Genomic DNA, 237,851 nt, shown 5'->3' with positions numbered 1-237,851 from the left:
CCACTGTGGACGGTACTTCCTTCTAGTGTGTGTTCCTAGTTCACATATGATACTGTGGATTGAGACATTTAATTACATTAAATGTATAAACACCTATCTGGCCCCCTCTATCAGACCTCTCTCAAACATTGTATTGCCATGAGCATGCTGTCAAGTGTTCAGCCACACTTACTAGATAACACCTAACAACTTATGTGGACAATTCCAAGTCGGCCACATACTGCTGTCCAATGATCTTCGGAACGTCAGTGAATGTTTTTGCTCATTCTACCTCCAGAAAACATATTAAAGATACAACTATGGAAAAAAAAATAAAAGACCACTTAAATAGGATGAGTTTCTTTAATTTTACCAAATTGAAAACCTCTGAAATATAATTAAGAGAACGATGGATGATCCCAAGCCATCAAACCAAACTGAAATGAATGACTTTTTGCACCAGGAGTAATCAATAAACCTGATTAAAAACCAGGTTTATTCCACCAAATATTGATTTCTGAACTCTTAAACTTTTATAATATGAACTTGTTTTCTTTGCATTGTTTGAGGTCTTAAAAGCTCTGCATCTTTTTTTGTTATTTCAGCCATTTCTTATTTTCTGCAAATAAATGCTCTAAATGACAATATTTTATTTGGAATTTGGAAGAAATGTTGTCAGCAGTTTATAAAATAAAACAATCAATAGCAAAATCAGAGAAACTGATTAAGAATCTGAAGTGGTCTCTTCATTTTTTCCAGAGCTGAATTTTAAGAAATTAGTAAAAGCTCAATATTGCTGACATCCATCTTCATGATTATTGTACATAAACATCGGACCACATCTGTAGTTGAACAGTGAGTGATGAGAAAGGAAGAGAGGAGGCATGATGGGCAGCACAGCTCCTTTTCTTTATTGCGGAATGTAAAACCATTTCTTTCTGCTCAAAAAGGAAAACTTCAAACTATGTTTTTTCCTCAGAAGAATAAGACAGAAATTGTATCCAATAAGGAAATAAAATGTACATAAATAGACAAATAAATACATTTACTTCTTTGTCTTTACTACAGTTTAAAACTCAAAAAGCCTGGAGCTCTAAAACAAGACCAACTAAAGAGAGATAGAGGAAAAAGTGTATTTTTTTGCTATAATACAGAAAAAAGTACAGGCATGCTTCAATTCCACTGTACCTAAAAATAGCTTATTCACAGAAAGCAATATCAATATAGTTCGGATATAAAATATTGCAAAAATCTGAATTCCAGGTCAGAAAAAAATTGTACAAACTTTCAAATGAAAAACGAAGTTGCAAAAAAGTCTACGGAGCAAAAAAGCGTTGATTCCCCCGCACCTTCAGACAGGTGAACAAGTTACGCACTTTCATAAAGTCATAGAGAAACACGGCAGTATTGCAAAGCGGCGCGGTTCAAGCCAGCGTTCACACACAGCATCTATACCAGCATTCAGAGGTCAAGATGGTCGGTGTAAAATAAATCAGAGCTGCTCTGGTCTGAACTCGACTCTTCTGAACGACCCTGTGCACGAACTGAACTCGGTATACGATGAAGTAGCTTTAATCTTCTCTGACTCACAGATATGAATGAGGGAGAACGATGTTTACAATCAACTGAACAGCGAACCATGAGAGCAACAACGAGAAGAGGCACAGCAGAACTAACCTCGCCCACTAATCAACAACAACTCAACAACTCAAATCACTCAGCTGGAATAATAATAACTCAACTGGGGGACAAAAAAAATGCAACCAGGAGAAACACTCTCTGTATTGTGCTGATAGTAATAATAATATTAACAACAGTGCCCTGTTAGAAGAGCACAGAGAAAGAACGGCAACACATGGTGGACAGACAGACAGCAAGGCTGGACAGAGGTAACGGTTACTGTGCTTTAGTAATCCCTGCCGAGGGTGAAGTGGAGAGAGAGGGGAGGAGGTTGGGGTTTGGGGTCATCAGCAGTGTTGATCTGAACATGGGGAAGCAGAAGAGGAGCAGCCAGGAGCTCCGTGTCCTCGAACAGTACATCAGGTTTCACTCGATAAAACAGAACTCCATCATTCCAACTATTGGTGTAAAATGCTTCATTCTGGAGAAAGCTTATTCTTAACAGTAAAGCTTGCAAATTTAACTGTTCTAACGATACGAAAGTTAAGAAATTAACTGAAACAGTTTCTACTGCGACATCCTGAAGCTCTCTAGAGCACATTCCTGTACATTTCCATGGATTTTCCTGATCGAGGACCCCCTATTCATAATAACTCAAATATTTATTGCCAGGTTTAGAAGGTCTGTGATCCAATTTTTGCAAATCTGATCTAGATTTGCAACCACTTAAAAGGTGCTTTAAAATGAATTTGTACAGACGTGTCTCAGTCTGAACGCTCTGCACGCTCAAACTGACTGGACTACAATGTGTCTTTGTGACAAATGACCTCATCTAATCCAAAGTAAATGAATTGAAGCATAAGGGTCCAAAAAGAAAGTCATTGGTTAGTTACTGACTCCAACTTCGAGTCACATGAACTGACTGTATGTAAACAAACAGGGTTAAGATGATGTTTCTTCCTATTACCACCACAGTCAGGATAAACATTCTAGATTTTTGATAGTCTGAACACAGAAACATGAAACTCGATTTTTAGCAAATCAGATCCAAAACATGCTTGGATGTGATCTGAAATACTACCAAAACCTTTTCAGAATTTCAAACTGTCTTCTACCATCAACAAACTCCAAACTCACAGCACAGCAATGTGCCATGTAGATAGATTAGTTCCATTCAATCTGATCACTTTTAAATAACAGTGTGGACAGTCAACATCTCAACAGATCTGATTCTGAATCAAATCCATTTTACAAAATAATTGTACACAAACCTACTCTGAATCATTTCCATCTTAATCTGTGTGAAATCCATTGAAGAAAAATGAAATGAGGTTATTTAATAGCAGGGCTGTACAATATTGTTCAGTGTGAACAGCAGAAATATGCAAACAAGACTCTTCTAAAACAAACCAATCCAATCTGCAGACGGTCCAGATGAATTAAGTCTGTGGGTCCAGGACAAATTAAGGCATTCACACAAGCCAATCATGTTGTCAGGCAACAGGTCCAGGTCAACATATCGCAACATTTTGTCCTACTAAAACAGAGTGTGTTTAAACAATAATCATCACTCCGGGTCACTCCACCTCTTCTTATGTTTACTCTACATACTCTAACTCACTATTGCTCTTGTACACTCTCCCTTAAAACCAACTGCTTGATTCCTTGGCTAGCTCTGACAAAGTCTATGTTCAGACTGTTAGCCCCAATTCGAATTTTTGGTATAATCTGAATTAGTGTTTCTCAGACTGTGGTATGGCTAGATGCTAGAAAAAAGTCTGCTTCCATTGATCTTTTAAGGACTGAAAGCTATAAAGTTTCCACCTATAATTTTCCTAACATTGCATTTGTTTGTGTTTAATGCGGTTAGAACCTATTAGAACCTGTAGCTATGTGAGTTACACTTTATACCTTCACTATTAAAACTTACTAAAAAGTTTTATCATTATTAACATCAGTTTTGTTGGCCCTAGAATAAATCGTTAAAATGTTAAATTTTTTAACATGCACTAGTATATGTATGAATGAATGTCTAGCTTGCTGTGTATAAGCATGTGTGTGGTACATGTGTTGTGTGAAATGGCTTGTAGGTGGTACTTGGAAATTTTTGTTTGGTTATTGGTGGTACGTGGTTTGAGAACCACTGATCCAGATTGTATCCAGACTGATTTCTGACAGTCTGAACAGACAGAAAGCACATCAAATTTGACTTTTGCAAATCTGATCCTATGTTGGATTACAATCAGATGTGTACAGACGTTTCTCAGTCTAGATCCTCTGTGTCATGACCAAATCGGATTCCTTCATGTTTTTTTTTTTCACGTCAACAAACTTCAAACTCACAGCACTGCAACCCATGTTAGAACATGGGTTCTTTACATTAGTTCGCTTTGTTAGAATCTGATCACCAATCTTCTTTATAGATCTGATTCAGAATCAAACCCATTTGCCTGCAGTCTGAACAGAGCCAAAGTCACAATGACACACACACACACACAGAAACACACTCGTCTAGGAGCTCCATAACAAGTGCAGGTGTGTGTGTAATCATCTCTGGCAGGCCTTAGCATTGCTATAATCCTTCAGCCTGGCTCTCAGAAGTCGCAGGAGTTCTGGTGCACGATTACAGTGATCTGAAGTTCACCATTTTCTCAAACACACACACACACACTAAAGAGAATGGCTTTCAGAGTGGGCGAGGAAGTCTAGTCTGAGCTAGTCTGATACAATCACTGAGTAGAGAGTAAAAAGTAAAACACTCTCTCAAACACACACACACACGCTCACATAGTCAAATACAAACAAACACATACGTACACACACAGCCTTATTATAAGTGGCTGTATAAAGCAAGAAAAGCAGCCTGTACACACTGTACAACGACAAAGACAACGCAGCCAGAAACGGAGGCCTCCGTCACGTCTGAGCATCGCCTTTTAAAGACAATCTACTGGTCTACTGGTGGACCGTGTCCAGCCGGTAAGCTATACACACACACACACACACACACCAAAAGAGCTATGGCTTCGAGCCTTTCAAACACACGGTTAAATATCATTTACAAAAAAAAAAATAACAAAACAGAACACTTTGATTAGAGCGCTCCCTCAGTAAGGAGCAACAGTAAATATAATAAGCACTTAGTCCCATTCTGTGTTCTGGTACAGTCATATGATACAGTAATGCCTCACAAATACTGCCTTATACAGACCATTAAGGGATTAGAGGGAGAACAAGTCGAGTATATAGAATGGCAGAGCACTAATAGCCCTGTAGTGGCATTGTGCTGAGATTATTACTGGCAGGGTGTTCAGACCGGACCTGCTTTTCAGCGTTCCCGGCTCCACAGATTAAAGCCACACTGACCCAATATACACTCCAGATCCTACCAGCAGCATTGCATTGCTTTATATTGTTATTATTACAACCAACCTATTCTTGCTCCACCCACAAATGTGCTCTTTTTGAGTGACTGCTGTGAGGTTAGGCAAAAATCTATTTTTCTATTTTTGTTTGGAATGGCCATGCATTTTCTCTATTTTTTTCTCTCTTCAGGTTCATTTTAAAATTACAAAAAAGTACAAAGTTACCTGCCACGAAAGAAATAAAACTAAGATCCTTTAATTTTCCCTAAATCCAGTGCTCTGCTGAAGTACAGCGTTATACAGAAGTGTCAGTTTAGTCCTCCAGCACCGAGACTCGAGACACAAGCAGTATTAGCATTAGCTGCTAAGCGCTAGCTTATTTGCCATTCAGAGGTGAGTATTATTGTTCTGTAGCCTGCTGCTAACCCCAGATAGCATGGCTTGAGCAGCTTTAGCATTGCCCCTAACCGCACTAAGCGATAGTTAGCTCCTTCACCATTCAGAGGTGAGTATATTGGACTGTAGTCTGTGTGTTTACTGTGTTAAAACAAGCTACATGGGACAAACTGCTAGCTAATATCACCCTGGCTTACCAGAAACACTCAGGCTTCCTCAGTGTAGTGCTGTCTGGCTAACCTTAGTGGAAATCTTGAAATCTAAGCTTGCTGTAAATAAACGTGCTTTACTCCCCCAAATAAACATACTTCAGGAGAAAAATCTGTGTAGTTAATCATCCAGCGCTCTTTTGACTTAAAAAAATAAATGTTTTTTTAAGAATTACAAGTTTTGTTTACTTAGCTTTGCTTCGCTTCACAGGGCTCAACACTCACCTGTGAGACCTGCTGAATTAGAAGAACAACACTCCAGTTCCATACTAGTGTTGCATAATGCCTTATGTATGAAAATAGACTAGAAAATGGACATTCATTAATAGTGCGCCTTATAATCCGATATTGAAAAAAAAAAAAAAAGGGGTATAAAAAAGAGGGAGTGATTTTTAGCAAACAAATCACTGGCAAAGTAGCAAAGAAAATAAAATGAGCTTTGGAAATTAATAAAAAATATTTTATAATAACTAGAAAAAGACAGATCAAAGACACAGATAACTCTGTAACTTTTAAAAGCATGAGTCTCTTTTTTTTTGTACTGTTTCCAACACCTTCAAAAGAAACTGTAAGCTGGAGGAAACTGGTAGTGGAGGAGTCATGTCTGGCTGACCCACATGGCAACAACGCCAGCTTTTAGCTCAGTTAAACACTGGACTAAATCTCAGTTTTATTGGTGAAGAGAAGAATGTGAGATCTGACAGGTGAAGTGCAGTAATAAAGTCATTGTTAGGATGAGAAAATAAAAAGCAGCACTGTAGTGTATGTTCATATCGCAGCAGCTTGATGTGTTAAAAAAAAGCTGGGCATCAATTTCGGGCTTATGTCAAGTAAATGTTATGTTATATTTTTGAATGTATTGGATGGTTGCAAAGCAATCCAAATCTGGTTATTGCCTGACTCATGTAAAGTCTGAGTTTTCCCATTATCTGATCACTTAAGCAATAATTGGATTACTGACAAACTCCAATGTTTGATGTTCCGCAGTAATCTGATTATAAAGTGCATGTAAAGGCACTCAATGACCGATTTCTTGGAGCTAATGGATGCAATGGTTTGCATCCATAGTTGGTCTTATCTATCCATCTATCTTCTTCTTCCAGGTCAGGGTTGTGGTGGACAGTGGAGTCAGCCTACCTGGAATCACTGGGAACAACACAGAAATACCCCCTGGAAAGAGCACAAATCCATCACAAAGTACTTTTTAGAAGATAGTAGGATCTTTTTATCTAACAACCTAAATTGCAGGTACTTTTTCTAAAGTCTCCCTAACCTATTAGCGGTCACTCAAACCAGAAAGCGTTTGTGGGTGGAGCATAAACAACTTAGCTGATGTGATAAGTGATGAGCAATATTACTGCTATTGCTATGTCAGTAAATGGCAGACGAAAAAAAACTGCATTAGGAAAACCCTTCACAAGATTTCCAGATTTCCATCCATTCCAAAAAGAAACGGAAACCTGAAACTGTATCTAGCGTGGAACAACAGATTTCTGAAAGACGAGTGGCGTGTATGTTCACACGTGCCTGAAAAAAAAAAAAGAGTGAGCGCAGAGTGTATCCATCAGCAGAGAGAAGAGGACCTATTACACATTATTGCCTTTAGCCTTTGCCATGGTCCGTCTGAGTGGCTAAGTGCATCAGTTAACAGACTCTGAGCTCGTTCTGCCTTAAGGCTCCTGCAGTAGAATGGCTGATCTTTCCTACAGTTACAGCACTATGTACAGAGCTATACACACACAAACGCACACACACATACACATACAATTTACATTTACACATTTTTGTAAGTGAGGATTAGTCCACTGTAGCAGAGCCTGGTTAATAGATAGATAAGTGTGTGTGTGTGTGTGTGTGTGTGTGTGTGTACTATAAACAGAGTTGTCTATTTGGCCCTTGTGTTAAAGGAGAACCTCAGCATAATTACAGTTCTAACCTCTGCTGCTGCATCTGTCATATACAGTAAATATTAATACAGAAACTAAAACAGCTTTGGCATGTGTTAACATGTGTTTAGTAGAAGAACAGTAAAAGCAGTTGCCCAGAAGCGTTTTTTTTTTGTTTTGTTTTGTTGTTTTGTGGCATTTGTTGAGTGTTGAGGGGAATTAGTATTGCATTTTTATTGCATTCAATTTATCTGAAAGCAGTGTGTAAGACTGGTGGAGGAGAACATGCCAAGATGCATGAAAACTGTGTGTAAAAACCAGGGTTATTCCACCAAATATTGATTTCTGTTTTCTTTGCATTATTTGAGGTCTGAAAGCTTTGCATATTTTTTGTTATTTCAGCCATTTCTCTATTTCCTAAAATAAATTCTCTAAATTACAATATTTTTATTCAGAATTTGGGAGAATTATTATTTTATTTTTTTTCCAGAGCTGTACATTTTTCGAGCAGATTCTTTTTAGACTAATTACTCATTACTATTTATTTTTGACCAATGAATGCCTCATAGAATTCAATACAAGAAAATGAACAGAACAGTCAGTTTACCGTGGCATTAAACATGGGCAAGATTCGCTTCTGACCAACTATGGACAGATCTTAAGTGAACCGATAATCGAACCGAAATCGAAGTGAACCGTAATCCAATCACTACGCACACAGGGTTGTTTATACTGCACGATATTTAAAAAAAAAGCTCATTGCAATAGTCTTTTATTCTGTAATTTCTATTGCAAAATTTAAATGAAAAGAATTTTCATGCCATATTGTCAATGTCAATTAAAAATGTGGTTTATTAATAGGTCAAATAATACTGAGTAAAGTCTCATGTTTTGAATACACTCTTTTTTCCTCTTCCATAAGAAGAAGAGTGCACTAATAAACCACTCACTCTATGGCACATTATGATGATCTTTCTGATCTCAATTAAACATCTCCACATGTTCCTAATAACTACAGTGCGCTGTGAGGCAATGATTTTCTGTTCTTCTGTAAGCACAGGGAAATGCTAATCGAGCATATGACAGATAGCAGTGCGAGGTTAAGTGAAATGCTGGAACATTGCTTTAATGAATCAGTAAAGTTAGTGTGAGGTTGAAGTATTTACACAATATTTGTACACAGATACAGTTTTCTCTATTTCTCTAATAAACCAAATATTCAAATTGCTAATAAATATAGCTCTGTTTTTTACAGCCCTTGACCACTTACAAAGAAAACACACATACACACAAACACACACATATACACACACATATACAGGCACACACACACTCCCCTGGAGTGGAAAAGTACCCTGCCTGGGAGAGAGAGAGAGAGAGAGCAAGAAAGAGAGAAAACAAGAGAGAGGAGGAAGCAAGAGAGAGGCAATCAGAAGAAATGGCAGACGACAGGGAAATGTCAAAAGCACAGCGTCTTCCATTACGCAGCACACAGAGTGTGCCACATTCTGAAAGAAAAAAAAAAAACAACAAAAAGAAAAGACAGGCTTTAAAGCCAGGAATAAACAAGTCTGAGAACAGTCAGACCGTTCACACATCAAACATCAGCAGTCTCAGCTATTGAGGACAGAGTTTAGACTTAAGGCTTGGACATGACAACAACAATGTAGTCAAGAAAGACGTGTGTTTTCGTAGGAGTGTGTTCTCTAAATCCTCTTCTTCTTGAAGTAGTCGGCATACTGGCCACCAAGGCCCTGAGAATGCTGGCCGATGTACGGCCCCTCCGACGCCACGTCCTGAACGGGCAGAGCAGGGTACTCACGCTTCTGTCCTCGAGCCTGACTCTAGAGAAACAGAGAGAGAGAGAGAGAGAGAGAGAGAGAGAAATTTATTATTCAGCTGAACATTACATTTTGTCATTTTCAATACTGTGAAGTCTAGAGATATTACTTATTTTTATTTTGCCATTTGCATGCAATGATATAACTTCATACAACACCAAATCAGAGAAATTTGTGGCAGCAAGGAAAATTCTCATATTTTTTTGTGATAGACAGACAGACAGATACTTTATTAATTGCAGAGGGAAATTCTGGAAATCAGTCTTTTGAGCCGGATTGTTTTCCAGAATTTCCCTCTGGGATGAATCAAGTTCGCAGGCATATGAACCCAAATATTTTTAAATAATGTTTTATCTGGTCAAATTCATTTAATTTGTTAATCTATTTGTTATTTTTTTTCTTTAGGCCTGCAACATATTCCAAAACATGTTTTGGGACATTAAAGCATTTACCTCTTTGTAATTTTTATTTCTTGTCACAACATTTAACAAAAGTTTTGGCACCAATAAAGCATCTGTCATCTTTACTCCTCAAACACTGAAGCGCTGCGTGGTTTACTGATTTTGTACCAAATTCTAATGACAATCACATCATCTGTTTCAAGTAGCAACCTCATTACGAAATCGCCTACGAAATCCTACTTTTTGGAAAGTGTTTTTTAGTCTATACCGACGTCATTGACATGACTCTCGATGACTTTCAAAGCTTTACTATTGCTTTGCTAAAGATTAATCAAATTAAGAGTTAAATGATCAGTAAAGGTTTTTTTTTATATTCTGAAGCCTGAGCTGTCCTGGCTACATCAGCAGGATTACACACAGACGTGAACATCTCACTCTCTTTCTGCTTCTCTTCATCTTTTCTCTCCAACTGATGAGCACACTTCACACTAATAAAATGCCAGACTCCTACTGGGCTAGCTAAAAAAAACACATACACATGTACACACACACACACATCACATCCCCTTGACATTTCTAAGCTAATTGCACTACAATAATTATGCTTAATATCACTGCACATTCCATGCATTTCACGTAACATTGTATAGCGTATATTCACCTCATATCATCACTAGTGTGCACCGATATAAGTACTGTATCTGCATTACAGTACCAGTCAAAATTTTGGAAACACTTTCTCATGCAATGTTTTTATTTCTCCTACTTTTTAAATTAATACTGAAATCATCCAGACTATGAAGAAACACATTATGAATCATGTAGTAACTTAAATGTGTTAAACTGCGTGAAGCATTAAGGTGGTTCTTATCTGGGGGGCTGTTAACTTGTGGTTTCTGAGGCTGGTAACTATGATAAGCTTATTCTGTGCAACAGAGGGAACTCTAACACATTAAGAGGGCAAGAAATTCTAGTAATAAACTCTTGACAAGTTCAGCACAGCTGTTAACTGAAAACCATTCCAGGAAAAAAAAAAAATGAATAAAATATGTCCAAACTTTTGACTTGGACTATACGTTCAGAATAGCTATTGAAAATAAAGATTTTCAATTTTAATTTTTATTGAAAATCCAGTATAAGTATTGGTATCAGTAACGATATCAGATGGGAAAAGGTTGTATTGGAGCATCCCTAATCCAAATCGGAAACATCTGCTATACATTATCTTAAATTTCATTATGAATAAACCAACACTTATCTTCCAAAGTGACTTGGCATATTAACCTGTAAAGCAATTATTAAAATACAAGTTTTTGGTGACAGCCACGATATAATGAAATATCTTTTAATGAAATCTGTACCATAATATTCCATCTTCACATCTAAATGAAAACAGGATTCATGGATACGGTCAACAACTACTAGAAAGTAATCCAGCTAAGAGAAACAGTTAGCAATGCGACTAACCAACTCAATCACTGCTAAAGATGACTGCTGTGTCTGTTATCATCATGGCTTTACCTGGCTGTTAGCATTGAGGCTATCCTGTTATTCTAGGTTTTTATAACACAGGGTCACAAAAACTGACAAAACTAGTAAGAAAACAGCTCAGAAAACAGTGAAAATCTGCTAATTTACAGATATTATATTGCAGTTCAAATCCCATAGCAGCCATCCAGTGGATGTGTACCAGTATTTATAATTTTGTGTATATAATTATTAATCTCTTTATGCTTTAGGGTAATTCCAAAACACTGGCATGATATTTTTTGAGATGGTTATCACACCACTCTACATTTAGTACAAATAAATCTTACATCAGTCACTTTCTCCCTAAAGCATGTGCACTCTCTCATGTGCACTCACTTTCTACCTCTCTCTAATCCAATTGGACTGACTTTATTGGAATGACAATTAATTGCACGGTTGTGCTGCCAAAGTGTGGTCCCCGCGCACGCACGCAGACTACTTACATAGTAATACTGGTTCCAGTCCGTCACTGTGTGCGCTGTGTGTGTGTGTGTGACAGGGCTGGGAGCATGTGTGTGAGCATGCGTGGGGGCGATAAAGCCCGGCATGATTGGCAGGGCACTGTAGGCGGGCAGTACAGTTTGGGCAGTGCCATTCAGAGTCAGTGGGGCAGCCAGGGGGGGCTTTACTACCTCCAGCTCCTAGAAAGAGAGAAAGAGACAGAAATCACAGATGAATTAATTCTTATTTAAATGCAAAACTCCATTTTAATATTCATTGGCATGCAAAAACATCCATGTGTGAACAATAACTGATCAAATAAGCCTGATGTTTTAGTAATCCTGTATACTGAATGCACATCTTCAATAAAACAACACTAAACAGCCTTTTCACTTGAAAATAGCAGCTTCAAAACCATGTTGATGCCTCACTGAATGTAACAGGGAGAACAGAATTGCTGTCATTTTTCCTTCGAACAGTTAGCAGTTCTGAACACTGCTAACTGCAGCATTTATCGTATTTTTCCCACTATAAGGCAAACTGGATTATGACGCGCACTATCAATAAACATCTATTTTCAGATCTATTTTCATACATAAGGTGCACTGGATTATAAGGTGCATTATGCGACACAGGTGAGGAACAGGGGTGTCAACATGTTTTCCTTATAATTCAGCAGGTCTTGCCTGTAAAGCTACGCTAAGTAAACAAAACTGTAATTTCTATTAAAAAAAAAAAAAAAGTCCATTTACCTACAGTAAGCTTAGATTTCCAGATTTCCACTGGCACCTGATAGCGTTACTCTGAGGAACCAGTAAATGTTCCAGTAAGCCAGGCGATATTAGCTAGCGGTTCGTCCTACAAAGCTTGTTTTAACATGGTAAACGTGTCTGTCCAATAATACTCACCTCTGAACGGCAAAAGAGCTAGCGCTTAGCAGGTTAATTGCTGATTCTAATACTGTTTCAGCAGCGCTAGCCAGGGTTAGCAGCAGTCTACAGGCTGATAATACTCACCTCTGAATGGCAAAAGAGCTAGCGCTTAGTGGCTAATGCTAATACTGCTACAGTAGTGCTAGCCAGGGTTAGCAGCAGGCTACAGGCTGATAATACTCAACTCTGAACGACTTAAGAGCTAGAGCTTAGCAGCCTCGGTGCTGATATTGTGTTATAGCCAGTAATGGGTGGATTTGTTGAAGCAGTCATAAATCAGTGTATGAGTGTGTGTGTGTGTGAGAGAGAGAGAGTGTCTACCTTGCTGATATCTCTCTGCTGGTAGGCTTGTGCAGCTGCTTGGTTCATCTGTGTCTGAGAGTAGTACTGACTGACAGCCTGCATATAGGTAGAGTAGTCTCCATATGAGGACGTGACTACAGTCTGCCAGAGAAAGAGACGGAGAAAAAGAGAGGAGAAAAGAGTGAGAAGAAAGAGACTGAGAATGAATAAACATAGCTGCATGTTTCAAGCCCCCACATGTACTATGTGACAGTGAACATCCCCTGTGTGAGATGCATACATGTTGCTGATTGCAATTTTGACACTGACATTAAATGAAATGAGCTAAGTCTCCAAGCTCCACAGATCTCAAAGCATACAGCATATGGATGAAGGTACATGCTTTTGTTGGAGTTACTGTCTACTTCTAATTGACTCCAGAGCATTGCAGTAAAGACTTAATAGCATTTAGCCACAAGAGCATTGATTAGGACATAATGTTGGATGATCACCATCCCACCTCAACCCCAACTCCCCAATTCATCTCAAATGGATTAGAAGAAGCACCATCATCCTTCCAGCTTAATTCTGGAGGGAACTATAAACGTTTAGCTCACTATTGGCTAGACACGCTGTGTAAGTGTGCATTTGCATGTGTCTCAACAATGGAAGCCACTTAAAGCAGCTGAATGCATTCATTAGAAGTGGTATCAACAAACATTTGAACGTATAGTGTACAACTTTGTTTGGGTGTTTTTCTGCATAACAGATGATTTTTTTTACACACTTCACAATTTCAATTCACATCTCCACACTATCCAGCTGAAACTGACAAATGGAGTTGGAAGTGTGCTTGTGTGTATGTGTGTGTGTTTGTATGTGTGTGTGTGTGTGTGTGTGTGTGTGTGTGTGTGTGCGTGCACGCTCACCTGAGGCTGCTCTTTGCTGTATTCAGTGGCTGTAGCAGTCTCTTGGCCACTGCTGCTGTAGCTCTGTGCCTGGTAATGTTGGTACCACTGCTGCATGGCCTCCTACCACACAAACACCAATAGGAGCAATCGTTCACATCAAACACTCACAGCAGTCGTGTGCTTTCCCCCCTCTGAGATTTTTAAGTGCATGTGTGTAGTCGAGTTGCTGTCTGCCTCACATACACTTCCCTCCTCTCAGGATAAATTATAGAATCAAATTCAGTTGATCAAATCCAATTGTGCACTTCTGTCAGTCATTAAATCAAGCTGATTTGAGTTTCTGGAGCTTAATTATTGAGTTTTACGTGACAATTTCTATTTCTTGCTCCTGGGCTCACTCTACAGTCAGAAGTTAGTGAGTTTTATTCACTTTTATTTCACGGAGTCATAGTATACATACATTTATAAGCTGAGAGATACAGAAACTATAACTTGGCAAAACACATACAAAGCTAAAAAATCAATACTGATGAACTAGACAAAAAAAGCAGAGAGAATAAAGTAAGAATATTCTAGAAAGTTAATTAATTGGGATAAATAAGCTGGACCACTGTGAATAAGGCAGGAACATCTCAAACTAAGTGAGTTTCGGACATAATTATTTGACAGTATGGATTTGGAGAACATTCTAGAGCAGTTTGTATAAGAGAAACATTTTAAAACAGTTAAAATAATAAATATACATCCTAGAACAGTGTTTTTGAGAACATTCTACAGACTGATGGAGGAGAACATGTTAAGATGCATGAAAACTGTGATAAAAAAGGGTTAATCCACCAAATATTGATTTCTGAAATCTTAAAACTTTATGACTTGTTTTCTTTGCATTATTTAAGGTTTGAAAGCTCTGCCTCTTTTTGTTATTTCAGCCATTTCACAGTTTCTGCAAATAAATGCTTTAATGATAATATGTTTATTTGGAATTTGGGAGAAATGTTGTCTGTAGTTTATAAAATAAAACAACAATGTTCATTTTACTCAAACAAATACCTATAAATAGCAAAATCAGAGAAACTGATTCAGAAACTGAAGTGGTCTCTTCATTTTTTTTAAAGCTGTAGAACAATCTGAATAAGGATAATTTTAAAACAATAAATAGAAACAGACACAGAGTGCATACATGTGTGATGCACGTTTAGAACATATAGAACAGAGGATGAACATTCTACAACAGTCAGTGTGAAAAATGAATGAAATTTTTTATATAGTGATGAAGGGGTGAACAGTGAGTGAGTGTGGAGAAACTTGTAGAGAATCAACAATCACAGAAAGTGTAGGTGCGGCATATTAATGATGAGCTTGTTTTTGTTAGTGTTAGTGCTCCAGATTTCAGTTCCTACTGACTCACTCTTTCATTCATTTGCTCCTTTTCTCTAGTCTCCATTATTCCAGCAGCATACGAATCTCCATTCGCTTTCACCACTCTTTCTGACATGCCCTGATTACTCACTCCATCTCTCCCTCTCTCTCGCACTCCTTCTCTCCTCTCTCTCTCACCCCCCTCTCTTTATCCAGCGTGAAAGCTCGTTGTCTCATTTCTCTGGAGCTGAAGATTGCGGGGGAGTGAGGGACCAGATGGGACAAAACTACTCCCAGCCAACCCTCCTCCCCCATCCCTGTCCCTTTCTCTCTCCCTCTCCCACATTCTCTCTTTCCATTCTCAGAGGTGCACTAACAGTGATATGAAGAGCAGGAGACCCATATTCTGCCACTTAATCCCAGTAAATGCCCTTATCTTCCAAAACTTCAGCCAAGGAGAGCATGTGTGTACGTGTTTTTGTATATTTTCAGCATACAAATTCCCAGTTATCCTATTAGAATCGATTTCAATTTAAATAGACTTAAATGTACACTGATCAAGCGTAACATTATGACCATATTGTGGTTTCTACACCTTTTACCCATTTTTCAGCTCCACTGAGCATATGGGAACACTGTATTTCTACAGTTACAGACTGTAGTCTTTCTTTTTCTCTTTATACTTTATTATACTCTTTTCTCACGGATTTTCAATGGTCAGGACCCCACAGGACCACCACAGACAGGTATTATTTGAGTGGTGGGTGACACAGTGGTGATGTATTGGCGTGAGTGTATGAGACACAGCAGTGCTGCTGTAGATTTTAAACACATAACATTTTTAAACACGTTCACATTAGAAGGCACATTGCTCAAATCCAATCCGATTTTTTGCTCAGATCGGACTTGGCTATCTTGACGGTTCACATTCACAAATGTAAGTGATCTGTATCTGTGTGTAATAGGAACGAATCTGTCCTTGAAACGCCTTACATGTGCACATTGATACGTGTATAAACATCTCCTTCTTCACCAACAACATAAAACATCATATTTGAGAGACGACTCGTAGCTTTATAAAGGTGAAATGGATGAGCGTTAGCAGCTCATATGTGGAGCATCTTCAGGTCGAGGAGGAGAAAAAAGGCCAGGCGGTTTGCTTTTGCTGTTTTTGCAGCTATAGCTGCACAGCTGCAACAAGAGATGTGTGTACTAGAGAGAAGCTCGTAGCACATGCAGAAAAGCAAAAAGATGCATAAATTCAGATTTGACCGTTTACATTCATGTTGCATGCCCATAGATCGAATATGTAGCCGATTTAGGAACACATATAAAAAGTGACTCATATCTGATTAATTCATATCATTATTCATATCTGAAAAAATCAGATTTGGCACGTTCACACAGCCATGAAAAAATCTGATATGAGCCACATTGAGCAAAAAATCTGACTCAAGTCACTTCAGCCTGGTAATGTGAATATACCCTAATAGAGAGCACAGTAAGTAGACACAGTGTTTAAAAACTCCAGCAGCACTGTGCTTATATAATACATACGGAGCATGAATATGAAGTCAGTAGAGCTGTCTGAGTGTATAAATGTATGTGTGTGTACATATTCATGGTGCTAGACTTTCTTCTTTCAAAAAGAACGAACTGAAGAAATGGAAATGTTCTATCCTAGATTCTGAGAAAAGAGAAAGACAGAAAAAGAGAGCGAAAGAGAGAGAGAGAGTCTTTAGTGTTCTGTCCATGCTCAACCTGTGTGACGATAGGAAGTGTTTAGTTCTGCTGTTCATATTTCCTCTAAAGCCTCACAGCTCACTGCTGCTACAGCACATCCTCCTTCTGCCATGATCTCTCTGAATTTCTCTATTGACTTTTCATCACTCCCTTATTCATTTTACTGCAGGCATCTGTGGCCCCCTGCTCCCCCTTTCTATCATGTTTGAGACTAAACAGAAATCTAAGCTGTGGAATCAGATAGCGATTGAGAGAAAAACAACAAAAGAGAAACTCAGACAGACAGACAGGAATGGGGTGAAAGACACACTATAGCCTAAAATATGGTATGTTTCACACTATAAGGCGCACCATATTATAAGGAGCAATATCAATGAATGTCTATTTTCTGGTCTATTTTCTTACATAAGGAACTTCTATAAGGAACTTCTAATTTAGCAGGTCTCACCGCTGGTTGGTGGTGGTGGGGGTGGGAGGTAGCTAACTAAGTTTTAAGTAAAGTTAAGCTAAGAAAACAAACAAAAAAGTGACTTTAAATAGAGCACTGGATGTTAATCTACACAGATTTGTCTCCTGAAATCTGTTTATTTGGGAGAGTAAAGCACTTCCGTTTATTTACAGTAAGCTTAGATTTCCAAATTTCTGCAGCACTAAGGCTGGAGCATTAGCATTAGCTAAATGACCGAGTGACTCATCTTAAACGTCATTTACTGAAAGAAAAAAAAAAATAATCAACAGCTCACCAAACAGAAAGGAACAGGAAGCTATGATCAATTTGCTCATTCACACATGCAAATAAATTAGTTACAGCACAAACAGTACCAGTTAAAATTTTAAAGTTAAAGGTTTTAACAAACATAAAAAAACAGGGCAATTTATTGTAGTGCTGGGCGATTATGGCCTAAAAAAAAAAAAAAAGGTTATAATTGATTAATTTCTCCCTACTTAAAAATTAGAAATGAAGAAATGGTTCAACTAGGTTTACCTATAAAAAAAAGCTGTTTGGTGTTCAGAAGCTTTGGGTTGAGTCGACTCATTGAGTGAATCAATAATTCAAAACATTGTTTACAAGCTCATGCGTTCATATCACACGCTGACCTCGTGTCACACAGCCTCTCACACACTGACAGATACTTGATTATACTTCAGAACATGGGTCTGTGACTGAAAATGGAGAAATAACAGACTAAATGAGTCACAGGAGAAACTCTGAATAAGAGATTATTATTGTTTTCCACAATTTTTCATAGTTCTTCATCAAAGAGCGATGATTATCCCACCGGGTGCTTGTGTCGCTGGAACAGTGCTGGAACTTTTTCCGGTATGAGCTCAGTCCTCAACAGAGCGTTTAGAAAATATGCACACGTTGGTCTGTGGGAGGCGCCGGTAACCAAGGTAAAACGGTAAACACTTCAGAAATGAGGAGCGTTTCCGTATATTTTAGATTAAAACGATAAAATGTCTGTATGTAAAATTACTCCATTTTGAAAATCTCATTGAAACTGTAATTTGAATTATCTAAATTAATCCTAAAAATTGCCCAGCCTAATTTGGAGTATTCATTTTAGCTGATCTCCATGTTTTTGGACTCTGGGAGGAGACCCATGCACATGCAGGGAGAACAGGAAAACCCCACCCAGATATGGACTTGAACCAAGGACCCCAGCTCTGGGAGGCGAATGTGCTAAACACTAAGCCGCCATGCCTCCTGATATTAGACATAACTGATTAGACATAACATTTGTACTTTTTTTACTGCAGGGTGGACAGTTCTTAGCATGGTGGGGGCAACTGTTCGGGTAACAAACCAAGCTGGGCCATTAAACCTGGGCCACAAAACTGTTTAGTGGGAGTTTGTCCATGTGCTTATGCCATGGAAGTGATATTGGATGAGCCCGGTTGCTGTAAAGCTAATAACACTTTATCATTGTCAGAATAGACTGGTCGCTGGCACGCCAATGTTGTGGTAGTCATGTTGGATGAGCCCGTAAGTAGGCATGTTAAGGCTGTAGCACAAATGTGGGATCAGCCTGGAAGATGCAAAAGTTGGACAAAGCCAGAAGTAATAATGTGGGACAAGGCCTTTTGCCAGTTTGCTAATGCTGCAGTAGTGATGTTGCACAAGGCCGGTAGCTATTGTACTATGTTGCCACAACCGGTATGAAAACTCACAGTTGTCCATTTTGCAGTTAGTTACTATGTAATGTTTTAAAGGTTAACATGCAGTAAACCTCGACAACCAGAGTCCTGGCACAAATAGCTTGGGCCAATTCCTGTATTACACTCGGCAGCCGGGGTGCTGGCACAAATGGCACTCGGCTGGATGTGAGCTGAGCATTTGGGTAGGAATCTGGCCTAGATTTATACTGGAGTCGGGCCAATATAATTCAGGCTCGGCATGTGATCTGTTTTTTTTGCTATCTTGGTTGGCCCTGCAGTTGAAAAGAATCCACTGTTTGGGGAAACCAAATACCATCAAACCATCAGGTCTGATGACAAAATAATCATCATGGTATTGGGGTCACAATTACACATTTTTTTATACCAGGAGGAACTCAAGGCAAGTCTGACTGTTCTCCAATATCACATTGGACGAGATTTCTTCCAAAAGGGATTTTCGCTAAAAATGAGCAAAACGGGGTGTTTGTGTGCAGATCTCCATTGAAAACATATCAAAGAAAAATAAAAGAATGGATGACTCATCCTGTGTTATTCTACATCAGAACACTAAAAAGAAAGCATCAAGTAGGGAGGAAAAATTTAGCAAGGGTAAATAAAGGAGTGCTGGTAAATGCAAATGATGAAACCCTAATGTGATCCAAGCCCAAGAAAGAATACAGGAATGATATGTAAACCTGTCATGACTTACCTGAGAGTATTGCTGAGTGTACTGTTGTGTGTACTCTGAGGTGGAGCTTTCAGTGCTGTACTGAGTGCTCGAGAGTGAAGCAGGAGGCACGACTGAGCTGTACGTTCCAACGACTGCCTGACCTTTACTACTGCTGCTGCTGCTGGGGGCTGCAGAAAAGAGAGATAGATAGATGGATAGAGAGAGAGAGAGAGAGAGAGAGAAATAAACCAAGGCCTTTCCAACATTCCTGCTGCACACACCCACTCACACAGACGCACACACAGACTGTGCTGCTTGTGTCTGCCAGCTGTTGGCACCCTGGCGGTAAATGTAGCCTTGAGCGGGGAACAGTTGAGACAAGGCAGATCTGAACTGTAAACACAAGAGTGTGAAATACTGAGCTAGAACAGGGGGAGAGTGCACGAGCAACAGTTCATAATACATCTGAGTCATATTTAAAATTGGCACGTGTGTTTATATGTAGGTACATTTTATAATTTATCGATATAATGTCCTAAAATAATATACAAAAACAGTATTATGCATAGTTCCCTTCTGACCAAAAATCTATAAAATATAAATCTAAATTTTTTGGGAGCAAACTGTACGAAAACACTAAACACACAAAACATACAAGAACAAACATGAATACCCTTTGTAACTTGAGTGTGCATATATTCACAGTACCATTACCAATTCAAAAACTCTCCTTGAGAAATCTCAGTATAACTGGTAACCCATCAAATACCCAGTCTATCTAGTCAGTCCTACATTAAATGACTTATTATATCTCTTTTTACACAAGTTAGAATAGGTCTATGGGCTTTACAAAACATGTTCATAAAGTTCTTTGCACAAAATCACTCTCACATCAAGCTAAACATCTCACCAGCTCTATTCTTGTCAGATTTAGTCCCTTTCAGAATGAACCGTTCAAGGGCTTTGACATTTTTCTGCAAATCAGATATTGCTGCTGAGGCCATGTGTGACTTTCCTTTGCTTTTGTCTTTAGCCATAGTGCGATTGCTTATTGTGACGTTACATTAAGGGAGCCGTCCAAACGGCTCATAGTAGCATAGGATTCCTGATACCAAACTCTTTCAGCAGATTCACAGAAAACTAATGGATGGATTTTCTTCATGCTTGGAATGTTCATAGGGAAGGTAGAGACCCAGGTGGAAAAAAGTGACTTTTTTGTAAAATATGTCCCCTTTAAAGTAAATTGGGTGAGCTTTTGGTAGCTTTAAATAAATCTGTACAATGGTTGGAAGATTTAATAATTATTAATACTCTATTTACTTACTCACTCACATTAACAGTTTTTATATGAAAGCTGCCTTTTAGCATAATTTGACATATTCTGAATCTCTCATGTTTTTACATTAAGTAAAAATGCTTAAATTTATGAAATATTTTTTTTTCCCCACTAACCTTCACTGTTCTCAAAGTTGCCATACTTTGGAAATACAAGGTTTAGATTTAAAAGAAAATAATGATTTTCCAAAAATAAATAAATAAATAAATACATTAATGTAAACAATGTCTCCCTTACTATTACTCCCACTCTCATTCAAGCCACTACTATTATCTAGTGAAAGTGACAGTCCTAAGTCCTATTCAGATGGGATTAGTTACACATAGGGAGGTGAAGTAATGTATTTTTAATGCAGGCATCAGAAAAATTTATAACAGATTTGCATGGGATAAGAAATATCAGCATAAATGACTGAGATGGGAGTGGCTACTCGATTTATGTACTGTTGCCACCCTAAAAAACTTGTGATAAAATGTATTTTATGTATAAAAAATGTGCACGTGTATGTAACACGCTATAGGCTATGCTACACAATGATTTTCCTAAAAGCTTTGTGCCTCAAAAGAGTTCTTTGGCTCTTTTTTTGGATTTGAGTGTACACTGTATAGCAGCTGATGTTTGGCACAGACTCAAATAACCTGACTTGTGCTAATGCGTGATAAAACTAATAATCTCCACAAGCATTTCCCTACTTCAGAAAAGCTGTAAAACTCCTTTTCCAGGACATTTACACACATGCCAATTCACACAGGTATGATGTAACCTGACATGCTCATGCTACAAAATATAAAAAGGCTCTGTAATCTTTACTCTGCTAGTTTGAAACATGCCATTAGCTTATGGCTATCCAGTAAAACTGAGTTAAAGGGGCAGTGAAGGGTTGCTAAACAGTACAATGTATAGCAGGATGAAGTACACTGTATATAAAAAGTTGTGGGACATTTTTCTCAGAACCTCTTTCGTCAAATTTAAATTCATACCTATTTATAAAGCGCTTTTTTTAAGAACGGATGTTGCCACAAAGCAGCTTTCAGAGATCTGGGCCCGAGCCTTTTATTTTAAACAAACCAAGGTGACTGTGGCAAGAAAAGACTCCCTCAGATCTAGAGAAAGAAACCTTTTGAGGAACTGAAACTGAAAAAGAGGAACAAATACACCTTGTCTGTTTCCAGTAACAATTTAGGCTTCACTGAAACTCATCATTCACATTGTCTGAAGTGCCTCTTTTAGAACTGCTGCTGATGTAGCATTACCAAGTAGCATCACAGCGCGCTCGGAGGAAAGTGTAGCGACATGTTTCCGATACATCAGCTCACAGACGCCTTGTGCTGAGCGACATCACCCTTTGGAGTGATGTGGGGAGAGAGCGCCATCTACCCACACAGAGAGATCAAGAGAAATTGTGCTCTCTCAGGACTCTGGTAGGTGATGGTAAGCTACATGAACAGGATTCGACCCGGCGATCTCCTGATCATAGTGGTAGCGCTTAGCCTGCTGGACCACTCGGAGCCATCTGTTTAATTTTTAAAACGTAGGTTCTTTCTTTTTTGGGAAGCTCTTTCAGTTGCTGTTTGTAATTAATGAGACACAAACGTATGTTTTTGGGAGTAAGTAATGGTGTAATGGTGGAGTAAGTGGGCAAAGATTAAAAAGTAGTTCTTAAGCAAAACATTTTAGTCTGATTTTGTCAGTTTGATTCTAGAGTATGAGGCAAATACAGTTACAGAATTGACATTTATACCCAACCCACCTATAAAATGGGGTCAGATTAATGTAAACTGTATTTTTTAGCTACTGTTAAGCATTCATTTCATAAGTAATTGAACACATGATTAAATACATAAAAAAATTACCTTGAAGCACCACTCCAGGCAGTACGCTGGCCAGGTTTAGGTAGGGATTGGAAGGCAGCTTCACCTCTTTGGGTGGTTCTCCCAGCAAAGACGTCTGACAGCTGGGTTGTGTCTGTGTAGAAAGAAGGCAGACATAGTTACTGTCCTCGTAAAGGCCTTGATTCATTCTCAACTTTATCAGAAATAAACCTAAATGTAATTCAATGATGAGAAATGTTGCTATGGAAATGCAATTTTCTTGGTATTCACAACTGACCCTGCAGACCCATACACTGCAGAACACACACACATGAATGAATAAAAGAGATGGGTAGAAAGAAATGTGTAGATAAAAATGGCTAAGAAAAGAGTGTGGCAGTGTGTGTAACAGACAGAATGAGGCTGCTTTTAAATATTCAAATAATGGCTAGCTATACAAAGACACACATGACACTAAGTATACATGCATGCACACTTACATGTCTTATTTTCCTACTTCATTATTGATAAGGGTTACAGATTTCTGCATAATTTACATTAGACTTCTTGCAATTTAAAAATTTTCGAAACTCAAGAAGAATGCTTTGGAAGAATATGATTTTTCATTTGCTACTTTGTGCTAGACAAAACTCTGTAAAAAAAAAAAACACTGAGACTAAGCAACCATTAGTAAAAGGGCTAGCATGCTAAAGATTGAACTGTTCATAGGTCACACCTTCTTCTATTTTATGTAATATAGTTTTTCTTCTCTTTAGGTTAATATATAACTAGGCTAGGCCGTATTTAACAGACTATGGATTACCGTATTTTTATTAACTATTAAACTATTATAAGTCGCACTATAAATTAAGGTCTATTTTCTGGTCTATTTTCATACATAAAACCACATTATAAGCTGCATTTTAAGCGACAATAGTAAGAAAGAAGGGTATCACCATGTTTCCCTTCTAATTCATGGGGGCAGGGGAGATGAGGGGGGCTAAATAAACAAAACTGTAATGTTTTTTCTTTCAAAGACAAAGGAGCACTGGATATTAATCTACACAGATTTCTCTCCTTAAAACTGTTTATTTGGGTGAGTAAAGCTCTTCCGTTTATTTACAGTAAGCTTAGATTTCCAATATTTCAGCATGGTTAGCAGCAGTGCTAGTCGAAGTTAGCAGTGCTTAGCGCTAGTAAATGCCGCCCGACAGTGATTCACTGAGGAACCCTGAGTGTTCCAATAAGCCAGGGGGCTATCAGCTAGCGGTAAACACACAGGATACAGTCCGATATACTCACCTCTGAAAGATGAAAGAGCTAGTGCTGTGGTTAGTGGCTAAAGGTAATACTGCTCCAGCCTCGGAGCTGAAGAACCTTTACTAAAACGTCTTTAGAACGCTTCAACCTGACTGGTATAATTCATACATAATGCGCACGAGATTATAAGGCGCACTATTGATTTTTGGTAAAATTAAAGGATTTTAAGTGTGCCTTATAGTGCGAAAAAAACGGTAATTGATTACTGGAAAATTGGGAATTAATTAACTCTCAATGGCATAGTGTTGCCCTCAGGCAACAAACCAAATTGTTGGTTATTACGCCTTTCAATACCATACCTTACTTACACATTATTCTTTAATATATTGCTACATTGGATATCTTTGTCCAATACAAAGAGGCGTACAAGTGGGTCAAAATATGGGCAAGAATATGTAAAGAAGCATGCTTTATTTATTTTTACTATATTCTTACATTCTTGTTGTAAACTTAGGAAAACAGTGTTTTTTTATTTGTTGTCTTGTGCTATTAGACCACTTTTGTTAGATTAATCATGAAGAAGCAGTGGTTCTCTCTCATCTCTGGTCCTGGAGACCTTCTCCTGTTTTGCATGTTTTGCATGATTCCTTGCTCTAAATCACCTGATTCAACTCAAAATCTAAATTTAAGTTTGCTATATCCTCCTAAAACATAATGCTATAAAGGGTCAATTGTGGACAATGCATTTTCTTTGGTATATGCTCATCAAGCCTTGTTATAACACTTCCACATTGTAGCTATATAAAAAGGCAATGGCAGCTATTTTGATGACCTTTATTTGTTGAATGTATATTTCAGCTGTGCTGCTTTAACAGAAATACTGAATTACAGCCTCAGATTCTACAGTTTAACCACATCTTGGCTGCTTCATGTCACCACCATTAAAATAGTGTACAGAAGGACAATTTTACAGAATGTGTCACTGTCCAAATACTTACAGGTCAGACTGCATATAGATCCTTTAAATCTAAACAAACCACCAGAATGTGAGAGCACAAACAATAGAGAAAAATTAAAATAAATGAAATACACACTCACTGTAACACCTGTGTTATTTTCTGGTGCAGTACTATGGGTGTTCAGTGAGGCTTTCTGAGCTGCGTTGCCTAGTAAGGGGCCCAGGCCTGCTCTGGTTAACCCCGGAAGGAAGTTGTGTAGTTGGGCTTGAGCATTAGCAGAGCCTCCTGTGGTTCCTGGAGGTGCAGGCTGCTTGTCAGGAGCAACGGTTGTAGTCAGGATGCCATTCTGATCAGTGCCAGAGGTGGCGTGAGAGCGGCCTTGGGTGTAGGAGATGAGCCCCGGTATAGAACCTCCGGCCTGGGATGAGACGGGAGTAGACTCCTGACCCAACTCTCCTGAAAATCGAGAAAACGGAGAAAATAGTGAGAGTGTGGTATTTATTACAGTTGTCAGATGAAAGTGTTGATGAAAGACACAGGTAGATTATTTAGAAAATGTACTTTTTAAACATGCATTGTAGTAGGGCTGAATGTTTAATCATTTTTTTTTTTAATTGCGATTTGAATGGACGAGATTCTTCAATTACAGGAGCTGCGAACTGAATTAGCCAATAGCCTGCAAGTGTATGTGTGTGGGAAGACGCAGCCTGCTCTTTCAGAGACAAGTCACCACGTTTGTAGTCTATAGAGTGCTGGAGATTGTAGTCTTTGGGCTCACAGTCACTCAAATGAGCTGTAGCCAGTGTGAATTATTATTATTATTATTAATATTATTTTTGTTCCTTGAAGTTTAAAAATAAAACTGACAACTGCCGAACCCTGAGAATATTTTATGTGGAAAGAAGTTCAGAATTATATTTCATATATGTTAACCACTAATACAGGTTTAGGGTTTAATGGATTAAAAAGTAATCACAAATTAAATCGCAATCGCTATATTCTGTGGAAAAATCGCAATTAGATATTTTGGCCAAATCGTGCAGCCCTACATTGAAGTACAGTCTCTTTTTAGAGTGGACGAATAGGATGTTTGTTTTTGTCGTCTCTTTCAGCTCACCAGCTCTCTTCACTTCTAATTCTGCATTTCTTTAGTTTAATGATGCGTAAATGAGCAGATGAAGACTGAATTGACCATGGAGACCATGTTCACAGTAGCTCTTGTATCAGCACCATAAGCAGCAGCACAGCGGTTACTCAGATAACCAGTAAAAGTCAGGCAAAACAAACCAAACACCTGCCATAATAAAATATACTGAAAACTATACATTAACATACTGTCAGGATTGTGGTGCAGGAGCAAGGAGAGGAATCTGAGAACGGACGCAAATGCGAGTAGTATTAAAAATACAAAAATAAACAAACAAAGAACTAAATTTACAAAGAAACACAGGGAACATAGAAACTGGGGAAAACAGGTACAAGGGGACTATTTATACAAACGGACAAGGACAGAAAACAGGAAACACCTGGGACCAGGTAACAAGGGGGTGGAGCTACAAATGAACAGGTGAGCAAAAGGGGAGAAGACACAGGATACACACAGGGCACGAGCAGAGAGAAAATAAACACAGGGACATACCAGAGTGATAGAGACATGCTAAAAAAAAAAGGGACGAGAACGTGACACATACGTTAAAGGTAATAATGGTTTTATGTTTTTTCCCCATGTATTTTTTTTTTCCCAGCAAAGACACACAAAAACATTGATCTTTTGAAAAGAGGGACATCTTCTTTGGTTCCCATTGAGGATTATACTGCACTAACTCTGAAATGGTAATGACCTCACACATGTACATACATTTCAAAGGTTTCATCCACTTTAATATATCAGATAATGGTGCGCGTACGCACACACCCTCGAACTGAATAACATCACAAAGGGAAAAAATACTGATTGAAGCAGCAGCCCTTAACTATTCATAATGGGTTTCTCAAACAGTGTGAAGATTTGCATTGCAAATGGATTTCTCTGAAGCAGCAGCAACGCAAACCTCTGCACTCTGGGTGCGGGGAGGGGAGGGGAGGGGGGGGGGGGGTCTGTCTGCCTACGCAAGACCAGCTTACAAAACCTACCAGTGGGGGAATCTCCCAGCAGCCCTTTTGCCAGCGGTACAGGGGCCGGAGCACGGAGACCCAGAACTTTATGCAGGAGTAGCCGGGAGGGGTCTCCTAAAAGACTGGGTATCTGTAGAGGACAGAGAGAGCGAGTGAGTGAGAGATAGAGAGATAATAGGGATGTAAAGAAGAACGAATGAAATAAAGTAGACAGTGGGTAAGGATTTTGACTGCACACTTTATAAAATCGCACTAAAAAATTGGCTTCATACAGTGCAGTCTCTCAATATAATTGGACTGAGATACGTTTTTAGCTGCTTTGCACATTCTCACATTCAACCAATGACTATTAGGTCAAAGTGCAGAACATCAGCTTTCTGCTCTCTCACTGCTGATGCTCTCACAGAAGTGCTAGACACACTACCATTTACTGCAGAACTGTCCACCAAAATCTCATTATTTTAAGATGAGATAAGTTATTATTTTGAGGTACCACCTCTCTATTTTGATATTAAGAAATTAAGATATTAAATCACTATTAAGTATTTTGAGATCCTATCTCGTACATAATAACATTTAGGTACTCTCATACATCATTGACATATTAAGTTTAATTATTAATTAAGTTTAAAAATATTTTTCTTTAAGAAAAATTACAGATAATACATTGAGATCATAGATCTTTATTTTGCATTTGTAAGCCACTACATTGAGATACTATCTCATTATTTTGCGTTTGTAGGACACCATATTTAGATCTCATTGTTCTGTACCTATCTTATTATTTTGAGATCATAAGACATTAATTGAGATAGTATCTCATTATGTTAAGATGTTAAGACACTACACTGAGTTACTATCTCATTAGTTAGAGATAGAAATACAGCACATTTAGATTCTATCTTATTATTTTGAGATAGTAACACATTACGTTGAGATACTATCTTATAATTTCGAGATCATAACATTACATTGACATACTATCTCATTATTTTGCAATCGTAGGATCGTAAGACACTTCATTGAGTTACTATCTAATTAGTTAGAGATAGTAATACAGTGCATTTAGATTCTATCCTATTATTTTGAGATCGTTAAGGCATTAAATCGAGATATTATCTCATTATTTTGAGATTGTAAGACACTACATTTAGATACTATCTCATTATCTTACTTTGTAAGACACTACACTGAGATACTATCTCATTATTTAGCATTTGTAGGACACTACATTTAGATTATATCTTATTATTTTGAGATCGTAACACATTACATTGAGATACTATCTCATTATTTTGAAATCGTAAGACACTACATTGGGTTTCTGTCTCATTATTGAGATTGTAACACATTACATTGAGATACTATCCCCTTATTTTGAAATCGTAAGACACTACATTGGGTTTCTGTCTCATTATTGAGATTATAACACATTACATTGAGATACTATCCCCTTATTTTGAAATCGTAAGACACTACATTGGGTTTCTGTCTCATTATTGAGATCGTAACACATTACATTGAGATACTATCTCATTATTTTGAAATCGTAAGACACTACATTGGGTTTCTGTCTCATTATTGAGATCGTAACACATTACATTGAGATACTATCTCATTATTTTGAAATCGTAAGACACTACATTGGGTTTCTGTCTCATTATTGAGATCGTAACACATTACATTGAGATACTATCTCATTATTTTGAAATCGTAAGACACTACATTGGGTTTCTGTCTCATTATTGAGATTGTAACACATTACATTGAGATACTATCTCATTATTTTGAAATCGTAAGACACTACATTGGGTTTCTGTCTCATTATTGAGATCGTAACACATTACATTGAGATACTATCCCCTTATTTTGAAATCGTAAGACACTATGGTCATCTCATTATTTTAAGACCGTAACAAAATAGACAAAAAAAACTGCATTCTGCAATACTACTGCTATATATACAGACCAAAAACAATTTATAAGTAGTTATACAATATGACATATGTCTCACATTTGCGGCAAACAATCATACACACTGAAAGCTGCATATTACACTGTGTTGCTCATCACAAAGAATGAATAAAGGATATGCAGCAGATGTATTATCAGTGTTACAACTGCATACATCATGTTTGTGCCTCCCTTTAAACCTCCTCTGGGCAGAAATGAACTGTTATTGTGTAATATCAAATAAAAGTATAATTCTGCCTGCAGGCTCTCCGACGCTCCGAGAAGCGTGCAAGCTAAACAAAAATAATTTCTTCCGGAGTGAAAGTCACAGCTTTCATTACTTTGGAGAAAACAGCAGAGTACAAAGCCATCATTTCTCAGGAGAAGGTATGCCACTTTAGCAGGTGCTGGATAAAGAGGCTGGCTTTAGATAAAGGCAATACATAAACCTGTTTCAGTAGAGGCTGCACAGGCATACGCACAGCAAATATCTGGAGCTGGATGATCTGGAGCTAAATTTGCGAAAATGTTAGATTTTTTTTGTTTATTCCTTAAGTTAGATTAAAACTGTGGCGGTTCAGTATTTCAGAGTTTGGTTGCACAACGGGTGTGTCCCCTCAACATTTATTTACCATCAGTGTGTAGTCTACTTTCCCTTGGGTATTCAGTTATATTTTATACACTGACCGGCCACTTTATTAAGTACCTTGCTAGTACCGGGTTGAACCCCCTTTTGCCTTCAGAACTGCCTTAATCCTTAATTGCATAGATTCAACAAGGTACTGGAAAACATTCCTCAGAGAGTCTGGTCCATATTGACATGATAGAATTACGCAGTTGCTGCAGATTTATCAGCTGCACATCCATAATGTGAATCTCCTGTTCCACCACATCCCAGAGGTGCTCTATTGGATTGAGATCTGGTGACTGTGGAGGCCATTCGAGTACAGTACAGAACTCATTGTCGTGTTCAAGAAACCAGTCTGAGATGATACACACTTTATGACATGGCACATTATCCTGCTGAAAGTAGCCATCAGAAGATGGTACACTGTGGTCATAAAGGGATGGACGTGGTCAGCAAAAATCTTCAGGCTCAGGTAGGCTGTGGCATTGTCACAATGCTCAACCATTTCTTCTTTATTATCGGCCAGTTGGAGGGGGCAGTGCGCTCATGTGCGTTGACGCATCGAAACAGTGTAAATAGAGCCTAATGCAACATTAACAAACAAAACATCTTACATTTAAACAAGTCGGTGGAGTTTTTTCAAGGACGACTTCATTAGCTGAAGGAATCACAGAAGTGTCTGACAGAATTTTGCTCAAAACAAGAAAAAGCACACCAGGTGCCTTACCACGTAGCTTACCGTATTGCGAAGGCCAAGAAACCCCACACAATAGTAGCCGACATGCATCAAACCATACCCTGTCTAGTGTCACCCCAGACTTTAAAACTATGATCAAAGGTAAATTACATGCTCAACTGTCTCACTGACTTCCACAAAAGACAGGTTAGGTAAAAGCATCTTGTTTTATAGCCTTATTTATTTTATGCAGTTTTGATTCTTAATTATATTTTATTCATTTTTATACTTGTGGTTGTCATGTTCCTCTTCAGTTTCTTAAAAAGTGGGTATATTATTAAAGTGGATCGCAACTTAATGACCATTAGAAAATGTGCGTTCGGAGCCGAGACCAGTTGAAAACACCTGCTCTAGAGGAGGAACATGACAACTACATGTTAATACAATAGAATTAAATGTCAAAACTTCACAAAATAAATAAGGCCACAAAATTTGATATTTCACTTCTCTGGTCAAACATATACACTTAAAATGAGTTGATTAGCTCACAGGGAATTCATTCCAAAAGGAATAATTTACCATGCACACATCAGACACACTCACTGACACACACCCTCACATTAGTGATGTGCTTGTCCTTGATGTGCAGAAGCTGTTGTTGGGCCATCTGCATATGGAGAAGATTCTGCAGAACTAGTCCATTACCTAACATGGCATTCTGCACAACAGTGAGGAGAGAAAAATAGCACAGTCAGTACACACAGACAAGAGTAAAAGAAAACAATGAAGAGGGAGAGGGGAGGAAGAAGAAAGAGGAAAACTGAATAGAGAATAGATGGGATGAAAAAGAAAAATACACTGAAACAGATGAGGAGAAATAAAAGGAATGAAGGAAAGAAAATGCAGAAAGATAGTAGGGAGAGAAAAATAGTAGGAAGGAGAGAGGGACAGTGACCAAGAAAAGAAGTGTATGGAGACAGAGGAAGGGATGACAGAGGAAAGGAAGAGTAAAAGTGAACTACCTGCTGTGCTTTTCCTAGTTGAAGCAGTGCTGCTGTCAGTGGTGGTCGAAGAAAAGGAACAGCATGAGGACGAAACTTCCCTGAAGACGAGAAAGAAAGATAAGGCACATTAGCGATGGGAATAAATAATGAAATAAGTGATTAAAATAAAGGAAAAGGTGAGTGTTAAGGATACAGAAGGAACACAAAGAGCATGGACAATGCTAGCAGAATTCATTCTCCTCATTTCCAATTCCAGCTTCAGCACTAATGGCAATTTGTGCCAGAATAGGTGGAGAAGTTTAAGATTTAATCATGGGCTATATTTGGTGGGCTAATTGTGTGTTCTCCTTAAGCTCCAGCTTGCGGGCTTTCCGGAGCTCATTTATCCTCCAGCCCATTGAAAAGTTCATTTTAATATATGATTAGATTTTCAAGAGAGAGACCTGGTCTGATCCGCTGAGCTGAAGATCGACTTCTGACAGTGTGACCACACATAGGTGATGTGTTCAGTTCCAGACTGGATTTTGGTGTGTTATTAAATCTAGACGGAAATGTGATTTAATATTAAATCTAGACTTTTACCAAATGTAAACTAAAATGTGTTTTAATATTAAATCTAGACTGAAATATGGTTTAATATGAAATCTAGACTATTGCCGAATCTAGACTGAAATGTGACGTCCTGTTTAACCTGGATTACAATGTGGCGTGCTGTTTAATCTGGACTGAAATCTGACATGTTTTAATGTGGTCTATTATTAAATCTAGAATGATATGTGGTGTGTTATTAAAGACTGAAATGAGGTGCTATTAAATCTAGACTGAAATGAGGTGTTATTAAATCTAGACTGAAATGAGGTGTTATTAAATCTAGACTGAAATGAGGTGTTATTAAATCTAGACTGAAATGAGGTGTTATTAAATCTACAGTGAAATGAGGTGTGTTATTAAATCTAAACTGAAATGAGGTGTGTTATTATATCTAGACAAAAATGGTGTTTTTTAATGTAGACTGAAATGAGGTGGGTTATTAAATCTAGACAGAAATTAGGTGTTATTAAATCTAGACAGACAGTATGTGTTAATAAATCTAGACTAAAATGAGGTGTGTTATTAAATCTAGACAGAAATAAGGTGGGTTATTAAATGTAGACTGAAATGATGTGTGTTATTAAATCTAGACTGAAATGAGGTGTGTTATTAAATCTAGACAGAAATGAGGTGGGTTATTTAATCTAGACAGAAATGAGGTGTGTTATTAAATCTAGACAGAAATGATGTGTGTTACTAAATGTAGACTGAAATGAGGTGTGTTATTAAATCTAGACAGAAATGAGGTGTGTTATTAAAATCTAGACTGAAATTAGGTGTGTTATTAAATCTAGACAGAAATGATGTGTGTTACTAAATGTAGACTGAAATGAGGTGTGTTATTAAAATCTAGACTGAAATGAGGTGTGTTATTAAATCTAGACAGAAATGAGGTGGGTTATGTAATCTAGACAGAAATGAGGTGTGTTATTAAAGTAGACTGAAATGAGGTGTGTTATTAAATCTAGACAGAAATGAGGTGTGTTATTAAAGTAGACAGAAATGAGGTGTGTTATTAAATGTAGACTGAAATGAGGTGTGTTATTAAAGTAGACAGAAATGAGGTGTGTTATTACATCTAGACAGAAATGAGGTGTGTTATTAAAGTAGACAGAAATGAGGTGTGTTATTAAATGTAGACTGAAATGAGGTGTGTTATTAAAGTAGACAGAAATGAGGTGTGTTATTACATCTAGACAGAAATTATGTGTGTTATTAAATGTAGACAGAAATGAGGTGTGTTGTTTTATTTAGACTGAAGTTCGTTATTTTATAAAATCTAGGTTGAAATGTGGCTTGCTAATAAATCTAGAAAAGTGGTGTATTATTAAATGTAGACTGAATTGTGGTGTGTTATTAAATCTAGACTAAACTCTGGTGTGTTATTTAATCTAGACTGAACTGTGGTGTGTTATTTAATCTGGACTGAACTGGTGTGTTATTTAATCTAGACTGAACTCTGGTGTGTTATTTAATCTAGACTGAACTGTGGTGTGTTATTAAATCTGGACTGAACTGTGGTGTTTTATTTAATCTGGACTGAACTCTGGTGTGTTATTTAATCTAGACTGAACTGTGGTGTGTTATTAAATCTGGACTGAACTGTGGTGTTTTATTTAATCTGGACTGAACTGGTGTGTTATTTAATCTAGACTGAACTCTGGTGTGTTATTTAATCTAGACTGAACTGTGGTGTGTTATTTAATCTAGACTGAACTGTGGTGTGTTATTTAATCTAGACTGAACTGTGGTGTGTTATTAAATCTGGACTGAACTCTGGTGTGTTATTAACCTCAGGAGTGAAATGTACTGTTATTAACCTCTAGACTTAAATGTTTGCAAATGGGGCTAACTGAAAATGCTCTGTTTATATAAATACTTTCCAAAAGTGCTGTTGAATATTTCACACTTCATTTGCATAATAAGTAAAAAAAAAACACAAAAAGGGTCAACAAGAGCATCTGCATTCGTGTACCTCCTCGTTTGCCAGCGTGGTAGGGTCTCATAAGCACCTGAAGGGCAGCTGGATTGGTCATGCTATTGAGGAGCTGAGCCAAACTGGGCTCAGGCAGCAAACCCTTTTTATTGCTCAGCATCTGTAAAAGAACACAGGCAGATGAACACACACACACACACACACACACACACACACACACACAGTTCCGTTAAAGCTAGAGACACATAATAGCACTATTCTTATATTTTGTATAGAGACATTATCATCTGAGCAATCATTAAACCCAGAGTGGCTCTTATTGTTTTTGTGCTCTTTGTATTTTAAGCATGCACAGGAACTAAATGCACTAAATTGCACAAAAAGACATAAATACCCAATAGATAAGTATCATCCACAACATATGGGTAATTTAGATATCTCATTTTATCTGTTTCCTGAAGCATTAGCTACCAGTAGGTCTCATTGTGAGGAAATGAAAAACTGGCCTCATCCAACCACAGACTGATAAGTGTAATTCTACATCCATACGGTGTGTACTGGGCAATGTAGTAGGAGCACAATTTGTAGATATTTCAAGAGCTCCTATTACATTATCAAGTACTCTGCTATGTGTACTATGTGTATATAGTAGCCAGCCAAAAGTAGCAAACATGAGATCACAAAGATGCATTCTTTTACTGACAAAGCAACTATATTTAATTGTAGATTTATTTAGTTTAGTTTATTTAATACGGTAATTAACAGAAACCAACATGACTGGGATCATTATACCCTAAAGACATTTATATTAGTAAGATTTACAACTGCCAAAATGATATACAACTCGTGACAGCAGTGGGTATTTGCTAATTAATCTATTTCCTTTATTATACAGCTCGAGAAACACCTATAGGGAAATTGGTGAAGACCCTCAAGATTCTGATTTTGGACTAAGGCGCTGACACTATGATCAGGAGATCGCCGGTTCGAATCCTGTTCATGTAGCTTGCCATCAGCTACTGGAGCCCTAAAAGAGCACAATTGGCCTTGCTCTCTCTGGGTGGGTAGATGGCGCTCTCTCCCCACATCACTCCAAAGGGTGAAGTTGCTCAGCCCAAGGCGTCGGTGACCTGATGTATCAGAATCGAGTTGCGCTTTTCTTCCGAGTGCACTGTGATTCTGCTTAGCAATGCTACATACGCAGCAGTTTGAAGGAGGAGGTATGTGCTAGTCTTCACCCTCCTGGTGTTGGGACATTACTAGTGATAGGGGAATTCTAATGAATGGGTTTGGTAATTGGCCTTGTAAATTGGGGAGAAAATGGATAAAAATTTGAAATAAAATCATAAATAAAGAGGAATAAAAAAATTTTGAAAGTTGCTACATTAAAAATATTATATCCAAAATTTTATTACACATATTGTTGTTGTCCAATTAAAAACATGCATATCCAACAGCAACTTAAATTCCAATTTCAATGGAAGTTAATGTAATTACAGTTCTTGTCAAAACATTTTGTAGAATCTGTTTAGCAATAAATGTTGTTACAGTGTAAGGCACACAGTGTTTGTGTGTTCAAATAATGTGGTAAACTAAATATCAACAAAAATGAGATACTTGTTTTTAATTAGACAGCAATGATATACTGTTCTGCACTAAATCCAATGACACAGTAAATTATGATTTCTTTACGTACGGAAACATGCAGCTAGTCAGCACATATATTCAATGATGATACATGCATTTATGTCAGGTTTAAAAACAAGCTAACTGATTTATAATTTATCACTGTGATGTATTTTTATTTTTATATTGCATAGCTGTTCCCCATATGCACAAGCACAGGAACCCCCAGGACATAATAAGCAGATATAGGACTAATTCTAAAGTGTGTGTGTGTGTGTGTGTGTGTGTGTGTGTGTGTGTGTGTGTGTGTGTGTGTGTGTGTGTGTGTGTGTGTGTGTGTGTGTGAAAGACGGAGAGAGAAAATAGGGAGAGAAAGAGAGAGGGAGAGAAAGACAGAAGTAGAGAGAAAGAGGAAGAGGAAACGTGAGGACAGAGAAAAAAGATACAGAAATAAGGAGAGAAGGATAGAGAGAAAGACAGAGAGAGAGAAAGAGGGAGAGAAGTAGAGAGGGAGAGAAGGATAGAGAAAAAGACAGAGAGAGAGAAAGAGGGAGAGAAGTAGAGAGGGAGAGAAGGACAGAGAGAAAGACAGACAGAGAAAGAGGGAGAGAATTACAGAGGGAGAGAAAGATAAAGAGAAAGACAGAGAGAGAGAAAGAGGGAGAAAAGTAGAGCTGGATGGAGAGAAAGGAGAGAGAATGACAGAGAGAAAAAGGCAGAGAGAGAGAGGCAGAGAAGGAGAGATAGAGAGAAAGTGAACATGTTGACATGAATGGTAGAAGCTCTGATCTCCTCATTAGATAGGAGATGTCTGCAAGTGGAATGGCTGCATCCCAATCCCACCGAAACTCCATCTGTTGCATACTGTTTCCCAAGAGACCCGTACACACACACACACACACACTTATGCTTGTCCACAAACACAATTTGGTGTGTAATAGTAAGAAGCTTATGCACTTATGCAGTTAAGTGAGAGAGATAAGGTTGATGAAGTAGTTCAGTCTCTCTCTCTTTGATAGAGAGAGGCAGACAGATAACGCGAGGGGGTGACACTACAGACCATATGATTCTGGCAGTGTGAGGATGAAGCAACAGACTTTGAATGGAAACAACAGTCCATGATCTGTGCAGAAAGACTCTGAGACAGCCTAGCTGTTGCTGAAAAACGACTAGTTCCCTCATTCGTGACAACATCTGGACTCTGCTTCTGCAACTGGAAAACGAATTTCAATTATTTGCCAGCATTATTTACAAATGGCCTTTAAACATCAGCCTCATCTGCCTGAGCTCTTTTTCCCATATCTAGGGATATCTGAGTCCAGCCCTACCTAGACTAAATGTCTGTGAATACTAATATAACCAAGGAGCTTCTTCTCAGATAACATTTCAACTCATAATTACATCTAGAGATTAGTTACTTAACTCTGGCTTGCACCAAGAGACCCGAGACTCAACAAGGATTTACACCCAGAGACTAAAGACTCAACTCAGACTTTCACCTAAAGAATAAAGACTTGACTAGGACTTTCACCTAATAACTAAAGACTCAATTATGACTTGTACGTAAAGACTACAGACTCACCTTAGATATGCACCAAGAGACCAGTGACTCAAATCTGACTTGCACTTAAAGAACAAAGACTCGATAATAAGTGGTACAAAAATGTCACTTTCGCTCTGATGACAATATTTCGGTTTGCAACAAGGGAATTTCTGCCCATAGCTGAAGAGGATTATTGATACCAGAGCAATATGGAAGTACTAAGACTAGAGACTTAACTCAGATTTGCACCCAGAGACTAGGGGCTCAACTTGCAGGTGGACCCAAAGACCAGAGACTAGAGACTCAATTCAGACTTGGATCTAAAGACTAAAGACTTAACTCAGACTTTCACATACTAAATACTCAATTATGACTTGTACATAAAGATTAGAGACTCAACTTAGATATGCACGCAGAGACTAGTGATTTAACTAAGACTTTTACCTAAAAACTACAGACTCATACTAGGACCTGAAGACTAGAGACTCAACTCAGACTTTCACATACTAACTAAATACTCAATTATGACTTGTACATAAAGACTGGAGACTCAACTTAAATTTGCAACCAGACCCTAGTGAGTCAACGAAGACTTTTACCTAAAAACTACAGACTCAACTCAGACCTGGACCTAAAAACTAGAGACTCAACTTGGACTTGCACCTAGAGATGTTGTTGATAATCCTTGGGCTAAACTCGCTACTCAGAAACTTAATACTTAGCTGTGTACCCAAGAAACTCAAGACTTCCTTAGACTCCCATAAACCAACTTGTAAACAAGTACGACACTTTCACTCTGATGCCAATATTTCAGTTTGCAACAGGGGAATTTCTGCCCATAGCTGAAGAAGACTATTGATACCAGAGCAATATGGAAGTACTAAGACTAGAGACTTAACTAAGATTTGCACCCAGAGACTAGGGGATCAACTTGCAGGTGGACACAAAGACCAGAGACTTATTGCTTGTACCCAGAGACAAGAGACTTAAATCAGATTTGCACCAGACATCAGAGATTAGATAACTCAAATGTCCACCTAAAGACTACAGACTCAACTCAGACTATAGCCCTGTCTGGACGGGATTAATTTCTCAGGGGGATATCTGTGAAAAATATTTCACACTTCTACTCAGTGATAAAACTCTTGCATCCGGACTGCAATTGAAAAAAAACAGGACCATTTTTTGGCCTATTTGGTCACATGATATATATATTGCATTCAGTAGCTCCTCCATTTCCACTTGCTGTTATGTTTAGGTGGATCTCCTTGGAAATGCATGCCCAAAATGTAATTAGCAGTGGACAAATAGCTATTTTATTAAACAGGAGATGACAAAAACGTGTGTCTGGACGGGACTAAAATTACCAGACGACATTGGAGTTCAGCGAAAAACAGTAGGTAATTCAGCCTCTAATTTTCTTAGAGGACATGGGAATAAAACCACAGAGATACCCCCTGAGAAATTACTCCCTTCTGGATAGGGCTTTTGTCTGACAATCAAGATTTGCACCTAAAAACTAGATACTTTCACAGGATTTGCACCCAAATACCCAAAGACGAGCCACATGTTGCTCAGAGACTCGAGACTTGTTTTGACCGCACACCCCAAAACAAGTTTTAAGTCAGATTCACAACACAAAGCTTGAGATTTGTCTCAAACTTCCATAAAGCAACTTTGATGCTCAATTCAATGTTCCTTGACTGTGGTGCCAATCTCTCAGTTTGCACTAGGAAATCTCTGCATACCACTGAAGAAGACTACAAATACCAGTGCAATAAGAAGGCTCTGTTGCCCCTTCTGTATCTAATTGAATGTGATAGACATATCCAGTGGCCCTGCATACTCTCTTCCTGTATCATAACAGTTCTCAGCCTGTGAGGACTGAGCCGAGCCAGTGGAGACACCTGCTCGTCCCCAGGCAGCTCCAATTTTGCTCTGCCATGAAAGCACAGAGAAGTCAAACACTGGCAGGGGATTTCACACCAGCCGCAGGCATGAGCTTCGCCAGAGCAAGGCTTGCACCCCCTCAGTCTGTATACGAGTGTGTGTATGCATTTGTGCTATGGGTGTGTGTGTGTGTGCTTCAGCAAGACAGAAGAAGGCACATTTGTCATTTGAGCAGAGTGCTGTTCGTGGCTTGGAGGGGTAGGTCTGCCGAGAAATGTCAACTTGCATTCAGTCTGTTGGGTTTGACGTATTTCGAGGAGAGGGGAAGATGGATGGATAGCAGGCTTTACGGCAGGCAGGGAAAGTAGATGGCAAAAAGAGACTGGCAATGAGAGAGAGAGTGGAAAGATGGAGAGGAGGAGAGCAGAAGGAAGAACAGAGGGGAGGAGGACCTACGTGCAATTTTTTTTTTATATCTGAAGGAAAAAATCTTTCAAAAATGGAAAATGAAACAAGGCCCTTGAGATATTTACTTCTCTGCTTTGTGGCTCCTCTGCTGACGCTAAATCAGCGGAGGCTCTGATGTAAGGACGACTGGAAAACAGCAGAACTGCCTACACAGCTATGTCCAAAGCAGAAGAGAGGAAGACGGAATAAAGAAAGTTCGATAAACACAATTAAGCACATTGATTTTGGAAAAAAAAAAGACCTATATGGATCGGTGGGGGAAGAAATCTATGCCTGACACAAATCCGCCGAGATGACTCTCTGAGAACATGCAGAAACGTGCGAGTGTGTGGGCGTGTGTGTGTGGGGGATTCTGTCTTCTCATTGGTCCCCTGAACAATGAAAGTAACACTTTTCTGAAAGGAAACGGTCCAAAAAAATCACGGTGCTTGTTACCGGCAGGTGGGAGTCCCGCGTGGTGTTTGTGTATGTGTGTACGTGCTTTTCGTAACATGTTTAACACCATCAATGAGGAAGAGAATGGCTCCTTGTGTTGCGGTGTAGATTAGCCTGGTGCATGGCATCCACAATATCGGTCCCACGTCTCTAAAATAGCAGCACGCTTTATTTCCAGCCTGGGAAATGAAGTACAGAGGACTATGTCTGAAACAGCACAGTGTGTGACTACTGTAATTAAACTGCCACTGCCTCACCCTCACATCTTTTGGACTTTGCGTGCACGCGCGAGTGTGTGTGTGTGTGTATGTGCGGGCATGTGTAAATGCGTGTAAGAGCTTGTGTATACTTTTCAGGGTTTCTTTTTTTTCTTGGTGCGTTTTAAAAACCAAAGGCAAATTCATTTACTTCAGGATTTCTGTATTCATTAGTGTGCTTTATCTGGTTATTAAGTGTATTTTGTAGCTTGTAAAAACACTATGAAATATTCGAATAAATAAAACAATTCAAGTTGACACAGTAAAGCAGGTCTGTTTTCTATTCTCTTTAGTGCCAATGCAACCACTGCATGAATTTATCATCAATTCCACTCATAACTCAACAAAATAAACAATATACTGATACAGACTGAGAACTCACTAGCAGCATTAGCTAGCAGTGATCTGCATTCAAATGAAGTTATGATCCAGTAGGTGAAGCTGTGCTCTGACAGTAAGCGTGCAGTGTGTGCATGAAGATAAATGAGCTGTAGATGAATGAGCCCGTGCTCTTTGTCCAGCTTCAGTCCATATCTACATCTGTTTAGAAGACCATGCTCAAATTAATTCAGTTCCCATGTGTGGCGTGAGACTGGGACAATGTCCAGAGCTAGATCTTAATTGACTGGATTGGAATTGAGTCATTGTGCACAGTGAAGTGAACTGTGTCTGGAAGTCCTACTCTATAAGGGAGTTCCTCTATTTGACATTGGGATCAATGGGCAGTCACACTCAGCAAAAGTCTTCACATGTAAACAGAGAGCTTGGCAAGCTCATGGACAGATACATTCCAAGACCAGCTGATCATGCATGCACCCTCTTACTGTGTATTGGCAAGAACTGGAAGATACAATTCATATCACGGTACAGGAATAATGATTCAATATATGACAATACTATAAGGAATCACATTTTAGGAAAACAATATTATTCCTGTATTTTTCTCACTATAAGGTGCACTAAAAATCCTTTAGTTTTCCTAAAAATCATCAGTGCACCTTATAGTCTGTCCAGTCAGGTATTAAAAGCAGTAAAGCCACTCCACTGAAAAACAGTGTTATACAGGAGTTTCAGTTTAGCTCTCCAGCACTGGGGCTGGAGTAGCATCATTATTAGCCACTAACCGTTTTTTTCTCCATTCAGTGGTAAGAATTATCGGCCTGTAGACTGCTGCTAACCCTGGCTGGCACTGCTGGAGCACCATTAGTATAACCTGCTAACCACACTAAAGACTAGCTTTTGGCCGTTCAGAGGTGAGTATTATTGCCCTATAGCCAGCTGCTAACCTCAGTTAGCACTGCTGGAGCAGCATTAGCATTAACCGCTAACCACGCTAGCCTTTTTGTCGTTCAGAGGTGAGTATATTGGACTGTAGCCTGCACTCAGGTTCCTCAGTGTAGCTCTGTCGGGTGGCATTAGCCGCTAATGCTAATGCTCCAGCCTTAGTGCTGCAACAATTGGGAATCTAAGCTTACTGTAAATAAGCAGAAGCGCTTTACTCACCTGAATAAACAATTTTCAGGAGAGAAACCTGTGTAGATTTACATCCAGCACTCGTTTGACTTTAAAAGAAAGTCTTTTTTATTACAGTTTTGTTTAATTAGCTTAGCTTTACTTAACGTAGTTAGCTATCCCCCCACCAGCAAACCTGAATTAATAGTTCCTTGTTATGTCTCTTAAAATGCGCCTTATAGTCCAGTGCGCCTTATGTATGAAAATAAACCAGAAAATAGATCAGGAAAATACAGTATTCATTATTCACTGTTACATTTTCTAAGCATTCAGAATATATCTGAAGACAATGCTATCTATTGTGATACTTTGACAAATCATTAGTTTCTTACACTATTCCCTATTCTAGAGACAGCAGTCTATATAATTATTTATTTTAAGAAATCAGAAAAGAATATGCTGTGATTAATACACAGAAATGGTGATCTAGATTTGCAGAATAATGACAAAATCTTTAATTTTGTTCTTTATTGAGGATTTGTTAATTTAGAAAATTAAATTGTCATTTCACATTGGGTGTCCAGACTTGTAAATTAGGATACTTCAGATTTGTAGGATAGGTTTAGGCCTATTACATAAAATATGTACACTTTTTTCATTGAAGTATGTTTATTGATGTATATGCGTAGTATCAGCCATATACAGTCCAGTCATATAATATTTATCTTGTTTTGTTAACTCATAAAAAACAATATATGTATATATGTCCACCTCTACAGCAGTTTGTTTTAATTATGTCTTGTAACACTGATTAAAATAACCAATTCACAGGAAAAATAAAGTATTTTTTTTTTAAGTATAAGTTAAATATGTAACTATTAATTTGCACAGATCTGTATGTGCGTACTGAAGGTGTTACTCACCACTCCTTGAGCGGCGATGAGTGCGGCGAGTGTGCTGCGGCCGGCCGTTCCCGGGCTGCACAGAGACAGGCGGATCTCGTGGCCCTGGATGATGTGACGGTCCATCTCGAGCAGCATGGCCTCCGCCTGCTCCGCCAGTTCATACTCCACCACTGCAAAACCCCGCACTGCACTGCCCTCATCCTGCGCCAACTACAACACAAACACACACACACACACGCAATTAATATTTTTCATATTCAGTACATTGACAAAGTACAAATGTTTGTTCTTACTGTAATGTAAACAAACAATTTTGTAGTAACAGTGTTGTAACTACACTTGAAGTAGTCACTTTTATTAACCGCTTGCTCATCTTAATGTGAGTGTGTGGCTGACACTTGAACCCCAATGGATGGGATTTGCGTAAGCCGCACAGGTCCTGGGTTTAAGTGGCTGCAATACCATTAATTTCTGGGCTATTTTTTTTACTGACAACTAATAAAAAAAAAAAAAAAAACATTCAGTTTGTTTACAGAATAAGTAAACACTGCACACACTGAACCTCTACTTATAAACGTTTAGACTAAAATGATAGCAGGATTGGTCAGACAGAGTGCAGAAACTGGCGTTTTTTTCTGTGGTATTTGGGTCTAAAACTCACTTGCTAAGCTAGTAGAGTATTAGACACCTCAGTTCAGCTGTTTTTAACAAATTAGCCTGAGTACTGATGATAAAAACTTGTTTCTGAGAAAGTTAAATTTTCACGTAGCTAGCTAAAAAGATTACAAGCTAGCTAGTTAATGTTAGCTCAGAAGCTAACCACTGACAGATACTTCTGGGCTAACCACTAACAGGCTAACCGCTAAATAACAGCTGATATACTTTTGGGCTTACCGCTAACAGGATAACTGCTGACAGATACTATTAGGCTAACAGGCTAACCACTGACAGAATAACAACTAACAGGCTAACCACTAAAAGGCTAGCTGCTAACAGGCTAACCACTGACAGGATAAGTGCTAAATTCTAGAGAGAAAAATGGAGGAAGAAAATAGGAGGGGGAGCAGGGAATGGCATTTAAACTGATATTTTTTCTTTTTCTTTTTAATTGGGGTGAAATAATTTAAATACCTGCAAAAACGTGATCCGTATGTGGTATTCAGATTTTGTTAATGTTTTATTTTGCTTATTTTAGGTTTTCATTTGAACTAAAGCTTAATTTCTTTTTGTGTGTATAGGAAACTGACTTATTTATGATCGTCATAAATAAAACAGCACCACAAACCTTTTTTAAAGATTAAAAAGAGAAGCATGATCTGAATCATGATCTATTTAAGGGGGAAAAAAAAACCCTAAAGAAGTTTCAGAACTGACTTTAGCTTGTCATCAGGATTTATAAGCCTGCCCTTCAAAATGTATAATATCAACTGAAATATCTTACAGAAGAGATAAGAGTCAGGCTATATCTATACGGCTGTGTAATGTAGGTATGCCCTCTGAAGCTATATGAATGTCCTGGGGCAGAGCAGATCATTTTTAGCGCTACCCATCGACTTGATTAACAGGCTGAAAGTGCTTTGCTGAGTCAGTGAAACGGTGGTGAAGCCTGGTTCGCCGAGGGCAGATGTGTTGTCATTTCTAGGCATAACTAAAACTCAGATCTAAAACTGGACTTCCTCTGCGCCAGAGCACGCTGCAGTTCTAGGAAACAGGTCGACTCCTTATTTATCACGCCTTCTACAGCTCCTGATAGGGCACGGACTTGGACTGTATTGATAGAGCTCAGATCTGCTACAGACTTTATGACACTGAACTTGAAAAAAAGTCTGAAGTAAAAAAAAAAAAAAAAAAAAATAATAATAATAATAATAATTAATTAATAATATATATATATTTTTAATGATAGTTACATATGATTCCAAATAATGCTAAATATTGAAATATATTTAACAACATACTTAAGCGAATCATTGTACTGCATTTGAAACTTTATTATTAACATTATTTTAATAAAATTTGTAGCTTATAAAATCAACAGTGTTTTTAACAAACAACTTACACGGTTCAATATAAAAAAAATATCATAATTAAAAAACAGCAACAAACGAACTAAGCAATCAATCACTCACTATTATTAATAAAGCTTTAATTTTTTTTAATTAGGAAGATTCATTCATGTTTATGTAAAACTTTAACCAACAATTAAGAGTAATTATCAAACTATTATATAACACTTTATTCGCTATTCACTGAAGCCTGTGTTCGTATTGAAGCACTGTCAAGAATTTTGTTTTTCTTAAAAAAAAAAAATCTAATTTACACAGTTTTATCCAACACGTACAGTATCTTAAGTGTGGTTCTTAAGTTTTAAAGTAAGTGGGCAAAAACTAACTGACCCAGTCAACTATATTAGTTGGCAACTAAGTGAATAGTTGATTAGTAGGTGAAATCATTACATTAGGTTGCACATGGATCACAGATTAATCTCCAAAGTTCAATCATATCGCCACTGAAACATTTTTACAGTAATAAGTTTCTTAATTTGAATACAGAGCTGCAGCCTGAGCAGCTGTTAATCACATGACTGTAGTGTAGGGGTGTGACGAGACACTAATATCACGAGATGAGACGAGACACGATACTGTGTTTACGAGAACGAGACGAGATTTAAAAATGAAATTTGAAACTTGAAGTGCAAACAGAGACAGAGCATTTTTTTAAATACAGTACAGAGCTAAGGGATTAGTACAACTGCTTATGAAACAGTCAAGTGTAAGATTTACTTACAGTATTTACATATGGTCTTGTTGATCACTCTGTTACCGTTTATTGTTTCCACTGGAGCCAAAATGCAGCCAGACATACAACTTAAAAGTAGCAGAAGCATCTTCTATGTAAATGCCCGAATTTTTCTCTTCTGCTGAGAGCTGCTCTCATTGCTCAGCCACCACACTCGCTGCTATCGCTACTGTGTTGCCAGATCCCTCCTAAAAAAGTCCACACTAAACAGTTTTTTTCCCCTGTGAGACAGGTTTAAGCTTGATGGGAAATATCGTCAAGTTTTAATCTCACGAGATCTCCTGCAACGAGATCTCCTCACACGCCTACTGGAGTGTGATGTGAATGAAACTGGAATGGAATATAAACATTCCAGTTTCAAGAGTCACAAGAATCACATGGCAACACATTAAGCATGGTCACACATCTGCAGTGATATCAATCTGGTCTTAGAGTGAAGAGCAGAGTTATACTAGTGTGAGGAATGTGAAGAACTACCTTTCAAACAAAGCCAGCTTATAACACCATTCATTTGGTTTTGAGTAGCAGCACTCGAGAACAATAAGCTCATTTGCTTGATTAATTCTGATTAACACTGAAATATCATTTAATCACTGTGATATGTTTGGGAAATCTTGCGATAATTAATCTTATCAAAAGCAGCCAGCACTAAATTAATGCTACACCTGCCGAAGCTCACAATACCTCACCAGCAGTGGCCGGCTCACAGGGTGCTAAATGCACTTAAATAATCACACACAAACATATAAACACACACCTAATACGCACATACACTCTCAAACTCCCTCCATAATTACCAAGCCGTGCTTTTTAGTCCTATAGTCCTGCTGAAAGCCACAGTGGGATTTAAGGACATTTACAAGATGAACATATTTACCCACTCACAAACACCGACACCCACACACACCATCCAGATGTGTTGGAGTGTTGTTGCCTTTCATCTGAGAACGTCAGGCCTTTGACGATGCCACCAGGGAGTCCATCCTCACTCAGTGTGTGTGTGTGTGTGTGTGTGTGGGAGAACCACTATCAAAAGTCCCTTCAGCTCCTTATTCTTCCTCATGCCTCCTCAGGTTCATTTCAGCAGCTAATTACTTTCTGGCCTAGTCTCTGGATACCCACAGCCTTTAATTATTCGGCAAAGAACAAAATGAGCTCTAAAATAGGTCAAATATAACAGTAATTATTAGTGACCACATTCATTTTTGTAAATATTATGATAAATTATTTTGCTTGGATTAAACATCTGGAATGTATGCGACAAAATAATTTGACCATTTTAAAATGATTTAGCGTGGCAATCCCTATGGATCAGGCTGAAATGCTAATCTCTAGAGGAAGCCCCCAAAATAACCAGGAATACAGAACATTGTTACCAGAGATGTGTGTAAAAATACAGTACTCCCTGCCTGACAAAACACAAAGTGTCAAAATGTACAGGCAAGAACCGAATAATACATTGTGTAATACAGTCAATACAGTATATTGTTTATAAAAGTGGATTATATACTGTTGATTGAAGAAATACCATGTAATGCAAGATTTATCTTCATATCTAATGTATAAAGAATTTTATTTATTTGTCATATTCAATACATATACAATAAATAACTCACAATAAACAGCACCACAAAATATTTACCACCATAATACCGTTTTACTATATAATACTACCATATTTTACAGACTATAAGGTGCACCGTATTATAAGGCAAAAAAAAAAAAAAAAAAACGTCTATTTTCTGGTCTATTTTCACACATAAGGTGCACCGGATTATAAGGCTTATTCTAAGGGACAACAGTCAGTAACAAGGTTGAGTAAAGCGCTTCAGTCTGGGCTATGCTACCAGCTGAACTTGACAATGAAAAAAAAGGGTGGGTTGAGATAAAAGTTGCTATCTTCTAAACTGTGTATAAATACCTGGAAATAAAAGGTGAAATGTTGATCTTTTAATGTAGCAGAAATAAAAAAATTGGCCTCATTTCTTCATGACTTTATATATACATTTATGCATATATAAGATCTATAACGTCTATTAAACAAACATATATACAGAAACTATCTTACAACTAATAGCAATGAGTTCATTATATTGTCCATGAAGGTAGAGCGTAAGTATACGGAATACTATATACCATATTTTTCACACTATAAGGCGCACTTAGATTCCTTTCATTTTTCCAAAAATTGTCAGTGCACCTTATAATCCAGTGCGCCTTATGTATGAATTATACAAGTATTTACTAGCTCTAACCGCAGCTAGCAGTTAGTCGCTGATGCTAATGCTGCTGCACCCAGCCTCAGTGGTTGTCAGGAGAAAAATCTGTGTAGATTAACATTCAGAGCTCGATTGACTTTAAAAGAAAATGTTTTTTTTTTTAAGAATTAGTTTTGTTTTGCTAAGCTTAGCTTTAATTTACACCCAGGAGCAAGACCTGCTGAATTAGAAGAAAAAACATGTCAACACCCTTGTTCCTTACTAGTGTCACATAATGAGCCTACAATCTCGTGCACTTTATGTATGAAAATAGACCAGAAATAGACATTCATTGATAGTGCACTTTATAATCCGGTGCGCATTACAGTGCTAAAAAATGGTAAGTAAAATAGCTATAATAACACATTACGTTTTAATTAAAATTAATTCTGTTCTCATTGTATTGTATGCAGGTAATCTAATCACTATTATTGGTGACTTCACATTGATGAATCACAGCTGATAATAATAGCTCTCTGTTTATTATCCAAGCTATTTGATGCTGAATGCACTTTTTTGCAATTATGGCAGCATGAACTTCAATATATTTAAAATAGAGAAAGCAACTGTAATCTGAGTGCAGATTATTCGTTATTTTGATTGATTTAAAAATGACAGAATGAAGGAATTCTCAGCTCTGTTTCTGGCCTGGCAGCCAAGCAACACTCATGGACAGAAGCACTCCTGCAGCCTGGATAGAGAGAAGCGTTTAGCTGAAGGCAGAACGCTGGAGTTCAGATGGAGAGTCAGTTTCTGCCCCAGGAGACTGAACCCCCCTCCACACAGTGCAAGAGAGAGAGAGAGAGAGAGAGAGAGAGAGAGAGAGAGAGAAACAAGAGAGGAGTGGGTGGCATTGATTGGCCATTGGCAGTTGGTGTTATGGAAATGAGAAAAAAGACAGATAGATGGATAGATAAAGAGAGGGAGAGAGATAGAGAGATAGACAGAGAGACAGAGGTTATGGCACCAACAGGCATGTGTCGGCAAGCCTATGAGGAAATGAATGAGTGACAAGAGTGTGTGTGCCACAAAAATAAAAAAGTGTGTATGTGTGTGTATATCTGTGTATGTTTGTGGATGTGTGGCTGTGTGTGTGTGCTTGCAAAAAGCAAAGATGGAGAGAGATGGAAGATTGAGATAGAGAGAGAGAGAGAGAGAGAGAGAGAGAGAGACAGTGAGAGAAGATAATGGTGGGCAGGGAAGTAGAGTGTGAGTGTGAGTGTGTAAAAACATGTACAGATAGGGCGAGGGGGAGAGTGTGTGTGTGTGAAAGAGAGAGGAAGAGAGGGATGTGGTAGAGTGGTAGAAGGAAGAAGGAAGTGAGGGAGTACAAAAACAGAGGTAGTTAAATAAGGTTCACCATTGGGACAGTTGCCTAGTGAGTGCTTTACCTAGTGTAAATGAGTCCTTCACATATAATGAAGGCCATTACAATCTATTAATCGTAAATGAGAAAAAGGTCAGACATCCAGCCATTAAAAGTGTCTGCAGCCAAAATTCACCCTTACAAATTTTCTAAATACCCTTTTGGAAGTGTTGTCTTGTCTTATCTGACAAAAGTATTGGGACACCTGCCCATCTGATTGCTTCTTTTTTGATATTTAGAAAAAAATAAATAAAAGTTTTATTAGGTATTAAGGATTTTATCCAACTTTTGTTGAAGTCTTTCAACAAAGTCTTTGCTGAATATGCTGGAGCATTGCTGTGAGGATATGATTGAATTCAGCAGCAAGAGTGTTACTGAGGTCATCCCAAAAAGTGTTGGATAAAGCGCTATCATTAAGAGAATAGCATCTTTAATGACCTCAATGAAAGTCAATGTAAAAATGATTTTATTAAGAAAAAGTATTTCTGGAGAACTTCTATTGGTCCAATCATCATGAAACAACTGTATATATGTATAAATAAAAGAATGTTAGGGGCTCCGAGTGGTCAAGCGGACTAAGGCGCTGCCACTATGATTGGGAGATTGCTGGTTTGAATCCCGTTCAAGCAGCTTGCCATCAGCTGCCGGAGCCTTGAGAGAGCACAATTGGCTTTGCTCTCTCTGGGTGGGTAGATGGAGCTCTCTCCCTACATCACTCCAAAGGGTGATGTCGATCAGCACAAAGCGTCTGTGAGCTGATGTATCAGAATCAAGTTCCTGTTTTTTTTTTCTCAGAGCGTGCTGTGCTGCTACTCAGGAACGATGCATCAGCAGCAGTTCGAAAAGAGGCAGTGGCTGACTTCACATGTATTGGAGGAGGCATGTACTAGTCTTTACCCCCCTGGTGTTGGGGCATCACTAGTGATAGGGAGAGTCCTAATGAGTGGTTCGATAATTGGCCTTGTAAATTGGGGAGACAATGATAAAAAAATGATAAATAAATAAAAATAAATAAATAAAAGGGAATATTGTTTAATGTTCAAAATGTACACGTTACATGTATTTGGCATGGTGCCAGTAGGTTCACATGTATCTGCTCCAAAGAGTCCTTTTCTATCAGCAATACTTCTCAACCGAGACCATGCAAATTGTCAGCATGTGCATTTGCCTAATGCCCAATATATCCCACACTAGGGCTGTGCAATAAATCATATTTTTATGGTTATCTCGATATGACGTCTCAGGATAAACACATTGAATAAACAGCAATATTGCCATTAACAACATAAACTCTATTACCCAATGTAGCAAAAAAGAGAGCCTTTCACGCTGCACACTATAATCATGTGACATAACTGGGCTGGAGGCAGAGCGAGGTAAAGCAAGGTTGATTGAATCTTTGTTGTTCAGTGTTTAAAATGTACACACACATACATTCCTGTGATATAATTTACCAACATAAAGACACAACACGTTTTCATATTGATCAAGTGTTAAAAAAAGCTCCAACACAGTGCCGACGACAGATCCATACAGAGATCAGCAAACAGTCTCTCCAAGGACTGGATTCCTGCATACTCCACGAGTTCAATCTGACAAGATTCTGCCATACACACACACACACACACACACGAGCACACACATAAATATTGGCATGCGCTTGGCAGCAGTGAGCAGTGAGTTACCTAAGGCTACCGTGTGCCAGCTCTTTAACACAGACAGGGCAGTGTATGAAATGCTCTATATATAGAGCAGGAAAGCATTTACATTTGTCATGTAGAAAAGTGCCAGGCAGCTGTGTGTGTGTGTGTGTGTGTGTGTGTGTGTGAGTGTGAGTAACAGTAACCAGAGAATACACACCGCTCACACTGCTCCCAGAAGAGGAGTCCACCGTGTAAGAGACACACACTATCTCAAGTTCAAGCTTTCAACACTAGCCCATCTTCAAACACCGCCCCCACCCCCCCACCCCCCCCGAAGCTACACGCACTCACATACATTTTTGTACCTATATATATAATATAATATATAATATATATAATATATAATATAAAGCTGAAATAAACAGTGTTGTTTTGTTCAAGAAACTATGGACAACATTTCTCCCAAATTTCAAATAAAATATTGTCATTTAGGGCATTTATTTGCAGAAAATGAGAAATGACTGAAATAACAAAAAAGATGCAGAGCTTTCAGACCTCAAATAATGTAAAGAAAACAAGTTCATAATCATAAAGTTTTAAGAGTTCAGAAATTAATATTTGGTGGAATAACCCTGATTTTTAATCATAGATTAATCACATGTATCTTGGTATGTTCTCCTCCACCAGTCTTTTTATTTATTTATTTTTGTATATATTCTTTTGTGTTTTGTACTTATATTTGTATACATATACTTACATACACATACACACTGTCTGACCTGATGTCCAATAATTGCCACACTAGGGCTGTGCAATAAATCATATAATTACCGTAATTCCGATACTAGCTTTCAGGGTAAGCACTATGGGTGGGCGATATAGTCCTAAAATAATATCACAAAATTTCATGGTATTTTCACGATACCGATACTCTTGGCAATATATGACAAAACATTGAATAAAATTTTTTTTTCAAGAATTGACTACTACCACAAAACTAAAATTCAATTTTACTATTACATACGATATATGGTACACCCCTTACTGAGATATTACAAAATACAAGAATTTTATCAGATTTGTAACGGAATCAATGATCCAGAATGTCATATTACTAATAATATACAAATATGTTAATGTATCCAGGATTAAAGTAAAATAAATACTGGACAGATATAATCTGGCTCTAGTAGACATATGATAGGAAATGAGAACAGTGTGATTTTTTTCTCTTGATGTGATAATTAGAAAAAGCAGAAGTAACAACAAAACTCAAATTCTACTACCCGCATGCAGCATCAGAGAGAGACTATGTGATCATGTGACATAACTAGGCTGGAGGCAGAATGAAGTTAAGGAAGGTAAACTGAAATAGAGGTCCAGTGTGTGAGTGAATGAACACTTGAAACTACTTTTTAGAACTGAATGCATTCACGTGCTGAAAAACCCTTAAAAGAGCTTATCCTAATATATTACACCTTTTCTCCATATCATATATTGATCTCACACCTTGACAGATGTGATTTTAGGTTTAGATAAGAAGTGTTTTTTTTTTTTTCCCATAATGTCAGGTTATTCTGACATCATAGGTTAATTCTGTTTCATTCTGGGGTTTAACAACAATTAAATATCTCTGAAAACATGAGTTGAGTTAAGTGAATGAAAAAGAGAGAGACTGAGAGGGGGGTTGAGAGAGAATGACAGTGTAGTAACACTCTGTCTCGCAGGTTCTGCAGCAGCATGCTGTAGCTGATAGATAAGAGGCAGATAGATGGAGTGGTCCTGGCTTTTATTATTATTTTTTTTTACAGGATTTCTTTATGCAGGTGTGTCATGGCCAAACACTGACACACAAACACACAGATAACACAAACTTAAAGAAGATTTTTGACTGTGGTGCAACAACCTAATAATCTTATGGGACTTTGCTCCATTTTTTCGAACTAAAGCTAAAGATCTTTTGTTAGGAACAGACCAGTTTACATTCGGAACGCATGTTAATGTCAGGTGTGAACAGGGTTGACTCTGAATAGACAAATAATAAATAAGGTAGGGCTTTGAGTGGTCCAGCAGGCTAAGCGCTGCCACTTTATTATCAGGAGATCGCCGGTTTGAATCCTGTTCATGTAGCTTGCCATCGGCTACCGAAGCCCTGAGAAAGCACAATTGATCTTGCTCTTTCTTGATGGGTAGATGGTGTTCTCTCACCACATCACTCCAAAGGGTGATGACGGTCAGCACAGGTCATCTGTGAGCTGTTGTATCGGAACTGAGTCGCTGCTCTTTCCCTTGAGCGCGCTGTGATTCTACTCGGCAATTCTGCATCAGCAGCAGTTTAAAAAGAGGCGTGGCTGACTTCACATGTATCGGAGGAGGCATGTGCTAGTCTTCATCCTCCTGGTGTTGAAGTATCACTAGTGATAGGGGGAGTCCTAATGAATGGGTTGGGTAATTGGCCTTGTAAATTGGGGACAAAATGAAAAAAATAATAATAATTAAAAATATAACAATAATAATAATAATAATCAAAATAATAAACATGAAATCTGAAATTGAGGCAGGTCTTGGTAGGGATTTTGCTTCTTGTCCCTTTTGCCATTCACTCCAGTAAACCTTTACAAGTTACAGGTCTGCACCAACGGCCCCATGCCCTTAAAACCAGCAAAACAAATCAATACGGCTCACACGTCTTCTTGTTTTCTCACACATATATATTTGGTACATACAGAGGGAGGGCTTTTCTTCAGGTTACTGGGTTTCCGCTCTCTACCTCAGCCTGCAGCAAATTGCTGATCTTCAGAGAAAAAAAACTGAAGAGAGTGGGATTCTGGTGGGAAATGGGGGATTGTGACTCCTTGTGAAAAGGCTGTGTACATTTATTTAAAGGCTAGAGTGTCTGAAGGCACTCTCGGGTCTGGGGAAACAAAAAACAAACCGTAACAAATGCGCATAAGCCAACTGTAGCAATGCAATTCAATGCAGGCGAAAATACATTAATATTAATTACAACATTTGACCAACGCTCTTATCCAGAGCATCTTACATTTGAATTATGTTTAAACTAGGGCTGTTGACGTTAAAGGTGCCCTTCCACTCAAATCCACTTTTTCTTGTTGTTCGTGAAATAGATCTCTCAGAGTTGTATAAGCAAGCGGCACATAAAACTGTTCCTCAACCTCCATTGTCTGCAGGAGCTACTAAAATATTTTTTTTAGAAAAACAATTTGATCAGGAAAAACAGGTTTTATATCACCCTGTGAATTAGTATCTATGGCCTTGCCCACCTTGGCTTGTGACTGCCCAGAGACAGAGCTGAAGGCAAGCAGCGACATCATCTCTTCAGATAGGAGCTAACAGCACTAGGAACAGCATGGCAGTTCATTCCTGTGTTATTTGTGCAAATATAACTTCAGTGTTATATGTTCTGCCTAGTAATTCATAGCTAAGGAACAAATGGTTAGAATTTGCTTATGGAACACCACCAGCAAAGTACAATTGAGATAGATGGGGTATTTTCAGAACAGTTCTGTTCACACTAGTTAAAGACCTGGACCTGAACTACCTATCTCTGCGACATAGGTCTCCGGTGGATTTTGCGTTTTACACATGTTGTAAAGTAACATTTGACACTGCAAAGACTGTTATTAGTGTAACAATGTCTTTATGTTAAAACATTTCTAACTGTTGTCCATCTCGCTGTGTCACAGTGCTGTTAGCCAATCAGAGGCTATATGTTTGCATATATGAATATTCATGAGCAAGAGCCGAAATCCTATCGTTTCTCCTGCCACCTCCTCCACCGGACTAAAGCAGAGTTATACCGGATCACCAGAGCAAATTTTTTTTGCTCACAAAAAAAGCTCACATGGCATTCATTCATATTACAGAACCACAACCACAAGAACTTCCGCCGTAATCTGCCCGCCCCCTCCCAACACGCAGATTTTTGCAGAATTTTTTTTTTTTTTGGAGTGCTTCTCTTGTGGTAAGAACGTGATCTGGTCTCGATCTGACCCTGCTATCAAATATGCTTATTTAGTAATTAAGCTAAACTGCTGATAAAGAGCAGTTTAATCTGATATATTAGCTAGATAATATACTGCTTTGAACAATCACTGTCTCTGCTGCTTCATGCTGTTTACACGCTCCTTTTTAAAGGGTTGATAAATATTTTATAAAGGAGTTAATTAATGTTATAAATTAGGTTGTAAACCATTAATAAGCAGTTACAGTACATAAATAGAAAGGGCAATAAGTGTTTATTCATGTTTATTCATGTAAGTATTTACCACTTAATGTATAACCATTAATACATTATTTATAAACCCTTATTTTAAAGTGGTTCCCAGTAAATAAAAATTGGTTAATAGTTTACAGCTAATACTTAGCAAATATTTGGAAATAAAGTGAGCTTTGGAAATTGATTTAAGAAAAAATGTCAATTTATAAAGCCTTTGTCTGTAGATAGATAGAACAAGAGAGGAGTGGGTGGCATTGATTGGCCACTGGCAGTTGGTGTTATGGAAATTAGAAGATAGATAGATAGATGGTGTTCTGAAACTTCTGACCTACAGTATACTCTACACACTGTAATTTCACAATATATTTCACAATATTCTACGTATGTATGTATGTATAGATCTGACTCTGATGCTGAAGGGTGGTGCCATTTTCTGGGCAGAGGTCAGAGCAATCCTAAGAACGCTGAGTCATTTTAATAAACACTACAAACTCTCAGAAGCATTACGCCATCGGAAATAACGAGAGACTCAATAATCATATTCGCTTTACTTTACACTTTACTCTTCATGCTGTTTACACACGTAGTATGTGCAGCGTTCAGTGCTAACTTCCCACTATATTTACTTCCTTGCTCCCACATCAGACAGATCTGACCAATCAGAGCAGATGATGTAAAAAAAAAAATACTCTTTTCAATTAGACATGCATTCTTTATTACAGCAACATGTTGGCTTTATCTCCACTCAAACATATAAGTGTATGCTAGTACATTAATTAACACCACTAATATAAATTTAACTGCATTTTACATTTCTTACACTCATTCTTTTATTTAAATTTAAATATTCACTAAAAACATGCATCTTAAGAAGAACAGGTGCACTTAATCGCAGTTAATCACCGAATATTGTGATTAATCGGACTAAATTTTTTAACTGATAGACACCACTTATTTAAACTAAGTTATGTTCAAATAAACAAGTAGGAAATTGTAATTTAAGAACCGGTCTGGACTGGTGTAACGCTGCATGCTTGTCCAGCAGGGGAATGAAACCCTAACCCTAACATTACTCACCACACTACACAAACACAGATTATCCATTATACCACACCAGCCTACTACATTTACCTACCAAAACATATCTGCATGCACACACACAAATCAATACATGATCACACACAGAGTGCACTGTCCTCTGTACTGTGTATGCAAATCTCCTCATGTCAGTCTGTGGTGTTTGTGTTGTGAAGCTCTGATCAAGAACCAGCCCTTACAAAAACCCCATGCACTCTCCCCTACACTGAGCTTCTGAGAAACCACGCAGCTAATCAGTGCAAAACAGTGCCTCCGAGGAGCATCGCGATCAACAAACCAGTGGAGAGGGGAAATTAAAAATTGTTCCACATTTTTAATGCAGTTTTCAGAATGTGAGCATATTAATTTTTAAAATGACCCAAAATGCAATACTGAATAATTCAAAACTTGAACAAAACAGAGGATCAATATTAACATTTCCACATTATTAAACATTCATGATTACACTTAGACTAAGTGTGTGTGTGTGTGAGTGTGTGTGTGTGTGTGTATGTGAGACAGGCAGTTCCCAAGATAAACTGGGGTGACTTACACAGGATAACAGTGTTCAGCTCGTAAGCCTCGGCCCTGACCGGCCATTTACACACAGTTAATCACAGAGCCGCACACGCGTATGTGTGGTTCATATGATAAACAGGTGTTAAAGAATGATCAGCAATAATCAGCAAGAGAAAGAGATGCCCACACACTGCAACAGACTGACCGCACACCACTAACAATGTCAGGGTAGGTGAGGTCTGTCTGTTAATCAGTCTGCACACCTATACATATTATTAGGTGTCTTCACACATTTGACCAAAATGTATGATTGAATCTATCAGTTCTTTTGGTAACACTTTACAATAATTAAATACATTAATTAACACTACTATTGTTAATCATTGCCATTTCTTTAACTACTGTCCCAATTCGTTATTATTTACAACCTATATATATATAGCATTATACAGAAGTTTCAGTTCAGTTCTCCAGCACTGAGACTTAAGAAGTATTAGCATTAGCCGCTAACCATGCTAAGCACTACCTTTTTTGCTGTTCAGAGGTAAGTATTATATGCCTGTAACCTGCGTGTTTACCGTGTTTAAACAAGCTACGTGGGACAAACTGCAAGCTAATATCATCCTGGCTTACTGGAACACTCAGGGTTCCTTAGTGTAGCGCTGTCAGGTGGCATTAGCCGCTAACCGTGGCTAGCCTAATTGGAAATCTGGAAATTTAAGCTTACTGTAAATAGTCAGAAGTGCTTAGCTTACCCAAATAAACAGTTTTCAGGAGAGAAATCTGTGTGGATTAACATTCAGCTCTAATTTGACTTCGAATTGTGTTTTTATTTTTTAGAATTATAGTTTGTTTACTTAGCTAAGCTTTAGTTAACTCAGTTATCCCCCACCACCACCCAGCAGCGAGACCTGCTGAATTAGAAGGAAGCATGCCTGTTCCTTACTAGTGTCGCATAATGTGCCTTATATTTCAGTGCGCCTTTTGCTACACTTGCACAACCAGGGAGCTGGGGACGCATTCTAAAAAGCTACAGAATGGAAAAGGAGTGTGTGTGTGTGTGTACATCTGTGTCAGCATGTATCTGACAGTTTGAAGAGACAAAGGCAACTGTCCATGAAATTGTGTGAGAAGGTCAAGGCAAGGGTCAAAAGACTTGATGCTAGTCAGCTTTCATGTCAAAACTGACAGAATTGACAGAAAAAGAAACTGTTGGAGGTGTGTGTGTGTAAGTGTGTGTGGGGGTGTGTCTGTGTGTGTGTAAGAGACAAATTTAGGTGCCCAAAAAAGGGGAACTAGTTAACAAAAATCTTAATTATTAGTGTAAATCACGAAAAATTCACATGTAAGCAAATTACTGGATACTATCTTTTAGCAAGGGTGTAGGTCAAAAGTTTTAGAACACCGCCATTTTTTCCCTTCATTTTTGTCATTTAATTAACAAATAAACAAAAAACAATGAAAAAGGTCATTTTAGTAGTGTTAAAAAAAAGAAATAAAAATATAGTAAAGTAAATTGGTACCACTTTAGAATTAGGCTCCTTTTTAAAGGGTTGATAAATATTTTATAAAGGAGTTAATTAATGTTATAAATTAGGTTGTAAACCATTAATAAGCAGTTACAGTACATAAATAGAAAGGGCAATAAGTGTTTATTCATGTTTATTCATGTAAGTATTTACCACTTAATGTATAACCATTAATACATTATTTATAAACCCTTATTTTAAAGTGGTTCCCAGTAAATAAAAATTGGTTAATAGTTTACAGCTAATACTTAGCAAATATTTGGAAATAAAGTGAGCTTTGGAAATTGATTTAAGAAAAAATGTCAATTTATAAAGCCTTTGTCTGTAGATAGATAGAACAAGAGAGGAGTGGGTGGCATTGATTGGCCACTGGCAGTTGGTGTTATGGAAATTAGAAGATAGATAGATAGATGGTGTTCTGAAACTTCTGACCTACAGTATACTCTACACACTGTAATTTCACAATATATTTCACAATATTCTACATATGTATGTATGTATAGATCTGACTCTGATGCTGAAGGGTGGTGCCATTTTCTGGGCAGAGGTCAGAGCAATCCTAAGAACGCTGAGTCATTTTAATAAACACTACAAACTCTCAGAACCATTACGCCATCGGAAATAACGAGAGACTCAATAATCATATTCGCTTTACTTTACAGAAACTAGACTAAGTTCCCTTTAAAGTGAAGCTTGACAGAAAACCAGCTGTGACTGACATATAGACATATAGTCATAAATAGACATATAGTCCTCTTGAGCAATGATGACATCTCAGACCACTATCTGTTAATAACACAACTTCTTCTGTAGCACTCTGTCTACACTCCTATCTTTACAGGTTTTGATAGCTTCACTGAAAATCGGTAGAGTGGATTATTACAGGACATTAATAAGCCATCAAAGCTGTGATTTTTTTGATTTACCACATCTCTGCTGGGCTGTCTGACAAAACAGTCACTCAGCATTGGCTCAATTTCAGGCACGATCACTATTTGTAAACTGATGAAAGACATGATCTGAGAGCTCACTGTTTTTTTACAGAGGCCCAAAATATATCTAGAAGGCTACATATCTGGACCTGTTGGGGAGTCCAAATCCAGTAGTGTGAAAAGTGATGTGACGGCAGTGAGTGTGGTGACAAGCTAAAGCCAATGAGAATTCAAGACATGGGGTGAGAGGAAATCCACAGCTTCAGTTGCACAGCATCAGCAGGCATGCATGACCCTGTTTGTTTTGCTGCAAATCAGCACAGAAACAACTTGGGTTTCTTGATTCTTAATGACAAAATGGGGTCTTTTTTGTAACAAAACAATAGACAGTATAAAGTGTGAATGTGACCATGTGAAAATGTACTGTTCACAAAATCATTTTGTATTTGGCCTTTTAAAAGCATGTAAATCACATTTAAAAACCTGTGTCGATCACCTAATTTTCAAAAGATCAGAATTGTGTGGAAAAAGGGGCGCCAAGTGGTCCAGCGGTCTAAAGCACTGCCACTATGAGCAAAAGGTCGCAGGTTTGAACCCCCGCTCATTCAGCTTTGCCATCAAGCTGCCGGCGCTCAGAGGGAGCACAATTGGCCCTGCTCCCTCCGGGTGGGTAGATGGCGCTCTCTCCGCACATCACTAAAGGGTGATGTCCCCAGCACAGGGCGGCTGTGAGCTGATGTACCGCCGCGCTTTCCTTCAAGCGCGCTGGCTGCTCTGCAATGCTGCATCAGCAGCAGCTCGAAAAGAAGCGGTGGCTGGCTTCACATGTATCAGAGGAAGCATGTGCTAGTCTTCACCCTCCTGGTGTGTTGGGGCTTTGCTAATGATAGGAGGAGTCCTAATGAGTGGGTTGTGTAACTGGCCGTGTAAATTGGGAGAAAATGGGAAAAATTTGAAGAAAAAAAAAAAAATGTGTGGAAAAGGACCCTAATTCATCAAGCTTGCCACCTATTGTTTCACCTACTACTTTCATCCACGATTCATTTTCCCCCAAACTGTCGACACACTGTCACTGTACTGAAGACATCAAATCTTCAAAACTACCCTGCATTGCCTAACATTTTATTTTCTTAACTAACATTCGTAGATGGTATAACATGTGAATGTGACCATTTTAAAAAAAAATACCGTTTAGTAAAATAAATAAATGTAAAAATTGTCTACTAGCACACAAAACTGTTTAGTTTTTGGCCTTTTGAAAACATCAAAGGCCATGTTTCAGCAAGAGCTTAGAGATCCTAAAATGACACACATGAGAATGGAGAGAAAATCAGATAAGCTTCTTCCGAATGAGAATTTTAATGCACCAGTTTGGCTATATATTGTTTTTTTTTTGGTGATGATAATGTAAATTGAGTGTAGTGTAAGGAGTCATGTAATATATTTTCATAGGGAACTTATTATAGTGTTTCTACTTAAACAAGTCGCTGTATTATTAAAATCAATAACTACTGGGAACAATACACTTATACACTTTGCTATTTTCTCCATAATCAACATTCACTATCCTTTTTTCATTCGTTTTATCACTGAAACACAGCAGATTATTAAAGTGGCAACTGCACACCCTACGAAAAGTGACCAAAACAAATGAGAGGTGCTGTAATGCTCACATGGGGCACACCATAACTCAATTTAAATCATTCTAATAGCATTTACTACGAGAATTCTCTAGATGATAATCATTTGTCTTCATTTATATTATCGCTCCAGACCCCCTAACTCAGACCCCACCTGGGGCACACTGAATTATGGGTAATGCTGTTCATGTTTCTTATGTAACAGATGTGATTTTGAAAACCAGGTTGAAAGCCCATGTGTTCCAATTGCAACAAAAGGCAAGGCTACACAGAATGAGCCTTAATACTGTATTATATTATACTGTGTACTACATTGTTTGTGAATGTTTTATGAAGCAGTAACCAGATAGCATGGAGCTTGATTGGCCTGAGCTTGACTGACGTATGGCAGCATCTGTTAATACTCGGAAAAGGCCATGCAGAATTGGGCAGAATGTAGTTTATACTGAATCGGAGTGCTGGCAAATGCAGCGTGGGCCAATTCTTATAATATACTCAGCAACCGGGGCCGGAGTCAGTTTTGCTATCTGGATAGCCACTGAAGAGGGAGATCGGTACACTGTAAACCCAGAAGTTGTTTGAACGCAAATAAATTAAGTCTGTTTTACATAAAATTGGAGATTTCTAAACAATACTCAACTATTTTGAGTTAGTAGAACATTTGTGGGCACATATACACTTAAACTGAGGTGTTTGAGTCGAATCAACTTACAATAACTGAGTTTAGTCTGTTTCCATTAACAGCTTCTTTTCCATTTGCTTCTGTCACAATCTATTTGCATACTGGGTGTGTCCAACAGTTTCTGACACTCATACTCAGTGTGTAGTTATTCACCCGGGGCTACCTTAGGTAAACTTGTAGATCACATATTATGATTAAATACTTGGCCTCTGTGTTGTTGGCTGTAGAACAAGCATCATTTACTGAGCTGCAGTAACTCTGTGTTCTCGCTATGCTCTCAGTACTTAATTGTTTTCTTTCATCTACTTTTCTATGAGTATTTAAAAAAACAGTTGAATGAAACCAGAAAGAAGACTAAATACAAGTTCAGGAAAATATTAATTTTAAATATATATGTATATGTATTTGTTAATTTCATTGTACTTAAAATTACATTACATGAACTTAAAATGTATTAGGTAATCGGTTACAACAAAAGTTTTGAGTTTAGTCAACTTATCAGGTTTTACAGTGTAGGGGTTTATACAACTGCATTGTAATGTGCCCATGTCTAACCATTTTATAAAATGCAAATTCATTATCTTACGCTCTGTCCAGTTATTTTTGTTATTCTGTTATTTGTTGTGCTATCTGCTGTATTTATTGTGCTATAGTATACAGTGTCACCCAAAGGACATTTGGGTACTGGTTCCTTCCTAGGTTTGTTCCTCTTGACTTAAGGGAGATTTTCCCTCCCCACCGTCAGCACTGCGTTTACACCATCAAGACTCAGACCCGGTCCTCTGTAAAGCTGCATTGTTATAACATTAGTTGTAAAAAACACTATATAATTGAAATTAATTGAATGAAAATCACTGTAATACCTTGGCTTTCATGGCTTATTTCTGTCATATGACTGTGCTGCTGTTTCTTTGTGAGACTCATAAGCTCTAAAGGTTGTGGCTGTGTTTGTACAGTAAGCCTCGTCGTCCTTAAACCACAGGCGAAACATGAAGCAGACCGAGCCGTTTTTTTTTTCACAGTGCCAAAATCAATTAGACCCCAATACGCACCACAACCAAACCATGCTGAGACCCTTACAGGGCAATTCCTGTAAAAACATTCGTCCTTGGACCATTTTAAATGTTTTAAATGGTTTTAGATGCCTCAGTCATGTTGTGTTTTGCAAATGTGAACAGGTCAAATGACTCAAGAACCCTCTAAACAGAATCATAAACCAGCCAAACTCAGCGCATCATATGCATAGAGGAGTCTGACTTTAGAAGAGTCTAAGCATTTCCTTTTACCATCCCTTATGCCAATCAATACAGATGAATGCAAATGTGATTGGCCCTCTTAGTAGCACTGTTTCTCCCTTTTTTTTTTTTTTGCTGACATTTTTAAATTCAGCCTGAAAAACATTCTCGGTTCAAGCATCTCCTCAGAGATCTTCAGTAGCCAATATTTATAGGAGGTTTCATTAATGTAATTTGTCTGGTATGCCAATTATATATGAATACAGTGTTTTTATTTAATTTATTTGTGCATTTGTGCAATTTAACCTTTCAAACTTTTCCTATCGAAGTGCATAGCTATATTCAGGGACGCCCTCAATCCATTCACATGGAAAAAAAACAACACTGTGCTGAAGACTCTTCTCTTTCACCCATCTTTCTCTCTCTCACACACACACACACACAATATTCAGCTACATATGCATTCTAGTTTAAAAAGCATTAAAACTATCCTGAGATATTATAAGACAGTAAAAAAGGATATAGTCTGTATCTAGTCTGCCAAACCTAAACCACACTACACTTTTTTCACTATCCCCCTTCTAAAAAATATGAATCATGATTTTATATTGTGGTGATTAATACATTTAAAGCGACTTACACAACTAATATATATATAATTAAATTTTTATTTTTTTTTACTTTTAAATTTAAATACCCATTATTAAAAGCTTAAAAGCTTGGTAGGCCACATGGTTTACACACACATGATATTTGGGCTGGTAATTTGAATGTTTTTTGTTTGTATAGTTTCCGTTAATATATATTTAGTAAGCTATTATTATACTTTAAGACGTGCAGACTAGTACAATATAAGACTTTCAGGAACACATTTTTGTGATAAAATGGAATGTTTTCATACCGTTTCAATAATAACTAAAAATGTATGTAAAAAAATGATCGACAACTTGGATGTGTTCTTTTTTTACTGCATTGGATCGGGACTCTGTATTGGCAGATACTCAAAATCAAATGGCTCAGTTCTAAATATATACACACATTAGTGGCATAAATTATATTTTTATTTTTATTTTATTTTTTATATTTTTGGTTTTTAAAAATCATTTATCATATTATTGTCCTGGGACAATATATTGACGATAAAAAATGTTATCGTAACAGGCCTAGTAAAGATCTAATAAAACTAATAAATAATAGAATTCTAAACATAGAATTCCTCTGTTTCTGTTTAACACTGCATGAGATAATGACTGCTATCATTAGACCGTGAAAACCAGTGAACTAACAAATATTAATAAGATAATTACGCATTTAAACTGCCACACCTGCAAGTCACTTCTCATTTTCTAGCATCTCTCAAAGATGAAACAGGAGAACGAGAGAGGGAGAGAGAGAGAGAGAGAGCTTTCCACCAATCGACTTGTTTGCACTTAGCCGTGCTGGTCTCAGCATGCCAACAATCAGAGGGCTGAGCGTTTCTGAGAGCACAGTGGCTAAAGAGTATACAGTACAGCAGAAGCCTAAACGCTCTGAGTGAGTAACAGTACAGTGATGAACTGTGAGGTCAAAGCCTTACGCTTCATCCACCTCCGACACTTCTGCATATGAGCATATGGTGTGGGTGCAGCTCTACAGTGGAGCTACATGTGATTGTGAGGGTGTGAGGTATTGATTTCTGTGTTGGCTGGAGCCGCATCTAACGGCAGGCCTAAGATCAGTTATAGCCTGGGGCTTTAAATGGTTTTGATTGGGGTGTGGGCTGAGGAAACCTGACTCTGCATCATGACTAACGCCGCTGCTGGATGCTGGAGTATTGATTCGCCTGGGTTGGCTAGGTAAGAGAAAAGGCTGCCATATTAACACACAAAAGAGAACTCAAGCTGGGGGTAAGGTTTCAGCGTCAGCCCTCGACACTGTGTCTGGAAGTGATGAGCGACCTCTACACAAATCCGCACTCAAGCAAGATCCACTTCTCTGATAGACTGAGATAGCAGTGTGAGACACACAGACACACACACAGACACACACAAATGTACAGAAGATCACTCTGAGAAAAAGAGAAGACATACTACATGCAGTATACATATTTACGTTTTGTAAGTGAAGAAAGCAGTAAGACTGTGCTTCCACTATATGTATATATACAATGATGCTTTAGTTTGTGAACCCTTTAGAACTTTTGATATTTCTGTATTTTTCTTTTAGATTTTCTCAAATAAAGAGAAGCCAGTTACACAATTTAAACAAAAATATTAGACTTGGTCATTTATTTATTGAGGAAAATGATCCGATATTAAATATTTGTGAATAGAAAATTAAAAGAACCTGGTAGGTTTCCTCATATTAACTCTTAACTTCAGGTCCTTCCACAACATTTCAACTGGATTATTAAGGTCAATACTTGGACTTGCAATTTTAAAGCATTAACTTTACTGTTCTTGAAACTTTCTTTCGTAGAACCTCTTGCATGCTTAGGGTCATTGTCTTGCTGCATGGCCCAATTGTCTGCTTAGATTCAATTCATGGAAATATGTCTGAGTAAAGGCCCAGATGCAGCAAAACAGCCCTGAATCATGATACTACCACCACCATGTTTCACCATAAGTCTTGTATGCTGGGATGCAGTGTTTTCCTTTTTTCAAACATAACAGATTTATTTGAACCATGAGGTTGCAATGTTGTTTTTGGAGAGCAATGGCTTTATGCTTGCAACTCTGCCATGCTGGTGAATGGTGGACTTTAGCCAACATTAGCCAATGTGAGAGAGGCCTTCAGTTGCTTAGAAGATACCCTGGGGTCATTTGTGACCTTGCCAACTATTACATGCCTTGCTCTTGGAGTGATCTTTGTTGGATTCCATACACTTAAGATATGATTTTGTAACATTTTTCTCCTTTGTTTGTCTCATAATACACCTCCACAGACATATATGTGTTGTGAAGTGCAGACTTTGACAGATCCCTGTTCTTGAAATAAAAACTAAAAAAAACAGGGTGCCCACTCACACCTGATTGTCATCCTATTGATTGAAAACACCAGACTCTAACTTTCTACGTTCTAACTAACTGCTAATCCTAGAGATTCACACATACATTTGCTACTTACAAATATGTAGTATTGGATCATTTTCCTCAATAAATAAAAGCACTAGTATATTTTTCTTTTTGTGTCATTTTTAACTGGGTTTTCTTTATCTGCTTTTAGGACATCAGATGATGTTTTGTTCATATTTATGCAGAAAGGTTTCACAATCTTTTAAGCTGTATGCTTCTTAAGTACAAAACGCCACAGAGCGAGACTTCAGACTCAGACCGTGCCCCTTACTCTGTGTATATAACTATTAACTCCACAGGCAGGTGGGAAACGCATTTACTCCTTTTTTTATCCACGTCAGTCAAGCTTAAGTACCTAAATATGATCCAGCCCCCCCTGCTTGTGCTCACCTGGCAGAAGATGGGTTTGTAGCGTACTGAGAAGATGTGTGCCAGCTCCTCTGAGTCGTCGAAATCAGCGGGCAGCCGGTCCACGCACAGGCACTTGGAGTGGAGGTGTTCGGCAGTGGTCAGCTGGTTGACGTCGGTCCACTGCACCATGAGCGCTCGGTCCCCCTGCACTTTGCCCAGCAGTTCGGAGCGAGCCCTAGAGGCTGAGTCCTTCTTCATGTACTCCACAAAGCCGTAGCCTTTGGAGTGGCCCGTCAGCTCGCTGTAGACCAGAAAGCAGCGCTCGATGTTCCCATAGGACCGCACCAGCTCCTGGAATTGAGCGGCGGTGAAGGTGTGAGGCAGGTTGGTGACGCACAGCAGCGAGTCCGTGGGCTGCAGCTGGACGGTGATGTCGCGGCCGCGGACCGACGTTTGGTGCAGTGAACGGATGGCATCTTGCGCCTGGTCACCGTTTAGGAGTGTAACAAAGGCTGGTGGGACACACACACAGACACAGATACACATTAATATACATAGAAAAGACTGGAAAACGAGTGTCAAGTGCACACACTGAGCAGGAGTCATTGCTGTACCACATAAGGAGGAAGGACTGTAAATACACCACAAAGAACCACTACCTCTGATGGGTTTAATCAACTACGAAAAGCACGAACGCATTAGCTCATCAAGCATGAAATAAGATGCTAATTACATAAAATTAAACATGTCCCACTACAACAACCAAAATAAATAAATAAATAAATAAAAACACAGCACATGGCACCTCTAAAGACAAAGCACTAGCACACACTTCTACCCCTCATCTACTTATCTTCTCTGGGGTTCCCCATGGTTCACCACTGGGGCCAGTCTAAATATTTAATCAAGCAGATTCTCCCAGAGCTGTCTTTGCTTACACTAAAGTACAAACTCAAGTGTACTGCAGAAGGCTTTTGTATTGGGATCATGTTTACTTCTCGTTCTTCGGTCCTTAGAAAACACTGAAGCACTATTCTCCTGAGCAAAATCCAACAACAATTAACTGCTGACAGCTGTTGTAAAGCACTAATGATCACTTTGGAACAAGGCGCAGTTCTCTGAAAATACACTGAAAATACACAACAGAGAGTCGTCCCCTTTCCTCGAAAACAAAAAAGGAAAATCAGCCAACATGCAGACAACTGCATATCCTATAAAATACCCAGAATGCCATTTCATTTTACATTTTAAAACTGGTATTGGGATAGTGATGACTATATTAGATATATAAGAAGCAGCCTTAATCTTTTATTACATATAAATATTTACAGTGTTCTTGAATGCTGTACATATTTGCATCCACATACACACGCTCTCTCATTCAATGTTTTTCTTTGATTCTTTATTTTAACAGATTTTCTACATTGTAGATTAATATTAAAGACATCAAAACAATTAAGGGAGACATATATAAGGTGCGCCCAAAATCCTTTCACTCAGGTCACTCAGGTCAGGTTGTAAGGAGCAGTAAAGCCACTCTGGAGCAGCATTAGCATTAGCTGCTAACCATGCTAGTTTTTTCAATTCAGAGGAGAGTATTTTATGTTGTAGTCTGCACGTTTACCATGATAAAGCAAGCTACCTAGGACGAACTGCTAGCTAATAAAGCTTGAGGTACCTCAGTGTAGCGCTGTTGGTTAACCGCTAGCGATTAGCCACTAATGCTTATGCTCCAGCCTCAGTCCTGGAGAAATTTGTGAATCTAAGCTTCCTGTAAATAAACGGAAGCGCTTTACTCACCCAAATAAACAGTCTTCAGGAGAAAAATCTGTGTAGATTAACATTCAGCGCTCGTTTGACTTTAAAATAAAGTCTTTTTTATTACAGTTTTGTTTACTTAGCTTAGCTTTACTTAAATACTTAGATAGCTACCATCTCATGAATCTCAGTGAATCTCATTCCCTGTCTCAAATATTTTGCAGCCTCCAACATGTTCCCATCCACCTTCTCATCAACTCTGACCATCATTTCGGTCTCTGCTGAAGAAAAGCATTTCCACAGCACGATGCTTTTACCACCATGTTTTATAGTGGGCATGGTATGTTTAGGGTAATAAGCAGTGTTACTTTTCTGCCACACATTGCATGCTTTGCATTTAGGCCAAAAAGTTTAACTTTGGTCTCATCTGACCACAGTAAAGGAGGTTGAATATTGTTTCACCTCAAACTTTTCAGATTCTAATTTAATAAAAATTCTGAAAACCATGTATAATTTTTGTTACACTTCACTAATATGTAAAAATTACAAAAATACAGAAAACAGAAGCGCTGTGTCCAAAGCGGTGTTCACTGTATTAATAATACTTCCTACCATACTTTCTAGAGCTACTGTACCCATCCCCCACCTCCCCTCTGTGGTCTTCCTTCACCTTCTTCCTTCTAGAAACTCCTACTGTACAAAGATTTCCAACAATACGTTTAGAAACCTGTGAGTAGATGACAATAAACGCAGCTTAGCTGAGGGCCTTTTCATGACAAAGAAAAAGAAGCCCACACAATGCTTCTTAAATAGCTTACACAATAATCTTATAATTCACAGGCAATTTGCTGGTGACAGGCTTGAGACGGCCATTTTTAAATCACAAAAAGAGACTTGATTATAGGCTTTGTCTAAAACTGTGACAATTATTACTGTTTTTTTCTTCTTTTGCCATGGCAAGCAGGGGGAGGAAGCAACTTTATTGAAGCAGCTTAAAGCCTATAATTGTTCTGACATGAGACATGTACAATAACTCATTAAAGTGCACTAGCGTGACTCGTTTTTGTGGTGAAAACTCACGTGGGAAATGTACAGGGCTATTTCTATAAGTCTTTCTAAATTGATGACTGCAAACAGGACACATTATGATCATATTTACCTTTTTTAGGGTATATGCAGATACAGGGAAATTAACCTGAAATTTTAAAGATTAAAAAAAAATAAAGACTATTTCGCAATAACAAAATGGCAAAAAGCACCAGTTAAGACCATTAAGTTTACAGACTTTACAGTAAGCTTATGATCTCTATAGGATGGCTATTTAAACCATTATGGTTATTTAACACCCATGCCTACACAGTACTGTCTATGTTAGCAAAAAAATCAAGTAATGAATGTACATGAAAAAAGCGCCACTCCAATTCATAAATAATATTTATATATTATTTATAAATATTATACATAAATAATTTATATATTATTCATAAATAATATATAAATATTGACATTGACATGATTGATTGTGACATCAGATTGTTTTTGTTTGCAATACACTGATCAATAAAATATCAATATTTTTACTGTAACTCATTAAGCACTCATGAACTGAGGTAAATGTGTAACTAGAGCAGTACTGCTGAGGTAAATGTATGACTAAAATTGCACTGCTAAGGTAGACGTGTGACTAGAGTAGAACTTCTAAGAAAAATGTACAACTAAAATTGCACTGCTGAGGTAAATGTGTGACTAGAGTAACCCTGCTGAGGTAAATGTGTGACTAGAGCAGCCCTGCTGATGTAAATATATGACTAAATATGCACTGCTGAGGTAAATGTATGACTAAAATTGCAATGCTGAGGTAAATGTGTGACTAGACTAACCCTGCTGAGGTAAATGTATGACTTAAATTGCACTGATGAGATAAATGTGTGACAATAGTAGCACTGCTGAGGTAAATGAATGACTAAAATCGCACTGCTGAGGTACATGTATAACTAAAATCGCACTGCTAAGGTAAATGTATGACTAAAATTCCAATGCTGAGGTAAATGTGTGACTAGAGTAACCCTGCTAAGATAAATGTAGGACTAAAATTGCAATGCTGAGGTAAATGTATGACTAGAATCGCACTGCTGAGCTAAATGTATGACTAAAACTGCAATGCTGAGATAAATGTGTGACTAGAGTAACCCTGCTAAGGTAAATGTAGGACTAAAATTGCAATGCTGAGGTAAATGTGTGACTAGAGCAGCACTGCTGAGGTAAATGTATGACTAAAATTGCACTGCTGAGGTAAATGCTTGTGCCAAATGTTCATTTTGGTTCAACTCTTCATGTCATCAAAAATACTTGCGTTCCTTATTACTCATTTATGGTTTGCGGCCTTGTATGTGTTCATCTTGATGAAATCTCAGTCTGAGTTCATATCCTGGCAGCATCAGCTCACTCTAACCCACCTTTCTGTGATTTCCAATAAGCTGCTCTGACACCGTGAACAATAGAGCTTGTTAGAGCTCATCAGCACTCATTAAGCCGGGAGGTGAAAGATCACAGTATGTAAAACATGAGGATTCTGCCTTCCCTCGACCGAATGGATCTAAGGAACAATGCTGTTACCTCGTTTTATCCTCAGTAAAGGCTGTCGTACGTTATTACCGCAAAATGTACTGCCACTGAGTCACTCCAGCCAACTGGGATCGTGGCAAACTGCAGACGACACAAGCTCGGCCTCCAGTACCGCGGCTCGCTACGGCTCGTTAGGCTTCGATAAGACTGGGTGTCATTACCAGATGGCCCTATGTCTCCACTGAGTGCCAAATTTTGGTTCTTTGGGCAGGGATTTGACAGAGCGTCCTCCCCCTGCGGTTACTGTCACTTGCAAAGCACAAATAAGCCCTCACCTGCTGCTTTACAGCATGTCAATTACCAGGGAATCCCTCTCCCACACACACAACTCAAACACACACACACATATACATACACATATACCATGCTTCAGCGCAGACCCACATTAAACACCTTTCAAATCATTATTTGCTTAGGCCGGTCAGTGTAAGCATTCAGTAAGCTTACTAGGCCTACACATTTCTACCAGCTGACCTCGACCACGTCTGATGGACACACAAGCACATACACACACAGAAATACACACAGGGATACACTCCTAATCCTCCACCTGCTGCCCTGTGGCATGCCAGTTAACACTACAACATACGAAGTAACATAAACATCTGTCAAACATGAAAGGCGCATTCAGTTGACTGGAAGAGGGCAGGAAAAGTCATTCCCCCCTTTAGGCCTATGTGTCAGTTACACAGATGCGGTAAACAGATGGTAAAAAGCTATGCACTAAGACACTGTCTGGGAATTAACAGTGCTATATTTGTTCAGGTCGGTGTTTTTACATACAGTAAATGCCGGAGTAACACTTCGCGACTTTTGCCCTGAATCTGTGCTGGCTGACTCTAGTCTGCAGATTTTCATGACAGTCAGAGTCAACTAGGGCTGCGCGATATTGGAAAAAAAATATAAATTTGCAAATGTTCTTTTTCTTTTCAACAAACTTTATTGCGATATTAAACAACGCAGGGCCCAAGACGTCACCAGCCTCGCCCCCACCTCACGCACTGTCTCGCGCCCGGACCGATCAAGGACTGAGTCAGCGCCGAGCACTCAAAACACGAGGAAAAAAGCAAAACAACTGTGATCGGCCCTTTAATCATGCATTTAATGGCTTTTGAAAGGTAAATAAGAGCGTTTTTTTTCTGGGAATAAAAGCATAAATTTAGCTGTAACTGGAAACATCTGTTAGTCTTCGCCCTCCTGGTGTGTTGGGACATTACTAGTAATAGGGGGAGTCCTAATGAGTTGGGCCGTGTAAATTGGGGAGAAAATGGGAAAAATTTGAAATAAAATAGTTAGCTTCCTGATACCAATTAGGGCTCTATTTTAACGATCTATCGGAGAGCCATCAACCGCAGCTGGATGTAGGGCGTCACTGTGTCTTTGGTATCATAATCATTAGGCGTGTGACAAGACACTAATATCACGAAAACGAGACGAGACGAGATTTAATTTTTTTTTTAAAGAAAACGTCAAAAATTAAAAAGCTTTATGAGCTTTATTTGACAAAATCTTATAACGCAAACTTAACAGACTGGTTTCTCTTACACATTGATTTTATAAGAAATAGAAATAAGAATAAGAATTAAAAAAAAGCTCTTATATAGTGTTAACAATAAGTGCAAACCACAACCAGTCATATTAAGACTATGGTTTGTGTTTTTTTCTCCTAAATTTCTTGTAATTATGTATAACTATGCATAACCATAACCAGTCATATTAAGACTATTTTTGAAGTGCAAACAGAGACAAAACATTTTTTTAAATACAGTACAGAGCTAAGGGATTAGTACAACTGCCTATGAAACAGTCACATGTATGGTTTACTTACAGTATTTACATATGGTTTGTGTCTTGTTGGTCACTCTGTTACCATTTATTGCTTCCACTGGAGCCAAAATGCAGCCAGACATACAACTTAAAAGTAGCAGAAGCATCTTCTATGCAGATGCCCAAATTTTCCTCTTCTGCTGAGAGCTGCTCTCATTGCTCAGCCACCACACTCGCTGCTATCGCTACTGGGTTGCCATATCCCTCCTAAAAAGTCCACACTAAACTATTTTTTTTCCCCGCGAGACAGGTTAAATCTTGACAAGAAATATTGAGATCTCATCACACCCCTAATAATCGTCGAAATACTCAAAGGATGTGTTTTGGGTGTTACGTAAAATAAAACAATCAGCTTTTACTTGTCACTCCCTGTAAGAGTCAGAGGTGCTCTGACTTTGGCACGTCGGTATTTTATCGGCGTAGTGTTTCTGTGTTTCTCAGCAGAAGAAACTGACCTTTTCATTCATGCTGTGAAGGTGTGCAAGCAGGTCATTTACAGCAACATAAATGTTATTATTTTATTGTGTATTCTGTTTATTGTTGATATATTCACAAGCACTGTTGCTATTTAATCAACGCAGAGGCAAGGCAAGAAAATTTGAAAAGACTGTTCACAGGGTGTAATATAGCAATGAGCATAACAACGCACCTTGCGCAGGGCTAAGATAGAGCCCTGAATGTTTACAATAAAGCACAAGAAACTGAAATAAGAGGCTTTCAGTATATCCTTGAGGACTATTGATCCATACCTTCAATTGAACTGTCTGTTTAAAACAAAGAGATGCTGCTATTAGCATATCACAGACTACCTCGCCCAACAACAATGAAACAAACAACATACACAGGTCCAAATCTGAATCAAACCACCAAGGCACGCAGCCTGACTCAAAACAACCGACACGACATGACTAACAGACACATTAAAACACAAAGCTCTCTGATAATGGAGCCGTAATGGCACTGAACAATCCAGCCTGAACATTCAAACATACAGTGCTCTTTTGCGAGACACAACTCGCGCTAAGTACCCTGGCCCTTTGTACTCTTAGCTGAGCGTGTGTGTGCGCGTGTATTTGTGTGAGCGAGCGAGCACGAGTGCACAGTGTGTGTATGTGTGTGTGTGTATGTATGTGTGTGTATTTGCGTCCTCCTGGTACAGCCACCCACACTTGCCACTGCATCAATTAATGATGATCTCCTTCTGCTTTCCCAGCATCAGTCATCTGGCTCAAGTGCTCGTCGAGCTCGGCAGAAACTCCCACACGCTCCCGTAAAAAGCCCCTCTCTCTGACTTCAAGTAGACAATGAGACCCCTACACCGTTAATGGATCCACCCCCTCCCCACCTACCCCCCCTCAATCCTTCATCCTCCTCATCATCCTTACCTAACAGGCAGATTCAGACTGGGTCAAATGCTCTCTCTCAGTGATTGCGCTGTCAAGACTTGTGTGCACTGAAAATTGTTTGCTAATAGTTGTTGTGATATTATGCTTCAGAACACTGACCAATCAGTGAATATTTCACCGTGCTGACCTACTACAGATGTATTAAGTGTGCTCTGATGAATTAAAGCATTTGCAAAACTCAGTAATTCAAAATGTTTCGCTCAGAATCACAGATTACAGTATAATTTTGTGTTTTTAGTATATTTTAGTAAGAAATCATCAACATATTGAGTAATATAATCTGTGGTGGCTGAATGTTTGCAAATACTTTAGAATTTTCACAATTTCTATATAAAAAAAAAAACTTTGAACTTCCACATCATGTCAATTGAAATAAGACCATTCCAAAATTCTTCTTAAACTCTTTTGTGGTTTGTGTGCTTAAGAGTCATTGTCTTGTGGCAAGACCCACATTCTTTTGAAATTTAGCTCAAAGACTGACATATTCCCATCATTGCAGTTCAAACTGTAGAGAGACGCGGAATTGCAGAGGCAACGTGTTGACACAATTCTGATGTATAAACCATAAAGATTTGGTCATAGGTTGCCAGGTCTGTATAGAACACTTAAAGGGGATTGCCAGTTAAAAACATATCCCTAACTGACAATATTCTGACTATAGTTCTAAGGTCTGGAGAGACTCATGTGAGATCATACTTGTCTCATATTGTCTTGTGAGATTAATATCTCGTCACACCCCTAACAGATTAACAAAATAAAAATGTATTTCCTGTAGAATTTGCTAGTTGGTTTGATTCAGAATCCATTCTTCCTAAAATGATGGCAAGCAGTCCTGGCTCACATGCAGCAAAATACACCCAAACCACGATACGACCACCACTATGTTTTATAGATGGGATAAGGTTTTTCTTTTATGCTGAATGCTGTGTTTTCTTTTCTCCAAACATTATGATTTTCATTTTTTTTCTATTTTTTTCCCATTTTCTCCCCAATTTACACAGCCAATTACCCAACTCACTCATTAGGACTCCGCCTATCACTAGCAATGCCCCAACACCAGGAGGGTAAAGACTAGCACATGCCTCCTCTGATACATGTGAAGTCATCCATCTCCTCTTTTCGAACACTGCAGAGTAACATTACAGCGCACAGTGACTCGGTTCTGATACATTAGCTTACAGACGCCACATCCTGCAGACATCACCCTTTGGAGTGATGTGGGGAGAGATTGCCATCTACCCACTCAGAGAAAGCAAGACCAACTGTGCTCTTTCAGGGCTCCGGTAGCCGATGGCAAGCTACATGAACAGGATTCGAACAAGCGATCTCCTGAATATAGTGGCACCACTTAACCACTGTTGGATCACTTTGAGCCCAATATTATGCTTCTCATTTAAAACAACCAGATCATAATGCCACAATATTTGTATATATTTTTCCTTAAATCCTTATTTACAATTTACAGTACATTTCAAATAATAACCAATCTAGCTTGAACAGAGCTTAGCTAAAGCCTCTTTCTAAGCATGAACTACAACAGCATGCTTACTGAAACTCAGCAGTGAGCTGGCCTGAGTGTGGGCAGCTAGTGTGAGTTCTGTTGCAGCCTGTGGTTGTCAGAACTCGGTAGTGTCAGCCCATGCTACGAATCTGCCACTGTATATTTCATGCTGATGAACTGTCCACGGGGAGCGGGCGAGTGCGCTCGCACGCCAATTAATTTCCGCGCTGTAAATCAGTCATGTAGAAATCGGCTACAGCAAACAACGGTGCGTACAACAAGAGTCGAGGCGTGAAATGACAGAGTGTGGGCTTTTGATGGTGCACTCTGTGTCCCTTTGGGATTCGTTGGAGCTGTTATCTGTGTTCGGTCTCTCTCTCTGCAGGAAAAGCCACACTGTGAGAGAGAGAGAGCAGTGAAGTGCTGTCAGGAACATGGGATGAATTCAGAGATGGGGAGATCTGTGCTTTCCTCTATGTCCAGGGCTTCTTTGAGGATGCTATGTCCATAAATACCAACAGCCAGTGGTAGCAGCCTGATAGTAGCCTGGTTTAACCCTTTCAGACGTGCACACACAGAGAATTTCTGTTAAAATGTCAGATTTACTTCTTTGGACAAATTACAAACCATTAAACTAAACCAGATTTGTGTTGTGATTTTTTTAGGTCAAGGGTCAAAGGGTCAATTTCTAAAAAAAAAAAAAAGTATGCGGTAAACAACATTTTTGTTTTTATTTATTTATGGTAGCAGGCTGGACAGCTTTCCTTGCTTGGGTGCCAGACTAGACAATATGGCCAAAATTTATATCACAAAATTCTTTTTTTCATTTTGGTTGATATCATATAAAAAAGAACACCCCCAACAGATATCTCTACCCGTATATACTAGGGGTGTCACGATTTAGATATTTTATCGAAATCGATCGAAATTATGTCATGGTCTCGAGCCTCGAAGTCAAAAAGGTGATCGACGATCCCTCCTTCTAAGCTACGCAAGCACGCGCTACGCAAATGGCGCAGCACACTGTAGCCGACGCTGCGGACATTGTGACTGCTCAAAGAGCAGCCCTTTCTCCAGAGAATGTGGACATTCTCATCTTCTTAAAGAAAAACTTGAAAATATAAAAATAACAGTTGTTTTGTCTAGCCTCAAATATGTTTATAGTTTTGGTACCTTAAGGAGCATCTTTCTCTCAGACAAAAAACTTGTCATTCTCAGGGACCGAGTCTTGTTTTTCATGTTTAACTGTTATAGTAGGATAGAGTTCAATTTGTTAAGGCTCTAATTGTTCTATTATTTTGTACATGACTGTTCCTGTATTTTTGTATTATTTATTTTATGTTGCACATTGCTGTTTTAATAGTGCACACTGCTGCTACCAAAAAAAAGCCACTAGATGGCATTTCATATAAATCTTAATTAAATTATTTAAATTTGACCATTAGTTCCTAATGTGGTGTATTACAGATCACTTGTATCACTTTGCATCATTTATATCAAGCCCACCTTTTGAAATAAGATATTGTAAATTTGATGAATCAGTGACTGACCATAGACTAATCTAAAACTGGCATAGGCCTCTCTGCTGTAAAAAAAATTGAATCGAATCGTGACCCTAAAATCGGAAATAAAATCGAATCGAGAGTTCAGAGAATCGTGACACCTAGTATATACTACTGCATTTTCAGTTTAAAATGTGAAACTCATATATTACATAGATGAATTACACACAGAGGGATCTATTTTAAGCGTTTATTTTTTTATTGTTGATGATTATGGCTTACAGCCAATTAAAACTGCCCACAATGCAAAAAGTACCAGCTGGTCTGATATAATGTTCAAATTTTCTGGACTTTACGCTCTCAAAGCATGAACCACATCTCCCCGCCCCAGAGACAGATATAAACACGAGCAGGGTCACTGAAATAATTCCTAAAAAAATGCTGTAAAATAGCATCCTAGGCTAGAAGCGTTAGCTGCACGGCTGAGTGCCACTTTCAGTGCTCTTTTATGCTAATCAGGCTTTTGTCTGGCAGTGCAGCAGTGTGGCTCCGGGCACATGCACAGAGCGAGCACCTCTCTGCCATTTGTCATTTTCAGCCCACCACTCCGAGCACTCTGCTCTGCCAGCCGTGCCACACGAGTCAGAGTGCTGCTTTTCTAAAACCCGGGTACCCTTTTGTTGAACTCTGCTGAACCCAAAAGATATAAATGTAGGCTAACTGTGAGCTATAAAACACTTTTAACGGGTGGGTTACAGCGGCAAATTAGCAAAACCTAAAAACAGCAAGCTAAAGCAAGCTTTGTAAGATACAGCAAATAGTGAAACTGATGCTGTTTATCAAATACCGATGGGCAATATGATATGTTTTATAACTCAGTGGTATTCAACATATTGCAGGTTTATTTTTTTTTATTTTTTTCAGAATAAGCCAGAAATTCTGTCTTGGGATGTAAGTACAAACAGAAATAAGATATTACATTTAAATTACTATTTTTACAAATTAAAATAATAGTATTTACTTGTATGTTCAAGGGGAAATAAAATCAAAGTAGGGTGCTGGAATAAAGAATTTCTAAATTTGAACTTAATTTTATGAAAATAAAAATCTCAGGGGTGAGGAGCAAGGCAGGAAAGCACTGGTCTCTGTGTGTATGTGTGCGTACGTGCGTGTGCGTGCATGTGCGTGTGTGAGAGAGTGGGTGTATGAGAGAGAGAGAGAGAGAGATAGAGAGAGAGAGAGAGAGAGAAATAGAGAGAGAGAAACAAAGCTCTCTGACCGGGTCGGAGCTGGAAGTCTGAAACGGAGTGTTACTGCTGGACACCGTAAGAGCGCGCCGTTCAATCATTCAGCCAGAAAACAAATCAGTCCATTGGGCGGGGGCGGGGCAGATTACAGCAGAAGTAGGGGTCAAACTTGGTGCCTAAATTAACGTGCATTAAAGAAATAGTAACGCGTTACTGATTACAAATTAACATTGTGCGTTAAAGCTTTAACATTGACAGCCCCAATGTATACAGCTCTGAGAAAAAATGAGAGACCACTTAAAAATTATGAGATTCTTTGATTTTACCCAATTAAAAACCTCTGGAATATAATCAAGAGAAAGATGGATAATTACAAGTCATAAAAAACAAGCTGAACTGCTTGAATTTTTGCACCAGGAGTGGCATAAAGTTATCCAAAAGCAGTGTGTAAGACTTGTGGAGGAGAACATGCCAAGATGCATAAAAACTGTAATTAAAAACCAGGGTTATTCCACATTTCTGAACTCTTAAATCTTTATGAATATGAACTTGTTTTCTTTGCATTATTTGGGGTCTGAAAGGTCTGCATCTTTGAAACTGATTCAGAAACTGAAGTGGTCTCTTATTTCTTTTATTGTTGACGATTATGGCTAACACCCAATAAAAACTGCTCACAATGCCAAAAGTACCAGTTGGTCTTATATGATGTTCAAATTTTCTGGACTTTATGCTCTCAAAGCACGAACCACATCTCCCCGCCCCAGAGACAGATATAAACACGAGCAGGGTCACTGAAATAATTCCTAAAAATGCTGTAAAAGAGCATCTTTGTCACTTTCAGTGCTCTTTTATGCTAATCAGGCTTTTTTTATGAATATGAACTTGTTTTCTTTGTATTATTTGAGGTCTGAAAGCTCTGCATCTTTGAAACTGATTCAGAAACTGAAGTGTTAATTTTTTTAGTGGGCCAAATACCCTGCTGCATTATGTGCAAACCTGGTCAAGAACTACAGAAACGTCTGATCTCTGGAATTTCAAGAAAATTCAAGAAAATGTTGTCTTATAAGAAACATTTAGATTAAAAAGCATGGTTTTAAAAGAATAACAGTTTGTATTGTTATGCTGTTTATTAATAAGAAATATGAGAGTCATCTGTCAAATAAAACAATGGAATCTATTGTCTACACTAATCACAGCCTACATTTTCTGTTATCATTCTTCAAAAGCACCGCCTACCAGAGTACAGACTGAACAGCCTGGCTTATCATCATCACAAGATGTTCAAGCTGAAATCTGCTCTATTCTATTCCATCATTACAACAAGCAGCAGCAGCAGCAGCATCAGCATCAGTCACTGGACCTGGAACATTAGAACAGTACCTTCAAAACAACAGCACAGCTAGTGCTACTGAAACACACAGGGGCTAATCACTCAATTAGCCACCTTTACACACCCACACACTGCTAATTACTACTTCTCTACATCGTATGTCCTGCAAATGAAATGTGTGACAATGATCTGACGCAGCCACTGCAGTAGAACATAGTGCCTCCAGGTCACATCTGCTTTAATAGCTTACAAAATGACAGCAAACACAATTAAGCATAAAATAGCCACAACAGAACCCCTGGGTGTACTGAGCTTCAGCATCATGCTTGGTGCTTGAGAAATGCACATTAGTGCATATGATGGGTTTTAATTAGACCACTGGAAAGTTTGGTCATGGCCTCGGCGGTCCCATTACCCTATAAAACCATTAAGACAGTTTCACAGTTTAATTACGTGTTAACAGCTGAGATGTTAGAATCTCTAAAAGTATCCAAAATAGCTCTGGAGCTTTTTTTTCAACAACTAGAACCCCAATCACAAGCACAACATGGTCCTAAAACAATATCACAATGTTTCAGGGTTTCATTTTGGTGACAGCAATATTCTTGTCGATGTAAAAAAAACACCAAAAAACATGTATTAATATTTATTTCAAGAATATTCCACTGAAACAACAGAAATATTATTTTTGTTATGTATATATTTAAAACTATATTAAATGTTCTTGTCGATGTGATATATATATATATATATATATATATATATATATAACCTCCTAACTATACTCTCAAACATGGGGATTGCAGACAATGTGCTGTCATGGTTCAGATCGTACCTCACTGGGCGCTCGTTCAAGGTGTCGTGGCAAGGACAGCTGTCCTCAGCCCGCTCCTTATCCACTGGGGTTCCTCAAGGTTCGGTACTGGGACCCCTTCTCTTCTCCATATACACCACCTGTCTTGGTCAGGTTGTCCGCTCACACGGATTTTCCTACCATTGCTTTGCTGATGACACCCAGCTATACCTGTCGTTCTCACCTGAAGATCACTCAATCTCTGCACGGATATCGCAGTGTCTCTCTGACATATCCTCATGGATGAAGGAGCATCACCTTCAATTAAATCTCTCAAAGACTGAACTTCTGGTTATACCAGCAAAACCATCTTTTCAACACAACTTCTCTATAAGTATCGACTCTCTCTCTCTCTCTCACCGACAAAGGTTGCTAGGAACCTGGGTGTTCTGGTTGATGACCAACTCTCCTTCACGCACCATGTGGCCTCAGTTGCTCGGTCCTGCCGCTTTGCGCTCTATAACATCCGAAAAATTAGACCGTTCTTGACGCAACAGGCCACCCAACTCCTGGTGCAAGCGGTCGTCATCTCACGCCTCGACTACTGCAATGCCCTGCTAACTGGCCTCCCGGCCTGTGTAGTAAAACCACTCCAGATGATCCAGAACGCAGCAGCACGTCTGGTCTTCAACCAGCCAAAACGGGCACATGTCACCCCGCTGCTCATTGAGCTCCATTGGCTACCAGTTGATGCTCGCATCAAATTCAAAACTCTTACAATCGCCTACAAGGTGATGACAGAACAGCTCCTTCCTACCTGCACTCGCTCCTGAAGGCTTACGCTACCTCCCGGCCGCTGCGCTCCTCCAATGAACGTCGCCTCGCTTTGCCAAACATTCACACGAAGCAATCCAGACTGTTCTCATACAGAGTTCCCCAATGGTGGAACAAACTACCTTCCACTACCAGATCAGGAGAATCTCTCGCTATCTTTAAGAAACTCCTGAAGACAGAGCTCTTCAAAGAGCACTTACTCTCTTAACACCTCTAACACACTAACTACTTCTAACCTCATTTCCTTCTTCCCCTCCTTCACTCCTCTATCCCTTTATTCCCATTTGACCTCCTTTTATCCCTATCCAAAGATGTTTTACCTTTAAACTCATTTTACATTGTACTTGACTATTGTAAGTCGCTTTGGACAAAAGCGTCTGCCAAATGTAACGTAATGTAATGTAATGTAATATATATATATATATATATATATATATATATATATATATATATATATATATATATATATATATATATATATATATATTATTTTTTTTTTAAACTATATCAAATGTTTTTGTCGATGTGACAAAACACTAAAATACATTTATTATTATTTATTTCAAGAATATTCCACTGAAACAAAAGAAATATTTTTGTTTTGTATATATTTAAAACTATATAAAATGTTCTTGTTGATGTGACAAAACACTGAAAATGTTTTATCATTTTTTATTTAAAGAATATTCCACTGAAACAAAAGAAATATACTTTTTGTTATCTATTTATCTATAACTATACCAAACATTCAATAGAAATAAAAAAAACTGTCTCTTTCGTAAACAGCTGAGATTTTTTAAAAATATATAATACAATAAAATGTAAAAAAAAAATGTAAGCTAAAAATAATGTAATGAAACAAAACAATCTACTACAGTTGAAAAGTGCAGAATATTTAGAGTATGCTTATAAACCACTAACATAGACAGTTATCTATAAAAAAAAAATACCATTCAAGTAGAGGTGTCACACCTCTATTTTGACACACCTTACATTTAGTGTTTTTTCATTATTAAAAAAACAAAATCTGCATTGTATATTAATACTAAAGTCATCCAAATTATAAAGAAAAACATGGAATTATTTGGTACATAAAAAGTGTTAATCAAAACAGAATATGTTTTATATTTTAGCTTTTTTCAAAGTAGCACCTCTTGCTTAAATGAAAACTTTGCACATCTTATTTTATCTGTCAGCTTTATAAGGTAAAGTCAGCTGGAATGGCTTTCAGTTAACAGCTGTGCTGAATTTGTCAAGAGTTAATTACTTTAATTTCTTGCCTCTTAATGTTTTTAAGAGCATCAGTTGTAAAGTTTTGAAGAGGTAGAGTTGGAATACAGTGAATAGTCCTATTTAAATAATGTTCTAATCCATATTATGGCAAGAACTACTCAACTAATTAAAGAAAATAAATACTTTAAGAAGTGAAGCTCAGTCAATCCGAAAAATTGTAAGAATTTTAAAAGTATCCTCAAGTGCAGTCGCAAAGACCATCAAAACAGTTATGTTATGATGAAACTGGCTCTCATCAGGAGCCAGGACACACCAGGAAAGGAAGACCAACAGTTACCAGCCTCAGAAACCAGAAATGAACAACACCCCAGATAAGAGACAGCTAAATGCTTGACAGAGACACTTTTAATAGTGTTCTTATGCTGATCATCTCCAATGTATATTTTACAGCAACACTACTCTACTTTAAAGTTTTACAGTAAATAGCAAAACAAATACAAAATACACTGCTTTCAAGACAAAGTAATGTTTTTTATTATATGATACAATATGGCACTCTGTTCTGCAGCAGCACAGTCAACATGCTTCAGGAACAGAACATGTAGTGAAGCTGCATCTCTGAGCCTTCATTAAATTTACGTTCTACACTGTGTTTCCTCATGATGTCCTGACAGCCCACAGTAATCAGCTATTTAAAATCAGGAAGCCTCTGTACTCATACGGTTTCAGTTATGGGATGCAGCCAGCTGTCAAAAAGAGGATCATCTCTTTGTCTCTTTAAAAAATCTCTGAAATCACCTTTGATGTCCAAAAAAAAGGCAGAAAAGCGGCACTTTTATTTTTTCAGTCTTGTCATTTAAGTTTCAGGTTACTGCTGTTCAGACAACTCTGGGTAAATAATTAGAGGCAAAGGATACTTCAGGCTGCAAAATAACTGCTCATCCTTCTGAATTCCAATATATGTAGATCAGTGAGCAGACAATCTTTGATGATTTCCAATTAAAAAGTGCTATAAAAGATGGGCTACTTCTTTAAAAAAGGAAAACACCATGCGCTTGTTATGCAACAAGCTTGAAATGCACTTTAGAACTCGTTTTAGAGACGTTTGTTAACACACTAAATAAGGATGTTTTTTGGCATATACACAGTTCGGTTTTTAAAAAAGAAAAAAGAAAAATCCTCCATTTCTCATTTTAATTCATTATTAAATATTTATGTTTTTTTTTCTTTCTTTTTTTCTAGCTCTTTTTAATTGGGATTTTGTAATAACTATTTCTTTTAAAAGCAAAAAAAAAGCAAAAAAATAAAAAAATAAAGGCAATTGGTCAATATAAGTTAACTAAGTTAAGTAAAGCTAAAAAAGTATACATTTTAAATATTTTAAAGTGCTTCCATTTATTTACAGTAAACTTTATAGATTTACAGATTTCCACTAAGGCTGCAGCATTAGCATTAACATTAGCATAGCTAACTTCTAGCACTATGCTGCCCAACAGCGCCACACTGAGGAACCCTGAGTGTACCGGTAAGTCAGGGCGAAATTAGCTAGCTGTTCGTCCTACGTAGCTTGTTTTAAGGTGAGGCTACAGTCTGATATACTCACCTCTGAATAGTAAAAAAGCTAGCATTTAGCAGGGTTAGCGGCTAATGCTAACACTGCTTCAACAGTGCTAGCCGGGGTTATCAGCAGGCTACAGGCCGATAGTACTCACCTCTGACTGACCAAAGAGCTAGCGCTTAGCATGGTCAGTGGCTAATGCTTATACTGCTACAGCAGTGCTAGCCTATAGTGCTATAATACTTACGTCTGAATGGCAAAAGAGCTAGCGCTGACTGGTAAAATTCATACATATGGTGCACTAACAATTTTTACGTACAAAAAATACAGTAATCTGATGTAGTTTTGACAAATAATGTGATTGGACATAAACATAAGCTATTTTCAGCATTTGCGATTCAAAACCTCTATTGTACAGTTTTGAAAAATGGCTACTGACTGTGCCAAGATAATTACAGAGCTAGAAACCTCTGCTATACACAGACAAACACCTCATTATTCACAGAGCACACAGCAGTGGCCAGCACTGCCAAAACCATTTTGTGTCTTATCTTAATAAAATTCTCCATCTATTTAAAGTGAAGCCTAACGACAGCAAGGTTAGTACTGGATCAGTCCAGGCCCTTTTGATGTCCATGTGTCTTCATTACTGGACGGCGCAGTCCAAACAAAAGTTCCTCTGTTAAGCTCTAATTCCCATGCCCACCGCTTCCATTGTCATTCCACTAGCAGGCCGGAACGCCGCGCATACCTTCCACATTCCATCACGGATTCCCCTTCCTGACACATGCAGATTTTTTAACTCTGTAACTACAGCGAATGGGAGAATCCAGGACGCATGTTAAGTGTTGCATTAACACACATACTTACACACACACTCATTCAGCGTGTTCTGCATGCAAATAATAACAACTGCCCTCAGTGCAGAGTATGGGTAATGCAGAGTAGCAATTTGCTGGATGTGCTGAGGTGAGCCTTAAGGGATGCAGGATAAATATTCCTCATTACCTCAAAAATGCAGCAACAGTCAAGTGCAAATATCTCAAATATCTACTCAAGAGTTGCTCTAACACACACACACACATACTGTATTGTCTAATTCAGACAGTTCACTTTAACTCTTGCCATAGATGCTCAAAGGGGTTTAGGTATGTTTAGGGTCATTGTCTTGCTGGAAGGTCAATCTCCATCCCAGTCTCAAGACCTTTGCACTGCAGCATCGATCAGATTTCATAACATTCTCTGTAACTACAGCGAATGGGAGAATCCAGGACACATGTTAGGGTTGCATTAACACGCGGACAGACACACACACACACACGTACACACACACTCATACTGCATGTTCTGCATGCAAATATTAATAACTGCCATCAGTGCAGAGTATGGATAATGCAGGGTAGCAATTTTCTGGATGTGCTGAGGTGAGTCTTAAGGAATGCAGGATAAATATTCCTCAAAAATGCAGCAACAGTCAAGTGCAAATATTTCTATACAGCTCTAAAAAAAACAAGAGACCACTTAAAAAGGATGAGTTTCTTTGATTTTAACAAATTGAAAATCTATGAAATATAATCAAGAGGAAGATGGATGATCAAAAGCCATCAATTGATTGAATTTTCGCACCAGGAGTGACAAAGTTATCCAAAAGCAGTGAGTAAGACTGGTGGAGGAGAACATGCCAAGATGCATGAAAACTGTGATTAAAAACTAGAGTTATTCCACCAAATATTGATTTCTGAGCTCTTTATGAACATTCTGAATATGAACTTGTTTTCTTTGCATTATTTGAGGTCTGACAACTCACAGCATTGTTTTTGTTATTTCAGCCATTTTTCATTTTCTGCAAATAAAATGCTCTAAATTACAATATTTTATTTGAAATTTGGGAGAAATGTTGTCAGTAGTTTATAGAATAAAATAATGTTAATTTTACTGAAACATATACCTATAAATAGCAAAATCAGAAAAACAGATTCAATAACTGAAGTGCTCTCTTAATTTTTTCTAGAGCTGTATCTTCTTAAGTGTTGCTCTAACACACACACATACACCCACAACACACACAGAGACATCCACATACACCCACACACTGTATTGTGTAATTCAGATTGTTCACTCTATCTCCATCTCCTCTACATCTACATCTACCACAAACTGCTTCTGCATAATCTCTATATTATGACAGGAGGCATAAAATCACATGGGGTGATGATAAGAGAAAATCTTATTCTTAATAGCCTCCTCAGACACTGGCAATTCAATTAAAAAAGCTGAGGCGCAGGCTGAGCGGCGACGCACACTGCGCTTTACTCTTCCCCACAGCGATGAGTCAGAGTAGGCTGGACCCTCGGCGAGAGCACACTTTCAATGCATTCTCAGTGCCTTTTCAAAAAGCGGCACTTTCCCACAAGCAGAAATCTCTAAACGGGGAAATTTCAGCAGTGTGAAGGCTCATTACAGATGAATATAAACGTCTTCAACAATTCTGTAATTGCAAGAGAACATTAGGAATGCTAGGGGCGCCTCTCCTGCTGTATTTATCTTCACAAAGATTAAAAAAGCAAGACAAATAACTAAGAAAGAAATCACAACATTTCTAGGACACCTCATGCATTTCCATTTCCAAAATTGTATTTTGGAGTATTTTAAAAGGGTAACTGTATACACAAGTCAACATTCACAGTTAACACTAGGGCTTCAACTGTTCTTTTATTTGAACTAATCTGATTACTATTCGATTAGACAACTAATGAACAATTATTTAGGTCATACACTCCATTTCTAATTTCTGTTGGTGCAGCTCCTGTTCCAATTCATGTTTTTCACCACCTATTCAAGTCTGCACACATGCACCTTGGGCTGTTGTCTATGCTTAGCCTTCATGTATAATAGGGGTGGGCGATATGGCTCTGAAATAATATCACGATATTTCATGGTATTTTCACGATAACGATACTTTTGGCGATATGATAAAACACTGAATTAGAAAAATTATTTAGAATTTTATTATTTCATGCAATATGATATGGCTAACTGAGATATTGAAAAAAATTATTTTATCAGATTTGTAACAGAAGTCAATGATCCAAAATGTTATGATACTAATAATGCTCTCCAAATATCTCTAAATATCCAGGATTAAAGTAAAATAAATGAATCTGGACAGATATAATCTGTCTCTAGTAGATATATAAAACAGGAAATGAGAACAGTGTGAATTTTTCTTTTGCTAAAAACGGCAAAAAAGTGGTACGCTGATGTGATAATTAGGGGTGGGTGATATGGCATGATATTTCAGGGTATAATATCCTTCACAATATTCTACATTTTTGTCGATATTATCACGTACGATACGATATGGCACACCCCTAATGTATAACACAGCTCTCAGTGTGGTTTCCTTAGAAATGACTGTACTACTACTACTATATTATGTTCTTTAGATACTTATTGTAAATGTTATTCTCTATCCCTAGGTGTACCATAAGATGCTATACTGGTATCAGTTGAAAACTGCCAAATCAGCCCAGTGCCTGCACGGCTCCAAGTAAAAAATAAGGGGGCTAAAAATTCAGAAGGGTATGCTGGGTCTTGAGGAAACGTCTTTAAGCAGGGACACAAAATCATTTTCCTTTGGATTAAAGTTTCATAAGTGCCGGCAAATCAGGGCCAGATGGTAATGCCTTAATTATGGCACTGCCGAGGCCGACAACTCAACCTGGCCAGACTTTCAGCAGACTTGGTCAAGCTCGGTTTCTTCACATCTGAATTACCAACACTGTGCAATGAACCCAGCGCTGGTCTAATTCTCTCCTAAAGCACAGCCAATGCCCACTGCCTTTCCAGGCAATCCAAACATTTCCAAAGCCAGAGGGCCAGCAGCTGCCAAGCGGAGAGAGCTATCCTGCAGCCTTGTTTGGTATTTAAGACGGTGGAACCAATTCCAACGCACGCACGAGCGATTTCCCCCTCCTTCCTAAAGGGCTTTTGGAACGAAACCTTGTAAGCTTAGCGATGAAGTGAAGGGGGTTAGGAAATCATGGAGGAGCAGTGCTTTAAAAAGGAGAAGAAAGACATTCAGCTTGTCATCTTTCTTAGTGTGGAGTCTGTCTCTAGTGCAAACTCAGGACTGATCTTAGCTAAATCTGATGCTTTGCATGTGCCAACAGACAAATGTTTAATAAGCAGGTATAAAAAGAACTTACTTGCACAGCATGTGATCTCAACAAGATCTCACAAGTCATAATAATAGTTTTGCATTCCACTGTGTTGTTTTTCCACAGTTTGGAACATAGCATGAATGAAAGCATGGATGTGGGAAGGCTTCTGCCAACAGAACCCGCTATCAAAAGCACCACAAACGTAATGATGGACAAATAGCTCCGAGGTCAATCGGTATCCAGAGTCAGTTCATAGAATGGAACAGGAGCTCGCATTGTCACTATTTTTGATGTGAAAGACAACTCCGCATTGACAGACCTTGAAAAGAGTCTGTACTCTTCAGCCAAGGAGTATTCGTGAAACGGTGCCCTGTAACAATGACACAGGAGGAGGAGGAGGAATTCCCACACCGTGGAAGCTCAGCTCAGGGAATATCAGAGCACACTTTGCCACTTTGGTCACAAGCAGACATTGGAAAGGTCTCTCTCTGGCTCAGATGTTTGTTTCTCTGTGCCCTTTAGTCTCCTCTACAGGTTGTAATATTTGATATTACAAGTCACATAAGGTCAATATGAGTGAGTTCATATGGATTAGAGGTCTAAAAGTCTAAAAATCAGACTGTTACTCAAATCAAATCCATTGAGATGACTGTCCACGATGGTATTTTCAAGTGACTGAACATCACCAACGTACTGTATGAGCAGGGTATAATTCAACAAATCACAATAGACTGCGATACTTCATACAAGACAAAATATATTGTGATTGATTAAATTAAAGTTTTGAAAAAAAAAAAAAAAAAACATTGACATCTGGAAAAGAAGTCTGGAAAAGACTTCTCTATGGAATGGTGGCGAACCTTCACAAGAGTGACCAGCCAACCAAAATTACTCCAAAAGGACATGGACAACTTCTACAGGAGGTCTCAAAAGAACCCAGAACAACATCTAAAAAACTGCAAGCATTAATTGTCTCAGTAAAGGTCAGTGTTAAGGATTCAATACTAAAAAAAACTGGGTGAAAATTGTGTCCATGGGAGAGTTCCAAGGCAAATCACTGCTAACCAAAAAAGAACTCACATTTGCTAACAAACATCTTGATGAAGCCCAGGACTTTGGCAAAATATTCTGTTGTGTGACGAGACAAAAGTAGAACTTTTTGGAAGATGCATGTCCCATTATATCTGGCGTAAAACTATTTTAAAAAAGACGATCATACTGAAAGTCAAACATGGGGGTGCTAGTGTGATGGATTGGACCTGGAACTGGACAACTTACTGTAATTGATTGAACCATGGATTCTGCTATCTACCAAAAAATCCTGAAGGAGAATGTCAGTCCATCAGTTTGTGACCAAAAGCTCAGGCATACTTGGGCTCTGCAGCAGGACAGTGATCCGAAGCACATGAGGAGGTCCACTTTAAAATGGATAAAAAAAACTAAACTAAAATTTAGGAGTGGCCTAGTCAAAGTTTGATTGAGATGCTGTGGCATGATCTTAAACAGGCTGTTCATGCTTGAAAACACTCCAAAGTGGCTGAATTAAAACAAATCTCTAGGGGGCAAACACTTTTTCACACAGGGCTGGATTGGTTTATATAGATTTTTCACTTGTGATGAATAAATTAAATGATAATTTAAAAACTTATTTTGTTTTATTTACTCTGGTTATATTTTCTGATATTGAAATGTGTTTGTTAATCTGAAAACTGTAAATATAGGAAGAAGAAAAAAAAAAAAAACAAGAAATATGTCGGGGACAAATACTTTAAAATTCTAAGGATTTATAAGCATCTCTGGAAGCACACACATCTAACATTACGACCATATAAAAGTATATCATCCAATATTACTGACTTATTACTGGTAATATCAGTCCCTGACATCAGGCCGTATCCCCTGTATCACCCTTCTCCTCAGTCCATTATCTCTTTCTGTCCTCTGACTCCTCATTCTTCTTTACAGAGCTCGACTGATACAGCTTTCATTTTGCCTGTAATAGGTGTTCTAACCTCTTAACCCCTGCGCAGGTCATAAACTAGTCTTAGGACTCTTTCAGAAGGGAAGAGGGATCAGCAGAGCTGTGCTGGACCTCAGACAGGCATGCGGCCCCCTCTGATCCTCGACACCGGAGCCTCGGCCGGCGAGAGAGGGGGGGGGGGCGACAAGCCGGGAGAGGATGGAGAGTGAGATCATAGGGTTTCACCTTCATCCCCGAACATTACTAATTAGAGGGTGCAGGAATGCCGGCTACGCCACAAGGGGTTTTCAAGCCCGGTGATATTTCGGAGGCCCGGAGCTGCGGGTGAGGGGGCTGGTTACCATGCAAGTTGTGCTAATCACACTCAGGTTTAACACTGGCCTCTGGGAGATCTGTATCTACATCAGTTCAAGATTTCCAATCATAACTGCTTCTGGCCTTCTGGAAGAGGTGATTATGGCACTTGCTATATCCACATGATATGATTTCTTCTACAGTGGGCACAATCTTAGGCCTAATCCCATTTCACCCTTTGGCCCTAACACTTAGCCCTACCCCACTGTTTTGCACAAGCACACATAGGGCTAGGCATCTCGATTCTTGTTAGTCACAAAGGATAAAATGTACAAGTATCAGGGGTGCATAAAAAAAAGAAGATTTTTAGGATTCACACTTGAAACTGAGGAATATGAGAATCTCTGGCAAGATAGCGGCACAAGCAACCAAATTATTTTCCTTATTATTTACGATAACAACTATATTACCATTGTTTAATGTGTAATTTCAATATTTTATGGCCATTTTCTTCATAACAAGCATAAAAAAACGCTAGTACGTCACTTTAAATAGAGCAACAGATGACAGAAGCTGAAGCATTTAAGGTGGTATGGAAAAATATAAATATAAATAATAAAATAAAAGCTAATGAAAGCTCATTTCAGCTCCCTATCACAGAAGAATTAAGAATCATCTAAGAGGTGCTAAATCTCTAATATAAACACATTTTCATTTGTTTAACACTTTTTTGTTTACTAAATAATTCAATATGTGTATCTTCATAATTTGGATGACTTTCTACAATAATCTACTAAACTAAATCTACAATGCAGAACATTTTTTTTAAATAATGAATTTAATGTTTGTGCCAAAACAAATACTGTATTAAATAAGAAAATAATGTCTTAAACAAGAGCTACCAGTGCTTTAACTCAGCATGATTCCTGAATATCTGATGATACATCCTGATCATGTTGTGAGTTACTACAGAAAATGTAATCCTTAATGATCTTTTAATTATGGTGACAGGCCAAGATTGGGGTCAAGTCTATACTGTATATAGTATAAGTCTAAAAATACAAATATAGTGACAGGCCTTATAACGCTCACTAGTATGTACTGTATGTGTGTGTTTACTGCATGAATGGGTTCAAATCGGAGGCCCAACATTCCATCTGTGCATCTGTGCACAAGCATGGTGAATACGGTTGTCCTGTTTTGTCTTGTCTTGTTACTCTTCTTACTTCTTCTTTGTTGTGGCTGAGCTAATGCTAATCAAGGCAATAATTAATCAGGCAATAACTCATTTATAGCACTCAAAAAGAGACTTAATACTATATCAAAGGAAATGTAGTCACGTTTTAGCTTCTACAATATGTAATTTTGTTCATTTTTTAAAGAAAATTTTATTAATTTAAAATATTTTTTTGAAAAACTAGAGCTGTCAACATTAGCCCGTTAATGCATGCATGCAGCTAATCTGGCTGATCAGGTTATTTTTTATTTTATTTAAATTTTTTTATAAAAATGAATTATGTGACAAAACTAACAGGACCTGGTGATATATTAGCAGTTTTATTTAGCGATATGACATTTACTGTTGAGTTCAGAAGGTAGATTATGTTTTATTTATGCTGAAATTTACGCTCTCTTACTTTCTCTCTCTCTCTCTGGTCATGCTCACACACAAACACACAGCTGATGGCATGTTTCCTCTTTTCAAGTGTGGAATATGGAGCTACACTTGCATTTATTTTCCACATAAAAACTCTCAGTTAAAATCAACTCAGAACATTACAATATTTTAGTTTAAAAGGCATCAAAACAACCCTGAGATATTATAATACAATAAAACTAACCTGATATATTACAATAAAGGGTCTAGTCTGGCAGATTTATATCATATTACACCATTACTACTGTCAACCTCCCAAAAATACAGGTAAGTACCAGCATTTAAAAAAATGTAATTATGATTCTATCCATGATTTACCGTATTTGTTTGTACTATAAGGCGCATTTAAAATCCTTTAATTTCCCCAAAAAGTGTCAGTGCGCCTTATAATCCAGTGTGCCTTATGTATAAGTTTTACCTGTGAGGTTGTAAGGAGCAGTAAAGCCACTCTGCTGAAGTACAGCGTTACACAGGAGTTTCAGTTTAGTTCTCTGGCAGTGTGCTAGCTCTTTCGCCGCTCAGAGGTAAGTATTATCGACTTGTAGCCAGCTTCTAACCCCAGCTAGCACTGCTGAAGCAGTATTAGCATTACCGGCTAAGCGCTAGCCATTTGGCCGTTCAGTGTTAAGTATTAACGGCCTGTAGTCGGTGCGTTTACCATGTCAAAAGAAGCTACGTGGGATGAACTGCTAGCTAATATTGCCCTGCCTTACAGGAACACGGAACACTCAGGGCTCCTCAGGTTATCAGCTTAAGCTAATGCTCCAACCTTAGTGGAAATCTGTAAATCTAAGTTTACTGTAAACAAATGGAAATGCTTTACTCACCAAAATAAACATTTTTCAGTAGAGAAATCTGTGTAGATTACCATCCAGTGCTCTTTTGACGTGTCTGTTTTTTTAAAGAATTACAGAATTTAGCTTAGATTAGACCAGCTGGATTAGAAGGGAAACATGATGACACCCCCGTTCCTTACTAGTGCCGCTTAAAATGCACCTTAAAATCTGGTGCGCCTTATGTATGAAAATAGACCATACAATAGACATTTATTGAAAGTGCACCTTATAATCTGGCAGGCCCTATAGTGCGAAAAATACAGTAGTCACAGAATATTGTTGTGATGAATAAAGTATATAAAGTAAAATATAAGGTATTGGCACCAATAATACAGATCTAAGTGTTTCTAACACTGATTTTTTTATTTATATTCAAATACTGATTATTAAAAGCTTAGTCTTAAAGAAGAAGAGTGTGATTAACCACAGAACTCTATTGTAAATAATAAAAAAAAATGATCAATTGACTCCTCTAATAAGAACTAATAGACAAGATAGAAATTATGCATTCTGCAGTCTTCAGCTATGCACACACATTACACAACAGCACAATCTACAGATTCACCGACACTTCCATCAATTAAGGCGCAACATAACTAAAGCAATCTCTCCTCAATTACTCCTGTAGAATCCAGGGCTCTTAACCTCCAGGTGAGAGTGTGAAATCAGACGGTGTGGGCAGACGGGGTTTTTGCCGAGTGTTTTGATGTCTGAGATGGAACAATTTCAGAATGCAGAGATCCATTAGAAACGTAAGAACTGGTGGATGACTGAAGGAGGGCAATTACCTGTTCCTTTGTTCCGGTCCACAAAGCAGTACTTGAGCTCATACTCACGCAGAATATCATGGACCTCCTGTGGGAATATAGATTGGGTGGGAGACAGAGAGAGGGAGAAAGAGAGAAAGAGAGAGAGAGAGGTGTGTGTTAAAGTAAATCTCTTGACACCGAATAACAGCAGGAATTGAGATATAAATATATAACCCTTAAAATAGGTTGATGGATAGTCTTCAAATACCAAATAAAACAACTGGGTTATAATTTTCCATAGGGCCTATCATGTGGCGAGAAGCATGTGGTGGTGGTAAGTAAATACGGGGAACTGAGTTTTATTTTTTTATTTTTTGTGTGTGTGTGTGTGTGTGTGTGGGCGAGCGATAACTGCTGAGGATTATATATAACACGAGTGTTAATTTTATAGCTGGGCTGTCATTACTCAGATCTATGCATGGTTTATAGGTGTCAGGGGTTATAAACTATGTTCCTATTCCAAAAATCATTCTTATAATGCTTATAAACTACATGGAAAAAAGTATTGGGACCCCAGCTTGTCATTTGTCCATATTATTATTTAGAGCTGATTATTAAAAGTATTAAAGAAGAGTGTATCCTGATTTTTCTGAAGTGTCTCTAATGTCTAAGGTAGGGATTTCTATTACAATTTGGAGCATTACTGTTAGAAATTGACTGCATTCAGAGACAAAAGTCAGGATGATGAATGTTCACGACTATCCCACATTATCCTTATCCCATACCTGAAAATATTGAACAATATTTTCTGTAGTTAATCTATTTTTATTATTATTTAAAAAGAAATACATTTGGTCAGAGCGATATCCGAGCGCACAGTAAATTTTATCAGAGAGTATTTATTACTTTCATTAGTTCAGCAGCATTTGTTGTTGGTCTGTGAACACAGGGTTTTCGTGTGGCAATCATCAGGGACCAAGCATTATTGTTTGAAGCATAATATTATTTATAAAAGCTGTAGGGTCAGAAAAAGGAGATGTTTGGACATAAGAGTATGAGTTTGACCCACCATCATACAATATGTATGAAATGAATGTATGAAAAAACAAGTTAGTTGTGGAACCAGAAATGTTTTGTTGCAGGGGTTCTTAACCAATCAGATCATTAGCAAGCTCATTTACAGTTGCAGTGGGTGTGTTAAAGCAGAGAATCCTCCAAAATGTGCTAGGCAGTGGGGTACCAGGGCCAAAACACTGGCCCAGGGGGCCCTGACATAATCCCTGAGAAGGTTGTGAGAGTTACTATACTGGGTATGTGACTGGATCACTTAAAGCTCATCAGAGCATGTGCAGGACAAATGTTCAAATGATGGAAAAGAGCAAACTATTAACCACGAAATCTAAGAAAGGACCCTGTACTTTCAAATCAACAGAAAAATACAAAGATATGTACATATGCACCTTACCGTTGGTTTGACATCACAAGATCACATTAGGAGAAAGTTCAGTAGATTTATTCATTATTCATTTTGTCTGGTATTTTTCCTACAGCCCCTAAAAGGCTGCTCAGTGCTGGAGGGATGATATTTATCATATATTTTTTACTGTTAATCTACATAGATTTCTCTCCTGAAAACTGCTTATTTATGTGAGTAAAGCACTTCTTTTTATTTACAGTAAGCTTAGATTTCCACTAATGCTGGGGTGCAGCAGCATTAGCATTAGCAGCTAAGCGCTAGCCGTGGTTAGCGGCTCTTGCCGCCTGACAGCACTATGCCCTGAGAGTTCCGGTAAGCCAGGTCGATATTAGCTAGAGGTTCATCCCACGTAGCTTGTTTTAACACAATAAACACGCAGGCTACAGGCCAATAATACTCACCAATGAACAGAAAAAGAGCTAGCACTTAGTGTGGTTAGCGGCTAATGCTAATGCTGCTCCAGCAGTGCTAGCCGTGGTGAGCAGCCGGCTACAGGCCGATAATACTCCTCTCCCAACATGAAAAGAGCTAGCATTTAGTGTGGTTAGCGGCTAATGCTAATGCTGCTCCAGCAGTGCTAGCTGTGGTGAGCAGCCGGCTACAGGCCGATAATACTCCTCTCCCAACATGAAAAGAGCTAGCATTTAGTGTGGTTAGCGGCTAATGCTAATGCTGCTCCAGCAGTGCTAGCTGTGGTGAGCAGCAGGCTACAGGCCGATTATACTTCTCTCTGAACAGCAAAAGAGCTAGCACTTAGCCTGGTTAGTGGCTAATGCTAATACTGCTCTAATCTCGGTGCTGGACAACTAAACTGAAACTCCTGTATAACGCTGTACTTCAGCAGAGTTGCTTCACTGCTCCTTACAACCTGACTGGTAGAATTCATACACTGACGATTTTGGAGAAAATTAAAGGATTTGAAGGGCGCCTTAGCGCACAAAATATAGTAAAAACAATATTTATTGCAAAGGTTTCGACACAGACAGAATGCCTCAGCAGTGACAGACTGAAAAACTACTATTCAAATACTTTTTTATACATAGTACATCGATTCCCCATCTATACAATAAGAAAATGTTTAACATTATGACAAAATCACATTGCCCAGCTCTATTGTACCAGGGTTTTCACATCTAATAGTAATTTTACATTGTTTTATGTCTTTTTTAGTGTAAATATAGCTGTTTAATTTTGACCACATATTATAGCTAGCAGTCTGGCCCTCGTGTGGAAGGGGTTGTAGGTTGCTGAGGAGAATGTATTTGCTGGTTTCTCGTTTTGCTTAGTGTAGCTTAGTTTGGCTATGTTTTTTTGCTTGGTGTTTTAATGGTATGTTCAGGGAGCTCCTGAGGTTAAGTATGCCCTTTGCATGTTTGCCAACCTTGCGTTGGACACTCCTCTCATCGTCCTCTCCTCAAACGTGCAGGCACACACTCACACACTCAAACTCACTTACACACTCGCACTGAACATGACACGTCAGCTGCTGTGAAAGCCGAGTCGCCCGTCATACTGTGTCATACTTAAGTTTCCTGCTTTTGTAGGTCTGTGGTTAAAATAGGAAAACATTAGAAACTGTAATGTGTGGATTTACAGCAAATATAGTGTTTAAAATAAGAAATCCACTGTAACTTTCATCACTGACTGGGGTGGGGAAATTAGAGCCAAATCCAGCACAGAATATGGTACTCCAAGGCTAGAGTTCTCTGTGTCCCTTGCATGGCTTGTGGCAAACTGCAAACAGCACTTACATCCTTCTTTCAACAAAGGTTTTATTCTTGCCACTCTTCCATGAAGTCCAGATTTGTGAAGATTCTTCAACCTTAGCTGTGGATTTCTGCAGCTTCTCCAGAGTGACCATGGCTTTGTCTGCTTCTCTGACCAAAGCTCCTCTTTGCTTGATCTGTCAGTTTGGATAGGCGGCTATGTCTTGGTAGTTTATGTGTTTTTTTATATACTAAAGCTAACCACACACTAGACAACTTCAAAAAGACTCTGAACAGACTGTTAATACACTAAAGTCTGACACCCTCTCACATCTAAAGGCAAGTCACAGATTTTTTAGTCACAGGCTAAAATTTTACAAAGACTGGGGATCTTGCAGTGTCACTATTTGCAAGACTGTAACGAGATTCTTTCAGAGATTATTTCCCATTATGCCTCTGGTGGAGTTTAACAGGAAGAGAAGCTGTTTAACAATGGAGCAGAAATAGACGTCTCAAGACTTACGATACTATATAAAACACGGTTGATTTGATCTGAATGCCAGGATGAGAAAAAGACTGATTAAACCTTCGATCCTAACTTTATTAACTAATTAACTGACTTTTGAGGGCTATTGATTGCACTGCATTTTATTTAGGAGTTTTGTCAGGTTGCAGCAAGGAGAGGGTGCGGAGGCGGACGCAAATGCAAGTATATTTATTAACGATAAAACAAAACCAGAAACTCTGATTACAAAAAGAAACATACATGCAACCTGAACTGACGAAAAAAAGAACGAGAACTGACACAAACACTGGAACAAAGGAACTTTTTATACACATGGACAATGCCTGGGAACAGGTAACGAGGGGGCGGAGCTACAGATGAGTAATGTGAGGAACACAGAACTAAGGCAGAGACACGGAGGTACACAGGCCACTTGCAGGGGAAGGTACATAAACAAACAGGAGCGCAGTATAAACATGTAGACAGAACAAGATGTGACCGGTTGAATCGGGTGACAGGGGATTCATTATTTTGGACGTCACACTTTTCAGATTTTGAAAACCGTGTATTATTTTCGTTCCACATCACAATGATGTTCTACTTTCTGTCTATTTAAATTCTCAATAAAACACATTTAAGTTTGTTGTTTTTAGGTGACAAAATGTTGGAAAGTTCAAGAGGTATTAATACTTTTGCAACACAGCTCTTCTAATGCATTGAGCTACTTTGTGCTGAAAATTGTACTGTTTGCTGACACAGACTGTTGACAACATTTGCTGACAAAAGGCCTACATCAGTCTTTTACTCGACACACAAACACACAGTTACATTTGCTTCTCATCATGATAACTGCAGGGCCATCAAGAAGTGATATTAAAAAACCCTGTCATCACAGTGTGGAAGTATGTAAATCAGGCCTCCTGCGGTAACCAAACTCCATCAAACACAGAGTCCACTGTGCGCTTCTGATCTTTATCACTCACACACACACACACGCGAGCATGTAGAAGAACATACACACTCACACACACACAAATCTCTTCCTCCTGCCTTTTATGTACATACAGCAGACACTGCTGTCACATCTACTGTGTGTTGTAGTAAGTGTGGGAGATAAAACAGAAGCCTTGGAGGATGCTGTAGTGGAGCAGCAGCAGCTATCCTGAGTGTCAGTCTACTCAGATACGCCTAATGGGATCAAATGGCTGTAATCAGCTGTAGTCAGCCCAATTACTGACCTGCTTCAGTTCAGCTGTTAATACATTGTTATAGAACATTATGAACATTACAGTGTAGTGACATCATATTTAGTAGGAATGCACAATATATCATTTAAGCATCGTCATCGTGATGTGCGCATGCGCAATAGTCACATCACAGGACATATGATGTTGCTTAAGGCAATTAAATCAAATACGTCATGTTGCAATGTTTCGATTCTTGACACAAGAAGTAGGTACACAGCGCTGTCTCTGTGTCTGTGTAAGTGACAGGCTGCTGCTGCCTGAGAAGCATGAGGGGGAGGGGGAGCATGAAGACAGTAACTGTAAAGGAGGTAACTGTATGACCTCCATCCCCATGGTTGGGCTTGTGCTTGTAAATGCATGTGTCCAAAGCTGTGGACCTCAATCCAGCACAGTTTCGCACAGATTTTTCAAGTTGAACTCATGCTTTTAATCCCAGAGAAACGTTCTTATTTAAGCATTTAAATGCGTGATTAAAGGATAGATTATTGTTTTCCTCAAGTTTTGAGTGTTTGGCGATGACTCAGCTCTTAATCGCTCCGGACGCGAGACAGTGTGCTGGTGGAGGCCGGGCTGGTGACGTCATGGGCCCTGCATTGTTAAATATCGCGATATATATATCATCGAACAAAACAACATTTGCAATGTACATTTTTCCCAATATTGTGCAGCCCTAATAGTGAGTATTGCAGGTTCATCTAGTAGATAACAGATCTATACTCGCTTTACTATCCAATACTCTCTATATTATCCTATACTACACTACTACAATACCTATACTAGCCTATATTATACCCAATTACCCTTTTATTCTCAGAGAAGGCATGTGCTAGCTTTACCCACCAGTTGTTGGGGTATTGCTAGTGATAGGGGAAGTGTAGCTAGAAAAAGTGTGGATGGGATTATCGACATAGCTAAATTGAGGAGAAAAATGGGATAAAAAAAATAATAAATCATTTATTGGTTGCCACAAATAAGTGATTTTTAAGGGACTGTTATGTTTTTTTTATTTAGTGCAGATATATTCCTATACTACCCTGCACTCCCTATACCACCCAAAACTTCCCTAATACCACATAGAACTTGTTTGCCTCTGTCAAAATAATAATCTTGGTCCAAAACTGTATTTTAGAAGTTTTAGAGGTTTTCTATCAGTCTAAGATAAAAGAAGACTTTCTCTGTTCTTGAATGTTTTCATTGGTCTGCTACTAGAAGTAAACCCTACATCCACAAGAGTGTTCTTAACCAGATTTCGAGGGTAAATTTCTTCACCAAGGAAATCAGGGTTTGCTTCACTCCTCTGTAGTTGTCTGTTCTTACCTCCTTCTTTAAATAAATGTGCCAAATTGTTATTTTCACCAGTCCTAACATGCTTTCTTCTGCTCTCTCTCTAATAAGCTTATGTTGTTTGAAGAAGGCTGAATCACCTTTTTGGAATTAATACTGAGCGTTCCAATGAAAAGCTACTAAATGCAAATTCAACACTTAGAATCAACTCCAGACCTTTTATCTCCTTAATTTGTCATGAAATAAGGAGGACACACACCGCACTTGGTCGTGAAACTGCTCATGAGTTAATTGTCCAATTACAGCAATAATGGCCGTAATTTCTAAACGGTTAATGTAATATTTTCGTTAATCCACTTCAATTAAAGCTGACAGACTACACTTCAATAAAACCCAGCGCTTCCTTTCAAATCCATTGTGGTGGACAGTTGCAAAATTAAAGAAGAAAAAGAAAGTGTTCTATTGTGTGTGGTTTCAAAGTAGCTGACCTTTAATTCTTTACATAAGGGTGTTTTTCCAACTGTGAGTCTGAACCAAGCTTGATATGTTTGTTATATTATGTACATTTAGTCTGGTTTTGGTTCAAACTGAGGCAAACTGCATTAGCGCGACTTATAGTCCCAAAGAAACAGTACCCTTAGATTTTTTTTTTATAAATAAGGGTTAATCTACAGTTGCAGTAGATGCAGGAGTGTAATAGCACTAGTTCTTTTTCTTCTTCTATTGTTTATTGGGTGACGATAGTCTGCTATTTTAACCCCTGTAAAAAAAAGTAATTTCACACTACGAACGAACCATGTTTAGAAAATTTTCAGTGCAATTTTGGTTTAAACTAAATTGAGAAGTTTGTCCAGAAAGTCTGAAAGTCTACTCCAAACAAGGTAAGTGTGAAAGCACCCTGAGCTTGAAATACATCCTGTATGGCTTGCTCAATTAATTATTTTGCTCTCTCATACACATTGAAACACACATTACTGTACAGATTGAATGTTGAATGTCTACAAAGATAAAAAAAAAAACATTATAGTTGCTAGTCCAGCAAATCTAGTCAAAAACAGAGACTGTGACAAAAAGTGATTCAGCACTGAGTTGTGAAATATGTCAACATTCTGAGCATTTCTACTTTAACTCTTCTTAAGCTGCAGCAAAACTACCTTCAGGCAAAAGCCCAACTTCACTTTTAAATCCTCTTAGCTTTAAAAAAATAGTTTGCTTAAAAATAAAATGTACTCAATTTACCTCTTAGCCCAAACATACTTGTGATACTATGTGATTTAAAACAGCGTATCACACACTGCTATCTATTAAAAGAAACAGAATTACAGACAAAAGTTTGTGTCCTGAATAGAACAATATTATCGTTTATTGTACTTTTAATATCATTTAGTGCCACTGTTCTGATAATATAGCATAATAATGCAACCACACCCTTTTACAGGATAATTGAGGTTTAATTAATAATAGCCTCAGAGCTGTATCCTATATACAGTAAGGTAAAGTCTAGTAAAAAAATATCAAATTTAGGTATTGAGGACAAGTATTTACATCGGTGGATGTAGTATTTACTTAATAAAATAAAAATATTAATAATATTCTCCATATCTAGGTCGATGGGTGTTTACAAGTTCATTTATATGTAAATTAACATACAATAAATCACAATGGACGATATGAAGGTCAGCAACAATTATTGAGGGCATGTCCATATATTGTGTGATATGTCAATAATGTAATTATTAACTTTTGTCACAAAGCAAAATCCATTCCAAACAGTTCTCAGTGTGTAAATCGTGATGCAGCATATCGGAACACGTCTGCACTCTGTAACAATCTGCAGCAATCAAACTCAATCCATAAACATGTGAAACTCAATACTCAACTCCTCAGCCTCAATCCAGCCGGTTAACTGCATAAATTCATATTTGTCCCATCACATCCTGTCTGACGCTCAGTTAAATGGAGCCTAGTCTTTCGTAATTCACTTTTCTAAGCCCTCCCACAAAGCCCTCCCATCAGCTGCAGCATCCTGCAAATCCACCTGCTTTACACACACACACACACACACACTTACAGTAATGGACTTTAAATGGGCAGCACAGCCTGGCTAAGACAACACTGGAGCACATAAATATGGATGGGTTCCCATACAGTATGTTTAATGCACCAATAAAGTACCAGTATACATGAATTACATTAAAGGATCAATATGCTAAATGACAGCATTTGTGTGAAATAGCTACTGTAGTTCAATTTTAAAACATTCCTACCCAGACACAAAGCTCACTTTGGTTGCCAGGTTCAGGACACTAAACTTAGATAAACAATCATGCACAAGAAGATTTTAAGATTTTTTGCAGTGACCCCTTATTGTGACTGATAACAGTTCATGCTAGAATGTTTTAGCATGTGTGAATGTTGTCAGTATTAACTAGCACTAGTCTGGATCACTTTACTTATCTCAAATTCTCATTTACTTAAATGCAGACCCCTGAGTCTGAATGAGAGTACTTTAATGTTGCCAATTTACCTAGCTATGGTTAATTACCCTTAGCTGAAGTTCAGTGCTTACCTGTTTAGGATAAAATTAGCCAGTTTGGTTTCCGTCTTGTACTCCTTCTGGGCTCTAATCTGTCTATGTCTATCAAATGCATTGTCAATGCTGTAACATGATGAGTTTGTCTGCTGTTGTGTTTCACACCTGGCAACCAGAGGGGTTTGGAAACAAGACTAGGAAATGAGTAAGATCAGAGGCTAAAACACAAACATTTTAAAACATAACAGGCTGACTGAAGCTGTCAAGAGATTCACTAATATCTAATTTCCCATCCTGATCATTTCATTAGTGACTTAGTATTAGGCCTGTCACGATAAGATTTTTTTGTGGACGATATATCTTCCCAGAAATTATTGCGATACATGATATTTTTGTCATTTTCAGACTATTAAATGCCACTGACAAAATCATAACAGAACAGCATAAAAAAAGCAAGTATACACTTTTTAAAGACAACAAAATTTGAATTATTCATTTATTTTATATGGTTTAGGAATGATATACTTATTTATTTACCTACGGTGTGTAAGGAGTCACAGTTATTGAAGAATGACTGGCTAAAATACTGTTCACTGTTATATATGTGTTAAACAATCATACAAATCAAACCAAATAGACGATATCACGATTATCAAATATTATTGAGGTCATGTTCATTTATTGTACGATAAATCGATTGAATCGAATTATTGTGACAGGCCTACTTAGTACTGAACATAGTATGTAGTGCAAGTATTTAATTGTAAAGAATCATGCAGAATTTATTGGAACATAACATCTGGCAGACCAGAGAGAGAGAGGGGCGGTGCTTTACTTCACTGGGTTAATTCCCCTGGTACTGTATAATAGTCTGTACACTCTCTCTCTCTCTTTCAATCTCTCTATATCTCACCCACACACACACACACACACACACACACACACACACACACACACAGACGCCACAGTGCACAGTGATTTAATCAGATGCTGCTTGCACTTACAACACTTTTGTAAAGGCCAAAGTTAAACCTGAGATGCAATTTAAAAGCATCCCAGCGCACACACTAACACCTCCCGCAGTGCTGCAAGATATAGACAAATTACTACTAAAGCAATTACAGCTGTGCACTTAAAACAAGTGTTTATCAAGGGGTCTTTAGTAAAGGTAATGGTTTATATAGAATTATAATAACTCAAAGGAATATTTAGATTTTTCTTTTTTTAAGTAAAAGAGTTTGTGGAGGAACTTTTGCAGATGGTTTGTTTCTCTAGTCTGAATCAGTTAATGAGGTTGTTGTTAAAAAACAATATGAAGATAAACACAAAGGGATAGTATATGTAGATACAAATATAAACAGGTGTTTACAAATATATCACGTTTATATAAGAAAAATATACTGTATATATTAATAATAAAAAAACAAAACAGAAACAAAGGCTGAAATACAGGGTACCACATTGCTTACAGAGTCAGTTTACATGTTGTATTTTAAAAACTGATTCAATCTTAACTGCAACATAAACGCCATAAAAGTCTTTCCATTGCATAGATTTTGAAAATTTTCTGGTTACAGTTTTTTACTTGCTGCCAACAATATTTTAAGCACGTATTTATAATTTTTTCCTACTAATTGCAGCACATTTCTCATAAAAAATCGAACTCAATTCCAAACAAATCCACTTCAGCACGTCAACCCGTAACCTCCTTTTATGTGGTCTGTGAGAGCTTGAAAGGTCTTAGTAGGGGTGTAACGGTACTTTTTTTTTTTTTTTTTTTTCAAACGTCACGGTACGAGGGTCACAGCTTAGTTCGCGTAAGTGCTCTGTCTCTCTATCTCATGTGCACTGCGCCCTCATTCTCTCGCGTGCGCGCTCTCTCATCCTAGTATGCTTATGGAAAAATATTATATTATAAATATCATATTATTCACTTGAATAGTTTGATCCTTGATTGATAGAGTTTGTGGATTTTACAACAGGACAAATGAAAAGGATTTATGTTATAAGCGAGCAACAAGCAACCATATTTTTTTCATGCAACTGTAAGATTTTGATTGAATAAGCAATATATTCAGACTTATTTAACATTAAGGAGTAGTTGCATTCATTTTATATTACATTTGGTTACATTTTGTCACATTTATAAGTTACATCTGGCCCTTATGCCGATGTGGCCCTTGGTAAAAATGAGTTTGACACCCCTGAACTGTAGCATTTTACAATCTCCTGCCAAAAGCCAGCCGATTCTGGGCATCCCCAAAAAATGTGAAAACGATCGGCCATCTGAGTACCACACTGTCTCCAGCACTATCCCTGTTGCTTTTCTTTTACCATCACGGCCCTTTTTTAGGAGTGTTTTGTTTACTTGTTTACTTGAAGCGTTTTCTCTCTCAGTTTGGTTTGTTTTCACACAGGCACAAACCCTAATGCACCAAAATGCTGCCCAACAAGTGATGCAAGCGTGTTCTCTTCTCTCTCTGGTCAGAGCAGTCTGCCACAGGAGCAAGAAAGTAAATACAGAAAGAAGGTCCAGACCAGCGCACACATACAGTTGTTTAGTGTAAAGCTTATTTAACAATAAATGGGGAAAATATTACTGATGCACTAAAAAACACAGTGTTTTTAATGTGATGCCTGTGTATTAAGCGTTTAGAGTTGTGTGGACTGGGATTAAAACAGTTTACACCCTTTCCATTCAAATATGCTTAAATTAACCCAATCCACTAGATAAGAGTCACTTGTTTGTGGATAGGATTAAACGTTGTGTTTCCTTTCTGCACTTAACTTAAGTAAATGTTTTTTTTTTTTTTAAGAAAGAATACTCTTCCTTTACTGCTGGTTTCTTTAGCCATTTCGATGTATTATACATTATTAATCATAATCAGCAATTAAAATATGTACTTTTCGTTCCAGTTTATTAAATGCGTTGTTTAATGCTGGTGCACACTAAATTAAGAAGCTCATACTGAATGATACATTATGTTACATCGCATTTTCACACTTCTAACTCATTCATCAAACCACACACCCACAGATATCCAGAACTGGAATTGGTCAGGAGGCTCATTTGCACCACATGCATTATATTAGCTTGGCAGACATAAAAATCTGATATCTCGTGTGGATTGACTGCAGTGTGTGCAATGACAAGCAAACTTGTTCCCACAAACCAATTTCACGATCAATAAAGACTCTTATTATCCTCACACGCATTGCTAAATGTTCTAGCATTAGGCTGTGGCAGTCTGGGGTCTGGCTGCGGGTCTCGCAGAAGTCTTGACTAATAACTCACTGCTGCTCGGAGGCTCTTTCGCGCTGCGCAAATGATAACGCAGAAGACTCCCATATTCTTTATTCAGCATGGAATTATTTGCTCTGATAGGGGTCGTATTAGTGCAGGACCACAAATGATGCCATTTTTATTTTGCAGATACACACTTGCACATGTTCCTGATGACAACAACACATTATTATAATTATTCCCCATTCTGCTTTTCAACAAGGTTTTTTTCATCCTGGCATTGGCGTAACTCCAAGGGGAATAACAAGTGAATAATTTCCTAAGTTGGTTCAATGAAGTATGACAGTGTTTCTATTCAATTAATTTTTCAAAACAACAAAGAAATGTGTGTCTGAACATGTTCATGAGAGAAATATCACATTTACTTATGTAATGAGATCCTTCTTTTAGCATTCAAAGGACCCTTGGATTTCCCTGCACTGCCTATTCCCCATTCCTTAGTCCTATTTCCACACCCCGGTTTACCAGGTATGGAACATTACAGCAGTCAAAACACAGCATGCTGCAGCCTCTGCATCCTTCTTTAATGCTGTATAACCTTCTGAGTTAGAGAGAGTTAAATGCATGTAAATATTGACAATACTTTTGATAGATGAAAACAGCTTCGAGCCCAGAAGGGCTACAAGACAAATGCAGAGCTGAATGTATCGATTTTGGTAGTAAAAAATGATGGATCAGTGCATCCCTATCTGAAAAATATACAAACAAAATCTGTAAAACGTGGGCTAAAACCTGTTTTTTCAATTGCAGTGTACTGAGAGATTTGCCTGATCCAGCCAGACTGGGTTTTTACAGTCATATGCACAGGTTTAGATGCTTGAACACATTCATTACTAGAATTAGAAACGATTTTAAAATGGACTTTTTGGGGACAAACAAACAAATCAATAAATAAATAGAATGTTGGACAAATATTCAGGTAACAGTTATGCCAAAATCTTCCTTGGCTGGGAGTCCAAGAGAGCACAACTGATCCTGAGTCCTCTCATCATCTTGCACCTTGCTAGCCTGGGCATGCAACTATTAGCTGAGGTAACAGAACAGGCATTTAGAGCTCTCCGACAGCACGTTCAGCTGTCTAACAGCCCTCAGCCTGAAAAGAAGGTTGGCTTGCTGTATGTGATTCCTCACAGGGGGAGTGCTAGTGGGTGGCAACAGGAAATGGCCTGATTGTGGGCTATGAGATAGTGGGAATATCATTCACAAGGACAATATGCTACTCATACAATGGTACCATATGACACTGTGCTTTGGCACACCTCTAGAACACGGTCCTAAAACTGATTTTCCACATCTTCTGAACTTTCACTTACATCTGCAGTCTCGTACAGGCCCGTTGCAACAAGGCAAGCAAACCAATCCATTTCCTAGGGCCCCAAGCTGGCCTGGGGCCCCGAGACAAGGACTAGTTGTGAGTAGAATACAATGACAGACTGTTTGATCTTCCCTCCATTTAAATTCTGTGACAATTAATGCAGGAAAGTACAACACTGTTGGCAGTACTGGTACACTGTGTTGGTTCGTGATTCCTGCAGCCAGCAAAATATGAAACTTCAGCAATTATGAAGCATAGTTATCCATCAGGAAGCCAAAAAAAGTTAATTTTTATTTAGCTTGAAGCCTCCAAATGCCTTGAATTGGAAGCTGGCCTCATATAAGGGCTGAGTAGACTATGAAGAAGCAATAATTAAAGATTCAGCCCTTACACCTTAGCTAGAACAGTGGTTCCCAACCTATGGGTCGCGACCCAACCTATGGGTCGCCAAAGATCCACGATGGGTCGCGAAGCCCTCTTGATTTTAAGGGGTTTAATTTTAATACTATATATAGTCTAGGGTAAGCAAAATTCGCCGCGCTGCGCTGCGCTCTCTCTGTCTCTCTCTCTCTCTCTGGCGCGCGCGCGGGCGCTCTCTCCGGCAGCGCGGAGCTGAATTCAGCGCGAGGCTGAATATAATAATATAATAATATAAGAATATAAAACTCAGTTTAGTTAAATAAATGAAAATTAGTGAGGGCCTGTAAAGTTAATCAATTATTGTCCAATATTTGGACAGGTTGAGGTTTTGGTGAGCTGTTTTACTGATTTGAAACTGAAACTGATATTATTCTTTTTTTTTGTTTGTTTGTTTTTATTTTATATAAATTATTTTTTATTCATTTTAAATAGTTGTATTATTTTATTGATCTAATTATTTTTTTCTTCATAAGATAAAAATTCCTTATGTTTTATGTATCAATTTTTCCTTTTTTACGTGTTTATTTTATTCATCTATAGTAAATGTCAGTTTTTATTTGTCATTTCTAACCCCCCACCCCCCCCCCCCAACCCAATTATACACTTACATCTTTTACATTTGGGGGGGGGGGGTGTTATGTTGGGTCACCAAAGCTTACAATGGTAAAAATATGGGTCCCTGAAGAAAAAGGTTGGGAACCACTGAGCTAGACTGTGTCTGATATTTCCCTTATGTAACATTACAGCATTCACTCTCAAAGTCAGCCCCCGAAACCACATGCACTGCACATTTTTGTGATTTCTCTGCTCCACCAGGCCTGACTCAGCTCAGGAAGAGCTTGTTAATTCGCTGGTGAATTGAATCAGGTGCACCTAAGAAGAAAAAAAATATATAAATGAGGTCCATGGGGTCCTCAGGATTGCGGGCTGATATGAATCGCAATCACAGAGAGCAGTTATGTAGCACTTCCAGAGCCGCATGGCTGACGCGCTTTTGTGTTCTTTAAGCAGAAGCGGACGCCGAGTCCCTGAAAGGCAGGCAGACTGCTGTCACTCGCTTCAGCACACATGAGGGGTGCGCCTACATTAGGGACCCACCGATACGAAAACAAAAGGTAGATTTTTGTGGTCACAAATTAAACAGACTTCAGTAGTTCTACCTGCACATTACTGTTGTCACTTGCTAAACAAATATTGTTTATGTCACAAAGACAATTTATTTGGGATGATACACTGTTCTAGGAATAATTGCAATATTGAAATTATTATTGTCATTTTAAAACCACTTTGTGCAATCAGTATAATAATAATACAGGGCAGAACAATATGGCGAAAATTTATATAACAATATATTTTTTTAATTACCAACTTACCAAACTCTGATATCAATATGAACAAAGAAAAAGCTACAGAAATTGTCCACAACAGACTTCTGTACCTACAAACTTGCCAATTCATATAATGCTCCTTGTAACCAACCATGCTGTTAATAATGTATACTGAAATATCAGAAAAATAATAGCACCAATATTGAAACTTTTCATATTGCAATATATAGAGATATTGAGGTATTGTCCAGCCCAAAAATAATATATAACATAATAAAACATAAGTACACCCTTTTAAAAAGCAACTTTTATTCAATAGGAATATTCAGACTTTTGTCTGTTAAATATTAAAAATATCCTAAATAAATAATACATAAATAGAATAAAACCCCAATTTTTAAACAAATCAGCATACCAGTTCATTCAGATTAATGGGCTCACCACGTAAGTGAACATATGATTAGAATAGCAAGACTGAAGTAAATTTATGACTTAAATTGCACTGCTGAGGTAAATTTATGACTAAAATTGCACTGCTCATGAAGCTACCTAGCTAGCTAAATGTGTGACAAATAGCGGTTGGAATCACAGGGTATTTCACTATATGATATCATGCTACTGTGATTCTGCAATACTCTATACATCAAGACAATTCTCTACAATTCTTTACACCGTCTGTGTTACTGAAGGGGATAAAATACTTCTAAACAAGAAGACCTGAAATCATGGATTTATTGGTGTCAGTTTCACAGAATTTGACAACCAATAGGTTTGCCCTATTCATTTGATTAGTGCCACAACGTGGAGTTATGAAACAGCAACTTTTGGGGTTGAGTTTAGAGCAGCTATGTTTCAATATAAATATTGATATTTGATGCAACATATCGATAATGTATTGCAAACTAAAATATGATAAATTGTGATATTGATATTTTGGCCCACTCCTAAAACTAGTTTTATAGACCAACCTGTATCAAGTGTACATACAGGTATAGGCAGCCAGTCAGTGGAGCCTCAGGGCCACACTTTCACTGGCACACTCCACTGAGATAAAGATCTCCCGAAGCTGTGCGGCTGCACCGGTCAACAGCCAAGTCTCAGACAAACACAGTAGCTTTTCAGAGCCATGGCGAAGAGAAGAAGCGATGCTTCCTGGAAAGGCTGAGCGATACATGCTGGTTAATGACTGCTTATTGTCTATTACTCACAAACTTCACAACAAGTGACAATTTCAAAGCCAGCATGGGCTCAGGGCAACAACACAGATAAACCATCGACCCACACTGTGGAAATATCTGGTGTATGACAAGGAAGAGTGATGAGACAGGCAGAGAGAGAGAGAGAGAGAGAGAGAGAGGGTGTGTGTGTGTGTGTTTGAGTGTGTGTGTCCAGTTTCTAGTGTTTAACATCTGCTACTGACTAGGGGTGGGAATCGTTTACTATCTCACGATTCGATTCGATTCCGATTTTGGGGGCCACGATTCGATTCAAAATCGATTTTTGATTCAAAACGATTTGAATTATAAAAATTTCTGCTTCTGGCTTATGAATCTTATTGAAAAAAAACCCTCCATAATATACACTGGTCCTGGAGCAGGTAATGTGTTACAAAAACAATAAAATGTGCAGGAATGTGGGTCCTCAGTGACAGAGGAATCACTGGGATATCACAATGACGTTAATGAACAATAAATAAATAATAAATAACACTGCTTTATTACCAGGCTACTAGCGGTGGTGTGTAGGTGACGCTGCTGGGCTGATGTGATGATAGCAGTGGAGCGCTAAAGTTCAGGAGCAGCTGCTGATTAACTAGTTAATTTAAGGTCGTTGTATTTCTTCAGAAAGGGGGCAGGAGGTGGAGAAATTAATTCATATGGTCCATTCCTTAATTCCTCTGTGATGAGGAGCTGAAATTAGCTCTGATTAGCTTATTGTATTTTTCCGTTCCGCCTTAAATGCTGCAGCCCGCTGCCACCTGTAGCGTTATTTAAGGTGGAACTGGAAAGTTAGCTAGTTAGCTAGCTAACAGTTACTGAAACTAACTACTAGCGATCTTTTTTATGCTTGTTATGAAGCATTCTGCCATAAAACATTGAAACTACACGTTAATCTAAGGTAATATAGTGCTTGTTCTGCCATCTTACCGGTGATTCTCAAACACCTACGCTCTGTGTGTGTCTGGAAGATCTCCGTTTGAAAGGACAAGCGCTATCCCCAGGGTTGCCAGGTCCAACAAAAATACCCAGCCCAAAATCAGTCTAAAACCCGCCCCTCAGAATCGATTTTGGGACATTTTAAATCGATTCTGAATCGTAGTAAATGAGAATCAAGATTCTTATGTGAATCGATTTTTTGGCACACCTCTACTACTGACACAATGCAGGGTTGAATGAGCTGAACAGAGGGAGGAAGCTATTTCTTATTCGTCACATGACCGGGAGCCAATCACTTAATTGCATTCCCCGTGTGTGTCTTTGTTGCCCCAACCTGTGCCTGGCATTACTTGTTCCAGTGAGGATCTGAATAATTCAAAAGAGGGAGATACATGAGATGCACCATGTGTGTCTGTATCTGTATGTACTTGTTTATGTAGATTTTCAGGACAAATAAGGTCTGACTTTGTATGGAAATCAGAAAAATAGGTTTAATTAAATATGTTAAAGAAAAAGGACGTTCAACGTAAGAGGACATATATGCTCCATTCATGTTCCAATAAGATGCAAGCTGTGTAAAAAAGATACAAGCCGAGAAAAAGAGTGTGTGTGTGTGCGTGCGTGTGTGTCTAAAAGCGAGAGCAACAGAAGGAACGAGAGACAGCAAGATGAGCTTGAGGTGGTTTGCACGACATGTGTCCTCACTGATAAGTCATCGCTGTCTGACCTAATCACTTCAGTGGTGTATATTTGACTCCTAGACTGAAAAGACGCAGTGCCCTGAACTTACTTAATTTCACTTTATACATTGTTTTAAAATAATTTGATTCTGTTTCTTTAATACTGTGTTTAATAAACAGGTTTAATTTGTGTGGAAGTGATGACATTTTTTAGCAAAACTGAACCAAAACAAAACTAAACAATTTGACCTAATGATATTGTTAATTATGCCATTTTGACACCCTTAAATAGCCTAAATGTACTTTTGTCTTGCTTTTCAAATATAAAGCAATTACAAGGCTCTGATTTAAAAATACTGAACACATACTTTAAACATTCCAACATACATACCAACAATGCAAAATATGCCAATAGAAGATTTATACATTAGCTCTGCTCATTTTCGTGGGTAATTGTGTAATCTGTTGTGTTTGGGCACTTTAAAAAACACAGAAACTCTGTGTAGACTGAGAATTCAGACTCTGAACCGGCTCTGTAATAAGGCATCAGCTCTGAATGATTTAGCCCATTCCATTGGTCATTCGCTATGATATGTGAATCATGTTTGTATGTCGGTTATTTTGAACTTGAGTTATGAAGCCAAAAGTTCAAAATAAAGCTCAGATGATAACAGACACAACAGCTGGCCTCAGCAATGTTAGCTCAGTTAGCTGCAATGCAAACTTTTGCGTTTTTCTGAGCTGGATTACTCACTGATACTTAATGACAGGGTAGATAGTGTAAGCGTTGCTGTTTGCTATAAGGTATATGATACCTACCGGTTATTCTGAACTAGAGTTGGGTCATTCTCCATTTGGAGTGGAAAACCGTGTCACAAAGGTTGGAGGGCAAAAAAAAAGCCTAAAATATTAGGGACAATTCCAGGAGTCGGTATATACATTTTCACAGTTAATCTAAGATTAAAATCACATTTTCCTTATGATTTCTTTAATTTTCTTTTTTTTAATTATATTTCAAAGGCGCTTTACATATGTTAATTATCTCGTCACATAACCAATGTGCATGAAATCCTGCATGAAATGTTGGAGTTAACTGGAGTTAAGCAGTTAAATGTTCATGTTTATTGAACAAAAATGTATATATTTTTAAATAGTATAGGAAGATGCCTTTAGGTATATAGAAAGACTGCTTTATTTTTGTTATTTTCAGTGCTTGTGTATCAACACACTTTGGTAACATGTAAGATGAATGGAATTTCTTTATCACATTCAGCTACATTGTAATTTCAATTAAAAAGAAATAAATTGATGACGAAAATAAATTCTTCAAGATGGGGTAACACCAGTGACAAATTGACCAAAACTTTGCATTTTATGTTAAAATATATATCTATTTGGAATTAAGCTCTCCATTTTGCATATTTGGTAAGTGGAGTTGTTAATAGACTATTTAAGATTGTTTGTTTCTGGGACAAATTAAATAGATTTTTTAAAATGTATCCACTTGAATTCCCACTCCAAATGGAGAATGACCCAGGTATGAATATCAAAATACTAAAATGTTAACTGGCACAGTGTGGAGCTTTGCCCTGTATAGGTTCAAACAAATTAGTCACTGCTTGTTATAAATTACCCTGAACACTTTAGGTTTATTTTGGTTGTCGAAATACTGATGTGATACATCAGTAAACAGAAGCTTGATACTCTTAAGATGCTGTAACATATATTGCATACTTTATGTTGTGTAAAAGTCTGATGTTGATCTTTAAGATGCAATCTTTCATGGCATGAACTGTCCCCATCATAACGGCTGGTTGCCACTAAACCTAACCACTAAACCACTGACGCCAAGAGTGCAAAACATGCAGATAACTGCACCTCACCAATATTCTCTAACAGAAATGAAAAGTACCCCCTTCACGCACTGACTGTACATGTACACACCACCAACACTAATGTCTATTTCCCTCACTGCAGACAGGGTGATCCTTCTTACCTGCCTGTAAGAGACTGAAAACGAACCACGAGCCGCCCTCGAATGTCTGAGCTGTCTCCGGCTCTGGAAATATTGCTCTTTGCTCAAGGTCCCAGCATCCATCATGTTTACAGGCACTAATAATGTGCAAAGCTTCAGCGAGAAATGCCACTGCCACTGGCTTCACACTGCCTTCACCTACAAAATATAGCCTTTTCAAGCCTCTGCCATGAACATCAATCTATTAAAATATTTAATGGGTCTTGTTTAAAAAAATATCTGAAAGATCAGTTAAACAGATTGGCAGCTTCCACCCTTTTCTTGCTATTTGAACTCTAATTGCATAGTAGTTAAGAAATTTAAACGAATATGATGAATACAACCTCTTAAATTGGTATGGACTCATTAGATATATTGGTCTAAGCACTAATCCCAAAAAAAATCCAGTGTTCAGAGCTAATGTATTAACTTCATGAAAACGGCAAACTTAAGGTTTGGTGTCAGTTTTGGGACAATATCAGCAAAAAATGCGGGATTGGAGAAATGGTACCTTGTTTGGTCTGGACCTTCAGACTATAAAATAGCAGGCCTAAAAGGTGTGGCCCGAACCAGAGAATCAATATTTGGACAGACAAAAGGCGTAGGATCTAGTTTGGATTAACTGAATAATGATTTGTTTTGTGTGAAGTGTGAAAACCAATTACACCAAGTTGAAGCAAGCTATCATCACCCAATAAACAATAGAGGAAGAAAAATAACCAAGGGTGTGCTGAAATAGGACTCAATGGGTCATGCAGCAATATGGACGCAATCGTGCTGCAGGACAGACATGCCCTGGAAGGGAACTGGATTTTGGAAGAGGGGCATCTGCAAAGGTAGCTCACCGCACTGACAACACACTAACATGTTCTACAAACCATTCCATGTCAAGCATAAGAAGATGCAGCCTACCTACCCACAGGGTGACTATGACAGGACATGCTCGTCAAAGTTCTTTAGTGCATTTGCAACTGCTGTGTAAACCAAACTTGGCCCTTAAATTGGACATTTAGGTGTGAAGACTAAAGAGTCTCAGTGATGCTTTTAGCTGTGAGGCTGAAGAGTGAGCAGTTTTATCATGAACCATAATCTGATTCTGTTCACAAGTTTTATTAAAATGCAATCCTGTTTTGACCACATGAAATTTTTTAATCTTTCCTCTGTAAAACCACATCAATGTGTACTTCACTTCTGTTTAACTTACTGTACCCTGCTGTAAACATGGTTTCTTACCTGCTACTACCAATGTATTATATGCAATACATTATTGTATGAGTGTGGGGGGGTGGACTAATATAACAACTTCGATATCAGTCATCTTAAGTCAAGTCAGTGATTCAGTACAAGTAAGATATACTTGACTAAAACTGTTTTGATTGTTTCTGGAAGCCTGAAAGTCAAAGAAAAAGAAAAAGGCGCAGTATAAAATTTCCACTACATTATTGAATTAAAATAAGAATGAAGAGCAACAAGTAGTATCCTAGTAAATGTAATTTGTTACGGTACTTAAGTTGTTTTTTTGTGTATTTCCATTTTGAGAGACTTTTTACTTTTACTCCACGACATGCAAAGCAGTTTTTTGCTTTTGGTTTGTGTGTGCATAAAAGCAAAGCACTTCAACAACTTCGACACACACTTAGTTTTAAAACTGTTTTGACCGCTTAGACATACTGTTAGTCTTACACTAACCAGTGCAGGTTTACAGTGCACAATCAGTATAGTCAGAGTTTAAAGTGCCTGTGACTCCATAAATAATGGAATGTACAGAATGTATAGATATAGTAAAAGAAAACGCACACATTTGTTAACCTGTGTTTAAGACATGTTAAACGGTAAAATTAACTGAATGAGCTGAACTGAGGAGATTTTTTTGGTCTGGCCATTCAGAACAGTCTCGGTTTATGGCCCCTATACTGTGGCCATTAAAATGTATAGTATTTTTTACTTTTTTTGAAATACTTTTGTACTTTTACTCATGTAAAGCTCTAAAGGGAAGGACTTCTATTTTACCTCAATCAGCTAGCTACCTTTGTTTAGTTAAAACCTTTACTCTTCAAAAACCACACTTTTCTCCTAAATTACATTGAAATTATGTGAACCAACATTGAAATATACGCTCCTCAAGGAAACCACAGCTCAGCAGAGTTTACATTCTCAGCTTGAGAGGTGTTTTTTCGCTGTGATAGTCACCAGATGCCGGTGAAAATCTCTGTGTGACATTCCTTCAGCCTCAGCCCCAGCAGCAGCAGCAGCAGCGCGGGGGAAACGCTTCAGATGGAGGCAGCGCTAACGCTCTCAGATTTACAGCCTCAGTTATTTTAGTGTAAAAAAATAGCCGTTAGCTTAGCCAGCAGCTCCTTTAACACTGTAAAATACGGAGATATCTATCCTCACTGTCTGTGAGTTTGGGTCAGCGTGAGAGACACGGTAAGCTTGACAGAAGCTGAATATTCTAGCTAGTCATTTAGTACGAGTATTTTCCATGAGTTTTTGGACAGACGCCGTCACAGAAAAACACAACTATAGTCAACATTAAATACATTTTATTAACTACCAAGTAAGCTAGCGAGCGGGTTACTTGGCTAATTGGCGTTAGGTTTATGTTTAAATAAAATGTCTTCCAAATTCCACATAAAATATTGTCATTTTGAGCATTCATTTGCAGAAAATGAGAAATGGCTGAAATAACAAAAAAAGATGCATAGCGTTCAGACATCAAATAATGCAAAGAAAACAAGTTTATATTAATAGAAGTGTTCAGAAAGTTTTAAATAAGGAATACACACAAAAAAACGTTCAATAAACGCAAGCTCGATGTTCACACAGAGCTAATGAATTCTAACGCTGTAGTTAAATCAACGTTGTTTCAACGCATCAGGTGTGGAAGATGAACGTTATCTGGGATAAACAAGTGCAAGACAGCGTCCGACTGACTGACTGATAAAAACACATAGCGAACATATTTCACTACATTAAAAATAGTAAATAAAGTAACGATAGTTAGTGTATGGGAGAGTTGTACTAATCAGCCCGTACTCAGCCCCGTCTCTCGCTTAACTCCGGCTGTCTGTGTTCAGACGATGTGAGAGAGAGAGTGAGTGACCGGCGGTCCGCAGCGTTACCGGTCTCTCCCGAGCATCTCCCAGCCGCTTTAACAGCGAGCGAACATAACACACTGCACTATACCATAACTGACCAAACTGCCTAAACACGCAGAAAAAGTACCCCGCCGCCCTGTTTAACACTTTCTCCCACACGCACAGGCGAAGCGGGAGAGGGTGCAGAACTTTTCCGGCAGTCTGGACCCTCAGCTCCGCGGTAGTTAGTCAGGGTTACCTGGCTGCTCGCGTCCTGTGGCAGGTTCTTGATGAGGATCTTCCTCCTGTTGCTCAGCTCCCGGCGAGTTTTCTCCAGCCTCTTCTCGATCTCTTCGGGCTCCAGGTCGGGCAGGTCCCGCAGGATGGTGCCCTCCGCCGCCGCGTCCTCCTCTTGCCGGCTCTCGGGGCTCTCGGAGCGGGGGCGCGGCGAGCTGCGCTGGCTGACGGCGAGCGGATCAGGCGGCTGGATGGAAGAAGCTGCCGCCATTTTGAGGCGCTCTGTGGAGAGTGAGCCGGAGCAGCAGCGCTAGGTGCGCCAAACCCATCCACACTCTCTCTCTCTCTCTCTCTCTCTCTCTCTCTCTCTCTCTCTCTCTCTCTCTCTCTCACACACACACACACACACAGAGAGCGCGACCACGACCACTTTTTCATTTGACGATATATTTTTTAAAAAGTTACGTATATGTTTACACTTATATCAGTTCCGGTAATAATCTTAAATATTGATATTGTTCTAATAAATTATATTGTTGTTATTACTGTATTATAATTGGACAGTACCTCCTTATTTATCTTTTGCTAACTATTTGTATTAAACCAGTCTGTGAAAGTGTATACCTTTGGGTTATTTTCTGGTAAAGATGGCTAAACAGCAAAAAAAAAACATTTTATTGTGTATGCTTTTACAAAAAAAAAAAAACATTTAGTCATAGCTAATGCCATCTCCAATCAAAAGAGTTAAAAATAAATAATTACAAAAATACTGAGAGAGAGAGAGAAAAAGTGAGAGAGAGAGAGAATGAATGAAAGTGGGAGAAAGAGTTGCAGGTAGAGAGAGAGAGAGAGAGAGAGAGAGAGAGAGAGAGAGAGAGGAAAATATACAAGGAGAGAGTAAAGGAGAGAAATACAGGGAGAGAGGAGAGACAATGCAAGTAAAGAAAGTAAGAAGAAAGAAAGTGTGTGAGAGACAGATACAGGGAGGGAGAGAGAAGGGGCAGGAAGAGTGAAAGAGAAGAGAGAGAGAGAAAGAATGAAAGTGAGAAAGAGAAAAAGAGAAAAAAAGTGTGAGATAGATACAGGAAGGGAGGGAGACAGGGAGAATTAGAGCGAGAGAGAAAGAGAGAGAAAGAAATAAAGAGATACAGGGAGAGAAATACAGAGAGAGTGAGAAAGAGAGATACATACAAGGACAAAGGGAATAAGAAAGAAAGTGTGTGAGAGAGTGAGATAAATCCAGGGAGGGAGAGAGAGAAACAGGGAGAGTGAAAGAAAGAGAGGAGAGAAAAAGAAAAGGAAAGTGTGTGAGAGATAGCTACAGGGAGGGAGGGAGAAAGGAGAGAAGGAATGACAGTAAGAGTGAAAAAGAAAGAGTCTGAGAGATAGACACAGGGAGAAAAAGAGAGAGAGAGAGAGAGAGACGGAGAGAAAGCGATACAGGGAGAGAATGACCCTCTCAGGTCTTCTCTCTCTAGTACAGCTGGCGACCCCCACTGATAGAAATCTGAACAGTGCAGTGGGTCAAATAAATTTCTAATAGCTGCTCTCTGCAGCCTGATCCATCTCTGATAACCATTTATCTTTGAACTGCTGCTGTAACCTTTAACACACAAACACACATATACACACACACGAACAAACACACACACACACACAAACACATGCACACGCATGTCAGTCCATCCACATCTTATAAAGCTGGAAAAGCAAAAAGTAAACCAGTCCAAATTTTTCTCGTCTGACCCACAGCTATGTGGCTGCTTTGACATCAATTCCCGAAAAGTAATTCATCAGTTGTTAACAGAGAATTCAAAGAGAAAACTGAAGAGACAGCACACACTGAATTTCTCTCCAAATGGAACCAGTCGAAAATCTTCCATTTGTTTAGCTGCATTTGATGTGGGAATGAATGACAGGGTGTCGGAGCGCCAGGCCGTGTCTCGTGGGTGTGCACAGACTAAGCATTAAATGCCATCCTTTGGCGCTTTCTCTCTCCCTCTCTTTTTTTTTTCTCTCTCTCTCTCTCTTTTGCAGAAGCCCTCAACATGCCCATGAATGAAGGCTTTTCATTTCTAGCAGCACACTGCAAAACACCTCAGCAATGCTCTGGAAAAGAGCAAAGGCAAGAGCAGTTTGCATTATTTCTAAATTGTCTATTGTTTAATCGAGAACAGCAGGACACGCTCAGAAAAGCAAGAAAGAGATAGAGGGTGTTTGTTTGTAGAAATGGCCCCTCTTTACTGTAATACCAGTCAGTCATAGTTCTGACAGGCACAGACTTACTGGTTTCAAATGTGCCACAACCACAGGAACATGCAATGCCTGACTACTGACTGGCCTTCCCCAGTTATGTCATATTCAGCATATGATTTGTTTTGCTCTTAAGCTCTGTGGGGTATTTCCATTTACTTGTTTTTCTGAAACTCATTGAAACATTTTCAAATCTACACCTACACACAGCCCTGACCCTGAACTCAGCAGCCCAATGGAAATCTTTTTATAATGGCATGCCAAAAGTCATGGGATATCATTAAGTGTTGCCTTGAAGGACAGTTTTGGAATGCCCACATCTGTGTTATCAGAGTTTGAGTGAGGTCTGATAGTGGGTGCCAGATGGATCATGTGTATACTGGAAAAAGTGTATGTCATAGTAGGCATTACCTTATTTATTTACTACCATATTTTGTTATCTGTATATTGTTTATATATTATTTTATTTAGGTTTGTTTTCATTCCAGCTTCTCATCATTCAAAAAAAGAAAAAACCCTATCCAGATAAATCTCTCCATCCAGATAGAGAGAATTTGATTGTGGTTGAATGAGAAGTATAAATATATACCTTTCTGAGACCATATTGGATTACACACTCCAGCAAGAACATAGCAGATGCATGCAGCCTAGTATATTGATGATCAGAGACTCAAGAGCAAAATGTTGCAATAAAGTATACTTCTTTATTATATCTGCATTGTATTAAAATTCATTCATTTACAATGGGCATATATGCAGCTGAAACAGGTAGCATTATTCAGCATAAACGTTTAACTCAACATTATAATCATTATGGCATTAGGTTAGGTAAGGAGAGTTAATGCACTATAGGCCCCGGTGGTGTTTGTCCTTAATGGCATTTTACATGTTACATTACTTTGACATTTATACTTTAAGTAGTTCTGACGGAATATTCTACGGAATATTTTTAAACTCTACTATCTATAAGTTTACCTGAGTAATGAATTTGAATACTTTTTACACCGTTGCAGTGCAGTAATAGGTTGCAATGATTGTGACCGGTGATGTCTGGTTAGAATTGTCCGTGGCTGGAATAGACAAGCCAATCCGGCAGAAATCACATCCACATTCAGAGCAGGAGACCCCACTCGCCTATTTCGCAGGTCAGTACAACAATCTTTACCTTCCAAGGGATGTGGCAAAAGTCATGGGACATGACAACTAGTACCTGTACCATGCCATTTAGAATGTTATGTCCTCACATCACCCATGTTCATCATCCTGCCATTTGGTAAATACAAAGAGCTGATTACACACACACGACCACAAAAAGCAATGCTATATAATGTTATAATGTTATATATGTGGTCTCGCAGTTACCAAATCCAGTAAATGTATGCACATTCCGACACCACAGTGGTGACCTCCAAAAGCTTCATAAAGGAAGAGAGAGCCATTCCACGGCAAGAACGCTCCACTCCCCAAGCTCTACAGTGAACCCTCAGAGCAAATCTGCACAGCTAAACGTGTGTGTGATTCAGCGCATCGCTGAGTGGGAGTAGAAGAGACGAGGATATTTCGAATGCAGGGAAAAGTGGCGTGTGGGCGCCGGCGAGCGCCACAGCGGGCGAATGGAGCACCTGGGACGAGCGCGTTTATGTAAGGAGCTGATGTGATGAGGCCTTGAACTCTTCTCCAGCCGGGACCGCTGAGTGGAGCGCGGGGGCGGCGCTGATGCTCCATCCCCAAAACACCGGCCATTTGTTCATGCATGCATCTCTTCCCTCAGATTGTGCAAATGCAATGCCCATGCATATTTACAGTCAGGGAAATACAGTACATAACAATAACTGAGAACAATGGCTAATGAACCCCTTAGGCTTTTAATACATACAGTGCTGCTTGAAAGTATGTGGTGTCTGTGTATTTCCTGTATATATTCTGCATAAATGTGATTCTAAAATCTGTTCAGATCTTCAGTCCCTAAAACAAAACAAGTGCTTAAACTAAATACGAAGAGCACAACTAAATAACAGGGCCAGTAGGACTAGATACTGCCTTTGTCACCAGGGAGGCTGGCATGGTTTAGTCAAGTAAGTGTTAGGCTGAGAAATCAGTTAGGACACCCTATGCCATTATACCTGGTATTACCATTATTATTTCCTATATACCCATTGATCAGTCTTACATTGACTAGGAAAATGTTTTTCCCACTCCTCCATGCAGAATTCTTTCAGCTTTGTGATGTTTGTTGGGTTTCTTGCACGCATAGCCCATTTCAGTTCAAGCTCATTTTACTTGATCATTCCAGAACTCTTAATTTATTTATTTTAAGTCATTCCTTTGGTGGATTTACCTGTGAATTCATAGGGTCATTGTCATGTTGCATGGTCCATCTCTGCTTCAGCTAGATTTAATCACATTTCAGGTCCAATTTATACATTAATACAAAATGTAAGGTTGGATATAAACAGGATACTGCATGAGATAAGATACATACAGTTGGGCAAGGATGCATCTAGGTTTCATATGGCATTCTGCAGCACATTTACCAACAGATAATGCCTCAGGATATGTAGGTTGTGCACAGTCGTAGGTTGCCAAAGCTGGCACCCCCGCTGGTTCCAAAAATGCTTGATTGGCAACACTTTAAATCTAGTGACTGGGCAGACCCAGGAAGTGTTACAATCTGGTGGAGACATTCCTGGGATACCCTTGCTTTGCGTGGATGAGCATTATCCTGCTGAAATATGCCAGTTGGAAGCCCTGCCACTAAAAGACAACATGCGGTCATAGCATGTCCTGCACATATTTCTACTAAAGCTGACTGATTGCCATATGCGTATCTTTTCAGATAACCACACCAGCAGTGGCTTGGGCTCACTTTGAGGCCTCCATACTGAAAAGCGACTTTCATCTGATCCCAATAAAGATAAATTTGTTGCTAAAGGTGACATGAATCTTTTCCATATAGCAGTACAGCCTTTTTTTTCATGAAATCGCTGCAAACGCAAAAAAAGTGGTCTGCAGATAGGCAGTCTAGATAGCAGGCAATTTGTTGACACCTGTCATCTGAGCAAAATGTTTTTGAGTGCATCAATGAGGCACATCTAACGGTCAGTAATCTCTCACCAAAAGGTACACTACCTAAAAGCCTTTTTTTATAGGATAGCAGGGGCAATCTCAGATACATTTTATTGTAGCGAGACCCAGCATCTAATCAGACCATACCTGGCTGTAATCATTTATATATTTTGCAGCAACCTGGGGTGTGTTTATTTCTTTGATCAATGAGGGTGTTAGGAACATCTGCACACCTAATCATTCATGCAGCTGTCTAATCAGCCTATTGTTTGGCACAGCAGCGTCAGGCAATGTTTACATCAACCATCAGCATGAGGGAAAAATGTGATTTTTGTGATTTTGAGCAGGGCATAATAGTTGGTGATAGATGAGCTTTTATCAGTATTTCTGCAACAGCTGATCTTACAGGATCAGTTTTTAATACTAATAGTCTCTTACCTAGAGCTCTTGTTAGAGTGACGCATTTGAATCACGTTACACAGGTAGGCAAATAGAATTAGGAATTAGAGTTTTGCTCAGGAATCTTTAAGGTAAATGCAGTAAAGTCCTTAAATATATTTTAGCATAGGGATGCAACCAAATATCTATATTTTTATATATTGTATCGTTTTCGTTTGCAATACTTTATCGCTACATGGCATCAAATATCAAGACTTTTATTGAAACATAGGCGCTCTTATCTCTCTCAGCTCCAAATCAGCTCTAAAAATCGAATTCAATCTAAATTGACACCAATAAATCCATAATTCCTTGTATTTGCTTTTCTAGGAGTATTTTATTCTCTTCAGTAAGTTAAATGCTGTGAAGCATCGTAGGAGAATTATCTTGCAATATTATCGTGATATCATCGTGATATCATTATTATTGTGCAACATATTGTGATATTGTATTGTAAAACGCCCTGTGATTCCCACTGCTATTTTAAAAAGGACACGACAAACTGTTACACATGAAGAGCTGACATGGATTAAGCCATACTTGTAGTGAATTATATTGGCAATGGTGTTTCACTATTTAAAATCACATTTAAGCCGTGCTTAATCTGGGTCTAAGTAACTTTTACGTACCATAAAGATCAAAAGATTAACATAATTAGGACACCTCATATAAACCTTTGTCTTTTAGAGCATTTTATATTATAATGAGCATTTAATCTCCTGAGACCCAGATATTTATTTGGTGTGCATTTTTAATTTCTCCTAGATATTTGGGATTAGAAGGACCTAGCAAGTTTAAAAACGATGTCCTCATATGGGGACAGTACTTTATTTTAACATTTAAAAATGGTTCTTGCCATTTGGGATCAGAATTTAGAGATATTTTGTTACCTGCAAGCACTATGTTTTTTCTCTCTCCCTGGCTCTCACGCTGCAGGAAGTGCTTCTGACTGCAATTCCAGCTGACCAATGAGAATCCTACCTGGTGTGATTGGGGGAGGAGCTAACCTTTTAAATGCAGGAATTCAAGATGGCTGTTGGAGAGTATGGTATGCTGCCCTTGTGCTGTTTTAAATAGCTTTTGTTAGGACTAGTTAATTGTGTATTTTGCCAGCATGTTTCCTAAGTTTGTTTTAATGATATTTATTTAACTGCTTTATTTTAGGAAAGTGCTTTTCTTTTTAGATATTTTACCTGTGGTTGTTAACTTTGTTTTGTGAGAGGTTTGTTTGTTCCACATGTGGTTTCAAGCAGGCTAGAAAGAACTCTGCTTGGTTTAGTTTTACTAGCTTAGTGGACTAAAGCACCATGTATTTTGGTTATTTGCCAGGAAAGTATATGGTAGTTAGCTTTTTCTTTTTGTTCTCTAGATAATTGTAGGTAATAATGATTTTTGTCCAGTGTTCCAGTTTGATTGCTTGTTTGGGTACTTTGGAAAGACAGCAAGTTTTAGAATGGTTGTCTGTTTTTAATAGGCTGTTGTAAATGCATTTACCTCTTTTTTTTTTTTTTTTTTTTTTTTTTTTAATGCCATGCTCTTGAACCAATGACACGAGACGGAATTGTAGCAGGCTTATTTAACAAATATAACTGATGAAACTGGTGAAATGTAATGAATCAAAATGTAAATGTCTTGGTAGAAATCTTTTGAGATACCATGGGTCATTATAGCTGGTATTACCTTAGACATTTCCTATAATCATTTCAGTCTAATGTCAACTTGGAAAGTTTTTTTCCCACTCCTTCATGCACAATTCTTTCAGCTGTGTGATTGATTTTCTTGCATGCACAACATGGTTTGAATTCAAGTGCATTTTGTTGGGTCATTGTCATGTTACGTTATTCACCTCTGCTTTAACTTTTTTTCTGTAACAGATTTGTCTCATTTTCCTTAAGCACCTGCTGATGCAGTGGAGATTTCATAATGGATCTGTGATTGAGAGCTTGCCAGGCCCTGCTGCAGCAAAGCAGCCCCAAACAATAATTCAACACCACCACCTTGTTCTCAAATGCTGTGTTTTGTTTACACCAAACATGTCCTGTTATTGTGACCAAATAAATTACATTTGGAACATTTCTTGCCATGTGTGGGTTTTTTGTCTTCCTTATTTCAAACCCATGAAAACCCAATGTGTTTGGTCTCTTTCCTTTGAGTTAAAAGGGGTTACAATAGTCTGATTGCACCTTACATTAAAGCTTGGACATCTTACAGCGTGATTGCAGGAGGATGATCTAGATAAATAAGTTTGTGCTCTAGTTCTGTGCAGACCTTCTAGCAGGGGGAGGACCATAGTGTGAACAGACCTGCTCCCCTTTTTCTGTTTTTCTATATAGACCCACTCCCACCATGCACACCTCATACAACTCATTTCTTCACAATCTCACATACCTTGAAATATTACATGGACTGTAGTTCACTAAGTGTTAACACAAACCTCTTCAAGTCTCCTAAAAATTGAAGCCTCAAACTGGTATTTCAAAATGAATAAAGACCTACATCCCAAGCCCCGGCATCATCCAACCGCCTGAAGGGTTTGGAGAGATTCTTCTTATAGAAAATTCATAGGCTGAACGCTGAATGCAAGACCCAACAGCCATTCAGTGATGTAGGTCAGAACTGTTAGTAAACATTTATGGCTTTGGGATTTACCTTTATGAATGAGCCCACTGTGAAAGATGTTGATAATTTTCTTGATTGCTCTAAAGTGTCATCTTTTGGTTTATCATTTACCTTTTTGATGGCAGTTCTTAATCAACACTCCATCGACCACTAACGGCCTGCATTCTGTCGTCCTTGTTATGGCCATGTTTAAATTAATCAACCCTAAACATTTTGTTCTGTATATTTTTCTCGTGTACATCGTTAGATCCTCTAAATTAAGATCATTTTAGTGTATAAACCTGAAACTGCTGTGCTAACCTGAGAGGCTGTGTTGAATTTAACAGTGCTTGTAGTAACAGCCATATGGCTTAAATAAGCAGAAAGTGAGGCTGCTACTAGGCATACTAGCTTTGTTTTCCTGCTTGCAATAATCTGATGTGTCTCCAAAAGTAGGATCCTTGCTGAATTTTGAGTTTCTGAAGAGATCTCATTAACACCATTAAGCTGATATGACTATTTTAACAGTGTTTTTATTCCAGTTCCAAAAGTGGCATAAAATAATGTTAAAATTACAATAAAATAGTTGATCTCAATAATTAAGGGGCGAAATACACTGCCCGGCCAAAACAAAACGCCTATAGTTTTGAAGGCGGCACGGATTCGCTGTGGCATTGTTTTGATAAGCATCTGCAATGTCGCTAGATTTACTGATGATGGTAGAGTCTGACCACTGCTCAAAGCCGCACTTCTCCAGCACATCCCAAAGATTTTCAATGAGGTTGAGGTCTGGACTCCCTGAACCCCCCTTTCACATTTCCAGCCCCATGAATCCTGACATTGTCATCTTGAAATATGCTCCTGCCATCAGGGAAGCAAAAAATCCATTGATGGAATAACCTGGGGCCCCATGTACTAAATGTGCGAACGCACAAAAACATTCAGTACGCCGTATTTCATGCTCACGGTCAGATGATACTAAATGTGATTTGAACGTGAGAAAGTGCGTTTTCCCACGGCACGTTCGTTCCAGGCGTTTTGTACGTATGTATTGTGTTTTTGTCATTTGGCGACGCTTGGAGTCGATGCATTGAAATTACAACTAATATATCCTTTACGCACAGATTGTAGTAAGCCATTATTGGGTAAAATAAAGTAAATTAATCAGACATTTCATTGGCTTACTGAAATAATCACTCAATGTGTTTCCACTTAGCCTAGATTATATAAACATGCGTAAAATGTTGCGCTGGAGTTGTTGGAGATGGCAGCTTGGCATTATTGAAAAATATTGCTAATGACCAAATTCGTTGAGAGCGCATATAAGCAAGGTTTAATACATCTGGAATTTTTTGTGCGTACAGACCTTTTCAGCTCTGAACGTACAGAACAATTTAGTAGAAAGTCTACCCAAGTCTTAGTACATGAGGCCCCTGGTCTATATTCAGTATATTCAGGTAGTCAGCTGACATCATTCTTTCAGCACATACTGTTGCTGAACCTAAACCTGACCAACTGCAGCATCAAACCCACATCATTTACTTAGTTAAATCCAGGTGGTGACTTTTTGTTTGGTCAGGCAATGTATCTTCCCCTAAAAAACAGTCAACACGACAGGTCTAATTCCATCAAGCACCCAAATGGACTAGAGTTGTATTTACTAGTTAACTAGAGCTGTTTTATACAACCTTCTGACAAGCACTCAAAGCAGCATTAAACTTGGGAGGAGTGTAAAATATGCCCATAAAAACATGGCGCCGATTATAAAATGACGACACGACTACAGTGGTCTACAGAACTCCATGAGAGTGAGAATTCTGCTATTTTTCTTTTCTTCTTTTCTGTGACCGTAGTGTTGCACCGTCATTATATGCTTCTGTATTTATGGGTCTCAGCATGGTGTTAACAATGTAGGTCAGCAAGGGATTGATCATTTCATAATGAAACAGGTTTGTTCTAGCAAACTCTGATCCAGTAATACAAGCTCCTGTAGATTTAACTGTTCCGCCATTATTACTCACTCTAATGTCGTATTAGTGCCACTTTAATCACAAGAAATCTGATTAGTCATGTAACATTTAAAACAAGGCCTACAAAAGTGAGAGATTGGGGCAGTATCTTTAGAATTTAGACAGTTTCTTTGCAAAGGTAAAGCTGCATACAGGGAACACACTGAGAATTTTTGTATACCCAGTGGTAAAATGATGCGCTGAATTACACTGACATTACAAAAGTAATGAAATAGCAGTATGTACAGTCATTATTAGGGGATGGCTTTGGAAAGCCTATATAAGCTGTGAGGTGTTATCTAATGAGTGAAGACGAACACACAGGCAGAGAATTGAATTATATTGAAGTTGGAGCAAGGTCTGATAGTGGGTGCCAGATGGATGGGCCATTCCATTTCCAAAGTTGTGCTGGTTATTTTACGTTCCTCAGTCCCCAGTGTCTCGCAAGGCATTACACCCACCCACAGTGGCCAGTGCAGTGGTAGGTGGTAATGATTGTGACTGGCATCTGTCCATGCAAACAGACAAGCAACAGACAGACAGCCTCCACACACAATACCCTGCAGATCAGTGCAGTCTTTTTAAGCTTCTGATGGACAAAGCAAAAGAAATGGGACACGAAACTTTAATTTCCTCAGCTGTTAAAACAAGAAAGCTGTTACACCTGTAAAACTCCAATCAAAACATTTTGGAAGCAATACACACTGATATGCCATGGTCATGGGACAGCAATACAGCTTTCTTTTGTCAACAGCACACTCCTTGAGCCTCCCAATTCAATGCACACCTGTCTCATCTAGTGATAAGGCAACACGATTTAAAATATTGTTTTACATTGTGAGGAGGACCTAAAATAACGATTTGCTGCATAGCCAGTCTCTGTAGGCCATTGTATCACCTTTTCAAAATGTTTTTTAATACAAGACTAGGCTTAAGCCCTGTTTGAGAAACTGCCTTTAAATCTGTTTAGAATAGAGTGTAGGTTTTTCAACATTTTAAATTAATACTAAAGTCATCTAGACTATAAAGAAATACATAAGGATTCATGTAGTAACTTAAGAGTGTTAAACAAACTATGACAAGTTTAGTTGACTCTTATCTGGGTTGCTCTTAACTTGTAGTTTCTGAGGCTGGTAACTCTGATGAACCTTTGCAACAGAGGAAACTGTTGGTCTTCTTTTCCTGGGGCGGTTCTGATTAGAGCCAGTTTCATTACAACATTTTTAATGGTCTTTGCAACTGCACTTAAGGATACTTTCAAAGTTCTTGAAAATGTTTAAACTGACTGATCTTCATTTTTTAAAGTGTTCTTTATTCTTCACTCAGTTGAGTAGTTCTTGCCGTAATATGAATTAAGATATTACTTAAATAGGGCTATTCACTGTATACCAACTCTACTTCTTTACAATTTTACAACTGATGCTCTCAAACACATTAAAAGAAAAGTAATTCAAGAAAATACCTTGACAAATTCAGCACAGCTATTAACTGAAAGCCATTCCAGGTACCTCATAAAGCTGACTGAGAAAATCCAGACAAGCTGTCATCAAAGCAACTTCAAGCTACTTTGAAGAATCTAAAACATAAAACATTCTGGTTTTCTTTGGATGACTTTAGTATTGATCTACAGATCTGCAGAAAATCTTTAAATCATGAAAAACACTGAATTAAAACTTTTTTTTTTTTTTGACTAGTGCTGTATATTCCTATTTTGGGTGAGAGACAGATTTTTTCCATGAGTCATTCTCTTTATGTCCTCATCCTCATTTGAGGCATGTAATCATATGCTTATTATTCCACCCCCTCTATAATTCAGAATCTCATAAAATAGTGCAAAAAACATTCAATAAAAACAGAAAAAAAGCTGGTGTGAATTAGTTTAGGTGACGTAAGTAAATACACAGACACACAGATAAAGTATGGAGGAACTTTTTTTTTATAGCTACTTTGTTAAAAGTTCAGATGTATATACATGGTATATTATTTCAATCTGGAAACAATAGCCATAATCCCTCTAAAATCATATACGCACAAATAGAAGACAACATTTGAAGCCCCTTTCTTTCACACAGATCGCACATATACACAGGAATTTAACAGGGAATGGGTTTGGTATGAAGTAAATAGTTGAGGAGTGTAAACCTGGTGATTTACCTGGAGGAGACCTAATAATATATTTCCATTTTATTCCCTGTGAGTGTTGATTGGTGTGTGAACAGAAGTGGATACATTAGTGGGATGAGAAGATGAGATGATGAGTAGTGTGTTGGATTCTGTTCTGTTCTCTTCTTTCTGTTTTCTCAGTCCAGCTTTGCGTTTTCAAGAGTGTTAAACATGGCTGGAGTGTGTTTTGTGTTTTGTATGATTCTAGTGGTAAAGCGCTTGAGAGAAACAGCAAGAACCTGCTACTTGCGTGCATGGCTGCAAAAATGATGCAGCATCGCTGGCAGAGCAGAACGTTTCTCTGGCACCTTTTTGTGCGACAAACGCTGTGTTTGGACATGATTCAGAAATGAAGGAAGAGCTGTTCATGCTGAGGATGTCACACCCTGTTTGATGGGATGGATATTCATGGTGAATGCATCATACATCCATATAAAATGCAGTTTAAGGGACGCAGATGTAATGTAATCAAATAACGCAGAGGCCAATAAAAGATAAGGTAGGTCAGTCATGTACCTGGTTTGAGTATGAAGGTGCTTTGGACAGTAGGGCTGATTAGATCAAAGTGCAGATGTTCAGAAAGATTCCAAAACTTCTTTTGACTTGCCTTGATCTCTTTCAATACTGAAAGAACATTTTTGTAAAAATAGGAGAAAGCCACACCCACAAATGTATGACGTCAACTTCAGGGAAAACGATCCATTTGTGCCCACAAATAACACACACACACATACATACACACGCACTCACACACTTACTCCAACAATAGTTCTTCTCCACAACTCAAACAACAAAACTAAAAAACGTCCAAATGAAATGGCTGGGCAGAGCTTGAAACGAATGCAGTGATGAAAGCTTATACAACACAGTGGTGGACCTCAGAAGTCTCCAAACGTTTCCTGATGTCACTGTTTTGACGATGTCTTAAATAGCTAGCAGAGCTGTGGGTGTGGGAGGGGTTTCGAGACGACACTTGAAGCACTAGGACCGTTGGCCACATTTGGAGAGAATTTGGACAGATTCTAGAGAATCACTTCCGCATTCACACCATCACAAATGACACATAACAGGCTTGGACGAGACCATCCGACGAATGAAAGCTTCTTCTCTAAACGCAACACATTTCTGCCTCCACTCACAGATGGCTGGTGCTCTGTGTTTCTCACTCGCTTTCTCTCTCTCTCTCTTTTTGTCTGTTTTTCTCTGTCTGATGTTCGGCACAGTCAGTCAAGTCCTTCCTTATTAGAAATTCATGTTTTTTTGTGCTAAAAAACAATCAATCAAACATTCTCACAGTTTAGCGTGTGACGCAAAACGCACCCAGCTATGCATCCATCCCACTGTTCGATGCTGTTGCTGATGCTGTTGTTTGGCAGTCCAGTCACTGGAAAGAGCAGGGCCTTCTATTATAACAGTAGTAGTGTTCATGGGCCCTGTGTTCTGCTGAGAAATTCAGTCCTCACAGTTCACACTTTCACAATTTTTCTTCTTTGTTTTCATTCATTTCCACCTTAGTTCGAGTTCAATAAATAGTAGAAAAATAATCCTTTCATCTTCATTTTTTCCTTTAAAAAATTTGAGATGCTTTGTGGCACTTAAAACAAGTGCAAGTCCGCCCTCCCACGACCTTGAAAAAGGCTCAGTGACGGGCGCTGTAATTTCAGAAGTTTTTTGGTAGTCCAGGCGGGGTCGCTGGCCGTTCCTCATCAGAGAGGATTTCCGCAGGGGGGCTCAGCCCTGTCCTTTGCTCTCTGAGGGGGTGCAGCACCTGCCGAGCGAGGGCTGAGGAGGGGGGGGGTGGAGGATGAAGGCAAGGCAGGGCTGGAGTGAAGTGGCATCAAAGGTGGATCACCGTAGGGGAGGTGGGCGGCTGCATTTCAGATCCTCAGCACTCCGCATCCACACTGTGAACTGTGACGGCTGCCTGCAGGTGGTGCGTGTGGGGGTGGAGTGGGTGGTGTGTGTGCGTGTGCCGGTAGGGGTAGAATTTGTGGCTGAGCAGGGCGGCGGTCTGTGGAGGCGTGTCCAGGTCCAGGTCCTCGTCGTGGTTGCCCACGTCCACTCCGGCGGAGAGGGGATCGTTGTTGCAGGGCGGATTCTCACTGTCCTCCTGCGGACTCATGGTGCTGTAACCTGAAAATACATACACAATTTAGACACATTAGGTGGGGGTGGAGCCTAACATTCAAATGTTGTAAACAAGACCTTTCAAACAAGGGTTGGAAGTAGGATTGCAAATAATGAATTATTTAATTAAACATCAACAGAATGTTATGTTTTTGATCACTTGTGAAGCCAGCAGCAGCAGAAGTCATCCTGCCCACTGAGGTTTGCTGTTTTGTAATGCAGTCTTTATACAAGATAAAAATATTACAGTGCCCACTTGTTTAAAAAAAAATACATTAACAACATATCAGCCAATAATGAAGTGTTGTTGATGACTAAACCTTGCTGACTAATCTAAACCTATCAATCATACTGCGTCTATTGATGTCTGAATCAAGACTCTCGATGATTTTGTATTTTATTTTTTATATTTTATAATGATTCACTGTCAATAGGTTTAGTTAATTCAGCTACACATACTTAAATCTCAAGCTCAATTCAAGCTTACTACTTCTCCTTTTGTATTTGCGCTATTCTTTAAACACCCTAAACATACATTCCTATAATTCAACCTTTCAAGTTAGTAAATCTTCTTCCTTTTCTCCTCTGCAGGGGTCGGCTACAGTGCTACAGATCAGTAGCTCTCCAGCTCAGATGGTTGTTGAACCCAATTGCAGAACAGTTCATCTTAAAGCAGGTAAACCTAGGAAGAAAGGGGGGAAAAAAAAAACAAAACAAAAAAAAACCACACACCGCTCCTCACGTGGGATCGAGTCAGGGTCACGGTCCAATACACTACCGCTGCCCCGGCTAGTGAAATGGGACACAAAAGCCCTTATAAGGATATAAGGAGCCCAAGAACAGGCAGAAAAATGAGAACGGGAGATAGACAGGGGAAGAATGTAAACAAAAGCTTGCCAGAAAAGCATTTTCTTTTTTAGTATACCGACCCCTGCTATAACCCATTCCCCTAATATTACACCTTTCTATGTGTATTCATGCCCATTTAGATACATAACTAATTAGAATTAAGCAATCAGAGGCATTATGTCAGTGTAGTTGTTAGTGTAAAGTAGTGCAATGCTAATGTAATTTGTTTTTTGCGTGTACTTCTCTAAGCAATCATATTTTAAAAAATTTTGCTTAGATAAAAAAAAAAAAAAAAAAAAAAGAGAGATTAATTTTACTCTATGTACGTATGTTTATAACCCCAGAGTTATCATTTGATGCCAGGACCACATCAGCTAATCAGAGGAGACTTTCAGAAAAAGACATGAACGAAATAGAAAGGAAAAGTGGGTGGGGTGAAGGGCTGAGAGAAGCAAGCAGTGTTTTTTTTTTTTACCAAGTTTAACCTTTTTTTTTTTAGGTATCGGAGCCTTGTTTGTAGTTTGAGTATGAATAAATCTCTAGTAATAAACATTGTAACTATTACTGCCTGCACGATTCCATGTATCACTTACACCAGCATGAATGTTGAACAATATTTCCAATAGAGGGCAGCTCAGAGACAAAGGTTTCGGACAGACAAACATGCTGACAGTGGAGGAGGTTGTGATTTTGTACTTACAACAAAAAGGCAGCAGTGTAAATGGCTGTAAACTGTGTAAAAATGTGTGTCATATCCAAATGACAATAGTTGTGTTTTGCACAACTATCAGCCACACTGCTGCACTAATTGATACTGCTTCTATTGCTTTTAGAAAATATGAAAATATGTAAAAAAAAAATGAAACCAGTGTACAACCTGAAGGCTCCATGCTTATCTGTATTTAATCTGTATCAAGCATAACTGAGGCTTTACGGGAAAATGAGCGCTGCCACAATTAAAATTTCTAGTAAACCACGATGATGTGGGATTCCTCAACATCAATCCATCTCCTCCCACACAAACACTTCCACCTAAAAGCAACACTTTACCACAGTAACCATCCCAATAGCATAGATGCTAAATTCAAAGGAGTTTAGTATAAGGAGGGATTTAAAGGGAAAAAAGGCATGGAGGTGGATTTGAGCAGAGAATCTTGAAGCTTCTATGAAAGGGGTTCTCAGTGTAGCTCAGTGGCTGCTGGTCTCTTAAGGATTACAGACGACAGTGAGGGGAGACAGATCTGTGCGTTGGGACTAAGCTGACTGGGACGTTCCCCAGGAGTGAAATCCCACTCTTGCTCAGAAAGATCTCTCAAAGGACAGGGAAGGACCAAAAAACTGCAGCAATTTCAACACTAATTCTGAAGACTTCTAAATGGAGAAGTGATTTTTCACCATTTATTTCATTCCCTACATGTCCCATGGTTTGTGGTCACCCTTTCTAATGAATGCACTCAGCTATTTTAAATAGACACTGATGACACATTTACTCAAACACAAACTTCTTGTCTAGTCTCTGCAGAAAAAAAAGTCATGGGGTGGAAACATTATACTGTGGGGGTGCTTTTCTGCAAAGGGGACAAGATGACTGCACCGTACTGAGGAGAGGATGGATCGGGTCATGTATCGTGAGATTTTGGCCACCAACCTCCCTCTGTCAGTAAGAGCATTGAAGATGGGTCATAGCTGGGTCTTCCAGCATGACAATGACCTGAAACGAACAGCCAGGGCAACTTAGGAGTGTCTCCATAAGAATCATTTAAAGTCTAGAAGTGGCCAAGCCAGTCTCCAGACCTGAACCCAATAAACATTTTTTGAAGGGACCTGAAACTGAATGTTGCCCAGCGACAGTCTGAAATCTGAAGATCTAGAGAAGATCTGTATTGAGTAGGCCCAAATCTCTGCTGCATTGTGTGCAAAGTTGGTCGAAACCTACAGGAAACGTCTGATCTCTGTAAATTGCAAACAAAGGATCTGTACCAAATAATAAGTTCTGTTTTTATATTGTATCTATTGTACTTTTTATAATTATTTAAAAATAATTCAAAGTAATTTCCTGTTTTTTTTTTTTAGATTCTGTCTAATACAGTTGAAGTGTTCAAACATTAAAAATTACAGACCTCTTTATTCTTTGTAGGTGGGAAAACTTGCAAAATCAGCAGTGTATCAAATGCTTAATTTCCCCACTGTACGCATTAGTTTCACCAAAGCAATAGCACATTTAATCATTTAATAATACAATAATTCTAAAGGATAAAAACGGAAAAATAAAAGCAGGGTTACAAGGGTTAAACAAAATTGATAGGAGGACGAAACGAGAACATTAACGGTCCGATTCAGTATATATGACCTACAAGCCCTGCCTGGCCCTGACGTTGATGAATGCTGGTCGTCTGGTATGAGTTCGATCAGCTCGGGATTAAAGCAGCGCAATACTGAAATGGTATCTGACAATATGGGAGAGCTGATCATCAATCATGTGTTTTAGAGCAACCTGTCCTTGAAAAACATTCCCATATCAAAGCCAGCCCACATATGCAAGGTGCATCAGAGCTATCTGGCAGAAGACTAATCTTTGGTCAGAAAGGTTCTTTGAAACTCTGAAGCCAACAGCCAGCTACACAGCTGCAGGCAAACATAACACATCGTGTGTTGGTGGTGCGGGAGTGAGTCAGAGCGCACTGCAGAAACCTCAAAGGCTGTGTTCCAACACACGTGTGTGCGTGCGCACACACACATCCCCACACACACACACACACATATATATATATATACGCACACACAAAAGGCAAATCGATTCTGCTTTTAAAAATGACCCCCTTGAGCTAGATGAGTGAGTAGCTAGTGGGAGGTGACCTTTGGCTGAGCAGTGTAAAAATACTGAAAAGTTTCGCTTTGTCTCTCTTGGCCGCCTCTTTCCGTTTTTTGCACCTCGAACATACCCACTCCTGTTTCTTTGCCCCCTGTTCACACTGTTCTCTCTCTCCGTGCAATAGAGCTGACCCTTGTTATAAAGGGTTATGCCTGTAGAGCCGCACACAATATATCCACCATGTTATGACACGCCCACTTTTAACAATATGTTTCTTCTGTATTTGTGTTAGAATTTCTGACTAGTTCATATTGAATGGTTTATATTTATGGTCATATTGTATTTAAAGTGAATGCAGTCTGAAATAGCTGCTGCTTTGCAGACAAATCGGTAAGAAGGTAGCTGTGCTAACCCAACATTCCCACAGTCTTTTTAAACTTATTTAAAGTTCCCCAATTAGGAATTTGGAACACAATTAGCACTCAATCTATATCAAGTAATTAAATTCTGGGTTATGATGTTTTAGTGCTGTTTTTTCCTCTACAAAACTGCAAAAGCAGATGTATAAATGTTTAGGTGGATGTTTTAAATCTAGAGCCTTCAACCACAGATGCAGCTCCTCTTCTTTAGAAAGTGGTGTCCTTTTTGTGCCGTTTCAAATCATTGTTGTTAAAGGTCTCATTCCATCGTTTTTTCATTCATTTTAAAATGTCTAGTTGTGGTTTCTAGTATGAATGAATGCTATGTGAGCTAATTTTTGTGAAGAGAGAAAAAAAAGGTGTTTTTATTCAGCTTAGCTCAGATCACTGAATTAGTGGTCTCTGAAGAAAGACAAGTTTTGGCTCGTGCTCATAAATATATTCATACATGCAAACATATCACCTCTGATTGGCTAACTGCACTGCAGCAGAGAATGCCTACCTGCCTCCCCCACGGTTAATTGTAAAATGTTTTCAGAGATGCAGCCATAGTTATAAAGATATAGCACTGAGTGCTAGGTAAATTTAACCCTTAAACTTTGCCTAATGTCAGACTCGAGCGGTCCCGCGGCCGAGAATTGTAATCAATAAAGATTGCCCGTTGCGGCGCAACTCTTCACGCGGCAGCGTGAATTTCCCCCTCCCCACGACGCCACTCATGTCTGCGGCAGCGCGAATAACCCCCTCCCCTCTGCAGCATGAGGTAACGCAGTTAAATACAGTAAAACAATCATGAACACCAGTTGCTGTGCATATTGTGAGGATAAGGATGTCAGCTATACAGAACGTGCAACTATGCAGTTATTTAACAATTTAATTTAGCAGTGCAAATTTGTAGAGATGTAAACAAGACAGTAAATAAAGAAGTAGTGCAGAATAGGGTAAAACTATAAAAAATAATGTAATAGGAGAGTGAGGGTGCAGAGATGGGGGTGTGTCCATTGGAGTGACCAGAGTTGTGGGAATGAAAAAGTGTCACAGAGTCTTTAGTTTGCTGTGCTGAGAAGAGTTGAACAGTGTTATAGTCTATGTGACAAAAAACTTTTGAGACTATACTGTACGACTCATATTGCATGTTTATTGTTGCTGTGGGTGTAATCTCAATCAAAGTATCTGCTGTTGTGCTGGAAGTTGTAGCTGTGCACAAGTTTTTGAGTATGAAATATATAGTATAGAAAAGTGTCAAACCGTCAAAGCTGAGCATATCAAATATTGTGGTTGCAATGCAGAGTATTATCTGACGACGCAATGTGAAATGGAAAGGTAGAGCTACTTACTTCTGGAACAATATTTGGAAAAAAAAAAGGCACATAACCATAAACGGGCAGTGATGAGGCAGCTGGAGAACTTGCAGTAGCATATGTTTACATAGCAACATTTTATTGCTTCCTGTATATAATACATAATGGGTTAGTATGCCATTATTTTGTGTACTAACCTGCCAAACCTACATTATTAAGATAAATATATTTAGTATATACCTTAAACTATTAGTGTATTTCCAATGAATTCGTGAACAGCCTCTTTAAACACCCAAGCTAAAGCACTCCTGACTGTTTGGAGTAAAATCTGGCATCAAACTTTGATGCACATGGGCACCAACAATGAGGGAGGGAGGGCGGTGTGTCAATTGCAGCCCTCTTATGAGCTAAAAAAGTAGGGAAAGCCTGCTTCCGTTCAACTGTGAGTCAGAAAACAGTGGCGACAGTACAACTGGGATTTTAAGCTGCCCGGTCGCTACGGCAACAAGAATTTTTTGGGGATACTTTCAGGAAAAGAAAATGAATGTTAATTTGAGGGAGTACTAATTTTGATGTTAAAATATCTGGCAACACAGTCACGAATAAACATGCATAATGACACCAAACACAATAATGAATAATATAATAAAATTAAAGGTAACACACTGCAATTTCAAATAATTTCTGCACAGTTATGGTAATATGTCCATCCCAAAATCAATCATTGGCCATTTAATTTAGTCACAAATATAAAAACACATGCCCTCGCCCTAAAGCAGGGGTTGGCAATAGGTGGCCCGCAAGCATGAATCATCAGGCCCGTGAGGTTGTTTGAACTATAATGAACGATAAGGAAAAAATTAAAAAATAAAATAAGATGCTTCTCTGGTAAACTTTTGTTTACATTCCTCCCCTGTCTCTCTGTCGCAGTCGGAGTTTCATTAGTTTCCTCCTTATCTTGGTTTTTCTGCCCGTTCTTGGGCTCCCTATCTCCCTATTTCCACGGTCGTGTCCCAATTTACTAGCCAGGGCAGCAGTAGTGTATTGGACCGCGACCCTGACGACAAGTTCGATCCCGCGCGAGGAGTGGTGTGTTTAATTTTTTATTTTTCATTTCTTCTTGGGTTTACCAGCCTTGAATATTACTCTTTTTTACAATTGGATTCAACAACCCTTTGGGCTGGAGAGCTACTAGTCTGTAGCACCCCATCCCATTACACTTCATTTTCCAAAACAGATTTATTTAATGGCTTGGAAAATATTGCAGACCCCTGCCCTAAAGGCTCATTTATACTCAATGTTACAAGTGGATATGGATAGAGGCTTCTGTCTCTGTTTTGTTCATTACATTCATATTTGTGTACAGTCTCTACAAGCCTATGAACACAGACAGAACACAGCAATACCACTGGAAATTGTGGGGGCAGTGCATGCAACAGTTCAAGTAAACACTGAAAAACATCTTGTGGGAATGACCAACAGAAACAGATGAGCTTCTGTAAGTCTGACTTTACAGCTACAAGGTGAACCAACTTGCTAGGAGTGTCTAATAGAGTGCACAGTAAGAGAACACAGTGTTTAAAAACTCCAGCATACACGCTAACACCACCACCACAAAGTCAGGGTTACTGCTGCACTGAGAATGACCCACTATCCAAACAATACCTGCTCTGTGGTGATCCTGTGGGGTCATATATGATAAACAAGCAGAGCTGATAAAGAAGGAGGTGGTGTAAATGTTAGGGCTGATCAGTGTATATACACACACACACACCCACACACCCACACACACACTTACCGTGGTCACTCTCTGTTCCTGATCTGCCCCAGTACCTCCGCCTGCGCTCAGGGCTGTGTGTGTGTCTTTCAATGACAGCAGCAATGAAGCGTGTGTTACTGACTGTAGAGGGAAAGAAGAAAAATAGATATGGGTGAACATATGGCTAGCATCTGTTTAATGTGCGAAATATATCACAAATATATACCCTTAAAAAACATTAAAGTTTATATTTTCTGTAGTAACTAATAACATGATCAGGATGTATCATCAGATATTAATATACATGTAGAGTTTCTGTGCAGTATGTCACAGTGTGCTCACTGACATTCCTCAAGTCCCATTTTCCCCACACCCCAGGTTGCCAGGTATAGACAACAATACGCAAAGAGCATGCTGCAGCAATGAAAACAAGCGAATTGTCTACTTTTCTGCTGTACAGGTAATCACTGAGCTTCAGTAAGGTTCATTAACTATAGCAATTATGCCACTAGCATTGGGAATTTTATATATAAGTAAACATATACGTATATGTTCACTTATTAGCTACAGAGTAATACTCGTCGTCGCTTGCCACGGTGTGTCAATATAGCATCAAAAAGTGTGAGCTTTGCATCTGGGGAGGCATGTGTGTGACAGAAAGCTCTTTTCAGTGTTTGGAAACCGGATTCCTGTAGCCATTTCACACACTTGCTCACATTTTTTATTGATTGCTCCTTTAAGCTTTACTGTATGCAGGAAAATACATCACTACTTCAGACATAATCACTCACTACCACTGAAGAATTACTTCACTGTAAAAGCATTTTTTTTAAATTATGACAGAAAAAGATGCGCTTACTTATTCCTCTGTCTTCATGACTATCCTCATCTCTTTCATCGCGCTCATTGTCCAGGTTGGACATCCGTACAGACATCTCTGTGCATGAAGAGGAAGGGAGAGAGAAAGTGATTAATAGGGAGGAATTAAAGAGCAAGCAGATACAGCAGTCCTAAACACATTTTATATTAAAATACAATTAGTTGCCAATCTGTCCAATGTCCCTCTTGTGAGAATAGCAAAGAGTCATTCAATCCTATGGCTAATTAAATTAAGCATACATAAAAGCACTTTAAGTGGATGAATAAAAACAAGAATAAAACCATTGCACAGTGAACTGTAGCCTTATACAAAGCAGTCTTTTTAATCTCCAGCCTTAATATACTAAACCACTTTTTAGATGTAGTAGTAAGCTTAATATATCAGTAAACAGGTAGAAAAACAGTCACCCGTAAGTTTTATTTCCAACCTTCTGTATACAGCTCAGGAAAAAATAAGAGACCATTTAAAAATTATGAATTTCTTTTATTTTACCAAATTGAAAACCTCTGAAATATAATCAAGAGAGTTGGATGATCACAAGCCATCAAACCAAACTGAACTGCTTGCCGTTTTGCACCAGGAGTGGCATAAATTCATCCAAAAGCAGTGTGTAAGACTGGTGGAGGAGAACATGATGTCAAGATGCATGAAACTGTGATTAAAAAACAGGGTTATTCCACCAAATATTGATCTCTGAACTCTTAAAACTTTATGAATATAAACTTGTTTTCTTTGTATTGTTTGAAGTTCTGTGTTTTTTTTACATTTCAGATTTTCTGCAAAAAAAAAAAAAAACGCTCTAAATGACAGCATTTTTATTTGGAATTTGGGAGAAAGGTTGTCCACAGTTTACAGAATAAAACAACAATGTTTATTTTACTCAAACATATACCTATAAATAGCAAAATCAGGGAAACTGATTCAGAAACTAAAGTGGTTTCAATACAATAAGGCACAACTCTAGGGCTGATTTCAGAACCTTTTAAAAATGAGTCTCTACTTTTGCTCCCAGTCAGTAGTTTATAGAAATCCCGCTACTTTAACACATTCTATGGACAACTGTGTGGGAAAGAGGGATTTGAGTGAGTAAATCATTGTGAGACTTTTAATTTCTCCCTCTCTCTGAACGGCACTGGTAATCTCCCTTCATCACCTCGTTAGCTGAAAGGGTCACTGACTGTAATTTGAAAAGGTCACTATGTTAAGCAGCCAGCTTTAGTTAATTCAATCGTCTTCAAAGCTTGTTTTTTTCCAAGTCAGTGTGGATAAAGCGCAGGCAAAAATGGGGCTGTTCTTTCTCACACATGCCAGGCAGTGAGGTGGCAGACATCATATAATAAACATCTCATATCACAGATTTTAAAGCAAATTAGCTTTTCAAATCAAAATGCTGTGGAATTCAGAATGACAGGTGAGCTTATTTGAGACAATATTTTTGGTTTTGGTTCTACACTGGTTTGTTTTAAAGATGGAGTGAACAATATATTTGTATCAATACATCTAATAATTTTTGCAGAGAGCTGATCAGATTATATGATTCATATTTTGCGAGTTGATGCAGCACTGTGTGAGGTCACAAGTTACTGTAGTTCCTAATTTAACCCCTAGATGGCAACATGGATCTTATTGCACAATTTGACAATTAACAGTAATTTATTAAAAGGAAAATAGTAACAAATGCTAGCACAGTCGTTAGTAATCAGCATTGCAGTTCCAAGTATGACTGAAAAGTAATCATACGTTATCAAAGATTTAAATTATTTTATGTGAAATGTATTCTAATAACTTCTAATTAATACATCCTAGTTTGTCCCTCTCTGGTTATATAGTGTTACAAATTACAAAGTGTTACAAAAGACAGCTGTAAAAAAGAAGAAAAAAAAGGTGTGTACACATATTGAAAGAAAAACTGCTATTTTGAATGTGCACAACTGTCGCACAAATTTGGAAGGATCTCAGTGTTAAATAAATGTGTACAGATTGTAAGAAGCTCATATTTTGTCTGTGCTGCACTGAAAATCTGCAACCAGGAGGTTTATGATCTTTATCACAGACCGACAACAACAGGAAACCAAATATAAACCATTATTAATACAATATAAATATATAAATCATATAAATTACAAATCATTGAACTGATTAAAAAGGTGTAACCTATTTTCTGACACACTCATTTGCTTAGGCTCATGATGGCCAGTTGATTTCAGTTAGACTGGGAAAAAAAAAATTCTGCTGGACAGCCCACAACAACAGAATTAAAATTTAAATAACTGCTGAAATGTAATTTAGTGGCAGTCTTATCTAACAGAGTTAGATAAGTTATGTTAAAGTATAAAATGTGGTGCATGTGTTGCGAACATAAACGTTCTCTCTAAACCCAAAGCATTGGCAATGTGCTCCTTTCCCTGCCCTGCACATTTTAGAGGTTTCCCTGCTGTAATTCACACTAGCACTCTGAAAGGGCATGTTAATGAGCTGATTAGTTGAATCAGGTGTGTTGAGAACTGGAAAAGCAATAAGTTTCAGGGTGTGTGTTAGAAATGGTTCACTCATTAACTCATTCACTATTTAGCATTTACTACAGTTTTATTCAAACTTCTGACTCAAAAACACTGCACTGCATTATGGTATTTGTTGGAAAGTCTAGTGTACTTTCCAATGTAAAGGACGCAGCGTGGCCTAGCAGTCTAAAGCTTGCCATCGGCTGCCAGAGCACAATTGGTCTTGCTCTCTCTGGGTGGGTAGATGGCGCTCTTTCCTCTCATCACTCCTAGGGTGATGTCGATCAGCACAAGGCGTCTGTGAGCTGATGTATCAGAACCGAGTGACTGTGCTTTCCTCCGAGTGCGCTGTGATGCTACTCGTCAATGCTGCAATGCTGCAATCAGCAGCAGTTCGAAAAAATGCAGTGGCTGACTTCACATGTATCAGAGGAGGCATGTACTAGTTCTCACCCTCCTTGTGTTGTAGCATCACTAGTGATGGGGGATATATAGCTGAGTAGCAGCTAAATTGGTGGGACAACTGTCCTATCTAAAATGGTGGTTGATAGTGAACTACAGTCTATAGAGAATAAGATGTACTGTTGGGATCTCAAACAGCACTACAAAATGGCTGACGCACCATATAGTGCACTATTTCTGTAACAATTCCAGACAGCTCAGGATCAAGGAACACTGGTTTTATCATTGTTAAACTTTCAGTTACGATAAAGTTATGTTAAGTCACAACGTACAAGCCATACATGAAACATGAGCTGCAAAAAAAAAAAAAAAAAAGTTTTTAATTTGCTGCTTTTGTAATGTCATAAATTTCATTCATATCTACATATTCAGTTGAGCCCCATTTAAGTTATGAGACACAACACCAGAGAGCTCATTACCATCTTAGTATTATAAGTGGATCAGGGACCTTGATAATTACATAACATCATGAAAACAATTAATAAAAAACTGCTATTTGCAGCTTAGTTTCCATATATGGACTTCTATTAACAACAGATTTCCATGATGTGAGCCCTGTCCTGCTGAATTGCGTACAGCAATCATAAAGCGAGTTACAATTAGATTATTTCTTTAATTCCATTTCTTGTATGGTATCAGCTGAAAGACAGGGCTGGTTCAGGAGAGAGCCACACTCAGATGAGTTTCCCTTAAAGCATCTTTCATTTTGTTTGTTTTATTGCTTTGAAAATTGTCAGTGTCATAATACTACTTTTCATATTCTTCATATCTCACCTTTACTCTTCTGACAGCATTCCTAAAATGTTTTCCTTCAGCTTCATAAGATTTAGTATTTTTCCTGGAATTGACTGTGGATGTCATTTTGAACTTAAGTGCCCCTGACAACATTTTTATTCTGTATCCTTTTATCACAGCCTTGAAACGCCTGTCACAGGTTTTCTGCTGCAGTTGAGAGAAGCCTTTGTGTACTGCTTTTCACTCAGAGGTTTCCGCCGCCCTCACTCACCTTGCGCGGCCAGAGGGGACATGTGCTGATGACTCCGGCGGTGGATCTGGTGCCTGTAGGCATAAACAGCTAACACCAGCACCATGATGCATCCCATAATGCCTCCTGCAACTGGCCCCACGGGCGCACTTTTTATCATGTTCAGAGATGCCACCTCTTCATCTGCACAGAGGTAAGAAAGAGCAAAGAAAACAAGGTTATGAGATTTAAAAAGAAAACAGAACATTGTGTGTGTGGCTCACAAAGAAGAGCTTTCAAGGTAACAGAACAGAACAAGGCTCATTCAGGCGAACTGCTGCAGTACAAATGGATTCTTGGATTAACAAACTCAACAATCTATTTCACAGTTAACATTAGTATTTATTACTGAAATCTAATAAATATGTATCCATATGAAAAACATATGGAGAATAAAGTGTGTGTAAGCTCACCTAAAAGGCCAATACCATCCACATAAGGACTCTTGGCACCTACAATTCCACCAAAACACTCTTTCTGTAAGGCACAGTAAGGTTTGTCCAGGTGGGTTTTGCCATCACTGTCCACCATACACCACTCACAGTCCAGGACACCAAAACAGTCACTGTGAAAACATACAACAAACATACATAAAATGTAAAAAAAAAAAAGAAAAAAAAAAAAAGAAAAGAAAATAACCGGAAAAATAGGGGATGTATGATATTAGAAAATACTGACATTGTATAATACTCCTTTTCTGCAATTTAAAATGCATCAAAGGCAACAAATTCAATAGAAAATACAATTTAATACTAGGGGTGGGCAATATGGCTCTAAAATAATATCACAATATAGATAACGATATACTTGGCGATATAGGAAAACTAAAATAATTCATTAATTTCAGGAATATAGTATAATAGTATAACAGAATAATCATAATGTGGCAAAATAAATAATATAGCATAAAATAATATAATGCAGCAAATAATATTGCAGAATATTTAGTGCATGCATATAAACTGCAAACTAATACAATTATACAATAAATACACCTAAAGCTTCACAGTGAATAATAGACTACTTTTAAGACAGAACAGCCCTATTATCACAATATGGATTTTTAATATCATGATATTTCTGTGTCACGATATATTGTATACGATATAATATTGCCCACCCCTACTTAATACAACTTAAATATCTCATATCCAGTATACAGTTTATATTAATTTTGATTCACAATGTCCCTCTTTATCTAATTACACAGAGCTCTCCGCACACACACTCATTGTACATTATATATATATATATATAATATATATATATATATATATATATATATATATATATATAATGTTTCGCAATATATTAAGGCGAATATATATATATATATATATATATATATATATATATATATATAGTACTCTGTGTCAATATGTCAAGAAATATAAGAATATTGTATTTTTTTCTTTTGTACGATGCAAATGATATATTATAAAAATTGTCATATTGCTGACCTTTGGTCACAATATAAACACTTTACTCCCTATTGCCAAGATTGGAGTAAAGCAAATGATATTGGGCAGATATAAGCTAGATATGTAATGGAATTTGAGTGTTCTTTTTTTCTTTTGTATTAGGCAACAAAAAAACTTTTTTTTTTTTTAATTACCTTACATTACCCTGCAAATCCTGAGATTGAGACTATTGCACACTCTTGCACTGCAATGACAATGCTGAAAACATAGATATTATGTGCAGACCAATTATAAATACAGTAAAGTACTACTTCTCTAACCATTCTGACTAACCCACCACAAGGGGTCAGTGTGGTGGCTAAGCTCAACTCAAAGCAACACAATCTGTTGAGATTCTCGGCTTATTGAACTTATAGTGAGAACTGTGACAGTTCCTATAGAGCTTTTTAACTCAAAGTGTTGTAATGGCAAGAACAGCTGCCCACAAGACTGACCTGCTGGTGAAGCGCTGACTGCAACGGGTATTGATGCACTGAGGCAGAGTGTCCTGCAAGCTGGGCTCAATCACAGTCATGGACAAGGGTTCCTGATGTACCTCACAGCTCGGGTTTCTGAAAACACACACACACACACACACACACACACAGTAAAGTTAAAGATGATTACAAAAGACATAATAACAACAGATAAGCTTTCCCTCTATGACTCAGCTCTTAGCAGACATAGACAGCTGCTAACTGGAGACATAAATCTTTTAGATTTTCAGTCTGCAGTGATGAGCCATCATGAAGCAGAGCAACATCCTGAAGTGTTTTTCCTGCAGGGAATATTGAACAGATTGTCTTTCAGTAAATGAACGTCTGCAGAGTAATGCTCAACTGCTCAAAGACACAGGTGGATGGGTGTCTATTCATTGTGACAAAGCAAAACATGATTATAGAGAATTGTACAGATGTGTGTGCAGGTATCAGTCCTGTATCGTTACACTGCACTTTATTTCTCAATCTCTGCATGTACAGAGTGCATTAATCAGTAATGAAGGGCTTTGATCTCAATGTACGGAAAACCTCAAAAGCTTGGAAATGATCCAGGTCGTCTTTGGAACACTCGTGCTCATGTTAAGTAGAAAAACTTCAGCAAACGTGAGAAACGAGGTGAACCTTAAGCGGTGTTGTTTCCTTTTCCCTGACCCTTGAAAAAGAAACACTGTCAGTAAGGCTGTGAGAGGATTTACCTGTTTTCTGCATTAGTGAGATTGCCTGTGCACTCATTCACCTCCAGAGGGCACTCACAGGGGCATTCACATTCATTCTGTTCCATTCTGAGGAGAAAATAGAATAATAAAAAATTAATCTCAACTAGTAATAGAAATTCTGGGCTTATTTCTATAACCTCCACAAAGAAACATGTTGATTATAAATGTTTTAAGCTTTTTAACAATTCCTTAATTGTTTATATATTTGAACATTCAAACTGTTTAAATTTACTTTTAATATTAATGATACGAAAACTGAAACCACGACAAATAATCAGAGAAAATAAACCATTTAAATTGGTGATGAAAAATAAGATGGGGGAGGGTTACGATAAAGGAGTTATAGTTATAGTATTATTTTGGTCAGTGATGTATCTAGTAATTTAGTAAACTACTATTTTCAAAAAAGTGTTAATCATTATTTTTTTTTCTTTTATATATATAGACACAATCAAAGAGATAAAGCAACTCAAAACTGTAAAATCACTACAAGAATGATAAACACTAAACACACCTGTGGCAGTTCAGACAGAGGCGGTCCACAGTGCTGCATGCACAGAAAGCCAGCGAATCACAAGTCTCATTCACAATTCCTGCAAAGGCATTGGTTCCTGGAATCCGAGTGAGCCGATACTTGGAACAGTGACTGCCATGAACCAGATTTGTCAGATCACCCTGGAAAATACACCACCATCAAAAATTAGACTGTAATAATATACAAACACACCGGCTTTGTAAGTGTAAACGCATATAAAATTATATTATACTGTAACATCTACTTACAGTCAAGTTCACTGAAATTCAAGACTTCATGACTACCTTGTAAGCAAAGTTACTCAAAGCTGCTTAAAGAAAATAAAGACAACTGCTGCTATTCAATGTCCTATCTTATCCACAAGGTGGTGCTATTATACTATTAGAAAAAAATGGACTACATGCAAATCTGGGAGAGAGGCTCAACCGGACCAGACTGGCATTTTAAGAACAGACTCAGAATCAGCACTATAATTCAAAACTGTGGTGTTTGGTGCTCACACTACTCACCACAATACTAGTGTTGAACTTGTAGAAGCGCTGCACTGTGCGATCACTAAAGCTGTTACACAAGTTCTTCTTCACAAAGTTAGGGTGGTTAAGGATGTCATTGGCCACTAGGGGCTCCTATAACAACAACAAAAAAGAAACGCTTGTTATTATAATACTGAAATTTATTTCAGGAACATCCATTTGAGAGATGCATAAGAAGTAAAAGCAAGTAACAAAAAGGATCATATTTACAGCACTGCAAAATAACAATTGGCTCAATACGCAAAGTAAATTAGGCAGAAAAAAGGTATGTAGTACCTTATGGGTGATGTGCTGCTGTTCTGCTGGAGCATGGCCTTTGGGGTCGATCAAGGTTGGGTGGGCCACCAGGTAGCCTCTGTCCTCCATGATAAAGCATCTAAAACCACACACACACGAACACAGAAACACACCTACATTAGCTATTCCATCCTTGTCTTTCTAAAGCCCATCCACATCAGAAACATGACATTTCTGTCTCGGATTGGAAGGTCAGTGGGTAAACAGGCGATCCCTGGCAATCTTTGGAAGGTTACCAGCTCAACTTTAGGACAGAAAGCTGTGTGGGTGATGAAAATAGCTTACAACAGCACCTTTCTAACAGATGGGACAATAATGGAATGTATTGTGAAAACATTAGGCTCATACACATACTTAAAGGAAGGAATGCAATCGTGTAAAGACTCGGGTGCAGGGGGTGTGTTACACTTTCTTTAGAAACCCCCAGATCCATGAGGCAGCTCAGAATAGTCCTCTTGTGCCTAACACACTGCGCCATTCCACTCAGCTAATCCTGTTTAATGGCCCTAGCATTCAGAACTCAGAGCACTGAGGCCTAACCCTCTCTGAAGTGAGAGAGAGAGAGAGAGAGAGAGCGCAAGAGAGAGAAAGAGAGAGACAGAGAGAAAGAGGGAGCAGTGATAAGGATACAGATAGGGGGAGGGGAGTGTAGACACGTTTAGGAAGAAGAAATAAAAAAGAAGAGGGAGGAGAGAAAAGAGGAAAGCACAAGAGCAGGAGAGACAACTGGCACCTAACATAACAGGATGTGTCTGGAATGCGCTCCTAATCAGCTTATCTCCTTTTGTGTTTCAGCAGTAATTCCCAAACTCTCGCGCCTTTTCTCTTTCTAAACATTGCTCCAGTGATTATTTTGTGAACCTTCTTCACTTTTCCTTTTTTTTCTTATCATCAACTTTTGTTCTCTCATTTTCTTTATGATTTATTTTCTTTTTTTCCCCCCTCAACAATTCTCTCTCCCTTCTCTTCCCTTAGCCCCCCCTGCCCTCTCTCTCCCTCTCCTCTCTTTCTTTCCCTCTAAAGGGAGAAGAAAAAGAAGGGCCTTGTGAATGCTCCTTTTTAAACACAGGCAAATCTGATTAGTTTCATATAAAAGAGTTTCAGAGAGCCTCCGGGCATTTCTCTGGACACCTCAGCCAGAAAGAGAGAGAGAGAGAAAGAGAGAGAGGAGAGAGAGAGTTAGGGCTTGGAAGGAAGGGTAGAGAGGGGAGAGAGTGAAAGAGAAAACAGGCCTGGCAGGGGGTGGGTGAGAGAGGGGCAGGGTGGGGCAGGGTGGGGCAGGCTTACCGGATTTTATTGCCCTTGTCCTGGTTGCAGATGGGCAGAAGGTCCAGCAGGACTTTATAGAAGTAGCGCAGAGTAAAGTCGATGCCCATTACTGCTACTGCGTAGCCTGGAGCCATCTGGGAGCTAAACAAGGAGAGAACAGGAGACAGATTTGAGATATAAAATTGGAAAAACTAAAGTAAGGCTGTATCAGTGTCAAAATGACAGAACGTTTGTCAGAGATCATCAGATATCAGGTTTAGAAGAGAATGCTAGAATCATTCACCATTCACTCTCTGTGTAAAGACTATACAGTAATATGGAGGAGGGGGGGGGGGGAGTCACCAGACCCTCTGGCATTCAAACAGTTTCAAACTGTTTCATCAGACCTCTAAACATACCTTTGCCAGACCTGCCGACCTTGAAACAATTTTATGAGTATAACCCTCCCCGCTCACCCCCCCCTTCCAATACAATATCTTCAATATCAATACAATAATTTCTGCAATTTTGACGATAACAATAATAAACAATATTTTGCATTATTCTATAATTTGTTTGTAAAAGTATTATAACAGTACAAGATAATCAATTGATGGAAACAATATTTTACTGCATTTTATTTACATGAAACAAACATGAAAAAAAAACATTAAACAGTGCATGTGTGTGAAAACCATGTAACCTACCACATTTACTTGGCAAAATGACAAGAAATTATATGTTTAGCTTTCTCAATCACCACCAAAATCAAGATATTAATCAAATCAATAACTGTATTAATCATCACAGTATTCAGCAACTAATCATAATTAATAACTTGGACTATTTCTTTAAAAAGCTGGTATTCCCTGTATTACTGTGAAGAGACAATAATAGTGTAGTGTGGTTTAGGTCCTTTTTACTGTAATATAATATCTCAGGGAAAATGTAATGCTTTTTAAAATGAGAATATTGTAATGTGCTGAGTTGCTGAGTTTAACTGAAAGCTTTAATAGAGGAAAAAAAATGCTAGTTCATTGTAATAGCAGAGAGAGAGAGAGAGAGAGAGAAAGAGAGAGAGAGAAAGAGCAAGAGGGCAGAGAGTCTTCAGCACAGTGACACTGTGTTGACAATGAAATGTGGATAGTAGTGCATGGCTTTATGGGCGGGGTGGGGCAGGGTTGTTTGTGAAAATGAAGCGCTCTGATTGGCTGAAAGTACACCGCTTACACAGATCTTTGTGATACCAGTTATCTTTTTTTTTTTAAACAAAGTTAATGAAATGATGGTGCAGGTATTCAAAAAGTTTAATAAATCACTGACCTAGAGGCATGGATTGTGTGGCTGATGGTGACCACATATCCAGCTCCACCAACATCCAGGTAAGGTCCAGTGAAAGTGATAAGGCCAGGATTGGCCACAGCATGAAGGTACCTACAAATTACAAATAGACATTTGCCCTTCTGTTAAACACAAAGGACTACAACACTTTCAAAACCTTTTCCTCGAACAGTAAAATAAATTAGCCTTCAGGTGTCCTTGAGCACTCTTCGGATGATTTCTGTTTGTGTTTGCTTTTACTTTTTTTGTTAATTATACCAAGGCTTTTAAGGCCTCTAATGGAATGTCCTAATTTAAACACACTCGAAGCTAATAATATAAACGATAAAGCAAACTAACACAGACAAAAACATTTCTCAATCTCAAGAAATGCTAGCACTAGTTGTCCAGCAAACTTCTCTAAAACTTCTCCAGCCTGGGGCTCTGTTCAGCAGCAGCTCACAGGGAGTCTGGAAGTGTTTTAGAAGTGTGGAGACCTCCGCCCTCAGGCCCTAATCTCACCATTGTCTCCTAGTAGGGTCGAAGGCTTTGTCCATGAGAGAGCCAGGGTAAATCCGCAGCACCCCATTGGGCGTTGCTATGTAACGCCGCACAATGTAGCAGTTCAGGCTGCTCAGCTCCATGAGACTCATCCATTCGTCCGTCACATGACTGGTCGCCATCACATCGTTCCTGACAGACGACTGGAACACAAAGGAGAGACGGAGTTAGAGCATGCCAGGGTTCCTTTAAATCCCCTCTGGGAAGGTCCACGCTCACACAATCGCTCAAAATTCTTCTTCTATTTCTGTACAAAAACTTTCACAACAGAAAGAGGTTTTTTTTGCAAGCACACTGAGCCTTAGGTTACTGATATATATGTATATATATTCTGAGTGAGCTATACTACCACTGAGTACCAGTATATTACCACAGAGGCACACAAACCTTTGAGCATGTCTCGAGGCCTGCTATGAACAATGCGTTATTTATTAATGTTCCTGCACGGTGGTGTATGCACATGTGAGAGTTTTAAGGCCTGAAATGGCTAAGAGCTATGAATGATCAGTAAAAGCAGACAGTGGTAATGGTGGTGTGTGTGTGGGTGTATATATCTCTGGGCTAGGCCTGACAATGAGACATGTACTGCCACTGAGGTAGGCCGCAATGTGTGGGTCACATATCTGATATCTGATACCTTGTGTTTGTACGTGTCCCTCATGTCTGGGTTGGCTGTGAGGTCTGTGTTCGCACTGAAGCACGTTGTAGTTCATACATACTTTCTGTCTACTTTCAGGCCTGTGTTGTATTTCAGGTGTGTATTGGCACTCTGGCAGACGGTAAAGTGTATATTTGTGCATGTCTTATTATGGTACATTTTCAAGACTAATATACCAAGTGCAAATCTTAGATATATTCAGGCTTAGTAAACATTTACAGCACTGAATAAAATTAAGAGACCACTTTAGTTTCTGAACGAGTTTCTCTGATTTTGCAAAGTAAAATGCACATTGCTTTTTTATTCTATAAACTACGGACAACATTTCTCCCAAATTCCAAATAAAAATATTGTAATTTAGAGCATTTATTTGCAGAAAATGAGAAAAGACTGAAATAAGAAAAAATTCAGTGATGTCATTAAAGAGTTAATAATGCGTTACTTAAAGGTATTTAACTTACTGTGTGTTACTTTTTTGTCATTTTCCTTAGTAAAAATATATATTTTTGGTTTCTTCTTTCACCTATGCGACAATTAAGTCACATTTTCAGCATGAAGACAACTCAAGCGTAATACCACGCAGCAAGGCAAATGTAAGCAATAGAGGGAGGAGAGAGATGCCCATTTTTTAGTTGAAAATATAGGCACTTTTTTAGTTCTAGTCAGCTAAAGATGTCAATATCAAGATTCATTGTACACTCTGTGCTGTGACAAAGTGAAATCAAGCTTCAAAAATAGCTTAAGATAGTCAAATTAGAAGAAACATTTGGAGTTTGAGCACAGAACAGGCAAACCTACAGAGTAAGTCTCACCAGGTGGTGTGAAGCTTCCAATAAATTGTATACTGGCAAAACTGATAGTCATTTCTATATTTAGACAGCAGGGGGTGTTGTCAGCACTAATGAAGTAACTTCTCATTGAAATTAGTTACTTTTAAAATGTAGAGGAGTAATCTGATTTACTTAATCACTGGTCAGATTTTGCACTATATATATTTTTTTTCTTCTTCTGTTGCTGAATGGTTGATGATAGACTCTCTCAACTTACTGTTATTGGTTTAAAAGTCTCTTTTGTTCTGATCACATTTTGGTCTTTTGGTCTGCACAATTCATATCTGTTTTTTTGGTTCAGAACAAATTAAAGGTTTTAAAAAAAAGTGCATACCAAACAAAATAAGCTTGAAAGCATGAATTGTGGGGTAGCGATATTTGTAAATAAATGTTCATTTGTGACTTCTCAGTGAATGCAGTTTTTATGTCTGTCTCTTTAGGAAGTACATGGGTTAATCAACCATATCAGGTCACTGTTGAATACATGCATACATCTGCATACATTTTTGATAATGTTTAATAAATGGCCATATCTTAAATAAAAACCCATATTTATTGGTGTATGTGTACGTACCTTCAGGCCTGGGTTAGCTATGAGGCGTGTGTTGTCGCTGAGGTAGGCAGTGTAGTGCTCCACCATCCGCTTGGTTTCTGGCTGACTCAGGTGCTCATAAGGAGAGGAGAAACTACCAGCAGACAACATCACCGTGGGAGATTCTGTGAGGAGACAGATAGTCAGAGAGCAATCTGCAGTGAGCACTAGTTACACATTACACAAACAAAGCTGCATTCAACTTTTACCATTATTGATATTATTATCATTTTTTGGTTCAGGCATACATATAAAAAAAAATAAGGGTCAGCTGAACTGGAAATTCAAAATCAGAACTGTCCACATCGCTTACCAACAGTTGCAAGCTGTTTGAAGTGCAGACAGGCACTTGGCTGTCCCAAAAGGTCCAGTCTGTGGTACAGAAGCTTACTGCTGGGGGCTGTGTTAAGGTTCTTCAGGTGCTTCACTGGGATTTCTGGCTGAACGTAGACTATGCACAGGATGAAGGAGGTGTCCTGGACCTACAGAGCCCAAAGCACAAAAGAGAGCCACAGTGAGACACACACATATTGTAGTCTTTGCAAATACAGTACAAAATGTGTCTGGTTTAAATATGATGAACAAGTAGCAAACAACTGGAAAAGATAAGTCAGAAGAGCATATTAATGCATTCAAGACAGTTACAGACAGCAGTACATTCAGTGATGTCACATACTAGTCTAGAAGATGCCCTTTCACAGACCGTGTTTACTGTCAAAACATCAGGGTGAGTGTTTTATAGATTAGACCTCATGAGAAACGTGGTTCGCTCCATTACGTTATCAAGATGCTTCCAGTTTTAAAATGAAACACATTTAAGAGGGTTGTGGAGAATGTCAAAGTCAACGACAGAACAAGGTTCCAGGAAGCAGGTCAGCTGAGAGAATTTTTACATTATGTTTTCAGAGTTTCTTACAGTTTCCCACAGTCCTGAAATGTAGTTTGTAGCCCAGAGAAAAGACACTGGCTACTACAAGCTACACATATTTTTCATGTACAAATATAGGACTATAAAATTGCACTGTAGTCAAGACAGCAAGTGCAAGCCAAGCTCAAGTTAAGAATAGGACCAGGACACATAGCATATCAGTCAGGAGCAAAGCTTTTAGTTGTCAAGTCAAGATTGAGACCCATTTTGAAAAATAAAGAAAATGAAAGAAATATAATATATAGCTCTGGGAAAATCAAGAGACCACTTAAAATGATGAGTTTCATTGTTCCATTTACCAAATGGAAACTCTCTGAAATATAATTTTTGCACCAGGAGTGGCATAAAGTTATCCAAAAGCAGTGTGGAAGACCAATGGAGGAAAACATACCAAGATGCATGAAAACTGTGAATAAAGTCCAGGGTTATTCTACCAAATATTGATTTCTGAACTCTTAAAACTTTATGAATATGAACTTGTTTTCTTTGCATTATTTGAGGTCTGAAAGCTCTGCATCTTTTATGTTATTTCAGCCATTTCTCATTTTCTGCGAATAAATGCTTCAAATGTTGTCTGTAGTTTATAGAATTCATTTTACTGAAACATATAAATAGAAAAATCAGAGAAACTCATTCAGAAACTGAAGTGGTCTCTTAATTTTTTCCAGAGCTGTATAAACATGTTTTAATTCCAATTTTTTTTTATAAACACAATAATGTATAGCCAAAAGCTACTTTTCTCTGATAAGCAGACAAAAAACTGTTAAAAAAAAATCTGGGATCAGTGATCAAGTGGGAACTAGTGAAATAAGAATCTGAAGAAATGTCCTCTAAAGGTAATATGATGCTATCAATGCTACTGCGGCAGCATTTGCGTACCAATTTCCAGGCATAGCTGACGTTGTAAGCTTCTCGGCTGGGGTCCCGCAGGCGATTCATGTGCCAGGACAGAGAGGAGTTAATGGGCACAGCTATGACCTGGCTCCCCAGAGGCAGACTGAAAGAGAACATTAATAAAATGTTATTCTTAAAGCTGGATTCAAAACACACCACAATAGAACCAAATATACATAAAACCCGCGTGATAAAAAGTTACCCTAATCCCGTACCTGAGGATGTTCTGGCGGACAGCAGGGAAGCCTGGAATGTTCTCATAGTGGATGATGTCTGTGTGCAGAGGAGCTTCAGTCATCAGGTAGGGGCGAGTCAGCGATGGGTGCATGAGAGTGTAACCTAACCAAAACAAAAAGGATAAAAAGCAAACAATTAATAACCAAACCAAACAAAATATAGGGATGTCCCAATTAGATTCTGGTCTCCTCTATACACCATTAACAGACAAATTCATAGCCTGCAGTAGAGCAGCTTAGATCGGGCCCTAAAAATCCACCCCGACCCGGCCTGAGCCTGTGCACTTTCTACCTAAACCCGACCTGCCAAATAAACTTTCATTATGAGCCTGATTTAAACGCAATTTTTTTTAGTAAGTACAGTGTTAAAACTGAGCTTTTTAAAAACATTTCGAGCAGTTTGGAAGAGCAAAAGTTGGTCAGAATGATGTTAATTAACATTGCAACGATAAATTATGCTTTCCTGCTTAATCTGTCTGTAGTAGGTATTTCACAGGAAATAATAAATTTTGTTATTTTACGCTTGCAGCGCAAAAAGTCATGCCATAGCTTTATATAAAATAAATATATCATTAAAAAACGAACACCTATATCACAGACGATTTTCTTGGGCCTGACCTGGCCCGAGGAATGTGGTGAAAAAATCCTGACCTTGAGTTTAAGTCAGGCATCGGGTCAGGGTCAGGCTCGGGCAGAGAATATAAAATCTAGCCTGCAGCAGTGAAAATTGCTCTTGAGCAAATAACTTAAAACTATTTTACATTGGAATATAAAAAACTTAATGTAACATCTGTGGTTCCAGGGCATTAGCTGTTTTTGAGCTGCTTTTACTCATATTTATGACTAATTTTGCCAAAACAACCCAAAGTGCAGGGGAAATAATACTCCCACCACTTTCTAGAATTAGAATTCAAATCTAGAATTAGAGTTGGTTAAAAATTAAACCACAATAAAAACACTTTGTTTTAAACAGTGGGAGCCCCATACACTTTGGCAAGTACACTGAAAGAAAGAAAAACTAAAGCACACAAACAAACAAAAAGTGGATAGGGACATCAAGGGAACAACACACGCACATAAAAACAGCCTTAGAGGCTTTTAGTCTTCAGTTCCATATCTGGCTTTTTTTTACTGGCAAACTGGAGACAACAAGATAGGGAATCCTTTTACCAGAGTAACAGAGAGAACTTTATTCCCAAAGAGAACTTCATTAACAGCAATTATTATTATTCCTGTTTTAATTTGTTTCTAAAATGAAAGCAGAAGCATTTCTGAGTTGGGAAGGGATAAAATATTGTGTTTAATGGTACCAGTGTGCTGGAACGACCATCCCTGCTAAGCCTAATATATACAATCACACGTACAGCCTCTAACAGAGGATCTGGCTCAGTTTTACTGAACACGGGTGGCTGGTGGAGCAATGGAGACTTCAGAAGGAGAAACTTAAGAGCTCCATTGCTCATTCACTCATAGTTAAAACAAAGAAATTAAGGAGTGAAGTTTCTGACTGAACGCTCTCTATCTCTCTGACTGAACATAACCTGGAATTGGACTCATCCGCTCTTAAAGGAGACCGCATCACACCCGCCCAGTTTAAAATGATTCTTCCGCATGCTCGGTGCAATTACCCATTCTCACCAGAGAGGGCCCTAAATCCCAAAACGTACAGACATTAGCTTTAACTACAAACATAGAATGCTGTCGCAGTTGTCAAAGACGGAATTATACTTAAAGATTTGAAGAATCTTATTCTCAAGGCAAAAACGAGTCTCAACAACAAGTTCCAACTTTCCACCATTAAACTACATAAAAGTCTTGTAAGTGATGTATGCATTGCTGCAGATTTTCTGGAAAAGCCATTACCAGTCTTTATTAACTAATGAGATCCATACTCTGACTGAGAGACCCTCTAATATGAACAGTTCTGCTGTTCCAGCTCCAAGCAGCTGGCCTGAAGTCAGTCACATTGGCTCATAGCCTGTAAGTGTCCAACAGGTACTTTCCCCTAATGGACTGTTAAATGGGACTAATGGCCTTCAGTCCAGTGTCCTGAGTCATTAGGACTGGCAGCCCTGTTGAGAGTGAACCTCCAACAGAGAGGCAAGAGAGCAATGGAGCAATGTTCTAAAGCCAACATTAAGCTTTATTCATACCAATTATTTATCATAGCATATCAGAAAGACTCTAACTCTTAAGACAAACTAGAGTAACAGAGACAAATCTACACTGTCTAATGTGTAATAGAACTGAGTGCAGTCTATTAACATGGGCAAAATGTTCTTCAAATCCTGTCAATTTTACAGACAATTCAATTCAATTCAATTCTATTTATAAAATCGCTTTTTACAACAAAAGTTCCACACCTCTTGTGAGCAGCACCATAGAAATGCCAATTATTTTGGTGACACAGTGGCAAGGCAAAACTCCCTTTGAGAGGAAGAAACCTTGGAAGGAACCAAGACTCAGTCAGAGGAACTCATCCTACTCGGGTTGACAAGAACAAGTGGTGTAAAGACATGCTGGGGTGTGGCACCACATAATTTGTTGCAAAATAAAAGGCTTTAAACATTACTGAGTTGCAGTATTGTACTGCACTTTTGTACTGTATTAAAACCACAATGCATGTGGTCAAATGGAGATGAGCATTCCATAAGGTCCCTCATGACTTGTGCCTTCATTAATACAGCAATCCTTTTCTGATTGTTTCTTATTTTACAACCGTAACCCCACAGTAATAACACTGCAGCTGTGTGTGAATCGCAAGAGATGCTGTCTACTCTAAACAGGCTTCTAAGGCAGGCTTCTTAGTGGCTAATATAATAACATTGTGTTGATTTTATTCTTAATATCATTTATTTTGAGTTGAGATAGCCGTTCATACTGAGAATATTGGCATTTACCTTTGTTATCTATGAGGAAGGTGTAAGAGGCCAGCGAGTCTTGGTAGTAGGTTACATCTTCCAGAATATAGGCAAGGTTCACGTCCACCCCCACGACCCCCAACAGCAGGTTTCCAAAGTAGCATGGCCTACTAACCGTCATAATGAAGCCTAGAAAAGAGACAGAGAGAGGGAGAGAGAGAGAGAACTTTATAAACTCCCACAGATTCACAAGTTTTAAACAGTATTGCATACTGATGTTTTGCCATTAAATTATTAAACTTAAATGACAAACCACAGAATCCAGGGTCAATGGCTAAATACCACTACACAAATACCGTTATTTTTTGTTTTTTTTTTTCTTCTTATGTTTCATTACCTTTTCTTCTTTTAATTATAATGTCTTTCTTTTAACATTGTTCTGTATTATGATTATGTATTGATTTATTTTAATACTGTATTAATTGTCATGTTTTATAAAATTAGTTTTCATTTTTTAATTCTAATTTCTTAAAAGTTTCTTTTTAACCTCTGTGTATGAAAGGTGCTTTACAAATAAACTCGTCTTGTTCTGAATCAAAAAAGGGCTGTAATAAATAGGACTATTCAGAATAATTCAGCAATGTCCAAAGACAGTATAGATAAGGGTGTAAATGTTATACAGATTTCAGAAACATATACTGTATGATTAGGTGTACAGAAATGAAAATGTATTATTTAACATTATGTAACCAGTAACATGTAATGCAAATGTACTCTGTTAGTTCTCATTATTTCCATCACTAAATCAGACAAGCCAAAATGAAAATTAACTAAAGAGTTTTTGTTGATTCTACAAAGGGCAAATCCAAAATATAAGGAAGGTCACAGTGTTGCTCTGTGTCTTAACTCACCATCACCCATTTGGTCTGCGTAAGGTAGGCTGAACGATGCCATGTCGATCATACGGTTGGGCAGGTTGATGTAGAAGCGGCCCACGCTGGTCTCAAGGTTACTGAGCTGATTCAGCACCATCATACTGCCCTTCACAACGGGAAGCTGTGAGCGGTCTGAAACGCCATACTTAGCTGAGTTCTGCTCCGCCAAATCTCGCATAAACGCCAGCTCCTTCAGACCAGTCACACCCTCTGTAAGAGATTGTCAACTTATTAAATACAGAAAAGGAAACTTTTACATACAGAAGAACGTTCAGTTACAGTTTACAAACATCTTTAAACAATTTGAATTCACTTGGAAAAAAACATTTACAGGCTAAACAAACAAGAGTGGGCATTTTTAGTAAGCCAAGGTCATCCAAAACCATTTCTATTCAGGGTCACTGCACAGTTCATATAGGTCTATAGGCAAAAATGACATACCAATATATTGTACAATATACAGATTATAACCTCAGTTATTGTAGCTGACCTTGATTTTGCTCATTCCCATTTACTTAGTGAGTAGAGACCATTAATGCGGATTAGACAGAATGTTGACTTTGCTTAAAAATAATATCTTTATTTTATAGTTTGGATTAATGTTTTATTTATTTTAGAATATTTAATAATTTTATATATTTGTAATAATTGACAATATTTTAAAAGTAATGTGTAATCACTATTATGCTATTCATTTATCATTATAATAGTGTCATGAAATTGTTTTAAAATGACAATAATTCAACAATTCATTCCAAATAAATTGTATCAAAGTTTATCATGTGCGACAAATGGTGTATTTGGGCTACTGACAGAATAAAGTCTATTAAAACTACTAAACAAACAAGATCACAAGCAGCTCTTGTAATTATTTCAGCTTTTCAGTTTTAATGCTGAAAAGCATCATTTAAAAAAAGACTAAATTAATAATAACTATTATTTATTTATTACAGTTCTCTGCTTCTTTGCTATCAATGATACAGATCTTAAGAACTACTAACTCAGTTAATCATATTATGGAGCAAGCCGGCAACAATATGAGTGACCTTAATAAATAAATAAATAAATAAAAAGAAAATGGCGTGTGCACATGTTCAGGGGTCCACAATAGCCAGACCCTGAGCAGAAACCTGCCCCTTTACACCACCATGCTAATCAACTTCAATCATATTTCTGTCATCTACACACAAAAGCCCCTTTCACGTCTTTCATGTCACTGAGTGCCCTTTGATGTGTTCTGTTGCTTTTCTCTTTCTTCCTTTAGATGTCCTGCATTTTAATGTTCCTGATACTGAACTAATGTATGTTAATAATGGCTCATGCATGCAGGGAAAGAGCCAGGTGAGGAGAGTGAAAACAGGGAACACACACAAATACAGGGGCAAAAAGAGATAGACAGTCAAACATGTTTAGGGAATTAAGCATGAACACCTGTACATGTACATACACAAGAAAACAAAAACCGCTGAAATCTCAAAACACAAAAAAAAATAATATTTACAATATACAATATAAGGCTGCACAGTAACACAGCTGTGATGAGAGTGAGAGTTACTAAGGAGGTCCTAAGGAGATACAATCCTGTGTTGGCAGCAACAAATCCCTCATATCAACCAAGTTTGTTTGCCGTCAGCGTGTTTGTGTTCACTCGCGTGCTCACGCTGTTTAAAAGAAATATGCCTATTTAAATGGAAACCATTTATTTGGCTGTTTAGTACTTGTTTATTTTCTACTAGAAATGGTAAATTTTGTTGCCAAAGACGTCACGTGTCTTTACGTACTTGCGTCACACATACAGCCTCTAAAGGAGGATCCAGCTCAGTTTTACTGAACATGAGCAGCTGGTGGAGCAATAGAGACTTCAGAAGGGCTCATTCACTCATTCACCCATAGTAAAAACATAGAAACAAAGGCGTAAACCAAGCTCTGAAGCCAAAAAGGAACGCAAGGGAGTCTGCGCTAAAACCAGGATCAATATTGGATTGACGTTTAAGTGGTGGAGAGAGCTCTGTGACCGCGCTGTCTCTCTCTCCCTCTGACTGAACATAATCTGGAATCGGATTCATCTGCTCTGAAAGGAGACCGCATCACACTCGCCCAGTTTAAAATGATTCTTACGCATGCTCTGTCCAATTACCAACATCCAAAGGACAACTTAGATGTGTTCCTTCCTTTTTTTTTTACTGCATTGTCAAAGTATTGAATCGGGACTCGGTATTGGCAGAAACTTCGAATGAAATGACTCAAGGCCCAAAAAACGTGATGGGGACATCCCTAGAGTAAACTAAAGGACGTGTCTTTACCGTTGATAAGAGCGTAGGTGAGGATCATGACTGAGTTGTTGAGGTGGCGGTTCTCTTCCTTTATGGCGCTCAGAGTGGCTCTCTTCTCATGCTCTGAGGAATCCCGCGAGGTGATGCCCGATGACAGGTAGATTATCACCATATCAGTGTCTGAAAGAGGGGTGAGAAAGAGGACATATCAATACAGGCCTCAGAAAGACTCAGTGCAATACAGTTAAGCTCTCCATCTGTCTTGTGTCACCACTTACTGCTCTGTGGTTTGCCGATGCTGCTTGTGTTCCTCAGTAGCTGGAAGGCTTTCTGGAAGCCCAGGGCATGCTGGGTAGGGCTGTCCGAGGCTTTAATGTTGTTGATGAAAGTGGTCATCTTCCTCTTGGTCTCGCTGGTGGCAGGGGACAGAAAGCTCTTGTAGCATTGGTCCAGCGAACAGGAACGAACTGCTTCTGCTACTGTCAACACTGAGATCTGTGTGAGAGAGAACATAACAGTCAATACACAATATTATGACCAACTCCTTTTTTCTGCACCTTATGACCATCTCATCAGCGCTCAACTGAGCATAGAGGAGCACTTTGTAGTTCTATAATTACAGACTGTAGTCCTGTATCTGCTCTCTGCATACTTTGATATCCTCCTTTCACTCTATTCTTCAATAGTCAGGACCCCACAGGACTACCATTGCACAGGTATTATTTTGGGTGGTGGGTCATTCTCGACACTGCAATTATACTCAAATAGTGGTGGTGTGTTATACAGTATGTGTTGAGACGGAACTCAGCAGTGCTGCTGGAGTTCTTAAACACCTTAGTGTCACTGCTGGACTTAGGCTATGTTCACATTTCCAGGCTAAAGTGACTCAAATAAGATTTTTTATTAAATGTGGCTCAGATCAGATTTTTTTTTATGGCAGTGTGAACGTGCCAAATCAGATTTTTTCATATCAGATTTGAGTCACTAAATCAGATACATATGCGATCCATGGACATGCAACATGAATGTGAATAGTTAAATTGGAATTCATGCATCTTTTTGCTTTTATGCATGCGCTACTTTCTTCTCCCTCGTACCCACACATCTCTTGGTGCAGCTATGCAGTTTTAGCTGCAAAAACAGCAAAGGTGGCACGGCATCTCTTCACACCCCTAGATCAGGCTATGAGTCCTTGTCTAAAACTATAAAGATGTCTGGAATATTTCAACTCAAAAATGTGTTGGTTATTACAGAGGACAAGGCTATATAAAGATGTAGCCTTTATTTTGACATTTGTCACAAATAGGGAACACCTCTGAGAAGATTAGGTAATTTAAAGTTTTATTAATGTAATTGAGGCAAAGTCCTGGCAAGAATATGATTACTGAGGCAGCCTTAATGTAATTTACATACATCCAAGAAAATTATTTCGTTTTTTGTTTGTTTTTGACTCACTTTGTCGTGCTCATCGATGGAGTTGAGGATGACGAGGGTGGCGTCACGAGCGATCTGGAGCTGCGTCTCGCTGACTGATGCGCCGTGGTCTACGAGCACTACAACGTGCTTAGACTGTGGCCTCACCGCAGACACGTAGACAGGCCTGTTAAAACACAGACACGGGCAGATTAAACACCTCTATATAAACAACTGCACCACTCAAGCATTCAGAAGGGTCCTTTAGGTGACTGTGAGATATTACGGACCAAAATTACAGGAGAGGAGAAAAAAAAAAAAAACGGTTTCATTTTTTCACTTTATTTCTTTTTTTTTATATAACTGGACTGCACAGAAACCTAATCTGCTGAGCTCTGTTGGTGGGCCTCGACTGGACAGTAGTATTCATGTTCTCCGATCTTCACCTCCAGCTGTCCTCTTTATGGTGTTTGCACAACGGATCCAATTCTCTGGCATGTTGCCTTTGGGGATCTTCATATATCAGCATGTTTTCTTAGCGATAGAATAATTCTAAATGTGGAAAAGTAATTCTCTTGCTGTCATATGTCTAACAGCAGATCATTACTCCATAACCCACCGAACTTTTATAAAATAGAGGTGGAAATAAGGGTTTACATGATGATTGAAACTGTAAATACAGAAAAAAAAGAAGTTTTAAGAATGGGGACTTACAGAAATGTATGATCACTGTTTTTGATGTATGTGTCTGCGTACATATACACACAAAGATTTAAATGTCCCATAATGACATGTACGATTCTGTAAAAAACATAAAAACATAAAAAAAAAGAAAAAAAAAAAAGAAAAAAAACTAAATACATAGAGTACAAGCGCATATGCATACAGACAGACAAAGAGCTAGACAGAAAGAGACAGGCTGGACTACAAGCATGAGAGCATTTCATGTTTTGAGGCTAAATAAATCCTCTATTTGCCCATGATGCAAGAAGACGGATTTCACTGTTTTGTGAGGGAAAACCCAAAATGCCAGCCAAATGGATCAGGGCCTATTGTTAGTGCACTAGATAAATGTTATAGAAGTCAAGCTTGTGCCATGCCACACAAGAGGGCAAAATCTTGTACTCTCTAAAAGACAAAGCAGATGTCAGTTCTCCCTGTTTTTTCCCCACTTTTCCCTCTATTTAAACACTTTCCTTAATTTTTACGCTGACATTTAGTCATAAGCTGTGAAAGGAATCTGACTTAAAAAAAAAAAAACTCCCATAAAATGGGGAGCATATGGAGAGCACTTGGCTGAGGCTGTGTGTAGTTAAGTGGCCTAAATGAAAGGAAAATAAAGACTGAATTCTTTGAATGTTATGCCAATGGATCGCTAGGCAGGAATGACACAGTTTGCTCACATTACATGAAATAAAATTTTCCCACTGAATTTATTGTAAGGGGGTGACAAGAAGCATTTGCAACACAATGAGGGTAATTTCACCCCTTAATAATAATAAAAAGGACTAAGCGAATAAGTGCACGTCTACCAACGAATCTTGTTTCATCAGGTGTTTTAAATGTACTTTTTAGCATCTTGGGAGCAAGTACAGTTGTGGTCAAAAGTTTACATACACTTGTAAAAAAACATAATGTTATGGCTGTCTTGAGTTTTCAATAAGTTCTACAACTCTTATTTTTCTGTGATAGAGTGATCGGAACACATACATGTTTGTCACAAAAAACAGTCATAAAATTTGGTTCTTTCATAAATTTATTATGGGTCTGCTGAAAATGTCACCAAATCTGCTGGGTCAAAAATATACATACAGCAACAAAATTTGTCAATTTTGGTGATGTAGCGAGTTGTGTCAATCAAATTAGCTTCATGTCATGGCCTCTTCACTTCTTGTAAGTGATTCTGATTGACTACAGCTGTTGACTTCTCATGAGCCCATTTAAATAGGGCTCATTTGACCCAGTGATTAGACTCAGCTACAAAAGCTACAATGGGAAAGTCAAAGGAACTCAGTGTGGATCTGAAAAAGCGAATTATTGACTTGAACAAGTCAGGGAAGTCACTTGGAGCCATTTCAAAGCAGCTACAGGTCCCAAGAGCAACTGTGCAGACAATTATACGCAAGTATAAAGTGCATGGAACAGTTGTGTCACTGCCACGATCAGGAAGAAAACGCAAGCTATCACATGCTGCCGAGAGGAGATTGGTCAGGATGGTCAAGAGTCAGCCAAGAATCACCAAGAAGCAGGTCTGCAAGGATTTGGAAGCTGATGGAACACAGGTGTCAGTCTCCACAGTCAAGCGTGTTTTACATCGCCATGGACTGAGAGGCTGCCGTGCAAGAAAGAAGCCCTTGCTCCAGAAAAGGCACCTTAAGACTCGGCTGAAGTTTGCTGCTGATCACATGGACAAAGATAAAACCTTCTGGAGGAAAGTTCTCTGGTCAGACGAAACAAAAATTGAGCTGTTTGGCCACAACACCCAGCAATATGTTTGGAGGAGAAAAGGTGAGGCCTTTAATCCCAGGAACACCATGCCTACTGTCAAGCATGGTGGTGGTAGTATTATGCTCTGGGGATGTTTTGCTGCCAGTGGAACTGGTTCTTTGCAGAAAGTAAATGGGATAATGAAGAAGGAGGATTACCTCCAAATTCTGCAGGAAAACTTAAAACCATCAGCCCGAAGGTTGGGTCTTGGGCGCAGTTGGGTGTTCCAACAAGACAATGACCCAAAACACACATCAAAAGTGGTAAAGGAATGGCTAAACCAGGCTAGAATTAAGGTTTTAGAATGGCCTTCCCAAAGTCCTGACTTAAACCCCATTGAGAACATGTGGACAGTGCTAAAGAAACGGGTTCATGCAAGAAAACCATCACATTTAGCTGAACTGCACCAATTCTGTCAAGAAGAGTGGTCAAACATTCGACCTGAAGCTTGCCAGGAGCTTGTGGATGGCTACCAAAAGCGCCTAGTTGCCGTGAAAATGGCCAAGGGACATGTAACCAAATACTAATGTTGCTGTATGTATATTTTTGACCCAGCAGATTTGGTGACATTTTCAGCAGACCCATAATAAATTTATGAAAGAACCAAATTTTATGACTGTTTTTTGTGACAAACATGTATGTGTTCCGATCACTCTATCACAGAAAAATAAGAGTTGTAGAACTTATTGAAAACTCAAGACAGCCATAACATTATGTTTTTTTACAAGTGTATGTAAACTTTTGACCACAACTGTAGATGTTCTCACCAAAAACTTTAGAATAAAGATTAAAACTCATATGGGTTACCAGGTTGAAGTGATTCAAATCTGATTTTTTGCTTACTGTGGCTCACATTAGATTTTTTTATGACTGTGTGAACGTGCAAAATCCAATTTTTTCAATAGGATTCTTTCAAATATGTTGTTGGTGAAGAAGGCAAGAAAATTGCCATTTTATTCAATCAAATCTAACATTTAGGTGTAATATTGTAGATGCTAACTTGTGGAAATAAAATTCAGTTTTAAGAATGTGACAATATCGTCACCCTCATGCAAAAATGTAAAAAAAAAAAAAAAAAAAAAACATTATGAATGAACCAAAAGACATGCCAAAACCTGAAAAAAGCTTTTTACATTGACTTCCATATAATGGTTTTTAAAGATAGTAGTACACACTGATACTTAGATATGGGTGGAAATAGCACACACTGCTACATACACCAAGGTGCAATGGCTTGTTCCTTATTCTAATCATACTTGTTTTTTCCCCACTTGAGCTTTGCCGTTAGCCAATCAGCTTTCTATTTTATTGTGTGTGTTTGTGTGTATGTATGTATTCAATACTGCACCTGCTCCTGTGCTCATATGTTCCCTTGCAGTGGAACTTGTGTGCAGGAAACACAGTGAAGATGCCCTCCTCTGAGCTGAAGTACTGCCACTTGATGCCAGGGTTGGACTTCAGGTTGTCTGCCAGCACTACAAACACAAAGAGAGAGCACGAGAGAGAGAGCACGAGAGAGAGAGCACGAGAGAGAGAGAAAGAGAGAGAGAAGGGTTATCAGCTGAGACCTCTTCCTGCAGTTTTATCTAAAGCATCACTTAAACAAAACAGCAACAACAAAATGCACAATACCCAATTCCAGCTCGCTGTCCCTTCCCAGCACACGCCGTTCAGCCGACATCCCAGCATGAACACTTCACACAAGAGTCAGCCATTATGCCTGTCATCAAGCAGGCCACAGTGAGAATTCTGCAGAGCTGCAGTGCTTTGCGTTTGGCTCACACAGCACTGCTGTAGTGGTAATGTAGGGTGACTAGGCAGCCTGGCTGTGTTTTATTTGGAGAGGCCTCAGGTTTGTGAGGCCCTGAGCCCAGACTGAAACAGACAGGATCATCCTATCAAGCAGTGCAGGAACTGTCCAATCACAGCACTCACTTCACCTCAAGTGCTCATTTAATCTTCAATTGTAGAAACACAGAGTGAAGGAGGAAAATAAGATGAAGGGCCCAGGCCTCCTCGTGGTGCACCTCTTAAAGGAGCAGCCTACAGCTGGGATTCTAATGTCAAACCTTCTTAAAGTGTTTTAACAACTGCAGCGTTTCAACTGTTGTTTATTTGTGTACATGTTCCAGTTCAATGTTTTAGGCATTTACAAGTTGGTGGTCTGTTGGCAATAGGGCTGCAACTAATGATTATTTGGTAGTTGATTTGTTTAGCAATCTGGTAATTATATTGTAGATTAGTCATGGATTTAATTAATTCATTCTGCCATGCCTTGCCATGGCGTCTGTTCCACAATTATGAATTATGTGTGGTTTATCATATGCAATAAAATACAGAACAGTATGCAAGTACTGCAGCCGGCTTTACTATAAACTCAACATCTCCTCTCCTGCAGGATCTCACACGAGTCTGGCAACCTATGACCAAAACTCAAAATGTTGCCAAAACATGTGTTCGCGATTTTGTGTCACTCTGCAGTTTAAACCATGAAAGCAGGAATGTGTGGGTTGAAAACGAAGCTCAATGGATCATACAATTAATGTAACACAGAACAATGACTTAAAGCCTGCAGATACAAAAAGGCCTGTGTGCGCGCGCGTGCACAGCGGCTAACTCAAGCAGACCAGAACTGCCGTTTTCTGCCCAAAATGATCGAACATCCGTTTTGGCTGCCTGTGCATAAGTCTCGCAAGTGCTGTTTTAATCTTGCAAGAACTTGTGGCATAAGATCTCGGCACGCTCTAAAATGCTGTATGAGTGTTAGACCATCTGGGAAGGTGGATGGTAACTGGATAAAATGCCACAAGTGTATTTACCTCTATTTTACTTTTTTACTATTTTAAATCAGAAGTTGTTATATAATATCAAAATGTCTTTGACAATTAGAATAAAATGCACTGAAAGAAAGTTTTTTAATATTGTAGAAAGTTAGAGCCAAGAAAAACACCCAGAACTATTAATCAGACCATATACTTTTTCCTTTTAATTTGTAATTAGATGACTGACAGTGAAATAGCATATCTGAATACAATATCTTTGCTTTGCAAACAAGATAGAACATAAGAGAAAGAAAAGAAAAAAAAGAAACACACACACACACACACAAACACACCAGGGGAAACAGTTTAACTGCTAACATGATGCCACTTGTCTTGGCCCTCAGCAATGAGCACAGGAACAGACAGTAACTTTTCTGATGGCCTAGATGCTCCTAAATTAAACGGAAGAGAGTGAACAAGAGCGGGAGAGAAGTCCGATCTGCCATGCCTTACAAAAGCTAGCCGCTGCCCCCACGCCCCCATCATAAATCTGGACGGATTGTATAAACAGGAACTTTGCAGAATGTTGACAGTTTGAAGAATCATACACATTTGCTGCCCCACAACACTTAATCCTCTACCAGTGTTAAGAGAAGCTGAGAACTCCAGTCATGAGGTCAGGGCCCTCCATTTCCTCCATCTCTCCACCCTCACTCTGTTTAACCTCTCTCTTTTTTCCATTTCTTTACTTTGGTAGCAGTGAAGTCACTGTCAAAAAGAAATAGATGTATATTTTCTACTTTGCCCAAGCTTTAATAAAGTGGCCCATTATTTCTGCACAATAATTATTTAACACGCACGCACACACAGTGCATTATTAATAATAGTGACATGTTGGATTACTTATACTAATTGAAAACCTCTGGAATATAATCAAAAGGAAGATGGATGATCACAAGCCATCAAACCAAGCTGAACCAGGAGTGGAATAAAGTTATCCAAAAGCAGTGTGTAAGACTGGTGGAGAAGAAACTGTGATTAAAATCAGAATTATTCCACCAAATATTGATTTCTGAACTCTTAAAACGTTATGAATATGAACTTGTTTTCTTTGCATTATTTGAGGTCTGAAAGCTATGCATCTTTTTTGTGATTTACGCCATTTCTTATTTTCTGCAAATAAATGCTCTAAAGGACAATATTTTAATTTAGAATTTAGGAGAAACTAATTTATTATTTTTTTTAATGTCACTTTTTCCCATTTTTATCATGCAGCCCTTCTACATACATCCCTCCCACCTTTCCTCACCTTCCGAACTGATTGATTTCCCCTCAACCTTTCTACACACTGTTCCATCTCCCCCAACCATCCCCTACCCCTCCGCCTGCCTCATACCCCTCCACTCAGTCACACTCGCTCTAAGTGAGTGCTGTGGCTCGGCTCTGCTGAAATGTGACACTCACATACGTGACAGCCAAGAGCACGCTAAAGCACTCTGTGAAATAAACACATAGAGGGGCGAAAAGAGGCAGAGGGGGAGTTAAGGAGGGTGAGGGAGTGAAACGTGAGAGAGAGAGAGAGCAAGAAGTAGATTTTTGGGAGAGAGCGACTGATTACAGCCAACACACGAAAGACTGCACCGCACACACCTTCACCCATTCATCATGCAGTAGAAGTCTGTCTCTCTGCGGTTTGCGTGTCTGTCTCCCTCTCTTTCTCTCCCTCCTTCACCCTCTCTCTCCACCGCTCCCTCTCCTGGGCCCTGTTTAGACTAACTGGAGACAAATGTGGCTGATGACTGTCTCTATGGTGTAAGGGTCAAGGCTGGATGACAAATAGCAAGAGAGTGGTAACATGAACTCTTGATGACTGCGTTAGAAAAACAAGCTGCTGGATGAAGATGAATTGGGCTAATCTCTGCTGGAGTGAGCAGGAATGCGTGCGAGGCTAAATGGGAGAGAAATGAGCTTAGACCTGAAAAGGTCAACAGATGAGTGCACCGAAGGCTGGTTTTATGTAGTAAAACTTTCACGCAATTAGCCACAGGTTGTAACAACTACGTTATAACACCAAACCATTTCCATATAACCTGACTGATGCGTTTAAAGGCGGCCAAGAATGGAAACTGTGTTTACCTTGGCACGGCTGAATAATGAGAGTTCAGTAAATGGAAGGGATATATTATGTATCGCAAACACTCTCAAACATGTCAAGATGTTAAAAATGAGGAGACTGGTGATTGGTTAAAATATGACTGGAGTGTTTGTAATGCTCAACATGGCATCTGTTTATGGAAAAAGTCCCAGCCTTCAACAAAAAGAACCAATCTGCTGGCTGGTGGCACTGTGAGCGAAACGCTAGGGAGGAAAGACCTCCTCGATGTGGGAATCTGCACATGCCCAGTAGCCAAACAGAAAAAAATAAAATAATAAATGACGCATTATTGAGCCAAAAGCTACAATCTGTTCATGAGGTTTTTGACGTATTTTATTAATGACTTGAAATGTGTTCCTGAACTGCAATTTGACTATCAGTTTTTTTATTTCAGTATTTTTTTTATCCTTTTCCCCCATTCACAGATATAGATGCCTGATCTTGTGTAAAGAGTGTATGATACAGACAAAAATGTGATGTGTTATAATGCTATTAAATGAAACACATAAAAAAAAAAGATGCTAAATTAATGTATGATCCTCAAATTCTTTTCATTAATTTTCCCCAAACTGAAAAGTAGTTTGCTGTGTTCACTGTGGCCCTCTACCTCGCTTTGCCTCCGGTCTACTGATGTTATGAGATCCCAATCTGCAGTGCAAAGAGCTCTCTCTTTTGCCAGAGACTGGTAACACAGTTTGAGTTTATTGTTATTTAAAACATCACAGCTCCTTCAGTGTGTTTGTTGTAAAAAAAAAAAACACAATAACCCAATATCGATAAAAATACGATTTATCATACAGTCTTATCTTGTGTGACTGGATATGTACCTGACCAAAGACATAACTGCCCAGGACCACCAAATAAACAAACTTTCCTATAAGGAAAGTCCTGAACAAGTAAATCAGTGCTATTTAACAGGCTGTTTCCAAAAGCCCAAAACTTCTATATAACAACCCTTACATAGAACCAAGTTTACATCTACTTGGCCTATTAAAGAAAGGCTTTTAAAATGCTAAATGCAACAATAACTTAAAAAGAAAACTGAAGCAAAACTAATAAAAACACTATGTGACCAGGTAAAGCACCCCTCAAAGAATGGTCTAAATGGAAGAAGTCCCAGTATCCGCACAAAGCTGCATGAGGGTTGGGGAAAGCCACATGAGGGCAGTGAGTAGGTAGCAGCCAAATTCTAGGCCACATGCTATGCCAAAAGCTAACCCTACAAGATCTCACTAGAATTCCTCAGCTAGCTTACTGTATACCATGCCAACTGGACAATGCCATTGGTTTTTAAAAAAATGCATTGTGAAAGTAATTTTTCAAATACTTAGCCTTAGCGTGTTACGTACGTTACTTGAGGTTTCCACTAGAGGCCTCCACTTCCCACATCAGCAAGAACAAATCATACAGAGATGTAGGTATTTATCCTTCAGAACTTTAGATCACATTAATGCCGTTTTAACATCCACTAGCAGTTTTAAGTGTACTATACCTCACACGTACATTGCACAATCTGTAAAAACACCCAAGCAAATGGGTACAGGATACGCGAGGAAGCCATCATGCATACACAAATGTGTAGTTAACACCAAGTAGTAGTTAACGCCCTATTTTAGCAATCTATAGACGAGCAGTCAGCACTCAGCTTGAGGACGTGGCTCTTGACAAGACAGCAATAAATGTCTGACGGCTGACTGTCGTCAGGGTTCAAATAAGTCAGTTGCGCACCTGTGTTTTTCAATGTCAAGATAGCAATACACCAGAAACTGACCTGAACACACTTAATTTCCATATCACAACACCTATCGTGTGTAGACATTCATAAGCTCAATCACTATTTAAATAACAGATGCAAGGTGTGAAAAAACAATTGTAATCGTGTAAGATAGCAATGAGCTAGCGTCCTAGCTATATTTATACCCTTAGAGTTCCTACCTAAAGTTAAACTATGTTTTTAACAGGTTTAATGTTAAGTATCTTCAAAGAAAGCAACAGGCACAAATGCAGTCTTTACTGTTGGTAGATAATTATATAGCTTTGTAGCACTTCTGCACTCTGTGCGTCCCATTTACTTAAGCCAACAGTCATGTGCACATCCTCAGCCCACACAATATGCTTGAACATTTTTTCCTGGCATTTCTGTGCCGAAAATAATCTAAACCTAATGAAATAAACATTTAAAGGATCACAGAGCTTCATTTGGCACCCTAAAAGGATTAGCAGAACATCTCTGCTTATTTTGGTTTGATTAATAATTAACTAAAGAAAATCCCTAGCCTAGTTTGCATGTATGACTGCAGTGCATGCGGCAGCTCTGATAGACAAGAGAGAGAAGAAGGCAGAAGGCAGAGGATCAAGACTTGCTTAGCTCCATAATGTCACATGAGGAAAACATATTTCTTACACTGAAAAAATCTGACCACAGATCAAGGAGACTGACCACAGTGCAGGTGACTTATACAAAAGTATACAAAACCATCAATATGGATGCAATGGAAAAAAATGAGAGAAAACACAGAAAAAAGAAAGAGCATGTGAAGCTCTCCTCATTATATATTCAACAGTCATGTTCTTTTCTTTGTCTAAAAGATAAAAAAAATATTCTTATTAAGATTTGATGTCAGATAAGCAATACACCTCTTTGAAACCGTTGCCATGGCAGCTGCTAGCCACATGAAAACAGCTCGTGGGTTTTGGGATATTGGTGTGCATGCGTGTCTCGGTGCTCACCCGAATTGAGATCTCGTCCTGGGTTGAAAGCTCGGCTGTTGACAGTGGGGGACAGTCGATCACAGCTGATGGTTTTAGATACGTTTGTGTTAAAATTTCCATCAAACCTATAGAAAAGGATTAAACAGAGAAAAAAATAAATTACACACATTGCAATATTATTTTATACATACCATGCACACAAAATATTTGGGCACCCCTGCTTTAAAAGGCGCTTAACTTGAAAATGATACTGTTGAAGCTATCAGATAACTAGTATCAGGATAGGATTTGTGCATATCTAGTCCATGTAGAGAAGTACTAGCAGTGTAATCTATTGAGTCAGATTCTGGCACAACACAAGTTCTTTTTCTTCGTCTATTGTTTAAGATGAAGATATCCTGCTTCAAATTCATTTAATTTGTCTGCCAGAAAAATCCAAACCATTTACTGCAAATGACATGAACCATGATTCAGCGGATCCAGACTGAGATCACCTATTTTTTTTGGTAAGAGAGTGGTGGATCAAACTGAAAAGTCTGAAGGTACAAACCAAAGTCTTGTTGGGGACTATATATTTTATTATATCACAGTTAGCATAACCTAAACATTAAATATTCTTGCTCATTTATTATAGAATACTAAAAAAATTACTTATTAATGTTTTTAGCACAGATTTTAATCATCTAAATATTAAGCGACCAACTTTCAGACACACAAACTAATAATGTAACAAATATATACAAGAATCCAGACTTTAGATCTGTCAGCTATGTATAAAAATGTTTATTCACACCACAGTTTGTGTATCTGTGGAATGTGGGAGTGAATAAAAGAATAAAAGAGTGCAATCATTGTTCCACAGCAGTCCCCCACTGTGCTGCTATGTCTAGTTCTCGCTCACTCTGATGAAGCACTGATGTAACACTTGTCTCGGGAGAGTTCCCCACACTCTCACACATATATATATATGCACACCACCACCAAGCTGCTCCGCAGTTCCATTCAACCTGACACAATCTGCACATAAAACAGTTTTGCAAAGATGGGCTCCTCATTTCCACTTCCTCCATCACTTAGACCATTCTTTTTCAGCTTCACCTCTCTCGCCAATACCCATACCGCACTCTCAAATCCCCCTGTGCCACCTGAAATGAGTGCACCTCTCCCTCAAACCTCTCTAATCCTCAGGACCAATCTATTTTGCTCTCATCTCACTTACTCTACCTCTCTCTTCCTCCAGCATCATCCCACCATGGTCCCCCTCCCTCGCTTCCCCTCCTCCCTGAGCGAAGCAGGAGCCAGGCTGCCTCCCCTTGATTGATGGCTGCTGTGATGTGCAGAGTGCTTTGAACTTCAGACATTTAATTCCCACCAGGCTCTAGTCATTAGAATTCTCCTTCAGCACACTTTACATGTGGGGGCTAGGCAAATGCGGCAGATAAAAAAAAATACATTTGCAAGCTCTTCGAATTTAACATCAGGAAAAAAAAAAATGAGTGAAGAGTAGAAAGAGAGCAAAATACAGAGAGAAAAAGAGACAGACAGATGGACAGACAGACAGACAGACAGAGAGACAATCACACACAAAGAGACAGATAGAATGCCAGTATAAACGAGAGTTCCGACTTCCTCCTTCCTCGTTGCTTTGAACTCAACAAATGCAAATAAGTGTCTCAGAAAAACATCCAGTAAAAAAAGAAAGAAAAACAAAAAAAAAAGCCCTGTGGTGCTATTCAGTATGCAAGACATTCAGAAACAGAATCATTACTAAAATAATGACCCAACAGTGGTGGAACAGAGGAGGGGAAAGGGGTGGTTGTTTAACACCATTAAATTCCCCTGACATGTTGAGAAATAACAACTCTAAGGTTAGAACATTTCAAACCGTACTACATCTATCTAATATAATGCCAAAGCAGTATCGATCCACTGTCCTTCAGCTTTTTTTAGCGTGTAAAACGCACTATATAATAGGGGTGTACGGATATATTGTCCGCATGATTCAGTTCACAATGTGGGTTTCATAATTCAACACTTAAAAAGAGCTTTAAAAAAAAGGAATTATGAAAATAATTGTTATTAAATTGGTATATAAATAACTACACTAGTACACAAGCTATTTTTATCCCAAACATATAGCTCTGGAAAAAAAAGAGACCACTTCAGTTCATGAATCAGTTTCTCTGAACTCATTTCCCCCAATTTCCAAATAAAAATATTGTCATTTAGAGCATTTATTTGCAGAAAATGAGAAATGGCTGAAATAACAAATAAATGCAGAGCTTTCAGACCTCAAATAATACAAAGGAAACAAGTTCATATTTACAAGGATTTATAAGTTCAGACATCAATATTTTGTAGAATAACCCTGGTTTTTAATCACAGTTTTCATGCATCTTGGCATGTTCTCGTCCACCAGTCTTACACACTGCTTTTGGATAACTTTATGTCACTCCCAGCGATGTATGTTGTTTGTTTTAAGTGAAATGGATATATTCCTCATTATAACTAAACTAGTCAGTTTGTAGTCATTCCCCCAACAGGCTACATTCTTTTATTCCTTATGTGCCATTCTGTTAAGTCTACGTGTTTAGGTTATAAGAGCAAGTTACCAGTTTGATGTGATTATAATCTGGCCGAGTACTGCAGTGTTTACTTTTGTGCATTTTCACATGACTATACTATTAGTGTTTTGGCAGAAAAAAAAAAAAAAAAGTAAAGGATGGAAGAATTAAAACCTAATTTATTGAATGCAGCAATAAATGTGTTGTGAAAGATACAATTATTATTAAAAATATAAAGACTAAAATCTAAACAACTAAAAATCCTAGCATATAATAATAGCCTATACTCCTCAGAGAAGTCTTTTCATGGGATTTGGGAGCATTCATCCGTAAAAGCATTAGTGAGATCAGGCTGAAACTGGGTGATTAGCTCATCCCAAAGGTACGGGATAGAGATTCATCACTCCAGAGAACACAGTTCCACTGCTCCACAGCTTTCCACAGGGCTCTACAGGGCTTTACACTCCTCTAGCCATTGCTTAGCATTGGACATAGTGATCCTAGGCTTTTGTGCAGCTGCTCAATAGCATCCTGTTCTGCTGACATTCCACAGCACTTACACAAACGTATACAATAATGAACAAATCATTTCACATAGAATCTTATAAAGAGCTGTACTACAACACCCACAATGCCATCTTTAACGAACCTGCGTCCACATTTAGGTGCACCTGATTTGGTAAGTAATGTGATAAGATCAGGCTCTTGTGAGTCCACTCCAGTGCTCACAAAGCTCAGACGGCTCACATGTTCTTTGAGACACAGAGAGATAAGATTCATGCGGTTCTGCAGTGTCGGCCCTGTCTGACTGCGTGTCCATTTTTGCTCGCATCCCTCATCTACTTGAATGCTGCTTCATTAGTGCAGAGGTTAAGAGGGGTCTCAAGGCAGGATTTGAAGACCCCACCACACATACCGACCACGAAAAGCATGTGACTCGAGCATCATGCTACATTTAAGTCAAGGCCAACTCATTAACTCACTCTGAGCCAGTACAGGCCCACAGGCTCCAGCAGGCTCAAGAGATAGACAGTGTGGATTAACTGATGAATGAAAACGAGAGGGGTAAGAAGGGGGCAAGAGGAGGAAGGACCAAGAAACTTTGTTGCTTGTATGGATGGTGTACATTTTGCTTCACAGTGTTTAACTGGACTGTAAAGAAGCTCAAGCTAACATTGAGAAAGCATGCTACCATGTAATTTAAAAGCAATTAAATTAAAAGCTAGTAATAAAAAAAAACAGGAGTAGTACAGCTAGATCTGAAAGTGCACATTATTTAAAACAGTAATAAATGAGCTTTTATATGTCATACAAACTAGCAGCTAGCACTAGAAATGTATAAAGCTAGCCCTAATAGCACAGCTTTCACTGACATAGCTGTTATGCTAGCTCTGAAATTATACTGTAAGGAATGTATAGAAACATTGAATCTGTACCAACCTAGCACTGAAGCTACACTTGTAAATCTAACACTACAACTAAAGTTCTAAAGCAAGCAACTAAAAATTGTAGCTGAAAAAATAACTCCAACATATATAGTATAGTAGTAAATCTAGCACTGAAAAACTGCTGTTGTAAAATCAGAACTATCTATCAACATATCTAAATGTTCACTTGTAAAGCTACAAACTTAAAAGTGTGTAAAGTTAGCACTTAAACTGTTTTTTTTAAGCTAATACTAAAAATAGCTTTACAACTGCCCTTTCAAAGCTTGACAATTTCGGAGCTAGCATTACAGCTACAGCTGTAGTTTTCCAACTACAATGTAAGTGCTAGCTGTACCACTGACCTTGTAGTTGGAAAACGAGAGCTGTAGCTGTAACGCTAGCTCCGTAATTGTACTGTAAATCTAACAATGAAACTATCAACCTAGCTCTGAAAGGGCAGTTGTAAAGCTAGTGATGACACTGCAGTTAGAAAACTAACCCTGAAACTTTATTTGTGAAGCTAATACTGAGACAAAGCTTTTAATCTTGACATTGAGGTTGCAGGTGTAATGCTAACACTGTCAGTGCTAGCTTTAACTAACTTACAACTGCAGCTTCAAACTTCAAACTATCTGTGAAAAGTTATAGCTGGAGCAGCTATGGCCTACAGGTGAGAGACACAGGATTGCTAGCCGATTTAAACTCCTAAAGTGGAAGTGAAGGAACAGTACATTCTCTTCCCTCAAGATTCACAGTTGAGCTGCCCTCAAGCAAGGTATCTCACCCCCAACTGTTCCCTTTGCACTTAGTGTGTTCTCACTGCTCATAGTAACTAGTGTGTGTGTTTTTTGCTGAAGATTCAGAGAGTAAATTCTGTTATACTGCATATGGTAAAATTATACAAATGTGCATACAGAGAGATTAAGGGCTTCCTGTCTGACTGGCGAGGTAATGGCACAAAAATGCCCAAAACAGGGAAGAAGAGTCTTGTACAAGGTACAAAAAAAACAACAAAGAAGAGAAACTGCAGCCTGCATGAGCTAAAAGCAACATGGAGGACGAAGCACAGCCAGAGACTGACTCAGAGACAGCTTAATCTTTAAAAAAAAAAATTAATGGAATTAAAAAATGTGCATAAAATGCAGAAATTTGGAATAATTCTACCTGGTTTGGCATAAGGAATTAATTTCACATAACATTAATTTTTAATGGTGAAAGATTTAGTGAAATGAGATCCTGATTTATGTTGTATCTGCTGTGATACACCATAAGTTTATTTAATAAATCTTGTAGTCAAAACAGGATTTTTGAAATGCAATGGATACTTACAAATTCTCTCTACAGAGAATTTGTACAGAACTCTCTCTACAGAACTCTTCAAAGAGCACTTACTCTCTTAACACCTCTAACACACTAACTACTTCTAACCCCATTTCCTTCTTCCCCTCCTTCACTTCTCTATCCCTTTATTTCCCTTCGACCTCCTTTAAGCCCTATCTAAATTGTTTTATCTTAATTCCTATTACTTTTGTACTTGACTTTTTGTAAGTCGCTTTGGACAAAAGCGTCTGCCAAATGTAATGTAATGTAATGTAATGTAATGTAATGTAAAAAAAATAAAGGAAAAGTAATCAAAGTTCAAGCAAAAAAACGACATCCAAACATGGAGGCATGAGAGTTCTGAAAAACACTGTAAAATAACCTGATGTTACTTCCTTTGTCTTAGACAGCCTACTCCAGTCTAAAATTCCAGTCTGTTCTGGCCAAGTCTTTATGCTTTAACTAAACAGACCTCATCCACGTTAATTTACACCGTTTGTGGTCCACATTTTCAAGGACAACCTGATTTAAGATGATGATGACTCTCTCAACTTGTTCGATAAGCCTGTTTTAATCATAAAACAGGGGCCATAGGTTTCTGTTGGAGTTAAAAAGCATAGACAACACTTGTGAAGCTCAGACATATGTTAGAAGAGTGCACAAAACAGTGAGAGGTTTCGAACCAACAGTTTTCGTAACAGAAAAGACACTGAAGCCTATCTTGGCCAAAGTAAAACAGAAAACACATATGAAGTTTTACCCAGTTACATATGAATCACCAGAGATTATAAAGCAAAACTGGATAACAAATTGATCATGCTCAGAGGTGGAAAGTAATGAATTACATTTACTCACATTACTTTAATAGATTTTATGAGATTTTTATAGATTTTTAAAATAGGTCATTTTACTTTTACTCAAGTACATTTTGATAAACATTGGAAAACTCCCAATTACTGAGTAAAAAATAAAATGCTGGGAGGAAAAAAATTGTCAGAACAAAAAATTTAAATAAATAAATTGGCGTGGATGCTTGAGCATGGAATAATGAAGCAATAACTTCCCCATGCAATGAAAAATATGCCTGTCCCACCGGACAGGGCTGTCAGCTTTCAAAACTTTACATCAAACCTGTGAAAGCATGTGGTGGTAAGTAATTTTATCATTAAACAATCTGCTTTAATGTTAAAAAAAAGCATGTAGATAGCAGTTAAAGCATAGCAATGGCAAGTTAAAAAATAACAATGACCTGTAAAACTATAAAAAATACGGTTCATACTCACATATATGATCATAACTTTTTAACAGTAAAGAAAAAAAATGGATCATCACTTGTTCTTGAAAATGTTTTATGGGGTGATATGAACAAATACTGCCTAAAAGTTTCAAATTATTATGTGTAATAATAGTTAATTAAAAACTATTTAATTTAGGATTTGTTGTACTTTTTTACATCAAATAATTAAAAGTAACTATGCAACTTTTACTCAAAGTGCATTTTAATATGAGTACTTTTTACTTTTACTCGAGTAGATTTTTAGATGGGTACTTTTACTTTTACTTGAGTAGAATTTAAGCAAAGTGAAGGTAATTTTACTTAATTTAAATTTTTCAGTACTTCCACCTCTGCTCATGCTAAATATAGATTATGATAAAATACTAATTATTCATTTAAGAAAAATTACATTCTATAGGTCAAAACTAATCCATATTCTTTCATTGCAGATAGCAATTTGATTCCAATATAGTAATAATATTATAGTATTAAGCACAGACAAAACACAGACAGACAAAATTCACAAGGCTTTTTTAGCCCAAACAACCACCACTCTCTCACACAAACACACACAAATATGTTTTACACATTACCAGCCGTGAGGTGTGTGAAACCATTTGCAGAAAATAAAAAGGAGCAAAACAGGGAACAGAATACACTTCATATTTAATTCCCTGAAGATCATATTAAGTTCACGCCACCTCACCCAACTCAAACCGAGAGACAGTGATGATACCCTGTGATGATACCAGCGCTAAATATAACTAGAAGATAACCAGCTACAGTTTCGCATCCAACCTGTCAAACACTCGTCACGGCTGCTGCAGTCCTTTTGAAAGCTACTTATGTAAACAACAGGACTATTTAGGCACCGAACAGGAGGAAGGGAAAATTCCTATCTGAGAATGAGTAAGAAAAAGCTGTATGAGGCTAAATAGTGGGCTCATGCCTAAATCCCTTTAAGCAGAAAGATCACATGCTGCCAGAGAGGGAGAGGTGGGGAGGTTATTTTGAGAAGTCTGCATCGCTGGTTAAGTGAAGCAGGCGGCAGAGGGACGAGTATTGATTAAAGCATTCTTAGGCGGCAGAGGTCAGAGTCTACTGGGAAACACTCGCTGGCTGGATGGGTGATGGGGACATGCCTTTGATACAGTGTGAAACACTTGATCAGTCGTTTGTGGGTGGGGGCAGACATGCCAACTGGAAGAAGGTCAGATAAATGAGCCCAGGCCTTCCTGTGAAGTCTTGTTCATTATATTTTCACACATATCTGAAATCGTATATGAGGACACAGGAGAAAAAAAAGAAAAACTATAACAAGTCTTTTAACAAGTACAAAGAAAGGCCTGTCACAATAACCATGGACAGTATACTATCCCACACATTATTACAATAAACAACATTTAACGCCACTGATATAATTATACAATAGCATGATGAAACTTTACTTTTAAAAAACAATCAAAAAAAATCTTTGAATATTATCAATTTTCAGACACTGAAAAGAGAATAAAAAATGCTTAAATATTCTAAACAAATAAAACATTATTCAAAGGAAATTTTTGTTTTTAAATAAACTTCACATACTGGTTCATTAACGGTCTAATGTTCTATTCTCATAATTAAACACAATGGGTAATATTGAAGTTATGATCATATACTGCACGATAAGTCAATAAAAATGAACGCAATTGGTCTATAAACAGTTGTTTACAATTGTAAACTTACTGATTTTACAGATTTGTTTTTGAAGAATTGTGCTTCATGTCTGCATATTCATAATACGAATTATTAATGTTGCAGGGTTAAAATGCTGACTAAAATGAATAAAAATTTCCTTGGTCAAAATGGAAAACTAGAAAATACATTATACAGAGAATCAACTGTTTAAAGGCATAAAATCTAGTTTTTACAGTGATTTTCAAAGAACCCCGTAACAGATAATGCAATATGTCAATTTACAGTTTTAATTTTTGACATAACATGAATCTGGCAGTTGTTATTTACAATGAATCAAAGGTAATGATAAATTGACCAATAGAAATGCTCCAAAACGACTTTCAATTAAATCTTTTTACACTGATTTCAATTAAACTTACAAAGGCTTTATGCCTTCTACTGTAACACTGTACTAGGTTTCAGCAGCGATGATATGCACTAACGCCCCTCCTTTTTTTAATATACATAATTAAGCAAAAACATATATCAGTGCACATTAAATCAGTCACATGTTATTTACAATGCTAAATTAAACACTTTTCATTTTTGTGGGGACTTAATGATTTAATTCTTGTATATTAAATTTTCAGCACTGACAGACAGAAGAAGCTTTCAGCTTTGTTTTTCTTGGCATGATAATAAACTGAATTCCTAAAAGCATCCACTCTCTGTTAACTCTGTTCAAAAGGACGTGTGAGAATTTTGTGACTAGCCAAAGGGTAAGATATTTTTCATGCATTCATTTGTTTTAAAACAAACCTGAAACTTGGTATTTTAAAAACAATTTAGTTCAATGCAATGCTAAAACAAACAAAACATTTGATTACTTTTTCTAGGCTACAGTTGCATGTGGTGGTCAAGAACTGTCAAACACTGTATGAAGTAGTAGCTTGTTTGACAGTTGCTTTTGAACCTAAAAACCTGACCCCTCGATAACTGTTATAATAAAACAAAAAATGTGCAAAAATACTTCACACTACAAAGAGTGTACACATATACATGACTGACTGACAACTTTAAGACAAATGCATTGTTTGCGTTAGGCCTGGACAATAATTCGATATCGGTATTTATCGCGATAAGAAATGTTTCAATAGCGGTGATATCATTTTTGTGGTATATCGATATGTATTATTTACAGATCTGTCACGGACATGCGATTTACTGGCGTCAGCTCGCCGCACAGCTGAACACAATCAGCTTCCGTAGCTGGACTATCTCTGTGCGTGATGACGTAATCACATAGGCACGTAGCCAGATAGGCTAGGCTAGGCTAGATTTGGCTAGGCTAGGCTAGGCTCGGGTCCGCTACGCATCTAAAATGCCTCGCGCTGGAGCCAAACGGAGCCGGCACGAGCGGATCCAAGGTTAAGGTAGGCTCGGTTTGCATCTGAAATGTTCCGCGCTGGAGTGGAACGGAACGGAACCGAGCCTAGCCTAGCCTCGGGTCCGCCCACGGGTCCGCTCGGTCCGCCTACGGGTTCGCTCGGTCCGCCTACGGGTCCGCTCGGTCCGCCTCTGGTTCGCTCGGTCCGCCCACGGGTCCGCTCGGTCAGCGGTCAGTTGCGGGTCCTCTTTGTCAGCCGCGGGTCCTCTTGGCTCCCAGCGCGGGACATTTTTGATGCAAAATGAATGCCCCTGCCGCTTCCACAAGTGATTAATTGAAGGAGGGAGGTCTAATTCAGTGGTGAGGATTTGGTTCGACTCTCGGAAGGTCTGCTAAACTTCAGTTTGCTGCAAATTGTGCCGGAGAGTGGAGCCGACCAGCAGCGGTAACGTTAAAACATCTAATCTGTTCCACCACCTCAATCAGTTCCACTACATACAATATTTTCCTTATACTGGCTGAAGCACTTTTATAGCTTATGTTGTAAGTTATTTAAGTTATTTAAAGTTTATGAATCCTTTAGGTTTGTTTATTTGACGGGGATATCATGTTCCTTTTATGTTCATAAAGAGTTGTATTTTGGCTGAAGCACTTTTGTAGCTTATATTGTAACTAAGTTATTTATAGTTGATAAAGCCTATAGGTTTGTTTATTTGACGGGGAAATTTTGTTGCTTTTATGTGTATAAAGGCTTCTTGTGTTCTTTATCCTAGTTGGAACACTTTTGTTTTGATCTGTTAAATTTGTTTACAAAAGACTAAGAAGCTCTGCTTCTATCCTAATTTTAAGTTATTTTTTATTGGTAATAGTTATATTGGCTTATGTTTGATAGGGATGTCATGTTTTTATTTTGCTATATGCAAATAAAATTGAGCATTGATTTATCTTGACTATTGTTTATTTCTTAAGTATTATAATGTTTTCGTGAAAGGAGGTTTCAAAGACTTAAATTAAGTAGACAGTAGTAGGTACTAGGGGTGTGCCATATCATATATCAGGATATTATACTCTGAAATATCGTGCCACATCACTCATCCCTAATTATCACATCAGGGTACTAATTTTTTTGCTGTTTTAAGCAAAAGGAAAAACTCACACATTTCTAATTTCCTATTAAATATTTACTAGAGACAGAATATATCTGTAAAGTGTCATTTATTTTACTTTAATACTGGATATATGGAGATATTTGGAGTGCATTATTATTATTAGTATCATGTAATTCTCAAATATTGACTTCTGTTATAAATCTGCTGAAATTATTGTTTTTTTTTAATATCTTAAAGGTGTGCAATATCATATCGCATACAATAATAAAAAAGTTTTTTGTTTTTTTGTCATATCGCCAAGAGTATCGTTATCGCGATAATACCATGAAATATTGTGATATTATTTTAGGGCCATATCGCCCACCCCTAGTTTGCGTGCAGGAGCTTTACATAAAGTGTAAGACGTCATGTAGAATTCTGTAGTCTGTACAACACAATTAGTTTAATGCTAACAAAATATTCAAACTTTCTTAGGAGTAATTTGGAAACCAACTGCTACAGTTAACCAATATTTGGAGCAACAAAGGATTCTATTCTAGAAATACTTTTTAAAGTATAAAGTTCAATATAACATAAAAAATACTAACATGTCTAGTCAAAGGACCCTTTTATACAGCAAACTATGTAGAATATGTTTGCTTAGTGATTTTCACATTAAACACTACTATAGTGTGGCATTTTTGATAGTATACGACAACAAATAAATATATCCAATGAAGAAAAGAATATATAATGATTTTATCCTCTTCAGCATTCCACATTCAAGTACTCTAAACCAGCCAGGCTAATTTACATGGTTGATTAGTTTTATATATTTTGTTGCTGCAGTTTCCTAAAAGAACAAAGGCAATACGGCAAATTACAGTAATTTTATCTAGAAAAAACTTTAGTATTTATATTTAAAATCAGAGTAGCCCATACCTGACAACCATGGCTTACTGTTTTATTACCAATCTTCAGAACTAATCAAAATTAACCAATCTTTATTTAATTCAGAGGGAATAAACTAACAGATTCAAACTAAAATCAGCAGCCATTACAACAGCTTAGAAAACAGTTTGAGTGCCTGAACTAATTTAGCATTTCCAGAAAAACAGCATTACTTGAATAAAAGCATGCATCATAACTCATAGCAAAAATCCACCTCCTCCCACTGAGTCACTCAGTGATGTTCCCGTTCTTCTGTCCTCTGGGAGACTTTTTCACCTTTTTCTAAAACTGTCACAGTAAGAATGGCAAATTTTCACAAAGTGATCCAAAAGTCTGCGAGTGCCCTTTGAAGATTTAGTGGCAATGTGCTATCAGACAGTTCAGTCTAACAAGTGAGGCCATCTTCTCTCTTACTCTATCACACACATTCTCTCTTTGATCTCACTTTTGTGTGCTGTTGCTTCTCCCTACAGAATACAAGTCATCGAACACAAATAAAAAGTTCTTGAAAAAGTGTAAAAAGAAGCAAAGTTGAACATGTTACTCACTGTGAGTCCATATAGAGCAGAAGACAAAAGAATAAACCAAACCATCTACCAAACATGTAACAGCATCAACGCACACTAGCCCAAAGTCTATAACTTCCTCCATATTTAACCGGCTTGAGATTTGGTGACAAACTCATCGGGGGGTATTGTTATTCTGGAATATGCCACATTTATCAGGATATAAATGCATTATCACATGATAAAGAAGAGTAATCGGTCTCAGCCTTTGAAAGGCTCATTTTTGCTCAGTATTAAACACAGATACATTATTACAGTATTAGTTCCTGTGTTAAATTCATATACGAATATAGACAGAGCCCTTTTTTATTTTATGGATTTATCAGTAAGCCTATGGATATGGAAGGAACAGAACAGTACTGGTACAGTACTTTTAAATAACCAATAGTTAAAATATGTCATGACAAAAAAAAAAAAACCTCTGTCAGAAAAGAAACAGTGGCAAAACATTGTGAATTGAATATGCTCACAGGCCACTACCATTTACATACTTTTAAAGACTACATACACTATCATTGTAGTTTTCAGAAACGTTTGGCTTTATAACTGCCCACTAGTGAATGTTTAGTTTAATACTCTAGTTAACATAAAACATGAATAGAAGTATGAGGGCAGGGCAGTCACACTATTTAAAGTGGACATTCATTTTTGTGCATAAAGAGAGTGTAACTGAGCATTAAATGCAAATTCTGCCAGCAAAACATTCCCTACCGCATAGCATACACGCCAGACTCTTTTTTTGAAAATGTTATATATTCAGGTCTAATGTTTTGCAAATGCACTTGTTAAAACATAAATTTTTATGTAGTAGCAGTTGAGGATGGACTATTTCTACCCTGACAGTACTCATGCTTCTTTTACTTTTAGCAATGGTTTTGTATCTCACAGCTTGCCCAGAAATGCATATAAGCACCTAAGATGCAACTTTCTCTTTCATGCTGTAGGGGGAGCCCAAACAATAAATAAATAAAATAATTCTTGCAAGGAAAGGACAGAGAGAGGTTCATCGAGGAATACAATGTTTGATAAGAAGATAAAAGACAAAAATGAGGGAGGGAGAGTGTGCAGGAGGGATAGAGGAAGTACAGAACAAAGGGAGAAGATAAGGTTGGCAAAAAGGGTAAAAGAGAGAGAGAGAGAGAGAGAGAGAGACTGAACATGGAGGAGGGGTGCTGAGTGAGAGAGGGGGAGAGAACAAGACAGAGAAGCTAAGAGAAGAGTGAGTGAAAGACTGAACGCAGTTGAGAGATGTAAGAGATAGCACAGCCCAAAAAATTGCTGTTAGAACTCTGCAAGCTGCTCCCGTTGAGATTAGGCTCGAAAGAGCAGAGCAGCTCAACTCGATTTTAGAAGCGCGTCGGCCTTTGAGCTCCACCTTTTTTCCACCAAGATAGGAGATGGGATACTCCTGACATTTAAAAACGATTCTTTCTTCAAGTAGACTACAGAAATTCTAGTTAGCCCTAAAGCTTCAAATCTGTACAGCCAATTAGGCCTTAAGCCCTGCACTGCTAAACCCATTCCATGAATGATTTTACACACATACTGACAACCATTCCTAGAAAGAATGTACGACCATTCAGGCGTATCTGGGTAGCAGGAAAAAAGTTTCATAGACTTCTATTTCAGAGGGAGGCTGTGAATTTAAATAGTCACTATTTAGTAGAAGTGGTACAAAAAATAATTTTACTTTGCGATACCTTATCAATACTATCAATCTTTTTACTGAAGCTTACCAAGCTTATTAAAGCTTATCAAACGAACAGGGTAAACCTGCTATGAAGAATAATGGTTGTCGAATTTTGTAAAACTGACACCAATAAATTCATAACTCCTGGTATTAATTGGCTAATTTTAATTCATTTTATATTGTTGAGTAAAACAGATGTTATTAAGTATTGCAGCAAATTGTCTTGCGATACATTGATAGTGATATCATTGTTATCGTGGTCAACATATCATAATATCGTATCGGGACATTCCCACACCTACTGTGATTCTCACACCTACTCTTCAGTCTTCAAAAAACCCACAAGATGGTATGTGATTAGCAAGGGAGAGAAAAAAAGTACTACTCACTCCATCATTGAAGGAGGAATTGAGCAGCAGTCCTGAATGTCTGTAAGTGGAGAGGTCAGGTGGGCCGTGTAGGAAGCCTCCACCACCTGCTTGTTCCTGTTCACCACGTCCAGGTAACGGTTAAACTTCTCCCGGATCTTCTTTGCAAGCTGTAAGCAGAATACAAGAGAATTTATATATGCATTTTTAAAATAATGCTATACACACAAAACCTGACCAAAAATGTATATTTTTACTGTAACACACAAAAAGAGGGAAAGATAAAATGATGCGTTATGTCAAATTAGAATTCAAGAATGTAACTGACTTGTTGAGAGAAATAATTACAGTTGACTGAAGATGCACTATGCACTCTATAGCTGCATTATGCAGTATAATACACATGTATTAGACAGCAAGTAATTGGTCAGTTCTTAAAAATTCAAAAATGGGCTTATGTTAGAAATTATTAGAAAAATTGCGGAAATTGTGATGGCTAAATAACTGTTTCAGAGCACAGGTCTTGTAAGGTTGTCATAGCCCCAATTGTTAGTACCAAACTACCAAACATACTCCAAAAAAGGACAACCAGTACACCAGCAACAGGGTAATGGGTGCCAAGACTAACTGATGCAATCCAGAAGATACACCTCACACACTACTGTAGTGTACACACAGTGCAGGATCTAAATCTAACAACCTTGGTGACAGATACCACAGGACAACTCAACAAGGTAAAGCAGTTTTGGCGGCACAAGGTTTTCTAGCTAAAGGGTGTACTATAAGGTGCACTATCAATGAACGTCTATTTTCTGGTCTATTTTCATACATAAGGCACACTGAATTATAAGGGGCATTAGGTGACACTAGTAAGAATGCCTACAAAGTGATGTCATCAAAGCAAAGTCACCATGTTTCCCTTCTAATGGAGAAGCTGGGTGAAGTGCCAAATTAAATGAGCTCTGGATGTTAACCTACACAGAGTTCTCTTCTGAAAAGTGTTTATTTTGTTGAGTGAAGTGCATTCGTTTATTTACAGAAAGCTTAGAAATCCAATATTTTGTCCAAGGGTGAGCACTAAGCACAGTTAGCAGCATAGTCAGCTGTGGTAAGCAGTGCTAGCCAGCCCTGGTTAACATTGCTACCTAGCCGCAGTTAGCAGCATAGCCAGCCTCGGTTAGCAGCGCTAGCTAGCCCCAGTTCACAGCGATTTCCAGCCGGAGTTAGCAGCGCTAACTTCCTTTTACTGTGTAATTCATCTGAGTAGCTTTACTGCTCCTTACAACCTGACCGGTAAAATTCATACATAAGGCGCACAATGGTTTGGGAAATTTAAAGGATTTTAGGTGCGCCTTATAGTGTGAAAAATACAGTATACACACAAGTTCCTTCTTTATAGTTCTTTTCTATAAAGAAAAGCTTTACAGTTAAAAATAAACACATTTAATAATGTATCAAGTTGAAGAGCTTTTATTTTTAGTTGGAGTAGTAGTAATAGTAGTATACAGTAAGAAAGTATTACTATATATAAATATATCATCCAACCCTTACAGCCAGCATTTACAATTTCTAGCCATCAACTAAACAAATTCTATCACAGTTAACACTCCCTATACAAAGATTTATGAATATCCAAAAACTGTTGAAACCCATTAGCAGAGTGTAAATAATCCAATAACCTAAAGGAAAGCAGCACAAGCTGTTCATTGGAGAAGTCTCGTTTCATTAACGCTGCAGGTGAAGTACGTGATTAATGCACTTTCCCAGACCTGGCCTTTCTTCTACATCAAAGAGCGCTCGAGTCAACCTTGGAGACTGGAATCGATCAGTATTAGCCATGCACTGCCAGTTTCACCTACGCTACAGGCTATAGACAAATGACTGGGAGCTATAAAGGGAAATAAAGAGTGTCCAGTTTACTGAAGGTTGCTTTAGATCAGTGTGTCGTTTTGGCTCAGGGACCGCATGACTCTCGTGCAGGGGAATAATGGCAGAATCACTGGGTTTCCATGAACTCTGGTTTATTTATTCAGTAAGGAGTTCCCTGAGGGAAATAAGCCACTCCGGCAGCACCGGCTCAGCAATCAGGATTCCTCCAGGTGGGGCACATAAATTACCGGATTTTTTTTCCTCACCACTGGATCATTTAGGAAGGCAGTAACCCACAATAACACTGTCAGAGCCACACCCAAACATAATAATAATAATACTCTCAACCACAATACAAATCATCCACACAAATATGCAAATTAAAAATTCCACGCCAAACTCAACACACAACCTCATTGTTAATGCACAAAAACGCACACCCAGCAATGAAAGAAGTATTAATCATAAATTAATCACCATCTAATTTATCCAAAGAGGTAGAGCCTGGCCACAGTAAACAACTCCTCCATACTGCACTTAACAACGTCTGCCAAAAAGACTCCAGTCCAGGAATGAAGAAATGGACCATGACCCATTGACTGTGTACACCTAATCAGCCACACGGTATGGCCATTACAGCTAAACTAGACTCTCCACTCGACCAAGAAAAACACACGGTGAAGGGAAAGCCCAAACTCCAGCATGCTTTTCTTTTCTGTAGAGAACAATAAGAATTAATATAATTTTCCACAGATGAACTAAACGTAGTAAAAAGGAATCTGCACAAAATAAACGAGTAATAAAGGAGTAAAGCTGTGCCACAGCATAAAAGAAGGAATTCAACCAAAAAAAAAAAAAGAAAGAAACCCACTAAAGAAGTGCTAATAAAATGCGTATCTGAGAGTTGGATGGAAAGGTAAGAGGCAATAAAGATTCCACTACAAAACATTGGCATTACCGCAGCGACTAACAATGCACTTAACTGCAGATCTCACTTTCGCTCCAATCTGACCTCTGCATAAATCTGAAAGAAACAAGAACCATATGAGGAAACGCAGTTCTATTGAACCTGTATCCATAAAGTGTTCAGGCTAAAATGATTTATAAACACTACAGATTTTTAGAGAGAATCATTTTCTGTTTTTATATGATTTCTAAAATATATAATCAGGTTAATAGTGAGTCACTAGTTTCCTTTTCTGAACCACGTCTCATTTTATAGCCTGGAGAACAAACTGATGCTGCACATCAGACTGATTTTTTTTTCTTTAATACTATCCCTTAAATGATACAGCCCCACAATTAAAAAAAACCTCCACTTCTCAATTCAGAACCTGATATTCAGAGCTAATTTAGGAACAAAGAAAGCTATAAAAATGTGCTGCACTACTTAAGGTGAAATGACAAGTTAAATTTAGCAAACTAAAGCCAACTCCAGTCCTGTTTTGACTGTTAACCAGTAACATCACCATCAACAAAGTTTCTCAAATAAAATAAAACTCTTTTCTATGTTTTGCTTACTAAATAAGGTCATAAATACTGTCCAGTATATTGAAAAACAGGAGGAAAATGCAATGCTGTTTTTGAAATTTGATATTGCATTAAATTTTCATGTCCCACTGTAAATTAGTTCCACACTGCAGACTCTAAACTGTTTCTATACTTATAAGAAGTTTCTCACTGCAGCAGCTGAGAATCAAGTCTATTAATGGTGCCAAAAGGATGCCAGAGAGCACTCTGCTACAACAAAAAATCAATATGAATCAGGCTTTAAAAGCAGATATCCAATCTAATTAAAATGCCTAGACTGGAATGGATCAGTACATATTTACTATTTAGTAGTACAATATAATATCCTAATCAGGGATGTACCGTTAGTGAATCAGCCTCAGGGCTGATCCAGGAATGTTTTAATGGATGGTGTATTAGCTTCGTTAAGCCTTATCTATTTCCAGCCACAGATGGCTGTGGCATAACAGAGAATCAAACCTAAAATATTTTAAAATAGTGCTACTTAATAACAGATCCTGCCACCAGAACAAGGCATAACCTCCAACACTATGGAAAACTATGGAACCCTCCCAAGATAATTCTTTGTCAAATAAATATACTTGCATTAATACTGTGATGTTGAACAAAGTTGTATGACTTATCTGCCCACATTTATGGGTCAATATTAACATAATGTGATTTTATTGTCTGCAGCATACTTGTTCAATTGTCATACAAATACTTACTCTGAATAATTTTATTACACATGTACCATTTCATTTTTAAGTATTTTTTTTATATTTTATACTTGTGCATTTTGCCATGTCTGCAGTGTTATAATGTGAAGCTGAATCATTGCTTTAAGTGTTTAATAATATATTTTTTAATAGATTGAAGGAACACATAAGGAATCATGTAATACAATTTCTCTCTGATAAACATATACTGTGCTACTGAGGTAGCTCTTGGTCTTTCTTTCCTAGGGCAGTCCTGATAAGAGCCAGTTTCATCATAATTTTTTTGATGGTCTTTGCGACTGCACCTAAAGATACAAGATCATGAAATGTTTTGTATTGACTGACCTTCATTTTCTAAAGAAGTTTTTTCTTTACTTAGTTAAGTAGTTATTGCCGTAATGTGTAACATAACTTTATATAAATAGGGCTATTCACTGTAGACCACTCTAGATACAACTTTACAACTGATGCTCTGAAACACATTAAGAGGCAAGAAATTCAAATAATGAACTCAGGTGACTCTACCTCATAAAGCTGAATGAGAAAATTTGGACGTCTTTAGTATTAATCCACAATGCAGAACATTTTGAAAAATAAAGATAAACCACTAAAATTAAGGTGTGTCCAAACTTTTGACTGGTACTTAATATGCTATAGTCCAATGATGTACATCAATAGATATATGGAAATATTTGTATAATCAGAATAAATCTTGTAATGCACGTTCAACTCAGTACTAAATACTATTGTGCATATAATTTGAACATGTTTACAACATGCTTGTCAAACAAGCAGAGAATGCAGTCCAACAAGTTGAGTGAATCAGTATGCTGTGCTGAAATATACCACACACATATTACTGATTCTTAAGACCTTTATTAAAAAAAACTATATAGACATGCTCTGTGGCATCTGAAGTTTCAAAACATGTCATTTACTGCTACATGTCTCAGTCACAGCATACCTTGCATACCTTTACGGTGAGCATTCTCACATACTACTCTATCTGAGCTGCAAGGTGAGGCCTGATCTTGTGAGGGGGACGATGTTTATCACGCTGTTTTTCTTTTCTAAACAGATAATGACCCAGATGTGAGATATGTTACTGTTTTTTTATCATTGTCATGAAGAGCTGAATAAAATACCATGCAGTAACTTTATCCTAGTTGTGATTAAGGTTGGGGTTCCTCAGCAGGCAAAACCGTTTATCAGCATCTAGTCTCAAAACCCAGCACAGCAATTAGCAGCCGAGGTGTCAACAGACCTGCTGCCAACACGCGGCTTAATCTCTCACCAGCAGCCAGTAAATAGCTGCAGGTGAGATGGTGTATCATACAGGAATAATTCACTCACAAGGGTGTCTCTTGGCAAGGAAACCTGGGCAAAAACTAACAACCTGTCTATTCTTGCTTAGGGCTTTTGTGATAGCTGACTGGGAGTGTGTAGCAGAAAGCTCCCTGAAACACACAGGCACACACACACACACACACACACAACAATTACATGTGCAGTCGCTGGGTTGCTGCCACTTATGATCCTTCTGATTTAAGTCTCTACAGAACGGGGTGTATACTGCTGCTGGAATGTTTTCATGCCTTCCAGGAATAACAGAAGCGTCTGGATGGCACTAGGGAGGGGCTCATGGTGTGAGTGTAAATAGGCCTACGAGACAGCCAGGCAGGTGAAGAGGGAGCAATCTCACTGCTAAAGATGTGCAGAGGTGCTAGAGTAGTTTATCATCATTATTAGTGCTGGGCGATATGGGAAAAATCATATATCACGATATGGATTTTTTTTTTTTTTATATCACGATAACGATATATATATCATGATACATCACACTTAAGTATGTTTTCAGTCATTCTTCAAAAAATATGACAAAATAATAGCATTGCTTACATTTTTCCAACTTGGTTTCAAAGTGACATTAAACCAAACTTTCACAAATGAGAATCACTAACTTTTAGTGCAGCAATATATATGTATCAAATGAAAAGAGATGAGGTAGATGCAGTAGCAAATTTTTTCAAAAGAACAATGCGTCTCCATTGTTCAGCTCTCATGAGGTTAACAACATAAAGCCGTCAAATAACGTAAAGCAGCGTCATGTCGCAAAACCACATTATTAAGCTTTTTTTTCACTTATATAAACAAAGTTTATACAAGTTTATATGCAAAGTGACCGCGCCAATACATTTCATTGTAGCATACTTTATATATTTGCATGAATAATTGATAAAATTACTGTAGAAACGATAGGGACGATAGAAGGTAAGTAGCACGATAGACACTTTTCTATCGTCCCCACTATACTTATCGTCATATCGCACAGCACTAATCATTATTATTATGATGATATTATGTACTGTAGATAGCAGGATGTCCAAAATATTTTACATTAAAGCAATTTTAAAATAAGGAGATTGTCTGAGATTGTTCCACAATATTTAAAAGCAGTTTTTCAAAGATGGTAAAGCACCATGTTAGCTTCTGAGAGATTCTGCCTCTCTAAAATACTCTTTTATACCTATTTATGTGAATTGATTTCAAACTGCTGCTATTCCAGATTAGTATTTTCCAGCCTTCTGGAAAATTGCCCAGTCAAGATCTAAATGAGTTAATGTCTGGCAAAATTATAAAATGTCACACTTTCAATATCTGATGTGTTCTATGTTCTACTGTAAATAAAATATGTGACTGTAAATAAAAACAGAATGCAATGATTGGCAAATCTCAGTCTCCCAATTTTTTTTATGGATCCAAACAGGTGTTCCTTTGTAGCAGGTGTATTTCGCAGATTTTCAAATGGTGCACACCAAAGCTGAGTGCTGCTTCTGCTCTCTTGTGGAGCAAGTACTATATTGAACTGTAGAAGCACAGATGCCTAGATGTGTGTCCTCAGTAATATTGTAGTAATCAAAACAAAAACATTTTAATAAATACAGTGATATGTTTCTATATTACGAACAATGAAAACATAAAAAATAAAATATCAGAATAGAAATGTAGACGATAAGGGAAAACAAGAAAAACGAAAACAATTTGCAGAGACTGACTTTACTACTCAAACTCAAAAACCTATCAATTTCCTATGTCTGTTTCTGAACAAAAACTATTATTTCATCTGTGTTTGCCTCTTAATATTTAACACTGCTGTCATTTCAAAGAACTACCGTCAGATTTCTGCCCCAGTATATGTTTTTTAGTCTTTCTTTCTCTTTTCTCTAAATACACAAATAGTAAAATAATATGCAATACCTATCCTCCACTTATCACCTTTAAAACCAAAAGACAAATAGCCATGCTCATATTGTCAGAATTATGTAAAATATAATTTTACATAAATAGATGTCATTTTCAGGTAGATTTATGTACATAGTTCATGCTTAAGGTATTATTACACCACATTACGTTGGTGAAGATAACCAAGTCTTTTAGTCAAGCCACAAATAAACAGTGTGCAACGATTCACTACAGTGCTTGTTAGAGAGAGAAATTCTGTAATCAATAGTTTTGAGCCTTGGAATTACGGTTTCAGCAGAGGGGAACACAGAGTAAGCTTCAAAGCCAAGCAGACAGCGACTGCAGAATTTTAATTGGCATCCTTTACCCCTACAGACTAAACACACACACACACCACACACAACACACACACAACGCACAACACACACACACACAACGCACAACACACAACACAAAGAGAATTTACTCACCTGCTGCACCTCCGTCTCTCCATTTGAAGTCTTCTCTGTGTACACAAAGGAGTTGAAAATTCTCTGTGAGGGAGAAAAGCGGAAAGAGACTGTTGGTGAAATGTTCTGGCAAAACAGCAACATTCAAATCAACTACAATGAAATGGCAAATTAAGAAGAACCGAGCTGATACTGGAGTATGGACTAAATGCAAATAACATGCCATCTGCTACTGTGAAGAGAAAGCAGAGGATTTTTTTTTTTGTACCACATCAGCCTACAGATATATGCAGTAATGTGTCAGGAAAAAAAATCTGTATGTGCAGAAGTTTTATGAAGAAAATATTCATATAATCATATAATATCACAGAATTTTTTTTACGATTTTGTATCAATTTAAAAAAACACAATGTGGATTTTTAATTATTAGTTTACATGTAAAGATTGGTGTCAGACATGAATGTTGTTTTAAATCCCACCCACTGTTCTGATTGGATAGAAAGCTTTTCTTAACTCAGATTATATAAATATGATGGTGTTTTTATTAAATAAACGTTTTCAAAAAAATTTGTTATAAACAATTTAAATATATCTCCATTGCTAACAGTATTGCACTGTGTATTGTGATATATTAAATCGTATCATCAAGTTTTTGCCAATACACAGCCCTAGTTTTTATGCTTATGCCTATTACACCTAAAACACTTATGAACACATCACTGTACTAGAACAAAAACATGTATACCCTGATTCTTGTATTATGTATTTACACAGTGAGCCAAATCTGATGTTACCTCTTCCTTTTAAACAGGCCTGCACCACCATCACAATGTGCAATGTCAAATAAAACAATAAAACCTTTATTACTGCTTGATACAATAAAAAATGAACTATTTTCTTTTTTTTAATGGCATTACTTCAGTCTTTCATACACAGGTTTTTAATAGGGTGAATAAAGGGTAACTGGAACATAAGCTTAAATTGGATAGTTATACAAGCAGCTACACAATGTATATTTTTCTTTAATACGTTTTTGCTAAGCCTCGGCTGTAAAAAATAAATAAAATAAAATGAACATCTCCAGTATTACAGAAAGTTTTTTTTTTTTGTTTTTGTTTTTTGTAGGGGTAGGTGATATGGCCCTAAAATATCCCAATACTTTATGGTATATTCACAACAACGATACTCTTGGCAATATACACTACTGTAACAAAATTAAAATGTATTATTAAATATGATATTATATGGCACACCCCTAACTGAGACAATAAATCATACAATAACTGTATCAGATTTGTAACAGAAGTCAATGATCCAGAATGTCATCAGACTAATAATGCACTCCAAATATCTCCACGTCAAGAATTAACGTAAAACAAATGATACTGGAAAGATATGATCTAAGCAGTATCCTGAAGTGATACAATATTTCAGGGTATAATATCATACACAATATTCAAAAATGTTGGCGATATTATTGCGAATGATGCAATACGGCACAGCCCTAATCTTTTATTTGACAATTTTGTTCCATTAATGGCAAGAAAAATACTCTCCCAATCACTCTTACTTAACCCTATTACGAGACATGCTGAATTACTGACTTGTGGAGAAATCTGGTAAAAAAAAATCCTGTTTCCTTTTTCAAAATGCTATAAATATATTGCAGAACAACAAATATTGTAATATACTTTTTTCCCCCAATATCATGCAGCCCTGCTTCAAACAACCTAATTGGCCTTCATGTTTATGTTATCTTTGTGCTTCTCAAACAAACGATTAAATTAATAGCCAAAAGCTAAGTCCACTGGAGCCTGAAGTATGCAAGTCTTCAATATGACACTCCAAAATATGGAGATGGTCTCATGGGCACAGCCATCACCCATAAACTAGAGCCAACATAGGCAGTTAGAATTACATAGTGCTCTAAAAAGAGTAAACGTTTACTTAAAGCAGGCAGCAGGTGTTTCACTCTAAGCCCTCGCACTCCGCCGCTCTATGGATGAATGTGCCACAGAAGACTTCGTGCTGGTTCTCCAGCTTCACACCTCTACTGTAAATGGGTAAACATTACTCAAAATGCTTAGCAGCTGCACCAAAACAAGGAATTCCTCCCGGACCCGTAACATTGCCATGGCAATCCCTATACACAGTTATACACAATGTCATAACAACATGTGATGGATGTGCACCACTTGCAAAAAAAAAAAAAAAAAAAAAAAAACACAAGAGGAAACTTGTCGTCACAAAGACTCCAGTGGTTCCAACCAAACTCTGAACATATTAGCAGCCTATTTTCTTCAAAAGGGGATTTTGTGTGACTGAATAGGTGACCTGAGGTCACACCAATCCTGTGGAAAGGACCCACAACTCAACTTTGACTTAACATTCACTCACCTGACAACCCTATTTTTAATCATATTTTTCCACAAAATTAAATGAATAAGTTGAATCACATGCAGTGGCTTGCAAAAGTATTCATATCTCTTGAACTATTCACATTTTGTCAACTTTCACCCACAAACATGTGTATGTTTTTGAGATTTTAAGTGATAGACCAACTCAATGCAGCACATAATTGTAAAGTGGAATGAAAATGATATTTTTACTCAAATAAAAATTAATCTTTGCTGCAATTACAGCTGCAATTCTTTTGGGGTAAACCATCCACCACAGCATAATGCTGCCACCACCATGTTCACTCCTTCACAGAGGGGGCCCTTTAGAGTGACTATGGGCCTCTTGGCTGCTTCTCTGACCAGTGCTTTTCTTGCTTAGTCTGCCTGATTTACTGGACGGCCATGTCTCTTTAGGTTTGCAGTTGTAGAATACTTTTCCTTTATTGGATGCTAAATTGTAGAGTGCTTCTTGGAATGCCTAAAGCTTGATATATGTTTTTATAACCTAACCCTTCTTTAAACGTAAATTGACAAAATGTAAAAAAGTTTAAAGGGTATGAATACTTTCGCAAGCCACTGTAACTGGGGGATTTTGTACTGATTTTCGCAGCCGTAAAAAGTGACTGTGTAACTGATGTAATTTCATATGTAATTTTTTTTTGTTATTAAACACAAACTTTACAAATATTCCTGATTAATAAAGTTCACTACAGGGCTGCAATTAATGATTATTTTAGTAGTCGACTAATCTGTTGACTATTTGTTTGATTAGTCAGCGATTATTTCTGGCTTGTCCTCCAGCTCTGCTGCCTGTGGGCACAGTTAACACGAATACAAAACATAAGCTTGATAGCTTTCTCAAATGTATTTGTAACATTAGTAATTGAAGTCACAAAACAAATGTAATATAATAACAAATTAATTAATAATACAAATTAAAGAGCCAGTAATTGTTCAAATGATGATAATGTGCAAATAAATACATTATCTATCTAAACACCACTCTAGGCTATGTGACTATGTATTACTGTTTATCACGGACAGTGTATTGGCTATGACTTTTAGCTGCACTTTTATACTGAAATGTTGACTTTTTATGTGAAATTTGTATTATTATTTCTGTAATTAGTTGCAATTACAAGTTAACAATCAGTTAACTCTGAAATTAATAATTTACTAAATGGCACTACATCTGGTGACCTGACCAGGACTTAAAGTTTGAGACTTGCCTGTATTGACTTGGACTTGACTTATTTGTTACTCACAACGTGTGACTTGTGACTTGTTCCCACCTCTAGGTCACCCAACAAGTGTATGCAGACACGCCAAAGGAGGACTTTAGCTTAGCCCAAGGTTTTCCTAAAAGCAATCTAACTGACGTACAAGGGAGCCCTAGTCTTGCCATATCCACAGGGACTCGCACACTTAATGAAAGAGAAAATTAGTAAAAGTAAAAGCATGCATTTTAGACCTCTCTTGTAAAGTAACAAGGGGCATGAGCAAAAGCACACACACAGCCTGGGCACCAGCTCTGCTTCTCCAGTCCAGTCTGAGGTTTTTTTTTTTTTTTTTTTGGAGCTGCTCTGATGGCTTTCACAGCTATGGCTACACTGGGGAGGAATTTCACAGCTTGAAACCTGAGAGGCCCAACGAGAGATTGAGAAACTACTGTGAAGGCGGTCCTTGAACCTTTAGAAGAACGAGAATTGCAAAATGAAGACAGCGTTGTGCACCACATGCACCCAAGGCTACATAATGTAGATTGACTTTATTTAACCTGATTGCTCAATTACCAACAAACAAATACATATATAAACAAAATAGCTGATCATAATTAATGATATAATCTAAACCAACTGAAAACAATGCACTGGCAATGAGAAACACTGTAAGTGATGATTTTTTTTTGTAATAAAATGGTATACAATTTTATTTTAATAAATATATTATTTTACAAAATCATTTATTTCAAACCACATGTCCCTATTTCTGTAAGAAACAGTCTTATGGACTTCTTAATTAGCATTTTGGACTCAGTACAGTCACTATTTAGTTAGTTGTACAGTTTGGTGCCTGTTAGTATGCACTAAGTTACATTATTCATATAATTCTTATCATTAGTCATAGATATGTTTAATAGAATGAGGCATTGGTGGAATAAAGCACTGATATTAACATGCCAAACATCAGATACAAATAAAAAGAGCAATAAAATCACTTGCAAAGCAGATTTCAACTTCGAAGAACAAAAATAAGTCCTCGCAGTCTAGTGGTGTTGACATACAAAATGGATGACAAACCATAGCACTGTAAAAGGAAAGAGGGAGCGAGAGAACCCACTGGCAGAGCACTCACAAAGGGCTCTTCTTGCAGCTGCCTTGGCTCAGTATATGGTGCCCAGTGTGGTTATTAATCTTATCAACCCCAGGGTTAATCTGAGCCGCGGCTGAATGAATGTCTGAAATGGCTAAAGCGCATTCTGCCCTTGATCCAGGCTTGCTGAGGCTCTACTACTGCCGTCAATAGAGGCATGGTGAGGGAGACCCACTCAAACTAAGCCCTCTGCAGGGTGGCTTATTATGGCAAGATCACTATCACCCCAAACTCCAACTGCAACCCCCTCCATCCTCTTACACTCCACATAACTCATAACAGAATCAGCTAGGGATGTTCCAGCTCTGGCCTATTTTAACAGTAAAAATAGATTTAGTAGGGTAAAAATTACAGATCAGAACTGATCAGGATTAATCCAGCCAAGTGATTGTGATTTAGTATTAACTGGCAGTTAGGAGTTCAAACCACCATTAAATACAACATGATAGTTAAAAAAAAGAAAAGCAGGCTGCCTGGACAAGAAGCTGACATTCACTTAAACTGTAGTTCTGGCAGTAAACATCATTGCATATTAGGGCTGCACAATATATTGTATATATATATATATATATATATATATATATATATATATATATATATATATATATCGCAAGACATGCAGAATAATAAATTACTTTTCAAAAAACGTTGCATGGCAATCTTCCAGATTAACGACTATATCCACACACAATGATTTATTTTACTCTCATCATTGATACACAGATGTCATTATTAATATGTAGAGATGCACCAATGTGGGCATTCTGGGCCGATGCCATTATCCAATATTTGCATCTGCTGATGCTGATACAGATATACATATTTGTAACTTACAAAGAGACTTCAACCCTCGATATATCATTGTGCATCCCTATTAAAATCAAGACATATTTGATCATTGACATATGAAATATGGTGATTTTTTTAAATACTGCAATATACAGCTCTGGAAAAAATTAAGTGACCATTTCAGTTTCTGAATCAGTTTCTCTGAGCTTGCTATTTATAGGTATATGTTTGAGTAAAATAAACATTGTTGTTTTATTCTATAAACTACAGACAACATTTTTCCCAAATTCCAAATAAAAATATTGTCATTTAGAGCATTTATCTGCAGAAAATGAGAAATGGTTGAAATACCAAAAAAGATGCAGAGCTTTCAGACCTCAAATAATATGAATATGAAGTTCATATTCATAAAGTTGTAAGTGTTCAGAAATCAATATTTGGTGGAATAACCTTGGTTTTTAATCACAGTTTTTTAATGCATCTTGGCATGTTCTCCTTCACCAGTCTTACACACTGCTTTTGGATAACTTTATGTCACTCCTGGTGCAAAGATTCAAGCAGTTCAGCTTGGTTTGGTGGCTTGTTACCATCTGTTTTTCTCTTAATTATATTCCAGAGGTTTTCAATTTGTTAAATTTAAAGAAATTCATCATTTTAAATATATATGGCAGAACAACAAATTGTTGCAAGGTCATCTCTAGGCTGCATTAAAAATCCAAATAAAGGTGGTCTAAAACAGTTGATCATGGAGAAGTGGACAGTAAAAGAATGGAGCCACTGTGTCCTTTATGCATAGAGTTATTGGTACACAGTTAATACAGCAATGTTTCCTTAGATCACAACAAACCTTGAACAAGAAAACACAATAAACCTAAGGATGGTAGCCCTCCAGGACCAGGACTGACAAAATATTGATTTGCAGACTCCCTGCAGTTTTTTGACAGTTGTTAACGGTTCTAAAAGTATTGACAATACACCATTTAATACAAATATAATCTACTGTAAATCATACTAATATCAATTAATCATGATAACAGCACTTTTTGAACAGGATGTTTACCTCAAAGTATCTTTCACATCTTAACTGCAGCTTCTCTTCAAGACAATAAAGCAGCTGAGACACATGTTCCAAGCATGAGACATCGTACCACTTATGCCCCAGCACCGCTGCTCACCCGTATTCCCATTGAAACGGCGCGATGGAGGGGGATAAACCTATTAGCAATTCAGCCATCTTCAAAGGCAAAAGCCAGTCCAGCTAATCCTCATTAATTTGGGATTGTACCAGCAAGCAAAAGGGTTTGCTCACATAATGCAATGAGCAGGGAAGGTGCTCTAATCCTACTTTTAGTCCTGGATGGTGGTCATTTGTCTGACCCCATCTTAACCATTTCCTGTGACCATCTGCAATAATACCTGCCATTCATGTGATCGTTGAGTTAGATTCAGAATCTATTGTTATAGAACACTTTCTGCATTCAGATGAACTAGTAAAAAGACAATTCATACCAGTAATGGTTTGTTTGTTTTACAGTAAGTGGATTGTAAGTAATTTTAGAGAATATCTATTGGTCTGTTCATCATGAAATGTTGACAATATACACATCAGCCAGATTTCCAAAATGTCAAAAGGTAAACCAGCAATAATTGAGGTGCAAGGTTTTTCAGTGACAGTGGTAATATGCAGATGTATAATCTTTAAATTATGGCATTCATGCAACATCAATCCATTTTTTGAATGCAAGTGAGCAATTCAGCCAAAAGGAAAGTGTGCATAACTAACCCCATATGTGGCTAGTAAATGCAAAGCAAGTCAGGTAAAAACATTATTAATTCAACACAGTTCTATTAAGGAATAGCCAAATGCTAATTTTCCATCAAATGAATTATTACACATCAGTCCAACAAAACTGAGATTCATTTTTTTTAATGATATATACACAATACATGTCTGATGGATACAGGGGTAAAAACATATCTGCCGATGCCGATATACACATTTATAACTTAGAGAGAGACACTTTGGTATAACTTAAAAATAAATCATAAAAAATAAAGTAGCACGATCAGTGTAGGCCAATTGGAGTAGTGCGGCCTCCATTGCTTGGTCCTTTTCCAGCATACAATAAATACATCAGCAAGTATTAGTTTAAAATATTGTCTGCCTCGCCCGATGCCCACATAATTTACCTATTATTGTGCATCCCTACACATTACCACTAAGCTTGATTTTGTGTAGGCTGCACATTAGCCATCAATCCACCATATTACAGCCATGAAGACGGCTATTAAAATAATTTATTTAATTCAACAGACACTCAACTAAATACACAAACATTACAATTAAAAAGTAAAATACAAAACTTGGTACTAAGAGTGGACAACAGGACCCTAAAATAATACAATATTTTGGGGTATTTGGGGGATAACTATATTATTGGCGATATAACAAAAAATGAATAAAAACAACAATCCCAAGAATATACTAATGCAACAAAATTAATATTAAAATGTAATTTGTCAATATTATTGCATATATGATATGATATGGCACACCCCAATTAAGTTATTCACTACTTTGTAGCAGAAGTCAATGATCCAACATGTCATAATAATAATAATATAGCCAGAATTTAAGTAAAATAAATCATACTGGTAGATATTTAATCAAAAATAAGGATTTCTTTTCATGTTTTGCTACTAACAGAAAATAAAAGTAATATTTCTAATATAATATCACAACATTTATTATTTTTGGGATAAAAATATTCAAAACATTTGGGGGTATTATTACGTGCAATAATATATGGCACACCCCTTCTCGTTACAACTGTCTTCAGCGTTAAGAGAACTTAAGAAGAATTAGCCTTAATATTATAAAAGTTTCCATATCTTGTTGCAACGAGGATGAGAGCATAACCAAAAAAAAAAAACAAGAACACACGATTTAAATGAAAAAATGTGTACGGAATAAAATATTCTGACTACTCTATATTATGTCTACACACCTCTTTTTAACTGTAAAAATATGATGTTAAAGCAGGGTACTGGATATGGCAGTGTATACTTTCCTGAAGGGACTGTGACTAAGCAAAGATATTTAATGTGGATTAGTCACATCTGTCTGACACCAGATCCAGTTATACAGCATTAGGCCCAGTTTAATATGCCCACCCTCATATCAAGTCAATCTAGCATTAGTATGAGTGTACATGCTATGCGGCTGTTTCCTAAAACCCCATATTTCCTCCTTGGTGAGGAGTCTGACAGTGCCTAGCTGCTGTGGCAGAGACTGGGCACAAACAGAGAAGATGAAAGCAGAGAGAACAGGAGGCAGGAGAGGAGGATGACGTGCAGGTTTCCTGCTGCAGGTACCTTTCCTCTCTTTATTCCACCCCTCTGCCAGCTCCCACTCGCAGGAGCAGTGGACTCATTGCACTACAAAGGCTATCAGCCTAGAATGAGGCATGCTTGCTTTTCCTCTGATGTGATTTTTTTTTTTTTTTTTATCAACAGCATACACACTTGCACACACTCACACGCTCTATACCATTTTCTAAGGACACAGCTGTAACAAAACCAATTGAAAACTAAATTTGGGACCTGCACCTGCATTGTTTTTCACAATTTAAAAAGTGCTCATATATAGCTCTGGAAAAAATTAAGAGACCACTTTAGTTTCTGAATGAGTTTTTTTCTGATTTTGCTATTTATGTTTATATTTATGATGGTTGAGTAAAAATGAACATTGTTGTTTTATCCTATAAACTACCGACATTTCTCCCAATTTAAAAAAAAATAATAATTTAGAGCATTTATTTGCAGAAAATAGGAAATGGTCAAATAAAAAAAAAAGAGGCAGAGCTTTCAAACCTCAAACAATGCAAAGAAAACACGGTTATATTATAAAGTTTTAAGAGTTCTGAAATCAATATTTGGTGGAATAACCCTGGTTTTTAATCACAGTTTTCATGCATCTTGGAATGTTTCTTCTCCACCAGTCTTACACACTGCTTTTGGATAACTTCATGCCACACCTGGTGTAAAAATTCATGCAGTTCAGCTTGGTTTGATGGCTTGTAATCATCAATCTCCCTCTTGATTATATTCCAGAGATTATTCATCATAATTTTGTAAAATCAAAGAAACCAATAATATTTAAGCTGTACACATGTGATAACATACACATTAATTCCACAGTAATATTCACAGAATATTTAATGACTAGAACAAAAGCCAGATGACAATGAGTCAAGCCTAAAAAAAAAAACCCTATAGATGTTTTGTGGGGGTCTTGCTAATGCTAAGGCACTAGTTTAATATAAAGCTATGTGAGGACCTATTGGAGATTTTGCTTTCAAATGAGCATGCATAAATGCTGCTCACTTAAGATACGATAATTTTACACGGCAAAAAAAATTAATTATAAAGACAACATTTGTCGGTTTTGTTTTGATAGTTTTTAAATAGACCACGGTCTATGGCTGAAAAACTGATCGATCAAAAATCAGTAAAAACATTTTGAACCTCTGGCCATGCTTACCCATGCTGATTATTTTTTTTTTTTAAGTAGGTCACGTGACTCCACCCTGCCAGTCTGTGACATAAAAGCAACACGGAGGAGAATTTAAACACTGAACCAACTGAGGAACTCGAGCAGCTTAAATAACTGTTCATTAATCATAACCAAGATAACAAGTTTAATGAATTGTCAATAGCCAAGAGTATTGTTATTGTGACAATATCATGAAATACTGTGATATTATTTTAGAGCCATATCGTCCATCCCTACAACGGAGACAAAATAGCAAAATTCAACAAAACAAAACAAAAAGGACAAAAACATCCTTGTACAAAAGGAAATAAAAAAAATGGGTCCTTTAATGACACACTGTAATTAATTGGCTGCCAGTTGAGCTGTAATTAAATGAGCAGCCTACTTGATGCTGCTTGCCAAAACTTGATCTGGTTTGAAGGCAGAGAGCACAAATTGAGTTTGTTAATCCTGCATCTCACTAGCAAATTTCCTGAGCCTCAAGCAAAGCTCAAACCCTCTCATAACAGGTTCAACTCAACTCTTTGAAGTGCAGAGTTGTGTGGTGGAGATATGCATTAGCAGCATATCAGCTTGGTGAATTTGCAAGTGTGTGTGTGTGCGTGTGTGTGAGTGTGTGTCCACGCAGGCGTGCTGCAAGAGAATTAGAGAAATTTGTTCCACATGCAATAAGAAAGAGAAGTGCTGTTTTTAACTCTGTCTGACTCAGCTATAATCTTAATGGACCTAGAGCTTTTTCAATGCTTATAATATGAGGAAAAAAAACACCACCCTTTTCTTAATCACACCAAAGAGAGGAAAAAAAAGAATTGTTGAATAGTGACTGTTTCTATGGCAACAAGCAAGCAGCACAGACAAAATACTACTATGCTCATAAAATTTCAAGGCCTTGGACCCTTATGCACTTCAACATGACTGCGTTTGACGATGTCTGGCTACGATATCTGAGAAAAAGGAGAAGGCGAAAGGTTTAGGTTACAGCAATAATAAGGCAACAGAGAACATGTGGGGGTAATTTAACTAAATGCATGCAGGCAGGCAGGCTTTCACTCAGCTACCAAAACCTAGAAACTCCCATCCCCAGCCCGGGCTCACGGTGCGCTCGCACTCTCAGTGCGCGATTCACGCCGCATGCATTTCAGCGGTGCTCCACACAGAGATGGAGCAAGTGTGAGCGGAGGGCCGACAGAGTCCAGGGTCCTGCAATAACAAAACCTCTTTGTAAAAACACTGCAGGGCCCGCTGAGAGACTGGGTCACAGAGCGGAATCTCGAGCAGATCTCCAGCTCACGGCAGCCCTGTTTTCTTTCAGTCCAGCAGACAGGATATAATGGTTTCCACATGTGAAGGGGGCCCAAATAACAATGACAACAGTTGAGAGGCCGGGTGTTTTATTACCTTCCCTTTCCACATGCAGCCATGGCCGCAGGGCTTCCAGTATATATGAGCCACGGTTCAACCAAGAAAAGAATGGATAGCACTTGTGAATATACTTGTGGTATGCGAGAGAAACAAAACCATGGCTCGAGAAGTTGTTTGTTGGTCTGCTTTTTCACACAGCAGATTGTAGCAGGATTGGGAGGAGAAGGATCACATTGACTTTGCTCTGTGATCTATCAAATAACCAAACTGCTCACAGTGTTCTTGGGCTGAAAGAAGGCAGAGTGTTACAAGAAACATTTTAACTAGTGTGGTCAATGCTGAAGTGTTAACGAATGTGAGTAATCTGGAAACTTTAAGCTGTTTATTTTTGGCTCGTTAATTACACATTTTACCAAGTGACACCTCAGTGTTTGAACATTCTCATGCTTGATGCTAAAACACACTTGCATGTAAAATTTCTACTCAACAGATTCAAATTCACGAACAGGTCTCCAAACGAACATCATCCCACGGTCACAGGGACAAAAAAAAAAAAACACAGGACGAGATTAATTATCAAAACAGAATCTGTTTATAGAAAAAATCCCACCTTTTAAAACAGAGTCAATCACCTTGCTGGTAACACTGCTAGAGGAGCAGGGTTAATGTGGTGCTAGTAGAAAGCGTGGAGATAATTGTGGTTGGTAAATCACCATGTCAGTCAACTGTGGAGCTTCAAAAGCGGCAACGGAAAACAGAACTTCACAAAACTTCACAAGTCGCTGGAATACAGCAGAACTGCACTTTTAAGTTGAGTAGATGTGGACAGACTTCAATGTAATGCTTAAAAAATATATACATAAATGATTTGGGCTGAAGCTTTGGGACAAAGCTTTGGGACAGTTGACATAATGCTTTGGGAGCGTTCTGGGACGGTTGTAAAAAAATTATATATGAGCACTGGAGACCTGATTAAGCATCAAAACTTCCCTAAGATATAAAATTACAGTAAAAAGGCTCTTGTTTGTTTGCTTGTCTTTTTGCCAGTACACAATTTGTTTTCCCTCCCAAAAATACAGGAAAATATCAGTACTTTAACTTTTTGAATCATGACTTTACTCATGATTAGTCACAGAATATTGTTGGTGATTGTCTTTAAAATCTTTTTTTAATATAAATATAATTTCATTTTCACAATCTAACATTCATTCTTTTATTTACATTTAAATGTCCATTATTAGGCTTCAACCCTAAGAAGTAAAGGTGAGATTAATAATGATTAGTCACACAATTAGGTTACAAAAATTGAATATTTTTTGTCAACGTTATAGTGACCTAAATAATTGTATTTAACATTATTGAAAGAAAGAAAAAAAACATTTGATTAACTGTGATTAATCACAAAAGGGTTAACGTGTAAACATTTTTTTTTTTTATCTTCTCACACCATTTTCTTCTCTATACTATTTTTACATTATCACCTGCACCCTCTGCAAATGTTCATTCAATGGAAAACTACAGTGGAAAAGTACAGTGTCGTAAAGTGAAAGGTTGGATTTTCACAAGAGGCTGGGTCAAAGCAGCCTGGTGTTGCCCAAATCCAAAATGTATTTTTTTCTTTTTTTCTTTCCATTTGCACTTAGTGTAGTTCCCCCTCGGCAGACTCATTTTGACTTGGTTTATTTGCAATAGAGTGACACTTAGAACCCACAGCAATACAGCGTAAGAGTCTCTCATCTAAAATTAGAGCTTTGTACATAGCTGCCTCCGAGAGACTGCTGGAGTAAATATGAGAGTGGGTCAGGCTCTCTGATCTCTTCTCTGGAGGCATGTTGAAATTTGGGAGGCGTACAAGGGCTATGTGCTAGTGACGGAGTCAGAGCTTCAAAAGCTAAAGCGTGTCTCACATCACACTGAGAAAAGCACAGGAGGGAAGGGAGTAACGGAGAAGAGTTAAAAGAAAAAAGGAAAGTACTGGAGCTCACAGACCTGTTTGACATTCCAAGAGCTCATCCATCTATCTAGGACGGAGGAGGATGGAGCCACTGCCCTGCTTCCTGCACGACTGGCACCACATGTAGTGGTGGGCAAGCATCATCTGGCCACTCCCCATCAGACAAAATTTGGATAGTGCTCAGAGATGTATACACTGCTCCAAATCACACAGTGAAAGGGGAAGCCAAGATGCCAGCACTGGCTAGACAGATGATGTACAGACAATGAATGGTGATTAAGATATGACAACCAGCATTATCAAATGTTCATGGTTCTGAAACTAGCAACAAATTGGAGTCAGTGTACTATAAACAAGCCAAGCACAAAGGGGTCAGAACAAGGACCAAAGCAATCAAAGCTAACCTTACTATAGCTTCCGCAATAACTCTTAAAGGGAAATTCAAATGACACACACAATTGGGATCTCCATAGCTTTGTAATTTGTATTAGGATAGTGTCTAGTAATGCTATTACCGAACAACATAAAACATTTGGCTGAATATCAAATACTCATATCAAACACGTTCTTTGCAGGTCAATAGGACCAAATTTAATTGGAGTTTAAATGGATTTTAGCTGTTTTTCCTAGCTGTATTATTTGCAGACATTTGACAACAGGTCCAAAAAAAAATAATACAACGCTTAAATAGGGTAGTCTTTCTGTTTAAACATAAGCTAGAAAGCCTTGAGAAGCAGTTAGCCAACACAGGCTAGCAAGAGTATGTTTTGCTGCATGAAATTATTCAATAATCAAGCATTATATACACAAAACATTATGACCACCTCCTTGTTTCTAAACCCATTATCCATTTTTCTGCTCCACTTTGCATTTAGCAGCATGCTGTAGTTATATAACTACAACAGTATCATTAGGGGTTGGCAATATGGCACTAAAATAATATCACAATATTTCATGGTATATTAGCGACAGTGATACTCTTAGCAATATGACAAAAATATTTCAAGAATACAGTACTATAGTCGTCAATCAGGGAAAAAGAAGGCTGGTAGATCAAAATTAGAACTAAACACAGAACAAAGGTACTTCTTACACTGAGTATAGCTAATACCAAAATTGCCTAAATTAAGAATACAATATGATTTATTTAAAAGAAGGACAGACATTCCTACACGGTGTAAGCCAAGAGATCCTGCACACCGAAATGCACCGAAAACAAGTGCAAGTTCACTTAAACCATAAATATGATATATGACGCACAGATGCGAGTATGAATTACACTTCATGGTTCTTGAGTTCTGTGCAACACTGCTTTAAGAATCCCAAAGAAAAACAAAGTCATTCAGTTTTAAATGTCGTACACGCTGTAATGTGTGCTTATTTACTCCGGTTATGACCAGCAATCAAAATACATAAACAGGTGAGTAGTACAAGCAAAAAAGTGAAATTCTGCACTGTGTGTGTTTTGAATTAACCTCAGTTTATAGGAGTTGGTTCAGATTTTGCATGCCTTCATGGCCCATGTACCGGCTACGCCAGTGCTTTCCAACCCTCAAACCGCTCCAAACCACAACACCCACAGATGGTGAGAGCTGTGCCAGGGAGCACTGCCCTTTGTGCCCAGTCTTCTTCACAGAGCCTGGATCGACAGTGTCGAACACATGCCAACAGACCTGACATCTGCGGCCAGAGTGCTGCTCGTGCTATACTTGGCTCCGGGTTTTTTAAACTTAATTACACTGTATCTGTGAGTACAGGAAATGAGGTGAGGGCCATGATAAGATGGCACTGAAAGTGAGCACAGTTAACAGTTTGGGAAACAAAAACAAATGAAATACAGAATGAAAGATAAATGACAATGTTGAGCACAAAGTTTAATTTTACACTAAATAAAACAACTTAAACATTCCTAAGAGAAAATCCCTTTGAATGTAGGTGGGAAAGACAATAAAACAATAAAAATAAATCCCTCCTAATTGTGACATTTCGGATCCAACCTGCCAAAAATAATGCAAGCCACCTGTAACAAACTGCCTTTCAATTCAGCTATATTAGCTGAGCCATTTTAATGCATTTAGCATCTTTTGCAATTAAGCCACTTCAACTAGATGAACTGCACTACAATAAACCATTTAATAGGCGTAGGGTGGTCTCCATTTTACAGTAAAATAAAAGTGAGATCATGTCTGGACTGGCATGCGTAAAAGCTCTCAATATTGTTGTTTCTAAAGAGATCAACACTCTGAAGGCAGTGTTTAGCTCAAAACAAAAAAATACCAGTTTCTTACTGGTCTATCTTTACAGGTCTCTTCCCCAAGCACTGCCAATGAAAAGATATGTGATGGATTTAAGTTTGGGTCAGTTCAAATCCCATTCATGTAGCTTCCCATCAGTTGCCAGAGCCCTGAGAAAGCACAACTGGCCTTGCTCTCTCTGGGTGGGTAGATTGAGCTCTTTCCCCAGATCCCGCTAAAGGGTGATGTCACTCAGCACAAGGCGTCTGTGATGTATCGAACCGAGTCCTTGCTTTTTCTTCCAAGCGTGCTGTGATGCTACTCGGCAATGCTACATATGCAGCAGTTTAAAAAGAGGTGGTGGCTGATAGGGGGAGCCTAATAAATGGGTTGGTTAATTGGCCTTGTAAATTGGGGAGAAATGGGGAAAAAAATTTTTAATAACTATAAAAAAAAAAGTCTTTAAATGGAAATAGTCCTTTTTGTATACGAAAAAAAACAAGAACAAAAAAGAGAACACTACGAAGGCACACATGCGGATGCACCAAACACACACCACATCCTCGCAACCATGCAGAAAATCCTCATTAAGCTCTGCCAAGAAACTGGATGAAACACAATTAAATAAAACATCTGACAGATGGGAAACATTTAGTCAGAGGAACCCTAAAGACAATACCTTCATTTTGCAATAATAGAATATAATATAACATGCCAAATGTATAACCTTATTATAATTTAACTTGTAAGGCTGAAAGCTTCTCTCTTTTTCCATCTGTCTATGCAGTGAGTGAGAGAGTTATGGGAAAACGTGTCCTTCCTCTGTCCTGATGACCATAGCCATGGCTCAGGTGCCGGTGACGAGGCCAGCTGACAGGATGGCAGGGGTTCACAGGGGGAGCTCTGCACAGCTTTTACTGAGGAATGCAGCCTCATTTTAAGAAATGTTCAGCCAAAACTCAAGACCAGAGAGACTAAACATCACCGTTTTCATGACCAGCAGGTGTTCATGGAAAAACCTGCTCAATAACCCACTGAAATGAACTGTACTGTAAAAAGATGAGCGACTGAAGCTTCTAATCTTTAAATATTCTCAATGTTCTCAGAGTTCTACAGTCAGGAAAATCACTGAATCTCTGGGTGTAAATGTGTGAGTCTTTCACCAGAGCAATGGGCAATAAAGATGTACTTTGGCTACATACTATGCAACTTTAGAAGCTACACACAGGACATTTTTGAAGGGACTCCAAAATGAAAACCAACCACTAACAAGGAACCACATTTCAGTAATCAAGAGGAACCCATTCAGTTTAGGATCAGCGATTCTACACGGCCAGCTCCTGACCCATTCCTTGGATCCCGCTGCTAACTCCAGTGCAGAGGACAAAGCCTCTTTAGGCCTTCTGCCGGATGTGGACTCGGTGAACACTGTGAGCACGCTCAGATGGACACAGGGGCCTGGTTACAGACAGGCATCAGTGAGCTGGACAGAGATGGATAGGGAGAGGAGGGGGGCCCCCAGAACCCAAGGAGCTGCCAAAGTCCATTAGACTCACTCAGACCAACCTACTATGGTTGCTTTCTGATCAGCTTCCCTTGAGAAAAAAAAATGGAAGGGAGAATGGGGCACATAAACTACCGATGGCACCAATCCAGTACTCAGTATTGGTATCAAACCGATAACAACAACAAATGCTGGCACTAATATTGGAGATAAAAAAGAACAATCCAACTCTGCAACAAATTCAGCCTAAAAACAGTGAAGATCTGTCAAAAACACTGTAAAACTTAAAGCAGCAGTCCTAAAGATTCTTTCTTTGAATTGAAATAAATACTATACCTGAGTTAGGAGAGGACAAAATATTGTAATTAATGGTATCAATTAATGCTATCTAATTTATTCTTTCTAAAAATAAACAGTGGCCTGGTAGGTTTGTTGGATACAATTGCTCTCTACATCCTGCCAGCATTTTTTAAATATACAAAAAAGAGCAAAATGATACTCAAAACATTAAATACATTAAAAGTACCCCTCTACTTGATATGTGCAATTACATATTCTCACCACAGGGGTCTCCAAATCCCCAAATGCCTAAAACTTACAGACTCTTACTTTAAAGCAAAGTAGGTCAATCACAGTCCATATGTCATGTAATAAAAGCATGGTGTATACATAGCAGATATTTGCTTGCAGTACTTGCTCTCTGGAAAGGCAAATTCACATACTCATATGTGCATGCTTTTACTCATCATCACTGCTGTCGTGTTTATTGGCAGTGTATCAGTCTTTGATTGGCCAATAAACTGCATCTACTTTAGCATGAAGCCTATTCACATTTTCTGTTCCACCTTAAATGGTAGAGTAGTTACATTCTGGCAACTTATAGTTCCATACAGACACCAGAATATAACTCCTGTATTACTTAAGGTGATAGAAGCCAAGTATTTTGCAAAAGTAAGCCAAAATTCCATTTCACATCTGATTAACAGTGACAGTCAATCTAGTCTGTTTTGTCCCATTTAAAACAGCTGTTAGCATTTTTTCTATAATCTGTGGCACTTTGATTTAAAACTGAGGCTTTCAATGGATTTCAGACATTAAAGACAAAATGTATCTGAATGGGGGAAAGAAATCTAAAAAAATAGGACTTCATAGGGCTATTTTAATCTGTCCCTTGAAAGAAGCCAGACAATAATGATATTTTGAGTCATGTCAGTAAACTTAATGTCACAGTATCAATACTCATCCATGAAAATGTGCTATTCTTCCATATCTGGAATGAACTAGAAGCTATTTGTTGTATTACCGGAAAAATGGCAGTTTTACATGATATTCCTTTTTACAGTCTTATTTTTAATTTATGGAGTGTATGGAGTAAAGAATATGCAGACATTTAAACTTTTTTACTTTCAATACAGTGGGACAAATTCAGATTTTGATGGCAGGGGCCCTTTAATCTGAGCTGTGATTTCTACTGCAGTGCTGCAGGAAGTGCATACGCACCCCCTGGGCACATCTTTGCAGTAGCAAGATTTTCAAAGAGACGAAACCCAGTTTCTCTGAATGCAGTGTTTCGTATCAGGGTCAGAATAATCACATTTTTTTTATTATAGAGAATCTCAAACAATTAAATTGTTTCACTATGCATTTTAGATGTGCTGCCACACTAAATTACTGAGCAAAGAAAAAAAATGTTTTTGCCTCTTTTCGTAGAACTCGAAGGACTTACAAATATATTTGACAACAGAACAAAGAAACATTTTAGAAAATAAAATCTGCTTTACATATTACATTAACATAAAACAAAAATTGATGAATGGGTAACAACCAGACATAAATTTACAAATGTAATAGGTCTCAAATTATTTAAACATACAATCAGGTTTAATTTACTTTATGTAAACCTGTTTTTACACTGAGTTTCAATGGCTTAGTAACCTGAAGCAAAAAAAAAAATCCCAAGGATACTGAATACTGAAAATATATTAAATGTCAAATTTTTAGTCTAGATTCCTCTGAGACCGCTAACTTAATAGTGACATTTCTACTCTGACAGCTGTTGGAATTCGTCCAAGCCTCCTTAAAAAAGAAAAAAAAGAAAAAGGAAAAAAAGAAGGAAAGAAAACATAATCCTTGTCTCCCCATCCAGGGAAATACAGGAATGTGACGGTCGGTTGTGGCACCTTTTCTAAAGAGGAGGCATTCCAAACAAACAAGCTCCATCACTTTGCATAGCTTTGAGAGGAACCCAAACAGAGATGACAATCGGGATGAAAGGCAAGGAGAAAGCCTCAAACACAGCTGAAAAGCCTTACTGTGGCTACAGCATGGTAAACTACACAATCTAATGAAAGCACACATACAAACAGATATAACTGAAAACTAAATCTCTCAGAATAGAGCAGCAAAAAAAATCGTAATCACACAAAACAAGCTGTGCCAAGCTAATATTTGCTGTTGAATAAATGAATCATATTCTGTCTATCATAATCTCCTAGAAGCTTCTCAAATATATCACCATAAACCCACAGTATATTCAAGAACACCAGCATTTCACAACGGCATTTCAATTCAGTTGATGGGAAAAATTAAAATGCTTGGCTCATGGCGGCAGGCACCAGCTTATCAATAATGTATAGTACTGATGTTCTAAAGACAGAGCTTCAACATGACTCGCCTACAGAGAAGCAAAAAGCATCAAACGAAAAAAAAAAATCATCTTTATCAAATGAGCAAAAGGATGCCACTCATTTAGGAGGCTAATCTAATGATGGGAAATTGTGGGAAAACATCCAACATATTTGATGTAACATATCTGCTGAAGCAAATGCACAAAACCTACTAAATGCACCTGGATTAGCATAATATTATAGTATGTTTATTCATAGAGGGTACTAATGCAGTAAAATGACTGAAAGGAAGATATTTCAGCAAAACAGGTCAGCATCACCCAAACACTTTGCTCTTATAACTTTTACTAATATTTTTAAATACATGTTACTGTCTGAAATGTAGGATATATATGTGATATTTTATTACCCAATTACCAATATGCCAATAACAATTATGCTTAAATTGCTGTGCATCCCTAGGCCTACAGTCTGTTTAACAAAGTATTACAATTTTACCAAAGACTGATGGAAATAAACATCATCAACAACAACAACAACAACAACCAGTGATAATAGACAAATAAATCTGTTAATAAAGGTTTAATTTAGACAAATAAAAAAAAAACACTTTCCATCAGAATTATTTCCCTAAAAGAAAGCAGTCTATTTCATATTTAACTAATAACTAATATGATCTAATAATGTCTTACAGTCTTAGCAATAAAGAGGTGGGCAATACTGCTAAAAGAGGTGAATGATACTGTAAATGTAATTTTTAAAGACAATCCATTATATGTATAGTAATGTATTACAGTATTTTTAAAGCAAATCTACAATATTTATAGCAATATTTTTTACAAAGACACAAAAAAAATCACAAGCAATGCCAAATTTTCAATAACAAACTCTCTCATATCAACCACAGTGATTTTATTCAAAATCTGCAGCATTCTATCCAAATAAACAACAATAATGACACTCTTGGTAATGATTTTGGTATTTGCTTGCATATCAAGTTCTAGGAAAATTCATTTAGACACAAGTTCTCATCATTTTAAACATAATGGCTCTTAAAAACTTTAAGGTTTGAATATGAACATAGTTATCATAGAAAGTTCATAGAGAATATAGAAAATATCAGTTTCAAGACACAAGATTTATGGTTCAATATATCGTAATATATTTCTGTGAAGTAAGCAAGGAGACACAATGCGTTGGATAAATCAAGTAAAAGAAAACTTTACTTTTTATTTAGTTAGAACAGTGAAATCTAATGACAGAGCACAAGACTGCTATATACTGTCGGGCTTTAAACACAACAAAACAATGAACCACATCTGACACCAATTTGTACACGTCAACCAATAATTTAAATCAATTCTGTGTTTTTTTTTTTTATTAAACAGTATTACAAAAACAAACTTTTTTTATTACTTCGATATATTGATATTTTATCACACACCTTTTAGGAACCTGTATTTATTATAGGGTTAAGACAATGAAACAAAAAAACAAGCAAATACATTCTTCACAGCCAATCAGTGCATGAGTGAGTGTGTGTCAGTCTGTACACACCGCATGTTTGAAATTCTCTAATTAGTGCACACACACACACACACACACAGCACCTGAGGCCACCTGCATTTCCACAGTGCTCTGGTGCACCTTCTCTCTGCAAACGTTCATTAGGCATGATCTTCCTTTCACCAGTCGCCAGGGACCCAACAAGCTGTCCCCAAGGCTCCTGTAAGAGACACGCTGGCACTGAACCAACTCTCTCTTTCACACACTCTCTCACAGCCCTGCAAGTGCCAAGCAGACTCCAGACAACCACTATAAACACTTAACTCTTTCAATCCACTGCAGGATGTGCAAATAGTTACCTCTTTCTCTCTCTGTGTGTCTTAAGATCCTCATGCTGCTATACACTCAGACATATACATGCACATACATTCAGCAACACCTCAGCAATCATAAGTAAACGAGGCAGTAAATCAGTTAACACTGCTAATATGATACCGGCTGAAAGTCAGCAAGTTTATCTAAAGCCACTCTTCACCGTCTCAATCCCGCCAATGGGGGGGATAAAAATAAATAAACATGAATAACTTGGGCAATGCTCATCGGTTTTACACACACATAAGCAATCAGGCAGCCTAAGTACTTTCAAAGCCACTTTTATGTTTACATACCAGCAAGGGGAAACGTACTGTCTCCCAGCACCCACCTTCTTCTGCTGTGCTAATGCAGGTGTTACATTACCAGTGGGGCTGGCTGGGCAAATAAAATGACTGTCCTTGGCAGTTAGAAGAAAGTTGTGCTCAGGCAGTGATAGCAAAACACAGCTGCAGCCTGTTGCTCTTGCAGTTACTCTTCCTTTGCTATGAGACTCGGAGCCGGAGTGGGTCTTTCGGCCAAACAATTAGTGGCCTCAGAGGCACGGCTCTTTCATCTCCCCAATAGAGAGAGATGGGGTCAAAGTTCAGACATCATCTGAGGTCATTTCCTGCTTCATGTGAGGCACTGAAGGAGAGCACAGACTCATTAAGGCTGAGAGAAGAAAGCAAGAAAGCACATGAACACATGAATAAAAAATAATCACAGAAAGAGAGCACGAGAGAGAGAGAGAGAGAGAGAGAGAGAAAGAGAAAGAGAGAGAGGCCCAATCCCAGTTCACCCAGTTTGCTTGGATCCTACCACTTAGCCCTATCCCTCTGTTTTGCTTGTGCACATCTAGGGGTGGGGTGTCCCGATTCAGTGTCTGATATTTTTCAGAGACACACTTAAAACAGAGGGCTATAAGAATCACCTGCAAGATGGTGGCATAAGTGACCAAAAAAACCTTGGTTAAACATTATGAGAATAAAATAAATACCACCATACAATAATGTGTGGTTTTATGCCCATTTTATTTGTACAAGCTTAAAAATTTGCTAGTAATTCATCTCAATATGTAGCACACCTTCCTGTTCTATAGATGGCAGGGGCTGCAGCATTTAAGGTGAAATGGAAAATAAAATAAAAGCAATCACAAAAGAACTAAGTAATGGACAACAGTAATTAATTTTTCCACCCCGCTTCTAAAGACATACAATGCCCTAAAGTTTACTAGTTAACCAGCAGGTTAACCAGTAGGTTGCTGAACTCTGTATTAGGTATTTGAAGGATTGTCTAAATTCTTAGGGGAAGGATTTTACCCATTCGTCTTATAACTCTGCTCAAAAGGGAAGGTTACAAAGAGTAGGGGTACAAAATAGAAATGGGATTTGGCCCAAGGGAGCAAGCCCATCTAAAATAGTACATTCAAAGATTTTGCTATACGTTTCAAAGTTTACATGACGCTAGTGATCAGCAGTCCTTGCTGTGACGTGCTTCATTCCTAAAAAGAGCAGGGAGCTAATGAGACAGAAGTACAGGTCGTGAAAAGCCTCTTTGTTTAGTGGCTTCTTCTTCCCAGGAAGAAAACAATGCCCCACATACAAAGAGGAATTCTCACCTTGCCATTCACTCTCCTGGTATCAGATGAACTGCTTCCAAAGGAGGAAGTCACACAACTCAGCCCTTCATTTAGAGACACGCCCCCACTTTTAATCTCCTAAGGCTGTAGGAGCACACCTACCGAGCAAGCAACCACAAATACCAATATTCTGACAGTGGCAGAGGGTTTACAGCGATTAAAACATGAGCAACCAAATTATTAATCAAATATTTACACCTTCAGGCAAAGTCTTAGGGTGAATTAGAGGTTTAAGTAAGTATGACTTTAAGACAAAATAGTAAATTAGGACTTCAGAGACACAAGTAAGATTCTCTCTAATGTTGTATTGTTTCATATTTAAGCTACAAATGCTAGGTAAAGTATCGTACAATAAGGTTTAGGGTATTTTCAAACCTATACTTTTTTTAAGGGTGATGCTAACTGGCAGAGACAGTCAGAGGTCCTAGACATTGTGGACTGGCAGCATACATCAACAAAAAAAATGCCAGGAGCAGAGTGTACATCTGGGTTAGAAACTATAGGGATGTAATGATCAAAATATGAATTAAGACTTCTTCCAAACTTGAATGAAGAAAAAATGTGTCTCACACTGATCCTGTTACTGCATCTCCTAAAAAGACAGATGAACTGTTGATTAGTTCTAGTTGTTTCTATTCTTTCTTTCATGTTCAAACAATGCAACTGTATACAATTTTTCAACTAATACAATGTTCATGCTCCACAATGTACACTATTATCCCCCTCACGGCTCCAATGGATGGATCTGTATTAAAAGAGCCTCAAAACTCAAGTATTTTAAATTATTCTCCGATGTTGGGTTTTGGCTTTACACTCCTCTTCCTTGTGGGATTAACATTTGAACAAAGAGTGCAGTCTATAACAGTAGTTGACTCTGAACTGGAAATCCCAATTGGGTGAAAACTGACAACAGCTAATGGTAACAGCTAAATGCTAACAGTTAGCAATGAGCTGTTAATACTTATGAAACATCAGTAAGCATTGCTGCCTCTGTGATTTGGTCATAGAAATTTTCAACAGTACAAGTCACAGACTCATTAGACTACATGAACAGCAAGGCACAGAGGCAGCTACCTTCAGTTTCAAACAGTCAGTATGCAAGAAAAGAAATGTTTTAGAACTACTGAAATTTTCTCATAGCCCTCAGATGCCTGAATATAGGAATCATTCAGGTACATTCAGATCATATTTGCAGAAAATGCAAGACTAATGTGATTTGTAAAGGAAAGAAAACAGACTTTGACCACACTAACCAGCTACCCCTCTTAAGACTATATCTTACGGCCCATACAGTGAGTAGCTATTAGCACAGCACAACAGCCACTATCCACACAAAACAGCTAAAGATGCAGACCACATTTAATCACCACCAAATGTATACGAACACATTTAAAATAATGAGATTTTAACAAAATGTTTATGCTCCACAGGGTAGTATTTTAGTAATGGGACTTAGCAGACTCTCCTAAATTTTCTATGTGATGATTGGCACCAAAAACACTGATCAGTCCATGGCTAGGTACTTGAGAATTAATTAATATTCACCGGACACTTACAGCATTTAACAACCCCACTTGGGCTCCAAGAACCTTTAAATCATGTAAACTGATCCAATCCAATCAGATCAATTAGTCAGAATCTCATAGTGTTTCAGGCAGCTGGTTTATTAAAAGAAGAGTGAGTTAAGACTGCGGTCTCAAGTCTTGTGAAGGCTGTTGTTTTTCCATCAATGGCCTTAGGGAACAGTGCTACAATAACAGAGATGCCCTGGTGTCTGCTGCACAGAGAAGGCTTTCAAACAGAATTCACGATTAATGAAGTGGGTTTATTTATTTATTCATGACAATAAAAGGGCCCGACCACAAGGACAGGGACCTCATTCTGTTGCTTGGCATTGTAGGAGCCTTTCAAACACCCTGTCCGCGACTTCCCAGCCCCCACAATCATGCTTTCAATGCTCCACCTCAAACTGCCCCCACTGCCTGGGTACAACAAGCTCCTAAGGCTCAGTTTTTGACACTATGCGTACTCTCACATTCACACAAGCCACAGTAAAGACAACAGAAAGAAGCAGTCCTTCAAATTAAGTTCATGAGTTTTCCCAAGACCCGAGAATGTAATCTACACTAAAACTAGTCTTTGTAGGAGATAATGGGCTATACATATATGTATATAATGAATTGATTAGTTTTGTTATAGCTAAAGCGCAACACAAAAACAATATTATAAAAATAAAACACACTATTGTGTTTATATTTCTATATTTTCAATCTAACTTAACAATATTGTTTCCAGTGTAAAAACCATATGGTGTAGATCTGAAGCACTGTGCTTTTGAGTAAAAAAAAAAAGAAAGCAAGAAAAGAGGAGAAATGAGAAAAGCAGTCTGGTTTTGAAGCAGTGGGGACCCTGCTCACTCCTGCTTGTGAATGCAAGGCCTACTCCGGGAGAGGAAAAGGGGGGGAGGGGAGTTCAAAACGCAAAGTCTGAAAAAAGGGGGTAAGCGCTGTAGCAACCCTCATACCCTATAGCACACAACCCAAACACACACACACACACACACACACACACACACACACACTTTCTCACAGCATTTCTATTTCTCCCCCCAAATCCCTCTTTCTCTCATGCTCGTGCAGCGCAGTCCTTTCTGCTGACGCCTCTCTGATAAGGTCCTGTGTGCCATCCCAGGTCAGCGCTGCAGGAACTTATTGAAGCTCCGTCTGAAGGCCACACAAAAGCTAGTTCCCATGAAGCTTCTATTCACCACTGTTTGTGTGTGCGCGTCTTTGCATGAAGGTCTGTGTGTGTGTGTGTGTGTTAGCCTAACCTGATTGAAAAGGCCAGTTAATTACAGCTCCTGTTTAATAAAAGACATTGGCAAAGCAGGCTCGGATTTGCCTCTGGGAGATTCTCAGTGAAATGCTCGTTCTCAATAGCTCCTTCACAACACACTATCTAACTAGGTCGCTCAGTTACAGAGAGCCACATCTTAACCAAGGGCCCTGCAACGAGATGAGGGCTTAGAGAACCCTCACTTAAAGTCAAACGCTGTGCAATGGATAGCTAGAGTTTTCTTTACTCATAGCAAAACACTGTGAAAAGCTATCCAGGGTGAGGTTTACAGTAAAGAAGCTCAGAAGAACAAGCAAAGTAAAGTTTTGTTGAGACAGATGCTTAAGAGTGTTACTCAGTACTAGGAAAAGGGTGGATAAAATATTTAAAAATAAATAAATAAAAAAACACAAGATATAAACATTTTCACAATATAAATTATTTTCTCATAGATTTCCTAGCCTTAGTCATTCCAACAAGTTCGATCAGAAAATGCTCCTGTTAAAAACAACAGTTCCACATTTAAAAGGGTCTAAAAAATAACAAAAAAGCAAAGTATTATTAAGCATTATGCAATAACAATATTCTTGTATATTTGATCATTGAAAATGTATACATTTTAGGAATATACTACAGCAAGTTATTTAGGTAATTTAGCTGTAATTTAGCTTTAATTTTGTCTACTTTGCAAACTGTAATTTACCTAGCATTTACTGCAAGTTACTACATAAATAATAATGCTGAACATACTGAGCAAGGAGTATTCATAGAAATTAAATAAATAATTCCTATGTATTGCACAGGTTTGCTAAGCGCAAGTGTTTTTGCAGTTTTTTAGTTTAGGATGAGAAACTTAGTGTCCTCATCAGCAGAAGCAAAATTAAAAAACTATATCATATCTATTCTTCTCTGTTACTCTATTCAGTTTGTCAATATGCAGCAGTGCCTCTTCAAGTTATATTACTATATTACCCTTGCCACTTCAGCACCCTATTTTAATTCACACAAAAATCTATTCCCCCCCACCCCCAATAGCCCTTCAGGCATTAACACTCTTTTTCCAAAAGTTTATGGTGTATGTAAGGCTTCATACAGTGTGATAATTAGTGTGTATGCATCTACAGTAGATTTATCTGTCTATCATTTAGCAGTCAGGTCAAAACACCACCTTTAGCTAACAGTGTACTGGAGCTTTCCTGTAAGAGGTGTGAAAAACAAGCCTAAGCGTAATAAAAAAAACAAGACAAAACATGAATATTGCAAAACAGTGGCAGGTAGCCTTCAAGTATTTACAGATGTAGCCTTTAAAAAAGTATAATTTTAGTAACATAGACAGTATGAAGAAAACAGTAAACAAGAACCAAAACTTGCTAAGTTCTTCGCATATTCAATGATTTTTTTTTTTAAACGCAGTAACATAATTTTTATTTTGTTTGCCTAAAAAACGTGTTGTTAGCATCCTCATGTAACCATTGTCATGTCATATGTCATAGTGTTGATTAGCCAGCATTAAATAATGATGTGAAGAACCTTTTCTTCTCTCTATCAGAAAGGCTTTGTTTGCAGTAAACAATAAAAGACAATAGGTCAAAGGGTCACAGTAGCACAGTTAATGAACAGTCAGGACTCAAACAAGCCACAGCTATTTAATCAAAGCTTAACCAGCATTCACTTCATCAAACAGGCCGCGAGTAATCTACCGCCAGACTCTCAGCCAGTGTAACCAAGTTAATATTAAACTCAGCAGATATTCAGCCGTGTGACTACCAGAACCTGGCCAGGGAAGAGGTGGCAGCCACCCAGGAAGAGCCGCTGTGGAGGAGCCCCAGCGGCAGCAAGTTGATGGATGGGTTGCCGTTAGCTGGATGGGTCATTTGCATTGGGGCTGTCTCAATAGGCCACTTCACAAGGGAGCAACCCCCAAAGCAGGACTAATTTTCACCAGCGAGTGAGACAAATTCACCATAATGCATGTCCACTGGCCTGCAGACGACCACAGACGTAGGCTAAGGCTGAGGGAGGTAAGAGTGAGCTAAAAGTGAGCTAAGAGTTTTTTTTCCTTTTCCAGATTTTTCTAAATTTTATCCTTATTAATTGTATAAAATAAAAAAACACACAACACTAATCATTACTACTGTTGAATGACATTGTTAGTATGCAACAGCACTGGCTTATAATCACAGAAAAATTAACATCACAGCACTTGCTGATATCCTGATAAAAACAGCTAAAAATGCAATAAAGCCATGATTCCTTAGCACTAATAATTATGTTTACCGAATGCCTTACAATTATGAAATATTGTTTTGTTATTTTCTGCTGTTCTTATATCAGCTTAAAATCTAACTCTTACAACACTGCAACCTTTGATGAAACAATGCAAGTACACAAGCACGAGTCAGATAAAACAAACAGTAACAATTAGGTGTTAAAAGTATTGTCTCCACCAGAGTTGTAGACCAGACAGAGACCAGTCTGAAGAAGATCCAACACACAGCCCTGTATCGTAATAGAGGTGAAGATTAGGTCAGGTTGGTTGGTATAAGCTAAAATCAAAATTTCGATTAATTAAACGTTCAACCTTAATAATAAATAAAACCATTATTTAATGAATAATTAATTTAAAGAACAACAATCACAGCATTTTTTTATTGGTTTAAGCTGCTCAAGTTGCGTAGTTGACTCAGTGTTTCAGTTGTAACTGGGTGGAGTCACATGGCTTTACATGCAATATTATGTTTAAGGGGACTGCATGAAAAAACTAAACTAAATAATAATAATAAAAATAAAATAAAAACAACAAAAAATAAAATAAAAAAATACAATAAAAAGAATAATAAACAATGAATAGTACATTGGTTAGAGGTTCTGAATGTCAGCTGCAATTAACTTTTTGATTAATTACCCAATACAAAGATGAGGATTCAGAAACCACCACAATTACTGCACTAATATAAGCAGCAGCTCAAACCTGTCTCAAGAGGAAACCACAAGCTGATTGGCTGCACACACTGAATTTCACAGAACGACAAACCAAACATCTGAGCAAAACTTGAAAAGTGAGTCAATGAAACAGTCGCAGAGGAGAGCAAATTTACTTTAACTGAAAAGCAAATTTACTCCAGTTTAAGAAGAGTTATTGCAGCGAAGTAATCTGTTTTCCTACTCTGTTAAGTGAAATTTCAAGATATGAATGTGGGTATCTGAAAAAATTGCACACTGCCAAAAGAGTCCAACATTCAGTTTATATAAATCATCTCCAATCAACTTCACATGGAGCAAATATGTAATTTTGAGATCTGTATCAGGAGTACTAAATATTTACTTAACACTGACATTTATATGTACTAAATCCTGTAATCAAGTGCAATATAAAGTCGGGCTGGGAGCACTGCTATTTCAGCACAGGGAACATTTCCAAGCAGAAAAGGCAGATGGGCTAAAGAAGGTTATAAAATCCTGAACACGTCTCTGCGAATTACACTGGACTAAATATTAGCACCACCAAACACACTGCAGGGAATTTTCTACAATGCATCCAGCCTCTTTATCCAAGACTGTAATTCAGGTGTAAAAGAGACTGGCAATGCTACTTCGCTGGAGTGTTTTTATGGGCACAGGATTATTTAAACTGGAAACAGATACTCTGGGTTTGTGGGGAATTGCTCTGACTGAATACACAGAACAGCTCAATTTAACACAACGGCTGGAAATTAATGCTCTTTTTTCACAAGGAAAAAAAGAAACAACTTGTACTTAAGCTTCAAAACTGACCTCAAAACAGACATTTAAAACTGCTGCTGCCAGAGTAACTGAAAACTTGCCTAAATGAGCTAAGCATTCTTTTGATTTATCATCAATTATGAGAGTAAGGGGAACAGAATTCTGTTAGCAAGCCAGAAGGGAGGAGTGAGTGTGTGCGCATGTGTGTGTTTCTGTGTGTGAGAGAGAGATTGAGAGAGGGAGAAAAAGACAGAGAAAAAGAGAGATTATTAACATCCAAGTGTGACAAAGGAGAAGGAGCAAATGGATTGGTGCAGCTCCTCCGAGATGGTGAGTGTGTGTGTGTGTGATGTGCTCTACAGCTTTTTACAAAGATGAAAGGCCATTTGGGCTGGGCCCCCCACTGACCACCTCTCTCTGCCCATTCACTGTGAAGTGTACACTCCTCATACTCTTCCACCACCTTCGCATCACACCATCATAACAAAGTCTGCCATTTGTTTCAAAAGCACACTTTACAAACAAGCCCATAATTCCTTAAGCAGAAGCCATCCTTCGTTCTTTGTGTTTAGTGCAGGCTTTTTTTTTTTTTCAACCAGAGATCAACCAAAGAGTGCCTTCTCAGATATGACTGTTGTTTTGTTTTAAAATGATCAGAAATTCTAAACAGAATTATTATTGTTATTATTACAAATATCGGCGTACTGTACCAGTACGCATTTTTTTAACATTTGTTTTTGCTTTTGTTAAATTTCTAGCATTTGTTCAGGGACAGATCAACAAGAAAGATGTTACTTGGTGATGCAGACAGTTTGAGTAATTGTGGTGCACATTATGAACTGCAAATATTGCAAAAAAAAAGGTAGACTTGTGAGACCAATATATGTCTCTATAGAACAAACACTGTATGTTACCTGTATAGGTATACAATTAATCAGTATGGATCATTCAATAATAGATCACCCAAAAATTAAAATCACATGTTTGGGTTGCAGGGTGTGGGAATAACTAGCTCCAACAATAGAGGAGGGACAGATTTCCTGACTGTCAAATTATCAAAAACATCTGGTCTGAGCACATAACCACAAAGAGCAATCCATATGTATATATCTGGATTGTTGTCAAACAAAATAACACTACGTTTAGTATTCTATTCTCAAATTCATTTAATCTATATTATCTACTTAACTAATTACTAAGTGTATTAAACTTCAAAGCAAGCCATTGATGGAAAACATCTGGTCAGAGCGTACAAATTGTCAGGAGTGAGGCCAAATATATCCATTTATGTTGTCAAATTCGTGCACATTAGCTAGCTAATTAGCTACAATGTGCATTAAGCTTCAAAACATGCCGTCTACATGCACACAGGACTACAACCACTTTAACTACCACTAAAACCACATATACCAGCATCTACACGAAAACCCCAGCATATACCTCTAAAATCCAGCATATACCTCTACCACTAAAACCCAGCATATACCACTAAAACCCAGCATATACCTCTAAAACCCAGCATGTACCTCTACCACTAAAACCCAGCATATAGGTTACCTTTACAACTAAAACCGAGCATATAGATAAATCTACCACTAAAACCCAGCATATACATCTACACCTAAATCCCAGCATACACCGCTACCACCAAAACCAAGCATACACCTCTACCACTAAAACCCAGCATAAACCACCAAGAAACGTACACAAATACATATACAGCTCTGGATTTCTTTTTTATTTTTTGCACCAGGAGTGGCATAAAGTTATCCAAAAGCGTGTGTAAGGCTGGTGGAGGAAAACATGCCAAGATGCATTAAAACTGTCATTAAAACCAGGGTTATTCCACCAAATATTGATTTTTTTTAACTCTTAAAACTTTATGAATATGAACTTGTTTTCTTTGCATTATTTGAGGTCTGAAAGCTCTGCATCTTTTTTGTTATATTAGCCATGTCTCATTTTCTGTAAATATATGTAGCTTGTAGAATAAAACAACAATGTTCATTTTACTTAAACATATACCTGTAAACAGCAAAATCAGAAAAACTGATTCAGAAACTGACGTGGTCTCTTAATCTTTTCCAGAGCTGTATAACCTAACTAGAGTTTACACCGCAGGTGGTTAGCTATTTAACTAAATTATTCAGTCTTTTAAAGGCTGCAACCAAACCAAAACACCGGCTAAATCTGCTCTGTAACTGTACAAACTGTTAGGTTGGCTAATAGTTAAGGCTAACTAACTATCCAAACTAAGCTAGTTATTAAATCCGTGTTATTGCAGTCAGTGTCCCAGGCTGCTGCTGCTGCTGCTGGTTTAAACGCGGCCACTTTTCTACTTCAGTTTAAATGGTTGTTAGCTTAGCTCGAGTTAAGTACCAACAAACATTTCACGTACAGAAAGTTTATTAAACAGAAAGTAAAGCACAGTAAACAGACTCCGGGCTCGTTCAGGATACGCTAAGTTAACTTATCGCCAGGTTACCTGCATGGTGAAAACTCCGAGCTCCTGCGAGGACAGCTTCTTCATCTGCACGGCCAAAACCTGCGCTTCCTCCAGGATCGAGAACTCGCTCTCCCCGCCGCACAGTCCGCTGCACAGCAGCGCCAGGAAAGCGACGAGGCAGCGGCTGAAAACCTTACAGCGACCCGGGGAAAGTTGAGCAGGACTTTTCCAAGACAAAGAGTAAAACCCAGGCGAAGTGACGGAGCCAACCCGCCAGCGGCTCGCCATGATGGCTCGGTCTGTTGAACAGTGTTGAACACCGAGCCGAGCTGAGCTGCTCCGCGGAGGGAAAGAAAAAAACTTCAGAGATTCGCCTTAACGAGAACTTAACTTCTCCTAACTGTGTCAGAGAACCGAGCTCCACTCTCCCAACTCCAGCACCACAGCCTCCAGACAGCCGGACATGTTTTAAAGTATAAAATCTATCAGGTAAATCCACTAAAAGCTGCGGCGGTTACTCCTTTTTTCGTTACCTTGGCCACGCTCGCGCTAACTCCGCGTGAAGTGCGCGAGCCGGAGCAGCAGCATCACAATGGGTGCGAGAGGCAGGAGGCGCCGGAAAGCCCGGCCTGGACTCAGCAGCTGGATCTGGAGCCACAAGAAAAAGGTAAAGAAGCACAGATTCATGAAGTATTGCCAGAGTATAATATTCAAGTAAATTTACAAAAGGTACGGGATAATATTTGTTTAAATGTTACAAAAAAGAATACATTCACATACATAGTTATACTTAAACAAAAATACACCAGTCACACATTGTATGAGGTAAGGTTAGCCTCTGCACCTCTAAAACCAGATCAAAACATATTCTCTTAATATGTTTATTAATTTAGCTGTTTTATAATAACTATGTTAAATTGAGCAGACATATGAGTGAAAATCATCCTCAAATTAGTGGCGTCAATCGAATAAAAATGTGTCTTGTGATTGTATTAACTACAACATGTTATAGTTCTTTTTGTTGTTTTGCTTTTAGACGTTAAACAGTGGGTATTTAAAAGCTGTTAATTCCCTGAAAGAGAGAGAGAAGGTGAAATAGAGAGAAAGAAAAAAAGAGAGAGATGCTAAAGTTAGATTTAAATATCTATAAAAAAGTCTCAATAAAAAGCTCAAATCTAATCTAATTAATAATTGTTTTTGGATATACACAGTTGTATGACTAGACATGCTTTAAAAATCTTTTAGGTCAAATGTAAAACAAAATAAAAATATATAAAATTATTAAAATCATGTAAGAAAAGAAAATAATGTGAATCAAAGTATATAGCAAAGAAAATATATGGAATAATGTGTTCAGTTTATTGTAGAAAGTAAGATACAGTATGAGGTGTGCAATTTGAAAAAAGGTAGATAGACAATACATAGTAGTTATTAATATATTCTATATAATACACACAATAAAACCTATGTACATATCAACTCAATTGATACCACAAAAATGCAAGAATGCAGGAAATGAACAAACCCTTCTTTTTTTTCCAAATAATTTTGCACCATTTCTATTGATCTGGTAATCATGGAATAAAAATCTAAATGTAAAAAAAAGTACAAAAAATAGCAGTGAAGATATGTATGTGTAAATGCATACTTTTTAGAATACATAATGTTTAGAATACAGATAGTCTGTGGGAAGAAGCTCCTCTTCATTCTCTCTGTGTTGGCTTTGAGGGAGCAAAAGTGCTTTGCTGCTGCAATAGATAGAAGAAACCATTATATTGATGACTGATGTGCTTTACTGCTAAACGAAGCTTAGCTGTTATCAAAAACATAATTTTAATGCAATTTCCTTTTCTTGTTTTCAGTTGGGGCAGAGCAGTGTAAATAAGGTGTGTGGGGTTAATTATTTTTTTTGCAGATTGTATTGCCTCCAGAGAGTCAGCAGTGGAGAAAAGGTGATGAAAACTCTGTCCATTGTTTTTAAAATACATCAAATCAGTTGTGAGGACTACTGGCTCATAATCATTGAGCTAGGCGGACTGGGGTTTTGTTGGGACGGGATCGATGACAGACTGTTTGAAGCACATTAAAACAGTAGAACACACAACGTCAATGAGAGATTACTGAAGATGGTTTGGTCCAGCTTTGCCGAATGTGAGTAACAGGTTCTCCTGACCAGCAGTCAAGCAGTTTGTTGTTTCTAACATGATATGATTGGATAATAATACACCAGGATTAGAATCTGGCCAGACTGCGGCCTTGGATTTCACCCAAGGTGGAATGAAAACATCGCTACCGCAACAAGCTCATCTGGGATTGGAGATTCTCCCACAATGGTTATACTCATTTTCAGGAAGTAGTGTTTAATTCAGGAGCTGCCATGACAGGATCTGTAGGCTTAAAGGTTTTAGCTGAGGAGTTCTAAGCTGATGCCATACATGTATGCACCTAAATTTATGGAATCGAAGAGACAGATGTGTAAAAGATATATGTATATTTTCCAGATATCTGGGAATTATAGGTTGTTCCATTCACAGTGCACTGCCCATGTGCCCATGCGTTCATAAATCACTGGCTTGCAGTGGAAAAACAGGCAGTGTTTGGGTCATGAGCTACACATTTCTCGACTCTGTTCTGTGGGCGGCCATATAGAGTGGAAAACATATGCTGGGTTTTTCTGAACCAGAAACACTGCTTTATGCACAGAGCGCTTACACAGGGACTTGGTAATAAGCCAATCCTAATGCCTGGCATGGTACTTTAAATGTTGCTATGAGGGATTTTAAAAATGAAGAGGAGGCAATGAAGTAAAGTTACTATGGATGTAGTTGGTGTTCTCTTGCAGCTACAGCAGAGTGGGTTGGATTTACAGTCAGTCAGAGTTATAGTTTTAGAATAGGAATGGTGAATGCAGTGCACTTTTTCACATTTTCTTCCCAATTTGAAAGGCCAATTTATCACTTGGTAGCCAGCATGCTCGTAGGAAAGCGATACTCCCCAGCTCTGATATTTCAGCTAACAGACATCTGTGTTGACCAACATCAGACTAAGAGTGATGTGAAGAAAGCACACAATCTACCCACCCAGAGAAAGCATGGCCGATTTTGCTCTCTCTGACTCCAGCTGCTGATGCAAAGCAGCATGGTCCAAGGATCCTCGGGTCAATGGGGCTGGGCTTTAGTCCATTGGATTACTCGAAGCAAAACAAAACATTACCCTTATGTGGTCATGCGGTTATAAAATACAAGTATACACTTGTAGGCGGTACACGTAAACCATACTAACATCTCTCCACAACAGAGATAATAAACCGTATCTGCAAAAAGCTGGTGTGGCTGAAGGTTTTCATTCTAAACAATCAGCAGCAAACCTGATTCCATTGTTTAATCAGATCACATGAGCTTTTATTGGCTGGTATGAAAACCTGCAGCCACACCTGCCCTTTGTGGATGAGGTTTGACATCCCAAACTACTATAATATCGAGCTCTTGTCATGAACTAGACCTGAATCTGGACTGCTAGCCTACCATCTAGATCCTGATGGGCCTCATATCTAGTTGTGTAAGTACTGTAACTGCACTGACAGTCCTGGCATCACACTGATCTACTGAATTACATCACTTTGCATGGTTAGTTAAATTTATTTTAGCTTAACTGGACTGGACAGCAACATAAAACATAATAAACAACAATAAACATCAATGTGTACTGAGATACTGTGATGGAAACCACAACCATAGGGTACCATTGGATCATCTATATCCAATTTAGACATTTTATTTACAGTACTTTCCAGCATATGCAGTGAATCCACTTATAGTCTCTTCTGTCCTTTTATATGTAACATTTTTTTGGTAAAGTATTTGCAAAACTTACAAAAAAAAACCTTTCTGTTGGGTACCACACACTGACATGCCAATAGTCATGAACCAGTTTTTAACCTCACTTGCACAGTTGTGAGCTTTGCCAAGTTATCCCCTGAGGTAACACTTCATGGTCAATGTACACGCTTCACAGGTTCAACTGTGCTGTAGGTGAGGATGCTGTTTCCGGGTATAATATATGCAAATCAGTCAATCAATACTACCGCCCCCTGAGACGTCCAACCATCTACTTCTCACCGCTATCAAAGGCACACTGCTCAGCCCAGTCAGCTCTTCCTCTTGACCTGCCCCTAAACCCATACATCACCCAGTGCCCCTCCCAAACTATCCCTCCCATTTCTTTAGCATTTTTCAAATCTGAGCTGAGGGTGGAGTCAGCTAAAATCATGGGGTTTATTTACCCTTTAAATGAACAATAGGTGTAGAAACAAGGAGGTGGTCATAATATGATGTTTGATCACTGTGCTTTTGTTTATCACGCTCTTTTTAGCAAGGAATAATGTGTGTATTTTTTATTGTATTGTGAGTTTATTATTTTTGATAACACCTTACATGATCTCAAAAAAGGCCAGTCCTGGGTGTGATTGTATTGAGCATGTGTATGGATTTACGTTTAACCACTAATCTATTATTGGGTTTAAACTGCCATCCTGTAATGGTACACTTATATCTCCATTTAAGCCTGCCACTGGTAATGAATATGATTATCTGACCTGATGTGCCGCTGATGTAACCTGTGCTGATTAGCCAGATGGACGGTCACTGCATGCCAGCCGCTGCATGCAGCTTTCATTAACAAAAACGAAACATAGAAAAGCACGGGAAAGGCATTATCCCCCACCCCAGAGGAGGCTTTCTGTTCAGAGCAGTGGGCATGCTGTTCTTTTTTCCCCAGAAATCAGTGTAATTGTGGGTCTCATTTTGTTCAGTGTCATTGTCCCTCACACGGCATTCTACATTAGTGCCTGCTTTCTTTCAGAACAATGCACTGATGGGGAAATATGCTGGCTTCTACAAGGTGCATTTCTGGGGCTACATCAATGCTTCCTCCAGTCGCTGGCTTGGTGGAAGATGAAGGGAGAGGAGGAGAAGGCGAGGAAGAGGCGGGGAGAGGGTGGAGGGGTGGAAGGGTGGAGCGGGGGAAGAGATGTGAGGAGCTCCTGCAGCACACACTGCTTGATCCACAGCCAGAGGAGATGAAAGGAGCATGGGCTGTGCCCGCCGTTTCTCCTCCTGCTGCTGCCCATGCCTGCAGAGTTCAGGAGACACACTATCTGGTAATGAAGGACGATAATAATATAGTACATTTAGTCACAAATGCCTTTTATACAGTCTGAGATTACTGTAAAAAAACATAATAGTTAATTAATAGGATAACATTTAAAAAGAAGCAACAAAAATTAATGCTGGCTATGTCTTATAGGCTGGTCTGCACTGTTTTGATGGTGTGAGGGGGACCTGCACAATATTACACTTTTAGAAAAAATGTGCTATTAGGAACCAGATGTGGGTGATGTGTTCAAATAAATGCATTTATCTAAATATTTTCACACACAAAATGTCTCTTATTGCTAGGAAAACAACTCTCTGAAACAGATGAGCGTGAACAGAGGGGGTGTTTTGGTGAATTGGTAGGATTCTTCTGTAAATAGGTTGGGTGTTTGGTTTGAGGTATGGAGTTTTATCATGAATAGGTGGATGTGTGGGATGGTTTTGGTGAATAAATGTGGTGTTTAGGTGAATATGAGGGGTGTTTGGGTGGTTTTGGTGAATAGATGGGGTGTTTCAGTGAATAGGAGGGGTGTTTGAGTGGTTTTGGTGAATATATGGGGTGTTTGGGTGAACATGAGGGGTGTTTGAGTGTTGATGGGCGGTGTTGTTTTTGTGTTTGGTTGGGGGTTACTGTGTTGTTTGGGTGGTGTTGGTGAATAAATGCAGTGTTTTGGTGAAAGGATGGGTGGTTGTTGTTTTTGTGTTTGGTTGGGGGATTACTGGGGTTTTTGGGTGGTGTTGGTGAATAGATGAGATGTTTTGGTGAACGGATGGGCAGTGTTGTTTTTGTGTTTGGGTGGGTGGGGTTGGTAACAGTGTAGGGTGTTATTTTGAATGATATCTCCTGCTGCCTTTAATTATTCACCCAGACTCTCATACGAAGCTTTGACAAATGCGCTCCAATGATTCATCCCTCACTGCAAAATAATCATGTGAAACATCTTCAGTTCAGCAAGTATCTCTCTCTCTCTTGCTCTCTCTCGCTTATCTCATGGATCATATCCAATAAAAGACATTATCTAAATTACTATATTAAATTCTGCACCTCACCCCTCCTCGGCTACATGCTATTTATTTGTTTTAAATCATAATTACACAAGAATCATGGTGAGTCCTACTTAGCACCACAGCATTTGTTTTAGTGGATTATTCATTTGCATAATTCTAATTAGACTGCAGTTCCACAAAGCCACCTGGTTGAGAAAGATAAAGGGCAAGGGGGAAAAGCACCATTTTAATAGACACTGCTCAGCTACACAAGATCTGAGACACAAACATAAAAGAAGACTGCTAATTGTATCTCAGACTAAAATAGTGATAAAAAAGCAGCAAGTTTTAGTAAAATCAGATTCAGTTCTGTCCCAGAAACGATACACACTCTCTATATGCTCCAAATGATAAGAATACTGATAGTTTGATGTAAATGAGGCCAATTTATTAAATTCTATATTTAGTTTTAATGGGGTGGTTAGGTGAATAGGTGAAATGTGTAGGTTGGTATTTAGATGAATGGGTAAGGTGTTTGGATGAAGTATTCAGCTGACTAGGAGAGGTGTTTAGATGAATGGGTAAGGTGTTTGTCTGAGGTGTTTAGGTGAATAGGTAAGATGTTTTTCTGAGGTGTTTAGGTGAATAGGAGAGGCGTTCATCTGGGGTGTTTAGGTAAATAGGAGAGGTGTTTGTCTGAGGTGTGTAGGTGATTAGGTGAGGTGTTTAGATTTGATTTGATTTTGGTGAATGGACAGTGTGTTTGGGTGGATGGGTGGGGTGATTTGGTTTTTGTTAGAATAACTGTGGAACATTGTGAGCTCTAAAAAATAGCATGACTTGATATAACTGTTTTATTGAATTCTTTTCTGTTTTCTATGTTTTTTAAATGGCAAAAGGTTTTGTCAGAACTGACATTGCAAATAAGATGTATCAGCTCAGAAGCTACAAACATCTCTCCATCTGGCTTTAAATGGGGCTTATCTTTCTAATTTGGGAAATGTGTAGCTTCCTCAAAATTGTGATCATCTGAGAGAACAGAAATTCTGGAGTCATGAAGATAAAGAGACATTGCATTGGTCTGCAGACCAAAGCACTCATCTCATTCTATTGATCTAAGCTCAGCATTAAACCACATCAAGCCAGGGTTCAGACAGTTATGGTTTGACAGGAAATGCTTGGGAAACACCAGGCCCTAATTGATCACAGACTCATCTTCACACAGAAAAAAGAGAAGCTGCAGAACAGAGAGGGAGAAGCCAGTGTGCTTTCAGCTCTTTACAAATTGGGCATGATTTACACATGTTCTACTGCACACAGACAAGAGCATTAGAGAAATGAAAGACAGCTGAAACCTTTCATTTTCACACTGACCTCTACCAGGGGTCACATTCCAAGGTGTGACCTGTGATTGAAGCAGACCATCCCTTTATGTGGCTGAACCCAGTACTATAGTGTGCACTGTAAACCCACAATTTGTTAACTTAACTCAAGTCTGTTTTTATTTTGACTTAGGTGAACATTTGTGGCCACATAGGCACTCCCCTCCAAAAGTATTGGAACAGTGAGGCCAATCCCTTTATTTCTGCTGTAGACTGTAAACATTAAAAATAAAAAAATAACAAAATATCAACATTTCATATTTTATTTCCAAGCATTTACATCTGGTTCTGATACACAGTTCAGAAGATAGCACGTTTCATCAGAATCCACCCATTTTTCTTCTGAGCGAAAGTATTGAAACAGATTAACTTAAAATAAATTGGTTGGTTCAAGGCTTTCGGGGTTTAGCTGAATGCCTTACATTTATGACTTTAAATATAGCTCAAATCATAAGTAACAGTAGACAACCATCCCTAAGTTTGTCTCATCTGAACATAAAACTATTTTTCTCTGAATATACAGTTCCTCTGCTTATTATGGTTATCTCCTTTTATGTCTTGGCACTGTGTTTACATCTTCAACAACTTGCGTTGTATTTGAAATTATGATAATGAAATCTGCATCTAAGAGACATTCCTAACAACTCCACGAGGCTCCCCTCAGCCCACCAGTAGCCACCCCCCCCCCCCCCCTCCAGTGTATCAGCCCCCATAACTGTGCCAGTCTCTGCTTGCCATCCACATTTTGAATTTCTTCAATTCCCAAACGGCAACCCTGCAATACACATATCAGTATTATAATTTGTGGCTTTGGCAAACGGCTCCAGCCGTCTCAACCAAAACAGACCTGAGGGCAGAAATGTGCAGAGTGAGGGCGATGATGAGAAAGTCGGTGTGTGACAGTGATTTCTCTGGTACCTAATCGTGGAGGAGCCACAGGGCTCACCTCAAAGAGGAAGCTGTGGGAGTCGCCACTTTATCAGTTTTTAATTTGAGCTGTCTGCAAAGCCGGGCCTAAATAATGGGCAGATAGATGTGATTCCTACAGAACATCATTAAAACCCTCCCAGTGTCGGCAGAGGCCGAGCCGGCAGCTCGGGGCCCGGGTCCACGCCCGCTGGGCCGGTTTTGCACCCACAAATAAATGGTTTCGTGTCTGTTCGTTCTTTCTTTTATATATCTTCTAATGTCCATTTTTGAGGGGGATTTCATTGTGTAGTTTCTTTTTTTTTTGGAGGGAGGGGTGGTTAAACCATCCCAGTTGCCATGACAACCCTGTTCCCAGCTTTCTTCAGAGCAGGGTAACTGAATCTAGTTCTGCCTTTTCTCTCCTCCCCGTTTCAACATCAGTGCAGCAGAGCAAGCTTTGAGGGCTAAGCCGATTCCCAGCTGAAGCCGATGTCTATTTCTGTCTGCACTAAACAGTTTCCAGCTTGTTTTGACATCGCTGCGAGAGTGTGTGAAACTTTACTGACATCGACTGCAGAGATAGTGTGATTAAGCCTCGCTGAAAGTGTGACTAAATCCCCAGAGGTGGTTAAATTTAGTGCAAACAGGGAGAAACACTGACTCCTAACATTTATATAGTGGAAGGTTTGTGAATAAAAGGTGAAATATAAGGTGAACGGGTTTTTTTAATAGAAAAAATCTTATTTTACCCCATTTTCTACCTAATTTGCAAGGCTAATTACCCAATCCTTGTTCATATGAGCTCCTCCTATCACTACCAATGCTCCCAACACTATAGTATAGGAGGTGAAGGCCAGAACATGCCTCCTTTTCCGAGACTCCAGTTCTATTCAAACTGCCAATTATGCAGAAGCACTAGCCAGCCAGCAGGCTCTAAAGAAAGCGCAGCGCTCCAGTACATCAGCTAACAGATGCCTGTGCTGACCAATCTCACACTAGAGAGAACATCTACCCACCACAGAGAGAGCAAAACCAATTGTGCTCTCTCTCGGATAGCGCCTAGGGTTGTGGGTTGAATCCATGAGGAATTTTGTGATATTTTACCCTATGTCTGAGACAATTAAGTGTTCTACCATCTCCAAAAACACATGTTATTTGAATTGTCTATATTAATTGGGCCCCATAGGCTCATGGTTCAAGCTCTGAACCATGTCTTGTGGTCTGACGAGATCAAGACAAGCTTGTTTGGCTCAAATGGTGTCCAGCATGTGTGAGGTTATCATGGTGAGAAGTACCACAAAAACTGTGCCTTGCTTACAGTCAAGCATGGTGGTGGTAGCATCATGATCTGGGGCTGTATGAGTGCTTTCAGCATTGGGGAACTGAATTCAAATGTTCTGTGACATTCTAAAGCATAGCATGATCCCCTACCTCCAGGAACTGGGCAGCATAGCAGTGTTTCAATATAATAACGACCATAAACACATCTCCAAGATAAGAACTGCCTTTTTAGGGTAAGCTGAAGGTTAAGGTGATTAACTGGCCAAGTATGTCTCCAGACTTAAACCCTATTGAGCATCTGTGGGGCATCCTCACATGGAAAGTGGAGGAGGTGGAGGAAGAGGATTCCAGTGGCAATCTGTGAAGCTCTAGTAGACTCCATGCCCAAGAGAGTTAAAGGAGATCTCCGGTGTAAAATTGACTTTTGGTTTAGTAAAAAATGAAGAGTCTTAAACTTTGTTGAACACCCCACCTCTGTTCTCCCACAGCTTTTTGAGATCTAGCCTTTTTTGCAGATAAATCGCTTTTTTCTACCGTTATCCAGGCTCAAAGTAGCTCCACACCTCATTGGTAGAATCCGGAGAGCTCTGACATTTAAAACGAGGTATTAATAACTTTAAAACTGCACAAGAAACTTATTAAAAAACACTGTTTACCTTTACCTTAAGATGGCGGTGCCCAGAGATTTACCTACCCTATGGGATGCAAACAGTGGTTTTAAATAAGCTTCTTATGTACTAAAAATACATATCTTTAAGAAACTCCTGAAGACAGAGCTCTTCAAAGAGCACTTACTCTCTTAACACCTCTAACACACTAACTACTTCTAACCTCATTTCCTTCTTCCCCTCCTTCACTCCTCTATCCTATTTGTAACCCCTATCCCCAGTTAAATTAAAGAAATAAGGGCCTGAGTTCTTTCTATTCTTTCCGTCTCTATTTTGGTAAAATTAAATAAAGTATAGAAATGTAAATTAAATAAAATAATTAAAAGTATAATACACAACAAAAGGGACTGTCACACAGATGTATACAAAATAGCCAGTGCTTTACTGAGTGTATAAAATTAGAGGAGGAATAGTCTAAGAATTGAGTGTGCTTTAAACCAAAAACAAATAAATAGCAGGCTTTAACTGACAATAGTTATATCCGTTTTAAACAGAGCTAGATAGTACCTTTCTTCACAAACAATAGTACAAATATGCAGTGTAAAAATACCCAAGTGTAACTTTTAAACCACCAATTATAAAGTCAGATTTTATACAGTACCCAAATTATTTAATTACTATTAATTATTTCAATAACCAAATATTACCAATTATTTGATGATTATTGTAGCTCAGAATTATATTTTAGGATTAATTTTAGGAACAGGATTTTAGATTTTAGTTTAGAATTAGTTAATTTACCCCTTATTCTCTCTATTAGAAATACACTGAGTGATATATTTACACCCTTAAACAGAAATTAACCTTAGTATCCTTAATAGTTTGCTTATAAAATAAATTACCACCTTACATTAAATATGTGGGCCCACTTATAAATAATACACTCAAATTCACGGAATAAAGAAACAAAACAAAATGGTGCAGGCCTGGTTCGATGCTGGCGTGCGTTGTGGCCTAAAAACTTAATGGCCGCTTCACTCTAACGAGCCAAAACAAAGGGTTTCAGAGTACCTCAGAGTCCGTGAATCGGAACGGGAGCAAAGCACGT

The 237,851-nt window shown here is 38.2% G+C and overlaps 2 protein-coding genes and 1 long non-coding RNA gene across 4 annotated transcripts; 1 reads left to right on the top strand and 2 right to left on the bottom strand.

The window, feature by feature from the left end:
* Nucleotides 1–7,952: 7,952 nt before the first annotated feature.
* raver2 (ribonucleoprotein, PTB-binding 2) lies at nt 7,953–116,800 on the bottom strand. 2 transcript variants are annotated; one of them, XM_007248212.4, is made up of 15 exons: nt 116,494–116,800; nt 93,228–93,294; nt 65,934–66,406; nt 42,589–42,780; nt 34,034–34,154; nt 31,486–31,565; nt 31,077–31,181; nt 27,225–27,336; nt 25,231–25,547; nt 22,915–23,026; nt 19,765–19,913; nt 13,812–13,913; nt 12,922–13,044; nt 11,671–11,868; nt 7,953–9,299 (listed from the first exon to the last, which is right to left on the bottom strand). In XM_007248212.4, the coding sequence occupies exons 1-15, from the start codon at nt 116,740–116,742 to the stop codon at nt 9,162–9,164; spliced, it is 2,538 nt and encodes an 845-aa protein (XP_007248274.4). In that variant the 5' UTR covers nt 116,743–116,800; the 3' UTR covers nt 7,953–9,161. The 2 variants fall into 2 exon arrangements, with proteins under 2 accessions (XP_007248274.4, XP_022531587.2); XM_022675866.2 differs by having other exon boundaries at nt 31,083–31,181.
* On the top strand, nt 116,702–124,304 carry LOC111193793 (uncharacterized). Its single transcript, XR_007439315.1, has 4 exons — nt 116,702–116,785; nt 119,738–119,869; nt 123,165–123,276; nt 124,103–124,304. It is a non-coding gene; the product is annotated as an uncharacterized LOC111193793 (long non-coding RNA).
* A 4,449-nt stretch (nt 124,305–128,753) lies between these two features.
* cachd1 (cache domain containing 1) lies at nt 128,754–227,072 on the bottom strand. The gene is made up of 27 exons (XM_007248211.4): nt 226,463–227,072; nt 194,145–194,207; nt 186,356–186,504; nt 172,057–172,163; nt 165,758–165,884; nt 161,965–162,109; nt 160,788–161,004; nt 160,540–160,689; nt 158,213–158,446; nt 157,341–157,490; nt 154,420–154,543; nt 154,190–154,307; nt 152,696–152,864; nt 152,365–152,507; nt 150,264–150,445; nt 149,745–149,855; nt 148,461–148,583; nt 147,153–147,252; nt 146,853–146,969; nt 146,323–146,483; nt 145,788–145,874; nt 145,048–145,164; nt 143,546–143,697; nt 143,115–143,276; nt 139,125–139,202; nt 138,305–138,406; nt 128,754–131,131 (listed from the first exon to the last, which is right to left on the bottom strand). Exons 1-27 carry the CDS (start codon nt 226,709–226,711, stop codon nt 130,884–130,886), a joined length of 3,885 nt encoding a protein of 1,294 aa, XP_007248273.3. The 5' UTR covers nt 226,712–227,072; the 3' UTR covers nt 128,754–130,883.
* Nucleotides 227,073–237,851: the final 10,779 nt, after the last annotated feature.

This window comes from Astyanax mexicanus, chromosome 5 (assembly GCF_023375975.1).
Source record: "Astyanax mexicanus isolate ESR-SI-001 chromosome 5, AstMex3_surface, whole genome shotgun sequence".
In the NCBI taxonomy this organism is placed as follows: Eukaryota; Metazoa; Chordata; class Actinopteri; order Characiformes; family Acestrorhamphidae; genus Astyanax; species Astyanax mexicanus.
Note: the sequence above shows the minus strand (reverse complement) of the source record. Positions and strands in the feature narration are given on the sequence as shown.

Coding starts and splice junctions, on each gene's coding strand:
- raver2 (XM_007248212.4), bottom strand. CDS start 116,742: ATGGCGGCAGCTTCTTCCATCCAGCCGCCTGATCCGCTCGCCGTCAGC. Junction 34,155..42,588: donor TCATCGCCGCTCAAGGAGTG/GTGAGTAACACC, acceptor GTTCTTTTACAG/ATGCTGAGCAATAAAAAGGG. Junction 13,914..19,764: donor ACACTCAGCAATACTCTCAG/GTAAGTCATGAC, acceptor TTTGTGTGGTAG/GAGGCCATGCAGCAGTGGTA.
- cachd1 (XM_007248211.4), bottom strand. CDS start 226,711: ATGGCGAGCCGCTGGCGGGTTGGCTCCGTCACTTCGCCTGGGTTTTAC. Junction 172,164..186,355: donor ATTCCTCCTTCAATGATGGA/GTGAGTAGTACT, acceptor CCTTTTCTATAG/GTTTGATGGAAATTTTAACA. Junction 152,865..154,189: donor TCAGCTATGCCTGGAAATTG/GTACGCAAATGC, acceptor TGGGCTCTGTAG/GTCCAGGACACCTCCTTCAT.